Raw genomic sequence first — 280,499 nt, 5'->3', positions numbered from 1 at the left:
CACGGGCACACACAGGTACAGAGTGCGTCGGGGCGGGGGGAGGGACACCCCCAGCACCTTCCTGCAGAGAGTGAGCATCTCCCAGCACCTCCTTTTATGAGGTGCGGCCTCCCCTGGGCATTGACGACGCCCACAGAGTTCCACATGGAATTCAGTGCACGTTGACGTGGTGGCCGTTTCCGTGTCCCGGGTGGAAACCAGGCGTCCTGGGAAGGGGTGTCCTGACAGACAGGAGGGACCGTCGCGGGGCAGGCCCGTGGTTTGTGACCGCCAGCTCAGCCGGCTGCCCTAGCCATGTCAGTGTGTGGGGCTGTGTTACAGATTTTGGGGGGACCCCACACTGTTCTCAGCCACGCTGTCTAGTTTGCATTGTCACCGCAGTGTGGGGGATTTCCGTCCCACATCCTCACCAGCGTTCGATGGACATTTGTATCTCTTCTTCCCAGAAACACCTGTTCGCGTCTTTTTCCTGTTTCTTAAACTAGATTAGCTCTCATTCTGCTGTTGTTTCCTGAGTTCCTCCGGTGTCCTGGATGTTAATCCTTTGTCTGACGCGTGGTTTGCAAATATTTTCTCCAATTCTCTCAGCTGTCTCTTCCTCTGCTGACGGTTTCCTCTGCCGTGCAGAAACTCCTTGCTTTGACGAAACCCCCTTTGTCCATCTTTGCTTTCGTTGTCTGTGCTTTTGGGTTCGTATCCAAGAAGTCGTGGCCCGTGCCAACGTGTTGAAGGGTTTCCCCGACGTTTTCGCCCCATAGCCTCGAGGTCAGAGGCCTTTTGCTGAGCTCTGCTTTGGCTGAGACAGAGGGCTGGGTCCGAGCTGACGCCCGCCCGCACACGCCTGCCCTCTAGTGGTGGGCCCAGGCTTGGGGTGTGCTTGGCTCTTTGGCCGGCTTGGGTGGAAAGGTGAGCAACTGCGACTCCTGAGTTTTCCCAAGCTGCACAGCGAGTAAACACGAGAGCTGCTCTCCAAGCCACCAGCAGATCCAACACCCTGGGTCCTGGAATCCTGTCCAGGGGGACGGTGGGCACAAAGCAGGTTTATCATGCCGGGCCCAGGGGCTCGAGAGGAGACCCTGCGTGCTGAGCCCTGGGTGCTCCTGGAGCCCCGCCCTGAGGCCTCCTTCCCTGGCAACAGCTGAGGGACGCTGGTGAGGTGGCCCAGGTGGAGGCCGTGCGGACCCGCAGGTTCCGCCGTCTCCTCCAAAGCCGACCACTCGTGTCCAGCTGTGGGGGTGAGACCTGCGTGAGTGGCCTCTGCACTGAGCCTGTAGACTTTTCCCCCATCATTATTCCCTGAACAGTAGCATAGCAACTCCTCACCTGGCATTTTCGCTGTATTCTAAGTCGTGTCGAGAGGGCTTAAAGTCGACAGGAGGATTGCGTGAGGCATATGCAAACCCCGCACCATCTTATGGAAGGCTCTAGAACATTTGGGGATTGCGGTATCTATGGGGGGTGTCCTGGAACAAGTCCCGGGGAAGCTGTTAAAGTCACTCTAGATAATGACGATGGGAGGGAAGAAGCTCACAGTCCTAGGTCATTTATTAATGCACATGGACAAGTGTCTTGCACACGACATTGCCTACTGGACACCAACAGCGTACTTCACAAAAACACAGGGAACCCCTTGTGGGTGAGTAAGAAAAACAACCCTCATAGGAACGCAGCCAGAGGAGCTGAGCATCCGACGATGGAAGAGATCAGAACGACCCAAGGAGAGGCTCAAGGTTTTTAAGCAAAGGCCCTGGTGACAGATAGAGCGTCAGCGCACGTCAGAGCAGACCCGGGGGATCCGAAATCTGGGTAGCGCCTGGTGTTGGCCAGGGACGCAGGTGCACCTGCCTGGTGCAGCAATTCCATCCCTTGCTGTGTGGTCCAGAGAAATCCTCGCACCTCCCCTGGGGAGATTTACCAGCCTCTTCAGGGCAGCAGTGGCTGTAGGGCCAGGAAACTCGGGACCACGTGGGTGCGGCCATCCACAGCCTGGACGGGCAAGGCCACAGCTGCCCAGAGCAGAGTCCAGGAGCAGCGGGCTCGTGGTAGCCATAGCAACACAGAGCTTCTTTGAAGAAACTGTGATTGGTGAGAAGTCAAAGGGAAGTGCTCAGGTGCATGTGTGCAAGACGGCACTGCCCTACAAGAGCGGGTACAGACAGAAGCACGGACGCACATGGGGATGGCTTCCCTCATGGGCAGGGACCCTGGACGGGCTGAGCCAGTCACAGGGCCAGCAGGCAGCAGGCGGCACACCCAGTGGAGGCGATTCATGACAGGCGTCTCTACAAGTGTGGGAGGGGCAGGGAGGCTGGGCAGTGAGAGACCCAGAGCAGTGGGAGTGGCACCTGGCCCGAGTTCTGCAGGAAGGAAACCACGGGGATTCCCGGGCAGAGAGCAGTGCAGAGGGGGCTGGCAGGACAGCCGGGCCCTCACAGCTCGGGGACGCACAGGCTGGCCCTGGCCTCCTCTCCCCCTCCCCGTGTCTTCGTGGGAGCGCTGCATGGCTTCAGACAGCAGAGGGCGGAGCACACGGGAGGTGACTGTCTCTCAGTCCTGCCCCTGGGGCAGCCACGTGGCTAACGGGGCTGTGGATAATGACGCACGTGGAGAGAGGCCAACGAAAGCCAGTGCCGCGGCCCCATTCCCAGGTGGGATCCGGGCCCGTTGTCAAGGAAATGGAGCCTGGTCCCACCGTGTTATTGACATCCTGCTTTGGCGTCTTTGATACAGGAGAACCAGTTCAGTAATTCTGGCCAGTTAGCCTATGGAAACATAACCTCTGCTTGTTTGTTTTTTTAAGATTTATTTATTTAGAAAGTCAGAGTTATATTGGGAGATGGAGAGACAGAAAGAGATGGATGCTGGGCCAGGCCAAAGCCAGGAGCTCCATCTGGGTGGCAAGAGCCCAGGCACGTGGGCCATCTCCTGCTGCTTTTCCCAGGCTGCTAGTAGAGAGCTGGATTGGAGGAAGAGCAGCCAGGACACGAATTGGTGCCCAGATGGGATGCCGGCGTCTCGGGTGGCGGCTTTACCTGCAACGCCACAGCGACGGCTCCAGAAACGTAGCCTTTGACTATGCGGTTGGGACAAGCAGTTGAGTTCGTAGGATTTCTGAGCCACAGTTACAGCATCCTTGGAGACCCTCAGTGTTCTCCCAGGACCACAGTGTTTTAAGGCCAGAGCTTAACAATTCCTTTCTTGAACGGCCGCACATCTCCCTGTGATCACCCACCCCAAGCCATCGGTCTCCATGATGTGTCCCCTCCCCCCAGCTCCGCCTTTCATCCACCCAGATTTCCCCCAGTTTCTTTGATTCTAGAGAATTAATGTTTAAAATGCCACAGGCCGTAGGAGTGCAGTTAAGCAGGTTCTGGAAAGTTCGCTGCTCCTCGCTCCTGAATGATGAATCCTGCAGGCAGGAGTGGCCGCGTGAGCCCACGCTGCTCTGCACCACACCGGGGAGGCCACGGTGGCTTTGTGCACAACAGACACTCGCCAGGCAGGACCACAGGGAAGCAGCGACTCCCCAGGAGCAGCACCGAGCAAGAGGGCTCCTGCTGTGGGGTGTAGTCCCAGGCAGACCAGGCCACGAGGGATCCACCGTGGGTGGACTTGGACCCTATGCCCAGGGCTGGGGGTGGGGGTGACCCCGTGCTCAGAGCTCCAGCTTTGCCCGCAGCCAGGGTTGTACCACAGAGCAGAGGGCAGTTCAGACCAGCCAGACGTGGCGGCTGAGTGTCCCCGAGAGGGGGAGACAGGCCCCGCCTGTCTCGGGCGGTGTGGCCGAGGCCTTGCCGAGGGAGGCTGGCTGACCAGAAGCCCTGGGCACGGCTCTGTGGAGGCGACCGTGAGTGGGCCTTCGGGGCAGAGACGTGTGGACAGGAGGGCAGCTGCTAGGAATGCGAGGACACCTGAAGCCCAAATTAGGCGGGGAAGCTGGCCCGGGTCTGAGCAGGCGCCGCCACCTCCATGGAGGCCGCGGGAGGGCACCTCGCTTGCCCTCTGTCCTGTACACTCGGTAGCTGCATGTTGTCCGTTTTGGGAAGTTTTCTGGAGAAAATATCTTTGTGTCTTAGCCCGCGTGGGCCGGCTGGCTCCTCTGCGACAGAGGTGGCTGCTCGGGGTCCCCGAGGCGGAAGTGCAGGGGCCCAGCCGGCTGCTCCTCCTCCCCCACTTCCTCTTCGCCCTGCGCCTGCCTGGAGGGCGGGGTGCCCAGCCCACCACGGGGCTCCGCCCTCACACCTGCTCCTGCTGCCACCACCCTGCTGTTAGGATCCCAGCATGTGAATTTTGGGGTGGCACACTCAGACTACAGCATGGGTGAGCCCCAAAGTCTGTGGCTCAGCTGGGTGTGGACAGAAAGACATTCTCAGGGGGTCCTGCTGGCACGGCGATGGAGACCCCAATCACATAGAGCCCAGATCCATGGGGGGCACCGGAGCTTCCCACTTTTTCTGGTCCCCAAAGACAGAGTGGGGTCCCCAGGGGGAGACTCCGGGCTCACTGCCTGGGCCTGGCTGGGCCTGTTCCCCTACACGGGCCACTGATACAGAGGCAGGGTCTTTGGCTGGGACAGTCGGGGTCAGCCTTCCTCACCAGCTGGGGGACCCCCGGAGGTCAAAGCCTACCTGGTGGCAATCACGGCGATTCATGGTCTCGACATCTCCTGAGGGTGAGGGTGTGTCTGCCCTGCGCCCCGGACCCAGCTCAGGACCCAGGCTGCGCCACACACCTCCTAGTGGACAGCAGGAAGCGAGGGAGGGGCGGGAGCAGGAGGTGAGGACAGCTCATCCATACAGTCTCTGGAGTTGCCTGTTAACGCGTTAGCGATTCCCTGTTAGTTGTCCGCTCTGAGGCCTAGTCCCTGATGGATTTATCACTACCAGCGAGCCGAAACCTCAGGACAAGGGAGGCAGGTTGTAAAGAGCAAGACTGGAAGGGAAACTTAGAACTCCAGCTGCTCTGCCGATGGGGCAGGCATCCCCCCACCTCCACCACCGACCTTTGCACTTGGCCTTGTCCTGCGCTGCGCTGTGGACCAGGCTACAACTGCGCCATCTGTGGGTCCAGCTGCGGGACACCGGCTCTCTGCAGATAACCCGGGGGCTGCGGGCAGTCACTGCTCCACTGAACCCGACAAATATCGACTCCGCTCCTGCGTGGTGTGGCGCTGCCTTGCCGGAGCTGTGGGTTAAAGCCTCCCTCCCAGGAGCAAGGCCAGAGCAGGGGCAGCCCGTGCTTGCTGCGAGCTCTCCCTTCCTCCCTTGTCCTCCTCCCCTCCCTCCTCCCTCCCCTCCCTCCTCCCTCCATCCTCCTCTACCCATCCATCCACCCACCCACCCACCCGTCTAGCTCACACCTGTTCACTCCAGACACAGGAAGGAACTGCAGGGATGCCAATCGTAGTTGAACTTCACGAAGGGGTGGGGTCTCGAGGCGGCTCTGGACCAGGTGCCCTCAACCCTGGCAGCCAGAAGGAATCACTTGGGGAAACTTTGGAAGTGCCCACGACTGGATCCTGTTTGGGGTCCAGTGTCATCGTTGTGGGGTTGATCCTGGGCACAGGGCATCTTGGGTCCCCACAGGAGATTGTAGGATGCAGCTGGGCTGGGATGAGCACCGCAGGGGGGTGAGTGTACCATAAGGAGGAGGGGCAAGAGAAGATAGTCCAGAAGTAGACAAACACAGAGGTGCAGAAGCAAAGAACAAGTGGCGTCCAAGGACTCGGGAGGAGTGGACACATCTAGAACCACGCAGAAGCCAGGGCTCAGGAGGAACAAGCCGGGCTGTGGTGGGGACTGCAGGAGGACTGGGGCTTCGAGCCACGGGGATTCACTTGTGGGAGGCAGAGCTGTCATGGCTCCCCTGGAGCGCCCTGGACTTGGAGGTGCAAGGGGCCAAGGCGGTGGGGAGAGCTGCAGCCGGGGCGCCAGTATGGGAACGAGCAGCGGCCGGGTGGGTGGCAGAAGGATCGAAGCAGAAGCCCGAGTTAGGGCACAGGCTGGGGACTTGGGTCCGCCCTCATGGCAATGGCAGCCATGGGAAATCAGCCCTTGGGAGACGCTGGGGAACCCGGGACGCTGTTTGCCTTTGAGCTCGGCGGCTGGGCGGACACGGCTGTGGGTGGGAGCACCCGCACTGCCGGTCTGACCCAGGGCACAGGCACCGTGTTTCAGTCCAAACCCTTTACACTCGGCAGCTGATTTAAGTGAGAAGTCATTTCCAAGATTAATTTTGAAATTGTCATTGGCACAGAGCATCTGTGGGGGTGCAGATGAGGGCAATGGGGTAGAAACAGACTGGGGTTTTTGCTAACAGGTCACTGCGAGGCTGGAGTTGTGGGGCACTGGGTTAAGCCTCCACCTGCAGTGCTGGTATCCAATATGGGTGCCAGTTCAGGTTGTGGCTGCTCCATTTCCAACCCAGCTCCCTGCTAATGCACCTGGGAAAGCAACAGGGGACGGCCCAAGTGTCTGGGCCTCTGCACCCACATGGGAGACCTGGAGGAAGCTCCTGGCACCTGGTTTTGGCTTGGCCCAGCCCTGACCATTGCAGTCAATTGGGGCGTGAACCTGTGGATGGAAGACTTCTCTCCCTTTCAAATAAATAAAATAAATCTTAAAAAAAAAACAAACAAAAAAGGCAGCAAGTGGCCCTATGGCCTCTTCTTCCAAGATGGGGCTCAGAATTCACCAGTGCCTGCCCCCCCCCCCCCCAGCTGCTTCATCTTTGAAGGCGTCTTGAGTTAAAAAAACGCAGCCGGCTCCTGGCCTCTCCTCTGAGGCCCAGCATTGGAGAGACAGAGCCTAGTGGCAGGGGCGTCCTCCATCTCAGTCTGCAGCTCTGTGGGTGCCCGCCCCAGCTGCTGCTCTCGAGCCGGCCCTGTCCCTCTGGGAACTGGAGGGCAGGGGGCCACCCCCGGGAGCCCGTCCCTGGCGTGCGCTGGCCGGGGGATGCTGCAGCCGTCCTTCCCGAGCGGGGGAGGGTCTGGAATCCGGCTGGCAGCTGTGGGGCCGGGCACAGACATGCCAGGTAAGCTGCCCACATGCTTCCTGAGTGACAGGGAGATCCTGCAGCCGCCTGGTCCCACCCCTTCCCTGGGAGCTCCCTGGACCCTGGACCTCCCCTGGTCCAGCACTAAGGATCAGCATTCCTGGTGCAGCAAGGAGCTCCTGGATCCTGGCCCAGGGTGGTCCCTACTCATGTGCCCCTGCCTTCCTGGCTGTGTCTTGTTTCGAGTGTCACATGAATGTGAGCCCAGCTGCCTGTGAGCTGTCTCTGGAGCCAGCGCCCTGACCCCTGCCCAGCCCTCCCAGCTGCCTTTCCTGGGGCCTGGGCTCTGTTCCTCCAGCACTGACCAGGATCGCGCTCTGAATTCCGTGGCCCACCCTTCCCCGAGCACCACTCCAGGCGTGGCTCCTGCAGTAAGTGGTTGGGCCAGTTCAGCACTGCCCCAGGGAACAGCTCCTTCAACTGGGCCTCCTGGTCGACCTCCCGTGGCTCTCCCAGTCAAGCCCTGCCCAGCCCGGCTTCCTGCGCAGGTGGCCACTGGCTTCTCAGCACAGCCAGCAGCCAGGACAACCACGGTGGCACCTGGACAGCCCCAGGGTCTGCAGACCCTCCCAATGGGTAGGAGGGCCCTCCACTCAGGCAGCCGATGGAGACCGAGGGCAGGGGTTAAGGCCAAGACTGTGGTGTTCCTGCCATCATGCTGGGGCTGGGTGGCCTTGGGCAGTTGACCCAGCTTCTCTGGCCCTCAGCTTTCTCACCTGTGACAGGCTGGGGGGCAAGTGGGTGTTAGTCACTTGTACAGTGCTACAAGTGGGGTGCCCTTCAGTCACATTGTGTTGTTAAGTGGGGTGCCCATCACTCATGGGGTGTAACTTGTTGGTAAGCATGGCGCCTGTCACGTGGTGTTGATCCTTGGTAAGTGAGCTTCAAGCCCATTGGTGTTGAGTCAGCACTCTCGATGGCTGTCCTTGGCCATTTCTGGTCAACACAACTTGGGTTTCTGAGACGTTCTGTGTTTCCCTAACGCCCTGTCACCCCTCCCTGCCCCTGTCTGGCCTCTCACAGGAAGCACAAGGCTTGTTATCGGGAACAAGTGCCGTTTTTGGTGAGGCCGCTGGAGCTGGGTTTCTTTTCTTTTTTCTTTCCTTTTCTTTTTCTTTCCTTTTCTCTCTCTCTCTTTCTCTCTCTCTTTCTTTCTTAAATTTGCTTGTTCATTTGAAAGAGTGAGAGAGAAGGAGAGATTCTGGATCTGCTGGTTCAGTCCCTAAATGGCTGCAGCAGTTGGGGCTGGGCCAGGCCAACAAGGAGCTGGGAGCTCCATCTGGGTCTCCCATGTGGGTGCAGGTTCCAAGCACTTGGGGCACCCTCCACTGCCTTCCCGGGCCACAGCAGGGAGCTGGATCGGAAGAGGAGTGGTGGGGACTCATACAGGTGCCTGTACGATGCCGGCTCTGCAGGCGGAGGCCCCACCTGCTATGGCACAGCCCCGGCCCCTGGAGCTGAGCTTCTGCTGCTGTGTGATGGGCCCTAAGTGTACCCAGGCCTTAGCCTCAAAAGGAGGGTTGTGCTAGGGCTCACTCGGAGTGGACACTTCCTCAGGCTGCAGGCCCGTGTCCACTGGCCAGGCACTGGCCCCTGCTGGGACCCAGCTGCAGGGCTGGCATCTACGTGGTGAGGGGGAGAGTACCTGCCCAAGCTCACAACTGGCTGTTAGCCAGGACTACTCCAAGGCCTCTGAGGCCTCTTGGACCAGCTCCAGCCTCTCCTCTCTGGCTGTGAGCCTAAGAGGCACATCGCAGGGGACAGGGCAGGGGGACCTGAGGAAGCAAGCCAGAGGCGGCCCGAGGGGCAGCAGGGAGCCGGACGAAGGCCACGCTCCGTGTACCCTTTACCTGGCGCCATCGCGCTGGCGATCATGTCACTCACTGGTTCTCGTGAATTCCAGGGTGCGGGGAGGAGGAAGGTGTTCACACGTGCACAAGAGTGAGCGTGCCGATCCCTCTCCCCCAGTCCTGTTCTCTTCCTGAGTATGAGCCCTCACTCACCAGCCGGGACCAGTCACAGGGCCGCCCCGACCTCAGTGGGAGCAGGACGCCCAGTCCAGCGGTGCGCTGGGAAGAGCAGGAGGGGCCTGCCTGGTGGACGGCGGTGACGATGTGCACGGCTTAGCACTTGGTTTTGATTTAAGTTTTGACAAAAACATGCACGGTGCTTGGAGCAGAGCCTGGCTTGGGAGCAAATGTTTGCTGTAACTCGTTTCTCTTTATTGGTTCATGCGCGTGATGACGTACGTTACGTACCTGAAGTCATTTTTACTTAGTGGGGCTTCTCAGGGAATGGGGACTGGGACGAGAGCCTGTTGCTGGGTTCCCGGGAGCCGTAGCTGTTGGCTCAGTGGACTGAGTGCCGCTTGGAGGCTGCACAGCGGAGTCCAGGCTGGATCAGAGGAGAAGGATGTGGCTCTCAGGCTTCCTGGCTAAATCCTGCCCTGTGCAGAGCTCTGCAGTGGACGGCCTGGGGCCCTGTGATGATGGGCGCTCCTGGCTGATGGGGCCTGGCTCACGCCTCTCTAGCTGTGTGCAGCCTGCTCTGGGCTCTGCCCACGGGAGGCTGTGTGCAGGCAGCACTTGCTGCCGTCTGGGCGGGAGCTGAGGGTGGCTCAGCCCCAGCCCCCCAGGGCCATCTGGCTGGCGTCCAGTGGGCAGGGCACCACAGCGTCAGCCCAGAACTGCCCCTTGGCCAGGATCTGCCCAGGCCCAGGGGTGGCCCAGGGGGTCGTGAACAGGACACCTGTGTGTCCACTTCATGTGCAGTAGAACTGGCATCTCTGTCCTCACACCTGCCTGTCCACTCAGCATGCAGCTGGAGCTGGTGTCTGTGTCCTCACACCTGCCTGTCCACCCAGCGTGCAGATAGAGCTGGGGTCTGTGTCCCCACACCTGCCTGTCCACCCAGCATACAGCTGGAGCTGTCATCTGTGTCCCCACACCTGCCTGTCCACCCAGCATGCAGCTGGAGCTGTCATCTGTGTCCCCACACCTGCCTGTCCACCCAGCGTGCGGCTGGAGCTGTCATCTGTGTCCCCACACCTGCCTGTCCACCCAGCGTGCGGCTGGAGCTGTCATCTGTGTCCCCACACCTGCCTGTCCACCCAGCGTGCAGGTAGAGCTGAGGTCTGTGTCCCCACACCTGCCTGTCCACCCAGCATGCAGCTGGAGCTGGCGTCTGTGTCCTCACACCTACCTGTCCACCCAGCATGCATCTGGAGCTGGCATCTGTGTCCTCACACCTGCCTGTCCACCCAGCATGTGGCTGGAGCTGGTGTCTGTGTCCTCACACCTGCCTGTCCACCCAGCGTGCAGATAGAGCTGGGGTCTGTGTCCCCACACCTGCCTGTCCACCCAGCGTGCAGATAGAGCTGAGGTCTGTGTCCCCACACCTGCCTGTCCACCCAGCGTGCAGCTGGAGCTGTCATCTGTGTCCCCACACCTGCCTGTCCACCCAGCGTGCAGCTGGAGCTGTCATCTGTGTCCCCACACCTGCCTGTCCACCCAGCATGCAGATAGAGCTGTCATCTGTGTCCCCACACCTGCTTCGAGGGGGAGGACACGGAAAGCCACGGGTGGCCAGGCTTGCTCAGCGCCCAGCCAGTGGCGAGGCGGTTGTGGGGGTCACCTGTCATTCATGGGGTCCTCTGTACCCTGAGTGTGTGGGAAGCCGCATGGCCTCCTGCAGCTCCCGGCAACCCCTGGGGAAGTTCCTAGGCCCTCAGGGACTCTGCTAGCTTCCAACAGTGGCCGGGGAAGAAGGAATCCCCAAGTGTGTCACCTCCACTTCACGGCTGATGCCAGAAGTCAGCCGGGGCGTGGAGACTTGCCCACGGTTATGTGACGGCAGAGGCCATGCTGGGACGTGGGCTCAGGCTCAGGGGCTTGTCCACAGCGGGGCTGTCCTGCGTGTGTCTGGTGGTGACTCTGCCCGTACAGGTGCAGAGGCTTGGACATGGGCTGCACATGCTCAGAGGGCTCCCCTCCCACAGAGGTGGGCGACAAGCAGGCTGTGACGGGGCCTCAGCAGAGAGCACAGGGGTTTAGGTCCCTGGGAGCTCAGCTCTCACCTTGGTATGGAGCCGTTTGTCCCCGCCACCCTGCTCCCTGTGGGCTCAGGACGTGGCTGCTACTTGGTGTCTGGCTGGCAGTGGCTCCACCTGGGCCTGGGACAGGCCTCCTCCTCCTAGTGTTCAGCTGCCTTTGTGGTTGTGCCCTGTGCATCAGGAATGACCACCAGGCTGTCTTCCACCTGCTTGCCCTTGGGCAGCCAGGCGGGCCCGCCTGTGTCTGTCTCTCTGTGTCTGTTCCCCATCACTCATCCCTCCTGCTCCTCATGGCGCTCACCTCTGGGGGGCGCCCTCCCTCTGCAGCCTGCTTTCCGGGGGGCTCTTTCTTTCCATTTTTTAAAAAGATTTACTTATTTGTTTGAGAGGCAGAGTTACAGAGAGGCAGGTGCGGAGAGAGAGAGAGAGAGAGAGAGAGAGAGAGAGTCTTCCACCTGCTGGTTCACTCCCCAGATGGCTGCAATGGCTGGAGCTGAGCCAATCCGAAGCCAGGAGCCAGGAGCTTCTTCGGGGTCTCCCACGCGGGTGCAGGGGCCCAAGGACTTGGCCCATCTTCTACTGCTTTCCCAGGCCATAGCAGAGAGCTGGATCAGAAGTGGAGCAGCCAGGACTCAAACCAGTGACCATATGGGATGCCAGCACTGTAGGCGGCGGCTTTACCCACTACACCACAGCGCCGCCCCCCGCTTCCCCGGGTGGGGCTCTTTCTTGCAGAAGATTTTAGGGGCATCGGAACAGGCTGTGTTTTTATTTTGACCCACGCTGGGCCTTGCCAGAGGGGTTATTGTGTGGCGACCGTTGCTGGAGCCTCTTTCTCTTCACCCCAGCTTGAGGAACTGTCGTGACTGACTTCGTGTTCCTGTGGTCACTGTCCCATGTGCCTGGCGTGTCCCCCATGGTCACTCTCCCGTGTGCTGGGAGTGTCCCCCACGGTCACTCTCTCGTGTGCTGGGAGTGTCCCCCATGGTCACTCTCCCGTGTGCTGGGAGTGTCCCCCATGGTCACTCTCCCGTGTGCTGGGAGTGTCCCCCATGGTCACTCTCCCGTGTGCTGGGTGTGTCCCCTGTGGTCACTCTTCTTTTTTTTTGACAGGCAGAGTTAGACGGTGAGAGAGAGAGACAGAGAGAAAGGTCTTCCTTCCGATGGTTCATCCCCCAAATGGCCGCTACGGCCAGCGCGCTGCACCAATCCGAAGCCAGGAGCCAGGTGCTTCCTCCTGGTCTCCCATGTGAGTGCAGGGCCCAAGGACTTGGGCCATCCTCCACTGCCTTCCCGGGTCATAGCAGAGAGCTGGACTGGAAGAGGGGCAACCGGAATAGAATCTGGCACCCAAACCGGGACTAGAACCCGGTGTGCCGGCACCTCAAGGCGGAGGATTAGCCTGTTAAGCCATGGCGCCGGCCATCACTCTTATTCTTAAAAACAATAAATGATGTTGAAAAAGAGCAGGGTCTGGTGCTGTGGCATAGCGGGTAAAGCCGCCACCTGCAGTGCTGGCATCCCATATGGGTACTGGCTCAAGTCCCGGCTGCTCCACTTCTAATCCAGCTCTCTGCTATGGCCTGGGAAAGCACTGGAAGATGACCCAAGTGCTTGGGCTCCTGCACCCACGTGGGAAATCTGGAAGAAGCTCCTGGCTCCTGGCTTCGGATTGGCACAGCTCTGGCCACTGTGGCCATTTGGGGAGTGAACCAGCAGATGGAAGACCTCTCTCTCTCTGCCTCTCCTCTCTGTGTAACTGACTTTCAAATAAATAAATAAATAAATAAATCTTTTTAAAAATAAGAAAAGAAAAAGAGCAGCGCGGGGTTGTGTGGTGGCCCCGAGATGCACCCCAGGCTGAGCTGGATTTGAAATCACGGCTTCCCCAGAAATCCCCTCGCAGGGATCTGGGCCAACCGCGTCTCCGTTTGGGGTGTGCCCTGGATTCGATGCCTGATGGCCGTCCAAGGGATGGGAGAGGGAGGCTTGTGACACAGAGGGACGCAGGGCAGCAGCGCAGCTGCCGGTTGCAGGAATCTAGGGGACACCAGGCCACGCCTGAGCCCCCACAGCTGCCCAGGCAGGGGGTCTTCTCCCTGAGCCCCCGAGGGAGCGGGCGTGGCCACCCCCGCATTTGAGTTCTACAGAACCGAGAGAATCCACTGTGGAGTGTGTGGTACTGCAGCCTGGGAGCCCTGGGAGAGTCCCAGACTTGGTGTAGGGGAGTGGGTGCTGGGTCACAGACCCTGGGCCCGGGGCTGGCAAGTTCTGGAACCAGCAGGAAAGCGCTCCCGGCCGTGGGTGCCCTGGCTGCTGGGTTTGTGCCCAGGAGCTGCCGGGCACCTGGAGGAGGTCCTCGCGGCGGCTGTGATGGGAGGATGAGGGTTGTCCCACCCGCACAGGCCAGCCCGTGGTCTCCTGCCTGTGCTTGTGTCCTGCCAAATCACGAGGCCGTCAAGGGCCCGGCACCCTGGTGTGGCAGCCGCTGCAGGAGGCAGAGTGGGATCGGAGGCTGTGGGAGGCGTGGTCTCCGTGTGAGGAAGGACGGGAAGGCTCGGCTCAGCTCAGCTCATTCAGCTCGGCTCGTCCAGTGTATGCAGGTTTGCACACGCCCTCTGCAGAGCTGGGGGCAGCTCAGGTCAGGGGAGGGTCAGAGGGTCAGCTCTGGAGCCGTCGGTGTGAGAGTGAGCCCCGGCTCCAAGCTCCCCTCAGGTGCCTGAGCCGCGCTGTCTGCCAATGCGGCAGTCAGCCACCTTGCCCGGTTGCCCCGGGGAGGAAGAGAGATGGCAGAGGCGGGGGCTGGGCCATGAGGGATGGTGCCCAGTGGGCACTCCAGCCCTGGTTCCCCTTCTCGGCTCCCGTGGGGACTGTCATTAGACCAAGTTCCATACGCCCGGCACTCGTGAGCTGCAGCTCGGTGCTGTGTGTGTGCCGTGCCAGGAACAGAGACAAGCCCTCATCCTCGGGAGGGTCCCAGTCTCCGGGGTGGAGCCCAAGGCGACGCCGCCGGCTCGGGTGGTGATGCCTGTGTTTCCAGGACGGTTTCCAGTGCACAGTGTTGCCGGGCACCCAGGCTCCCCAGAGTCCCGCCCAGCCCTCTGGGAGCGGCCACCAGCAGGTGCTGTTGGAGACAGGGAATGGTGCTTCCTCTGCAGCTGGGGGTAGAGGTCATGGGGCAAGGCCTGCGGTCCTGAGCTGGTGTTCTGGGGGGGGGGGTGTCTGTGAGTGGCCCTGGACGACTTGGGTAAACAGAGGCACGGAGCGTTGCTTTCAGCACTGACAGGTGCTGGGGAGCCGCCGAGGACACGCAAGCAAGAATTAAAAATGCTGCTTGTGGGGACTCTAGGAAGAGCTGGAGGGACGAGAGGGCAGAGGCAAGAGACAGACGCCTGCAGCGTGGCTCAGGGGACAGCTGCCACGGCTCCCACGGCCACAGCAGTTCCCTCCAGAACAGTGTCTTCTCCAACCATCCCCTGGGTGCCCCAGAGGTTTCCAAGTGGAGCCACCGGGCACTGGCATTTTGATGCCCAGCCCTGACCTGTTTGCCCATGCATCCCACGCCCAAGCCACGTGACGCTCACATGACTCAGCCTCCTGGCGTGGCTCTGCCGCCGTGAGAGGGAGGCAATGCGAGGTACCGGCGGAGATTGGGGGCTGATGGGTGGCCCAGCCCTCGCCCACCTCTCCTGTGAGCTTTGGGCGGGGGATGGGCAGTGCACCCCCTGCAGATCCCCCCTTCTCCAGCGGGGCTGACCACGGGAGAAGCAATCAGCTGGGGCTCTGCCAGGCCGGCCTCTGTCAGAGCAGTGCCTGCCAGAGACCGAGCGCCTCGTCTGCCTTCCCCGAGGCCGGGCTTCGCTGGGTTCATGGCTGGCAGCCCTCCAAGTGCACCTTGGTGTTGGGGAAGCATAGCACCGTGCAGAGCCCTGCTGTGGCACCTGGGCCCTACGGTTGTCGTGTGAACCAGCACGAGCTGCCCCTCGTTTGCTCCACTGCCTCTCTTATCTCGCAGAGCTCCAGGCACTTGTATTTTATTTTCTTACATTCCGAACAAAGCTTTGGCAAGTATGCACAAGCGTGCAAGCTTTCTAGGGAAGGTGCTGGGCTCAGGCAAAATTCCCCAGAGCAAGGCTCCTGGAAGCCGTGAAAATGCTGGCCCCGGTGCGGAGCCAAATCCTGGGGCCGTAGCCATGGCCAGGCTGAACTGCCGCCTCCCGCCTGTGGGTGCGTGCCGATGGGTGTGGCGCGTGGGAGCGGCACAGCCCAGGGAGCGTGCCCCACAGGGGCACTGTGAGTGGGGAAGGCCCCACGTCACAAATGCGTGCAACCCGCCTCCTCCCGCACCTCCGGCTCAGCCGCACGGCACCCTTGGCAGACCACAGGCTGAGTGGGAGCTCCAGTGCCACTGCCCATTATCGTGAGAGGATGGGACTGCAGAGCTAGCCTAGGACGGGAGCCACACGCGAATTGGGGGTGTGGTTTCCACGGCACGCCTCTGGTTTTTGCACCATGGTAAGGGTGAGAGATTGTACGTGGAGCCACCGTGCGTGGGGGTCCCCCGTGCATACCTGTGGCTGGCTGGGGCTCGGCAGAGCCGGGCAGGGCCAGCCCTGGAGCCCCCCTGCCCCCTGCAGCCTGGAAATGGCTCTGGCAGCAGTGCAGGAACTGTGGGCTCCCCTCACGGGTCCCCCTACCACTAGGGCAGCTCTGAGCCGCCTGCTGGCCCACGGCAGCTTCAGAAAGAAAGAATTAAAAGATGTAAAAGTGCCCAAAATGATTTTAATATTTTGAGCTTACCCAGGCAATTTCTTTCCTTTTTTTTTTTTTTTAAAGATTGATTTATTTGAAAGGTAAAGTGACAGAGAGAGAGAGAGAGAGAGAGAGATCTTCCATCTGCTGGGGACAGTCCCCAGATGGCCCCAACGGCCATGGCTGGGACGATCTGAAGCCAGGAGCCAGGAGCTTCATCTGGGTCCCCCGTGGGTGCAGGGGCGTGGATCTGGGCCGTCCTCTGCTGCTATGCCGCAGTTCCGGCCCCTTCCTTAGTGTCTTAGTTCACTGTCTCGGGGAGTTTATTCAGCAAAGAGCTGTACTTGGGGCCGGCGCTGTGGTGCAGCAGGTGAAGCCACCACCGGCAGTTCTGGCATCCCAAAGGGGCATTGGTTCGAGTCTCGGCTTCTCCAGTTCCGATCCAGCTCTGCTGATCTGCCTGGGAAAGCAGCAGAAGGTGGCCCAAGCGCTGGGGCCCGTGCCCGACGTGGGAGACCCGGATGGAGCTCCTGGCTTCCGGCTTCAGCCTGGCCCAGCCTTGGCCGTTGCAGCCATTTGGGGAGTGAACCAGCAGATGGAAGACCTCTCTCTCTCCGTCTCTCCTTCTCTCTCTGTCTGTAACTCTACCTCTCAAATAATAAACCTGGTTAGGACAGCTCCTCCCTTGACAGCCTCCCTTGTATTAACTCAAGGGATCGGGGCTCCTGATGACATCTGCCAGGAGTGCTTTCCCACATGCAAGCCCCTACCGGCCGGGACACCCCAGCTTCCTGGCACTCCGATCACACAGCCTGGGCGCAGGCGCGGGGTCCTGGGGTCTGTGTCAGAGTTCTGTCTATCCCACCCGTAACTCTAATCCCCATGGAAGTCTCCTGTGGTATTTGGTTTATGTTCCAGATTTCGTTACCAAAAACTTGATTCCCATCACAGTAATGCGCCCGAGATGGCAGTGCAAGGATTGATCAATGTCGTTTGGAAATTCGGCTCCATCTTGGCTGGCTGGGGCCTAATCTATGTGCCCCCCTCCATCAGAGTCACAGGCAGCCCCAGTTCCCAGGGTGGTGTCAGGAGGTGATCAGGGTTTGCATCCTTGGAAGAAGAGGAAGTGACACCAGGATCTCCCATGACCAGTGGGGGCTGCCCCCAGGGCCTCGCTCTTGGCCGTAGCCAACAGCACGGTGAGGAGTGAGCTTCTGAGGCCTCAGCCGCCCAGTCCACGGGGTTTCCTCTGAGCAGCCGGGACAAGGACGGCCAGTGCATGAATGAGCTTCCTCCCCTCCCATTAATATTCTAATTTGCTTCTCGCTGTGGCAGGGCCCCCAGCACCCTGGACTCCTAATCCACCTGGCAGAAGTGGGTTTCTGTTCCCGTTCTCTCTTCTGCACCAGAAGCTGAGGCCCAGAACAGACGGAGCCCGGCTTCCCCGAGCCAGACTTTCCTTCGCTGATGAAATATTTATGATGATGCGTTGCCTAGCAATGGTCACCCAATCTGCTGGTGCCTGCAGGAGGGAAACTCAAGGGGGCATCTCCCTGGGAGGACAGGTGGCTTAGTGAACACAGCTCCCGCTCTCCCGATGAAACAAAGAAACTGTTTGCCGGAAATGGCTGCACCAGCCCTAAGTTCCTAGCTGGGGAGGGGGCGTGGGTGGAAGACTTGAGGGAGGCCCCCAGGTGGTCAGGGAGCTCTGACCGGTGGTGCAGTAAGTGCTGTCCACTTGTGTGTGTCTGGGCACCGTAGGTGCCTGTCTCTTGTGGGTCTGTCCCTTGTGGCTGTCACTCCCCCGCCTCGTCAGAGTACAGCAGGCCTTTGGGGCTGGGCTCCCTGGTGTTGGTTTCCAGGTCACAGGGTGTGTGTGGTGTTAGGGTCTCACGGTTTGACGAGGTGGGGTAAAGACCGCACCTGCTGCCTCAGGCGCCTCTGTTCCCTTCCCACGCCACCTCCAGGCTGCAGAGAGCACAGATGGGAAGAAACCTTTGAAGTCCGAGGCATGGAGCCCCTTTTCCTCTTCTTCTTCCCTCCTCCTCTCCACTTTGAATCCCCAAGGATGCCTTCCCCTCTCTCTCCACGAACCCAGCCCAAGTGCCTGTGGCTACAGGGAAGCAGAGAAAGCACCTGCCCCGTTCCCGCCCCACCCAAGGCGTCTGCTCCGAGAGGAAGGCTTCCCTGGGAAATGAAGAGGGCAGGGGACCCGGGCACAGAGACATCGCCAGCGGCAGGGAACTGTGGGCAAAGCCCGCCTGAGGGCAGGGGTGAGCGAGGACAGTCCCAGGGTCACGTGCTGACATCATATGTGTCAACCTTCTCATCTACAAACTGTGTGGCTCTGAGGCCACACGGATCCTGTCGCTGATGTGAGTTGGGTCCTGGCACAGTGGGAGACCCCAGCAGCTACAACCAAGGGCAGCTCACTGCTGTGCCAAAAAGAACAGGAGCCTGGTAGCTGCAGGTGCCCAGGTGTTCTCAGGTGAGCAAAGTCTCCTGAGTTTGGAAATTTGGTCACACATCCTGGTGTTCTCAATGCAGTTCCAGGCCAGCCTCGGCTGGGGCACTGGGCTCTGGGGAGGCCAGGAACTGGGGCTCCTGACCATGCTGGTTCTTCCGCCCCCCTCCAGAAAACTTTTCTTTAAGGAATGCAAACTTACTGCCTTTCATAAACACAACTTTAGGAGTATGGTGATTCTTCCCACCATACCCGTAATCCTTTATCAGTTGTATTGGCAAATGATTTCTCCCATTCTGTCAGTTGCCTCTTCACTTTGCTGAGTGTTTCTTTTACAGTACAGAAGCTTCTCAGTATGAAACAATCCCATTTGTCAATTTTGGCTTTGATTGCCTGTGCCTCTGGGGTCTTTTCCTATGGGGTCTTTGCCTATGCCAATGTCTTGTGGGGTTTCCCCAATGTTCTCTAATAATTTGCTGGTATCAGATCACAGATTTAGGTCTTTAATCCATGTTGAGTGGATTTTTGTGTGAGGTGTGAGGTAGGGGTCCTGCTTCATACTTCTGCCTGTGGAGATCCAGTGTTCCCAGCTCCATTTGTTGTAGAGACTGTCCTTGCTCCAGGGGTTGATTTTAGCTTCTCTGTCAAAGATAACTTGGCTGTAAATGTAGGGATTGATTTCTGGCGTTTCTGTTCTGTTCCTTTAGTCCATCCATCTGTCTTTGTACCAGTACCATGCTGTTTTGATTATAACCGCCCTGTAGTATGTCTTGAAATCTGGTATTGTGATGCCTCTGGCTTTGTTTTTTGTTGTATAAGATTGCTTTAGCTATTTGGGGCCTCCTAGTTTTCCATATGAATTTCAGTATATTTTTTTCTAGAACTGAGAAGAATGTCCTGGTATCTTGATTGGTCTTGCATTGAATCTATAATTTGCTTTCAGTAGTATGGGCATTTTGATGATATTGATGCTTCCAATCCATGAACATTGAAGAATTTTCCAATTTTTCGTGTCTTCTCTTTCTTTAATGCTTTGTAATTATCATCATAGAGATCTTTGACATCCTTGGTTAAGTTTATTCCAAGGTATTTGATTGTTTTTGTAGCTTTTGTGAATGGGATTGGTCTTAGAAGTTCTTTCTCAGCCATGGCATTGCCTGTATATTCAAAGACTCTTGATTTTTGTATATTAGCTTTATATTCTGCTATTTAGCACACTCTTCGGAGTTCCAATAGTCTCTTAGTGGAGTTCTTTGGATCCCCTATACATAGACTCATGTCATCTGCAAACAGGGATAATTTGACTTCCTCCTTCCCAATTTGTATCCCTTTGATTTCTTTTTCCAGCCTAATGGCTCTGGCTAACACTTCCAGGACCATATTGAATAGCAATGGTGAGAGGGGGCATCCTTGTCTGGTTCTGGATCTCAGTGGGAATGCTTCCACCTTCTCCCATTCAATAGGACGCTGGACTGTGTTCTGTCCATCATGCAGAATTGTTTTGAGGCCGAATTTTGCAAATAACTGAATAAACTGTTGCAGCCAAAGTTCCTTTCCTGGGAAATGAAAGGTTAAATACGGAATCTAGTTAGGCACAGAGATGTTCATCATAGCGTACTTTATCCAATAGAAACTGGAAACAAATCCCCTGGGGCATATTGTAAAACATGTTCTGTATTCAAGTCAAAACACACAATCGTTATGAAAACATCAAGTACAATTTTAGTAACATGGAAAAATGCTTACAGTTTGGTGCTAAAAGAAAAAAGCCCCAGCAAACAAAATGTGTGGACAGCACAGCTGCCCGTGGGCTTTATCAGTTGTGTGCACTGCCTAGGTTTTGCCGAGTGTTCCGTGAAGCAGCGTTGACTTCCTCGGGAAGGTGTTGGCCACGTGGTCTCACAGCACCTGTGTGCTCTGGGTTTCCTGTGCTCGCGTAGCTGCATTGTAAAGAGACTGCCGGGAGGGACCCGGTGCCTCTCCGATTCTGGTGTGGTTACGACTGATGCGTGGGCAGATTTTCTGATTTTCTCAGTATTCCCTAACGGGCAGATCCGCCTTTCTCTAAGCAGAGACAGCAGCACATCCCCGAAAGTGGAGCTCGGTCTGTGCACGGGTTCCCCACTGGACTGAGGTGGTGATGGCCAGGGTGGGGTCCCGGCCGCAGGTGGCGGGTGTTGCCCCCTCAGGCACGGTGGTGGTGGTACCGGCCCCAGCCTGTGCTCACAACCAGGAGGAAACACTTGCAGAGGGGCCAGGGCAGGCTGCGCGGGCCGTGGCTGGTGGGTGGGAGAGGGGACTGTGTGGCTGGGCACTCTGCGGACCATCCGTGTGGACAGAGAGCCCTCAGCGGGGGGTGCGTGTGTGTGTCCTGTGTGGCCTCACCCACCAGCAAGCTGTCCCCGTGCGGGTCCTGTGGGCACTGGACGGGGAGGCCGTGGGGTCGGAGGCCCCTGGTGCCGCTGATGGACAGAATCAGCGCAGCAGTCGAGGTCACGGGGTGGCCTTGCCTTCTCTGTGGGAGCCTTGGGGGCGGGGCCTGGCCACCTTCAGCCTTTCCAGGGACTGTGGAACAAAGGCCGGCTCTCGGCCATGGCTGACTGGCTTACACTCAGACTCTGGGCAGGAGCCTTTTCTACCCTGTTGAATGCAGAGTGCAGGGGGGGTTAAACCTGCAAGATCCACGAGATCCACGTGGGCGTCAGAGGGGCTGAACACCCTCAGATGTGGCAGGAAGGAGAGATGTGGGTGTGAGGGGAGTGTGTGAGGGTGTGAGGGGGTGTGTGGGTGTGAGGGGTGTGTGTGCATGTGAGGTGGTGTATGTGGGTGTGAGGGGGTGTGTGGGTGTGAGGGGTGTGTGTGTGGGTGTGAGGGGAGTGTGTGTGAGGGTGTGCAGTGTGGGGTGAGGGGAGTGAGGTGGGTGTGAGGGTGTACAGTGTGGATGTGAGGGGAGTGAGGTGTGTGTGTTAGGGGTATGTGTTAGGGTGTGAGGGAAGTATGTGTGGGTGTGAGGGTGTGTGTGTGTGGGTGTGAGGGTGTGTGGATATGAGGGGTGTGTGCAGGTGTGAGGCAAGTGTGTGTGGGTGTGTGAGGGGTGTGTGTGTGTGAGGGGAGTGTGTGTGCCTGTGTTAGGGGTGTGTGTTAGGGTGTGAGGTGGGTGTGTGTGTGTGTGAGGGAGTGTGGTGTGGGTGTGAGGGGTGTGTGGATGTGAGGGGAGTGTGCATGGGTGTGAGGCAAGTGTGTGTGGGTGTGTGAAGGGTGTGTGTGTGTGTGAGGGGTGTGTGTGCGTGTGAGGTGGTGTATGTGGGTGTGAGGGGAGTGTGTGTGAGGGTGTGCAGTGTGGGGTGAGGGGAGTGAGGTGGGTGTGAGGGTGTACAGTGTGGATGTGAGGGGAGTGAGGTGTGGGTGTGAGCGGAGTGTGTGTGTGTTAGGGGTATGTGTTAGGGTGTGAGGGGAGTATGTGTGGGTGTGAGGGGGTGTGTGTGTGGGTGTGAGGGTGTGTGGATATGCGGGGTGTGTGCAGGTGTGAGGCAAGTGTGTGTGGGTGTGTGAGGGGTGTGTGTGTGTGAGGGGAGTGTGTGTGCCTGTGTTAGGGGTGTGTGTTAGGGTGTGAGGTGGGTGTGTGTGTGTGTGAGGGAGTGCAGTGTGGGGTGAGGGGAGTGAGGTGGGTGTGAGGGTGTACAGTGTGGATGTGAGGGGAGTGAGGTGTGGGTGTGAGCGGAGTGTGTGTGTGTTAGGGGTATGTGTTAGGGTGTGAGGCGAGTGTGTGTGGGTGTGTGAGGGGTGTGTGTGTGTGTGAGGGTGTGTGGATATGAGGGGTGTGTGCGGGTGTGAGGCGAGTGTGTGTGGGTGTGTGAGGGGTGTGTGTGTGTGTGTGAGGGTGTGTGGATATGAGGGGTGTGTGTGGGTGTGAGGGGTGTGTGGGTGTGAGGGGTGTGTGTGTGGGTGTGAGGGGAGTGTGTGTGAGGGTGTGCAGTGTGGGGTGAGGGGAGTGAGGTGGGTGTGAGGGTGTACAGTGTGGATGTGAGGGGAGTGAGGTGTGGGTGTGAGCGGAGTGTGTGTGTGTTAGGGGTATGTGTTAGGGTGTGAGGGGAGTATGTGTGGGTGTGAGGGTGTGTGTGTGTGGGTGTGAGGGTGTGTGGATATGAGGGATGTGTGCGGGTGTGAGGCGAGTGTGTGTAGGTGTGTGAGGGGTGTGTGTGTGTGTGAGGGAGTGCGGTGTGGGTGTGAGGTAATGTGGTGTTGGTGTCCTGGATGTGTGGTGTGTGTGTCCCAGGAGTCCAGCGTAGTTGCCCTGGGAGAGCTGCAGTTTCCGTGAGGGGGGAACCTGGTCTTGGGGTCCCTGGACAAGCGAGGAGTCCGCCGGGACCTGTGCAAACCCCGGGCGCTGCTGTAGCCCCCATGTTCCGGTTCCACGCTCAGAGCTCGTGCTGGAGCGCAGACACGCGTGGTGTTCCCAGCCGTGCCTCGCTGCTCCGCTGTGTGACTCGGGCAGGTTCCTTGGCTGTCTGGGACCTGCTCAGAATGGACAGGAGGCTGGTCCCCCTCTGCCCTCCCTGGGTCTTCAGAGCGCCCCCTGTCTTCTGAGGTCTGCCCTCACGAAACAATCCTGCCTCGTGGCCTCCGCTCAGTTCCCACGTACGAGCAGCGTAACGAGAACAAGTCTTTCCCTGAAGGTGCAGAGTGGATCCCACGCCACAGGCTCTGCTCGGCCCCTGCTCTGAGGGACACCAGTCCTGAAACACCCAGCAAACCTGTTTACACAGAAATGTATCTGGAGTTGAATAAGTTTGGTTAACACTGGACAAGTGGTCTTCAAAAAACTCACGCAAAATGCATATTTTGATAATATTATGTATGCATTTGAAAATATTTTTGTGCCAAAATAAACTTACCTTTTTTTTTTAAAAAAGATTTGTTTATTTATTTGAAAGTCAGAGTTACACAGAAAGAGATGGAGAGCCAGAGAAAGAGAGAGAGAGAGAGAGAGAGAGAAAGAGAGAGAGAGAGAGAAAGAGAGAGAGAGAGAGAAAGAGAGAGAGAGAGAGAAAGAGAGAGAGGTCTTCCATCCACTGGTTCACTCTCCAAATGACTGGAACAGCCAGGGCTGAGCTGATCCGAAGCCAGGAGCTTCTTCTGGGTCTCTGATGTGGGTGCAGGGGCCTAAGGACTCAGGCCGTCTCCTACTGCTTTCCCAGGCCATAGCCCAGAGCTGGATTGGAAGTGGAGTAGCCAGGACTCGAACCAGTGCCCAAATGGGATGCCGGCACTACAGGTGATACAGGTGGTGGCTTTACCTGGTACGCCACGGGGCTGGCCCCTACTTTTTTTAAAGATTTATTTTATTTATTTAAAAAGAAGACACACACACACACACACAGGAGAGAGAGAGAGAGAGAGAGAGAGGGAGGGAGAGGCTGGCGTCCATCTGCTGATTCACTCCGTTAGTGGCCAAAACAGCCAGGGCTGGGCCAGGCCCAGGTCTCCCTGTGGGTGGCAGGCACCCAGTCACCTGCGCCATCGTGCGCTGCTGTCCCAGGGGCCCTGCACTAGCAGGGAGCTGGCTTGGACGTGGAGCAGCTGGGACTGGGACCCCCTCGCTGCTCCGGGCGGCTGGGGTTGCAGGCAGTGGACTGACCCGCCGCACCACCACACGGCCCAGCTGCTCAGTTTCTCTCTTACTTCAGCCCACAGCCCACATTCTTGCCAGCATTTGTGGGGAGGGGGGAGGGGAGAGGGGAGGTGACGTCTCACTGTGGTTTGATTTGCATTTCCCTGACGGTGAGTGATTGAGCATTTTTTTGTGTATCTGTTGGCCATTTGTCTTTCTTTCTTTTTTCTTTTTTTTTTTTTTTTTTTTTGAGACCTGTTCCTGTGCCCATTTCTTACCTGGATTGGCTGGGTTTTTAAGTTGCTAATATATTCAGGAAAATAATCCTTTGTCAGGTGGCTTGCAAAAGCCATTCTGTTGGCCGTCGCTTCACTCTGGGTCATTTCCTTCTGTGCAGAGCCTCGGGGTTTGGCCTACTCCCATTTGTTTAGTTTTGCTTTTGTTGCCTGTGCTTTGGGGGTCTTGTCCACGGAGTTGTCCCCTACACCAGGGCCTACGAGTGTCTCCGCTACATTTTCTTCCAGCAACTTCATAGTTTCAGGTCCTACATTTAGATCTTTAATCCTTCTTTTGTGTATGGGGAGAGGTGTGGACCTCATTTCATCCTTCTACGTATATCATCCAGTTCTGCCAGCACCACTTGTTGAAGACAACCCTCACCTGGCCGTATGGTCTGAGCACTTTGTCACCATCAGTTGGCTTCCGTCCATGGATTAATTCTGGGGCTTTCTATTCTGTTCACTGATCTTTGTATCCGTCTTTACGCCGGCCCAGCCTCTTTTAATTACTACAGCAAGGGCACACCAGAGAACGGGAAGGTGCCCTGCTCATGGATCAGAAGAATCACTGTCACTAAATGTCTAAGCTACCTAAAGCAGCTTCCAGATTCCGTGCAGTCCCATCTAAATACCCATGGGTTTCTCTACAGAACTAGGAAAAGCGCTCTAACACCCGTGTGGAATCAGTAAAGACCCAGGAAAGCGAAGGTGATCCTGAACAAGAAAAATCAAGCTGGCGGCATCACATACCCGACTCCACCTTATCATTTTTAAAAGACAATTATTGGGGCCGGCACTGTGGCCTAGTGGGTAAAGCCACTGCCTGCAGTGCCGGCATTCCCTATGGGTGCTGGTTTGAGACCCAGCTGCTCCACTTCCGATCCAGCTCTCTGCCATGGCCTGGGAAAGCAGTAGAAGATGGCCCAAGTCCTTAGGCCCCTGCACCCACATGGGAGACCTGGAAGAAGCTCCTGGCTCCTGGCTTTGGCCTGGCCCAGCTCTGCCATTGCGGCCATCTGGGAAGTGAACCAGCGGGTGGAAGACCTCTCTCTCTCTCTCTCTCTCTCTCTTTCTCTCTTTCTCTCTGCCTCTGCCTCTCTGTGTAACTCTTTCAAATTAATAAACAAATCTTTAAAAAAAAGGCAATTATTGGAGAAGGGGGGGAGGAAGGGAGGGGGAGGTCAGTCTCATCTGATCGTTCGCTCTGATCGTTCGCTCCCCAGATGCCTGCCAAGTCCAGGGCTGGTCATGCTGAACCTGACAGGCAGGAACTCGGCCCAGGGCTCCCACACGGCCCAGGGACCCAGCCACTTGAGCTGTCCCCACGCCTCCCGGGGTCTGCACTAGCAGGTAGCTGGAGCAGGAGCCGGACGTGGGGCTTGAACCCAGGCCCTCCGATATGGGACGAGGGCGTCTTAACCCTTAGGCCAAACTCCCACCTCTAAAGTGATCTTAATTTCAGTTCTGGAACTTTTGGAATTACCCTCGTATACTACGTCAGCCTCTTCAAATGCACAGTGCACCGGGGAAGTCCTATTATCTCTGTTTAGCCAGCATTTTAGCTTTGCCAACTGCCCTACGCCGGGGGCGGGCTCGCTGTGCGGGGCTCAGGGTGCCGGCACCCCGGCTCTCCTCCTCCTCCCTCTGTGAGGGCGCCCAGCAGCCGTCCTGGGCAGCGACCATTGATAAGACTAGAAATGGTACTGCACCCAAAGGGGCTAAGCCAGCTCCGACCTCTGCCTGCACACAGAGGCAGCCAGGGAATCTCTCAGCGAGCGGCACCCACCTGGCTGCCCCCATCCCATTCAGCCTCCGTGGGCCACCTGAGCTTCCTGGGTTTTCCTTGTGATGTGTCCCTGCTGGCTGTGGGTGCCGCCATGCATGGTTCTAGGGACCCCCATCCCCATGTCTGTTGTGTTTTCTCCAGAGCCCAGGGGGCTGGGGCGGCTGAGCCAGGGCTGCCCGGGCAGCCAGACCAGCACTGGGGCAGAGCTGTGGCACGTGGCACGCTGGGTCTGAGAAGCGGGATGTGTTGGGGGAGGGGTTCTGTGTGTTGTCTCCCAGGGCGACCATGGGATGCCGCCCTAATGCGTAGAATTGGAGCAGACACCAGGCACAGCCCAGCAGTGTGCAACTTGTCACTCCTGGGAGCGCCCGGGGGCTCGGAAGTGACTGTACACCATGGCACCAGCTGTGCCTTCTCAGGGGCTTCTGCGCAGCCATAGGCCACCCTCCCGGGTGAGCCCACCTCTCAGCCAGGCACCATCCAGTCCTGGTACACAGCGAGCCGCCGGCTCTGACACCACGGACCCTAGCACAGTTTCCAGGTGACGGGGAGTTATGGCCCTCGCCTCCCCACACGCACCGCGATGAGTCCCGGCATTCACGCTGCCCTGTCTCCCATGGGAAATCCCATGGGGTTCCTTCTCCCAGGCGCCCTGTGGGTGTGGGGTCCCTCTCATTTTCCGGGAACTGTGGGTAACGTGAGGCTTCTCCTTATCTTGCCACACTGTCAGCCTCATAAACGAGGACCCAGGCCCTGAAGAGAGGGGGCTGGTGGGTGCGCCCCTTCCCGCTTCCTCTCGTAAAGGCCTAAGGAGAAGGGAAATGCCGTCTTCCAGACCAAAGAAATCGAGGTTCAGGCAGTGGGGCGACTTGTCCCAGCGTCAGACGGGTGGCACTGGGGAGGCGGATTAGAAATCACCTGCTCTCTCTCTCTCTCTCTGTGCCTCTGCCTCTCTGTAACTCTGCCTTTCAAATAAATTAAAAAATCGTCAAAAAAAGGAGAGAGAGGTCTTCCATCCGCTGGTTCACTCCCCAAATGGCCACAATGGCCTGAGCTGTGCCGATCCGAAGCCAGGAGCCAGGAGCTTCCTCTGGGTCCCCCAGATGGGTGCAGGAGCTCAAGGACCTGGTCTATCTTCTACTGTTTTCCGAGGCCACAGCAGAGAGCTGGATCAGAAGTGGAGCAGCTGGGACTCGATCCAGCGGCCATGTGGGATACTGGTGCTGCGGGCAGAGGCTTACCCCACTGTGCCACAGCGCTGGCCCCTTGGCTTAGCTTTTAACCTGGGCTCTGACTTCCCACTTGGGAGCCACTCGGTTCCTCCGCTATTGATGGGCGACTCTGCCTTCCCTGGGCCTGGGCGACACAGGAAGTGCGAGTCTCAATCCGACAGTGCTGAGCACCCTGGGCAGCATCTCGGGTAGAATGGGATCGTGTCAGTCGGGGGCAGCCCGGGCTCAACTCGGGGGCGCGTGACTCCCGAGGGGAGAGGCCCTGTGCAGCTCCCTGGGGTGCAAGTGCCGGCAGCTGGGGTAAGGCGGGGGAGGGCTTGCAGAGGGAGAGGGAGCTCGGGTGGCCTCCCTGGGGGCAGCGGCACCATTCCAGAGCAAAGGCCGGGGTGCAGGGCGGGGGCGGGGAGGGAGCTCACGAGCGCTCACGGAATCCTGGGCTCTGTCATCATGAGAAAGAACTGGGGCAGAGGGGGTCACACTGTGCACACGTGTGCGCGTGACAGGACAGGGTGCACACGTGTGCACGTGACAGGACAGGGTGCACACGTGTGCATGTGCATGATAGTGAGCACTGACACAGGGTGTGTCCCGTGACAGAACAGGGTGCACATGTGTGTGTGTGACAGGACAGGGCACACATGTGTGTGTGTGACAGGACAGGGTGCACGCGTGTGTGACAGGTGCATCATGGCTCTCTGAACTGGTGTCTTGGGAAATCGGCTGCCTGTGTTTCACTTGAGGAGTCTGACTCGGCTGAGCAGCACGCACATACATGTGCCCCTCCCGTCATACGCATGTGCCTTTGTCGCACACACATGTACACTCATACACATGCATGGGGCACTCCCATCACACACATACAACTGACCCAGCCTTTCCTGGTAAAGGAACTCGTCCTCACCCTCAGCTCAAAGCTGCCAGGAGGTTGACTCTGTGGAAATCTATCAAATGACAAACCACAGAGCGGGGACCGTGGTGGAATGTGGCTCCCGGACCTGAGCCGTGCACGCAGTCCAGGTGCCTCTGTGTGCCTCTGCCACGCTGACGTCATGGCCCGTGGCCGGTGTGGGCTCTGGCCGTGGCTGAGGTCACGATCCCTGTCCTGACCCCAGGTGGCTGCATGTGGAAATGCAACAGGGTCTCACCACCACCACGGAGGAGGTGCCGGGCCATGGCACAGCCGCCCGCCGGCCGTGCCTCCCTGCACCGAGTGGTCCACTAAGGGCATGTTTTGTACTTCCTGGAGCTCAGGTCTGTTCAGGGTCCGTGTGCTGGGGCCGGCACCGCGGCGCACTGGGTTAATCCTCCACCTGCAGCGCCGCATCCCATATGGGCGCCGGGTTCTAGTCCCGGCTGCTCCTCTTCCAGTCCAGCTCTCTGCTGTGGCCTGGGAAGGCAGTGGAGGATGGCCCAGGTGCTTGGGCCCTGCACCCGCATGGGAGACCAGGAGAAGCACCTGGCTCCTGGCTTCGGATCAGCGCAGAGCGCCGGCTGTGGTGGCCATTTGGGGAGTGAACCAGCGGAAGGAAGACCTTTCTCTCTGTCTCTCTCTCTCTCACTGTTTAACTCTGCCTGTCAAATAAAAAGTCAGTGTGCTTTCCTGGAGGTTTGGTTTATGTAGGCTGAGGTGCTCGGGGTCACTGTAGCATCTGGAGAGAAAGGAACGTCCACTCCCCACCGGTGCTGAGGGCAAGGCTGGCCCCTGGGAAGCGCCTGCCCGCCCCGTCCCACACCTCCTGCAGAGCCAGTGGCTGCACCTATCGGTTTCTCACCGTGGATTCGTTTTCTCTGTCCCCGAACTTTATTTATGTATTTATTTTTTTTGACAGGCAGAGTGGACAGTGAGAGAGAGATAGAGAAAGGTCTTCCTTTACTGTTGGTTCACCTTCCAATGGCCGCTACAGCCGGCGCACCGCGCTGATCCGAAGCCAGAAGCCAGGTGCTTCTCCTGGTTTCCCACGCGGGTGCAGGGCCCAAGGACCTGGGCCATCCTCCACTGCCTTCCCGGGCCACAGCAGAGAGCTGGCCTGGAAGAGGGGCAACTGGGACAGAATCCGGCGCCCCGACCAGGACTAGAACCCCGTGTGCCGGCGCCGCAGGCGGAGGATTAGCCTGTTAAGCCACAGCGCCAGCCTGTCCCCGAACTTTAGATGGCGGCGGTCACGTGGTGACGATGCCCTGTGCAAGGCTCTTGTCACCCAGAGACACGTGTGTGTACTCAAGCCCGCTGTCTCCCCAGGGCAGGTGTGCTGCCTTCCCGGGCTCTGACCTTTGATCCGGCCCTTTGCCAGCCCCATGTGCTCCCCCCCGGTGTTTCCTTCCTCCTGGCCCTGGCTCATTCGAGCCCCTGCCCCCTGCAATGCAGATCCTACCTCTCCTCTCCAGTCTGCTCCTTTGCTGACGCCGTGTCTCCCTTACTTCCTAGTTTCCCGAGGGTGAGTTCGCTGTGCTGCGCAGGTCTCTGTTGGCAGGGTGACTGCTGTCACTGGCTTCGCGTGGGTCATCGCTCTGGGGGAGCTGCCTCTGAGTACGACACAGGCCTGGGGCGTCCTCCAGGTCGAGCTCCCGGGTGCCAGGGCTTCCAAGGTGGGACCTGTGTGACACCTTGTACGACCTGTGCCGGCTCAGGCTCCCTGGCTGACCGTGGCTCTCTGGAGGCCACCCCTGCTCCATGGACACTTGCTGTCCAAGCCTCCCCAGCTCGAGCTGGATAAAGTCAGGGCACATTTTCAGAACACACAACAGCAGTGAATCCTGGGGACATGCCCACCTGCCCACCGCTGACGCACGGGGGCAACTTTCCGGGTATCGGCTCCTGGCGCTTCTCCACGCCCTCCCTTTTCCAACCTGAGCCGACCTGGTTATCTCTGAAAGCCGCAGTAGCCTGTGTGTGTGGTGGGGGGAGGTGGGGGTCAGAGCTCAAGAGGGGGCTGCAGCCCTGGAAGGCGGGCCAGCCTCGGGACCGGAGGACCTGTTACTGCCAGTTAAAGTCGGCAAACACAGAAGATAACTCTGAGTCCGGCCGTGGTCCCGCACAGTTCCAGCTCCGTGAACACCATCGTCCGTTTTCCTCCAGGATGTCTAGCGCCTCCACTGTTTGTAACCCAATGCCCTCTCCTGCTAATTGGTCACCTGCCTTCCCTGTCCTTCACGGTTAATCACCTGTAATTGTTTTCCACTGCAGTCCCCAGGTCAAAGATTCCCTGGGTCGTGAGCATCAGCACCACCTGGGAGTCTGAGAAAGGCCGAGCTGTGGGCCCCGACCCAGGCTGACGGAATCGGAGCTCGGGTGGACAGGGGGTCCCAGTGCACCGAGTTGGAGAACCAGTGCTGTGGGCTGTTGAGTCACACAGACCCACCAGGCTGGGTGCTGGTGAAACCCTGGCTCCTCCAAGCACGTGCAAGCGGCACCTGGAGCTGGTGGGGCATAGAAGCCGGCACCCTCCCCGGGCCACGGCGTCAGCGCCGCATGCCCAGAGCCCCGGGAGCCAGCTGCGCCTCGTTACAACGCAGCCATGAAGCGGGTTTGCGGCGAGCCGAGACCGCTCCCGCCGAAGGCGCTCTCGCTTGGGCGAGGTGGGTGCTCTGTCCGTGGACCACACTGGGAACATCGAAGCTCTACTGGGCGATTTTAACACTGCAGTAGGCACAGTGAGTTTTAAAAACAAGCCCGGTGCTGGCCGCGAGTCTCCTCAGCTGTGCAGCACCCACAGCGCCTGTCCGAGAGAAGCAGTGAGGCGGCCGGGGCGGCGCGGCTGCAGGCGGCGACTGCACAGGTACGTGCACCCCTGCCTTCCGGGGTGTGCTTCTGGGGGTTGAAGCCGTGGCAAGCGCACGCCACAGCAGTAGCTAACTGAACGCTAAAACCGCTCGCCCGTGTGGCGACGTGAGCGCGCCTGGCGTGTGCATCTCCGCTGGAGCTTTGCTCCGCTCTCAACGCCTAGGTAGCGCTTCCTTCGGAACACGCGAGCCTAGAGCCGTTCGCTGCCTTAGGAGCTGGCACTCAGCCCTGCCCAGGCCCCGCAGGCCGGCTACAAGAGGCACCCGGGGCTGGTTGTGCCCGGGCGCTTTCGCTCACAGCAGCGGCTGTGCTCTGTGCCTTGGCGTTCGGTCTGAGCTGCTCGGGTCCCACGCGGAGCTGGTACAATCTGCACGTGTGCGAGGCTGCTCTCCAGGGCGAGCGTGGCTCTTGCGGAGCCCCGGAGCAGCCTGCGGCACCTCTGCCTCCTGTCCGGCTCACAGCGGAGGCCTGTTTTCTGGAAGGACGGGAGGTTTGTCCCGTCGCTGTTGCTCATCTGACCGTCAGCCGTGTGCGGGGTCTGCAGCTGTGACCGAGGGAGGGGAGAAGACGGAAGGCCCACGGCGCCTCTCACGCACACTTGACGGTTGGCTTTGCCGTGACTTCCCGAGTACAATGGAGGACAGTGTGGCTGCAGCGTGTGTCTTGGCCGCCTCTGTCTTCAGCAGAGCGTGTTGGTGCTTGGGAGGTGACGGCCAAGTAGAGAGAAAGAGAGACCCAGCTTGCCTGGAGCCAGCAAGACCTTAGCCTTGTATGGGGACAGACATCACTGGGTCACCGAGCTCCCTGACCCAGGCTGGGGCAGTGAGGAGGAGTGTGAAGGCGGGGTGCACCACGCAGAGCACGGGAGAGCCGGCCTGGGGCGCACGGCCCCGAGCACGGGGGAGCCGGCCCAGAGCACAGGAGAGCCAGCCCGGGGTACATGGCCGGAGCAGGGGAGAGCCGGCCTGGGGTGTGTAGGACGAATCTGTTGGGCTCACGGGCCTCGGCTTGCTGAGTAGCAGGGCCAGCACATCCCTGCCCAGTGGACGAGGTCCCCTGGAGCGGGCGCCGCACTCTGATTTGCACAGCACGTGGCTGTCCAGGTCAGTGGGCACTGATCCGGTTGTTACTCACATGAAGCACGTCCATGTGTCTTGAGAAGGGGTGACGCTCTCGGCCTGATTACCACCGGCGGCTGGGAGGAGTCCAGGCAAGGCGTGCGTGTGCTCTGACTTGGACAGTTCTGGGTATGTGACCCACAGAAGGACGCCGCACTCCTAGGCCTGCAGGGAAGCTGACACGGGGCCATGAGCCCTGGGGCAGGGGACGTCTCTCTAGGTCTCTGGGCTCAGCTTGGTTTTTGGCTCCCTTGGGACACGTGCTGTGTTCTGCGCTCGCCTGCAGGAAGTGCCAAGCAGTCCATCTGCATCCTCACGGTGTCTGGGCTCGTCCGCCCTCATCCCTCCACCGCGAATGGCTCCCTGGGTGCTAAAGCCCAGGATGCACCTGCTGACTGCGCTGCCCTCGCTTGGCCTGTTTTGTCCCGCGCCCCTCCCCCTATAAACGAACCAGAAGACTCAGCATCTCCAAGGCACTGTGCCAGTGACTCTGTGGCAATGCTCAGATTCTGTCTGTAGGGAACGCAGCTTCTCCCCTCTATAGGACAGCCCCTTCCCAGGGATCACTGCTTCTCCCCTCTATGGGACAGCCCCTTCCCAGGGATCACTGCTTCTCCCCTCTATGGGAACCCCCCTTCCCAGGGATCACTGCTTCTCCCCTCTATGGGACCCCCACTTCCAGGGATCACTGCTTCTCCCCTCCATGGACCCCCCCCCTTCCCGGGGATCACTGCTTCTCCCCTCTATGGGACCCCCCCCCTTCCCAGGGATCGCTGCTTCTCCCCTCTATGGGACCCCCCTTCCCGGGGATCCGTTCGGATGCCCGCTCTCCTGCTGAGGGGTCCCTGGGTTATTTCCACGTTGCTGTTGTGAGCAGCGCTGCTCCTTAGCGTTCTTTGGTGCATCTACCTGGGCATCAGTGCAAGAGAGAAGCTGTCTGGTGTTGACCTTTGTGGCCAGGATGAGAGCAACCTTTGCCCGGACTGAATAAACCCCAATCCTGTGTGTGAGTCTGGAGACGTGCCCAAGTTCCTGTGTGCCTCGGCCTGTTGCCCGGTCTGGAATGTGCCAGTTTTCTCTCTGCTCATCCAGACCAGATTGTCTTAATTTGCATTCGTCAGTCTTCGTCCGTGGGAAAGTCCGCGGTTCTTCTGAGTGTGTGTGTTACTCCCAGTCCTCTCTTTTAAATCTCCATGGAGACTCTGGCCGTCAGGACCGGTGGGACAGCAGGGACCGGATCCGCTCTCCCACGATGCTTGCCCGGGGCCACCTGCGCATGGGGCGGTGCTCAGGCAGACACCACGTGGCGGTCCCCACGCAGGGAGAATTAGGCGGCTGCGCTGACTGCTGCCATTCTCGGCTGTTTCCAGGCCAGTCAGAAGGAGAGGGAATCCCAGTGGCTTGGCGGGCTGGCTCGGGCCACAGCTCACAATCAAGACAGTGGGGATTCATGGAGCAAGATCCTGGAAAGGGGTGGCCGCTCTGCACGGTGGTCAAGAGGCCCCTGGGGATGCCCACGTTCGTATGGGGGGGGGGGGCTGGGTTTGAGTCTCGGCTCCATTCCTGGTGCCCTGGGAGCCAGTGGATGGTGGCCCAAACGCTCGGCCCTGCCTCCTACGTGAGAGTCCTGGATTCTACTGGCAGAGCGCCTTTGTGGGTGTTTGAGGAGTGAGTTAGGGAATGGGAGTCCCTCTCTCTCTCTCTCTCTCTCTCTCTCACTCATTCTATGTCTATGTCTGTTGCTCTCTCTCAACATTTCAAATAAATAATAATAAAGTGACAACTTGTCTTAAAATGCAGGACAGGAGACGAGAGAGCTCACGGGGCTCCTGAGGGCCCCGCTGGGGGCAGAGCATGGACCTGCGAGCTGGGCCTGGAGGAGGCCTGGCCGGCAGATCGGGGAAAATGCCTCCCAGAGCTCACACTGGGCCCGGAGCTGCGCTCGCCACCCTGCCGGACGCGGCAGAGGGAGTGATGTGGGCCCCCGCGGAAAGGCCGTGCTGGGTCTGCCCTAGGCAACTTGTGACCAAATCCGGGCGGGAAAACGAGGCCTCAACAACAGAAGCAGACCCAGAAATAAGAGGCACTGGAGTTCTGTGAACAGGGCCGGCACTGTGGTGTAGTGGGTTAAGCCGCTGCCTGTGACGCTGGCATCTGGCATCCCATATGGGCACTGGTTCGAGTCCCGGCTGCTCTACTTCCAGGCCAGCTCCCTGCTAGTGCACCTGGGAAAGCAGCAGAAGATGGCCCAAGTGCTTGGCACCCACATAGGAGACCTGGATGGAGCTCCTGGCTTTGGCCTGGCCCAACCCTGACCATTGTAGCCATTTGGGGAGTGAGCCAGTGGGTGGAAGATCTCTCCCTCTCTCCCTCCCTCCCTCCCTCTCTCTCTCCCTCCCTCCCTCCCTCTCTCTCTCTCTCCCTCCCTCTCGCTTGCTCTCTGTCATTCTGCATTTCAAATAAATCTTCTAAAAATTTTTGTAAATATTTTCAAATATTAGAAATGTGTTCCATATGCTTAAAACACAGAACTGCTCCAACAAGGAGAGATACAGAGGTACAAAAAGACCCAACTGAACGTCCAAAGATGAAAAATGCAGTAACAGAAGTTAAAAAATAAAAAAGCCCGGACAGAATTATCAGCAGAGAGAGATGCTGGGTTTCCGAGAGCAGAGGCACCGGGGAAGGGTGAGGAAAGCCTGACCGGATGCGTGGAGCATCCGGGAGCCACCCACGGTGCCAGGCGACCCGTCACGTGTGAGCCGTGCCCTGGGGCGGGGCCGAGCGAGGCAAACACGTGGATGGTTTCTGAAAACCTTCCAAGCTCATGAGCGCTGGAAACAGACGCAGGACACTCGGTGGAACCCTGGAGAGCGAGTGTGAGCAGGACGGCGGAAGGAAAGCAAAGAACACGTGGAATTCTATCGGCAGGAAAAACCTCCCAAACGGGCAAATACAGATCTTTACTGATATTTAAAAACAAAAAAAAGGCGCTAAACTCACTGCCAGCAGAATGGAGCGACAGAAAATGCGGAAGAAACCCCCCAGACAGACGGGAAAGAGTGGCAGGTGGAAACCGGGTTCTGCACAAATGCAGAGGACTAGAAACGGTAAATGTGTGGAAAATGGAACCTCTTCTTGTTTTTAAATGTTACAAGTGGTAATTGCTGAGCAGTAGTAAGGATATATGGGACTTCTGTAGCATTAAAATGTGCAGGGTAACAGCATAAGGTCCATGAGGGAGAAGTAGAAGAGAGACTGCTTCACACCAGGTGTGCGGGGAGCCCCAGGTCACACCAGGTGAGGTGTGCGGGGAGCCCCAGGTCACACCAGGTGAGGTGTGCGGGGAGCCCCAGGTCACACCAGGTGTGCGGGGAGCCCCAGGTCACACTAGGTGAGGTGTGCCGGGAGCCCCAGGTCACACCAGGTGAGGTGTGCGGGGAGCCCCAGGTCACACCAGGTGTGTGAGGTGCAGTGGTGGGGGCCACCCCCGGCCCTCTTTATTGGAGGCACTGGAGCTGTCCCCATGGCCAGCTGTGCACCCTGGCCCCACACCCTCTCCCCGGCTGCCGGCGCTCTCCTGTCCCTCGGTGAACTTGGCTCCTCCGGGTCCTGTCTTTCCCAGGCTGCTCACTCCACTTAGGCTCAGCCACGTGGGAGCTGTGTCGGGGTTTTTACATCTGAATCCTACTCCGCTGTGTGTATGGGTTCAGAAAGTTCACGGAAAAGCAGGGTTTGGGGATGAACTTGCCTGGGGCACGCACTTGGCCTTTCGGGACACGTGTTCTCCATCGGCTGTGTGCTCGGCCATGGGCACGGGGGACGCCCCCACCTCTCGGCTCCCGTGGCGGAGCTGCTCTGAGTGTGCGCGTGGTCTATTCCTTTAAAATGGCTTCATTCTGCTCCCGTGTGGCTTGATTTGCTCTTCTTGTTTCTTTGGGAGAATTTAGGTCACGGATTCAAGACTTTTTCATTATTGGAAGACTTGAATGCCATGTAGTCCCTCCAGGTTTTAGCGAGCCCCATCATTTTCAATAACTTAAAGTTGGTTTTCATCTTAATGGTCAGAAGACTGGCTTCTGTGGTGATTCTTTTTTGACTAAAGGATCATTTAGAAGTGATGTTCAAATTCCAAATATTTGGGTATTTTTTTTTCCAGACATCTTTAATTTCTAATCTTTGTGTGTTTTTAGAAAACATATCATTATGTATTATTTCAGTGCTTTTAAATTTATTGAAAGTTGTTCTGGCCCCGAGAGAGTTGGTTGCTGGTCGATGTTGTGAGTGAACTTTGAAATGCCATGCGCTCACAGGGCCAACGCTGCAGCGTGGTGGGCTGAGCCTCCACTGAGTGCTGGCACCTGCGTGGGCGCTGGTTCGAGTCCCGGCTGCTCCACTTCTGATCCAGCTCTCTACCATGTCCTGGGAAAGCAGCAGAAGATGGTCTACATGCTTGGGCCCCTGCACCCATGTGGGAGACCCAGAAGAAGCTCCTGGCTTCAGATCAGCCCAGCTCCAGCCATTGCGGCCATTAGGGGAGTGAACCTGCAGATGGGAGACCTCTCTCTCTGTCTCTTCCTATTTGAAACTCTACCTTTCAAAACAATAAAAGCAAAAAACTCCGTGCTGTTGTTGGGTGCGGGGGTCTGTGAACGCCCACGCAAAGTGGTGGGAGCAGACGCAGGTGTAGACACAGAATGCACAAAAGTGACTGGAATGGAACACACTTCAATTGCAAGTCCGCAGTGTAGACACTAACAGAACGTGTGGGGGCCTTGGGCTCTGTGGGCGACCACTTCCTAGCTACACCGAAGCCCAGTGCATGAGAGAAATGATCAGACTTCACAAACGTGCAGACCTTTGCTGCCCAAACATCCGGAGAGGGAGACTGCGAGAACATCTCTGACCCTCGTGTGATGAGCGCTCGGGTCCAGGAGACACAGAAGCACCAGGCAAAACGGCCTCGGTCAGCAGCCGCAGGACGTGAGCACACAGCTCACCAGGAGGGAGAGCCCTGCGGCACGGATGGGAGCCATGGCCGGTGCGTGCTGGGACGCTCTGGGACTCCGGCCTCCATCCTCTGGCCTCTCCTCTCCCTGGGAGGCGAAAGCTCTGTGGCTGCCCTGCCCATCGTGGATCATTCTCCCCTCGCAGCGATTTGTCTGCTGGTAACACAGTTGTGCCAGCCTTTTGCCCTTACCATAGGCACGGAATATATTTATTTTTCAATGTTAGGAATCTTTTAAAAAGATACAGCTGGAATTTTATTAGATCAGAAGAGCCCTGGCTTTTTTTTTTTTTTTAATATTTATTTATTTATTTGAAAGTCAGAGTTACACAGAGAGAAAGGTCTTCCATCCACTGGTTCACTCCCTAGATGGCCACAACGGCCAGAGCTGGGCCGATCCGAAGCCAGGAGCTTCTTCCCGGTCTCCCACATGGGTGCAGGGGCCCAAGGACTCGGGCCATCCTCTACTGCTTTCCCAGGCCACAGCAGAGAGCTGGATCGGAAGAGGAGCAGCTGGGACTAGAACCGGCACCCACATGGGATGCCAGCACTGCGGGCTGAGGATTAACCCAGTGCGCCACGGCACCAGCCCCAAGCGTTGGCTTTTAAGGGAGGTTTTGCCTTAGTCCTGTTCGCTGTGAGGAGTTGCTTGACTTCGCGTCATTTCCTGTTTTCTGTTTGTCACGTTTTTCCTCTTTCCTTTTGCACTCATTTTCCTGGCCTTTGTTAGATTTTTTTTCTCATTTCAGTTTTTCACCTTGCACTATGTGGAAGATGTATCCCAGCTTTATTCTTTGAGTGGTTATGTTTAAATTCTAGCACCGAGTGAGGCGCTGTAGCTGAGGGGTTGGAGCCCTGGTCTTAGAAAATTCTAGCATCCATAGTTAAGTCGAGGCCAATCAATACACTTGCCTTCCTCTTCAGGGAGACACGACCCTCAGCGTATGTTAGGCTCTTCCTCTCCCAGCCCGGTGCCACCGTGGTCCGGCGTCCAGCGTCTCCATCCACAGCTGCAGTGGAGGGCGCGGGTCCCCTTTCACACAGGCGCGGCTGGCTGACTCCCGCGAAGCTGTTCTCTGTCTCCCTCCTTCCCCTCTGCTGTCTCCTTGGCTAGAATTCATTAGATATTCCTTTCATGAGGACGACAGCCCCTAAACTCCTTTCTTCTTTATCTGGAAACACATTTGATTTCAGCCTCAGTCTTTATAGATCCAACTTTTTCATTATGAAAATGCTTAAAATACAGAATGGCTAAAAGAATCGCACAAAGAAAATTGCCTATATTGATTTCTGAAAATTAATCTGGAGCCCCCTGAAAGCCTGCCACATGGGGCGGGAGTCTGTGCCGCGCCCTTCAGCCTGCGCCTCCTGGAGAGGGACCTGCCCCGGCCCAGCCCCACCCGGCTTCTCCCTGCTGCGGCTGCTGCCGGCAGCCCACAGCGCACGGTCGGAAGTCCCTACCGCTCCCAGGTACCTTGTCACATGTCTTCCCTTGGCTTTACTGCCTACAGTCAGGTTTTCGGATATTCTGTCATTAAGTCGCCTGAGTCTCTTAAAACCCCCTCTCGCTTTGCTCTGTGGGGGGAGGAGCTGGACCTTGGTCGTCTCCTGACGTCCCGGGGCTGGCACTGGCCTGGTGACTGAGCCACCGTGTCCCACGCCAGGCTCCGGCTTCCTGCGGACGTCGCCTGGAGTCTGCTCTTTGCTCAGGACCGAGGACTTGGAGGACGGATGGTCCTGGGCCCTGCCCGTGGCCCGTGAAGGCGTCACAGCCGCAGGAGGTCTTGCAGACGGGAGCAGGGTCCTGGCTTGGCCGGCCTTGGCTCGCGCTCCTGAAGAAGATGGCTCTGGTCCTGGAGCCTCACGGGACAGGCGGCGGCCAAGCACGTGGGCAGGCCTGGGGCGGCGCCGAGCCCCGTGTTGGACACTGCTGAGCGGAGCAGTGCGTGGTCCTGGGGTGGCACCCGGGCCTTCTGAGGAGTGAATTCCATAGAATTCCACGAGCTTCGTCTCTGGCCAGGGCCCCAGCCAGAGCACCTGTGGCTCCCGCCGCCTCTTGCAGGGCCCCGCTGGGCTGGTGTCACGCTTTATGGCTGTGGGGACCCTAGTGTCTCCGCAGGTCTTGCGTGCCTTCCCCCGGCTGCCAGCTCCCTTGCGGCGTCTCGGTGCTGTTTTGTGGTGTGGCTTTGTGGTGCTTCCGGCTCTAGTGGAGGCATCCTCCCATCCCGGGTGCGGGGTCCGTGTCTGGAGACAGCGGGATGGAATCCCCAGGCACGTCTGGAAGTGTGCGAGTGGAGCTTCCGGTTCCCAGGAGTGGGGCGAGCAGCCGCTTACTAAGAGTCTGATGTAAAGAAAGACACCATAAAAACTCGAGTCCGTTTTCAGCGTTCAGAACCTCTGATCGTTCCGTAACAGATCCGACGTTTTGTCACACTGGAACCTCTCGGACATCATTGCAGCCTTGTCGTTTGTCAAAGCTTTCCCGCCTCCTTTCCCTTCCGCTGCTGGTGAAAGTTACTGCCGCGCCCTGGGAACTGTATTTCTTGGAACGTGACCTCGGATTCTGATGAGATTGTTAAATAATTGCTCAGAATTAGCAAGGCTCTCTTTCATCTTAGACATCCTGACAGGCTGTGCAGAGGCAGCCGGTTGATCACCCTGCACTTGCTGTGGCGTGGGCTAAATATTAAATTACTGACCTTCCTGGAGTCCACGCGGGGGCCTGCCCAGGGTGCCATGGTGACCTCTGTGTCCATCCTCGTGCCGTTCACTAAATCGCTTGTGGGGCTAGGGCTGGCCCTGGAGCAACGCCCAGTGCTGCTCACGGGAGGATCTGTCATTTTTACTGACCAGCCTGCCTAATTAAGGAGCGGACCCTGGGTGCTTTCTTCCAAGGGCTGGTGAGGGCCTCCTGGAGCTCAGAGGCACCTGTTTGATGTGGCTGGGATAGCAGGAGTTCAAAGCCCCTTTGTTCTCAGCGGTGCAGCTTTGCTCTGGGCACCCAGGAGCACCCATCCAGAGTCCTGCTCCCCACACCCAGCCATCACGGCGGCCACTGCTTAACGGGTCTCGGCACAAGGGGAAAAAGCTGTTGGGGTGCCGAGAGCGAGCCCAGGACCCTACAATGTTAGCAGGATTCTGTTTCTATCAGTTGGCGCCAGTTCAAAGCCAGGCCTTGGACAGAGTAACTCCATCAGCCACTGTGCAGCAGTGGGTCACAGCAGGGGTCGGTTTTGCTCCCCAGGGGCGGGGGCGACGATGCCTGGAGCCACCAGGCTTGGGTTGCTGTCTATGGTGTCCTTCCTACAATGTGCGGGACAGGCGCCCTCGTGATGGACTCGAATGCTAATGGTGCCAGGGCTGAGGAACCCTGCAGGCCTCTTCCTGACAATGTAGAAGCAGCGCTGCTTCCCTGCGAGGCTGACGGAGAGCGTGGAACGGGACACTGAGGGCTCTCTCTTCCTCGGGTCCCTGGTGTGCAGGCTGTTCCGCCACGGGCAGCTGCTGGGGAACTTGGTGGAGTGTGAGCGTGGCTCGGCGTGGCTCTGAGAGTGTGATGTGGCTCTGAGCATGGCTTGGTGTGGCTCTGTGAGTGTGGTGTGGCTCTGAGCGTGGCTTGACATGGCTCTGTGAGCATGACCTGGCGTGGCGTGGCTCTGTGAGCATGACCTGGCTTGGTGTGGCTCTGTGAGCATGACCTGGCTTGGTGTGGCTCTGGGCACCCTGGTCTGCCCTTACAGGTCCAGGTCCACACTCTCTGCCTTTGCCTGTGTGTGGCACCGTGGTGTCTTTGGATCGCTTCTATTTGTTGGGCAGAAGACTTTGTCAGGTTGCTGTTTGGGGCTGACGTGGTGAACACTGGCCGTGTGAGGCTGTCTGCTGTCCTCCCGTGCACAGGGTGGCCCCAAACCCTGCAAACAAGGTGCTTGTGGTGTTTGCTTCTGGAGTTCAGAATCAGAGACCTGGTGCCAGTCCAGTGGTTTTCCTGTGCGGAAAAGCTCGGTTTGCCATTTGGATTTGTAGCATATTTACTTCTTGCAATTAAAGGAAAAAACCTCACTCCAGTATGCTTGTCTGCTTTTCTTCTTCATTAATGGCTTGAGAAATGTTTGGGACCTTAAGACTTTAGGATCCTGTTAGCCAAGGTGATATCTTAAATAACAGGAATAAATCACATACAACATAATTTACCCATTAAGAAGTTCAAGTCAATGGTTTTCAACATCAGAGTTGTGCAACCACCTTAGCAATCATTTCTTATTTTTTTTTTTAAGATTTATTTATTTATTTGAAAGAGTTACACAGAGAAGGAGAGGCAGAGAGAGAGAGAGGTCTTCCATCTGCTGGTTCACTCCCCAGTTGACCGCAACTACTAGAGCTGCACCCATCCAAAGCCAGGAGCCAGGAGCTTCTTCTGGGACTCCCATGTGGGTGCAGGGGCCCAAGGACTTGGGCCATCTTCTTCTGCTCTCCCAGGCCATAGCAGAGAGCTGGATCGGAAGTGGAGCAGACAGGACTCGAACCGGTGCCCATATGGGATGCCGGCACTGCAGGCGGCGCCTCTTCCAGCTACATACAGTGCCAGCCCCAGGATTCACTTGTAGAATAATTCCATTTCAGGCCGGCGCCGTGGCTCAACAGGCTAATCCTCCGCCTTGCGGCGCCGGCACACCGGGTTCTAGTCCTGGTCGGGGCACTGACCCTGTCCCGGTTGCCCCTCTTCCAGGCCAGCTCTCTGCTGTGGCCAGGGAGTGCAGTGGAGGATGGCCCAAGTTTGGGCTCTGCACCCCATGGGAGACCAGGAGAAGCACCTGGCTCCTGCCATCGGAACAGCGCGGTGCGCCGGCCGCAGCGCGCTACCGCGGCGGCCATTGGAGGGTGAACCAACGGCAAAAGGAAGACCTTTCTCTCTGTCTCTCTCTCTCTCTCACTGTCCACTCTGCCTGTCAAAAAAAAAAAAAAAAAAAAAAAAAAAAGAATAATTCCATTTCTCTGCCTGTAGAGTGGCCCACCCATTAGCAGTCGCTTTTTATCTCCTCTCCAGCCCTGGGCAACCACGAATGTGGTGTTCTCTCTGTGGATCTGTCTGCCCTCAACAGCTCATACAAATGGAACCATAAAGTACCTGTGTCAGTTAAGTGGCCTCTTTCACTTAGCGCAGTGTTCAAGGTCCGTCCACACTGTGGCCGCATGAGGATCTCCTCCCTTCTTGGGGTGTGTGGTATTTCACTGGACACAGGACAGTGCCCGGTGACGCTTCAGTTGGTGGCCATGTGGGCCGTTTCCACTTTTTGGAGATTATGAGTAACGTTCTGTGAACGTCCACGTGTTAGTGTTCGCCTGCTCTTCCTGCCTTCATTTTTCTTGAGCACAAACCTACAAAGGGAATTTCTGGACCACACTCCGTTTCATCGTTTGAGGAGCAGACAGACTTTCCAAACCAGCCGCGGCGTCTGCATTGCACCAGCAGTGCGTGCGGGCTCTGAGCGGCTGCATCCTGCCGACTCTCTGCTCCCTGCCATCCTTCGGGGTAGGGAGTGGCAGGGAAATTTTAAAAATACATCTGTTATCCTGGTTTCCCTTACATTTACTCTGCTGTTTATTTTTGTGTTGTGAACTCTTAGTTACTCCTTTCCCTGTTGATCCTGCTGTAGCTTCTCAAATGGGAACTAGTCATCTGATTTTTTGGGCAGTATCTACTTAATCATTTCTTACTAAGATTCATTAGAAATATTTCTGTCCCACCCCAAGCCCCTCAAGCCTTCGATTTCTCATTAGCAAGCAACCTACAGCAGAATGCCTGGAGCAGCTAAACCTGCGAAGGTAAAAGGCTTACGTAGCTCACAGTTAGGGAGGTTCCAGGCCAGTGCCCCACGGTGATGGCCGAGTACACGGGGGAAGGCCAGGTGGTGAGCCGGCAGAGGGGGAGGCTCGGCCCAAACTCAGGCCTTTGTAACAGACCGACCTCTCCAGACTACAGCAGTGGAACTGTTGGAGCTGTAGGCCAAGTGCAACCAAGCACCAGCAGTTTCGTACTGTTCAGCCTGATGTCTTATTGCAGACTTCTTTCTCTCTCTTTTTAGATTTATTTATTTATTTGAAAGGCAGAGATGGAGGGAGGGAGGGGGGAGGGGGAGAGAAGGAGAAGGAGAAAGAGGGAGAGATAGAATGGCCAGAGCTGGGCTGATCCAAAGCTAGGAGCCAGGAGCCAGGAGATTATTCTGGGTCTCCCATGTGGGTGCAGGGGCCCAAGCACTTGGGCCATCTTCTACTGCTTTCCCAGGCCACAGCAGAGAGCTGGACTGGAAAGTAGAGCAGCTGGGACTAGAATCGGCGCCCATATGGGATGGCGGCACTGCAGGCTGTGGCTTTACCTGCTACGCCACAGCATCGCCCCAGACGTGTCTCCATCCATAGCTGTGATGTCGTCTTGATCACTTCTGAGAGCGATCCTGAGATGCGCAAGAGGTTTCTCCCGCCCCTGGTGACGCTGGTCCGATTGCTGGGGGACCCACCTGGAGCGCTGACGCTGTCGGCTTCCGCTCGCTCTTCCTGGCTCTTCCCGCAGAGGCATCTCCGTTCTCGTGCCGCGGTTCGTGCTGGATTTTGCGGCTCCTCCTCGAGGTTTTTGTCCCTGGCAGAGAGGCCGCGGGGACTCATGCCTCCGCTTGGGCGTTGTCCTGCGCTTGCTTTCCCGGGCGGTGCAGCGAGGGGCTGAACGCGCACGCTTGGCGGGGGCTTCCTGCCCGTCCACAGCCAGCTGGGGCCTCTCGGGCCTGCAGGGGCCAGACGACCTGCACAGCGTCGGGCTTGCCCACTGCTGCCCGAGCCCTCCCTCTCCGTCTTTGGCTGAATGTAACGGTGGGGACGTGGGCGTGCCTGTGGCTGGGCAGAGAACCGCGAGGGGACCCTGAGGAAATGTTGGTGGGGTCTGGGTGCGTGGACCCTCCTTCCCCGCTGAGTTTGGCAAGTCCGCTGGGGAGAAGCTCAGGTCTTTGTGGCAGAGAACCTAGGAGCCAGGCAGAGCTGCTGCCCCTGCGGCTGCTGGATTGACTCGCGTGGCGTTGGCTTCGTCATTGTGCTGAGAGAGCTTTCCAAAGAGGGCCGGGGGGGAAAGCACGACTTCTCCCTGGGCGTGCTCAGTGCCGTGGGCTTTGGCTTCCTGGGCAGAGGGTGGAGGGGAGGCCGGAGCTCAGGTGAGCTGCTCCTTCACAGGCCAAGTTCCCAGAGTTCTCACCACACCCGGTCTCCCGCCTCGTCCTCTACTGGCACGATTCAGCGATGTCCGTGTCCAGCGGGAGCTCAGCAGGAAGTGGGATGTGTTGGGAAGAGGCCACTCCATGTGATGGTTTTGAAAAGATTTGCTTGAAAGAGTTAGAGAGAGGGAGAGGAAGAAAGAGAAAGGCCTCTTCCACCCACTGCTGGAAGTGGAGCAGAGGGGGCACGAACAGGCACCCGTGTGGGATGGTGGCGTCACAGGGGGCAGTTCTACCCACTGCGCCACAATGCCCACCCCCGCTATTATTTTTTTAACTGTTCACACCAAAAGCATCTTGAGAGCAAACGGCCCTGTGTCACCAGGTCCTGCCCTGGGCCCTGCCAACTGCCCCCGGCCTGGTTACTGCTGCCAGTGTCCCTGGTGGCGCTGCACCGCCCCCCCCCCCCCCCCGCACAGGCTGAGCTGTGGAATTGTGGGACTGAGCTCTGCTATCTGAGGGCTGAGCCACTGGCGCCCACACACGCGGTCGCGCGCTCTCCGGAGTGTGCCTGTGAGCGGGTCTGTGGATGAGATTCACACCTAATTCACATTTGAGGAGGGGGCACTGCTCTCCTAACATCTGGGTCTCTCCAGCCCACGATGGATCAACAGAGCCGAGCCTCCGCCCCCGAACCGTGGGGACGCCCGTCCTGCCACCTGCAGACGCCCACACTGTGGCTTCTGTCTTCGTCCTAGAAACACAGCTCCTCCGGGGTGAAGCGCCTGGCTGCGGGCCGGGATTCCCGGCGTCCGAGTTGTCGGCACAGCTGGGACCTTGTCAGCCTTCGCATCGTGCGGGCCGATTCCTTGCAGCAGCAGTGAGGCTCTGCCCCCACCCCCGGCTCTGCTTGTCCACAGAGCCCGGGCCAGCCCACGGCTCACTCTGCTCACAAGGGCAGAGCAGCCCTTGAGTGTCTGGTGCCCTGGGGCTTCCCCCGCTTATTCCCAGGGCTGCCATCGATGCCTTGTTCTCTGTGGCCGCTGTGGTGGGCTTCCGGGAGGGTCAGATACAGGACACAGAGCACAGGAGCCCGTACGCCTGCTTGAGACAGAAGCCTGTGGAAGGCACCAGAGCCTGGGGACGCGCCCTTCCTCCTGCTCCCTTCCAGCTCCGTCTCCTGCCCTCACCCCCTCTCCCAGGTCGGACGCTGCGCTCGCCCTGGCCTCTCGTGCGGTCTGTGCCCGGGCCTCGTGGAAACAGTGCCTCCCTCGTGTGCTCTTTGGGGGAGAGGTGCTGGCCGTGGCTCTCCTCGGAACCCGTCATTCTCCCTTTTGTTCCACTCGCCCTGTAGATGGCGTTGGATGCCCCAGAGCTGGACTGGTCATTGGCTTAAAATGGCTTTAAAAAAATCCCTCCCAGCTCTGAATCATGTCATCAAAAAAAAAAGGCACCTGACGGTCACCTGTCAGCGCCCACGCCTGGGACTGCTGGGTCCCGACTGAGCAGGGGAGCAGAGGACCCTGGGTAACACGGCAGTGTGCCCCTGGGTGTGCACCCCCAGTGCCCGCGATGCTGAGGGAGGCTCCCAGGAGCCGCCAGACTTTCTCGTTCCTATAAAGATGACGTCTTCCCTCCGAAACCTCACAACGGAGGCTTTCACAGTGCCCCGCCCCCGTCTGCCCAGAAGACTCCTGCGAAGGTCCGAGGGGGCCGTGTGCGCGGCCGGGAGCTGGGTCACGTGTGCGGGTTGCACGGTGCCTGGCAGGCACTGCTGCTTAGTTCTCCTGTACGTCGAATGCGTGGCCTGTCGAAGCCACGCTCACAGCTCTCAGCTCTCAGCCCGCTCAGCGGCCACAGCCTTTCCCTCCCTGCTCGCCAGAGGGGGGCCGGGGGCCTGAGTCCTCGCAGGTCTCCGTCTGGGTGATTCTTAGTGACGTAGCTTCGAGTCCCGGCGCCGCTCATTCAGGCTGACTGCTAGTGAGCGCGAGAGAGCGTTCCAGATCTCACTGACTTTCACTTCCACTACGTCTAGTTCTTTCCTTTTAAAAAACTGATTATTTGGCCGGTGCCTTGGCTCACTAGGCTAATCCTCCGCCTGCGGCGCCGGCACACCGGGTTCTAGTCCCAGTTGGGGCGCTGGATTCTGTCCCAGTTGCTCCTCTTTCAGTCCAGCTCTCTGCTGTGGCCCGGGAGTGCAGTGGAGGATGGCCCAAGTGCTTGGGCCCTGCACCCCATGGGAGACCAGGAGAAGCACCTGGCTCCTGGCTTCAGACTGGCGCGGTGTGCCAGCTGCAGTAGCCATTGGGGAGTGAACCAATGGAAAAAGAAGACCTTTCTCTCTCTCTCCCTCACTATCCACTCTGCCTGTCAAAAAAAAATTGATTATTGATTCCAAGACAGAGAGAGGGAGAGCCAGGGAGCTCTTCCACCTGCCAGTTCACTCCCCAGATGGGTCCCACAGCTGGGGCTGGGCCAGGCTGAAGCCAGGAGCCAGGAGCTCCATCCAGGTCCCCCACCTGTGTAAAGGGGCCCAAGCACTTGGGCTGTCTTCTGCTTTCCCAGGCCCTGAGCCGTGATCTGGATCGCAAGTGGAGCAGCCGGGGCTTGAACCAGTGCCTGTATGGGATGCAGCATTGCGGGTGGCAGCTTTAGCCCACTGGGCTGCAGTGCAGGCCCCTGGTTTGTTCTTTCTTCGTCCATGGGCTTGTTTGAAATTGGCTGTCTGGTCACGCGTGTCATCGGCCGTGTCGCTGGATCGTCTGACTTGCTATCCCTGGCTGTGTCTGCCTCGGGTTTGGTGCACCGTGGAGTGAGCTCTGACAGTGCGGTTCCTGTCTTGCACGTTTTGCTCGGCCGCCAGCTCCGGTGGAGAGTCGGATGGCTTGTGTGGGAGGGGTCTGTGCCTGGAGCTGAGCGGGCCCTGTCCTCGGCAGGCGGGGGCTGAGCTGCCTGCGTGCTTGCTGTCTGTGGGCTCCCGGGGAGACGTCGGCTTCCGGCTTCCGTTTCCACCCTTGGGCTGCCAGGGCTTTCCCCTGTGCCCGGGGCCAGAGGCTGTGCTGCTCCTCAGCGTTTGGCGGCAGGGGAGCCGGAGAGGGGTCCTGGGCGCTTCCTGCCTGCCGCCTGCTGCCAAGTCCACCCGAGGCTCATAGACTCGAGGGCTCGCACCTATGTCCTCCAAGGCGGGCTCATAGACACAGGGGCTCCGCCTGCCACAACTCTGTGAGTCCTTGGGGTGTGAGTGTGTGTGGTTTTGTGTATGTGTGGTTGTGTGTGTGAATCTGTGTATGTGTGACCATGTGGTTGTGTGTGTGTGAATGTGAGAGTGTGTGGCAAGTCTGCAGTGGTGTGAGTCGTCTTCATGCCTGTGTCTCGCCAGCTTCTGTCCCCACGGGCGTGTGCTCCTCTGACTCACTCTAACGTTGGCTGAGTTCCCCTCCCTGGTCTCCGGCGGCACCAGCTCTGGGCGGGGCTCACACCGCCCCTCCTTCACGCCCCTCTGTGTCCCCCGTTTTGTTGCCCTGCGACTTTACTGTGAGTTCAGGGTGAGTTGTGTGTGTGACAGTTGCCTGGCCTTTTGTTGTTGTAAAAACTAGAACGATACTCTTTCCATCCTCCTACATCTAGGAAGAAACTGGAGGTCCCACCACTCCTTTTAATTTTTTAAAAAATATTTTTGTTTAATTTAAAGGCAGAGTGACAGTGAGACATCATCCATCCGCTGGTTCCCTCCCCAGGTGGCTGCAGCCTGGCCCACCTGCAGGGGCCTGGAGTTCCATCCAGGTCTCCCAAATGGATGGCAGGGATGCAAGCCCCTGGCCCTTCCTCCGTGGCTTTCCAAGACACTAGCAGGAGCTGGACCAGAAGTGGAGCAGCGGGGACTTGAACCTGTGCTCCCATACAGGGGTGCCGGTGTCGCGAGCTAGTGACACTAACTAGGCCCACTGTGCCACAGCACTGACCACCACCCACTGTGCCACAAAACTGACCCCTACCACTCCCCGTGGGCAGCACTGACCCCCAGCCCTGTGCACTGCACAGACCCCGCCCCCTGCACACAGCTCTGACCCTACCACATACTCCTTTTAAATGACACCACACAAGTTCTGGGTGTCTCCCCAATGAGAAACAAGTCAGATTCCCTCCATGGCTGCAGCTTGATTGTGTAAGCTGCCTCATTAATTACAGACAGAATGCTTTCATGTCAGGTCACGATGTTTAAGGCTTTCTTGGCCCCGAGTTATCTCCCCTCTCCCGGCTGCGTTCGCCTGGAAGCACCCAGCGTCTGTGTTCCTCTGAGCTTGTGTTCTTGTGCAGTCCATTGTCCCGTTTTTTTTCTCTTTTGTCAGAGTTAATTGCTTTAAACAAATCTAAATCTTGAATTTTCCTAATTCACAACGTTTTGCAACACTCGTGTATAGAGGGTTAATTGTGCAGCTCGGCGCGTACTAAGGCATTAAGGAGCCGAGAAGTCTGGAGTTGATGGGCAGCTTTAACTGGTTACGTCACCGTATCAGTAAAGTAACACATGTTCCCGCCCATTCGCTGTGTTCATTATGGGATGTGAGTTCAGTGGTGCTAGTAATTTTTAGGAGGTCCTGGATGAGGTATTCTCGTATTGTAACTAATTTGCAAAGCGTCTGGGTGAGGTCTGGAGGGACACAGCCTCTGGGGTCATATCGACGGGCGTTAAGCTGTCCAGGACACTCGGAGTCTGGAACCGAGAGAACCTTTGCCACTAGGAGGCCTGGCTCGGGGGCCTCGTGGCACATACCCGGGGCAGCCACGTCCTCGGCCCCCCTGGGCGAGATGGTGTCATGTGAGGTCCCGCGGACTGTGGGCTCCAGCGGGAACAGACGGAAGAGCCACGATGAAGGGAGGCAACCTTCGAAGAGAACAGGATTCTTTTTCGGCGTGTGAAAGTCGTACAGTTCTTAAATATGATAAATTTGGAAGATTTAGGAAAAATGAATTTTAAAAATAACCTCAGCTAATCCTCTGAGTGGTTGTATTTCTTTGTAGTCACACACATATATTCATATACAAATAGTGCTAGGATCTTAAAACCACTTATAAAGTTTCTCTCCTGCGTTGTGCCAGAAATATTTGCCCATGTCACCAAAAACTCTTAACTGTTTACTAAAAGACTTATTTATTTGGAAGGCAGAGTGACAGAGAGAGAAAGCTCTTCTATCTTCTGGTTTATTCCCCAGATGGCTACGACAGGCAGGGCTGGGTTGGGCTGAAGCCAGGAGCCAGGAGCTTCCTCCGGGTCTCCCATGTGGGTGCAGGGGCCCAAGCACTTGGGCCATTTTCCGCTGCTTTCCCAGGCCACAGCAGAGAGCTGGACTGGAAGCCAAGTGGCCGGACTCAAACCAGAGCTCTAGTTTATGATGCTGACATGGCAAGCTGCAGCTTAACCTGCTGTACCACAACACCAACCACATTCATAAATATATTTAAGATTTATTTTTATTTGAAAGGCAGAGTGACAGAGAAAGGCATCTTCTATTCTCTTACTCCCCATATGTCTGCAGAGGCCAGGGCTGGGCCAGGAGCCAGGAGCTTCTTCCAAGTCTCCCACATGGGTGCAGGGGCCCAAGCACTTGGGCCATCTTCTACTGCTTTCCCAGGCCATAGCAGAAAGCTGGATTGGAAGTGGAGCATCCGGGACTTGAACTAGCGCCCATAGGGGATGCCAGCACTGCAGGCGGCAGCTTGACACATTCTACTAGGACGATGGCCGTCATCAATATCTTTAATGATGAAATACCACTGTGTGGCCAGCGCCACGGCTCACTAGGCTAATCCTCCACCTGCAGTGCCAGCACCCGGGGTTCTAGTCCCGGTTGGCCTCCTTCCAGTCTAGCTCTCTGCTGTGGCCCGGGAGTACAGTGGAGGATGGCCCAAGTCCTTGGGCCCTGCGCCTGCATGGGAGACCAGGAGAAGCACCTGGCTCCTGGCTTCAGATTGGTTCAGCGTGCCAGCAGTGTTGGCCATTTGGGAGGTGAACCAACGGAAGGAAGTGCTTTCTCTCTGTCTCTCTTTCACTAACTCAACCTGTCAAAAAAAAAAAAAAAAGAAAAAGAAAAAGAAAAATACCACTGTGTTTCTTCAGTGCAGCCTAATGGGAAGGAAGCCTCTTGTGTATCATGGTCGTGTCCAGGGTTCCAGCTCTGAAAGCCGTACGCGGTGAGCTCCATATGCGGTGAGCTCCATACGTGGTGAGCATCCTCCACGTCTCTTCTCTCTGATTACTTCCTCAGGAGTGAAAGCCCTGATTCCCAGAGGATGGGGCTCCTCCTAGCCTGTGACAGGCATCCACCAGCCACGCTCTGGAAGGTTCCGGAAAGCTCCAGCTGTGCACACCGCCCCCGGCACTTGAGGCGAGTGTGTGTCCCGCGGAGCCCGCCCACTGAGGCCATGGAGCCGGAGAGGAGCAACATCCCCGGCCCCTCTGCTCTCTGCGGTGTGTTCTGCCCGGGTCTCCCCGTCCGCCACTTGTTTTTGTGCCCTGTGCCTCTCAGTTTTGTGCCCACTCTGCCACACGTCCGTTGCTTGTCCGCGGCCTTGGGGTTCTCACTGATCTCTGCCGCTCCACCGTGTGTAGACAGTCCTTTGGCAACATCTTTTTCTTCTTGGTGTCCCAGTGGGACTGTACCATCTTGGGTTCCTGACAGGGGGCTTCCACAGGCTTGTGGGAGATTTTGTGAGGCACTGTGGCTTTCACACTTCTGCACACAAACGTCTTTTAATCCTTTTTCTGTGAGTGCTCCGGAGCACTCTGCCGTTCCGAGTTCCCATATTTTTTGTTCTTAAAATTTTATTTTAGATTGGGGAGGTGTGTGATGGTGTCTCACTGTGGCTTTTCTTTGGATTCGCCTGCTGCCTAGAGATGTTGAGTATTTCTAGGTGTTTATTTTCCACCTATGTCACCTTTGATGTGGTTTTTGAAATCTGCCTGTTCAGACTGGGTTTGCTATCTGCTTGTTACTGAGTCTGTCCTGGATACAAGTGTTCTCTTAGATGTGTGGCTTCCAAATATTCAAAGATTCGCACAGTGTATAACTTGCACTTTCATATCTAAACTGTATGTTCTGCAGGGTAGAAGTTTTTGATGTCAGAGAAATATGATTTACCGTGTTTTTATGTGAACTCCATGCCTTTGGGAGTGTTGCTAAGAACTCATGCACCAGCATAATGGCTGCTCATTTGTTCTCCTCTAGAAGTTTAACGCTGGGGTTGTAGCTTTAAGTCTACAATCCATTTTGTGTAGTTACATGACACACAAAGCACATCTGAGAAGCAGTTTTGGTTTTTGGTGTTGGAGACCTACATATTCCAAAAGTGCGTGGAAACTTTCTCCATCAAAGCCTCTTTTGCCCTTGTCAAAAGCATATTTAAATTTTGTCTACTGGATTCTGTTGTTTCCCTCCTCTTACCAACATTGTCCTGATTATTAGATGTCCAATGATTTTAAATGAGGTGAATGTGTCTCTGACTTTGTTTGCAAGGTTGTTCTGACCATTATCAACAGAAGACCGTGGTGTGGTTTTCATAAGAACCACATCGAATCTATGATCGATCTGAGGAGAACTGACATCATTAGCCATGTTACATCTTTCATCCATGAACATGGTATAGCTCTCCATTCATGTGGATCTCTGGTTTCTTTCCTCAGTGTTGTATAGCTTTCTAAAGTCAGATCATATATTTATTTTTGTAGTTTTGTGCCCAAGTATTAAATCCACTTTGATGACATTATAAGCAGTACTTTAATATTTTGGTTTCTAATTGTTTATTGATGGTATATAGAAATATGATTGATTTTATGTGTGAATTTCCTAGGACTTTGATAAAGAATTTCCACAAGTTTGTAGACTCTTCAAAGTTTTGTGTATAGATTATTAAATTGTAAGATTTATACTTGTATTTCTTCTTTTCTAATATTAGTCCTGAAATTTATTCTGCTTGCTTTACTGCCCTGACGAGGAATTCCAGGACAGCACTGAATGTGAGCATTGAGAGACGATGCTCTTACTTTGCTGCTGCTCTTGATGGGGGGAGCATTGACTCCTCCCCTGGGTCTGCTGCTTGCTGCCTGAATTTTAGAGACAAATGACATCAGCTCAGAGAAGCTGCTGTCCCCCAGTCCCCATTGTCTGAGCATTTAAATCAAAAATGATTTTGAGCTTCATAAACTCTTTTTAACTGCATCTATTGGAATGAGCCTATAGCTTTGCTTTAATCTATGAAGATAGTGAGTGACATTGGTTTCTCGTGTGTTGAATTTGTCAGGATAAGTGGTGTTTGGTTGTGAAGTATTGCACTTTTTACATATTGTTGGATTCGATTTGTTGGTATGTTGTGGAACATTACTTAGGTGCTTGGGAGAGATAGCTGGGGGCTTGTTCCCTGTGCTTTCGTATCAAGGTGATGCTGACGTAACAAGGCACACTGGGAAGTGAGCTTTGGTGTCGTTTTCCTTATGTGCTTCCAGAACTTGCCCGCGAAGTCTCTGTGTCTGAACTTGGTTTTGTTAGAAAGTTTTAAATTACCAGTAGTGTTCTGTATGCCCGTATAGTCATACCTATGCATGCTAGGTGCTCATGCCGTATCCACTATTATAGTTATACTGTACCTGTTATAAATTATCTCTTTTTTTCCTTGAAACTTTTACTCATTTTAAGAAATTGATTTTTTTTTGTTGTTGTTTTAACTGGAGGATAGGTGACGTTTCTCCATGCAAACAGTAACAACAAAGAGTAGGGGTAGCTATACTTAAACCAGAAAACATAGGCTTTAGGTCAAGAATTATAGAAAGAGACAAGGTAACTTTTAATGACAAAGTGTCAGTTCATCAAGAGGACCTAAGAATTATGAATATACGCGGATGCTCTGATGTTAAGTGTGCATATACATTCAGAGTTCTGAAGGGAGGAAGGGCTGTAATAAGTGACGGGGGACTCCCAGACCCCACTTTCAACAGTGGACGGGGCGGCCAGGCAGAAAATCAGCAGGGAGTTGTGGTCTTGAACTACACTTCAGGCCAGGAGGAGCTAACACATACACAGGGCAGCCTGTCCTACAGCCGCAGAAAATTCAGTCTTTTAAACACACACAGAACATTTTCCAGGATAGAGCGCAGATTAGCTACAAAACAAGCCTGGCCACATTTAAATGCATTAAGTTTACTCAAATCAAGTACATCTTCTGATCTTAATATGAAACTAAAAATAACGAGAAAACTTGGAAAGTTCCCAAACATGTGGAAATTAAACGTGTTAATTAAACATGAGCAATCACTGAGGCAAGGAAGTAAAAAAAAAAAAAAAAAAAAAAAAAAGAAAAGAAAAGAATCCCGAGACAACAGAACTGCGACATACCGAAGTTACGAGGTGCAGCTAAAGCAATTCTAAGAGGAAACTTTATAGCAATAAACTCTTAACAAAATGTTCACGGACTCAAAGCAATCCTAGCAACTTCCAGTGTAGCTTCTCATGGAAATGGAGAAAGCAAACCTTAGATTTAATAGTAGCATAGGTGACCCTGAAGAGCCAAAACCACCTTGAGCAGGAACGAAGCTGGAGGTGGCGTGCTCCCTGATCTCACAAATACATCGCGAAGCCACTGCCGTCAAATAGCACGGTCGACAGACGGATGGGGACAGAATCCAGAAGCACGTCCACCCGCCCACACGCCCACACGTCCACCATTCTGTCCTTACGTGGTGCAGCACTGTCGAGGGTTGCACGGCTGGAATACATTTCTTGGCAAGTGTTGTCCCGGGTGATGGCATCTAGGAAGCCAGAGGGCCCTCCCGTGAGTCCCCCTCCTCTCCCGCCAGCCACGCATGGATGCTACTCAGCTGGGGAGGGGCCTTGGGGCGAGAGGCACCTTCTCCCGGGTTAACCAGAAGCGCTTGCCCTGGAGTCCCAGGGGCATGGGAAGTAGAAGGCGGCCGTCTGCCAACTTTCCACCTCGGCGTTCGCTTCCACAGTGACCTGGAGCACACGCCAAGGCAGCTGTTCGCAGCATAACGTGGTGGTTTTAGGAAGCGCAGATCCCAGCTCACACAAAAGCTTGTAAACCAGCCCCTTCCTGCCTCACACCCTCCTCCCCAGTCAGGATATTAGGAAACAAACAATGTTGGATGACAGAGGAACCCAAGATGTGGATGTGCTCAGCTTCCAGAGAGCAGAGCCGTGAGCGAGGAGCCGGCGGTCGTCTGCAAGCTGCTGGTCTCTCTGGGGAGCGGACTCGGGGACTTTGTGTAAAGTCAGTGACCTCACCACCCCTGCCCGAGGTTGGCCATGGATCGGACATTTGTTCTGCTTCAGTTTTAACAAAGTTCGTGCTCTGACGGGGACTCTTGGCGAACTGAAATCTCCCCTTGTTAGTGCCTCAAGCTGCAGCCTGCTCAGCCAGCTGATGCCAAGTTACTGAGAATGTATTTTGGTATAAAAAAGCTTGAAAAGTACGCAAAGGTTTTTGACAATACACATGTCCCACCAAGACCCCTGGTGTAAGTCCTTAACAAAATGTTAGCAAATTATCTGCCGTGTATACAATCCGGTTATACTGTGACCACGCACAGTCTACTCAAGGAGTGGAAGCTGACTCAGAAAATCAGTCAGGGGCCGGCGCTGTGGTGTAGGAGGTTACGCATCTGCCTGAAGCGCCAGCATCCCATACGGGTGCTTGTTTGAGTCCCGGCTGTTCCTCTTCCAATCCAGCTCTCTCCTATCTTACCAAAGGTAAGGTAGAAGATGCTCGTGAGGCTTGGAGGAAAGGCCTGGACGCCTCCTGCCGGAGGATCGGCCACATTCTGCTTTCACGCCTTCCCTCTGTGCCGAGGCTGGGTGACGCTCTGTTACACGTGTGCATCACGCTTCATCCTTCAGCACTGGTGGACTCTCAGGTGGTTCCTCCTGTGGCTGTTTGTGGATCGTGCCGTGGATGAGTGTGCAAATCTCTGTTCACACCTCCCGGTTCCTTTTGGTGCATACCTGGAAGTGGCCATGGATCACAGGGTAACTCCACCTTTAATTTTCTGAGGAGCCACCATGCTGCTGTACATAATGGCTGAGCCATTTTACGTTCCCACCAGCAGTGCACAAGAGTTCTGATTTCTCCAGAGCCTTGTGAACACTTACGCTGTTTTTGTTTGTATTTCTAAAAAATAGCCATGAAGCTACATCTTGGCATGGTTTTTACTTGCATTCCCCTAATTATTAGAGAAGCTAGAATCTTGGTACAAGTTATCAGTCTTCCCACTTTGCTCCTTGGAGAGATGTCTGTTCAAGTCTTTTGCCCATTTTTAATCAGGGTGGTTGTTTTTTCCTTGAGTTGTAGGAGTTCCACATATAGTGCTGGTATTAACCCTTTATCAGATAATGCAATTGGCTGGTATTTTCTCCCATATTGTAGGTTCCCTTTTCACCCTGTTGAGTGTGCAAGTTTTGATGCACAGTTTTTTAATTTTATTATAGCCTGATTCATTCATTCTCTCTTGCGATGCCTGTGCTTTTGCTGTCGTAGGGAATAAGGGAGCGTGAGACTCGATGTCATGGAGCATCTCCCGTGATATCCCAACAATTTTATACTTTCAGCTCTAATATTTGGGTCTTGGATTCATTTTGAGTTAATGTTTTATTGGTATGAGACCGGTGTCATTTTCGCAGTTTGCTATCCAGTCTCCACAACCCCATTTTGAAGACTTCTGTTCCCACCGGATGGTCGTGGCCCACGCTGTGGTCTACTGTGCTCGCCCAGACTCTCACAGATGTCTCAATTCCCAAGCCCTGCATGACCGCTGCCAGGGGCAGGAACAGGACCAGTGATGGTGCTTACTAGGGGAGGTGCCTGGTCACCCGGGTGTGTCCTCGGAGGTGGCTCTGAGCAGAGGGATTTTATAAAAGCCTGAGCTTGGCCGGCTCCTCCTCACCCTGCTTCCTGGCTTGCCATGTGACCCTCTCCCGAGCTCCTCCGTGGTACCCCCCACTCTCACAGATGCCCAGTTGATGAGCATGGCTGGTTGTCCAGTCCTGGGCAAAACTCTGAGCTAAGTAAACACTTTCTCTCTATAAAGTTGTTGTCTCAGACTTGTGGCTTCTGAGTTTTTTTTTTTTTTTTTTTTTTTTTTTTTAACAAAAGTCATTTGACCACGTAGACAAAGATTTCTACTCTGTGCTATTCCACTGATCTGTGTTTCTGACTTTCTGCCAGCACCACACTGTGGTTTTTTTGTTTGTTTGGTTGGTTTTTTTCTTTTTCTTTTTCTTTTTTTGACTGGCAGAAGTAGACAGTGAGAGAGAGAAAGAGAGAAAGGTCTTCCTTCTGTTGGTTCACTCCCCAAATGGCTGCTACAGCCAACACGCTACGCCGATCTGAGGCCAGGAGCCAGGTGCTTCTCCTGGTCTCCCATGCAGGTGCAGGGCCCAAGCACCTGGGCCATCCTCCACTGCCTTCCTGGGCCACAGCAGAGAGCTGGCCTGGAAGAGGGGCAACCGGGACAGAATCCAGCGCCCCAATTGGGCGGAGGATTAGCCTAGTGAGCCGTGGCGCCGGCACACACTGTTTTGATAACTGTAGCTTTGTAGTAAGTTTGAAATCCTAAGTCTGCGTTAGCTGGAAGGTGGCATTGGAAGCAGAGCCAGGAGCTGAACCCAGGCCCCCTGAGGCTGACGTGGGCGTCCCAACCAGTGCTTTCACTGCGTGCTTTTTCAAGAAGGCTTTGGCCTAGGGTCCCTCGAGATCCCATAAGACTTTTAGGATGAAATTTGCTGTTTTGATGGGAAAGGTTGTTGGGATTCTGGCAGGGCTCACGCCAGAGCTGTGGACACGCTGGGCGGTCACGGCACCCGAAGTGTTCAGATTCGTGAACGCGGGGAGTCCTTTGTCTGAGTGAGTTTTTCCCACAGGAGGCCTGAGTTTTCCCAGCAGCTTCATTCATGCTACTGGAGAACTAGAAACAGCTCCTGCGCCCTTCTGTGCATTCGTGTTTAGACTCTGGTGCGTCTGCACCACAAACTGTCATCAGCAAGGAACCGGAATGAACCAGTGATAGGCTGAGGCCCCGGATGTATCTGGAGAATTACCCTGAGAAAGGCCAACCCCGAGATGTTGTGTACTGTGTGGTTGCGTTGATGTCTCTTTCTTGATAAAAGTGACAGGTGTGGCTGCCAGGGAGGGGAAGAGCTGAGTGGGAGGGGACTGAGGGTGGCACAGAGGGAGGTGGAGGGGGCCCTGGGGGGTCTCCAGGGGCTGTGCCTTGGCTGTATCAGCGTCAGGGTCCTGGCTGTGACGTGGCGCTGTGGCTACACTGGGGACGTTGGATAAAGGCACACAGGACGTCTCTAACAATGGCTTGTGAGCTGTAACTGTTTTTAGTGAAGAAAGGACTGGCTAAAGCAAGCAGGACATGGGCAACCTCTGTTGGAAATGTCCGTGAAGTCTCGGTGACCACAGAAGGGAAGTTCGCGCAGTCTGGGGGATGGATGGCTATGGTGACTCTTCTCCAGGTCTCTCGAGAGCCGAGGGTCTTTGTTCGGATCTGTTCCGTGCTGCTCGAGTGAGCGCGCTCTGTGGCAGTCACAGCTCCGGATGTCTGGGAGCACGGTTGCTATTAGCAACTGTCAGAGCTGAGGAGGGGACCTGCCCAGCGGGGTGAGTACACGGCAGCGTGGCCCACGTGGCCCACGTGGCCCCGAGCACCTGGCACCTCGCTCGTCTCAGCGCAGAGTGTGCACCTGCCCGGCCCCGAGGGTGAGTTCTTCCGCGTTGAGTCCGGGGCACCTCGCTCCCCCAGCCCAGTCCTGGCTCTGCCCCCAGCCTCAGAAAGCGAGATGACTGGAGCAGACTGGTTTCTTGCAGGAAACTAAACCTCTGCATTCAGGATTCAGAATCTAGAGCATGGTCCTAGGTTAATGCTGGCCGCTGTGCGTGCCAGGGCCTCTCATTACCACAGGACAGTTTACCCGCGAGCCAACTCAGTCCTTGCCGCACCCTTCTGAAGGGCAGCTAGACAGGGAATCCAGTGTCTGAAGGCTGAGCCGGTTTCCCAAGAACACACAGCTGGGGCGTGAGCCTGGGAAGAGCAGACCAAGACCGTGCCCGCCACAGGCCTCCGGGGCTGGCGGACTTTCAGCACTGACCCTGGGAAGGGCCTGGGGAAATGGTCACCGCCCGCCTGGACGGGAGGCTGAGCCCCGGCACCCGGGCAGCCTTCCGAGGCCGTCTGCTCCCGGGCTGCGCACCGTCTGTTTCCTAGAGACCCCGTGAACATCGTTAACCGTTCCAGAGAGCAAGGCGAATGGTGTTGTTCCCCAAGGAGGAGAGAAATCAGACGGAGCCTGGAGGAGCAGGAGGAAGCGGTGGGCAAGGAAGCCCCGTGTCTGTTCCACCTTCCTCTGTTTCTAAAGTGCGTGGCGAAGAGACCGCAAACTGATGGCGCCATTAAGCAGGGAGTGTTGTTAAAAAGGGAAAATAAGGGAGATGAGCATGGGTTCAAACACGATTTAAACGGCGCACGGCATGTTAATAACTATCGTCCGCTCCTTGGAGACCATGTTTCTCCATCAGTCTAGGGGGATGGTTGGCGTAGGGTTCGAGAGCAACACATGGACAGCATTTGCCCACAGACGTGCAGTGCTCAGGGCCACAGAGACACGGCTGGTGCAGGTGCCCGCGCTCCTACCTTCTGAAGGGAGCGTTCCTTTGTAGGGAAAGCCTGGTGCATCCCAGCAGGCAGAACCGCGGCTCAGGCACCATGCAAAGCTGCTGCAGAGCTGGGTGGCTGATGTGTTGCCATGGCAACCGGAGGGTGGCTATAAGGGACCTAGGGACCGGATCTCGCAGGACTGGGAGCTGAGGGAGGCTTTGAGCCTGCCTCTCTCTGCAGCACTCTGACTTTGTAAGATGCTGGGGGCGGGGCCGACCTGAGGGGCTCCTGGATGGTTCGCTGTTCTGCTCTTTGCAAAGAAAGAGTTTTCTTGTCAACCTTGGGCAGGAGACATCCCGCCAGCTGTGCGTTAACGAGCTGAGGCGGGATGGTCTCTACAGCCTTCCCCTGCCCCGGAAGGGCTCAGTGGGGGCTCGGCTGGCTGCTGCGTGCTGAGTCCATGGGCCTCTCCCTACCCCTGCTCCAGCGGGGCTGGGGGCCGTCTGGAGGGAAGGAGGGCCTAACGCACGGACCGCCCCCCGCCGCACATCAGCTCTGGCTGCTGCTGTTACCACCATGTGTTGTTGAGCTCATATTTTACTAGGAAAGCCCTAATTAGCTCAGGAACAGCACAATTACGCTGCATTCTGGTTTTTTGTGTCAATGCCTTAATTTGTAAAACACAAACAGCTACAATATTTCTTGGCACTTTAAGCCCGTTTGTGCACTCCCTGGCTCCCTGGACCTCGGAGAGGCCTGGAATCTGCCTGCGGGGCTGCTGAGAGGGCGGGCTCAGAGGGCAGGCGGTCCTGCACATGTCCAGCCCAGCGTCTCCTGAAGCAACACCCAGGGCTGCAGACAGAGAATGCGCAAACTTCTGTTCCCCTCTCGCCCTAGGGAGGTCCGGTTCCTGGGTCTGTGCACGTGTAGCCTTCAGCTCTGTAAATACTCTTCTAACCTGGGATTTCTTAAGATTTTTTTTTTCTTTATTTGAAAGGTGGAGTTAGAGAGAAGGAGAGACATGTATTCCTTGGTTTACCCCCCACCCCCACCCAAATGACTGCAACAGCCAGGATTGAACCAGCGTTCAGCCAGGAGCTTCATCGGGGTCCCCCGCATGAGTGCAGGGGCCCAAGCACTTGGGCCATAATCTGCTGCTCTTCCCAGATGCAGTAGCAGAGAAGTGGATCGGAAGTGGAGCAGCTGGGACTTGAACCGGCGCCCATTTGGGATGCTGGCGTCACAGGTGGCAGCTTTACTTGCTATGCCAAAACACTGGCCCCTAGCCTGTAAGTTTTTTTTTTTTTTTAAAGATTTATTTATTTATTTTAAATGCAGTTACAGAGAGGCAGAGGCAGAGGCAGAGGCAGAGAGAGAGGTCTTCCATACACTGGTTCACTTCCCAGGTGGCAGCAACGGCTGGAGCTGTGCCAATCTGAAGCCAGGAGCTTCTTCTGGGTCTCCCACACAGGTTCAGGGACCCAAGGACTTGGGCCATCTTTCACTGCTTTCCCAGGCCATAGCAGAGAGCTGGATCAGAGGTGGAGCAGCTGGGACTTAAACCAGCACCCATATTGGCACTGCAGGTGGCAGCTTTACCAGCTACGCCACAGCACTGGCCCTGCCTATAAGTTTTAAAAGATCTTTAATTCATGTCATATACAGTTCTTCTGTCCAAAGTGCACAGCTCACTCACTTCTGGTCTGTCCACAGCTGTGAAGAGCAAATCAAGATGCCATCCCCCAAATCCAGTGTAGAATGTTTTCATATTCCAAGGAAATCCTAAGCACCTCAGCTGTCACGCTGCCCCCAAGCCCTGGGCCCAAGCCCCTGACACCCACTCCCTGTTCTGGGTCCCGCATACGAATGCAATCAGAGCCCTGCTGACTGCCACGGTGTTCTTCGCCAGGTGCACCCCTGCCGGAGCCCTAACCAGCGCCTCACTCCTTCCCACGGCAGAGTGATGCTCCATGTCGATCCCACCCCAGCAGTTTGCTTGTCCGTCCGCCATTCCTCCCACGTGGCAGCCCTAAGCTTGGCTGTAGACCTGTAAGCCCCGGGACGTCACGTCGGGGGCACCACGCGTCTGTCACCTGCAGCAGCCAGGTGATGGTCCTCGCAGGTCCCGGCCTTGGGCTCCGGAAGCCCCACCCTCCGCCCAGGTACATCCTCTTTTGCTGGGTCCCGAGCAGAGTGCCTGGCGGCTGTCAGAAAGCAGCCGTCTGTGTGTGCATGGCCGCCGAGGCACATACGCAGATCCATGGGGGCACCAGGAGCCGGGCGCACAGCAGGCCCTGGTGGGTTTCTTCAGACACACGTGGACCTCGGTCTCAGCAAGCAGGCCCGGCTGCCAGCCCAAAGCCATGCTCCCTGTTCCCCATGCCGGGACCTGCTCCTGCAGCCGGGAGAGGCCTGGCCTGGAAGCCTGTTTTATCCTGGGCCCACAGCAGGTGCAAGCCCAGCCCACGGAGCAGGCCCACGGAGCAGGCCCACGGCCCCTTCCCCGGAGAAGCAGGAGTGGACCGGGCTGTAGTCGGGTGGAGCAGCCCGGCTGTGTGACCCTGGCAGACAGGAAGGAGGATGTTCAAATGAAACCCACCCTCTCCCCTGCCCGGGCCCGTGTCCGTGGGCTGGGTTCCTGCTTCCGTCTCGGGGCTGTCCATCAGGGAGGTCACTGGCTCGGGTCACCCTCGGTAGTGCCAGCGGAGGGGCCGAGGACAGGGCACAGGTTCCTGACGACAGGAGAAGCACAGCTGGCTCTATCCCGTCAGCCACGGCAGCCAGCCACCGACCCAGCGTCCACGTCCCCTCGCAGACTGGGTCTCCCGTGCAGGGCCCGCCGGCCGCGTTTCGGTAGTGTGGTAGCTGGCGTTTTAACCACAGGGATCTGGACCCTGGAGAGTCTGGCTGGGCCCAGTCAGGGGTTAAAAGCTGGACAAGCGTTCTCAGGAGAGCGGTGGGAAGGCTTTGGTGTGAAACAGAGATGGGGGTGACGGATGTCACGTTTGGGTGCACACAGGGAAGAGGCGCGAGGGGAGCAGGCAGCGCACATGGCGTCAGGCAGGCCTGGACTGCGTGGGGAGCAGCGCCGTCCTCCCAGGCGGCTGGGCGCGACCCCTTGGGTTCTTTGAATGCATGGTTGTCCTGAGGAGGAGCCAGGGACTGGGACCAAACAGCAGGCAGAGCCGCCGAATGGGACCAAGGAAGCCAAGAGCCCCGGGCCACTTCTGGGTCTCCAGCTGGTGGCGCTGGCACAGGGTCGGCTCTTCCAGGACTCTCAGGAGCTCAGGGTCGGGAGGAGCTCGGGGCTGTGACTGTGTCAGTCGGCTCACCGCGTGCTGGGAGGCTGGGAGACAGCAGGTGTTCATTTCCCTCCGGCGGGGGGCTGAGCAGTTCAGGACAAAGCTGCTGGCAGAGTCTGGTTCACAGGTGCCGGCTTCTCGCTGTGTTGGGGACCTCTCCCTTGAGGACACTCAGTCCCATTCACGGGCTCTGCCCTGGTGACCCAGCCGCCTCCCCATGTCACCTCGGAGATGGTTTCAGCTGGTGGATTTGGGGGACACAAGCATTCAGACCATCATGGTGGCAGAAGATCCCAGCTCCAGCTGAGTGAGCCATTAAGGACAGGTGTCTCCCTGGTAACCAGAAGCGAGGGCTGGGCTAGGACCCAGGCCTGCGGTGGCGACGGCTCAGCCAGTGGCTGCTCTCTCTGCACCCTACGACTCCTTCCTGCAGGGCTGTAGGATGGCAGCCACGAGCAACCAGAGAGGAGATTTTCTGTTCCTTGGAGAGAGGAAGTCTCGGCACGAAGCCCTTCCTGGGTGACACCAGCCCACTCTCGGCCAGAGTCAATCCCTGGTGAGACCTGAGCCAACCAGATCCTTGCTCTCTGACCAAGAGGGCGTGGGACGGAAGTCCAGGGGTTGGCGGAGGCACCACCCCGCCCCCGCTCCTGGGGACGAGCCCGCTGCCCACAGGGCCTGTGCGTTAGCTGGCTTTGTGATCACGGGGAAATTCCTAAGGCTCACGGTTCCGGAGGCCCAGGCTGGCTTGGCCTCGAGGTGGCTCAGTGGAGACATGGCCGGGAACGCCTGCCCCTCCCTGGCGTTCTTATAAAGCCTGGGGTCTGATCACAGGCCCCTCCCAACAGCGTACTCTAGTCTGCCATCTCCCAGAGTCTTGCTTGTTCCTGGTGCCATGGACACAGACTTTGGGGACCAAACTCCTGAGTTCTGGGGGACATTCAAACCACAGCCGACCTCGTGGGCAAGGAGTGTGTCTGGGGCTGCCTGGGTGACGGGGTCTCTGAACCAGCTTCGCCCTGTACGTCCCATGATCGGGCTCTGGCACTCGGGCAGCACCTTCCCATCCTGCTTTGCAATGTCGGCACACCCGCTGGGGTGTTCCTGTCTATTTCCACTTAAATGATTTCTTACTTTGCATAGGTTGGTTTGTAACTGAAACCCGTCACCTTTAGAAACAGGGATCTGCCTGTCTTACCGGAAACACCAGGTTGCCATAAAACCAGGTGCAGTGAAGAACCTTTGTTACCTCTGTCCGGGCACTGCTGCCTGCAGAGGCCCTGACCCCAGGGTGGCTCCTGGGTGTGAGCGGGAGGTGAGCAAGTGTTGGAAAGCGGGAGAGCCGTGCCGGGCCCGGCTTTGTCTTCGCCTTCAGCAGGTGCGCCAGTCGGAACTGAAAAGCAGGACAGAGTCCGTGCTGTGTGGCCCGGTGCCATCACCACCACGGAGCCCACGAGAGTGGGCAGCCCACACACCAACCCTGCACCGGGTGGCCACTCTGCAGTGCTCACCCTGTGTCTTAGCGCTGAGGCCGTGAGCTTGGTGGTGAGGGCCTTGACGTCATTTGCTGAATGTGGGGCCATTTGTCAGGGTCAAAGCATGCGTGCACTTGGGGGGCACTGGCTGTGTGAGCCAGGGCGCCTTAACCTAGACAAAGAGAAAAGGGGAACAGTCACGTGGCGATGGAAAATCAACACGTTCAAGGTCAAGTTCGGAGCGTCCAGGTGCAGATCTCGCAGGTGTGTTCCGTTTGGGAAAATTCCCGATGGCAGGTGCACTTTTCTGCGAGCACCTCCTCCCCTGGAAGTGGTTTTGAGTGATGCTCTCTAAGAACTCAGGGGAGCAGCAGGTGGCCACTCAGGGAAGGGTCATCGGGAGTGGCGAGGACAGACTTGGCCCTGGGGGTTTTTCAGATCCAGCTGGTGATGAGTGGCGAGCGAACCACCAGAAGCCCCTGGAGTGAGGGCAAGAGGTGGCCGGGGCAGCGGAGGGACCGGCTCAGGCAGGATGTGCCCAGAACAGCGAGCCGCAGACCGTGGCTCAGGACACAGCCCCTGGCCCTATTGGGGTTACCCTGGCATCTACAAGATGTAGGCAAAGGTGGACGCAGGAGATCCGGGCCAGGGCGTGAGGCGCCTGGGGCTGGGGTGTGGAGTGGGTCCCCTCTGTGCCGGTTCCCCAGGTCCCATCTGTGGCATGTGTGGGTGCTGCCAGAAGGGGAAGCCCTGCCTGTTTCCAGGGTGTAACTTCTCCTGCCACGGCCAATTTCAAGCTACTGATGACCTGACCGTTGGCTCACAGAGCTCTAGAAGTTGCCAGGTGACATCGGCCGCCCGATCCCTGGAGACGTGCTGCCTCCTGCCACTCTGTCCAGCAGGGCCGTCCTGTCGCTTGTCCCCAGGTGCCCAGGGCACAGGGTGTGGCCTAGCTCTGTAGGGTCCCACGCCCGGGGCTGTGCTGTCCTCCCAGCCTGGGGAGCCTGTTCTCATTGGTGGCTGCACTTCAGCAGGAGCCGATGAGCTCCCTGACCCCGTCCAGCTGTGACTCTTGCATGGCCGCTATGCCCGGGGCCTTTGCTTTCCCCGTGGCTCTTTGACCTCTCCTGTCGCCCCCTCCCCAGAGCCACCAGACCAGTGGCCTCTCTGACAAGAGTAAGGCAAACACTGAGAGAAACAGATGTATATTTCCTTTTATAACTTTCAAAAAATATTTATTTGAAAGGCAGTGTTGCAGAGAGGCAGTGAGGGGGAGAGAGAGAAATCTTCTATCCCCTGGTTCACCCCCTAAATGGCCACAGTGGCCACGGCTGGACCAGACCAAAGCCAGGGACCAGGAGCTTCATCTGTCTCCCTTGAGAGGCTCCAGTACTTGGGCGTCTTCTGCTGCCTTCCCAGGTGCATTAGCAGGGAGCTGGGTAAGAAGTGGAGCAGCCGGGACTTGAACTGGTGCCCACACGGTATGCCAGCATTGTAGGTGGCGGTTTAACCCAGAACGCAGGCCCCGACTGATGACATTCCCAAAGCACTGTTCTCTTGCTCTGATACAGTGATGGGCCCCAGGCCGGCGGGAGGAACGGTGCAAACAGGTATGGGAGGGGCTGCACATGGAGCACAGTCACGTGGCTCATCTTCCTCTTCTCCCCATCTGAGAAGCCAGCAGCAGTATCCACTGGTTTCTGGCTCCTCCCCGCCCGACGTTAAGAACGTGGCCCCTTCCGGGAGCAGAAGGGACGCTCCCTGCACCTGCGTGAGGCGCACAGAAGTGGACGCCGCACCCCTCCTGCGGTCAGTGCACAGCGAGTCTCTGGGTAAATGGCAGAGCTCTGAAGGGACCAGGCGTGTTCCCGACGCTTGAGACCTGGTTCAGCTGTGGGGACTCCTTGGGGCTAGGGTAGCGACGCTGTCCTGCCCGCCTGTCCCCAGGGGCATGCACAGTGAGGCTCTGTGTCCCCAGCACCTGCCTCACCCCAGCAGCCCTGTGAGTGCATATCCCCTGAGGACGGAACCCCGCTGGTGGTTGTAAAGCGACTGCTGGATGACATCCTTGGCTTCCTGGGTCACGGTGGTCTTTTCTTGGAGAGAGAGGGACGGGAGATTCCCTGGGCGCTGCCCTGCACCTGTCCCGGGCCCTGCCCACAGGCCTCTCATCGCTCCTGGCACCGGGACGCTCCTGTCCTTGTGGGGAGGGGTGGGACTCCTCTCAGCTCTGCTTGGCATCCCAGCCTGGAGGAGCCTCCCGGGCTCTGTGGGACGTGACCGCCCTTAGGAACCGAGAGTGGGGCTCATTTCTCCTGTGTGTGTGTGCTGGGCCCACTGCGTGTGTAACCCCCTCCCCCGAAGCCCATGCTCTGGACAGCTTTGAATTTGGGGAAGAGAACTGGGCCCTGGGAACTGGAGGTCACCGGCTGGCAGTGACCTCCGGGTGGGCTCTCGAGGAAAAGGACGTGGCCGGGCTGCAGCCCACAAACCCCACCTCACGTGGGGCTGACTCGTGTGGGAGCAGGAAGGAGGCGCTCCGAGCTCACCTGTTCCTCTCGGGACTGGAGCGTGACGGTGGTTCTAGCTGAGTGACGCCAGAGGCTGGAGTGGGAGGGGACCCTCAAAGCCGCCGGCTGTTCCCTCCCTTTGAGCCGCGAGGGCCGGTGTCCATGACCATGGTGGCTGGAGTGCCCACCAGCTGTGTTCTCAGTGCTGGTCAGCCCCTCTTTCCCCTTCCTCTCCTGCCAAGCGTCAGCTGGCCCAGGAAATGAGGGGTGGAAGCCGGGTGCTTCTGGGACATGGAGGGTGGTGTTCGGCTGGATGCTGGCTCCGCCGTCCTCCCTCCCCAGCCACCACTGGATGAAGCCCCTACTGTGGGGTCCCCGGGCCAGAGAGAGGATAACCCGAGGGCCGCAGTCACCCGTGTCTGTCTGCCTGCCTGGCTGGGGAGCTCTGAGGAGCCCACCTAGCATGGGAGGCACGGGATAGAAATGCCTGCTTGGCATGTTGGGGGCAGGAATATCCCGACACACCTCCTGCGTTCCTACGGCCCCCAGCACAGCAGCCGGCTCCGACAGCCCCCAGCCCCAGAAGAGAGCGTGGGGGTGGCGGGGGTGGAGTTATCTCCGAGAGCAGAGCAAGGGGGCATGGGCTGCACTGGGGACCTCGCTCCCGTCTCGAGATCTCACAGCATAGAGAGAAAAAGCGGTGGTGGCAGCCATTTCGGGGGCAGCCAGGTCAGACTTGCCCAGGGACCCTTTCCTGCCCTCTGGTGGGGACCCCATGGGAGGAGCCACGTGCCCGTCTCCATCCTCCAGTGGGGTCTGCTGTCCTGTTCTCGCCTGCATGGTCCCCTCGAGAGCCACTGGACACAAAGGCAATTGGAGCAGAAGTGAACTGCAGTCCACTTTAATTAAAACTCCAGTCCCGGCCACAGGAGCCCTGGAGGCAGCCGTCAGAAGCCATGTGTGGCTTGTGGCTGCCACTCTAACCAGACACGTGGGCCACTGCACCACCACTGGCAGCTCTGTGGACCAGCACCGGGGCCTTTCCTGCCACTCCTGCTGCTGAGACAATGCCCTCTGCCCACCCCACCCTGCCCCGCCCGAGCACGTGGGGTCCTAAGGTGGCCTTTCTCTGGGCGTGGCCTTTCTCTGGGCGTGGCCACGCTGGGTACTTCTGCCCTCCATGCTGCTCTCTCACCTTCGCTGCTTCTGCCTCTTCAGTACTGTGTGGGGGCACACGGGCCAGGGGCACGAAGCTGCCTCCACCTCATGTCTCCGCGGGGCTGGAATCACCTCATGATGTGGGCATCCAGTGCCCAGCAGAGCCCGCAGGTGAGCCCATGTGACGTCTGAGTGTGTGGACAACCGGGTGGACCTCCCAGGGGCTGGTTGTCTCATTGATTTGCAAGAGAAGGTTTCTGAGCCGGCACCACGGCTCACTTGGCTAATCCTCCACCTGTGGCGCCGGCAACCCGGGTTCTAGTCCCGGTTGGGGCGCCGGATTCTGTCCCGGTTGCTCCTCTTCCAGGCTAGCTCTCTGCTGTGGAGGATGGCCCAGGTGCTTGGGCCCTGAACCCACATGGGAGACCAGGAGAAGCATCTGGCTCCTGCCTTCGGATCGGCACAGTGTGCTGGCCGTGGTGACCATTTTGGGGGTGAACCAACAGAAAAAGGAAGACCTTTCTGTCTGTCTCTCTCCCTCTCACTGTCTAACTCTGCCTGTCAAAAAAAAAAAGTTTCCATACCAGACCTACCTTGTCCATCACCACTGACTGTCACTCTTCCCAGACTGGCAAGGGAGACATCTGCACCCCCCGCAGGGGACAGAGGTCATGGCGGTTTAGGGCACTGCCCGTTCCTGTCAAGGACTTTGAGCATCTAATTCCTTTTATTTATTTATTATGATTTTTAAAGTTTTTTAAAATGATTTGTTTATTTTGAAAGAGTCACAGGGAGAAGGGGAGAGAGAGAAAGAGGTCTTCCATCTACTGGTTCAATCCCAAGATGGCCACAAGGGCCACAAGCTCCATCCGGGTCTCCCACATGGGTGCAGGGGGTCCAAGCACCTGGGCCATCTTCTGCTGCTTTCCCAGGCCACTGGTCGGGAGCTGGGTCAGAAGTGGAGCTGCCAGGACTCGAACCAGCACCCATGTGGGATGCCAGCACTGCAGGCGGTGGCCTTACCCACTGCGCCACAGTGCCGGTCCCTAACTCCTTTCGTTTGTTTTTTATTATTAACAATAACGGTTGGCATTCATGGCTACCGCGTACTCTGCAGTGTGTGTGTACAGCGGGCACTGATCCAGTCGGGTTATCAGCAGTTCTTCTGCTGGACGTCGCTTTGTGATTGGCGGCTCCGAGCCTGAAACACATGAGAGGTTGTGCACTATAGCCGCCCACTCCGCCTGTGACACCGGGGTCGCACTCCTTCCACCTGGCTGAGCTGGCGCCCATCGCACAGCCCCCTCTCCCCAGCCCTCTGGCCTCCAGGGGTCCCCGTTCTGCGCTCAGATTCCTCACGTGAAGGGAGTGAGCAGGGGTCATCTTTCTGTGTCTGTGTCACTTCATGTGACAGACGCCCTGCAGTTCCGTCCGTTCCACCACCCATGACAGAATACGGGATTCTCTGTACCAGCCGTGGGGTCTGCGCCCCACAGTTTTGGTATCCGTTCCTCTGGTGCTGGACGGCTTGGCTGACTCCAGGTCGTGGCTGACTCTGTGTCGTGGCCGTGTGAACGGTGGGGCAGGCGCTGCTCGTACACTGGGCTCCTGACCCTTGACCGTGTCCCAGGAGTGGCGCTGCCGGCCGGCCTGTTTCCAGCTTTTAGAGGAATTGCACACCCTCCTCCATGCACACCTGCGTGGATAGGCCCCCACCCTCCACGACCTCACCAGCGTTTGTTACTGTCGATTTGGTCATCGCCGTCGTGACCGGGGAGTTCTGACTTGCGTTTCCCTGATGGCCAGTGACACGGGCTCTCCTCTTTTTCATGTATTTATTGGCCGTTTTTGTTTCTTCTACCCAGAAAGATCTCTTCAGGTCCTCTGCCCATCTCTGAACTCCATGAGTAGTTTCTGTGTTGAGGTTTTTGAGATCCTGATATGGTGTAGATATTAACCCTTTGTTGGTAAGTGTAACATGATCTTTGTGCCAGGCTCTTATCCTGTGTGATGTGGTCTCCGTGGCAGGCTCTGATTCTGAGTGACGTGGTCTCTGTGCCAAGCACTGATCCTGTGTGATGTGGTCTCCATGCCAGACACTGATTCTGTGTGATGTGGTCTCCGTGGCAGGCTCTGATCCTGTGTGGTGTGGTCTCCGTGGCAGGCTCTGATCCTATGTGACGTGGTCTCTGTGGCAGGCTCTGATCCTGTGTGATGTGGTCTCCGTGGCAGGCTCTGATCCTATGTGACGTGGTCTCTGTGGCAGGCTCTGATCCCGTGTGACATGGTCTCCGTGGCAGGCTCTGATCCCGTGTGACGTGGTCTCCGTGGCAGGCTCTGATCCCGTGTGACGTGGTCTCCGTGGCAGGCTCTGATCCTATGTGACGTGGTCTCCATGGCAGGCTCTGATTCTGTGTGACATGGTCTCCGTGGGCTCAGGGTGCCGCCTCCTGCAGACTTTGCTCAGGTACTTCTCCCAAGGTCCTGAGAACCCAGGCCTTGGAAGCAGGCAGCAAGGGGACTGAGCCTCGAGGTGGGAGGGTGCACGCCATAGCCAGCTGTGGGTCCTGCCCAAGCCGGGTGGGGGAGGGGAGACTCGCAGGAGGACCTCTGGTCCTGGCTGGAGGAGAGGGTTCTGTTTCCTGTGTGCTGGTCTTTGGATAGCTGAAGAGAGCACTCCCCACCCACGAGCACCAAGAGCGCTCACCCCAAGACACTGGAACCTGACTGCCCCAGTCTTCCCTACTGGGAGCTCTAGCTCCAGCCAGGTGGACACACCCAGGTCACCTCTCCTGAGCTGTGGCAGGGCAGCCACTGCCTCCCCAGGCCCTCTGGCCCCACACAAGCCAGCCTGCCTGAGGGTGCAGTCTGGGTGGCTCCCAGCAGGCACCGGGGTCTGGTCCTATTACAGACCCACCTGGGCCTCGGGGGAGGCACTGACCAGTGGTGTGGTGGAGGGGACGCACCCCAAGCTTTCACTGGCTCTGCCCTGCCCACCAGACCCGAAGCCACTTAACCCCTGGAGCACCAGTCGTTTCTCTGTTTTCTTGGGGGAGAGGCAGTTCAAGAAAGACCATAGGGCTGTTGGCCAGGGTGGCCAGGGTGGCTCGTCCAGAGATGGGGACAAGCACACATACTCAGTTCCGGCCTCCCTCAGCAGTGGAAGACCATGTGGTTAGAGGGCTCTGGGGTCTGGCTCCCCTGCCGGCCACGCTGTCTCCCTTTGTAGCCTATTGCATAGACGTCCACTAATGACACTAAAATAGCGCATTTCTGTGTCAAAGGCGTTACCTCAAGCATGGTTGGGATGGAAAATGACACAAGGCAAAACTACCAGGCGGGGAGGGCCTCTCACAAGACAGGGAATGCCGCACCCAAGGCTGTGTGGGGCTGACACAGAACCAGTGCTGTCAGCGCTGAGCACGCCGGGGTCTAGTGCATAGGGAGTGTGGGCCACATCAGGGCCTGCCCAGCCCAGCTGCCCAGGGAGTCCCACGACGAGGCCTGGAGGATGAGACCCCTGTGGGGACGAGCGGGACGGGGACTTTCACACGGGCAGGGTTTTCAGTCACAGTAGGAAGTGGAGGCCAGTGAGCTAATCCCACCAGTGAGCTAGTCCCAGACCGCTCTGTGGTTCTCCAGGCCCTCTGCCCTGGGCGTGGAGGGGTGTGCAGGGGTTAAATGGAGGGGGTGGGGGTGTGCAGGAGTTAAATGGAGGGGGGTGGGGCTGCAGGAGTTGAAGGGGGTGAGGGATGCGTGAGAGTTAAATGGAGGGGGGTGGGGGTACTGGAGTTAAATGGAGGGGTTGGGGGTATTGGGTTGTGATGGCGACCACTTAGGGACGGCCAGTCGCCCCCTCCCTGACCCTGACCCTGACCCTGAGGACTCGGCTCCTATGGTACCGCGTGCCTGCCTTCCTGTGTCCCCGCCTGTCCCTAAGGGCCGCCGCTGGCTCCCATTTAACTCCGGCCTGCCTTGCACACAGAAGCTACGATTTCTGCCAAGGTTTTGAACAATGGGTAGGTAAAAAACGGTCTTCATTCTTCTAAAATGTGAACTTCTGGTGATTCGCGGCTCTGAACGCTCCCGGGACGTTGGTGGCTTGTCTTCTGTGAGTCACCTGCCCGGTTCCTGGCACGGCTGAGGCGGTGGCCCTGGGGTGGCTGCTCCGGGCGGCTCCTGGGATTCCCCGGATGTTCTGAGAGTAGGTATCTCACCGTTGTTCAGATTTTGTGTGTGCCATCTCAGACGGTGCAGACGTTGTAACTGAAACATTTATACGTAAGGGTTTAGAAAACCCCACAACCATGAGCGTGTCCTCCCGTGTTTCCAATACCCTTTTTTTTTTTGGAAGATTTATTTATTTATTCAAAAGCAGAGTTACACAGAGAGAGAGGCAGAGAGAGAGGTCTTCCATCCGATGGTTCACTCCCCAGATGCCCACAATGGCTGGAGCTGCACCGATCTGAAGCCAGGAGCCAGGAGTTCTTATGGGTCTCCCACGCAGGTGCAGGGGCCCAAAGACTTGGGCCACCCTCTACTGCTTTCCCAGGTCCATAGCAGAGAGCTGGATCAGAAGTGGAGCAGCCGGGTCCTGAACCAGCACCCATATGGGATGCTGGCACATCAGGCCAGGGTGTTAACTCGCTGTGCCACAGCGCCGGCCCCTCCAAAATCTTTATAGCTTCTGAGTGTTTTTAGCTTCATTAGTCGTGTAAGGGTCACGTTTCCCACTGGTGAGTGGTATCCACTTTCTTTCCAAATTCTCTCCCCATGCAACCGGGGATTCCAGGTCCCACAGGCGCAAAGTTCTGTCTGCCAATGCTGGCCCGGCGGTGCTGGGTGCTGGGTGCTGGGTGCTGGGTGCTGGGTGCTGGGTGCTGGGTGAGCTGCCGAGTTCTCAGAAGGCCGCTCCGTCTTTGTTTTTCAGAATCACCATGCACGGAGGCCTGAATTACTTTGTGATCTCCCAGAGAAACTCCTGTTGAGATGTTCCTGGGGACTGCCTGGAGCTTACACATTCATGGGGGTGGGGACGTCCTGTGTCTCCAGTACCGAGCCATCCCGTTGGAATAGGACAAGAGTGTCTGTTTCAAGCTGTTCGCTTTGTCTTTGAGGGTGGCGTTGGAGTTTTCAGAATAAATGATGTGTAGAATAGGTGGAGGGCATTTGCAGCTGCCCTTTGTTTTTTTACGGGTTGAGAGCCAGCATGCATGAGGGGCACCGCCAACACCGGCACCGGGACTCACTAAGCACCAGCCACAAACCGTGGCAAACGAAGGGGCTGCGTGTGCTCTCTGCAGCCACCACCGTCAGATTTCTAGGGAAGCAGAGCCCAGGTGATGGCAGGACGTCGACGCCGTCCGTACTCCAGCACCAGCACCTGGTCTACACCCAGGGTGCCCAGGGAGCAGGGTGCAGATCTGTGCCCACCACAGGGCCCACCACGGGTCTGAGCCTCTGCAGGCAGAGACGTGTGGCGTGGACTCCCCCCCATCATTGGCTGATACACTGACTACCGCTGGTGCAACGAGCCAGGCCCGCCTATCCCAGGCTCTAGGAAAAATGACCGATCTTCCTGGGAGTGTTTCAGATGATCACGTTGGTGGGGGTTGAGGACGGCTGCCTCGGGGCTCTCCCCCAGCTGTGGTCTCCTTGGCTTGGGTACCGAGCAGTGGGTGGCTGTTGGGGTGCAGCCACGGGCTTGAGATCCTCCCAGCTGCCTGTGGTCTCGGCTGCATGCAGGGGAGGGGCGGGATGGCTCTCCCTGGCCCTGCCCTGCAGGTGCTCTTGGGGCAGGCGGGTTTATCTTCCTCTGCTACTGGAGCAAAACACGTGAGCTACTGGGAAAGACCCCTTTGCTCCCTGTGGGAGTTTTCGGTGGTAAAACGCAGCTGTCTGGGTTTCTTATCGCACCACGGGCAAGCATTGCGAGCACCTAGGAAGTCCGCCAATGCAGACTGTAGCCAGGACTCATCCATGCGGAGGGAGCTGCGTGCCCCTCCACGTGACTGACAGATGCCCATGACCTTGGGGGAGACACAGATTTAGAAGGGAAAACTCAGGCCTGTGCTCCTAACTGTACTGGACCCCCCAAAGGGAAAGGGGAGACCCTGCCTCTGAGCCTGCCTGGTCGCTGGGCTTTGCGGTGGGATTCCTGAGAGGTGGGCGGCTTGTGCCTTCCCTGGGTCGGCTTCCCCTACCTTAAGCTTAGGGTTTAGGGGCAAACGTGCAGTCGCCGCAGGTCACGGTCTGTGCCCATGGTTTACAATGAAATTCTCGAGCCAGGAAAGTGTGCAAAATATCTGCCGAGTTTGCCGTTAGCCCACAATACAGTGTCTCTTATACATCGGCTTTTGTACGAAGCCGGGGGCTCTGTGGGTGGGGGGTTTTGGGACTGCCCTCTGTCGGGAGCTGCTCAGTGCCCGCGGTGCTGATCCGGGAAGACAGCGCTCGCTGAGCCCCGAGCCCAGCCTCTGTCTTTGTTTAAGCCCGGAGCAGCTTGGAGCAGCTTCTGAGACCCTCTGGGGAATCAAGTTCTCCCATTAATCCAGCCAGCCATTGGCCGTCCTCCTTCCAGCTCAAGTATGGCTATACACACGTGGGCCCCTCTGCCTCCCCCCTCCATCACTGCAGTAGGTGCCAATCCGAGGGTGCCGGCAGTGCCGGCAGGAACCGGGGTGTCACCGCTGTTGCGGTCCTTTGCCACCAAGTCAGGAAGAACGTGCGGGAGCCAGCTCTGCATCCTGTTGGCTTCTAGGCGCCGGGCAGGGGCACGGGACCCAAACCTGTGCAGAGTGGGCGGGACCTAGAAACCTGTGGAGAGTGGGCGGGACCTAGAAACCTGTGGAGAGTGGGCGGGACCTGGAAACCTTGTGCAGAGTGGGCGGGACCTGGAAACCTTGTGCAGAGTGGGCGGGACCTGGAAACCTTGTGCAGAGTGGGTGGGACCTGGAAACCTGTGGAGAGTGGGCGGGACCTGGAAACCTGTGGAGAGTGGGCGGGACCTGGAAACCTTGTGCAGAGTGGGTGGGACCTGGAAACCTTGTGCAGAGTGGGCGGGACCTGGAAACCTGTGGAGAGTGGGCGGGACCTGGAAACCTTGTGCAGAGTGGGCGGGACCTGGAAACCTTGTGCAGAGTGGGCGGGACCTGGAAACCTGTGGAGAGTGGGCGGGACCTGGAAACCTTGTGCAGAGTGGGCGGGACCTGGAAACCTTGTGCAGAGTGGGCGGGACCTGGAAACCTTGTACAGAGTGGGCGGGACCTGGAAACCTGTGCAGAGTGGGCGGGACCTGGAAACCTGTGGAGAGTGGGCGGGACCTGGAACCTTGTGCAGAGTGGGCGGGACCTGGAAACCTTGTGCAGAGTGGGCGGGACCTAGAAACCTTGTGCAGAGTGGGCGGGACCTGGAAACCTGTGGAGAGTGGGCGGGACCTGGAAACCTGTGGAGAGTGGGCGGGACCTGGAAACCTTGTGCAGAGTGGGCGGGACCTGGAAACCTTGTGCAGAGTGGGCGGGACCTAGAAACCTGTGGAGAGTGGGCGGGACCTGGAAACCTTGTGCAGAGTGGGCGGGACCTGGAAACCTTGTGCAGAGTGGGCGGGACCTAGAAACCTTGTGCAGAGTGGGCGGGACCTAGAAACCTTGTGCAGAGTGGGTGGGACCTGGAAACCTGTGGAGAGTGGGCGGGACCTGGAAACCTGTGGAGAGTGGGCGGGACCTGGAAACCTGTGCAGAGTGGGCGGGACCTGGAAACCTGTGGAGAGTGGGCGGGACCTGGAAACCTGTGGAGAGTGGGCGGGACCTGGAAACCTTGTGCAGAGTGGGCCGGACCTAGAAACCTGTGCAGAGTGGGCGGGACCTAGAAACCTGTGGAGAGTGGGCGGGACCTAGAAACCTGTGGAGAGTGGGCGGGACCTAGAAACCTGTGCAGAGTGGGCGGGACCTAGAAACCTTGTGCAGAGTGGGTGGCACCTGGAAACCTGTGGAGAGTGGGTGGCACCTGGAAACCTGTGGAGAGTGAGTGGGACCTGGAAACCTTGTGCAGAGTGGGCGGGACCTAGAAACCTGTGGAGAGTGGGCGGGACCTAGAAACCTGTGCAGAGTGGGCGGGACCTAGAAACCTTGTGCAGAGTGGGCGGGACCTGGAAACCTTGTGCAGAGTGGGTGGGACCTGGAAACCTTGTGCAGAGTGGGCGGGACCTGGAAACCTTGTGCAGAGTGGGCGGGACCTGGAAACCTGTGGAGAGTGGGCGGGACCTGGAAACCTGTGGAGAGTGGGCGGGACCTGGAAACCTTGTGCAGAGTGGGCGGGACCTAGAAACCTGTGGAGAGTGGGCGGGACCTGGAAACCTTGTGCAGAGTGGGCGGGACCTAGAAACCTGTGGAGAGTGGGCGGGACCTGGAAACCTGTGGAGAGTGGGCGGGACCTGGAAACCTTGTGCAGAATGGGCCGGACCTGGAAACCTGTGGAGAGTGGGCGGGACCTGGAAACCTGTGGAGAGTGGGCGGGACCTAGAAACCTGTGGAGAGTGGGCGGGACCTGGAAACCTTGTGCAGAGTGGGCGGGACCTAGAAACCTTGTGCAGAGTGGGTGGCACCTGGAAACCTGTGCAGAGTGAGTGGGACCTGGAAACCTTGTGCAGAGTGGGCGGGACCTGGAAACCTGTGCAGAGTGGGCGGGACCTAGAAACCTGTGCAGAGTGGGCGGGACCTGGAAACCTTGTGCAGAGTGGGCGGGACCTGGAAACCTGTGCAGAGTGGGTGGACTGCACCTTAGGGGTAAGGAAAGTGCTGCTGTCTCCTGGGTGGCTGGGGAGGAGCTGGGACTGATGGAGGCCAGTGTGCAGTAATTGTGCACAGGAGGGGGCTGAGGGTCTGGTCCGTGCTTGGTATGTGGTTACAGCTGCCCGCGTGTCTGCTCACAAAGAACTCACTCTTTTGGTCACCCACTTCTGTGCACTGGACTTGGCCTCAGGCCTGGAGCCACGCCCAGGGCCATGCCTAGGGCTATAAGCCATGCCTGGGGCTGCACCTGGGGCTATACCTTGAGCTGTGCCTGGGGCTGCACCTGGGGCCATGCCCTGAGCTGTGCCTGGGGCGGTGCCTGGGGCATACCTGGGCGGTGCCTGAAGCTGTGTCTGGGGCTGTACCTGGAGCCCTGGAGCTGTGCCTGGGGCTGTAACTGGAGCTGTGCCTGGGGCTATAACTGGGGTGGTGCATGGGGCTGTGTCTGGAGCTAAGCCTTTGAGGTCTGAGTGCAGCCCCCCGCCGAGGAAGCGCCCTGGCTGTGGCAGGCCCGGGGTGCCTCTGCCGCACAGTGGGAGCTGGGTGGTGGCCCAGGCTCTCTAACGTGATGCTTGCTTTTTCTTGGGCTCATGGAGTTTGAGCTCCCCACCCCCACCCCAGATCCCAACACAGAGCCTCAGAGGCACAGGCCTCAGAGGGAGCTGCCTGTTGGGGGAGCGGTGTGGCGTCTGCCAATCTCTCTGTAACTGAGGGACAGGGGTCCTCATAGCCATGGCTTCCGCAGCTGGGGTCTGCCTGGGGGTCTGCCTGCCGCAGCCAGGGCAGAGCCAGGGAGTCCACGGTGAGATGAGCCATGGGGGCGGGAGGCAAGTGACCTGTTGCACAGAGCGAAGCTGGGCCCAGCGTTCAGGCTTGGAAGGAAGCTGAGGTGGGGGCTGTGGTCAACCAGGGGCCGACCCAAGGCAGGGGGAGCGGGTGGTCCACGCGGGGGGCGAGGTGTGGGCCTGGCTGCTCCAAGGGGACCTGAGCGAGAGCAGCCCCTCGGGACCGAGTCCCCCTCCTGCCGGGTGCTTCACGGTCAGGGGCAGGGCCCAGGGGCGGGGCCTCGGCTTCCACCCCGTCTGGAGCCAAGTGCAGATGTGGAGAGGAGAGAACGGACCAGGCTGGGCCCGGCCCTGTGGGGCTGGGTGGGAGAGAGGCTCTCGTCTCCCAGCCAGGCCAGGCTCGGAGGCAGTGAGGCCCTGCTCCTAAGCCCCCCGCTCCTGAGCCCCCCACCTCACCCCGCCCCCAGGCCCACACACGCTGGACCATCCTGACAGCTGTGAAGCAGAGGCCGTCGCCTCCATCCTACAGCCAGGTGGAGATGTCGGTTCCTGGTGAGACGTGACCTGCTCACCTGGCCAGGCCCCCAGCAGGGGAGCATGGTGCACACCTGTGCCTTGTCCCCCTCCCCCGTCACCCTCCCCCACCATGTGCAGGGCCCACACTGTGCACTGTGCACTGTCCCCCTCCCCTGTCACCCCCCCTCCGTGTGCAGGGCCCACACTGTGCACTGTGCACTGTCCCCCTCCCCCGTCACCCCCCCCGCTGTGTGCAGGGCCCACACTGTGCATGTGTGTCCTGTCCCCCTCCCCTGTCATCCCTCTTCCATGTGCAGGGCCCATGCTGCACACCTGTGCCCTGTCCCCCTCCCCCGTAACCCTCCCCCCCCCCCCCATGTGCAGGGCCCACACTGTGCATGTGTGTCCTGTCCCCCTCCCTTGTCATCCCCCCTCCGTGTGCAGGGCCCACGCTGCACACCTGTGTCCTGACCCCTCCCCCATCACTCCCCCCCATGTGCAGGGCCCATACTGCACACCTGTGTCCTGTCCCCCTCCCCCATCACCCGCTGTGCGCAGGGGCCCAGTGTCTCTCGCAGACCCTCGCTCTGACCCTGACAACGTCCATCTGAAATAGGGCGCGGGCTTCACCATCTTGGGTAGGGACGGTCTTTCTCAGTGTTCTGCTCCCAGGGAGCACAGACTGTCCCAGGCGGAGCGGGGACCAAGCAGACTGAGGCCTCCAAACGTGCACTGGGTGCCCCCAGGAGAGGCATGAGGTGACCATGGAGAGAGAAGCGGTGGAGGAGGCCGTGCTGACCTGCAGGGACTCTGCCCCGTGCTCCAGGGAACCGCCACACCGGTCCTTTATGGGGCCGATCCGCAGATGGTGCAGAGGACAAGATTGAGGGTGATGGGCGTGGCTGTGGTGGGAATAGAACATCACGGCCACGTCATCCTTCAGAGGATCGGGTCCTTGCGGGGCACTGCGTCGTCCCGATCGTGTGCCAAGGCTCAGGGAGGGGGGCACCGGGTGCTGTGGACACAGTGGAAATGTGGTGGAATGAGAAGGCCATGCCAAGATGGCCACTGGCAAGCGAGCGTCAGTTACTCAGGAATGGTTTTGAATCCCACATGGCAAACAGAGCCTGACTGGCAACAGGCTGTGATTGGATGGCTTCGGATACTGCCTGGCAACAGGCTGTGATTGGTTGGGGCACAGACTGCCCCTTGACTAGATTGGCTGCCTCGGCTATATAAGCTGCTGCACCAACTGAAATAAATGAGTCTGCGGGCTGCTCACCTCTGGCCTGCTTTCACCCGGCTCCCGGGGTCTGTGTGGTGACTCTGCGCCTCTTGCCCCCACCATGCTCCTCCTCTCAGAATGAATCCTCTCAGAATGAATCAACCTCAACAAGTGAGAGCTGTTTTCCTTGATGCCTTTGTGTCACCCTTGTTGTACCAAGCATGGAATTACTATAAAACATGTCTGGCCTGGGACACAGCAACCCCTCAGAGGGGGAGGGGCAGGTGCGCAGCCCCGGGAAAGACGGCACTGGCCGATGTCCAGCCCGCCATGGGGGATTGTGTTTCACTGGGAAGCAGGGGCGGTGGTGCCTTGAGTGGGGAGGTCCTCCCTGGCACGGAACAGAGAAGCCCGGGGCAGTAAGGGCTCGAGGGCTCTGCCCTCTCCAGTGCCAGGCCCCGGAGCTGCTGTCCCTGCACTGCCAGCCGGGTCAGCTCGCCTGCCTGTGACTCCACCCTTGTCTTCTGCGGAGCAGAGCCGTGGTCCCCTGGGCCTCCCGTGCCTGCGCATGCGTGCAGCTCACAGCTGGGAACAGGAGCAATGAGAAGGCTCTGGCACTGGTGTCCTGCTCTCTGCAGAGCCGCAGGTGTCTGCCCCGGGCGCTGCTGTGGGGACGCAGAGGCCGGGCTGCAGTGGGCGCTGCTAGAGACAGGTGGCTCCACGTGAAGTGCGCGTGTGCGGGGTTCTGAGTCCCAGGCGGGGTCAGCAAGGCACCTGCTTTCGGGTGAGCCAAGTGCAGGGAAGGAGGTCAGGTTGGGTTTTGGATGCATATTGAGATGAGGTAGCTGTGCATGTGTTTCAAGGCCCTGCAGGCCCGCGGGGGGTGATCGGGGTCTAATCCAGGCCGCCTGCTCTCCCTGATTGGTGGGAGGTGGGGGCTGAAGGCTGGAGGACCTGCCTCAGGGTTGAAGGACGTACCTGTGACTCCTAGGAGCTGCACCTCGGCCCGTGAGGTCGAGAGGAGGTGGGGAGGGGGACGTGCCTCTGTGAAGGAAGCCACAGCGAGGGAAGAGCCACAGCCCCGGGGGCAGCAGCCTGGACGTCTGACCTGCAGGCCTGGAGCCTGGGCGGCAGCCCCGGCCGTGTCCTCCACGTCTCCATCGGAGTCTGCAGGCAGAGGACGCTGAAGTCGCATCTCCTGGGGTGTTTTATGCCCCAGAGAGTACATCGCGCTGCTTTGCAACAAACGAATAAATAAATAATGGGGAGAGGCTGTCAAACAGCCACCAAGGCACCCATGGCGCTGGTTCCCAGGCCTCAGACAGTGCAAAACCCAGCCTGAAAAGACGCTTGGGGCCCAGGTGTGTGCGGGCTTCCAGGCTCACTGGTGGACAAGCCCTGGGGAGCTCAGCCGCAAAGGATGAGGGGGCTGGAGAGGCCGGGACCCTGGCTGGAAGGGGGCCAGTCAGCCCCGCAAGAGGGGGGCCAGCCATCCTGGGTCTCAACCCCCAGAGAGAGGGAGGGAGGGGGAGGGAGGTGGCACCAGGATCGCAGCCTGAGACAGGGAAGAATTAAAATAGTGCTTTTAATACAACTTTCTGCCAATGTACGGCTGGCCTTCGTTTCCCTGCCCACGCACGGCTCCTCTGCACAAGACGAGCTGCCCACAGAGCGCCCACCGTGGCCCGTGGCCCTCTCTCTGAGCAGTGCGGGAGGGCTGCCCCTCGGTGGTGGAATAGGGAGGCTGTCCCCCACGGGGCCTTCCTGAAGCGTGTCGGCCCCATGGCAGGAGGGGATGAGCGCCCTGCTATGCCCGCTCCGAGGAACGCCTGACCACGTCCCCTCCTTGGTCCTTGTCACAGGCCTGTGCTGGGCCTCAGAGGACCACGCTGGCCGGACGGCCCCTGCGGGGATCCTCGGGGGCTCGGGCCGGGGGGCACTCAGGCCCGCAAGGTCTCGGCTGGGGTGCGCTGCTGTCTGCCGGAGGAGGAGGAGGGCTTTCAGCTTCGCACAAAGGAGTCTTCGGAGGGCGACCGGGACTCGGGGCAGGCCTTCTGGGTCTCCATGTCTTGGTACTCCGGGCCTAAGGGGGGGGGAGGGGAGGAGCCAAGAGGAAAGAGAGATTGGTCTGTCCTGCTCTTCCTGTCCTGGGGAGGCGTCCGTCTAGCGAGGCCCCGGGGCAGGAGGCCGCAGCCATAAGGAGCCGGTGGGTGTTGGTTCCCATCACCCCAGGGGCCAGAGCCCTCTGAAAAGGCCCTTCCCACCCCCTCGTGGGGGTCTCTGGAGGGGATGAGCAGGTGTATCCGTCATCAGCGTAAGCTTGTCTGCGTCGGTCATGGGCACACACCCTGTGCCACCAAGCGTCACTTCTGACCTGGGGGCCTGTGCGAGGACGCCACCTGCCTGGCAAGCTCGTGCTCCCTCTGTGACCACCAGGAGCCGGCGCTGGGCGCTCGGCCACAGGCTCCCCTCCGCCGAGGCCCCACTTCCAAAGTAGACACTGTGGCTTCGCTGCGGGGGCACCGGACACTGCGCAGGTGTCCGGAGGACGGGCAGGATGGGGGAGGGGCACACGTCCTCACTCACTTGTCCACCTTCGATGGTGACCTGGTGGTACCAAGGGTGACACTCCTGTTCCCAGGACTGTGAAGCTGGTGTCTGGCCCCTGAGTGCAGGGACAGGTGGAGCTTGCTCCCCCGGCAGTCCTGGGGGGAGACGGCCAAGAGCTGGGCTCACACAGGATGCTGGGCTGCAGGGGTACCGGAGCCAGTGTGCCGGCCTCCGTGTCTAACCGTGGGAGTGACTTGTGGTTTTCCCTTGGGACTTCTGCACCTGCAGGCGGCTCCTGGATCCTCTCTGAGAAGTGAGGGGCCCCTGTGGGAGCTGCCCGGTGGCACACACTTGCTCCGTGGGCTCCACCGAGGCTCCCTGAGGCGCGGGGTCCCTGTTTGCACCTGGCTGGCTCGGGGGCCACTCGGAGCTCTCCTGCCCGCTGTGTGACCCTGGGAAGGTGGGGTTCACTGGGCTTCGTTTCTTGCTGTCACCTCACAGGGCTGGGGGGTGCAGGGTGCAGGCGGTACCATGGTTCACAGCACTGGGCACCGGGCTGGCAGGCTCTCAGCTACCTCGGGCCCCTGCCCCCTTCCCTCTGCGCACCGTGTGAACATCCTTGGGGTCCTCCTGTAAGGAAACTTCCTTCCTTATATTGTCCATCCTGTGGCCTGAGGCTTGCAGGGTGCGGCCGTGTGCACCCACGGAATCACTGAGTCTGGCTCCGCCTGGGCACCCAAGGGCGGGGCTCCAAAGTCGGTGAATCCATGGCCTGTGAATGATGGGTAAGGAGCCACGTGGCCTCAGGCTGCACAACGCTCCCCTGGCCTGCATGCTTAGAGTCTCAGCTCTGGGGAATCTGCCAGAGACCCTGCCCGACCCCATCCCCGGGCAGCAGCAAGTCTCAGCTGGCGGAACTGGGACCCCGCTGTCCCACTCGGTCACAGCAAAGACACGGTCGCTTCTGTGGGAGGGAGAGAGCGTCCCAGTCATCAGCAGAGACGCAGACGCCCCTGCAGGCTCTGCTGCCCCAAGTGTGGAGTCAGAGCAGGGGAAACACCCGGCTGGTGACCAGCAATTGTGACCGAGGCCATGGCTGAGCTGGGCTCCTGAGCAGTGCTGGGCGCAGCAGGCGTCACCGAGAGCACCGAGGGCCTCCCGGACCCTTGTGCCCGGAAGCATGTTCCAGAATGTGCTAGAGGGAGGGATCCGCTGCTGCTTACCTGACTGCTGTGGGAGCAGCGGATCCCGGACCCAGTGGATCCGGGTCAGACCAGGAGTGGCACGGGGAGGAGGGGTGTCCTGGGGTCCCTGTGTTGTGTCAGGGAGCAGGTGCTGGGGCCCCGCAGTGCACCTGGGCCGGGAACTTCCTGGTGAGGCTGCCTCGCAGGGAAGGGAGCAGGGAGCATGGAGCCATGGTGGCTAGACAAGGACTTGGGGTTTGAATCCCAGCTCAGCTGTGACCTTGAGCCAATTCCAGTCTCGTTCTCCTTCTCTCTACAACGAAGCTAACGACCGCCCCTGCCTGGTGGGTTGCCTTTGAGATGACACAGGTGAACACGCGTACCAAGCTCAGGCTGGCAGCTGGGCACTGGCAGGGACAGGTGGGCGTTGGCGGCTACAGAAGGCCTATGGCTGATGCTGTGGTTAGCGCCTGCTGAAGACTCCGCCCGCGTGTCTGTGCTGGGGGTGGGATTCGTTCTCTGGGTTCCTCGTGTCCGGTGCCTCTCTCTTCCTCACACGGCCACTGCTGTCTTCCAGGGGGGGTGCATGACTGCTCTGGCTGCACGCCGGGGGTGGACTGCATGGAGGGGAGTCGTGTCCCCTTCAGTTTTAAACCCTGGCAGCAAAGAGGTGCCCGCTTCCTTCTCCGATGGAGGGGAGACACTCACGAATTCTGTGGCCAGGGACACGCAGGCTGCTGGACACCACAGGCACAGACCCTCGGAACGTGTGGCCTGGCCCTGGCACCAGCAGGGTCCTAGGCCTGGAATCTGCCCTCCCCCACCAAGCTCAGTTCCCAGCACCTGCAGACACCTGGTGCTGCCTTGGGCCTTGGCCTGTGCTGTGCTCCAGAATGGACAGCTGCCCACTCTGGCCTCCGTGTGGCCACATCCCACCAGGGGCGCATTTGTGAGTGAGGCTCTGTTGCAACAGGGCCATTGTGTGCTCACTCCTGCCGCCCACTGTGCACACTCCTGCTGCCTGTGGTGCTCACGCCCACTGTGCACACTCCCCTGGTGTGCTCACACCTGTGCACACTCCCCCTGTGGAGCTCACACCTGCTGTGCACACTCCCCCTGTGGAGCTCACACCTGCTGTGCACACTACCCCTGTGTGTTCACACCTGCTGTGCACACTCCCCCTGTGGAGCTCACACCTGTGCACACTCTCCCTGTGGAGCTCACACCTGTGCACACTCCCCCTGTGGAGCTCACACCTGCTGTGCATACTCTCCCTGTGGAGCTCACACCTGTGCACACTCCTCCTGTGGAGCTCACACCCGTGCACACTCCCCTGTGGTGCTCACACCCGTGCACACTCCCCCTGTGGTGCTCACGCCCACTGTGCACACTCCCCCTGTGGAGCTCACACCCGTGCACACTCCCCCTGTGGTGCTCATACCCGTGCACACCCCCCCCTGTGGAGCTCACACCTGTGCACACTCTCCCTGTGGAGCTCACACCTGTGCACACTCCCCCGGTGGAGCTCACACCTGTGCACACTCCTCCTGTGGTGCTCATACCCGTGCACACTCCCCCTGTGGAGCTCACACCTGCTGTGCACACTCCCCTGGTGTGCTCACACCTGCTGTGCACACTCCCCCTGTGGTGCTCACACCCGTGCACACTCCCCCTGTGGTGCTCACGCCCACTGTGCACACTCCCCCTGTGGAGCTCACACCCGTGCACACTCCCCCTGTGGTGCTCACACCCGTGCACACTCCCCCTGTGGAGCTCACACCCGTGCACACTCCCCTGTGGTGCTCACACCCGTGCACACTCCCCCTGTGGAGCTCACACCCGTGCACACTCCCCCGGTGTGCTCACACCTGCTGTGCACACTCCCCCTGTGGAGCTCACACCTGTGCACACTCCCCCTGTGGAGCTCACACCCATGCACACTCCCCCGGTGTGCTCACACCTGCTGTGCACACTCCCCCTGTGGAGCTCACACCTGCTGTGCACACTCCCCTGGTGTGCTCACACCTGCTGTGCACACTCCCCCTGTGGAGCTCACAACCGTGCACACTTCCCCCTGTGGTGTTCACGCCCATGCACACTCCCCCTGTGGTGCTCACGCCCATGCACACTCCCGCTGTGTTGCTCACACCTGTGCACACTCCCCCTGTGGAGCTTACACCTGCTGTGCACTCTCCCTGTGGAGCTCACACCTGCTGTGCACACTCCCCGTGTGCTCACGCCCGTGCACACTACCCCTGTGTGTTCACACCATGCACATTCCCCCTGTGGGCTCACACCTGCTGTGCACACTCCCCTGTGGTGCTCACACCATGCACATTCCCCCTGTGGAGCTCACACCTGTGCACACACCCCCTGTGGAGCTCACGCCTGTGCACACACCCCCTGTGTGCTCACACCTGCTGTGCACACTCCCCTGTGTGTTCACACCATGCACATTCCCCCTGTGGAGCTCACACCTGCTGTGCACACCCCCCTGTGTGTTCACACCATGCACATTCCCCCTATGGAGCTCACACCTGTGCACACACCCCCTGTGGAGCTCACGCCTGTGCACACACCCTCTGTGGTGCTCACACCATGCACACTCCTGCCCCTGCAGAGGGCTGCGTGCCCAGTGTTTCCTGCCTGGCCTGACAAAGCTGTGAACTCGCTCTGGTGGCCGTCTCCAGGGCCCCCACTTGTCCCCTCGCCCGGCTTCCCTGGCAGGCAAGCGCTGGTCTTCGGTCTCGAGGTCACCCTGCTTTCTGAGCTATGCTGGCTCCTGTCGCTGTGAGGCAGAACTTAGCAGGGGAGTGGGTTCTCTCCAGCCAGCCGGCCCCTGACCGTGACCACTGTCCTACTCTCCCTGCGTGCAGCTCTGCCTGGCCCAGGGCCCAGCATGTCGCCCAAGTTCTAGGCAGAGCAATAAGTGAGCCAGTGCACCGTCAGCGTGGACCCAGCTCCAACCATGCAGCCCGGAGAACAGCTGTGCTGCCATACAGAGCCCCGAGGTGCGGGGAATCCGGACCCCTGTCCTTCCTGCTAGGAGGGCTGAGGGGGAGGGGCCGGGCTGGGCAGCTGCTTCCTGTGCTGGGACGTATCGGGAGCCAGAGTACTCGCCTGGGGCTGGGGTCCAAAGGCAGCCGGTCAGCCCCACCTGCTCTGAGCTGGGGAGACCCTCACAGCTGCTGGGACTTGGTTTGTTGTAAGGAGAGAGAGGGTAGAACCGGGTTCTTCTCCTCTCACCCAAACCCACCCCATGGGCCACTGATGGAGCATGTGCAGTGGCTCTGTGCCCCACTGTGCGCTGAGCCCCCCAGGACCCTAGGGCGTCTCTGTGCCACCTCCCCTGCCCGTGCTCCCTGGGCATGCCGTGGCAGGAGGGTGTGGGTGATCCGTCGTCAGGCACCCGTGGCAGAGCTGCGTGGCTATCCTGAGGCACACGGGTGTCTTGTGCAGGACTTGTCTGTCGGCAGCCTCAGGCCTGGCTTTGCTGCAGGAAGGGCCGGGATCCGGTCACGTGTGTGTGTGGGGATCTCACGTATGAGAGCAGGGATCTGGCCACGTGAAGAGTATGGGGATCTCACGTGTGAGAGCAGGGATCTGGTCACGTGTGTGTGTGGGATCTCACGTGTGAGAGCAGGGATCTGGCCACGTGTGTGTGTGGGGATCTCACGTGTGAGAGCAGGGATCTGGCCACGTGTGTGTGTGGGGATCTCACATGTGAGAGCAGGGATCTGGCCACGTGTGTGTGTGGGGATCTCACATGTGAGAGCAGGGATCTGGCCACGTGAAGAGTATGGGGATCTCACATGTGAGAGCAGCGATCTGGTCACGTGTGTGAGTGGGGATCTCACATGTGAGAGCAGGGATCTGGCCACGTGTGTGTGTGGGGATCTCACATGTGAGAGCAGGGATCTGGCCACGTGAAGAGTATGGGGATCTCACATGTGAGAGCAGCGATCTGGTCACGTGTGAGTGGGGATCTCACGTGTGAGAGCAGGGATCTGGTCACGTGTGTGTGTGGATCTCACATGTGAGAGCAGGGATCTGGCCACGTGTGTGTGTGTGGAGATCTCACGTGTGAGAGCAGGGATCTGGCCACGTGAAGAGTATGGGGATCTCACGTGTGAGAGCAGGGATCTGGTCACTGTGTGTGTGTGGATCTCACATGTGAGGGGCATGGATTTGACATGTGCTTGGGAAGGGGGTCGGGATCTGACGCGCAGACACCGCTCACAAACCTCACAGCTGGCCCTGGAGAAATTGGCTCCGGTGAGGTGTAGGGCAACAGATGTCAGAGGTGGGCACCTCCTCCCTGCTGCCGAGACCCAGCACTGTCTGGAGGGCTCCTTGGTAGTGTGGTTCATTTCTGCCGCCCTGCCCGGGGCTTAGAGCAGAGCGCTGTGGCCTTCGGCAGGGGGTGACCCCCGGGCCTTGGGGCCTCCCAGGCCTGCTGGGTGCAGTGGGGGAGGGGCAAGGCCTCCTGTCTCCCCCCAGAACTTATACAAAACGTGTTGCCCTAATATGGGGAGGAAGAGGGGTTAGAGCAGCCCAGAACCCACCCCCCCACCCCTGGCCTCCTGTGGTCCACCCCAGGCTACAGCAGGGTGTGCCTGTCTGCCCAGCATGGCGGGGTCCCTGGCCTTGCCCACCCCTCACACTGTGTGCTGAGCATCCAACGCAGTCTCCGGGAGCCCCCTGCACTCAAACCACACCCCCACGGGGCTGAGCGGTGCATCTCACAGTGCAGGAGGGAAATTCAGACTGGCCACGTCTTCTCCTCTGCTGCCAGAGAGAACCAAAGCGCTAGATGGAACTGTCAGGCGTTTTCTGGCTCTGCGCAGTCACAAACCACCCCGTTCACGGCGTGTGTGATCTGGCCAGCACCTCTCCCCAGCCCCTGGCTGCCCCGTCTTTCGCCGCCTTGTGGATGAGCTAAGTCCACGTGTGGGCTGAACCGCTAGCCTTTGGGGTCTGTTCCAGGGCCAGCTGTGTGGCCTGGACAAGGGCCACTGATGCTGCGCGTGAGCACCTACACTCGCCTAAGCGCTGCTGCCCATGGGAGTGGCCATGCAAGGCTTCCACGGGGCGCAGTCTCCAGTTTTCCATCCCTCATTCTCACCCAAACAGTGGCAGGGTCACCTCTCAGGGTCAGCCACTTTGAAAGCATGCCCAAAGCCCTCCTGGGTCAAGTTCCACCCTGAAAACATTGTGGCACTTCTGTGGGCAGGACCCGTGGCACGTGCTGGCCTGGGTGGCTCTGCTCCTGGTCCCAGGCCGCTTGACACGCACTCTCCTTCCTGTCCCCAGAACCGCGGCTCCGCCCCCCCCCCCCCCACAAACCCGCCCTTGGGGCATCTCCTCCAAGACTGAGCGGAAGGGGGAGCGCGCACTGTGTTCTTGCGTTTGCAGGCCACCGAGTGAGGGCGAAACGGCACAGATTACAGAGGGGCTGCGTCCCTCGAATCACATTGTATTTTTGGTGCATTAAAAAAGAGGAGAGGAGAGAAGTGCAAGTAACCAGCAGAATAAACCCGGCCTAAGGACCCGGAGGGACCACACGTAGTTAAAAATAGTATCAGAGTCGTCTACAATGGCTGGAAATTCATGTGCATCGTATTTCTGGAAAAAAAATGGCAACTGTTTGGCAAATGTAAGCAAATGACTTGGACTTGTGTTGGTCTCGCCGGCTCTGAGCCCGGTCAGTCATAGCTGGCGAGGCCCACGGCTTCCTGAGGTCACTCTGTGGGGCGGGGTGGGGGGCAGTGCTGCCCGGGGCAGGGGAGGTGCCAGCGCCGGACCCCAGCATGGGTCGCCCGGGAGCCCCGCCGAGAGCCGACACCGCGACCCATATTGCCAAAGTTAAGAGGGGAGCGACCTCCCCGCCTGCAGTGTGGTGGGGAGACCTCCTCCCGGTGGTGTGTGCAGGTGCGTCCGTCTTCCAGGCCACGCAGCCTCTCCCTGGGCTGGCAGTGCCCGTGGCTTGCGGCTGTCCTGGCCGTGTCCTGCTGGGCTGTCCTGTCCGCTCCTCCCTTGAATCCTGTCTGGCTCTGGTTTTGAGAAAGGGACCGAGGTCGTGTGTCTGTGCGTGTGTCTGTGTGTGTGTGCACCTGTGTCGGTGTGCTGGATGATGGCATTGGGTAGGGTTTTTTTTTTTTTTTTTGGAAACCTTTTATCTTTTTTAAGAAACGATCCTCTGCTTCCAGCACAGAGCTGAGCCCTCCGTCAGTCGCTATAAAACGGACTCCATGTTCTCACACCACTCGTGGTCTTCCAGGTTATAGATAAACTTGGTCCTATGTGTCTGGCTGGCGGGCACAGGGTCCCTCCCCAGATGGTCTAGGGTCAGAGTAGAGGCAAAGAACTCACTGGTGCTCAGCCCGCCCTCGTGGTTCTTGATGTAGCGCTGGTAGTTCTTGCGCAGACACTGCCACGTTGTGGTGTACAGCACGAAGGCGAAGGCCTTGAGCGCGATGGCGATGCTCACGTACAGGTAGCGGTAGACCACGTTGTCGTAGAGCGCGCAGGCGCCCTGCTCCCCGCAGAAGGAGGTCCACAGCAGGCACGTGGAGTCGATGCCGGCCCCAAAGATGAGCGGTGGGGGGATGAAGCCTGGCGGGGGAGAGAGCGGTTAGGGGTGGGGAGCGCTGGGGTTCAGGGCAAGTGGGGGAGCAGGACACTCCCTGACCTCATGGACAGCTCCTGGCTGGTTATTTATGCTCCCTGGCCTCGCCATCTGCAAAATGAGGATAAAGATACAGCCCGACGGGGGTGCCGAGAAGGTGGACAAAACCATCGTGGGGGAGGCGCCCCAAGAGGCTGCCCTATGTGGGACGTGCAAAACGGCAGAGGGAACAGCTCTTACTGCTGCTGTTACTGCAGGTTTACTACCCCCTCTGCTCTTACACTGTTACTACCGGTGTTACTACCACTGCGGCTGTGACTACACCCATCACCGCAGCTGTTCCGTCGTCATGGTTGGCAGCCGCTGGCCGGCCGAGAAGGGAGATGGCCACTGCCCTGGCAGAAACCACTCTCTGGGCAGCCAAGGTGGCGCAGCCTGGAACTGCAGCGAGGCCTCCTGCTGGGCCCCTGGAGGCTGAGGGTGCGCGCCCAGCACCAGTGCGCGTGGACTCAGGCGCTCGCTCACGTCCTGGAACCTCCCTGCCCCAGCCCCTGCCCGAGGTGCCTGTCCACGGTGCTGCAGCAGGAGGAAGGCCGCTCAGCGCAGGGGACCCGCCCGCCTCGCCCCTGCCCAGTGGTCATCGGTCCCCGCTGCTCCTTCCCAACCAGGAGGTCAGGTGAGCACCCGCCATCAGCACTGCACAAGCATCGTGGTCCTAGGTGGTTCTGCCCGGCAATGGATGGGTTGGCAACACAGCCCCACCATGCCCGAAACAGCAGCGTCCCTACGGCCTGAGCACACAGCCCAGCCAGTCAGCGAGGCTTGGCGGCAGGTGGCACTGGGCGCTCCTGGGGTGGGTGCACACTGCCGTAGGCAGCCGGTGCCCAGGACCCCACAGTGTCCGGGTTTCTTTCCTGTGATGGAATGGAGACCCCCAGTCCCTGAAGGTACCCCTACCCTCTAAGGCAGCACTTGTTCCGGGGGCTAGCCCTGCACGCCGAACCTGACGGACGCCAGGGAGGGCCGCCTGCAGGGTGCTCCTGGGGGAAGTGGTGCATCCTTGGGCCTGCATGGGACGGGGTGGTGACCCTCAGTGCTCATGAGGGGGGTGGCTTGGGGCCCCCTGCCCAGCTCTGGCACTCCCCCCCACCCCGAGAGGAAGCTCCTTGCCGAAGCAGCTTGATTTCATAAAACACTGCAAGCTCACGTCCCGCACAGCCTGCCCCCTCTTCCCCGGACCACCCAGGCTGCGTGCTCTCCCTGCCCACCCCCTGCAATGGGCTGCCATGGGCTGCCATGGCCACCACATACCAGAAAAGAGTCCCCCTCCCCCAGAGAACTGGGGAGCAGGAGCCAATTCCAGCTACGGCCAGTCCCGCACATGCATGTGGTTGAGCTGTGGCTCCCAGCCAAGCGGCAGAGTCCCGAGGCCACCACCCTCTCTTTCTCAGCCTTCAAGGCACAGTGGGCTCCGCGGGATAACCCTGTGGTTGCCTCACTTTGTCCCGGCGCCCCCCGCCAGGCACTGGGGAGCAGCCAGAGGGGGCGGTGCAGGTGAGAGCTCCGCCCTCTGGTCCACAGCACAGGGGCTCTGGGGACGCTGGGGGACGTCCTGGGCTCCTATGTGGAAGCCCCGGGGGGTGCCTGCGGCAGGTCTCAGAGGGCCGCCATAAAATCCTGAGTGTGGGCCCAGCCTGGGCAGCCCCTGCCCTGTGATCTTCCTCGCATGCCCGCCCTGTTGTCCATGGTGGGACGCGCACCACAGCCAGGGCACCGTGCGCTCAGTGGTCTCCAGTGAAGGCCGTGTTGTAGGCGCATGCCCGGTGCTGGCGCACGGAGGACCCACTCGGGAGCGCGCGTCCTAGAACGCCAGGCGTGACTGCAGCCTCCAGGGCCGTCTCTGCTGCCCTCGGTGCTCGGCGCCAGACGGCAGAGCCCGGGGGAGGGCCGGGAGACCTCCGGAGCTCCAGACGAGGCGGCCACGTGCCCGTCGCAGCTTCTCCAGCCGTCTCTGCATTCCAGAAGGCAGAGATGAAGGGACGTCCCCCCGGGGCGGCCGGCCCCTCGCTCCGTGGGTGCCTCCGTGCTTTCTTCCCCTCCACGCGAGGCGCTGGGTCTCTAACGCCCGCTGCTCGTCTGTGGCCAGGCCTCTGTTAGCTTACTCTTAGCACACTGCGGTTCCGGGGTGACAGCTTAGGGTCGGCTGGAGGCTGAATTCGTGCGTCCTCGTCACTGATGGCTCTCCCCTAGGAGGAGCTCCCCCTGCAGCCCCCAGGTGTGTGGGGAAGCCAGACCCAGGCCTCAGCCGGCCTGACCTGCCTGAGCCGGGAGGAATCAGGAAGTCCCCCTCCCTCCCCCGATGACACATCATTCAGTGCGGCCAAATAAAGGCCTGAGCAGCTCCTGCTGGAAGCTGGCTCCTTAGAGGCCGACAGAGACCCCCGAGGGTGCAATGACCTTGAGGTACGAGAAACACCGAGGGACTGTCTGTCTCAGGTTTGGTATTTCAGACGCACAGGCAAAGGACTCGATCTCACTCCCTGTACCAGCTCTGCCCGCTGCAGCTAGACACACATATATATTTCAATGCAAAAGCCGCGGCCCTGGTTAAGGGAATCATTTCCTGAGATGTGCTACCAGGAGAAGCTTCAGGGCCTCGGGCCCTAGCTGTGTGGTTCCTGGCGCGGGGGAAGAGGCGGGGCTCCCGTGGGGTTCTTTGGCGTAAGCGAAGAGCTGAGCTGAAAGCCTTGGCGAGGGAGATCTCCGTCCCCCAGGGAAATCCCTGTCGCTGGCATTTCGGGAGCCGCTCTCTGCAGCTGCCCTGCCAGGTCCGAGCTCCCCCATACCCTCTCCCTGTAGGGCAAGAGGGAGCCCCTCCAGGACACCCCACTTTCTCAAGTCCCGGGGCCCAGAGGAGCCCCTTGCTCTTATTTTGGTCCTGAGCCCCTTGGTTAAGCCGCTACAGCTTGAATAATCTCGTAGTCGGCTCTGTCAGGGACTGCGGTCCAGGCATGCCCCACGGTCCAGCCAGGGGCACCTGGCACCTAAGAAATGGTCACTCAGTGCACACATCCTGTCCTGCCTGCCCCCTAGCGCTCTGCCCCCCTAAATGGGCCCTGTCGGCCGCTGACCCCATACAACCAGTACACAAGTGAGACTGGCCTGGGAGCCACGTGGATGCAGCTGGGGAACATGGTGAGCACCCTAGGAGGCTCCGTCCGACAGTGCTGGACTGGGCTCCCCAGCCTGCCTCCTCCTGTCTCAGTGCACGGTCTGTACTCACCGCGTGCCCCAGCCCTGAGGGTCCTCCCTGCAGGCGCCTGCCATTCAGACACTAAGCCGGGCAGATCTTCCTCCATACTCCCCGGCTGCACCTGCTGCACCTGCACAGGAGACCCCTCAGCCACGCCGGCCACCTGCCACTCCGAGCCCACACCCTGGCCAGGCCACGACACAGCTGCCCCTCCACATCCTCAATCACAGACTGGAAATATCCAGAGGGCTAAGCCTCGGCCTGCGCCTCCAGCATTCCTTAGGAGCGCTGGTTCCAGACCCAGCTGCTCCACTTCCGATCCAGCTCCCTGCTAATGCACCTGGGAAGACAGCAGGAGATGATCCACGTGCTTGGACCCCAGCACCCACTGTGGAGACCCAGCTGGAGCTCCTGGCTCCTGGATTTGGCCTGGCCTGGTCCCAGCTGCAGCCACCTGGGGAGAGAACCAGTGTGGACGAAGATCTCTCTCCTTCCAACTCTGCAATCCACATTCGGAAGCATTGCACCTGCGCTGAATAGTGTGGACTTTTTCTTCCCTTTTCCCTGAACAGCACCGGGTAGCAGCTGTTTATGTGGCCTCTGGTGCCACCATGACCTGGAGAGGAAAAGTACTGGACAGGGTGCAGGCCACGTGCACACCTGCCACCCGCTGCGAGGGGCGTGGCCACCTGGAGCCAATCCAACACGGTGCTGAGGATCGACCGCCGCTCCCTGGCTAAAGGACACCGGCGATTCCTGTCGGTCTTACTGCTCAGCAGAAGCCCGGCCTCGTTAGGCTCCCGCTCTGTGCCCCGTCGAGCCCTGCCCTCCCCAGGACACGCAGGAGGCGTCACTCAGCCCCAGGCTCTCGCCCCGGGGGACCCCTGTCCAGGGTGTTCCTTCTGCTCCTGCTCCATGCATGCAAGCACTTTCTCCCGGCCTTTGCACACCCAGGAACCCACCCCAGGGCGTCACGCGGCCCTGCCGCCTGCAGCTGTCCTGGCTCCACGCGCAGCTCATGGGCTCAGCTGCCGTGTCCTCGTGGTGTCCCCGCAGCCCGAATGGGGCGAGCACACAGGCTGGCCGGGCACGGCGCTGATGTCTTCACAAGACTTTGTTTCGGCAGTGCCACCGTCACCATTAATCAGAGTTGGGCCACAGGCCAATCCTTACCTGAGCTCGCGACTGGAAGAGGAAATCCCACCCCTCCCTCAGAGAGCAGGGCTTCCGAGCTCCGACTGGAGCCCCGTCTTGGACAAGGAACTCGGTGTGGGGGTCATGGCCGACTTTCCAGAAAGCTAGGCGAGATGAGATCGTATGGGCACTTGTGTCACGGATGTGTGCCTGCATAGACGCTCGCCTCAGCCACACTGGGCCTCTGCAGGTGAGCAGGGGCTGCTCCCCGCTCTGCAGTGTGCCCGGCCGGGTGCACCGGCAGCTGGGGAACCACTTCCTGGCCGCGGGTGGCAGCCAGAGCGGGGTCAGGTCACACCCGCCTTGGACTGCTCGGTGTCGGTTCTGTGCCCCCGGAGACCCGCTGCCCTTCAGAGCCACCTGGCTGGGCTTCTGTGAGCCACCAGGGTCATCCTCGAGGTTGGACATCTGCGGCCGTCCAGAGGGTGGGGGCCGCTCACCTGGGGGCCATCCACAGTGTTTCACATCCACCCGGAGCTCAAAGATTGGTTTGTCGGATGTGTGTGGGATGGTTTCCCCATTCTCAGGAGGAAGGGAGCCCAGCTGCTGGCTGGGATCACAGGTGCACCCCTCTTCCTGGCCTCCTGGCCCCTGCAGGTGGGGCTGCCCTCCCCGCGGATGGAGGGAGACCCCAAGAGGCGTGGCGCTGTGCCACCAGCTGCTGGGCTTCTCGGGCAGGGGCACACGTCCTGGTTTGGATTCCCGCCGGGCTGGCTTCACTGGGGAAGTCCTCACGTCTCTGCTCTCCATGTAGGAGAAGTAGGCAGACACGCCCTCCACATTGCCCACGGGGAGTGGCCAACACAGATCTGTCACATTGAGGGTGCTGAGGCCTTGTCCCAGGCATGGCGGTGGCCAGGAAGTGGTGGGTAGCATACAGGGAGGGGCACACCCAGGAGGACTTCATGAATTTTCGGGTCCATTCTTGCTTTGTGTACGCCAGCTATGGAGTTCATCTCATTACGAAAGCAAAACGCGTACGAGTGGTTTATAAGTCCAGAAGCCACCCACTGACTGCGTGGCGATGCCAGCAGGTGCCACAGCAGGGTTTGTGCAGGAGCTCCCACGCTGGTGCTGGTTAAACCCTGGGCTCCACAGGCCTCTCGGGTCCCCGCCGCACACCCGTGCCAGCTCCAGCTCCAGCTCCACAAATGGTTTCTCATCAGGGTTTCAAAGGAGAACACGGATCCTGCGTGGTAACAGACCGTAAGGGATTTAACCACGTCCCAGCCGCTGGACACGCGGGCAGTGCCGGAGCCGCTCTGAGTGTGGTCCACGCTGCGTCCTGGGAACGGGGGTGCCGCGAGGTCCAGGTGAGCACGTCCCAGGTCTGCTCCCATGTGCAGGCCACGGCCGTCTCCCTGCCTACGGTCGGGCGCCGTGTGCCTCGGGAACAGAAGTTCTCCCCATCCCGGCCTCCACCATGGGCTGCTCCACAGGCCGCAGTGTGGCCCGGTGGGCGGAGGCGGGTGCAGCCCGGAGCGGCCACCGGCTTGGCCTTTCGTGCTTCAGCCCAGCGGCTGCACGGGGCTCTGGGTGAACCGCGGGCCGCGCCCACCCTCTGTCAATTTTAAGGATGGGGAGAGCGGCACTGAGGAGCAACAGGTTAAGCCACTGCCTTCAGTGCTGGTTCGAGTCCCAGCTGCTCCACTTCCCAGGCAGCTCTCTGCAGTGCACCTGGGGAGTCAGCGGAGGGTGGCCCACCTCCTGGGGTCCCTGCACTCCTGCAGGAGACCTGGAAGAAGCCCTGGGCTCCTGGCTTCAACCTGGCCCAGCCCTGGCTGTGGCAGTCATCTGGGGCGTGAACCAGTGGATGCAAGATCTCTAACTCTCTCTGTAACTCTGCCTTTCAAATAAACAACCTTTGAAAAAATATTAAAAGTGAGAGGCCTTGGGCTTTCTGCCTTCTGTCCGTGTCACACCTGGGAATACGGCTCCATCCCAAGGAAGATGCACTACAACCAGCCTGGAAAAGTTCAAAGGTCGCCACGTTTGCCGTGAACGCCCCTCCCCAGCGGGCAGCCCCGTGACGCGGCCCCTGCCAGGCTGCTCGAGCACTGGTAGAAATGCGGATTGTGCTGCACACGTGGGTCCTGAGGGTCCAGGCGTCACCGAGAACACAGACAAACCCAGGACAAGCGACGGCTTCCCGGAGTGTGCTCACCTGGCGGGAGGGGCGCACCTCCCCAGGGGACGGGGTGGGGGGGGAGGTACCTACCCAAGAGACGCAGCAGCAGGAAGAGCACTCCCAGGGCGTAGGACTTGAGCTCCGGGCTGACGGTCCTGCGTGCGGAGACAGAGGGCAAAGGTCACCACCAGTCCCACTCTCCCTCTTGGAGAAGTGGCCTCGGGCTGGGCCTCACCTGGCCAAGGGAGGGCCCCGCGGGACCATCGGCCACCTCCACAGGCACCTCTGGGGTTCTCGGGTATTTGGGAAGCTCCCCAGTCCCGTGTGGCCGGACGCCTGCACGGACCACACAGGGCACACTCCGCTCTCGGGGACCGGGTCTCAGAACCCTGGGAGGTGGAAAGCATCTTCGCCATCACTGCCCTCGGTCCAGTGCAATCTCCCTGGCCCCTAAGGAGGGGTTCAAGCACACCTCTAGAACATTCTGAGTGCAGCACTGGGCTGAGTGCTGGTACACGGAGCTCAGGAAACAGTGACAGCTCCAGCACCGGTCCGAGTGCTGTCTCACCCCTGTCACTGTCCGTCTGGGTGCCATCTCTCACTCCTATCATCATCTGACCCGGTGCCATCTGTCACCCCCATCACCGTCCGTCTGGGTGCCGTCTCTTGCCCCGTCACTGTCCGTCCGGGTGCTGTCTTACCCCTGTCACTGTCCACCTGACACCAGGCTTCTCTCCATGAGACCAGCGCCTGAACCCCAGGATGGTGTGGCCCGCGGTCCGTGCTGAGCGGACAGCCGGCGGCCGTGTGCTGTGAGGACCCAGGCAGCCCCACCCGTGCTTGGTGTTGAAGGAATGAGAGGGAGAGATGGGATGAGGATGGGGCAGGGCCCCGAGCTGCTTCAGTGGGGCTGAAAGACCAGGGAGACCCCGTGGTCAGTTCTGAAGGAGACACACCAGGGACAGCGCTCCCCCCAGGAGACTGGACTTGCACTGCACCTGGCTGGACCCATGGGCGTGTGTGTCCTCGGCTTCCTGGTGCCCAGCGGGCTGACCGTGGCCTCGCCAGCTCCACACCCAGAAGCCCGTCGTCCCCTCTGGGAGGTGACCAGGTTGTGGGGTGGAGCCCTGGGAGAGCGGTCAGCTCTCTGCAACAAGGCCCCCGAGAGCGGCCGTCCCCGACCAGGAAGTGGACCTCAGCGGAGACCCAGCCCGGCCGCCCCGCCCTGGGCCACCCACGAGCCACAGCTCCCGCGTGTGATCACAGCAGCCTGCGAGGTGCGGGGTTCCCGAGGCAGCCGGGGTGAAGCCAAAGGGGAAGTAACACGCTCTCCCCCACTGTGCATGTCCGGGTAGGGAGCCTGGTGGTGGTCGGGGCTGAGACCGAGCCAGGCGGGGACCCTGGATGGGGCCTGGGGCCGCCCCCTCAAACCCAAGTTCCTGACCACCACTGTCGGCCCCAGGGCTCCCCTTGTGCACATTCATCCGATGGCACCGACTCCAAAGACAGCGATGGAACGTTCTCCCCAGCCGTGAAACGAGCTGGGGTTAAGGAGCCGGAACATTCAGCGCCTGAAACGCGACTTCATTTTAGCCGTCACGTCACCGGGGACAGAGCGTGCACACGCTGTTCCCACAAGGAGAGCCGCCTGCTCACTCCGGGACGTGCCCGGGGAGGGCTCGGTCTGGATGGCTCTGGACAGACCCAGGAGGGCACTGGCCGTGTGGCCCTGGGAAAACAGCTCAATCCCTCCCCGAGCTTCCCTGTCACTCACACAGCTACCAACGGCAGGTGAAACCCGAGTGCCGGCTTCCATCTTGCTGCCAGGTGCTCCACCCGTGGTCTCGGGACAGGGTGGGGGCCGGGGCTTTGTGCCCTTGCACTGCCATGAACATCTGTGATGGCAAAGTGCAGGAAGGGGCGGACACAAGGGATGACCTCAGTGCACGTGAGAGCAGAGGCGGCTCACTCCGGCCCAGCCGAGGTCACTGAGCAACCCGCGACACCGTGCGAGGGACTCAGCGTTTCCTGGAAAGCTCCAGAGCTGCTGCAGCCAAGCTTGGAGACCTCCATGGCCCTCCCCGCCGCACCTGCCAGGCACCAGGACCCAACGCCCAGAGGCTGGGGCTGGCAGGGGAGCCACGGGGGGAGGAGGAGGGGGCTTGGTATGGCTGGGGGTGGGGAGGGCCATTTCCCAGTTTCCTGGTGCCTCCTGTGTGAACATCCTAAAATTCTAATAACAAAAAGAACTACTTGTAAGGCACCCGCCCTGAGGCCGTGCCTGAGGTCCGGGGGGTTTTAGCCACGGGCACATTATGTACAATCAACCAACCGTTCCTTCCATAAACACTTCGCACGTTCTGAAGAGTTTTCATGATTCCACTGAGCCACGGTACCGTCATTTAACTCGGGATTACAACGCGAGCCTCTGCTGTTACAGTCAGCGTGGCGATCAAACTGCACTGAGCATCGCTTCCTGTGCAGATGTATGTCCCTGAGAAGGGCGGGGTGGACGCAGGGCCAGCATGGATGAGTCTAGACTCCCACGGCCACGGCGCTGCCTGGAAAGATTGACGGGCTCCTCAATGCCGCCAGCGAGTGTGGGCTCAGGAGCTGGGCCGCAGCCTCGCAAGCACCAGGCGTGCATTGTTAGAATTTGCTTTTCATTCTCAGAATAAAATAGCGGTTTCTCTTCTACCCTTAATGCACCTGCATGTTCCAAAGCCTTGCTGATGATATAGGCGACAGTGGTGCCCCCTAGGGGTCTCTTCCCCGGGGAGGAGGAGTCGTGGGAGGCACTGGCGAGGAAGGGGAGGCCACTGAGTGCAGCTGGGGTCACCCACTGACATGGACACGGGACACCCACACACTGAGCCTGACTCTGACCCGGCCCGAGGCCTGCAACCGGGCTGTGTGAGAACCAGATGGAGCCGATTCACACGGGTGCTAGACGCTGGCAGGTGCAGGTCAGCTCACTCCAGGGGCCTAATCCAAAGTGACAAACCTGTGCAAGTGACTGTCCCCCAAGTGTTCACCTGTGACGACAGGGCCCCAGAGGCCGGGCACGTGGGAAGCAGGGGTGGCTGGCGCCAGGGTCCCCTGGGCACAAGGGCAGTCACTGCTCCCCTACCCCCTCGTGTCTCTGTGGTGGCTGCACACACAGCATCTCAGGGGGCTCACGCCACTGAAGGTGGCTGGCAGAGGAGCGACTCGTCCCCGGGCGGGGGACTCGGAGCCAAGCCTGGGGATAGGGTGTGCCCAAGACTGTGTGGCTCATTGGCACAGGGCAGGAGCTGGAGGCGGGGCTCTGGCTACAGCCAGGCCATCTGCGTGTTCGCAGGCTGCTGCAGGGTCCCACGGGTGTCCCCAGGTCCGGTCAGCCTCGGGCAGCCGTGAGCTGACCTCCCTGGCCTGGGATGCTCACGGGGGGTGGGGGGGGCCCGCACGGTGGGGGCGGGCAGCGGCGCGCTCACCTGATGAGGATGATGACGGAGGGTGTCTGGGCCATGGCTCCGATCATGCTGCACACACACATCACACACAGGAAGGTGAGGAAGGCCTCCTGGCAGCCGGGGCTGGGGCACTTCCCGTGCACCACGGTTGCGTTCTCGGGGGGCACAGTGGCGAGGCAGGCGCAGCCCGTGAGGTTCTGCAAGGTAAGCGTTCAGCCCGTTAGCAGGCGCGGCTGCAGCCAACAGATGCCAGCCGTGTGCCGGCACGACACGCCCCGTGGTGCTCCGGCCGGCCGTCAGGCCTGAGTTAAGGAGCTGGTTTCCAGGAGGCTGCAGGGAGGCACACGGGGCGGGGAGCGGGGTTGGGGGAGTGCGGCCCGTCTCTTACGGGTTTCAATTCCATTCTCCAGAACCCTCAGCAGACGCGTCCCTGGCACAACGGAGAGGGGACCACGTTTCCACCGTTCACGTCACTGTTACTTGCCAGCTTGTCCCCCTGGTGTGGCCACGGTCGCACTGAAGTGCATGAGAACTGGCCAGGCATCGCAACATGGTGGGGCCGCCCTGGGAGGCTGAGCCCCAGCCCTGGGGTGCGAGCCCAAGCCCAGTCTGTGTTAACCAACACAGGAGGCGGCGGAGAGGAGGGAGGCGGGGCACTCTGTCCATCCCCCTGCTGCCCTTGCCCAGGTGTGGTCCCCAAGGCTGCCTCCTCCTCCAGGGATCCCTGATGGCAAGAGGAGGGGCTTGGGCTAAGGAGGCGGGGCCCGGCCAGTGAAGGCCCCGTGGTGCCCGGCTTTCGGCAGCAACACAGGGAAAGCAGTGGGTAAAGGACCCCAGTGCCCGCCCCCGGCTCAGCTATTCCCCGGGGACCGGGACGGCTGGGGTTTCCCAGCACACCTGGGTCAGGCCCGGCCTCAGCGTGCGGCCCCCGCCCCATGGCGTTTCCCTTTCTTCCCCTCTGCCCATCGTGCCCCTCCTTTCCCGTGGAACCCACAGATGGGTGTATGGATTTTTTTTGCCCCAGGGAGTTCTGAGGTCTGGCTTCAGGGGCGTCCAGAAGCCCCAGGCCCCGCCCCTGAGCGGCTGTCCCCAGGGCTGCGCCCCAGGCGGGGTGGGCAGTGGGGGGAGACGGTGGGGCCACCCTGTCCTCCTCCTAAGCGCTGGCCCTGAGCAGGTGTCTCAGGGTGGGCAGCCTGTGCTCCACCCTGGGGGTGTTTATCACAAGCCCACCCTCGCCCCATCCACAGTCCTCTGCCTCTCCGGCAGCCCGTGACCAGCGTGGTGCCGAGACCCAGCAGGAAGTGGCAGCCAGATCCAGAACAGCCGCGCACCTGCCTGCCTCTGCCCAGCCCTCCCCCCTCCGCAGCCCCACCGCTAACAAACCCAGAGACCGCTGTGGCTGCTCCCCAAGTGTGCCCGCCGCCCGGGAGAGGGTCGGCTCGCACAGGATGAAGGCCTTGCTGAGTGAAGGAACATTCCAGATCCTCCCCGAGCCCTGGGCCGGCTCAGCCCGCCTGGCCTCCCCGGTCACTGCAGCAGCACAAGGCGGGAGACACGTGAGCCTGGGTCCTGGGGACGCCGTGGACTCCGAGCTCAGGCATGAGAGGGGGCTGGGTCCCTCGGGGTGGCCACAGTGGCTTTGGCCAAGCACCCTGGGAACTGAGTTCTGACTCCAGCCTCAGGAATGAGGGGTGGGGCTGCGCCGAGCCGTCAGGACCAGAGCCCCCACGGGCCTTCTTTGGGGTAACAAGTCACCTAAAGTCGCACCCGCATCCCGACATGGACCCTGCCCCCCATGGGGGCTATAGAGGAAGAAACTTCCCAACCCCACCCAAGACTTGGAAAATCCCTCCCGACACCGGTCAACCTGTGAAGGCGCCATTTTTATCTTGGACGGGGGCTGGCACAGTGACCACGCCGGCCATCAGGCCCGTCAGGGACCCTCCCACACCTCCCCAGCCGGGGGTGCAGGGCCAAGCCCTGTATCTGGGCCCAGGCACTGCTAAGGAAGCTGGGAGCAGCACCCTGGGTACACGGGGCCCTGGGCTCTTGTGCCAAGGTCATCCAAGGACAGGGGCCAGGATGGGGCCGAGGGCCGGGCAGCCATGTCCCCACGGTGCAGGAGGCCGCCCTGCGGCTGCTGTACCTGGGCCCCGAGGGGGATCCTGAGAGCAGTGTCGTATCACAGTGACAGGCAGTCAGAGAAGCACTGGAGCTGGTGTCCGAGTGACGCACTCCAAATCCTTCAGTGACGGCAGAGACCCCACCCGCCTCTCCCCCTCCCGAGAGGTGGCCGGATGGGTCGGGAGCTCCCTGTGGATGCCCACGGCTGGAGCAGGGAGCTCTCCCAGGCATCCCCCACGGGCCCCACGACAGCTCACAGCCAGGCCAATGCACCGGGTGGGAGCCGAGTCCTGGTCCTCTGGCCCCCCACCCTCGGAGAGCTGGCTTCTGCCCAATGTGGCATCCTGGGGCGGCAGGATCTGCTCTGCTGTGTGACACGGAGCAGTGGGAGGGGCCGGAGCTCACAGTGTGCCAGGCCCCTCGGGCCCTCTGTGCAGCTTCCTGTCCCCTGCCTCCATCCTGAGCCGCTGCACCATCACAAGGTGCGACCCCCACACCTGTCTGTGCACCCTCGGTGCTGAGCTGTCACCCCTATCCTGGCGGCCCGGCCAATCTCCACTCGCCCTTCATGGCACAGGCTGGCCCCGCAGGCGACCACTCCTTCTGCCCCGCTGGACCCAGTGTCCAGCCGTGACCCAGCGGCTCCCCAGTGGCCAGGCCAGCTGAGCTGGGCCCCCAGCCTGTAGCGTCAGCGGCTTTAAAGCTCGCCTTCCTGCAAGGTGGGACACGACTGTTTCATGTCTGAAATCCACGCAGACTCTGCAGGTTATCTGGCTGCTCTCCAGTCCTCGGGCGGGGGAACCACCGGCGAGCCGCTGGCCGCGCCTCCTTGTGATCCTTTAACGTGCGCGCAGGTTCCTGTTTCCCACGGCTGTGGACGGCCCTGGGCTGTGCTCACGGAGCCGTGGCAGGGCAGCTCCGGCTGAGTGCTGGTTGCCCACACGTCCATCACCACTCTGCCTCTGGTTTCAGAGTGAACACAGGCTGCTCCCCTCAATCGCCTGCCCGCTCACAACGCCCGCGTGGGGCCTGAGCAACGCAGGGGCTCCCACATGGAGGCTTTCCAGGGTTCACAAGTCCCTTCCAACAGAGTGTACACTGAGGCTGGGGTGTGCAGAGCCTCGGCCTGGGGCCCAGCCAGGAAACTCACAGGAGAAAAGTCGTTCAGGCGTAAGGGGCGGCTGTCGTGGGCAGCGTGGCTGAGCTGAGGTCCGGCACTTGTCCGGGAGCCGCCATGCCTGATCTTGGCTGACCACCGCCCTCCAGGGGTGTGGGTGCTCTGCCAATGACCCCCATCCTTTCCAGAGAGGCCACAAGCCCAGATACGTGCCCGGAACAAAGCTGGTTCAGGTCACAGCAGCCATGCCATTGGTCAGACATGGCCCATGGTCGGCCCATGGTCAGCCCGTGTCCGTGCCTCCCGCATGCCTGCATTCAACCAACAGCAGTTTGAAAATACTGGAAAGAATTCCAGAGAGCAAAGCTTGAATTTGCTGTGCACCGTGCGCTCTGCTGATCCCATGTGAACGAGCTGGTGCCCGGCCACTGCCGGGACCCCAGGACGTCAGGAGCATGCGTGCAGCTCTGCACGAACATCACACGGCTTCATGTGAGGGACAGCGCATCCATGGGTCTGAGACCTGCAGGGGCTCAGGAGCTGACCCCTGTGGTAGCTGGGACGGCCAGGGAGGTGGCCAGGATGGCCAGGGAGGCGGCCGGGACGGTCAGGGAGGCGGCTGGGATGTCCAGGAGGCAGCTGGGATGGTCAGGGAGGCGGCTGGGATGTCCAGGAGGCAGCTGGGACGGTCAGGGAGGTGGCCAGGACGGTCAGGGAGGCGGCTGGGATGGCCAGGAGGCAGCTGGGATGGTCAGGGAGGCGGCTGGGATGGCCAGGGAGGTGGCCAGGACGACCAGGAGGCAGCTGCTGTTCCTGCTGCCCCCGCCCCTGGCTGGCAGTGACGAGCGCAGTCCCTGGTGTGGGTGGGTGGGTGGGGGATGCACAAGGATGGATGCTTGGGGCAGCTCAGCCACTACTGTTTCTTGACAGGTAAGATTTCTGGAACTCAGCTTGTCTCCAACAGAGCAGGGTGCTGAAGCAGGGGCCACTGTACCCTCAGGGACCTGGGCCGTGTCGGCAAGGGCAGGGTGGGGCCACCTGGTGGCCAGAGGCTGTGCAGGACGGGACCTCACGAGAGAGGCCCTGCAGTGGCCAGCGGGGCTGGCCCTGGAGACATCGAAACACAGGGAGGAGGGGCTTAAACGTGCTGACGCCCACATCTGCTCCCAAACCAGGAAGTCAGGATCTGAGCGGGGCCCGGCCCTTGCCTGAGCAAAGCACCCAGGCGACGCCGATGTGCAGCCTGACCCAGAACGCCAAGCCCCTGGCTCCACGGAACCCTCGGGGCGCCCTACACAAGAGGCGTGTGGATCGGCGGCCGCCCTGTGGGGGTGGAGTCGTCCCCTGCCACCAGCACCCTGGGACGGCCACCCCGGTGTAGACTTTTGTCCCAATCATTCATACGTCGAGGGGACAGCCAGCAGCCATGACAACTTCTGAAAGTTAAAGGTACAGAAACAACCCCGGGGAAACCCCCGCCCACGGCAGCCCACCAAAGCGACTCGTGAGCTTGGTCACCCGCAGCGGGAACTGGTGTGCGCCCGTCTGCGCAGCCCTGCGAGCTTCCTCCATCTCTCAGGGGGATGTGGAGGAAGCAGGGAGCGGGCCCAAGGGGGCAGGAGGCGCACTGCTGACACTGGATTTCCCGGCTCACCCCCGTGAGGCACGGCTATCAAGTGCACGGAGACCGTGAGGCCTCAGCACAGACACAGGCGCCATCATCTGCCCACCTGCCTGCCAGCGGCTGTGCAAGGCCCTGGGGCCCTCCAAGGCCAGCACCAGGCTCTGGCGGTGCACTTAGGAAGCCTGGGCCTCTGGTCACAGCCACAGCTGGCCCTGGAAACACAAGGGTGCAGCTCAGAGCCCGGGAGGGGGCGGACGCCGTTAGAGCAGGACAAGGGCCTTGCGGGCAGGGGCAGGTGCACTGGGCGCGGGCAGGGCGTACTCTCACGCAGTCCTGTAGGAGGCACCAGCTGGGGGCTGCACAGGCAGAGCCTGTGAGGTTAGACGGAGCTTAGATGGAGCAGGAGCCACACGTGCAAAGGCCCGGGGGCAAGGAGAGGTCGGTGCTGGGGTGCTTTAAGGAGCTCCACCTAGCAGGTGGCTCTGGAGGAGGTGGGAGGGGCCGGGGCACCTCGGGCCCGTTGGGTTCGATGCAGACGCCCCGTGCGGCAGGACCAGGGACAACGTGGTCACTAGGACACATGCTCACTGCTGTGCGCCCTGCCCGGTGAAGACCAGGCCACTCGAGGACGACACCCAGACCCAACCGCAGATCTGTTCGGGATTAAACCGTGAGGCTGTCGTGGAAATTCATGGCTCCTGCTTTCGCCTTGCTCTCCAGGTCCCAGCCCTTTTTGAGATATTTATTTCCACTCATAAAGAAACTGTTTCATCATCGCGTTTGAAACATCCACCCCCGCCCCTGCACAGGGGGATGTATTTCCTCTGGAGGAAATGCTAATGACTGGCCAGGAACCCGAGCGTTAGCCGCCGGGAGAAATGAGATCCCCGAAGAGGAAGATAAACGACCCATCTTCCTTTCTCGGGGAAGCGGCGGCTCCCGGGGCACAGGACCTGCGGGGAGGGAGCACACGGCTTCCGCTCCGAGCTCCCGACCCCGTGTCCCCACACTCAGGAGGCACCGGGTGCCAGCGTGGTGCAGAGACCCGCAGGCCAGAGGGGCCGTCAGCTCCTCCCACCGACCCGCACAGCAGCAGGCCAGGGCCCGCAGACTCGGGGGGTGGGGGGTGGGGAAGGACCCGAGATGCGTGGAGGGGGCACCGAGGGGGCGTTTGCTGGAAGGAGACGAGCGGGCGACAGGTGACCTGGCAAAAGCAACCACCCAGCACTGCAAGGAGGCCGAGCTGGAGCCGCGGGAACCCAGAGACCCAGGGGCAGGGTTGCGGGCATCGGGACAGAGGCTTTTCTGTGGTGCAGAAGACGGAAGAGAGGTGCCTCCTGGGAAGCAGGGCGGGCAGCGGCCACACCCAGTCAGGCAGGGGTGGGCACCTGCAAGCCGGCAGGTGTGAGAGGCTCAGGGTGGGGTCAGCTCGCGTGGGCTGGGGGTGGGCAAACCCTAAGCACCAGGGTCCCGCAGACACACGGAAGGCTGAGCCCCACGCCCAGCTGTGGAAGAGCTCAGAAGGAAAACGCAGGGTGTCTGGGAGACGGAGAAAGTGGGAAGGCCAAGGGCAGGGACAGGCAGGTCAGGGTCAGGCCTCGGGCCTGGAGATGCCCCAAGGAACACCTTCTCAGTTGTTCATTACACACTGCCAGCGCTGGGGAGCTCACTACCTGTGCGGCTCCTGCCAGCGCTCTGAGCCACAGCCCGCTGTGAATCTGGCCTCCGCGGCTACACATGGAGCTTCCCGGGAGGGAGCCCACTCGGCAGGAGGTCCAGGGCGGTCTCCCCCGCAGAGCGCGGCACAGCCTGGGCTCAGGGAGGTGGCACTGGGCCCGGCTGCGGCACCTGCTCCTGCCCTGCCTTGGGTGCTTCCCACCCCACCCTGCCCCTTGCCCTTACCGTGCTGGTGCAGCCGGCGAAGCAGGCGGACAGGTAGGTCACGCCGTCGGCCCCGCACACCGGAGTGAAGGAGTCGGTCTGGCACTCACACTTGTTATTGCAGGAGGAGTAGGGGGCCAGGGCCGTCCCCGGCGCTGAGCTGCAAGAGGAAGGCACCAGGGACCCCTGAGAAGCAGGCCACCCCGGGAGAGCCGCTGGCCCCCGCCCGTGCAGGTCAGCCTGGGAACTCCCCTGCTGTCTTAGCCAAGGGCCCTGGCGCATGGGGGCGGGAAGGGTGGCCAGCGGGGTGGGGGCTGAGTCCAGCTCTGTGGAACCCCTGTTAGCACCTGTCCCCTTGTGCCCTGTGCCCTCGGGGCTGGTGGCGGCCGGGGCTCAGCCCAGGGCCTCTCCCTCCACACCACTGCCCTCTATTGCTGCTCAGCGCCCTTCCCGGGCCCACAGGAAGCTGCACACGTAGGTCCCCCAACCCTGCCCCCGTGGCCTGGTCCTCGTCCGTTTCAGGCGAAGTGGTGGCCGTGACCACCCCGTGCCCGAGGGACGCCACTGCCTGCCAGGACTGCGCTAAGACGTCTCGTGCTGCGGGCAGAGAGCAGCGCCAGCGACTGAAGGAAGGGGGGAGTGGTTGTGCCCCTCGTGCCACCGCTTACTCAGCCCGTGGTGGCCACACCTGGCCACCCACACGCGTGGGCCACTTGACGGGACATCGTTTGCTCCCAGGGAAACCCCACAGGCCTCACAGACAAGGACACCAAGGCAGGGCCGGGGGCGTCGCTCGTCCAGGCTCACATAACCACACCAGCGTTGACAGACGGGCACGGCCAGCGGCTCCTGCACCTGCTCTGTCTTCTGGAAGAAGTCACTGCGGTGACTGCCTGGGCGCCCGTCACCGCCTCCCCTCCCCGTGAGCCGGGCAGTCCACGGCAAGCGCAGCTCCCCGCTGCAGGTGTGAAGTTCCATGCCCGGACGGCGGAGGGCGGGGTGCAGGTTCCTGGATTGAGCGGGGCTCCCACTGCCTCTGTTCTGCCTGCTCCGCTCACTTGCCCTTGCATCTGGGGGAGGCGGGCGCTTTCCACCTTACTGTAGGTGCAACCTGACAGCTGCCTGGAGGAAGAGGCTGGTGGTGGGGGCAGAGGAACCGGGGACCTGCAGGCCACTGTTGGCCTTGGACAGACGGGATGCTCCATGGTCCCCTCTGAGGGTGGGTCTGCCTCGACTCGGGTTTTGGGATGGCAGCCAGGACATAGGACAAGTGGCTTCCCCCAATCATTCCTTCCCTCTCCACCCTCCAGGGTCCACCCCACAGCGTCAACACCCAGTGGATGGGAAACACTTGACCTGGCCACTGTGCCCTGAATGGTGCAGTGTGACCACGACAGTCACAGCGGGATCATGACCTTGGGCAATGCCACCCACGGGTGACCAAGGTGTGCAGGCGGCCAGGCCCTGGGCACAGAGACTGGGGCGTGGCAGACCGCTGGTGGCGTGCAGGCGGCCAGGCCTGTGCCAGCCCCTGCAGCTTCTGCGAGTTCAGGGAATTGCTGAAGGAACCTGCTGGCTGCCTCTCTGACCTGCTGTCCCCCCATCCGTGCGGGGCCCAAAGCCTAAGACGGGGGCCTGGGCCCCGCGCAGGGGTCGGTGAATAGCTGCTTTGCCCCCCAGCGCCCTCCCGGCCCCCAGGGTCCCTCTGCTCAGGGTCACTGCTGCCCCAGGGAGAGGAGCCTGGGCGGAGGCCCTGCCCCGTACTCACTTGTTTCCATAGGGCACAGTGACGCCGGCCACGGGGCCCGTGTCGCAGCCCAGGAAGAGGAAGGACACGTAGCAGGCGGTGGACACCAGGTTGACCAGCATCGCCATCCGGATGGCGCCCAGGGCGGACAGGCTGAGCTTCTTCACCAGGAGACCGCCCAGGAAAATCCCCAGACAGGCGCACGGGATCGCCGTCATCCCTGGGAGCAGAGAGGGCGCCGGGTGGTGAGCAGGACGGGCGGGCGGGCCCCACGTGGGCGGGCGCCTGGGGCTGCCCCGTGAGCTTCCCGTGACCCCCTGCGGAGTCGCTGCCTCCACAGCACCCCCAGAATCTTTAGGGGGCCTGGATATCTGTCCCTGAGGGCCACAGAAGATTGGAGGGGGGCAGACATGGGGAAACTCGGCTGTGGAGAGCTCACATGTGCACCTGACACCATGAGGGGCCGCGGACGGGGCCCGGTCAAGACACGGCTGCTCAGGTCGGCCCTGAACGTGCTGCGCTCTGGGCCAGTCCCAGGTTCCACTCTCTCTTCTACTCCGGCTGGGGAGGGTTTCGGGCAGGGCCTGGAGGCTCCCCGAAGTGCACGTAGCACCCGGTCTGCTCGGCCCCCCTCGGAGGCGGCAGCGGTGACTCCGGCGAGTTCGTGCTGGCCGAGCCACTGGCGCGCACGTCTCACACTGAAGTCAGAGCCCCGGCCCCGTCACCCCGAGTCTCGGGGACCCCGGGATTTCAGAACCACAGGGTCCTCTGGATGCTGCTCTGTTCGGTTCGTCTCACCCACAACCGCACTGTAAATCACCATGGCATTCTATCATGTGGATTGTGCACGGCCACCCGTCTGTCCTCCCTGCCCGCCTCCTCCCTGCCAATCAGCCCGAGCTCTGGGTCAGCCGACTGCGCCGACCAGCTGCCACAAGCTCAGGGAACGCGAATTAACTTTAACTTTAGGCCAAGAATACACAGCCGGGGACACCCAGCTCTGCAGGAGACGGCAGGAGTGACCCTTGCAAGGACCACAGGCCGTCTCATCACCTGCTCTGGCAGCGTCCGTATCCATGCGTGGGCTCCCCACCGCAGCACCGAGACCGCCCTCTGGAGTGGCCCGTGGGCACCGCCCTGCTCCCTGGCCAAGCTCAGGCCCTGCTGTGCTTGGCTCCCCCCCCAGTCCCCCTCCGTGGCTGCCCTGCCCCTGCAGGGGGCCCTGTGTGGACCCCCAGCCCCCAACCCCGCCCAGCGTCCCCGCCTGGGTGTCTCTTCCGTCTCCTGCTCTCGAAGCTGCCTCGTTAATTCTGGGTTTTCCCGTTTCTTTCTCTCCACAAGGAAGCAGCTTCCCGAAGAAGTCCCGTCCAGTCCAGCCCTGACTCCAGGTGCCCAACTCGGCCCGGCCCCAGGGCTGTTTCTGGATCCAGGGAACCAGTGTACAGGGCGAGGCTGTGTGCAGGGATGGCCCCACAGCACAGCCACACCCCAAGGGCCAGGGCAGGGCTGGCTTTCACTTCCAACAGGGGCGCTGCCTGGCAAAGATGGTAACCATGGCAACCAGAGGCTTTGGGTCGCTTTTCTCCAAGCCATCCTGGGCCTCCCCTCTCTCGCACCCTCGTCGCAGTAACCTGTGTAGACGGAGCCCTGTCTATGTTGACTCACAAGCCAGCGCCATCAGCCCCTGGTCACCTGTGTTTCCTGGACTCTAAGGGCTCAGAGCCCAGCATGGATACCCAGGATGATTGCACGGTTCCCCCCCCCCCCCCCCCCAGGGCTGCAGGAGCGGCCTACGAGCACTTCCTGCCAGTCCCCCTGGAGCAGTCCCCCAGCGTCCACACCAGGGAGGTGACACCAGTGGCAGGGCCTGGGCGGAGGGCAGGTGCTGGCCAGACCACCCAGCGCTGGAGCAGCTCCCTGAGTGTACTCGCCGACGTCTCTGGGAGACAAACGGGGGCACGGAGCTTAGACGGGGCACACCCCCAAAGCCAGAGCACCCCAGCTGAGGGGACCGCGGCAGAGGAACGAGGAGGGGAACCCAGGTCTCAGCCCACCCCAGAGGGCCCCAGGCCACCAGCAGTCCCCACGTGAACCACGGACAGCGAATTTCCCCCTCGCTCAGGGCGTCGCCGAGCGCTGGCTGCGTTCTGCTGACCCCTCCCGGAGACAAGCCTCCCGGGACAGGGGAGCCCAGAGTCACAAGCGAAGAAGACACAACGGAAGGCAGTGGCCTGGCCCCGTCACTTGGTGCGGGGAGGGCTGGGCTTCCTAGCAGAGAGGGCCAGGTCCCGGGGGACACCCAGCTGCAGGGACCGGCTGACACACCGCCCCCGCGTGCGCCCCTTCCACGCTGTGTTCAAGCTTCAAGGCTCCCTCCTTCCAGCTAAACGTCGGTCGGAATCCCACTGTCAGGGCCGTCTGAATCCTCTCATCGGCTGGCGGGGCTTCGGACCCAGAACTCTGCAGCCCTTCCAGCAGCCTGGCGGCCCGGCCTCTCCCCGCACCCTGCCGCCTCCTACCCCAGCTTTCCTGCTCTCTCTCGAGGCTCCCGTGTGCACTGCACAACACGGCCTTCGTCTTCACGAACCCAGGGCCATCGCCCAGGCAGGCAGTCTTGGCGAGGAGAGGCTCCTGAGCTCCCTGCCGTGAGCCTGGGCCCCTGGGTGGGCCCGGACGTGCCACAGCCTGCGTACCCCGGGGGCTGGGGGGGCACTCACCCAGCAGCTGGTTGGCGGAGGAGGTGGTGAGGTTGAACTGCTGCTCCAGGTACTTCCCCAAGAAGGCCGCGAAGCCGGCCACCACGGCGATCTCCATGCAGGCGGCCAGGATGATACAGGTGAACACGGGGTTGGCGAGCAGGTGCCTGGTGACCTTGGGGATCACTGGAGGGAGATAAACAGTGTGGCAGGGTCACGGCGTGGAGCCCCCACTGGCTCCTCCTGACCCACGCGTCCCATGGCTCTAGCAGCTCCCGGTCACCGGTGACTGAGCAGAGCCACAGCTTTTAGACAGACGCTGGCACGGCACTAACCGTCTCCTGCCGAAACGGGACTGGCTGCGCCAGGCCTCGCTTACGTTTCACCAGGAGCACCGAGATGTCCTCAAAGTGATCACGAGACAGTTCTACCCCTGCCGAGAAGTGAGCTCAGGGGCTGGAGCTGTGGTATGGCAGGTGAAGCTGCTGCCTGTGACGCTGGCATCCGGGGCGAGTCCCGGCTACTCCACTTCCGATCCGGCTCCCTGCCAATGCACCCGGGAAAGCAGTGGAAGATGGCCCAGTGCTTGGGGCCCTGCACCTGTGTGGCAGACCTGGAAGGGGATCCTGGCTCCAGCCTGGACCAGACCCAGTTTGGGGAGTAAACCAGTGGATGGAAGATTCTCTCTCTTCCTCCCTCCACCCACGCCTGCCCCCATAACTCTGCCTTTCAAATAAACAAAACGAACCTTTAAGAATGATTGAGTTTAGGGTTTGTTTCTCAGAAGGGAACGTGCAGCACACAGATTCTACGTTATCAAGTACGCAGCTCGAGGCCCGCACACACGTGTGTCACTACGTCGGAGGGCAGACACAGCACCCGCAGTGTGCGAGGCCTGTCACTTAGCCCAGTGCAGCTGTGCCTCTGTTCTCCGGCCCACTGGTGTGCGCGACAGCCACGGGCAGCGCGGGGGTCACCAGGAGATGCTCAACCCTTACAGCTGCAGGAGAGCAGGATACCACAGCAGTCTCCGCAAGGTGTGCGTGCCGAGCCTGGCCCCTCCTCGGGGCCTGTGCCACAACTTCTCCAGGGGCTGCAGGAGGGACCCAGCAGGGGTCTTGCCTGTTGATCTTGACACAATCACTTCCCACGGGGTTGCCAACGGGGCCAGAGCAGCTCACAACCCCGCGACAGCCAAACCCCGGCACACCCAAGTCGGCAGGCAGCACCCAGAGTGGGGTCCTGCTTCCACACTGCTAGTGTTTCTGGTGCCCACTCGGGTCCTCCCCACCCAGGACTGGGTGCTGGGCGCCTCTGCCTCCTGTAGTCCCCCCTCCCTCCCGGCAGGGGTCTTCTCTTCACCCAGGCAGCCGGGCTCCCCTGGGAGCAGGAGGAGGGCAAAGTGTCTGCACCTCTGTGCCAGGGGAGCCCCCAGGCAGAGCAGGGGTGCTGGGGTGGGGCCTTTGTCTCCTTTATTAAAATAAGATTTATGCATTTGAAGGAGTGACTGAGAGGGAGTCCCAGAGAGCTCCTCCATCCACTGGCTCACTCCCCAAATGGGAGACCAGGATGGAGTTCCTAAGCCAGAGGCCTGGAACTCTATCCGGGTCTCCCACGTGGGTGCAGAGCCTCAAGCACTTGGGCCGCCTTCCACTGCTTTCCCGGGCCATTAACAAGGACATGGATCTCAGCCAGGACTTGAACTGGTGCCCACGTGGGATGCTGGCGTCGCAGCCAATGGCTTACCCTGCTGTGCCCCAATGCCGGCTCTGGGACCGTGCCTTTCAGTTTCACTTGATCAGCCCGTCTTCTTTTGTAAGATATCGATTTGAGTTATTTGAAAGGCAGGAGACACACAGAGCTATTTCCATCCGTTGGCTCACTCCCTAAATGCTGCGACATGGGGGCTGGGCCAGGCTGAAGCCCACATGTGGCGCCCACATGCCGGCACTGTCTTAACCGGCTGTGGCAGAGCGCTGGCCCCAACAGTCTTCCACACACAGGAACAGAACACAGTGACACTGGAGGGCTCAGGTGGCGCACAGTGAGGCAGCACCTGGGAGCAGGAGTTGGGGGAAGCCGTCCTGCGGTCTGGACAATGACATCATGGAGGCACTCAGTGGGGGGGGGGTGGATGCGCCCTCACCTTGTGAGTGAAGAGGAAGCAGAGGGCCCCGGGGGGAAGCAGGACCCCAACCAAGGCAGGGAAGCCTGCTGGCACCCTCACGGCACGCAGGGTCCCTGGGAGGGGCTCCCAACGCAGGCTCACCACCCAGGAGATTAGACCGCCAAGGCCCAGCTGATGAGAATAATAATAGGGAACACGTAAGTCATGATGCTTCCAGACGAGCTCAGTAAATCAGAAATGATGGAATGGCAGATACACGAAACCCAGAATTCCTCATTCCTGAGCACGACACCAAGCTTCCAAAACGAAAATCCACACAAGAAGTCAGGCTCCAGGGAGTCTTTTTTTTTTTTTTGACAGGCAGAGTGGACAGTGAGAGAGACAGGTCTTCCTTTACCGTTGGTTCACCCTCCAATGGCCGCTTTGGTCAGCACGCTGCGGCCAGTGAACCGCGCTGATCCGAAGCCAGGAGACAGGTGCTTGTCCTGGTCTCCCATGCAGGTGCAGGGCCCAAGGACTTAGACCATCCTCCACTGAACTCCTGGGCCACAGCAGAGAGCTGGCCTGGAAGAGGAGCAACCGGGACAGAATCTGGTGCCCCGACGGGGACTAGAACCCGGTGTGCCAGCGCCGCAAGGCGGAGGATTAGCCTAGTGAGCTGCGGCGCCGGCCCAGGGATTCTTTCTAACAGGGAAAGGAAGTTTGGTGTGGACACGGCCTGAGCACAGCCCCAGCGGCCGACCCAGGCCCTGCTCCGAGCGGCCAGTCGAGAGCCCGAAGCTGTGCCGCCCCGGCTGTGCCACGCTGGCTTCCTGTGGAGGCCGGGACCCCAAGGACGGCGATGCTCGGCTTAAGTACACAAGAGGATAGAGAGAACAGACTGTATGGAGGGTTTGAATCGGAACAAAAACGTGGCGGGCACACGTTCAAATCCATGGCATTCACGGTTCGTCCTGTGTCCCCTGGGGCGCGCTGGCCTCTGCTCCTGTTGTTTCACTAACAAGGTGTCAGACATCTGCGGTCGCCTGACGTTTCAGAAATAAAATCTCAAACGTCCAGAATTGTTCTCTCGGAACGCCTCGCTTCCACGTGTGGGCTTTCCCTTTGTGAAGTGCTCGCTGGTTCCTGAGCTACACAAATACTCAGAGCCACGCCGACTTGGCAACCAGTGCAGAAGCGGCTTACGGTGTGGATCGGACCAGTGCACCCGGCATGGAGCAGAGGCCTCGTGGCTGAGAGACCCCGCACCAGCTCGCCGTCCTGTGTGGCACGCGGGGACTGTGCAGCGTGCCCGGGACACGCACGGGCGCTCTCATCACGGGCCCCAGGTTCTGGGAATAGAGGAGTGGGTTTTATCCAGGTGATCAGAGCCCCCTCCTTAGGAGGGGACCTGGAGGTCCCGGCTGCTACCAAGCTCAGCAGGCAACACTCACTCAAGGTGCCCTTTCCAAATTACGCCCTGGAAACTCGGAGCTACAGGTGTGCAGGTTGGGGGCGTCCCCGGGAACCGACCCTGGCCAGAGTTGTCTCCTGGCTCCCGTTCCATGGGAGATGTGGACGCCACAGATGCCAGGAATGCAGCACACAGCACCAGGGCCACACCCGGTCACCGGTCACCCAGCTGCGGGGCTGACGCCACCAGCGTCCCCCCTGTGAGCTCTGTCCTCTGGCCCAGAGATGACCCGGGAGACCAGAATCTGGCCATGCCCTCCCTTGGGCGGGGCCTCTCCCTGTCCTCTTCCATCAGAGCCCTCACCGTCTGCGGGGGTGGGGGCGAGGCACCTGCCCCGTGGACACGCCCCCTGTGAACAGGTGCGTCTGCACTTCATTCCAGAAGCTTCTATGTCGACAGGCATCTGCCCGCTCTCCGCCTTCACGTGAATGAGTAATCTCTCCGTGAATAGCACGTGAAAGGCGTCCAGTTTGAGAATCTTCGACTGAGGGCCTGGGGGGCCTTGGGGGTCTTGCTGGCATGAAGTACACCTGTGTGCTCGGCCAGGCCCACTGGGCTCCAGGGGGACGGAGCCCTGCTCTCCCTGCGCTGGCTCGGCCTCACCCGAGGAGCCTCACCCGTGAACTCTGCACCCAGACAGCTGCGGAACCTGCACGGCTCTCACCTTCCAAGGAGGCATTCGCTACCGAGGAGGCCCGACAGGAAGTGGGGCGCCGCGGCCACCCCAGGCCACCCTAGCACCTACAGCCTTGCTCAGCACTGCCCTCCTCCCTAGTGACTCAGCCCCAGAGGGCGGGAGCCGGGCCGGGGACCGCCTCGGGCAATGCGGTGCCACCGGCCGGGACGCCTGCTCCACCCTCATGGGGTGGGCGCTGACCCCAGCACCAGGGGACCAAGCGGGGACAGCAGCTGGGAGTCTCTCAAGGGAGAACGGGTTTTCCAGAGCGAGTCTCTGAAGACATTGCTGCAGGATCAGGACATGGGGGCCCCTAAGAGGAGGAAGCCACGGGGACTGACGTGGACAGAGCGCCGTCCTCACTGCTTCCACGGCAACCACGCCACCCTCGGGACCAGCCCGTGAGCCTGGCACGACTGAAATCTCACACTTCCAGGCGAGAAATCGGAGGCAGAGAGGGGGCTCGTGGTCAGAGCCGCAGAGCAGAGACAGCCCCGGCACCTGTGGCCGCGGCTCGAGCTCGTGACGGGTGCGTCCCTCGGGTCCTGGCTCTCGGGCTGAAGACAAACGCAAAGGCACAGCTCAAAAATCCTCAGAAATCCAGCGACGGCAATGAGATAAGCGGCCACTCGGGCTGGGGCAAATGACCAGATGCGGTGCGGACCTGGGGCTCGGTCCAGGCTTGAGGGAGGAGGGGCTGGGGAAGGGAGAGGAAGGGGGAAGGGGTTTGGGGGGGGCAGGCGGAGGAGGTCCGCAGCGTGTGTCAGAGGCTGTGTCAGAAAGGTGGGAACCTGAGCTAAGGGGGCCGGGGCTCGGATTCTGGCCTCAAGACTCTGTGGGTCCATGGCATGGGCCACGGCTTCAGTCACACAGCCACGGCCCCACGTCGCCGGCACCCAGGGAGAGCTCAGCATCTCGCGATGCTGGGCACCAGCGGTGGTCACCCATGACCAAGCCTGTGAGAGACCCTCGGGCTCCTTGCCACCAGTGCCGCACTTGGAGCCCCGAGGACACCGGGCTGGCAGAGGAGCACGGCGGTCCTGGGGCCATCAGCTTCCCACAGGGCTCCCCTTCTCTGGGCCACAGAGTCCCGCCCACAGAGCTCCCCTTCTCTGGGCCACAGAGTCCCGCCCACAGGGCTCCCCTCCTCCGGGCCACAGAGTCCCGCCCCCTGCCCAGGGACTGGGGCCCCCAGGCAGCGGTCACCGTGGGCTCGGTGTGCGTTCCAGCAGACTCAGCGTAGTCCTGCCTTTGACCCCGACTTCCTGCCCGGCCACACGCTGCTGTCCACTCCACCGCCATTGCTGCCAGGACACAGCACCATCGGAAGCCACGGCCGGGGCCAGGGCTGGTGGTGTCGCGCGGGGCACCCAGATCTCACAGTACCATCGCTGCAGGGAGTCTCCCCAGCCTGCTACAGGCACCAGGACGCCAGGTCCTCGGGGGCTGGGACCGCCACCTCGCCCAAGGACGCGGTGCTGAGCTCAAGGTGGGCGGACTTCCCCGTGGGTCGGCCACCACGCCGGAGCCCCCGCTCTCAATCTGCAGCCTTGTCACGCGTGGCACAGAGCGAGTGTGGCCCCTGCCCAGCTCCGTCCACAGATGCTCACACACCATCTCCCTGCCCGAGCCTGGCAGGGGCGGGACAGAGGGCGGGACAGAGGCTGCAGCTGAGGGTGCGGAGTGGCCGGGGAGCGGGCTGAGTGGCAGACATCCCAGGACACGGTCGAGAAAAATGTGCCTGGGGCGGCACATGCACACTCGGGGACGCTGGAGTTGGACAAACCCAAGCGTTTGTTCGTGGGCTGCCCGCTCTGTCCCCAGGTTGTGTGACAGTCCCACAAGAGGGAGTCCCCAGAGCTTCCCAGCTCCCGGCTTCTGCCGAGGCTGCAAACCCAGCTGACGGCCGGGCTGCAGGGCAACCCTCAGAGCCTGCGGAGGCAACGGACCGAGGCCCAAGCCCGTCTCCTCCTCATCCACGGAGCAGGGAGTGGTGACTATGCCGTCGCGCGGCCACTAACACCAAACCACGCCCGCCACGTGGAAGGAGAGGAGTTAGGTGATGTGGCCAAGGCTGCGAGGGCCCAGGAGCCGTCCCGACTCCGGCTCCCTTTCCTGCCAGGACACCCTCCAGGTCCGTCGGGGGACCAGCTGCCTCCGGACCTGCTGATTCCAAACCAGAACCCATGAGTCACCAGAGGGAAGCCTGCGTGGACACTGATCCTGGTTTGTGACAACTGAGGGTCCGCTCAGGCCCAGAGCCCCTCACTCAGGGTCAGGGACGTGACCTCGCCTACCTACTCTCTCCTGAGATGGAGCAGGAGCCGCCTGAGCCCCAGCACCCAGGAGGCCTCGGCAAACCCCGGTGCTGGCCCAATCGAGCAAGAGTTCACGAGCGACCGCGTCTGACCCTGGGATTCTGCGGCCACAGCGGCTGCCACCCCAGGTTTGCTCAGCCGCTGGCCTTTCCCTCGCCTGGCCCCAGGCCCGCGGGCCCTGCCCTGCTGCGGGCGCAATCCTGGCTGCACTGCTGGCCCCTGCAGGCCTCACCGACTGCGCCCTTTGTGACTTGCTGATCCGTCCCTGTGACCAGCGGGGTCCTTTGATGTCACGATGGGGTCGTTCCTCGTCTTTGTGCCCCCAGGAATGCGAGATGAAGGTGCTGGGTACAGGGCTTCAAGGCAGGGCCCTCGTCCTGGGGTGAGCAGAGACCTGAGCGCCCACCGTCCACCAGGGCCAGGAGGCTCTGTGTGACAGTCAGGTGAGGGTCGGGGTCCGGCCAGCCCACGTCCTCCTGCATTTCACCCCGCACTGCTGGCTGCGCTGTTAGGGGAGCAGCAGGCAGCTGCTGAAAAATTCTGGAAGAGGGCTTTCTTCATCAAATACAGGCACGGGGTGCCAGCCAAGGCAACCCTGGAGACCAGAAACCGGGCAGCTTTCTCTCCAATGCGTCCTAAGACCTAGATGAACCGTCAGACTTCCTACTGTTGCCCATAGCGGGAGCGCGGAAGCCGCGGTGACACCTGGGAGGCTATGAGGTCAGGCTCTTCCTGGACACAGCTCTCGTTCTCTGGACTCCTCATGGCCTGGTGGCTATGACTGGAAGCCTCCTGTGGGCAGGGCTCTCCTCCTCGGGACAGCCCGGTTGGCAAGGGACAATTCTGCAGCGTGCAGCCGGCAGGGCGGGTGGAGGCGGGCAGTCGGGGTTCTCTTCCTGGTCCTGCAGCTACTTCACAGCAGGGGAACCTCACCAGACAGGCTCTGCCCCGAGACGACCCGTGGGGAAGGTCTGCAGGTGCCCTGGAGGGCAGGATCCGTGGCCACCGAGGGCCGCGTGGCTGAGTGCTGGGTTCCTGCCGAAGCGAGCGGCTCGACCTTTATCCCACGTTGGCTTCCTGGAAGCAGCGCGCAGCCCTGCACCTGCCCGGCCCCGGCAGCTGCTGCTTTCTATCGTGAGCAGGTACGGCAGGGGCCCGGGCGGGGCGCGTGCAGGCCGCAGGCGGCTCGCCAGGGGCGGCACAGACATATGCCGAGCAGCTCTGGAGGCTGCTGGGCGGTGCTCAGTCACACGTCACCGGAACGTGGACACAGCCCCGGCACATCCCATTCTGCATCTCCACCCGCGCCGCCTCACTTGGTCCCCAGAGCTCCATCCATTTTCCTCAAAACAGGACAGTAACAGCTTGGCTGCGTTAGCAAGTGTGACTCTCACTGAGACCTGGACAACCTCTCTCTCTGCGGGAGCTCGTCCCGCACCTGCCGTGGACGGGGTGGAAGGACACCCTGCGTCTACAGCAACGCACGTGGAGGCGGCGACGTGGGGGCGCCTGGAGCAGGCAGCGGGGGCCGGCCCGAGGCCCCTCGTGCTTCCTGGCGCTGGGAAGCGGCCTGGGAGATCTCAACAGCTCTGGGCAGTGCTGGACACCCCGCCCCCGCCCCCCACATTCTCATCCATCACAGGTCGGCTCACACCTGCCACTGGGGGGCCTCTGGTCCTCTGCAGCTGCTTAACTTTGCCTTATTAAGCACATGGGTCACAGCCGCCAAGGCCGACTGCACAGAGCGCTCCGTCCGTCCGATGCTGCTGCCGGCTCAGACCCCCGGCGCCCCGGTCGAGCCCCCACCCTCACCAACCCTGCTGCTCCGCCCGCCGGCAGGCAGACGCGGCCGCCCTTACCTCTCAGCTGCTGCAGGCAGGAGGCACTGCTGTCGGGCTCCAGGGGGTGCCGGAGCACCCCGTTGCTGGGCTTGGGCCTCTCGTACTCTCTCTCAGGGAGCATGGCCTGCTCGCTCTCCAGGGCGGGGTCCGAGTGAGGGGGCAGGGACTGTGGGAACCCGAACATCAAGAGCGAGGAGAAGAAGAGTAAGGCACCGCAGAGCAGGAAACCGCCCCACCAGGCTCCGATCCAGCGGGGGTCGTCGGGCGTGATGTCCAGGTTGCCTACAAGCGGAGAGAGGGCGGCTCAGCGGGCGGGGCGGGGCTGGCCATGGGGTTGCCATGGATCCGGGGGGAGGACCGGCCAGGCCATCGTGCCGGGCCTCTGCCACATGCCCCTTCGCTGTCTGGTCCAGCGCCTGCTCTCATGGGGCTGAAGGGAGAACAGGTGGCCGCTGGGTTAGGGCTGCAATTGCCTGGCAGGGCAGAGCTGCCGGCTGGGCCAGCCGGACCTGAGGAAACGGGCGTCGCTCCGGGGTGGAATCTTGCAAAGTCCACTCTCTCACCTCCCCAGGGCGCCCACCTGGGACTCCACTTGGAGCGCCTCTCCCTGTCTTAACCAGGCTTGCAGCCGCTAAGGGGAGATGCGAGATGGAGGTAGGAGCCGGGCTGGCTGGGCTGAGGTCCTGGGCCCTTCTCTGGGAGACCGTGGGCTCCCGGGTGGAACTCGCCATGCCTCAGCTGACCCTTCTGGACAGCACTGACCAGGGCGATGGAGTGGGGAGAAGGGGGCTCAAGGGGACCCCCCAAAGCGCTCAGGGTAGCACCTGGCTCACTGAGCACGCACACGGAGCTGCTTGTGGCCAGAGTGCTCTGTGTCCGGCGGCTGCAGACCAGCTCAGCTCCCTCCAACTTCGTGGCTAGACGGGGCTCCTGCACCTAAAGGCGCTGTGTGGGGGTCTCTGGGGCCACTGGACCCGCCAGTGGAGGTCAGGAGAATGGCACCTGCTGGCAGTACTGAATGAAAGTGAGTGGCAGCGGTGGCACCTCTCCCGCCGTCCGGGAAGCTGTCAGGGTGCGTGGCGGAGGGCCATCTGAGCAGCGGGAGGGCGCTGAGGACGGCAGGAAGGCTGCTTCGGCTCTGGGCCCACGTCTGTGCTCTCTGGGTGCGTGCACAGTGTGGGGAGCCCACGTCTGCTCCCCGGGCGCGTGAACAGGTGTGGGGAGCCCACGTCTGTGCCCTGGGCGCGTGAACAGGTGTGGAGAGCCCACGTCTGTGCCCTGGGCACGTGAACAGGTGTGGAGAGCCCACGTCTGTGCCCTGGGCACGTGAACAGGTGTGGAGAGCCCACGCCTGTGCTCCCTGGGCGCGTGCACGGGTGTGGGGAGCCAACATCTGTGCCCTGGGCGTGCGCACAGTGTGGGGAGCCCACGTCTGCTCCCCGGGCATGTGCACCGGTGTGGGGAGCCCACGCCTGTGCTCCCTGGGTGTGTGCACGGGTGTGGGGAGCCAACGTCTGTGCCCTGGGCGTTTGCACAGTGTGGGGAGCCCACGTCTTTTCCCCGGGAGCATGCACAATGTGGGGAGCCCACGTCTGCTCACAGGTGGACGGCAGGGAGAAGCGAGGCGTCCACATCACTCTGCAGGCGGGATGGGAGGGCAGAATCTCGGCCGTCCGGGCTCACGCTGAGGACGGCCCACTGCCCTCTGCCGGGCTGCCCTCACCACGGGCGGGGGCTCAGCGAGGGTTTCGGTCTGAGACGACGCCCCGGGTGCGAACCCTGTCTGAGCAGCGGCTCTGAGGGTCCGAGCTGCCCATCTTGCAAGAACACAATTTCACGGGCATCAGGGCGAGTTACGGGGAGCACCCCCTCCGCGCCTGGATGCTGCCCACGGGGCATGGGGGTGGCCCAGTGAGGGGCGGGCCAAGAACGCAGGGAGGAGTACTAGGACCAGGAGGCCACGCCCTGCACTCGAGGTGGGTGTGGCCACCAGAGAAGCTTGCCAATTCTGCTTCTTCGGTGCAGGCGTGAGTGGGCACGTGACGCCCACGCCCCTTCCTCAAGATGCTGCAATGAACCCCGCACCGAGGGGCAGCATGGGACACGGCGAGGGCGGGGAGCCCCAGCTTCAGCCCCCGAGACCCCAGGTGTGCTGGTTCTGCAGTGCACCCTGACCGGAGCCCGGATCCCCCGGAACGGAGGGGGCTGGCTCTGTCTGGTCCTGGTCCTGGTCTCTGCATTGACAAGTTACTGGGGTCTCAGACTACTGTCGGATGCCGCTCAGGGCGAAGACACAGCGCCCCTGTCACCAAACCTCACTGAGAACACTCGGGAACGGAACGGGCTGGGGGCAGCACCCGAGGCTGAGGGGACGGCTGTGCAAGGCGGCCACCCTTGGGGACTCGGATGGGCAGGATCGGCTCCCTGCCGCCACGGCTCACCCGGGAAAGGCACCAACGTGGACGCTGTTTCAACCCCAGGCACCTTGGGAAGGGAGACGGAGTCCAAGAGGAGCAGAGCAAGAAGAGCTGTGTCGGGGGGTGTCCCCAGGTGGCCGTGTCAGGGGGTGGGGGAGCTGCCCTGGTGCCCGTGTTGGGGTGGAAGAGGTGTCCCCTGGTACCTGTGTTGGGGTGGGGGTGGCATCCCAGGTGCCCATGTTGTGGTGGGAGAGGTGTCACCTGGTCACATGTTGGAGTGGTGGGAAAGGTGCTCCTGGTGCCCATGTCGGGGTGGGGGGGGCCATGCCTGCCAGGTGGGCTGTGATGGACACCTGCCCCGAGGCTGGGACCGGCTGGGCCTGTGTGCGGCGTAGACACGGGCGGCTCCTTGTTTTACGAATTGTATCTTCCTAAGCGCTGCACCCTCAGCATCTGGGCTTTGCTCTGGGTGAGCTGCGCTCCCTCCGCTGAGGGCCCAGGGAACAGGTCACCGGGTCCGGGGGAATGTGGAGCAGGGGCGCCGGCTTACGGTGAACCCACTCCTCCCCGTGCCAGGGAGGAGCTCGTGGTTTGGCACAACCCATCACGCAGCAGGGCCTGAGGCCCGGGGACACGTGTGTGCGGCTTTAGTGAGCCATCGGCTGGGAGCGCACAGGGCCTGGCAGAAGGGCTGGGGGCAGCGGTCCCACTCCCTGGGACGTGAAGAGAGACCGTGTTACAGATAAGTCAGCAAAAGGCAGGGGCGGCTGAAGAGCCCCCTCCCCCTCCCCAGAGCACAGGCCCAGGGCCGGCGCTCGGCACAGCCAGTAAAGCTGCCAACAGCAACGCAAGCAACCCACGCGGGCGCCAGTGCACTTCCCCTGATGCTCTGCTCCTGACCCGGCTCCTTGCTACGGCCTGGGAAAGCCGTGGGAGGTGGCTCAAGTGCTTGGGCCTCTACACCCATGTGGGAGACCTGGATGGCTCCTGGCTCTGGCCTGGCCCAGCCCCCTCATTGCAGCCATTTGGAGAGGGAACCAGTAGACGGAAAGATATCCCTCCCTCTCTCTCTGTTAACTCTGCCTTTCAAATAAATAAAGTCTTAAAAAAAAAAAAAAAGAAAAAAGGACAGCCCCAGGCCACTCCCAGACCACCAGTGTAGGAACAATGAAAATCTCTGGCAAGTGAATTCCGAGGCCGACCCTGGAATGGCGTGGACGGTGCTCTGCTGCCCTCTGCTGGCCAGGGCCAGCGCCTGCCGCCCAGGCCCTCTGAAGGCTGGTGCTGCCTTCCTGTCCCATGGGAGGTGGGAGGGGACAGCAGAGACCCAGCAGAGCCCCCTGCCTTCCCACGGGAGGCTCACCGCCAGCCCAGGGAGTCTGCACCACCACGCATGCTCCTTCACCCTGGGCCCTTCGGGGCCAGCAACACCGCTGAGCAGGCCAGGCTGGGACAGGCCTGCAGGCGGGGCGTGGCAGTACGGGCACAGCCAGGGGACCTGGGTGGGAGGGGACAGGCCAGGCCTCTGGGTCACTGCAGGTGATGAGAGGAGACGCTGCCTCCCACGGGAAGGAGCCAGCTGGGTCGCTGTTGGGCAGACACCAGCGAGCTGCTCGGGAGGCTGGGGTTCGGGTCCAGGCACCGCCACAGGACACGGGGACAGGGAGCAGGAGAGAAGCTCGCGGCCAAAGGTTAAACCGCCGCTGGCCATGCCCACATCCCCGAGTCGGAGGGCCCGGGGTTCAAGTCCTGGCCTCACTTCTCATTCAGCTTACTGCTTATACTTCCCCAGCAGGTAGCAAGTGTTAGGTTAAGTACCTGGGTCCCTGCCACCCCCACTTGGGAAACCCAGATGAAGTTCTGGGCCCTGGGCTTCAGCTTGGCTCAGCCCTGCTGCCGGGGGCATTTGGGGAGTGAGCCGGCAGATGGAGACTCTGTCTCCCCACCTTGCAAACAAACACATTTTTTAAAGAGATTTTTTCCCCCATAATACACGTTTTCATAGAATTTCAGAGGTCCTTTGTTGCATGGGTTTTGATTCTCTTTGCCCCAAAACAAGTTCCTCCTGCAGCTCCACTTCCACACGGGCGCACCCGTGGGTGGGGCACGCCCCTTCCCCTCCCCGGCCTGCACTTCCTGAGCCAGGGCAGAGGAGACGGATTCCAGGGCTCCCTTGGCTCAGAGCCCGACGTTCACAGACCGGGGTTCAAGGGCCTGGCGCTGGCAGGCGCGGGGCGACGTCGGCTGCCCGGCCCGTGGCCTCCCTGGCAGCTTTCACACTGGCTGGAGCCCTTGCTGCTCCGGCCTGCGCTGCTCTGCTCTCCCCGCCCCGCCCCGCCCGCCCGGCTGCTGGGGCCCAGCCCCCAGCTGGCATGGGTGAGGCTGCCGCGGCCTCGTGTGCCACATGGCAGCCTGTGACATCGTCAGCGGCCAGGAAAGGCCTCGCTGGGAGGAACGGGCTGAGGCCACGGGGACGCCATGGCACTGAGGAGCCGTGACTTCTCTGGGGCGACTTAGAGATGCAGCCTTGTCAGGAGGCGATGGGTGGAGAGGAGTCCCCAGGGGCCCCGAGGGTGGGTGCTGGGAGGAAGGACCCAGGGCTCTGCCATCCGCTGCCTGACGGGAGAGCAGGGCTCGGGTTCGGGGACACGCGGCAGCTGAGCCCCGGGAGCTCTCGGAGATCTGTCCTGCTGTAGAAGTTCCTCCCAAGAGTGCCCCTGACTGCAGCAGCCGGGGGACCTCGCCCACCCCCTCTGGCTCCGGGGAACCACGGGAGGCGGGGCCTGGAAGTGGCCCGCCCCAGGAGTGGGCTTGAAGGGGCTCCTCCCGCCACTGACCCACATCGGGCAGCCCCAGGCACAACAGGATGCTCCACGTGTGCATGGACAGACCGTGGGCCACTCCCAGCAGACGCGCCCAGGGCCGGCGTCATGGGCAGCCGGGGTCAGGGTGAACCGCGGGCGAGCCTGGGCCAGCATGGATGTGCCGTGTGGACCACACAACCAGCTGTGCTTGCATCTGACCACGGAGACCGGGGGAGAGCAGCAGGAGCACACAGCCCCAGCACTGGCCACGACTGGGCCTGGCACCCTGGAGACCCTACTGGCTCTCGCTGACGGGGGTGGGCGTGGGGTGCTTCCCCACACAGGACCCCCCAGCCCTGTCTCAGAGAAGGCCTTTCCCCATCTGTGTCCCTGACCCACGGGGGCAGTGCACACGGCCCATCACAGCCCCCATCTCTGCTGCGGACAGCATGGCCGTCTCGTGGGCTACAGTGCCAGGAGTTCCCACACCCACACTGCCCACGGAAGTTTCCAAAGAACTCAGTGAAGCAGACACAGCTACCATCTCTCCTAGGTTTCAGATAAGGAAAGAACATGTCTGAGGGAGATCCCTCCTGGGGGTGACAGTGTGGCCCGGACATGGGCAGAGGCCACACAAGCCCAGGCACATGGTCTCGTCACAGGCAGGGCTATGGTCCAGGGGAAGGGCCGTGGCCCGGGGGAAGGGCTGTGGCCCCACCACCTGGGCGGCAGTGCGTGTGGACGGCGCGGGTGGCTTACTTGTGTCGATGAAGACCGCGTCCACGTAGATCTTGGTGCAGAACGAGCCCAGGATGAAGCCGCAGGCCGGGCCAAACACCAGCATCGTGAACAGGATTCCTGAGGGAATAGAACGAGGCGGTGGTCAGAACGGCGGCGGTCACCCGGGGAGGTCAGTGCGCGTGCATCCGTCCGGAAGACCGCTCACACGGGCCACAGCACAGCCGGCAGCCTGAGAACCCTGCTGGGGAAAAACCAGCGTTTCCCACGTCTGGGAACGCGCTCGACACCCCACGGCACGCTAGAATATTCCACCGCCCGGAAGCACGCCAGAGTTCCCCGAAAGAGGCCCGCGTCATCGTGGCACAGCCGGCTAAGCCACACTGGGGATGCCGGCATCCTGTCTCAGAGCACCAGCCATTCAAGTCCCGGCTGCTCCACTGCTGACCCACTCCCTGCTAATGCACCTGGGAAAGCAGTGGAGGATGGCCCAAGTGCGTGGGCCCCTGCACCCACGTGGGAGGCCTGGATAGAGCTCCTGGCTTCAGCCTGGCCCAGCCCTGGCCATTGTGGGCGTTCGGGGAGTGAACCAGTGGATGGAAGACCTCTCACTCTCTCACTCTGCCTTTCAAACAAAGTATTTTAAAAAAGAGTTCAAGGAGAAGCAGGGTTGAAGGATGAGCTCATTTTTGTGCAGAAGTTCTAGGTCCACGTGTGGCTCTGTTCGATGGACTGTTTTGTGCTGTGGGCCCTGGAACTCCTGCTGCTGGGGGCCGTCACCCCGCACAGCAGCCAGGAAACAACACTGGCACGGACACCCACATCTGGCATTCGACCCTTCACTTCCTCACCATCCACCGTTTTGGGAGGATTTCTTAAAAGGGTTTATTTATTTATTTGAATGTCAGAGTTACAGAGAGAGAGGGAGAGACCTTCCATTTGCTGTTTCACTCCCCAGGTGGTTGCAATGACCAGGGCTGGGTCAGGCTGCAGCCAGGAGCTCCATCCAGGTCTCCCATGTGGGTGGCAGGGCCCAGGCACTTGGGCCATCTTCTGTTGCTTTGCCCAGGCCACTGGCAGGGAGCTGGATTGGAAGTGGAGCAGCTGGGACTTGAACCTGTGCCCGTATGGATGCTGGCATCCCGGGTGGCGGCTTTACCCGCTAGGCCAGAGCACAAGCTCCCGGATGGATTCTTGTAACTTTGCTTTCACGTTTACTTGGTTCTAGGCAACTGCACTCACAGTTGGCTCTGACGCTCCAGCACTCACTGTGCAAACTCAGGTCTTGGCGAGTAAGGAAAATCTAAGCCACAGATTATTTTCAAACATAATGAAACGTTTGTGAGCACTACACTGAGCAGGAAACGTTCGCGGCGTGGCACCCGGGGCCCCTGAGGTGTCGGGACCTTGGAGTCGCCGTCTGCCGTGGCAGGTCTGAGACTCGGCCTGCACATCCCTGGGGTGCGCAAGTGGGCGCAGGCCTGGGGCACGCGCTGAAGAACCAGGCGGCTGCAGCGGGCAGCCTTCAGATGGTTCATGGAAAATGAGTGTCACGGATGAACCACACGGACACCAATTTATTTTTTTTTTGCAATAAAAGAACCTCACCTGTTAGTTCCACTTCCGTGAGTGCCACGGCATTCCTCACACCCGGGAATCTGCACAGACCCTTCAGGTCACCCCGGCAAAGTCCTGAGCCCAGACGAAACCCCCAGACCCCGGGGCAGAAACAGACAGGTGCCCGTCCCTGGGAAGCCGCCCACCTGGTGCGGACAAGCCACATGGGGCTGCTCCCACCCAAGCAGATGCCCCGAAGGGCAGGGGCCAGCAGGGGCCAGCAGGAGCCAGCAGGGACCGGCAGGGGCTGGAAGGGGCGTTCATAGAGGGGGGCTCAGGGGTCGGCGGAGAGCCCCTCTCCCATCCGGTCTGCTTGGGTGCAGCTCTCGCCATGATGCTATCATGGAAACACCTGGATACTCATCCATTCAGTCAGCACTTATTGAGCTCCTGCTGTATACCAAGCACTCTTTATGGGGGGGCGCTCAGCGTTGCACCCGGCAGCCAAACACCCTGGCCTGCATGGAGCTTGGGACCAGAGTGGAAAGACAGACACAAGGAAGTGCAGGTGGGAGCTCTCGTGGCCTGGATCCACGACGGCGTGGCAGACGGCGTATGACGGAGGGTGCCAGCCACCACGCACGTGGGATGCGAGCCTCCCTCGGGAGGTGGCTCTGCGGGTCAGGAAATGTCCAAGCTCACCACGCACGTGGGATGCGAGCCTCCCTCGGGAGGTGGCTCTGCGGGTCAGGAAATGTCCAAGCTCACCACGCACGTGGGATGCGAGCCTCCCTCGGGAGGTGGCTCTGCGGGTCAGGAAATGTCCAAGCTCAGCTGCTTCTAACTCCCTCATGCACGCAGCAGGGACCGCGCCCCCGGCTCCGCCTCCGCTCCCGCCTCCGCCTTGCCGCAGCCTGGATCACGGCCACCAAGGCAGCTGCGGTCACGGGGGCAGGGTGGGCATCTGTCGGCGCTCGGCCGGAAGTGGGGTGGCCTCAGCCATCAAACCAGCCTGGGCGCCTCCATGGGGTGGCTGGGAGGAGGCGGAGAGCCCAGCGGGGCGCCCGGGACCGTGGCACAGACTGCTGCTTGGGGCTAAATCCTGAAGCCAGCATGTCCCCAGTCTAGGCAGCAGGCGACACGGCCACAGCCACAGTGACCGCTCCAGAGACACCCAGCAAACAAACTGCTCACTCAGGCCGTCCACAAAGGAGAGGCCCAGGCCCAGGAGCACAGCTCTCGCAGAAGGGCGGGCCCACACCTGCGGCCTTGGGCATGCCTGGCCTCCCGGCACCTTGCCATAGCCTGAAGCTGCACCCGGATGGCACTCAGGATGGAAAGGTAGCCCCGATCAAGTTAGGTCTTGAAGGTGCAGTCCCTGGCGGCCTCGGGGGACAGAGGTGGGCGCACGCGCACCACCGGCTTCCCAAGCCTGGCCTGGCTTACTAGAAGTCAGGTGACCAAACAGCCCAATCACATTGTCAGCTCCACCCCCACCCTACCGGGACTTGCCGCTCCCATGTCCTGACCTCTGCAGAGCCGTGTAGCCCTGTTCTCCCAGCACAGGCTGCTGTCCTCTGTGCACGGCGAGGCAGCCTGGCCGGTTCCCCCACCCGACGATAAACCTTTCCCCTCACTCTGGTGTTTGGTGTGGTGGCCTTGATGTGTCCCTCGTCCTGGCCAGGTGGCAGCCTCACCACCCCAGGACTCTGCCAGCCAGGACGCATCACCGGGGGCTGTGCCAGCGCAGGTGGCTGACGTCAGCCTGCGCACCTGCAAAACCACGAGCCAGAATCACCGTCATCAGGCTGGTCCCCCGGGGCCCCATGATGGCTGGCGGGTGGCCAACTCCAGCATCTGCTGCGGTCACGGGCCCTCTCTCACGCAAATGGCACACGTGGCCCAGGCAGGTGACAGCAGCAGTCCCCCAGACGACCCTGACGCTTAATGGGCCAGAGAGCCAAGCTTTCAGTTCCTTGGAAGGAAACGACGGGTGAGCGGCCATGGTGCTGCTGTGGCGCTGCCGTGGCGCTGCCATGGTGCTGCCGCTCCACGTGTGGGGACAGCTGAGTCCCTGGCCTGGCCTCTGCCCTGGAGCACAGCAGACGGAACGGCACCCCTGGGGAGCTGCACAGGGGCTGGTGATCAGGCCTGGGGGCTTGGGCGGGGACACGGGGACGGCAGGGCCTGCCGCGGAGACCCCACACACCGGGGCAGCCTGGAGAAGGCACGGTTCCCACCCCAGCAGGCCCACGCGAGATCGTGGTGTTGTCTTTCCACGGGAAGGGCACTTTCCCTTCCGCTGAGACCCCTGGGGCCGTTTTCTACGCAGCTCCTCCTCAGAGATGTCAACGAAACCCTCCGATCTCACGTGTTCTGGAAGGTCCTGGACTATCCTGCAGGAAGGGCCCTACCTCTCAGAGCTCAGTGTCCGAGGGGCCGTGGCTGTGCCCATGAGTGGGACAGCTCTCGCCGCCCCCTGGGATCCCCCCACCCCCCTTGTTCCCTCTTCAGCAAAGCTGTGTGAGCGAGCGCCCCACCTGAGTGCAGGACACACAAGTTCTGAGACTCAGAGCCGGGCCCCCGGGACCCCCAGTGCCTCCTTGGCAACCGCTGCTCCAGGGCCTGTCCCGGGTAGGGAAGGGACGCGAGGAAGAGGGGCCCTGGCAGCAGAGAGCCTGGGCCCACAGAGGCGCCTCCCCTCTACCCTGCACGGCCGGTGCACCTGCCACACGTAACCCACGACCTTCCCGTGACACAGCACCCGCCTCCCAGCAGAAAGGGAGCCCAGGGGTCAGTGGTGCCCCGCTCTGTGGCTCCCCGGGGTCAGTGCAGCCCCTCTCTGTGGCTCCCCGGGCGCTCCCCGGGGTCAGCGGTGCCCCGCTCTGTGGCTCCCCGGGGTCAGTGCAGCACCGCTCTGTGGCTCCCCGGGGTCAGTGGTGCCCCGCTCCGTGGCTCCCCGGGGTCAGTGCAGCCCCGCTCTGTGGCTCCCCGGGGTCAGTGGTGCCCCGCTCTGTGGCTCCCCGGGGTCAGTGGTGCCCCGCTCTGTGGCTCCCCGGGGTCAGTGGTGCCCCGCTCTGTGGCTCCCCGGGGTCAGTGCAGCCCCGCTCTGTGGCTCCCCGTGGTCAGTGCAGCCCCGCTCTGTGGCTCCCCGGGGTCAGTGCAGCCCTGCTCTGTGGCTCCCCAGGGTCAGTGCAGCCCCGCTCTGTGGCTCCCCGGGGTCAGTGGTGCCCTGCTCTGTGGCTCCCCGGGGTCAGTGCAGCCCCGCTCCGTGGCTCCCCGGGGTCAGTGGTGCCCCGCTCCGTGGCTCCCCGGGGTCAGTGGTGCCCCGCTCCGTGGCTCCCCGGGGTCAGTGCAGCCCCGCTCCGTGGCTCCCCGGGGTCAGTGCAGCCCCGCTCCGTGGCTCCCCGGGGTCAGTGCAGCCCCGCTCCGTGGCTCCCCGGGGTCAGTGGTGCCCCGCTCTGTGGCTCCCCGGGGTCAGTGCAGCCCCGCTCTGTGGCTCCCCGGGGTCAGTGGTGCCCCGCTCTGTGGCTCCCCGGGGTCAGTGGTGCCCCGCTCTGTGGCTCCCCGGGGTCAGTGGTGCCCCGCTCCGTGGCTCCCCCGGGGTCCGTGGTGCCCCGCTCTGTGGCTCCCCGGGGTCAGCGGTGCCCCGCTCTGTGGCTCCCCGGGGTCAGTGCAGCCCCGCTCTGTGGCTCCCCGGGTGCTCCCCGGGGTCAGCGGTGCCCCGCTCTGTGGCTCCCTGGGGTCAGCGGTGCCCCGCTCTGTGGCTCCCCGGGGTCAGTGGTGCCCCGCTCTGTGGCTCCCCGGGTGCTCCCCGGGGTCAGCGGTGCCCCGCTCTGTGGCTCCCTGGGGTCAGCGGTGCCCCGCTCTGTGGCTCCCGGGGGTCAGTGGTGCCCCGCTCTGTGGCTCCCCGGGGTCAGTGGTGCCCCGCTCTGTGGCTCCCCGGGGCTGCACAGGGCACACGAGGACCAGTGAAGGCAGGGCCACAGCGTCCTGGCACTGACGAGGTCCGTCGCAGACGTCCACTTCCAAGGGAGCTGTGGGCCTTGCTCCGGCTAACGCGGGGAAGGGACAGACCTGAGGACACCTCTTTCCCTCCCCTCGCTCGGAGACGGCCCCTGGCTGGCCGCAGGCCTGCACAGCACCGTGTGAAGAGACGCCACCCTCTCCCTCCAGTTGAAGCAGTGACACCAGGGCCTGTGGGGACAGAGTCCAAGGCTGACCCCGAGCCGCACGCGTCTGCCACCTGGTGGCACAGATCGGCACTGCGGAAGGCAGATCCAGACTCGTCCTGCAGACACCCAGGGACTCGCTCACTCCCTAAAGGACGCCCTGGGTCTCCACACGGGGTGGACACTGCTGCTGCCGGCCTCGAGGGGCGGCTCAGGGCTGCGTCCTGCTGCTGCCCGGTGTCCCTGAGCCTGTGCCCCGCCCCCCCGAGAAATGGGCTGATGACAGCCCCGGCCTCAGACGAGAGGCTTCCGGAGAGTTCTGGGATCAGACTCTGGCTCTCGCGTTCTCCCTCTGCCGAGCACTGAGGCGGGAGTTGCTGGCTTAGAGAGCGGGCGACAGACAGAGTCGCGTGGACAAAGGCCACTCGGGTGGGCGTTCGGCACAGCAGTGCGGACACTGCCCGGGGAGCCCGCTCCTCATTCTGGGGTTCCTGGTTCAGGCCCTGGCTCTGCTTCCACAGCCTGGGAGATGGCAGCGAGGGCTCCAGTCCTGGGGTCCCCACCACCCATGTGGGAGACCTGGCTGGAGTCCCCGGCTCCCGGCTGCTGCAGGTGGATGGTCTCTCTTTCACCCTCTCTGACTTTATTTTCAAACAAACACGAAAACAAATCTAAGCCGTACAGATGTGAGTTTTCCTTTAAAAGAAACGGCAGCAGTCTCTTTTGCTGTCAGGAATCAGTATACATTTCCTTATGCGATTTTCTGCAAACAAAACCTCCTTTCTTCACCCTGAAAGAATCTCACAGTCGTGGGCGCACGATCTGAGGACCAGGCCACTAAGCTGCAGGGCCGAGGTTGGCCCTCGATGCCGCGTGAACTGGCGAAGTGACCATCACCGCGGGGTGGGGACGACAGCCACAGCGCTGACCGCATGGGCCCGTGGGAGGCCTCCCCCGGCGCCAGGTGCCAACCCCTGCTGTGGCCGCTACAGAGGCGGCACCGACCACCTGTCCCGCTACCCATGGCTGACACCGCCCACCCAGCTGCACTGCTGTGTGCTCAGCTCCGAGGCGCAGTGACCCCCAGCACAGCCCGGCCAAGCACAGGTCACCATAAACAGGCGCCACGGTTTCTGGTCGCGGTGGCATCTCGGTGCCCACGTGGTCCAGGGTCCTGGCAGCCCTGAGGGCCCTGGCGAGGATACGACCCGCCCAGGCCCTGCCCTGCCCCTCCTGACCGCAGGATGGCGGGCACCCTGACTGCTTAGCGGGAAAAGCCTGGGCAGGCAGGGCCCAAGCTCTGCACGTAAGGCCCCGTCTGGCCCCATCCGAGGCTTTCCTGCAAGGGGCCCTGGGAGCTGCCTGCTGACCCTGCACGGTCCCTCTGGGAAGGGCGCGTCCCAGCCAGGCTTCTGGTTCCGTCTGATCCCGAATACAAGGGTTCAGCCAGGGCAGCCGCTGTCAGCTCCCACGCTCCTGTCTCTCTGTCCCTCTGAGTACCATCCGGGTCACACGCGAACTCTCACGGCCACAGGTGAGGCCGAGAAAGCAGAAGTCTCGAGAGGGCAGGTAGCGGCCCCAAGGCCACACGGCCTAGGGAGAGGACACGCACCAGGGCCGCGGGGCGACGGCCGGCTGGGGACCCTCCAGGGTGGGATCCTGGGTCCCGCCTGGACTTCCGGGTGGTGGGGGCGAGAACTTCCAAGCTGTGAAGCTGTGAAAACTAAGTGATGTGAGCTGAGCGCTGTGTCCCCACACGGCAGGTGCTCCCTCGGGCTGACCGCCCCCCCTCCCACAATGAGCCCAAGAAGGGGACTGGGCTGCACAAGGCCCGCCCCCTGCCCCGCCCACCTGGGGGTCCAAGGCTGCATCAAAACCGGGAGCGGCTGTGGCTCTTGGCCACTAGAGGGCAGCCTTGCCCTGCAGAGATGGGGACCGGCTGTGGCCTGGGCGGAAGGCTCACCACCCAGAGCAGAGCTGACACCGAGGCCGAGGCCCTGACACTGCAGCCAGCCGAGCGCACCCGTGGGAGGAGCCTGCAGGGCATGAGTGTGAGGACAAAACGGCAGGACGCCGGGAGACACCGCACGGCAGGCTGGCCCTCACTGGTGCTGGAGCCGACAGGAGGCCCTGGACGGGGCTCGCGGCCGATGCCAGACTCCCTAAGAGCAAGGTGCACCCAGGGCAGGCAGCTGTGGCCGGGAGCTACGAGCCGGGCCGGCTGCCTCTCGCTCAGATCTGCCGCTGGCCCCGCACACCTGCTGCACGCTGACGGCGACAGCGGGCCTGGGTCCTGCCCCAGAGATGGGCACTGCCTGGGCTCCCCAGGGGCTTCAGCCTGATGGACAGCTCCGGGCTAGATGGACCTCTGCCCCATGTCCTTGCCAGGGCTTCCCTTCCTGGCACCGGGAACCAGGGGGCCTCTGGAGTGCGTCTCGGCAAAGGAGAGGGCGCAGGGATGCCTGACGTGCGCCTGCAGGGCTGGGGCCGCGGTCACCCTGCCTGGCCAGGCCGAGGTCACCGAGCACAGCGGCAGGACCAGGGTCTCTCGAGCCGGCAGCCCAGGCACTCCTGCGCCGCCAAGGTGGCCGGGCCCCTCCTGCTGTGCTCCTGACCCCGTTCTCCCTCCACTCCAGGCTCCCAGCACGGCCTCAAAGGTGCACCTGCCACTCAAAGTCTGCCTTAAATACCACCGCCTCCATGCAGCCTGCCTGGAGTCTCTCTTCTTGCCCTTCTTTCACAGCACTCGGCCTGAGCTCTTTCTGTCCTTGTGCTGGAAAACTGCCTGGGCGCGGCCACAGTCCCCCAGGCGGGGCAGGCCCGGAGAAGGGAAGGAGGGGAAGCCCCCACGCAGGGACCACCCCGCCCCGTGAGCAGCCCGGTGCTCCGCTGGAGGTGGGGGGAGGCTCTGGCCCTGGCCGTCTGGGTCTGGCTGGTGAGGATTTCTCCACGCCCAGCGGGTAGCAGGGAGCAGGGCCGGAGTTGGCAGATTCCCCCCAAAACCGGAAGGGCGCGCCGTGCACCATCCCCCCAACCCCTGAAAATCCCAGGGCCCAGTGGCCCGAGATGGTGCCTGGGGACACGGGAACACACTGCTGGCAGGGAGAGTAAACCACGCGGCAGGAACCCACCCAAAGCACAGCGGGCTGCACCTTCCCGGGGGGCCCACGTCCCGCCCTTGAGAGGAGCGAGGTCTTGCCAGAGGCCCCCTGCCGCCGAGTCTGGTCTTGCTGGGCCCCTGTGTGCGGCCTGAGGCCCGAGTCCAGGCTGCTGGCTCGGGGGCAGGAGGCCAGGCCCGCGGCCCCCTAGTCCTCAGACTCCTCGGCTCCACTGGGAAAACAGGGCAGTGACCCACCTGCTGCCCACGGTCACCAGTGGAATGGCATCCCCCCGATCCGTGGGGATCCTGACCCCGGGACTGCGGATTGTGGGCGGTGACTCGGGGAGAGGCCCTCAGCCCCTCAGAAGGGCAAATGTGGACAGGGGGCACAGGAAAGGCCCTGGGGGAGTGGGGGGTGTGGCTCAGAAGCCAGCCCAGCCTGCACCTTCAGGTCCCACACCCCGCCCCCCCAGGATGGCAAGGAGCAAGCCCCAGGGGTGGCACAGCCCCCAGGCCTCCGAGTGACCCTGCCTGGGAGAGCCCCAGCAAGCACGGAGCCCGGACACAGGGTGAGCAACGGGCGTGCACGCAGGTCCCCGGGCACCGGGAGGGAACTGACCCAGCCGGGAGCCCTCACACAAGGGCCCTCCTCTGCTTCCGTGAGCCTGAGCTGTGCCCAGCGCGGGGCAGGAGCCATCACGGGTTTGCTCAGGGTGGTGCAGGTTGTGCACAAGACAAACTCGGTGTTCACAAGGTGTAGGTGTGAGAGCACAGAGGGCGGAATGCAGGCCAAGCGAGGCCCTCTCACAGCATGGGGCTGGAGCAGGGACGGGGGCTGGGCGCTTCCACGCAGTCCTGTCCGACAGGTCAGGAAGCAGGACCCAGAGTCGCTGACTCACCCAGGGACACGTGCACTGCAGGGGGAAGCCCCGTGAGGACCGCCGTGCAGGGTTCAAGGAAACAGCATGGCCTGGGCCTGGGCGGAGCCGCGAGGGGGCCCAGAGGAAGAGGCAGGGCGTGTCGCAGGGTAGCGCACGCATGGGGCAGGCCGTGGTGGGCAGAGCAGAAGGGCAGGCGGGTCCGGCGGTGACGCAGCGGCCAGTGAGCAGACGCCTGTCCCCTTCCTCACCAAGGCCCCTGCACACACCCGCTGCCCTGGTGCTGGCCCGCCACGCTCAGCTCCCACCCGGGCACAGCCTGCGCCCTCCAAGTGCTTCTGAGGCCCTGAGGCTCGGGCCAGGCCTCCGGGGGACAGAGGGACCGAGAGCCCCAGTGGGCAAGGCCCCGGGCCAGCGTGCTGTTCTCGGGAGCACCTGTCCCTCCCCTTGGCCGCTGCGGCGCTCAGCTACGGTGCCCCCTCCTGGGCTGGCTGAGACCACTCTGCCCTCTCCGAGCCCCTGATGCCGCGGCTGGCAGCAAGTCTCTCTCCATCGGGGGCCAACGCGTGGAATGTCATCCTCACCTGAGACCCTGAGACGCACGCACCATCCTCACACTGACAACGGAGGCACCGGGAAGAGACTGTCCCTGAGGGCACACGGCGGACAGGACCCTGGGTCCTGCGCTTCCTGGTGGTAGTGGACCTGTGTGGGCCACGGAGATCCTTCTGGTAAGTTCTAAAGGCGCTGGCACCCACAGCTTGCTGAGGGCCCTGCCCTGAGCCGGGGCTCGCTGGGGGCCAGGACACCGAGCGTCTCAAGGGAGCAGAGCTGGACTCCCCATCCCAGGCCGCAGTTTACCCATCAGCATTGCCCCAGGAGTGGAAGTGGGGCTTCCCTGTCACCACAGGGAGCCGGGCCCTCCCCAGGCAGCCAAGGCCTGCCTCACGGGGCAGGGCAGCGTCCGAGCAGAGGACCTGGGGGCCGGCAAGCTGGGTAGCTCTGCAGTCACTGATGAAGGTCCACACGCATGCCTGGCCCGCGAGCATCTCCAAGACGCCGCACAGGGGCGGAGGCCACCAGCGCCACCCCGGCCCAGGACCCAGCTCCACTCCCCGACCTCCTGGCTGCTCCGGAGCAGACCCACACTCCTAAAGTTCATTGGATCCGATGCCGTCGCTGCTGCAGGCCGCCGGGTCCACCTACCACGTCATGTCCAGGCTCTGGGGGGCAGGGCTGTGATGAGGCCACGTGACCACCCCTGGCACCGTGGGGTTGGCCCTCGGCTCCTCCCCAACCCACGTCAGATGTCCCTGGGCGTAACCACGCCCCTGGCCGAGAGCCGCTGACCCATAGCCTGGACTCACCGGCACAGCAGCCGGCACAGAGCAGCGGCCCCAGCATCTGTGCAGAGCTCAGAGTCTCCCTGAGAAATGGGCCTGAGAGATGGGGCACCTGAGGCTCAGGGAGACGCGGGCTCTCAGGCCGCGCAGCAGGGAGGCCCGGGAACTCCCTGCCTGAGGTGTCCCCAGCCCTGGGCGAGGAGGGCGAGCTCGCCTAGGAGCTTCCGGCTCACTGCTGATGAGCCCAAGATGGCACCGGCAGCTGATCACGTTCTTGGGCCCTGCGCCCACGTGGCAGGTCTGGATGGAGCTCCTGGCTCCCGGCTCCACCCTGGCCCAGACCTGGCTTCCGCAGGCCTTTGTAGAATGAACCAGCGCATGCGGGATCCCTCCGCTCGCCCCTCCCCCAGTCGCTCTGCCCTTCAAATACAGAAGTCAGGAAGTCTTTGTAAAAGGTGGTTTTTTTCTAGTAAATCCTGGATGACAATGACTGGAACCAGGTTTGCAGTCTGGGGCGGGGGTGGGGAGAGGGGCCGGGAGTCTCACGTCCCCGGGTGACAAACAGGTTTAGAGGTGGAGCTGTCCTAATCAGGTTTGGGCCTGGAGGAGAGACTGGAACTGACTCACGGGTGAGGAGGGCAGGGGACGGCCCCGCCGGCTGCGTGGGAAGTGTGGCCGCTCACTCGACGGCCATGCTGCTTCCCTCCAAGGGCTGGGGCAGCACGCAGCGCATGGACAGCTCCCACACCTGCAGCCCCGCCCACCTCGCCCGCACCACCCGGCTTTGCTTGCGGTGTTGTTAGGGGTAGGGAGCAGCCTGGGCCGGACATGGGCATGGCCTCAATGTCCATGTCCCATCCCTCACGCCTGCCAGAGTCACACGTTGAAATCCCTGCCCCAGGAGCCCAGCGTGGCCGACTAGAGAAGAGACGCTGATTTTGGTCTTGGGGAGACACCAGGGGGACGGGAGCAGCTGTGGCCTGGGCGCTCACAGGAGCGAAGTTTACAGTGAAAATCTATAGCAGGGGAGGCTCCATGCAGCAGCAGGGGCTGCACAGGCCACAGCAGCTGGCGGGACGCCACCTTCCCAGAGCCGGGCCAGAGGATCCTGCAGAAGCCCAGCTCCCCTGGGAAGGGACGCGCGGTCCCCACTGTCGTCTGAGGTGGAGGGGACGGGGGCTCACGTAACTGCAAACACGGAGCAGGCTGCCTTCCTCCCTCAGCCCCCCACGGTGCCCAGCTCAGGGACGGGCGGCTCCGTCCTGGAGGGAGAGGCTCCCGGGCAGACGGCGGCTCCCTTGCACCTGAGACTGGGAATCCTGGGATGGAGCTATAGGCCAGGAGGACCCCAGGCTCACGCTGCACAGTGCAGGGGTCCTCTGTGTGGTTCATGCACCCGGGTGGGCACCTGGGTGCTGCCTGACTACACCAGCAAACCACTACGTATGTTGTAGGCGCCACCCTGGACTTCCGCTCCACCCACAGCAGCTGGCACAGCTCCCAGGCCCCCGCACACCCGTCTGGATCCCCCTGAAGGTGCAGGCACCTGCTACCCACATGGCACACTCCCAAGAACAAAGACTTAAGAGTTGATATTAACAAGGGTTTCTCCAGACATGTCAGAATGGCAGAAATAAGAGAAATATGAAGGAGAAAGACAGTGCGACTCGCAGAAGGGAACAGAGATCGCAGCATTGGGCCACGAGGACCAGGACACTGACCAACGCGAGAAGAAATTCGCAAGACTGATGGCAGAGGACTCGAAACAGACAAGCGATGACGTGAGCTACAGAAACCTAAGTAGGACAGGGATGAGAAGCCCTGTTGGGGAATAGAAATATTAACAATCCAACTAAAATATCAGAAGTGAGGAATTCCGTCCGTCACGTACAGTGGAGACCTGAGCAGCAGGCTCGGTGAGGCTGTAGGAAGAATTTCTGAGCTGGACGTCAAAGGCAAAAACATAACAAAGAAGAAAAAAAATCAGAAAAACAAGAGTGCTCAGGATCTAAGGGACAAAACAGACGTGGCTGGGGCATCCCTGAAGGACCGGAGAGGCAGAGTGAGCCAGAAACCTACGCAGTGGAGAGAACATATCCCGAATATGGACAAAGATATGGACGTTCCAGTACCAGAAGCACACAGAACCCCAGACAAGATCGGAGGTGGGGACTGCGACGTGTTATGTTCAAGATTCCAGATAAAAGACAAAGAACCTAAGGAGCCGGGGAGAAACGCCAGGTCACCTTTAAGGGGTCTCCAACCAGATTCACAGATTTCTTGTGAGAAACACTGCAGGTGGGGAGAGTGGGGAGACACAGCCCACGTCCTTAAAAACAAAACTGTCACCCGGAACCCTGCTCCCCGCCAAGCGCTCGTCACGACTGAGGCGAGATAAAGGCCTTCCATGACACACAGAGACTGAAGGCATTTGTCACCACCCGGCCGGCCGCACAGATGACGTTTAAGGATGTGACACGCACAGAAAGAGAAAGACAAGCAGCATCCTGAAAGAATGGGACGGCAGAAAACCTCCCAGCAACGCACAAAGGAGATCCAAAACAAACAATGGGATTATTGACAGAAATGGCAGGGCCAAGCCGCCACTTCTCAGAAATGACCTTGCATGTGAGTGGACTAAACTCTCCAGTTAAAAGACACAGACTGGCTGAAGGGCTTAGAAACAAGACCCATCTATTCGCGGCCTACAAGAAACACAACTTACCAACAAAGATACCACAGCCTGGAAGCGAAAGGATGGAAAAAGATACTCCATGCTAACAGAAACCAAAAACGAGCAGGTGTGAGACAACATAGACTTTAACAGAAAAACCGTTCACAGAGACAAGGAAGGGCACTGTGCAGGGATGGAGGGAGCAGCCCAGCAGGAAGCGGTGACCAAGAAAGTGTATGTGCACCCCAGGCTGGAGCACCCTGTGACGTGAAAGGAATGGTGATGGAGATAAAGGAAATACAGGAACACTGGGGGACTCCAACACCCCCGATTCACCAGTGGACAGACCAACCTGACACGGCCTGTGTTGTGGCGTCACCTGCAGGGCCAGCATCACACACAGGTGAGGGTGCAAGTCCCGGCTGCTCCACTTCTGATCCAGCTCCCTGCTCATGTTTCTGGGAAAGCAGTGGAAGATGGCACAAGTGCCTGGGCCCTGCACTCACATGACAGACATGGAAGAAGCTCCTGGCTCTGGACCAGCCCAGCTCTGGCCATTGAGGCCATCTAGGAAATGAACCAATGAATGGAAGACTTCCCTCTCTCCCTCTTTCCCTCTTTCCCTTTTTCCCTCCCTCCCTCCCTCCCTCCCTCTCTCCCTCCTCTCTCTCCCTCTCTCTCCCCCTCTCTCTTTCAGTAACTCTGCCTTTCAAATAAACAATTCTTTTAAAAAATCAACACAGAAACCACAGGACTAATCTACTCTGTGGCCACATGGACCTAACCGCTGTCCAGAGAACTTCTCACCCCACGGTTGCAGAATACACGCTCTCGGCACCGCATGGAACCTTCCTGGGGCGGACCGTCTGCTGGGCCACAGAGCAGGCCCCCGCAGACCCTCAGCAAACCATACACAGATCTTTTCTGACCACAAACGGAACGAAGCTGGAAATCAACAGCTCGGGGATCTCTAGAACATGAGCAAACACACGGAGACTGAACAACACGCTCCGGAATGAACAGCGGGTCACTGAAGAAACCTAAAGAGAAATCAAAAAATTTCTGCAAACAAATGAAGATGACAACACAACATATCAAAACTTACGGCTACAGCAAAAGCAGTGTTAAGAGAGAAGTTTATAGCAACTGGTGCCAAGAAATTGGAAGGTCATCAAATAAACAATGTAGCGACGCATCTCAAGGACCTACTAAATAAAACAGCCACAACCAAACCCCAAGTCAGTAGGAGGAAAGAAAAAATTAGAAAATAAAACTGAAAAAAATGACACAATAGATTAGTGAAATGAAGAGTTGATTTTTTTTTGAAAAAAAGAAATAAACAAAATTGATGCATCATTGGCTCCACTAACCAAGCAAAAAAGGGAGAAGACCCAAATCAGTAAAACAGAGACTCAGAGATAAAAAAGGAGATGGAACAACAGACAGCACAGAAATGAAAAGAATCATCAGGAATTACTACAAACAGCTGCATGCCAACAGATCGGAAAACCCAGAAGAAATGGAGAGATGCCTGGACATATACAACCTACCTAAAGTGGGCCATGAAGACGTAGAAAACCTGAACAGGTCCATAGCCAAGACGGAGACTGAATCAGTAATAAAGACCGTCCCGACAAAGACAAGCCCAGATGTTTTCCTGCTGAATTCTACCAGAGATTTAACAAAGAACTAACTCCCAATTCTTCTCAAGCTCTTTAAAACAATTGAAAGGGAGGGAATCCTTCCAAATTCTTTCTACAAAGCCAGCGTCAACTTAATTACTAAACCTGAAAAATATGCAACAGAGATAGAGAAATAAAGACCAATTTTCATGTTGAACATAGACACAAAAATCCTCAACAAAATACTAGGCAATTGAATCCAAAAACACATCAGAGAGATCATTCACCTGGACCAAGTGGGATTTATCCCTGGTATGCAGGGATCGTTCAACATTCCCAAATCAATCAACGTGATACACCACATTCACAAACTGAAGAACAAAAACCATATGATTATCTCAACAGATGCAGAGAAAGCATTTGATAAAATACAACACCCTTTCATGATGAAAACTCTAAGCAAATTGGGCATAGAAGGAACATTCCTCAACACAATCAAGGCAATTTATGACAGACCCATGGTCAGCGTCCTATCGAATGGGGAAAAGTTGGAAGAATTCCCATTGAGATCCAGAACCAGACAAGGATGCCCCCTCTCACCATTGCTATTCAATACAGTCCTGGAAGTGTTAGCCAGAGCCATTAAGCAAGAAAAAGAAATCAAAGGGATTCAAATTGAGAAGGAGGAAGTCAAACTCTCCCTATTTGCAGGTGACATGATTCTACATACAGGGATCCAAAAGACTCCACTAGCGATGACTGGAACTCATAGGAGAGTTTGGTAAAGTGGCAGGATACAAAATCAACACAGAAAAACTGGTAGCTTTTGTATACGCAGCTAATGTCACAGCTGAGAAAGAACTTCTAAGATCAATCACTCACAATAGCTACCAAAAAAATGTAAATACCTTGGACTAAATTAAACCAACAATGTAAAACATCTCAATAATGAAAATTACAAAGCCTTAAAGAACGAAATAGAAAAAGACAGAAAAAAATAGAAAAATCTTCCATGTTTGTGGATTGGAAGAGTCACTATCATCAAAATGTCCACATCTCCAAGAGCGATTTACAGATTCAATGTGATATCAATCAAAATACCAAGGACAGGGCCAGCGCCGAGGCGCAGTAGGTTAATCCTCTGCCTGCGGTGCCGGTATCCCATATGGGTGCTGGGTTCTAGTCCCGGCTGCTCCACTTCCAGTCCAGCTCTCTGCTGTGGCCTGGGGAAGCAGTAGAAGATGGCCCAAGTCCTTGGGCCCTGCACCCATGTGGGAGACCAGGAAGAAGCTCCTGGATCCTGGCTTCAGCTCCTGGCAGCTCCGGCCTTTACGGTCATTTGGAGAGTGAACCAACGGAAGGAAGACCTTTCTCCCTCTCCCTCTCACTGTAACTCTACCTCTCAAACAAAGTGACCTGCTCCACGCGGGTCAGGCTGTGTATTTCTCCAGATCTACACTGCTCCCCGAGCACCTGCTGTGTCCAGTGTGCCAGAGCCAGGGGCGCCCGGTTTCTCCAGCTCCGAGGCAGGGTCCTGGGGCCGGGGAATGGCCCCTGGGGAAGCTGGGTCTGAACCTGCCTGGCTCCTTCCCCGGGGTCACCTTCCTCCGGGAGCTGTGGACACCAAAGGCCCTCGCATCTTCTGGCAACACCTGGGGCCCTGGACGTGGGCTGGCCCTTCCCGCCCCTTCTGTCCAGGGGCACTGGGGAGTCGGCCCCTCCCAGAGGCGCTGTCCCCACCCTCCCCGTCCCCTCAGTATAGTAAGCCAGGCAGTTTCCTGGGAGCGTCCTGGCCTCCGTGCCGCCTTCCGTGGACAGCCGCCCGTCTCCAGCCTTCTGGTCCTGGGCGCGGCAGGACCGGGCCGAGTTTTTATGCACTTTAATGTGGAGACAACAGGGGACGTGTGAAGGTTTTAATGCTGGATTGCAGTGTCGCTGTCCCACTCTGCAGCCATGCACACAAACAAGGGGTCTTGCAGCGTACAAAAGGTATCTCAGCAACGCTGGAGAGGGCAGCACAGGGTGGAACAGAGCAGGGTGGGCGGTCTGAGCACGTGGCCCCTCCTCCATCATCCCAGAAGGCGGCTGCCAGCTCACGGGGGCGTGGCTGAGTTACCCAGAGCAGTCTCCTTTGCTTCCTGCGGGGGAACAGGAACCAGGACTCCGGTTTGCCCCGGCTTCCTCTCGAGCTCCCCTGAAGGCCTGGCGGGGCTACTCAGGGGAGGAGTCCGCGACCCCGAAGCACAGCTGAGCCTAGGAAGCCGCCTCCTCTGGGGTCCAGGTGGGGGTGGGGAGAGGTTGTTAAGGCCCCCAGGACCCTGCTGGGAGAGGATCACTCTACCCTGGGGCTCAGGGGTGAGCAGCTCCAAGGCTGTCCCCGGTCCCCAGCAAACACGTCCCCGAGCCGCAGTGGCCCACAAGACTCCCGCGGCCTCCGCTGAGGTCCACGCTCTGAGTTCCCACGGCTACGTCCTCAGAATGCTCACTCCATGGCAAGGTGGTGGCACAGCCGGCCCCATGAGGCTAAACTCAGCTCTCAGGTGCAGCCGAGTATGCCCCCGGGCTACCTGTGGGGCGTCCTTGCTGGGTGCCTGCTGGGCTGGGCTGGGCTGGGCTGATCTGTCCCTGGCCAGAGATGCCTGGGACTCACTGAGGAGGCCTGGAGGAGATGGGAGCTGGCCGGGGCGGCCCTGCGGTGGGGGACGGGAGGGCGGAGCCAGCGGCTTCCAGTCCCCCGGATTTCTACGGAAAGGCTTCATAGCATCTGAGGAGGGACGTGGCCCTGGTGGCCAGGCTCCAGGCCATGTCGGATCCTGGGGCTCTTCCTGGCCATCACGCTCGGCCCCTGGGCCTCAGCTCTGGATCTCACAGCCCCCAGGGCTCCCCGGACGGCCTGCAGGTGTCTTAGAGCCCACTGTTAGGAACTCACTCCTTGGGCCCTCCCACTTCCAAGGCTTCCACGGAGCTGCCAACAGGGGCTTTCCCCAGCACATGACTTGGGCCCCCCGGTCCCCCCCACGAGGCAGTGGAGACGGCTCACGGCATGGCCTCAGGGTCTGCCTGGGTCCCCGGGACCCTCTCCCTGTGGTGACTGAAAACCCACCACCCCTTGCTTTGCTCAGACCGTGTGTGACACTGGGTGCCCGCCAGCCATCTTAGCTCTAACCGTGACCTTCAGGGAAGGAGAGCAGCTGACTGGAGGCACGGAGCCCCTCGCCCCGCCCCTCATACCCTGCCAGGGCCTCCGCTCCGTGGTGACGGCAGGGGGCATGGGTCTTTTCCCTGGGGCCTCTGGTGGCCGTGCTGAGGACGGTCCCGGGCCTGGGCTGTGTGCTCACACCAAGGAGAGGGGCAGCAGGGCGGCCACTCCTCTGGAGGGGAGGACAGAGGCCCCGCGGGGCTTGGGATCCCGCGTTCCTCCCGGCTGCAGCCAGCAGGCACATGGGCTGGCTGGTCCTCCCCACGCAGCGCCGAGCCCAGTCAAGCCGGCCACTCTGGTGAGGGTCCTCGGGCAGAAGGCAGTGATGAGGGGTGCCCTGTGCCACCAGTGGGGAGAGCGTGGCCGTGCGGCCAGACCCAGCCTGCACATGAGAGCCGCTGCGCACGGGCTTGACAGGGAACGGACGGGAAGGGGCCCTGGAGAGACGACGCCTGGCCGTGGGCAGCAGCAGCAGGTGCAGAAGTGAGCGGACGCTGTGACGGGACGGGGGCTGGCCGGCCCAGGGAGGGGCTGGGCTGACGGCAGGACAGGGTCGGCTGGTGCGGAGCCACGCTCTCTAACCACCACTCTGCACACACACTTCCCCTTAAAGGAAAACGCGCCTGAATCCTGAAGCCCAAAGTGGGGTCTGAAGGAAGTGGAACCGGAAATAAGGAAAGCAGGAGGAAAAGGTTCTCAATGCACCTGCGCAGGACTTGCAGCCGCCTGGCGGGCTGGGCCGGGGCAGCCAAAGCTGCGGAAGCGCACAGCAAGGGAAAACAGAAAATCCGAGGCCGGCCCCCACGGCACCAGGCACTGCCGGCTCTGCAAGTCCACAGGAGACTGTGGACATGACACCTGCCCATCACGGCGTGAAGGCAACCTAAACGGCAATGCACACAGGGCAAGTGGATTGGCTGGAAAAAACCGGGTCCAGCCAACCTCGCTTCTGTTCTCCGCTGACGACGGCGACTCCCACCTGCCCAGGACTTTCCCAACGCCTGAGCCAAGGGGGAAGGTGCTGCCCAGGCAGTGGCCGCATGCAGACACCCGCTGACCAATGCGTACAGCTCGCAGGGCCCTGGCTGTGCCTCCTCTCCCACAGGAGAGCACAAACAGATGGCAGGAGATGAAGCAACAGTGCCGGCAGCTCACCAGGGACAACAGGTGAGGGAGGAGGGGCTTGCTCAAGGGCAACACACAGGACCCAGGTACAGGGCGGGGCCTACATGCAGGGAACACACAGGACACAGGTACAGAGCAGGGCCTACACACAGGGACACACATGACCCAGGTACAGGGCGGGGCCTGCACACAGGAACACACAGGACCCAGGTACAGGGCGGGGCCTACACACAGGGACACACATGACCCAGGTACAGGGCGGGGCCTGCACACGGGGAACACACAGGACCCAGGTACAGGGCGGGGCCTACACACAGGGACACACATGACCCAGGTACAGGGCGGGGCCTACACACAGGAACACACATGACCCAGGTACAGGGCGGGGCCTGCACACAGGAACACACAGGACCCAGGTACAGGGCGGGGCCTGCAACAGGGAACACACAGGACCCAGGTACAGGGCGGGGCCTACACACAGGGACACACATGACCCAGGTACAGGGCGGGGCCTACACACAGGGACACACAGGACCCAGGTACAGGGTGGGGCCTGCACACAGGAACACACATGACCCAGGTACAGGGTGGGGCCTGCACACAGGAACACACAGGACCCAGGTACAGAGCAGGGAGCTGAGCAAAAAAATTAGACCTGGCACTGCCCACACACGGCCAAGCCCAGCGTGGTGACACAGCTTTTAATAAACAAAGGTGATCTACAGAAGCACACAGGGAAGAAAGGCATTCCTTGAATGACCCATGAACTTGAGAACAATTCAAGATACAGGTCCAGTAGTCCCTGTGTTAATACAAGGTGAGCCGGTAGCATCTCCACCTGCAGGAAGTGAGGAGGGCTTGACAGGAAATGGATGGGGTCAAAGGTCATGGAAGCGAGGAGGGAAATGGTGCGGGTCAAAGGTCACAGGAAATGAGGAAGCACCCCTCAGGAGATGGGTGGGGTCAAGGGTTATGGGAAGTAAGGAGCTGTTCAGACAGGAAACAGATGGGGTCAAAGGTGACCAGAAGTAAGCAGGAGCTCGGGCAGGTAACTGACGGGGGTCAAAGGTGATGGGAAGTAGGGAGGGGCTCAGACAGAAACTGATGAGGTCAAAGGTTACAAGAAGTATGCAGTGGTTCAGACAGGAAGCCAATGAGGTCAGAGGTCACAGGAAGTGAGGAGTAGTTCAGACTGGAAGCTAATGGGGTCAAAGGTCACAGGAAGTGAAGCATTCTGACAGGAAGCTAATGGGGTCAGAGGTAACAGGAAGTGAGGAGTAGCTCCAACAGGAAGCTGATGGGGTCAGAGGTCACAGGAAGTGAGTAGTTCAGACAGGAAGCTGATGGGGTCAGAGGTCACAGGATCCCCCCCTCAGTGGTCACAGCTGGAACAATCTGAACAAAACATGAACAGTCTGGGGTTAGAAAGCCAAGTACAGATGACAGAGTCGACACCTGGACACACAGCGATGGGGCAAGCACAGCCCCCCAGGCCGGGCCAGGGGTTTATGTAAGGGGTGCACCTGCAGGAGGCGGTGCAGGATGCCCCACTTGGCCTCCTCCCAGGGTGCCGTGTGCAGCCAGGGGCAGGGGTGACGGGCAGGTGGGGAACCTGCTAAACGCGTCAGTCCAGTGACCAGGTCAGCTCCAGCAGGGTCAGCCTTGTTGGTCACAGGGACCCTGGGCCTGACACAGGGCCCTGCCTACCCCCAGCGCAGATCAAGGAAAACCAGCAGAGACCCACGTCTGAGGGACCTCCGTCCGGCTCAGACCTGGCCACGCTCCTCAGAACGGCTGTGCTCAGACAACCCAGGGACGTGGGGCGCAGCTGGGGCAACATCACGAGGTGTCGGCCATGACCACAGAGGACACCAAGCCACACGTGGCTCGTGCTGGACAGCAGTGCGTCCACACGGCTTCACCAACCCCGGTGGTCAACCACACCCTCCTGGGACGTCGGCCAGAGAGGAGGTCTCCGAGCCGCCTCACATCCACAGCAACCGAAAACACAAAGTGCGTGTGGGACGCGGGAGGTGGGGCTCTGAGCCGCCTGTGAGACTCGGCACTGCCACCTGTGGCTCCAGGCGGGCAGGGAGCAGCAGCCCCCCCGCCCCCCTTGGGCTGGACTCCACATGGCCTAAGAACTCGCCTCACCTCTGAAGGGCTGCGGTGCCGGGGGCCGCGGCCACTTTATTCCAGAAAGCTCTAGAACAGTGCTGTGCAACAGGGGGAAAGTGGGAGCCCCTCGCGCCGTTAAACATTCTTAGCAGCCACACAATTAGAGCGAAAAAGACACGGGTGAAGTCGATTTAAGAGCAGATTTACCTGGACATATCCCAAATACCCTTTCAATTCATAAAAGAAAAATGTCAATTCCAAGGTGGCTTTCTGCAAACTGTTTACATCCACAGGGATCAACGCGATTCTCGATTCCTTCCTCCACACCCATCTCTGAAGCCCAGTGTGCATTCGGCACTGACCGCGCAGCCGAGCTGGGCGAGCCGACAGCTGCACGTGTGTGGCTTCTGCAGGGGGCAGGCACAGCCAGAGCTCGGAGTTCCAAGGAGCCGGGCCTGGGGTAAGGCGGGCGTGTTAGCCTGGACGCTGGTGAGCAGGGACTAGGAACCAGGAGGAGTGATCTCCCCGTGGCTGGAGGTATGCAAGCCGAGGCTGGAGGATGCCCGCCAAGGGCTCCTTCCCTGGCTTGGAGTTTGGCCGGAAGGCAACCAAGGCCACTTCCATGACAGTGGACCCCCCAGGCGCCACACGAGCAAGCAGCACTTGACTTCGCCGGAATCTCCTTCGGAGCCTCCAGGAACTGCTTTTCCCAAGACAGGAAACGGCTCAGGTTGGAAAGTAAGCCCTGCACAGGCTGACCCCACAAAGGAGCAGGATGGGCACTGGCGCCCCGGATGGCACAGGTGCCCCGTCCAAGGAACGTTTCGCTCCAGGTTCCGGGGCCCAGAGACACAGAGCCAGGAGCTGGCTTCACTCCCAGCAGCAGGCAGGGTCATCTGGTCCCTAAAGTCACACTCTGTGAGGTCATCGCCAGCTGCTCCCAACACCCGCCCAAAATAGCAGTGACATCTGGAAAGCCACACGGCACCATGGAATGACGGGGCCAGATCCCGCGTCACCCGGCACCTCTGCTCGAGCCAGCGGGGGAGGGGCAAGGCCCGGGAGCAGGTGCCCGTGTTCTGCAGCGGATCCGTCGCTGGCCGCCCGGCTGCACCCTCTGTGTCTGGTCTCTGATGACACGCAGGGCTCAGCACACCCAATGCCACCAGGCTGCCCGAGTCGGGGGACGCGACACGATCCCCCTCCCCAAAGCTCGTCCTCAGTCCTGGGTCCTCAGTCGTTAGGGTCCCCGTCCCGTTCCACGCCAGGCTTGGCTCCCAGCTGCGTCGGCCTGCATATAAACTCCACCAACACCCCGGCTGAGCCAGGGTTCTGCTGAGCCAACCCACTGTGGGCATCCCTGACCCCTGCTGCCCACAGGACATGGGCCAAACGCTCCCAGCAACCCATTCTGCCCGCCGCGTTGTCCAGGCTACAGGCTCGCTGCCCGGGTTGTTCCCAGCCTCTGCTCATGCTGTTCCCTCCCCCGACATCACATCCCCACTCCCTCCCACTGGGCAAACAGCCCCTTTGGAAGCTAACCCTCACAGTCACCCCCGAGCCCCAGCACTCCCAGTCCCTGGTACTCGTGTCATTGCAAAGGAGACGGACAGGATAACTCCAGGTGGTGACACACGCCAGGGGAAGCAGAACCGGGGCGTGTGACACAGGTGGGGGCGACTGTGGCCAGGTGCTCAGAGAGGGGCTCTGGGGAGGCGGTTGGAGCTGGCACTGAGGATTCCCAGGTGTGGGAACAGCCAGGTGACAGTCCAAGCCTCCGGTCACTTCCCTACCATGCCAGCATGAGCTGCTGTTGAGCAAGAACCCAGTCCAGGACCTGTGGACGGCGGCTCAGCCTCCGTGGGCGCAGGCTCTGTGCAACACGGCATCCACAGAGAGTCCTACAGCGCCCTCTTCTCTTCCTCTTGGCGCTCCTGCCTGCCATCTGTCTGCTTTCAGGCCACTCATCCCTCGTGGCCCCCACTCCCGAGGGCAGGAGTCTGGCTTGGTGTCGGGCCCACATTGCCAGGCCCCTGCCTGCTCCAAGAACAGAGGTCGCCAGCAGCGAGGGCATCAGCAGACCAAGCCCACGCATGCTCAGGAGCCAGCAGCAAAGGGCCACATTCATGCATGCGACGGTCACCTCGCATGCCCCCAGAGAGCAGGCACAGTGCCTTGTGGGCACCCTGTGACCGGCCAACGACCCTGGACAGCCCCTAACAGCACTAGGGGTTCCCGGCTTTGTTCTGCGCTGGAGGAAGCCCCGGCATTCGCTGCTCCTTCGGCGTCAGCGTCTGCTCGTCCCCGGCTGTCCCCTCCTCGTCCTCCCCTTGCTGTGCCTGTGACCACGCTGGGAACAGTGCTGCTGGTTGTGCTCCTGCGGGCCCCGGGCTCGGGCATCGCCTGGAAATCGGCCAGTGCTGCCGATAGCGTGTGGGTGGTCCGCCCCCTGCCGGCCCTGGGATTTGCCACGGGCTATTAACCAGCTAACTCTTCACCACGTGAAGGCAGAGATCAATTTCTGGGGGCGATCGGGCCCCACGTGTGTGCTCACGCCTCCTGCAGTTCCTCTTTGTGCAATGCCCTGGCCCAGCTATGGGGAGGAGGGGAGCTCTGCCCCCAGGGGCTGGGACAAATTGGCCTGCGTTGCCATGGTGACAGCCAGGCCAGAGTAGCCAAGGGGCAGTGACCAATCACTTCCCTTCCTCCTGTCAGAGACCCCACTGATTGGCCCAGACAGAAAGGACTCCATTGAGCAGAGCCAATCGCACTGTTTCTCCCGGGAACCGGGATTTCAGACCTGGGTTGGGGGCCAGGGTTGGCGCTGAAGCTCTGGGGGTTGCCGCTGTGGGGGTGACGCCGGCACAGCCAGGCCGTGGTACGCTGGCCTTCGCTGCCTGGGTCTGTGTGCCGGGTTGTCCTTGTTCCCTCGCCTGCTCTGAGCTGCCTGCTGCCTGTCCTGGCCTAGCTGTGCCACGGCTTTCTCTTCCTCACGACCACACAGCCCCAAGTGACAGCTCTGACGCTGGCACAGCCCGCGGTCCAACCTTAGTGCCAGCACTCGGCAGGTCGTCCTCTCGGGGACTCGGTTTTCTCATCCACACGATGGGGCTGGTGCCGTCTACCTCAGGGTGTTACGGTGAGCACCGAACGCGACAAACAGGGGACGGAACCTGCTGCACCGAACGCGTCAATGCAGGGGACAGGACCTGCCGTGGTGTCGGACAACGTGCCAGACGGACACAGCTCTCTGCGCCTGTGGTCCTCAGGCCAGGGCACACGTGGCAACGCCTGGACACATCCTCACAGGTGTGTCGGGGGAGGGGCCAGGATGCCACTGGACGTGCTGCAAGGTGCAGGGCAGCTCCCAGGACAGACGGCCTGGTCCGAGATGCCCAAGTTGTGGAGGCTGAGACTGCGACGGGGCCCGGGTTCCCGCTGGCCACGCAGCCACGTCTCACACCAGGAGGACGATGGGGTTTCTGGGACTTCTCGTGCAGGGAGAAGGGTAGGCTGAACATCGGGGTGCAGTGAAGCCCACTGTATCAGACCCAGGGCCCAGGGTGAGAAGATGGGTCCTCGGGCTCTGGCAGCTCATCCAGACCCCACATGCCACGAGGGGCAGAGCAGAGAGAGGCAGGTCCTGTGTGGTGGCTGCCAGGGCGACCCGGGGGCAGTAGGGGACCCACGGGGTGGGGGAGGGGCCGAGGACAGCCACAGGGAGCCCAGATCCAGGCAGGGCGGGGCCCCAACTGCAGCTGCAGCCGGAGGGCCTGGGCAGCACAGGAAGCAGGGGAGCTGGGTGGGGGGGCGGCCAGCAGCCAGGCTGACCACGCTGCCGATGACGTCACGGAGGGACAGTTTGAACCAGGCGGGTTCTGCATTTTAAGCAGTAAGGCCAGAGACCCTATGGTACCAGCAAGGCCTGGCACCTCGCGTCCTTTCCACGGTCTTCAGTGAGTGGCCCAGCCGCTGCCTCAGCAGCACCCGGGAGCTTGCAGGCTCGGCAGAGTCCCGGCCACCTGCGGGGGAGGCCCGGGTGGCAGGGGAGCGGAACTCCAGGCAGGGCCCCGGTCTCTGGGTTCTCATCCCCGGACACGTGAAGGCACTCGCAGACGCACGGCGCACGGCTCTGCACGGGACCCAAGGCACGGATGCGCTCGGCCAGATGCCCCGCGCCGGCCGGGACAGGCAGCATCGCCATACCCCAGAAAGCATGCCGGTGCAGGTCTGCACCTCTCCAGATGTGGGCCCAGCAGGCTGCACTGTCAAGACAGCGGCTGGACAGGCAATTAGCAAATCCTGTAAATTCCAACAGAACGCAGACCCTGGCACTGACCGTGCGCCTCCTGGACTCTCAGCGGCTTGGTTTGTAACCTGACAAAGCCCCTTCCATCCCTGGGAGGTCTGAGATGAACCCAAGGAGCACGTCCGGCACCAAACAGGGTCTTCGAGTCCAGCCGGGGAGTGACAGCACGTGGAGGAGCTCACCTGCTCCCTGTGTTAATTCCAGAACACCTGTCACTCAGAAGCGGATCGGCTGGAGCCACAGCCCGGCCTGCAGCGGGAGACAGACTGCGCCGCCGCCTCTCACAGCCACGTTAGGGGACGGGGAAGCCTCTCCAGCTCCCCAGACAAGAAGGGGGGACACCGGTTACGTAACAATAACGCGTCCCATGCACGTACACACATGAGCACAGTGCGAGTCTCACCTCCGTGCACTTCTGTTCTCCACAGTTCACAACCACTGTGTGTTCCTGTGAGATGGGTCTCACTGGATCTTAGGAGTACAGGATCCGAGACCGGGCCAGGCAGGCGGCCAAACATTCGAGAAGCAAGAAAGCAGAGAGGTGTCTGGCCAGGGAGCGGTGCACAGCAGCACAGGCAGGTGTGTGGAGGCGAACACCGGCCCTTGGGAGACCGTGGGCCTGAGGCAACGTCAGTATCGGTGGACAGTGAGGGGAGGCAGGCTGGGCACAGGAGCCGCTGCAGGGGCCTGAGGAGGGGGCTGCTCCGTGGATGGTGGGGGTGGGGTCTGCACCAGCCCCTGTGGGCATGAGGGCTGCAGACTCTGGGACTGGGGGGAGGAGCCATGGTGACGGTGATGGGATCTGGGGGAAGGGGCTTCGGTGGGGCCGTCTCCAGAGTGAAGCCTCTGCAGGACTACGTGTGGGCTCGGGGTCATGGAGGGGAGGGCCCGGGGCCGGGGAGAGGCAGAGTGCTGGCCTCGGGCGGGACAGGGGGCACGGCTGTCCCCAAAGCTGCCACGGAAGGAGCTCGGGGTCATGGAAGGGAGGGCCCAGGGCCGGGGATAGGCAGAGTGCTGGCCTCGGGCGGGGCAGGGGGAGAGGCAGAGTGCTGGCCTCGGGCGGGGCAGGGGGCACGGCTGTCCCCAAAGCCACCACAGAAGGAGCTCTTTCCTGGGCACCGCAGAAAGAGTGCACCTGGAGCAGCAGGCTGCGTTCCCGAGGGAGACGGTGCAGGGACCCAGAGGCGTCGCCCCAAACCCCCGTCCCCGCAGCTGCAAAGCACAGCTGTGCAGAGTGACACGAGGTGAGTGTGGGTGAACAGGAAGTGAGAGAGCTGGCACGGGGACAGTGGGGACAAGGTGGAGAAGTGGGGTGTCACGAGCAGGGGCCTCGCTCCCACTGAAGCAGCACCTCGACAGCAGGGACCCCCAACCCGCACCCCCGCCGTGAGACTCTGGTCTGAAACTCTGACCTAAAACACTCGGACAATAGCAGTCCCTGCACCCCACTTGGCAGAGCACAGAAACCCCCAGCGTGACTGCCCGAGCTTGGAAGCGGAGAGGCTGCACCTGGGTTATGATAAAAATGTAATCTATGTCCTACATAGGATTTAGGCCAATACCTGGAATAATGTCAAGATTATAATTGAAACTGTTAAGATTATAACTGGTCTTGTTAATATTATAATTGATATTAGTTTTGCATAGGTTTTAGGTCAGCTTGACCCCAGTAACCATGGACTCCCCTCCCGATTTTGTGGTTTTTGCCTTTATAAACCCTGTGGCTTTGGGCTTCGGGGTCGAGAGTTCTTTAGGACGTGAGCCCACTCTCCGTCGCTGGCAATAAATGTCCATCACGTTTTATCAGTGTGCAGGGCCCCTTTGTTTGCACTCGCTCAGGCACAACCCTGTGGCAGCTCAGGGGCCACCAGTCACCCCTGCAAGGCCACCCTGCACGGGAGGTCATAGACCTGATCCGTCCTCTCCTCCTGCAGTTCTCTCTGGGCCCGCACAGGTGCCACCCCCACTGGGCCAGGCCCCCTCTTCCTTTACTCCATCACTCAGCTCCCACACCCCCGGGTCGTCTCGTCCAGCGCAGGCTAAGGACATCTCTGGGCTAATGGCTCCCAAGGAGACAATCCTCACAGCCCCTCCACCGGACATCCTGGCGACACCCCCTCGGTGCCCCGCCCCGCCTCGGCCCCCCACCCCCGTTCCTCCGCTCCGCCCGAGCACTCGGGGGACTCCTGTGCCAGTCCTGCCACAGCCCCCCAGAGAGCCCCCTTCTGTCCTTGTCCCTCAGCAGAGCACCACAGTGGCTCAGCTCCCACGCCCAAGGCCAGGCGCTTCAGCCGGCAGGAGCCCCGACAAGATCTGCCCGGACCCCTGCAGACTGTGGCCAAGCTGGCCTCCCCGCCCTGAAACAGGTGTGCTCCCTCCCCGTGCATGCGGCTGGCTGGTCCAGAATGTTCTCTGCCCCGTGGCCTCTAGGCTGGTCCCTAGCTGCCCGGAAGTCACCACCGCACAGCAGCTCTCAGGGAGAGCAGCCCCGTCCACACTGGCAGCAGCCCCCAGCCCTGCTGTCCCCAGACTCTGCTGTCCTGACTCTGCCATCCCCAGCCCTGCCGTCCCCAGCCCTGCTGTCCTGACTCTGCCATCCCCAGCCCTGCTGTCCCGAGTTCTGCTGTCCCCAGACTGCTCACCACTGTCCGGCTGCCATCCCCTCGGCTGGGTTATGCCAGGAGCTGCTGTCAGTCACTGCCCTGTCTGAAGCACTCAGAACAGCAGGTGGCAGGGCTCTGGCCCAGGCAGCTGGACGCTTCCTCTGCTCTCCTGTGACCTCCTCCGCCCACCAGTCCGGTATCTTCCTCCCTCCAGGCTCTCTGTGTCCACAAGCTGCCCCGCATGAACCTAGGGGCTCCCCTACTACAGGTCGGGGTGAGCAGGGGGAAGTAGGAAGAGGCTGGGACCTGCAGCTGGTGGGAAGTGCAGGGAGTCACGACCCGTGGGTGGGGGGAGAAGTGGGGGGAGGTCATGACCCATGGGTGGGAGAAATGGGGGGAGGTCATGACCCGTGGGTGGGGGAAGTGGGGGGAGGTCATGACCCGTGGGTGGGGGGAGAAGAGGAGGGAGGTCGTGACCCGTGGGTGGGGGGAGAAGTGGGGGGAGGTCGTGACCCGTGGGTGGGGGGAGAAGTGGGGGGAGGTCGTGACCCGTGGGTGGGGGGAGAAGTGGGGGGAGGTCGTGACCCGTGGGTGGGGGGAGAAGTGGGGGGAGGTCGTGACCCGTGGGTGGGGGGAGAAGTGCGGGGAGGTCGTGACCTGCGGTTGGGGGGGAGAAGTGGGGGGAGTCATGACCTATGGCTGGGGGAGGATGGGGGGTGGCCTGCTGCTGGGGGTGCCCTCCAGAGGGTGACCCTCAGCACCCCAGGCGCTCGGGCCCTGTGCTCAGAAGTCCTCCTCAGCCGTACCGCCCTAATCACCGCCAGTAGGCACAGCCTCAGTCTCCTCATCCACAGAATGGAGCAGCAGCGCCTCTGTCAGCTGAGGTCCCTGGGTACAAACGTAAGCCACGACATCTACTGACACAGCACACGTAGGGCACAGCTCACCCGGCCTGCTGACCGTGCCGGCCACGCCCCGGACGCCCCCAGCTTCTCATCTTCCCTCCCCTTCTTCCCCGACTTCCTGGCGTGCATTCCTACTACCAACAGTTCCGCCGACGCACGGTGAGATCCGTAAGTGCGGGGCCCCCTCGCCCACCTGGCAGACCCTCACCACACTCGTGTTCACCCCTGCAGGACAGCTGGAGTTCTGCGTCCCAGGGGGTGCTGCCATCTGCTCCTGGGGATTCCGGAATGTTCTGCCTCACTCCTGGCCCCAGCAGCTCCCCCACCCTTCCCTCACCAAAGGCCTGCACTGGGCGCAGCCCCCTGAGTCCGTCCAAGACAGTTCTGGGTGAAGCCGAAGGCCTCCCTGCTCTCAGGGAGCCTGGCATCTGGCTCTGGGTGCCCACGATGGCCACGTGGACAGTGCCCAAGTGAAGTCAGACGGTCACCGCCAACAGCTGTGACGACCGTGTGGCCAGGCCATCACCTTTGACAGCTGTGCTGACGACTGATGGAGCTGTGGCTGAGTCCCTCGGCCAGTCCCCTGGGCAGGCACTGCCAACATTCTCTTACGGGCCAGCGGCTGGGCTGGCGTCCCCCAGTTGCTGAGTGGCAGAGCCGAGAGGGGCCAGGTGGGGCTTGTGACCAAGAGGGAGCCCCGGCTGAGGCCGCTGCAGGCCCTGGCCTGACCACACCACCACATGGCGTGGAGTGAAATTCCCGAGCCCTTGAACGCTCTGAGGGAGTGGGGAATTCAGCCCCAGAGCGAGGAGCCCGATGGGGCCCTGCTGATCCCTCGTCCTGTGCTGAGCCCTCGTCCTGTGCTGATCCCTCGTCCTGTACCCAGCCCTGGCCCTGTGCTGAGCCCCGGTCCCTGTGCTGATCCCTAGTCCCCATGCTGAGGCCCGGTCCCCGTGCTGAGCCCTGGTCCCCATGCTGAGCCTCAGTCCCCGTGCTGATCCCTAGTCCCTGTGCGACCCCTTGTCCTGTGCTGAGCCCTGGTCCCCATGCTGAACCCCGGTCCCCGTGCTGATCCCTAGTCCCTGTGCGACCCCTTGTCCTGTGCTGAGCCCTGGTCCCCATGCTGAACCCCGGTCCCCGTGCTGAGCCCTAGTCCCTGTGCGACCCCTTGTCCTGTGCTGAGCCCTGGTCCTTTGCTGAGCCCCGTCCCCGTGCTGATCCCTAGTCCTGTGCCCAGCCCTGGCCCTGTGCTGAGCCCTAGTCCCTGTGCGAGCCCTTGTCTTGTGCTGAGCCCTAGTCCCTGTGCTGATCCCTCGTCCTGTACCCAGCCCTGGTCCTGTGCTGAGCCCCGGTCCCTGTGCTGATCCCTAGTCCCCATATTGAGGCCCGGTCCTCGTGCTGAACCCTAGTCCCTGTGCGACCCCTTGTCCTGTGCTGAGCCCTGGTCCTTTGCTGAGCCCCAGTCTCCGTGCTGATCCCTAGTCCTGTGCCCAGCCCTGGCCCTGTGCTGAGCCCTAGTCCCTGTGCGACCCCTCGTCCTGTGTCCCGGTCCCCACACTGAGCCCTGCCCTTCCCCCAGGGCTGAGCCCCGTTCCCACCCCCTGCTGGCCCTGGCCCCCATGCTGAGCTGCACAAGTGCTTCTGTTCCATGGGAGCCTCCAGCCACACCCCGCAGGCTCCCTTCCTGTGGCGCCAAGGGCAACTCGAAAAGGTCACCGCAGTTAACACCCTTTCTTCCCTCCCCCTCCCAGTTCCCTGCTGCTCTGATGTCCCCACTGAGTCACGCTTTGAAAAACTCCCCGATTAACTCTTAATTTCCTGCCATTCAAGGCTCCAGGGACGCACTGGTCGTTTCTCTTCCTCTTGTTTCTCTCTGGGGCCCGGGCCCTGCCGAATGAGAGCAGGAGGACGCCCTGGACTGGGAGGGGGCGGGGGGGTGGGGGAAGGGGGCCGGACCCTTCTCTAGGTGGGCAGCAGAGACGCCGTCCCCTCCCTCCAGCTCAGACCCAGGCAGGTGCAGGTAGGCAGCGCCGCAGGGTGCTTCTCGGGGTGGGGGGGGCAGCAGAGTGCACGCCCCAGTGCCTGGGGCCTCTGGGTCTCAGGTCACGTGACCGTGGCGGTCCTGGCACTGCTCACGGTCTGCAGTGCCCTTGGGACACTTTCCCAGGTATCCTTAGTGCAGGAGCAGGAAGAGGCACTGGGGGCCCTGGGGAGGCCGGCCCGGGCCTCAGGGGACGCGCTGCCCACCTCCCCTCCACCCTGGGTGTCTGGCCTGGCCCACGCCGCTGCACCCTGCAGATGCTGCTTCCGCACCAGGGGTCTCCGCCTGGGGAAAGTGACCCTGAAGACTCCCTGTGTCCCCGGGTGTGCTGGGGTGACGCTGGGTCCAGCGCCCTGGGGGCCCTCGCTCAGTCAAAGGCCCAGGGCTGAGCTGGTGGGGGCGGGGCACAGCCTGCGCTCCAGGGAAGTGCCTGACCTGGGGCCTCCTGTTACCACCCACTACCCGAAGGCAGCCGGAACATTCTGCCGGGGCAGGGGGCAGCTCAGGGAGCAGGACCTGGCGGCAGGCGGCTGCAGCTCCTAGCTACTGAGTCACGTGCCGGGGCCTCTGGGTTAGCAGACTCCTCACCTGCGCTGAGGAGCTGCCTGGTGGGCTCACACATCCCATGGCTCTCGAACTCCAGGCAGGGGATCCCCTGCAAGTATCAGAGAGAGCCACGGGAACCTGCTCCCGAGGCTGGGCCCGACCCCCTCCTCCCACCCAAACCCCAAGAAATAACTCACTCGCACGCCCCCGGCTCACTCCGCGTGCGTGACCACGGGGGAGACGCCCAGAGGGGACACAGGCAAAGCTGTGCTTGGTCGCTGGCTCCTGGGGAAGCGGACTGCTCCGGTTTTCCTCCTTAGCCTTTTGTTTCCCAAGTTCCTCCTGGGAGGAGGCACTGCTTTACGAGAAAACGCGAGCATTTTTCAAAACAGACGTCCCCCTGGCCTCTGCCCAGGCTGCGCCCACCACCGAGGCGGGGGGGGGGGGGGGAGGGTGCCAAGCGGAGAGCTTGCTGGCAGATGCCTCCCAGCCCAGAGCCACGGCCGGGCAAGGCGACCTCACGGGCACCCCGGCTCAGCCCAGGGCCGGGGCTCCAGGGAAGCAGCCATCCTGGTGCTGTTCCCACGGCACCGGGAACCGGTCCCGGACCTGGCGTCTCTGGCTGCAGCCCTGTCTGCTCTCCCCCCACGCAGGGCCAGGGACACAGCACAGCTTCCTCTGTCCCCACCCAGGGCCACGACACGGCCCAGCTGCCTCTGCCCACCCAGGGCCACGACACAGCCCAGCTGCCTCTGCCCACCCAGGGCCACGGGCGCCAGGACCACGTTTCCTCCCGCAGACACGGCCAGCGGTGACATCATCCCTTTCCCAGAAGAGACGCCGCCGCCTGCCGCTGCTCTCAGAAATCACTTGGCAACGGGATGGGATTTAATTAAAGCGTTTACTTCAACGTCTGCCCTCTGGGCCCTGACGGCGGTCTGAGGTTTTCCTGAGCCCAGGGCAATTCGGCGCCCGCCTGATCGTGGGTGAGGCTTTTCCTGATGTGTAAACACAGACACGGACGGATGGATGGACAGACGGATGCTCCCTGCTTCCGGAACTAGGAGTCCACGGCGGGAGGGCCATGACACCAGCTCCAGGGTCAGCCCTGTGGCTTCCTGGGGGTGAGATGGGACGCCCTAGGTTCTAGTCCGACTCAGAGCAAACCACTGAGATTCCCAGGAGGGGTCAAGCCTCAGGTGACCGGCCACTGACCAGTGGCACGTGTGCCTCTGTGGCGCCCTCTTCCCTCTTGGTGTCCACCCCAACAGCCCATCCATGGGATGCGCTGGCCTCCTGCCCAGTGCTCTCCCAAGCAACAGCCTAGGGGGCTCCCAACGGGATCTTGTGCGTGTCGGGGAGAAGGCTCCAGGCAGAGGGACACAGACGGCTCCCGTCCACATCCCTGTCACCAGCCCCGCTCCTAACCTTCCTCCCAGACCTGTGTGCCTGGCCTGGACACCAAGACGAGCAACCACGGGGCCGGAGAAAAGCCTGCTGGGCGATGGCACGTGTGGTTCCCACCCCGCGGTGCGGCACAGGACACAGCCCCGCTGCCCCGGCCTCGTGCCGACCGCCCAGGCTCTGTGTGGTGAAGTCAAGTCTTGTGCTCTGGCTCAGGACAAGGATAACAACTCTGCACCACACAGAGCTGAGGGGAGACCCTGGGGCAGCTCTGCCCAGATCACTGCTGGCCATTCATGACCGCGTTGTGGGCAGATGGAGCGGCTGTCCTGACCCTGAGAGGCAGTGAGCGGCCCTGGCCAAGGCCACGGGCGGCAGACACAGGGTAAGGCCCCCGCACGGCTGCTGCTGGCCGCATGTCCTTGGGCAAGCTGCTTTTCTCCTCGTGCCCCTCTCCCCCAGGCAGGAGGTATCACAGTGCTCTCTGCTTGCGGTGGGTAACCTCAGGGTCAAGTGCGACGGGGTGGGGACAGGCTGAGCACGCATGCTATTGCTCGATGCACGCGGCCCTGTAACTGGGGAGCTCTGCCTGCGTCCTGGGCGCGGGCCACCCAGCAAGGCTCTCAGGACACAATGCATGCCTTTGGCTTTGCTTGTGTTCAGACAGGTCCCGCCCCCGGAACCGTGCACTCCAGACACATGGGGGACACAGCCTCTCACGCAGGTCTCCAACCCATCCACTCTGGTTGAACAGAAACCGCATCAGCTTTGCCTGGCCCCCTGCGCCACCTCGCGTGCCAGACCTGCCATCTACACACGCACATCTCTGACCGTGCTGTGACCAAAGCAGAGCCCCGCGAGCCGCAGGCCCCGGCACGGCACGACGGTGCCTTCTCCTACCGAGCCGGCTGCAGTGTGAACCCCCCTGCTGGTTCTGTGTGCTGCTCCCAGCTTGCGGTCTCCTCACCAGTGGGAAACCAGGGACTCAGCGGTTCCACCTGCTCTTGGCCACACAGGTGCAGCCCTGGCACACCTGTGTCACTCACTAACACACACACACACCCCTGCCTCCCTCTGGCATGCCCGTCACACACACACACACACACACCCCTGCCTCCCCTCCTCAGAGGACAGAGTCGAGGCTGCTGTGTTGCTAGGTACATGGCATGCTCCTATTCCGGGCTGTGGCTCTCCTGCCTGCCTGCGCCCAGGACAGGAGCTCGGGAAGCAGTGGGTGCACAAGCAGACCAGGCCCCTGGGACGGTGGCTGGGGCAGGGAGTCACACTGAGCGGAGCTCAGCTTCCAGGGGCTCCTGGGCAGACAGGGGAACAGCGAGCACGGGAACTGACCATTGGAGACCTACAAATGCCTTTACGAGGTCGTCGGCAGTTTGTAAAATCTACAGCTCTCCCCGAGCGTCCTCCCTGGGGAGACACTGACCCACATCCCGAGGTGCACAGCACGTGCTCCTGGGGAGACACCTCCCGCACCCCGAGGCGCAGGTGCGCGCTCCTGGGCCGGCCATTTAAGCAGCATCGCCCTGCGCCTGGCTGAGCAGTCTCAGGTCGTCCCAGTGTGACGCCCGCCGTCAAAGGCACAGCTGGGGGATGGGCGGGGTGGAGGGGAATCCACAGCGGCCTCATTCCCAGCCTCTGTCTCCTCGCAGGTGGAATGGCAGAGACCAGAAAGCCCAAGACTGTGCCGGGCCCGGTGCTGCTGCTCCCAGGGCAAGGGGTGCTGCCGACAATGCATGCTACGTGCAGGCCGCACACACTGGGGGCTGACGGTGCACCTGCAGCCCCCCACAAGGGTGCTGTGCAGCACCATCCCCCGTCTTAAACAAGAAGCTGAGGTTTAGGGAGGGACTGGCTCGGCCGACGCTGGCGCTGGATCCTCAAGCATTCCAGAATGCCAACACTAAACATTACACTCACAACGCAGAACTAACTTCCACTCACGTTAGCCTGGTGCTAAGGGATGGAGCCCACCCTGCTGAGGGGTGGTGGGACAGCCAGTCCACGCTGGGACCTCGCACACTGCAAGGGCCTGCTGCTGGGGCGGGGTGAATGGATGGGCGGGAGGCTAGGCAGATGAACGGACAGGTGGGTGGAAGGGTAGGTAGGTCAATGGACAGGCGGGTGCATGGACAGGTGTGTGTGTGTGTGGGTAAAGAGTAGGTAGGTCAATGGACAGGCGGGTGCATGGACAGGTGTGTGTGTGTGTGTGGGTAAAGAGTAGGTAGGTCAATGGACAGGCGGGTGCATGGACAGGTGTGTGTGTGGGTAAAGGGTAGGTAGGTCAATGGACAGGCGGGTACATGGTGTGTGTGTGGGCAGGCAGGTGGGAGGTTTTCTGATCTTTTTCAGGGCTTCCATCATTTAAACTCTTGTTCCCTTCTCACAGACCCCTTCCCTGGCCAGCTCCCCTTCTCTGGCCTGTAGCCTGTCTTGTTACTGTCTTTACGCTGTTTGCCTGATGTTATGCTCTGGTCTCTCTTACGTGAGGGTTTGCCTGCTTCCCCACGACCGTCTGCCCAGGACTGCGAGAGGCACCAGGCACACGGCCGGCCAGAAAACACTCACGAGAAAGCACAGGGCTGTGTGAGGCGTGTGCACACGCACCTCCCCTCCCGCACATGCAATACGTTCCTTGAAACAGACTAGCGTGCATTCCGGGGGACAACTGGACTCGCCGTAGAAGCAAGCTGGCTAACAAAGCGTTTCTGTGAACTTCTCGCTGGACCTGAGACTTGGCTTCCTCCCAAGACTAAGGCCTGGTCGGTGGGCGTCAGTGGGCATTGGTGGGGATGGGGAGCCACGCCCCCCGTTCCTTCTCAGCCAGGTGTGCCTACCTGACTGCAGTCCAGACGTGACCAGAGAGAGTGCGGAAGAAGCCACGGCACTGAGCTCTGCTCATGACATCCACGACCCGGGTCACCCTGGTTTCCTGTCTCATCACTCCATTCTGCACCCGTCAGGGCACATGCCTGCACCGTGTCCCTGCCGGGGCACCCAGGGGCCACTGAAACGGCACAGGCCCGAGGCTGAGGCACCAAGAGGAGACTGCCCAGCTCACCTGCCAGACTTGGCTCTGGATCCCACCTGCCAGCTCTCTGAACTACAGTAATACCATGGTGATGATGGTGATGATGGCGATGATGGCGATGAAGGCGGCGGAGGAAGCAGTAAGAACAGGTTTCAGCTCCATCACACAGAGCTCAAAAGCCAGTGGGGCAGGAATCAGCCCTCCGGAACCACTTCCTGCAGGAGGGCAGGGTCTGCGTCCACTCTGGAAGTTCATGAACGTTTCCCTCACCCCTTTGCTCCCCGCCACACTTTCTAAGAGGGCCAGCTTTTCACTCATGCCGAAAACCAGAAGCAAAAAGGACAAGAAGTTCCCAAAAATGCACAGAATTCCAAAAGGCCGTCATCACTGGACAGAGACGCGGATACTTGGGACACGAACGCTACTGGGCCTTTTCCTTGTGGGCGCCAACTAAGCTAAGGTTCAACCTCGGGAGGCTGTGCGGGTCCACCTCTCATGTCCACTCAGCCCCAAGTCCCTCTCTCACATACCACCTGATGCCAAAGCCATAGCCCTGGGGTGCCAGGAGTCCCCACCGTGAGTCCCCACCATGAGTGGCTGTGCCCAAGCTGCTCCTGGTCTCTGCACGGCTTCTCCCGAGAGATGCTCAGGTTTGCTCGGCTGCCTCCAGGAGTCATATCCCAGGGCTCTGCTCCGGCAGCCAGGCCCCTCGCTCTGTACCGCAGGATGACGGCACACCCCACCATCCCTGGGCCCCCACCGGCCCGGGAGCTGTCCTCCTCCTGGCCTGCAGAGTGGTGCCTGGGCCACTTCTCAAGGCTTCGTCCAGCTGCCCATCTGCAGGCCAGCAGAGCTGAGACGAGGAGAAACCCACGAAGGGGAGAAAGAGCTGACGGAGCCGACGCCTCCCCCAGGCACTCGGCAGCTGGCAAAGGCAGCGCCTGTTGGGAGAACAACTCCTCCCCTCAGGCAAAAGCCTTTTCTTCCCCCAGAACCCGGGCAGGGGCTTCCCTGTGACTGGCTAGGTGCTGCTCGGCGGGTCCTCCTGGGCCACCCACGGCCCAGGTCTGCTCGCCTGACAGGAGGCCACGCTCGCTCGCTCTGCCCCCAGGCACAGCTCGTCTGGTCCACCTGCTGCGCTCAGCCCAGCGAGGAGAGTGACCGGGCTAAGGCCAAGCCTGCTGCTGGCAGGAAGCTGCTGTGCGCCCCACACCACCCGGCTGAGCTGGCCTCCTGCAGGCAGCGATTCCTCCTGTCCCCGCGCTGTGATGCTTCTCCTGCTTCCTGCCCAGGACGGGAACTGTGGACTCATACACGGTTTCCCGATTCCACTTGGACCTGCGGGCTGCACGGAGCCCTGCAGCAGTCGGATGCCAGGGCTGAGGCCAGCAGGTGAGACGCCCTGAGTCACGCCGGCCTTGGCTCCCTCCCGGGCCCGTGTCTGCCTCCCAGAGCCCCAGCAGAGGGAAAGGACAGTGGCCGCCGTGGACATCCGCCTGGGTGGCCTCCTTGCCTGGTAGGCAGCATCCACAGCCCGTGGGTGAGGGGAGGCAGGCTACATGCACTGCCACACCGAATGGCCTCTGGATGGGGAGGACACGGTGCAGCCACGTGTGGCCTTGCCCACATCAGGGCGAATCAGTGCGTCCTGTCGCCTGCCCTCCCCGTGGCCGTCCGCTGTCCCCCTGCCCAGCCTCGTCGAGGCCGACTGGGTCGCTGCAGGCACCCCGGCCCTGAGCACTCCGTGTGGAGGACCCAAGACCTCCCGCGATCCACGCACGGAGCCGGGTGTTCTCACGTTATGACCGGGTCTCTTCACTGGAGTGAAGAGAAGTAACCCCAGGGCCTGGAGGAGCACCCGCTGGGCCACAGGGCCACCTGTGTGCGACTGCAGCCCGGGCCAGTGGGGACGGGTCCCCAGGGGCAGTGGCACTGAGCAGAGCCAACAGGGTCAGTCCCTGCAGGCAGCCGGGGGTCGGGTATCCCACTCTGCTACCCACCCCCTTCCTCCTCTAGTAGGACCCCCGAGAACAGGGCAGGGGAGCCGCAGGGGTCGCTGTAGTGCGCACAGAAGCAGAGCCCTTCCCACGGCCAGCCCAACCCCCCAGCGCCTTTCCTCTCTGCTCGCTGTCCCAGACCAGGGCCAGGAGGGCTGGCTACACGGCTTCAGGGCTGGAATGGGGATGACGGGGCCTAAGCACAAGGGCACAGCTGCTACTGCCCAGGCCGAGTGACGGACAGGCGGTAGCGCCAGGCACCATGCATTTGCTCCTCTGTGGCTGGCCTGCGGCCCTAACCGCACCGGCTCTGGCTTTGTTTGGTCCCAGAGCTGTTTCCTCCTGAGAACTCTGTGCTGTGGGCAGAGGCCCGGACGCCCCAGCGCCTCGGGGGCCGGCTCAGCAGAGCTCGGAACCTGGGGCAGGTGCAGGCCTGGCCTGTCACCGAGAAGGAAAGCGAGCAGACGCCACGTCGCTCACGGAGAGGACGGCAGGCGTAACGGGCTCTCCTTTCTCCCTGCCGATGACTCCCCGGCGATGGGGCGCGAAGCCGTTTGTCACATCAGAAACCCACGGCGCCTCTCCAGAGTCCACACAGCTCGTCTCTTTCTCTGGAGTAGCCAGGGGCTTATCCGCCTTCCTCGCCAGGACAGACGCCAGCCAGAGCAAATTCTCTTTATAAACACTCGCTCTCAGCTTGAGTTTTGCGTTCCCATAGAATCGCATAAATGATACGGTCGCAACGGTGATTTTTGATGCATAGTAATCACATTTGCCAACTTCACTGAATGACATCATCAAGCAAACAGCCTATACTTGTGACTGCAGCACACACACACGTGTGCCCACACATTCACGTTCTACCAATCTGAACACAGAATTGTAAGCCGCCTCATTATTTCAGCATTGATGTTTGTTTTCCAGAACCTGCAAGAATGCAACTGGGTGACGTGACCGTGCCCACTCGCGGTCGAGGTCGCAGGACAAGGAATTTAACGTGGAAGGCTGTGACTACGATTGTGTGAACTCACAGCTAGACGCTTTCCCAGCACACCGGCATCTCCACAAAACGCGTGCACAGCCCGATGGGGGCGGGACCCCCACGTGAGCCTGGGAGGCCTCGACCGCTGGGTCTGGCCCGGATGGGATCCACGTCCACGTGGGCAGAAGCGATTCCGGGGCCTGAGGCGGTGCAGGCACCACACACACAGCCGCTCCAGCACGCCTCAGTTCCCCGGGGTCATCACCGGGAGTCCACATGGAGGCCGACAGCCTCGCTTCCAGAACAGGTGCGCGCACTTACGTGGCCAGTTCCAACGCCCGCCCCTCGCTGCAGCCAACTGCCCATGGCTGTAACCCAACCGCAGCCCGGCCAGGCCGACCCAGTCACCCCCTGGGGTGCAACCTTGCCCGGCATCAGTGAGTCCCATAGGGAACCAGCTGCTGTGTGTGCCCGGCTCACTCAGCCCAGCTCCTGGCTTGGCTGGTATCAGTGGGAAAAGCCCCTCCCTCCCATGGGAGACCCCCGGGTCACTACTGGGTCTCCTCTGGCTCTTACTGGGTGACCCCGGCCTTCCCCGTGGGCAAGGAGCGGGCAAGCAGTGCAATTTTATCGCAGGGAAGAGCAAGTCCTGGAGAAGCCACACCTGCTCATGACTGAGCCTGGGATGGCGGGCTGGGCTGTCCAGTAGCCGGCGTCACCGCCCAGCCCGCCCGTGCCGCTCACTCAAGTGCCGCTCTGCACAGTGAGCCCAGCGCGCGGGCGAGAGCCAGCAGGGGCCCTGCTCGCACCGAGAACGGTGTCTTTAATTAACCAGGTTCATTTAATTAAAGAAGACACACATTTGGGGAAATCGGATTCACGTACTACAGGATCGGAGTCCCCTGCCGGCCGCAGCCTCTACAGAGACAAAGCTGCCGCTTCAGTTCCACAGGGGAAGCTCTGCCCAGGCTCTTCGTCTGCCTCACACGCGCCACGCAGACCAAACGAAGTTTGGAAGGCTGCCGTGGTAGGAGACCCGAGAACGCCAGTGGTGTTGTCTTCAGCCGAGAGGAGGCGCTGGAGGGGTCCCCCAGCGTTCTGTCACTGGGTGTTGCAGGATTCTAAGAACATCGTCAGGTGGGTAGAAAGCCACGGCTGTGTGCAGAAGGCCCTGCGTGTCACCACGTGACTGCCCACGCGGACGCCTTCTCCCTCCTGGTGACCAGAGCTGGGTGTAGACAGGGCCTGCTGGAACCAGGGCCTGGCCACTTCTCGGGGACAATTAATGCCCCCAACAGCGGCAGGTGTATCTCTGCTGTCCCCGCGAATGAGCGGCTGGGCCGAGGCCAGAGGGAGAACCATGCAGCCACTCACGCTCTCGCTGCACTAAAACCCCAGGGCCCCGCACGGAGGGCTCATGGCCGGTTCTGGACTTCTTCGCCCACGAGCCCTGGCAACGGGTCTCAGTAGCGTGCTGGGGAGAGGTCTGTGTGCAGGAGCTGCCTGGCAGGGAAGAGGTGACACCGCCCTGGTAAACCAGCTACCGCCTGCCTAGATTTGCCTGCATGTTGGTAAGATTCTCGCCACGGCGGAAGAACTCAGTCAACGCTGTCCTGTCGGGGCCAGCACCGTGGCACAGTGGTTAAAGCCACAGCCTGCAGAGCCGGCATCCCCCATGGGCACCAGTTCGAGTTCTGGCTGCTCCACCTCCACAAAGCTCCCTCCTGACGGCCTGGGAACCCAGCAGATGGCGGCCCAGGTGCTGGTGTCACTGCCACGCACGTGGGAGACTTGGAAGAAGCCCCTGGCTCCTGGCTTTGGCCTGGCCCAGCCCTGCCTGTTGTGGTCATTTGGGGAGTGAAACAGCAGATGGACGACCTCTCTCTCTCTCCTTCTCTAACTCTACATTTCCAATAAATAAATAAATCTTTTTTTTTTCATATTGTAAAAAAATACTGGCAAGAGCCAGTGATTGTGGGTTAAGCAGCTGCCTGCGGTGCCGGCATCCCATCCCACATGGGCACCAGTTCGAGTCCAGGCAGCTCCACTTCTGATCCAGCTCCCTGCTGATGCACCAGGGAAAACAGCAGAGGACGGCCAAGTGCTTGGGCCCCTGCCCCAACGTGGGGGACCTGGAAGAAGCTTCTGGCTCCCGGCTATTCGGGGACTGAACCAGTGCATGGAAGACCTCTCTCTCTCTCTCTCTCTCTCTCTGCCTCTCTGTAACTCTGCCTTTCAAATAAAATTAAAGAAAATACTGGCCTTCCAGCCCAGAACTTCCTAAGAGCACCTTTATCATCATAAGAATCTAAGCCTCCCGCATGGATAACAAGTACGTGTGTGTGTTGGGCGTCTTCGCACGCATCCTCCAACTCACTGAAATATCTCCCGGGGAGCGGAGCTCAGAGCCAGAGCCCAGCCAGGGTGTGGGACCCTCATCATGGCTGTTCCTGTCTTCTGCCCCCAACCCTGTGCTCACCTGCCCAAGAACAGTCGCCCAGACGGGTGCCAGGCCAGGGGTCGGGGGCTCGGGAGGTGCTGGCCTGCTCCTCCTGCCGTCCGGCCTGCAGAGCAGTGGCTCACGCCGGAAGGCTCCGGGCAGGTAATGGCTGAAACACCTGGGCCCCTGCCACTCACGTCAGAGTCTCAGATGGGGCTCCGGGCGCCTGGCTCCCTTTGGGGGTGAATCTCCCCGGGAAGATTCTCCATCTGGCTCCGCCCCTCTCTCCCCCTGAACCTCCGCCTCCCAAACAAGCAAGGAGGTTTCCGCTTTCACATAAGGAAGTCAGAGGGCAGTTTTCATTTGTGGTTTGCGTTTTTTCCCCTACGGCTTTAAATTCTGGCCTCTCACGGCTGGGAGTTGGAAGCATCCAGGGTTTTTCTGGACAGTGTGGAGCAGGGACGTGGTTTCTCTCTGTGGCGTTGGTTTGCTCCGAGCTTCAGCACGGGCGCCTGTTTCCTCTCTGCACTGGCTGCTCTCGCTCCCACACCGCGCACAGACTGGGGCCTGGGTCCTGGAGGCTGGGTACACGGAGCGCTTCTGTCTTCCTGTCACGGGCACGTGTCCTGACTCCAGTAATGATCAGCATGCGTTCCTTCATGCGTGTCCCCCTCCCACGAAGCCGTGCGGATTCTCCCGGGTGATCCCACACCCCGATTGGCTTTTCTTGCAGTGGACTGGATCCCGGATTCCATCTGGGAGATCCCATCCTCTGAGCCTGGGCCGTCCCCTCTGCCAACACAGTGCACCTCACCCCTGTCCACGGACTCCCCCCGTCCACGTCTCACCCCGACCACGTCTCACCCCATCCACAGGTCTCACCCCCATCCACGAGTCTCACCCAATCCACGTCTCACCCCTATCCAAGTCTTACCCCATCCACGTCTCACCCCCGACGCCAGTCTCCTCCCTACCATGCGTCTCAAACCGTCCACATCTCACCACGTCCATGCGTCTCACCCCGACCACGAGTCTCACGCCCGTAGCACAGCTGGGTGAGGTCTCCCAACCTCAGCCTTGTTCAGCTTTGACACGCTTCCTCTGCTACTCGGTCCTGGTTCTCTATAGGAATGACGCCGTGGTTACGCCTGCACCATGAGGCTATGGACGTGCAGTTCTTGGCTCACGGCTCTCCTCTGGCTTCACGCTGGCTCTCTCGCCACCCGTAACCAGACGATTCCGGTGCCTTCTTTTCCATCCTTGAGTCTCTAAGCAGCTGGGACCCAGTGCGAGCGCAGACGGAGGAAAAGGCAGCGTCTCCCCGCTCCCGTGAGGAGCTCACAGCTGAGCACCCTCAGCTCTGCAGGGCAAGGAGGCCCCCGCGGCCCCGAGCTTTCCACCTCGGTGCACCGCACGCCGCACAGGCTGCTTATCCAATGGTGTGCGGTGCACGGAGACGCTTGGCTTTCTAAAGATAGCAAAGTGTCCTAGGCACAGATCTGGATGGACCGACTCTCCAGTCTCCCGGTCCTCCTCAGTCCACACGTCCGGGACCCCCACCGTCCACACAGGAGCATGCCACGATTCTCTGCAGGGGTCTCAACACTGCCTTGCTCCAAGTCTCCACTCAGCCACGGCTGCCCTGGGCAGCCGCTCCCCACCGGGGAACTGTACAGCAGGAGCCGAGTCTGCTGTGCCAGACTGAGCCGTCTGCAGGCTCTGTCTCACTAGCAGCCACCGAGGCCAGCACCGTCACCCCAATTTCCACTGTGGGAGCAAACTGGGCTCTGAACCCAGAGCCATGAGGCTTCCACGTGCGGTACCTCCTACTGCTCACAACGCTGTCCCCTGGGTCTCCAAGCTCACGTGACACAACACAACCACCTCTGGCTCCCAATTCTCCCCGGGCGGTGATTGGGCAGGGGTCTCCCGGGGGCGGTGAGCAGGCAGCGTCCAGCACAGCCACCGCTGTAGGGCCTCTGGCAGAGAGCGGCCCTCTCGGGCCAGGGCTCCCGGCAGCAGTGGTGACCAAAAGGTGAAGGGGCTGAGCCAGAGGCGGCCACGCATCGTCTCACTGAACGCTCCCAGCACGGGACACACGCGGGGCATCAGCCGGGTTTTACAGGTGCGGGGACGGAAGCACCCAGAAGCGATTTGCCCAGGAGCTCCCCACATCCTGAACAGTGACACAGCTGGACTCAGAACCGGGACCCTGCTCCCAGTGTAGGTGGGCAGAGACAGCAGGGAAGCCACCGTGGGGCTGGCGTTCGGCACAGCAGTGGAGCTGTTGTGTGGGGTCCTTGGTGAGAGTCCTGGCTCCACTTTCAACCCAGCCTCCTGCTAACGCACACCCGGGGAGGCAGCCATGATGGCCCGAGTGCTTGGGTCCCTGCCATCCACGTGGGAGACCCTGATGCAGTTCCAGGACTGCGGCCTCGGCCTGGCCCCTGCTGCACATATCTGGGGCGGGAACCCGCCGATTGAAGTACGCGCGCTGCCTCTCTGGAATAAACTGACGGTGTCCTAGAAATGGGAACACCCCACATCTGTCCCTGGCGGCCCTGCTGCCGATTTGAGGGACAAACACTGACCTTCACGCTGCCAGACACGGCAGCAGCCCGGCGAGTCCGAGGCTCAACCCAGGCTCCACTTGCAGACACCCGGGAGGGCTCAGATCCAGACAGAAATGCTGTTTATTAAAAGTAGGTTTTATTTATGTGAAAGGCAGAGTGACAGGGAGAGGGTGAGGGCAAGGGCGAGTTATCATCCATCCGCTGGTTCTCTCCCCAAATGCCTGCAACAGCTGGAGCTGGGCCAAGCCAAAGCCAGGGGCCAGGAGCTTCTTCTGGGTCTCCCACACGGGTGCAGGGGCCCAAGGACTTGGGCCATCCTCCACTGCCTTCCCAGATCACAGCAGGGAGCTGGATCAGAAGTGGAGCAGCCAGGACTTGAACCTGCGTCCACGTGGGAGTCTAGTGCCAGCGCTGAGGGAATGTTCCTTACGGAGTCCTGGGCTACACGGGAGGCTCACGGGGCCATCGGGGACTCCTCACTGCGGTGACCCCAGGAGTAGCCCCTGCACGGTTCTGAGCGTCACCCCTGGGCTCACTGCTTTCACAGGCACCGCCGCCGGCCTGGATTTTGCTGCCTTCAAATCACCTGGCTCTGCATGGCCCCTGGTCACGCGTGTGCGTGTGTGCAGCCCCTGGTCATACGTGTGCATGTGGACTCTCGCTCTTCACCGTCCAGAGCTGGGTGCCCATGCAGCAGCCGCTGATGTGGGCAGGCCCGGAAGCAGGCAGCACCCACGAGGTTTCAAAGAAAAACGCACAAAATAGGATAGAAAAGGGCTCCTTAGGACCATCTGAGTCGATTACAGGTTGAGACGTTACTCTGGAGACATTCAGGTAAACATTTTCTAAAGACTTTATCTGGTTGGCTGCAGAGTGAGAAGGTCTCCCCTCACCCCAAGGCTGACTGCTCCCCAGCCTTGGGGCCGAGAGCAGCTGCGGGTTCAGGCCCAGCCCGGCCATCAAGGCCAAGGCCATTCTAGCCCCAGCTCTGTGGGCACTGGCCTCTGTGTTCCCCCTGCAGGGCGGGGGGGGGGGGGGGCCTGGGAAGGAGGGGCCTGGGCTGTGTTAGAGAGGAGCCTGCCAGGGGCCTCTGGCTGGGCCTGAGGGAGCACCTGGGGTCGGGAACAGCACCTGGGGCACAGCAGGGAAGGAGCCAGCCCGGACAGTCAGCAGGGAGGCGCCTGAGCCCAGGGCGGGGGTCAACAGCGGCCACGCAGCCCCACGGCCTCCGGGAGACGCTCTGGCTCTCCTCCCCTGCGCATGGCAGCCGCGGCTCGGAAGTCCCCCAAGCAACGTCACAACCCAGCACCCCACGATCCCACCAATCGCTCCCCGTGGCAGCCAGGGCTCCAGCACAGCCACCTCCACAGCTGCCAACTCCTCCTCCCTCCTGCCTGTCCCGCAGAGGTGAGGCACGCTGACTCCAGGCCGAAGGCGATTCCCTGACGCTTCAGCGACAACAGGGCGGATCCTGTGACATTCCAGATGATGACTCAGCGGATTCCGTGACATTCCAGGTGATGACTCAGCAGATTCTGTGAGGTTCCAGATGATGACTCAGCAGATCCTGTGACATTCCAAATGATGACTCAGCAGATTCCATGACATTCCATATGATGACACAGCAGATCCTGTGACATTCCAGATGATGACTCAGCAGATTCCACGAGGTTCCAGATGATGACTCAGCAGATTCCACGAGGTTCCAGGTAATGACTCAGCAGATTCTGTGAGGTTCCAGATGATGACTCAGCAGATTCTGTGACATTCCAGGTGATGACTTGGCAGATTCTGTAAGGTTCCAGTTGATGACTCGGCAGATCCTGTGACATTCCAGGTTATGACTCAGCAGATTCTATGCTGTTTCAGTGACTTGGCAGATCTTGTGACATTCTAAATGATGACTCGGCAGATTCCCTGACTTTCCAGATGATGACTCAGCAGATTCCATGATGTTCCAGTGATGACTCGACAGCAGTGCAGACACAGGAATGGTGCTAGGTGGCAGGACAGGGCAGCCGGGAGGAGCCCGCCGAGGAGGGAGCTGGGCAGCAAACCTGGCAAGGAGGGAGGTTCAGGAAGGGTGCCCAGGATGCCCACTGAGTGACAGCTCTGTGGTCTGCAGGAGGGCAGGGTCAGGAGAGGAGCACAGAGAAGGCCCGCGTGTGGACAGACCGACTTCCAGGTCCCCAGGGGAGGTGCAGAGTGTGGCACAGCTCCCTGCTGGCCACGGCAACTCCAGCCTGTCTCCCGCGTCACGCCCATCGCCGACGGCTGCCAACACCAGGAATGGAGATGCCCGTGCCCCATGCCCAGATGCCAGAGCCGTCACCCGCCCCATCTTCCTGCCTTTGCCAACAGCCTTTTGTAACCACCAAATCTAGCTTTGCAGGGCACAGGCCCACCAGGAACGCGTGCCCCAGCAAAGGCCAGGGGCGCTCTGAGGCCGCCCCGCCCCGGGTGGGGGGAGGTGACCGGAGGCTGGGCTGGCCTGAGCCGTGCTGTGCCGCAGGCAGAGACACCAGACTTCACCCCCGGGGCAGAAGTGAACCACCCCCCCCAGTACTGACTCGCTCCTCGTTCTGATAGCCAATCTCTCCTAGGCCACAGCACGCTGTTCAAAGTGGTTTACCGATTTCTGGAGAGCGTTTCTCTGTGAGGCTGCTAAGGGATGGAGCGGCTACCTGTGCCCCCACCGCCCTCTGCAGGACCCAGCCCTCGGCGGGGACGGAAGGGCTCGGCTGCCGCGTGCCCGCGCCACAGCCACGGGGTTAACCCCGCCACTCGGTCCTCCGATTTGTTACCACAGCCACACGAAATGATCTTTTAACTCTATTTTTCTATACTTAAAAAAATATTCATTTGCTTGAGAGGCAGTGAGAGAGAGAAAGGGAGAGAGAAAGAGAAAGGGAGAGAGAGACTCTCCATCTGCTGGCTCACTCCCCGATTACCCACAGGGGAGCCAGGGCTCAGGATCTCAGCCCTGGCGGCAGGGAGCCAAGCACTGAAGCCATCGGCTGCCGCCCCAGGAAGCTGGAGTTGGTAGCGGTGCCGGAGCCCACACCAGGCACCCGGTGTGGGACGTGGGTGTCCTAATGCCAGGCCCCCCCCCCCCCAGCCTTCCTGTGTCCCTGACCGTGGCGTTCTGCAGGCTCTTCGCCCCTGACCAAGCCCTGCAGCGTGGCCACCGTCAGCCCAGCCCAGGCCGCACAGCGAGCTGAGCCACAGCGCAGCCCTGGCCCCCTTCACCGGCTCTGCCCGCCTGCGCTCCTCGAAGGAGGCGGAGCTCCGGAGAGCAGCCCCGATTCCGGGACTGTCGCATTCCTCGGCACTGGAAGTCAGTGGAGAGAGGGGAGCCGGCCCCGATCCTGGGGCTCCCGCCTGCGTGAAGGCAAACCCAGGGCCCACAGGCGCAGCTCCCCACTGCCTCCGCTTCCCATGCAGCGAGCCTGGGGCCATCTCTTCCCCTGGGGCCATCTCTTGCAGGACAAACTCTGGAAGTGTCCTGTGGCCTGCAGGAACACTCCAGGCTCCTAGGGAACAGAACTCCAGGGGACCACCCTGCAGGCCCCTCAGTCTGTGAGGAACGTGAGAGGAGGCTTCTGGGACACAGGTCCTGGGGTCCCTGTCTGGACAGCGTCCACTGGAGCTACAGCAGTGCTGGCCAGGAGCCGCTCTGCACACCTGCTCATCTGGAAAGGGCACCGGCACAGCCACCGGCAGAGCCCCCAGGCAGCTTCTGTGAAGGCGTGCAGCCAGGACCGGGAATTCCACTGCTAGGCACACGTTCCGCAGAACACATGAGCAGGTGTCCCTGAATCCAGGTGTGTTAACGCTCACAGAAGCGCCACTCAACACAGCCCCTAAGGGGACGCTACACAAAGGCTGTACCACAGCAGGCAGCGAGGTGTGCTCCAGTCCCAGCAGTTACAGCACTGTCACAGAACACGCTAACCCCAGCCATGCGACAACACGGATGCACCTGACGGTGTGGAGCGAAGCAGCCAGACACGGAGTGAACACACAGTTCATGCACTACGGGGAGGCTCAAGGAGCGGTCAGGGCTGTCCGGAGAGTGGTTATCTGGGGGAAGAAGGGCTGGGGAGTGACTTGGGGAACCAGGACAGGGCTTCTGGAATGTTCCATTTCTGGATCCGGGTGGCATACGTTTTGTGAAAATTATTCCATGTCTGCACTTAGGGTGTGAGTGCTTGTCTCTCTGTGCGACACACTTCAATCATTCACATCAAAAATGCCAAAGGGGATGCAGACCCCAAGCAAGCAGAGGCTTCCGTCGGCCCCAGGACAGAGCTGAGAAGGGAGGCAGAGATCCGGCGAGACAGTCACGGACGGAGGGAATGACTCGAGATACGGATTCACGCTCAGAATAATTAGCGAGGCATGTCACTCCGTCCTCAGCCCTCAGCTGATGAGAGCAGGGGGCCATCAGGGCCGGCTAAGCCTCCCGGCACCGTGTGTCTCCTCTGTAAATCCCATTGTGTGCTCGCGTGCTGGCTTCGTGGTGTGCCTTCCTTGCGACGAAGACACCAGCGTGAACCTGGCACGAGTGTGGCACACTGATCAAAGCCGTCACCCACAGGGCTTGAGCCTGATCTCCACGCTCGCTCATAAACGCACCATCTTACCTGGGGAACCCAGACCGCGGGGGCGCTGGGCTTCTAGAATCATCTGTAAACCTCCACTAAGAACGACAATGGCTCACCCGGCACACCCGCCGTGCTTCCATTTCCCGTGTTTGCGAGGACACTGCGGGCGAGGGGGTTACACCCATCCTCCTCCCCTCTGAAGCTTCCAGAATGGTCCAGAAACAGGTCGGCTTCACGGCGCCGCGTTCCCACCTCGGCCCGAGACAGCCCAGGGAGGCCAACCGAGCAGCAAGCAGGAAGGCCAGAGCCTCAGAGGGGACAGAAGGTGGCCCCGAGTGCACGTGCTTGGTGGGGACAGGCGGGGGGGACAGCCGCTGACCCGGGTGGGGCTGTGGTCAGTGCCGTGTCCACTCACACAGGCCCCCACCTGGATCTGCCTCTTGGGCGGTCAGCCTGGTGACCGCTGATGACTCACCGGAAGATGCAGGACAGCACCTAGCCACACCCACGTGGAACACGACACGGGGCGCGCGAGAGTTCTGCAGGCGTTGCTGGGTGCCAACGTCCCCCAGCCAGCTTCTGCTGTCCCAGAAAGTCCCATGTCCACCCCACTCTCCCGTCCCTCACTGCTGCTTTGCAGCTCCTTGTCACAAACTGCACACCTGGATTTCACAAGGTTCTGGTCCCCACGCCACCCTGTGCCACAACCAAATGCGTGAGCAAGCCGAGCACTCCCCACGGGTCTCAGTCTCGGTAGTCCAGGGGCCAAGTGCCGGCTGGGTCAGTGCTGGGGGGCAGCCGGACAGCCCAGCTCGGGGGAGAGCTGTGGGCCATGCCTTCTCCAGGGAAGCCAAGTCTCCAGGAACACTGGCTGCCCCCGTGGCCATCCGTGGAGGAAACGTCACTGCTGGAGGTGTGTGGGGGGGAGGTTACCCGATCTAATGACCCCTAATGGGCACCACAGCTGGGCCCTGCAGTCCGCGCAGAACCCTGGCCCACACGAGTGCGAGGAGCCCGGCCTGAGGGCTGGTCACTGAGGCAGGTGCTCTTGGGAGGGCCTTGCTCTGACCGGGAAGGGCCACGCCGGGACGCACTTGGAAGCCATGCCCTGGGCCTCCCGTCTAAAGGAGTGCATGGCCGACGGGACTCACAGGCTTCGGTGGGGAGCTCAGCCAGGGCAGCCACCACAGTGCCAGGCATGCCAGGATCCGCCCACACCCTGGTGCACCTGTGCCTGCGGGCCGACAAGCGGCTGCTCCCGATGCCAGGAGGGGCCCAGTCACCGGTCAGTGCCTGTCCCTGGGGAAGCTTAGAACCCTGGGAGGGGCAGGACTAGATCTGCTGGCTGGCATCTGGGACAGCAGCCCCACCAGGAAGCACCTGTGGGGGCCGGGGCTGGACCCTAAATGTTCACTGTTAACGTTTTCTCATTGGTCCCATGTTCACATAGCTCAGGCACAGTTCATGGAAAATGGAATGAGAAGTTTGTCTTGGTACAGAACATTCTAGGTCCATGCACAATTTCACATTAAGACGCCTCTTCTTGGGCTTTCTGAACTGTCCTCGTATCTTGAGTTAAATTATAAAAATTTGCCGCACCTGTTCCTGCCTCTGTCCTGTGGCTGCTTCAACCTGACGGGGAACTTCCCACCTGTACCGCCCGGAGAGCAAGGGTCAGGGTGCGGCTGAGGATAACCACACACGTGCCATGCCTCTCCATAAGCACAGCTCACGGTTACAGGGTGTGGGGGTCGCAAACACCACCCACGGCCGGCGCCGCAGACCCTCCACCCCCACCCCACCCCACCGAGCTTCCATCAAAGGCTGAGGGCCGAGGCCCAGGGTCCCCGTCACACAGCGAGGGCTCAGGTGCAGGCCTCTGCCGCCGGGTGTCAAAGGAGGCAAAGGAAGCGGGGGCTGTGGGCTCTCCCCTGGGAACCCCGAGGAGGGTGCTCCCAGCATCCAGTGCGCCCTGGGGATCCTGAGGAGGGTGCTCCAACACCCACTGTGCCATGGGGACAGTGGGAGCCCGCTGGCAGGTCAGAGGGCGAGCACACGGCCCCAGATGGGACCCAACCCCCTCTGCTCCCAAGACCGAGCCCTCCATGCAGAGCCGCTTCTCTCCCAGTGCAGTCTGGGTACCCCCCATACCTCCTGACCCCAGCTGTGGAGGCTCCGCCCGACCCGGAGGCGTGGTGCCTCGGTGCTGCTCACTGAATCACTCTGAACACCCAGCACCGTCAGGGGACCGGGCAGTAGGACCAGGGCTCCGCTCCAGCGCTGCTCTCCACAGCGACCCAGGAGCTTGAGAGGCTCCGCGTCAACACAGGGACACAGTGCCCAGGTCACGGGAAGGGAAGGCCGCATGCAGCCCCCTGCCGCCCTGCAGGTCCCTGGGGCAGGTGCGCACCTGGGTGAGCCCCCCTGGAGAGCAGAGGCGAGCGGGGGGTGGGGGGGAGAGGGAAGGAGGGAGGCTGCTGAGCTGGCCCCACAATGCTGAGGGCTGCGGCCCCCACCCCCAGCCCCGGAGGGTCAGAGGCTCGCCCAGCGCCCTGCTGGCCCTAGGCCCGTTGCCATAGAAACTGATCAGCCACTGCATCCTGCGCTGCATCGCCTGTTTGGAAACCTGCCCAGGGCAAGCGTGGGGAGGCAGCTGGCCCCGTGCAGCTGCCAGCAAGCACAGCCTCTGCGTCCACAGCGCTGAGAGCAGGCGGCACGGACTGGCCCGAGACGAGGGGCTGGGCCGGAAGGACCGCAGAGACCTTCGCGTGCAAGAGTTTATAGACGCAGCACGGCCTGTTCCTGGCGCTCGGGCCCCTCTCGCCGACAGGATGGCTCCCGGCCAGGACTTCCAGGCCCCCCGCGTGCTAAGTCCCCCAGTCTCATAAAACACCTGACGTGGGCGCCGTCACGATGCTCATTTCAGATGGGGGAGGAATTGTGGCCCACGCCAGCCCAGCGAGAGGTCAGCCACGGGGAAGGGAACCCAGGCGCCCGGGCCGGCCCTCGGTCACAGCGGCACAGCCGCCACCGTGCACTGCCTGGGGAAGGCAGGGTTCTCTTCTGTAGTTTGAGGCAGCCTGCGAGAGAGCACAACATTTGTGGATGCAGCCTGTGAGCTTCCAGCAGGGGCAACGTAACTGGAAACCACGGGAGGCACCCCCACTGCCGCCACAGCACTACCCTCCCTGTGGCTGTCACCAGCACGTGGGCCTCTGAGCTGGCCCCAAACAGTCAGCAAACATGCGTCCTCCCAGAACCTGCAGCAGGCACGCGTGGCCCTGGCACTATGGATGCTGTGAGTGGAAGGGGCTGCTTCTATGGGGCTGTCCTGTGCCCACCCAGCTGCCCCCATCCTCACCCAGGCCCTGGGACCCCACCCTGCCTTCCAACCTCACAGGACGTCAGCAGCCAAGAGGGATTCGGACATCCTCTGGGGTGCCACGCCCCCAGGCCAAGAGCCACAGCACAGCCAGTTCCCGGCCTCTGCAAACACCCACCAGGCTTCCTCACTTCCCACCGTGCACCCCAGACAGTCCTGAGCAGGGCCTCCGTTCCCTAGGCTGTTCCAGCCGCCCGTCCAGCAGGTGCGCGTTAAGACAGCTGCCTTGGAGCAGACAGAGCTGGTGCTGAGTCCACTCCCTTCCTGCTGGGCGTCCTCTCACGGCCCCGGCTGCCCTTGGCACACAGCGGGTCAGGCTGCCGAGGGGTTCAGAGGGGCTCACACAGGAAGTCCTGGCAGTCAAAGGCGCCCAGGACCGTGTCTGATCCTGCATGTCTGTTCCCACTTTGGTTCTGGGGACGGAGGAGGCAGAGACCGGACCCTCCACCCTCGGCCGTCTCCTGCCCAGTGCCTTGCCCAGCCCTCTCTATGAAGAGTGGGTGGGCGCTCTGGCCACCTGCAGCCGAAGCCGGAGGACCCAGGCAGTGCCGGCAGTCATCCCTGTCCTGGGACCAGAGCACAACCGCCTTCCGAGTCCACAGGCCTGTGACCCCATGGGCGACCACCCCCGGCGCTGGCATCCCAGTCTGTCGGGGTTGCTATGGTAACATGTGCACAAGCCGGCAGGCTCACCTCTCAGTGCCTGAGCCGGAAGCCCAGGATCTGAGCACCCCGCAGAGTATGGGTCTAGTGAGGACTCCCTGTGCATGGGGCGGGGCACCTCTCAGCTGCGTCCCCTCAGGGCTGCAGGGCTGAGGCCACCCTGTAGGACCTCTTTTATGAGGACCCCGATTCCACTGCCCCAGGCCCTCACTACCTCCTGCAGTCCCCGCTCCTCATCCCAGCGCCTGGGGCTCCAGATTGCAGTGAATGAATTCCAGGAGTCCCAGGCACTCCTGTCCCCCTCCTCTCCTTCCCCCCAGGCCTGGGAGAAGGCACAGCCCGTGCCTGAGAGGCTTTTGCACACAGCTTCCACGGAGGCAGCTCTATGTGACACTCCTGCCCACGGCCGGTCCCCTCACCTTCTAACAAGTCCCTAGGATGCTGAACTGCTGAGTCCCGAATGCTGGCTCTTGGAGGGTGGCGGTGGGGGTGGGGTCCCTCGTGCCTCTGGTCCTAACAGTGTCGCCAACTGATCTCTACACAGCCCTGGTTTTGTGTGAGTTTCTGTTTGTGGAGCAGGTGTTTGGCCAGCGGTTGCGAGGCCGGTCAGGGTGCCTGCCCCCATCGGGGCAGCTGGGTTTGAGCTGGGGCTCCACTTTCCACTCCAGCTCCCTGTTGGCGTGCACCCTGGGAGGTGACAGGCGAGGGCTCAAGTGGTGGGGTCCCTGCCACCGACAGGCGAGGCCCGGACTCTGCCCAGCACCCAGCCTTGGCCTGGCCCAGCCCTGCCTGTGTAGTAGGTGTTGGGGAGTGAGCCAACGGGCGGTAGCGCTCGCACTCTCTCAATAAATTTAAAAAGGGCTTAAGAGACCCTTTCTTCACCTCTGGGCAGGTGCTTGTTGTGTGCCCAGGGCAGCCAGGAGCAACTCCCCCAGTGCTGCACCTGTCACAGCCGCCGTCCGCCGGGGGCCCACGGGGCGGCGCTTCTGCACTGGCCCTCGGGCAATGTCCAGCAACAAAACCAGGATCATAAAGCACACACGTGAGAAGCTGCAGCGTTCAGCAGGCCACGGAAAGAACGCCTGCCCACAGCTGGCGAACGGACACGAGGGGCAGCCCGCCGGCTCAGCCGACCCGGGAACACGCGCAGGAGGCGGCTCGCACTCTGTGCCCCTCTGCACGCCTGCAGAAGGCTGGCGGGATCGGCGCGGGACACAGGGAGATGGTAGTGAGCAGGCGAACTCTACACGGAACCCACAAATAACGAGGACCACGAATGTGCCCGTCCCTGGCTGACATACGCTGGCACCTAAGGGTGTCCACACACACCTCCACCAGGCTGGCACCCATACTCGAGGGCACAGACCCCCAGCACCCCAGGTCCACAGGGCCCAGCCTCGTCTGCTGTCCTGGACTGGGAAGACTACGCTGTCAGTGGGCGGCTCCGAGTCCACACGGGCGCCGCCTACCAGGGCCAGGCCCTACGTGGTGCGACAGCCAATCTCCATGCACGTGCTCAGTCCGGCAGAGCCAGGGGTTGAGGGTTCACGGGAGAAAAGGGTCCACCGGAAGGAAGGAGAGCATCATGTGGGACCCTGGTGTCCCTGTGGTGTGCACCCACCCACGTTCATCTCATCATGGCCCAGCAAACACAGGCCTCACAGTCCACCCTGTCGGATGCACCAGCCGCCCCGAGAGGCCGAGCTGGACTTGTGTGCACCCAAGGCTCCTCCCACCAGCTGGCTACTGCAGGGTGCGACAGGGCCCAGCTGCAGGCCGCACACACATCCCCGTGTTTCAGAAGCAGAGCCCAAGGCCAGGCTGAGAGTGCAGGGCACTGGCCTTCTGCAGACTGCATGGGGCGTCCAGCGCCAGCGTGCGCCTCCCCTCTGCCCTCCAGGGGCCTCCAGGCAAGACATGCGGCACGCAGACGGCCGCTCAGTTTGTGGCTGAGACCCCAGAGCTGAACGTTTCCCCAGGTGAGCAAGGAAAAGCTTCTTTGCCCATTAGTGTCCAGCAAGGGGCAAGGCACTGCCCCCCTGGACATGGTGGTCAGCATCACGCAGAGGATGCCAAGCCAGAGAAGGAGCTGGGACACAGGGACACAGGGGTGCAGGCTGAGTGTGGCCACTGGGGCAGCTTCCCCCAGCTGGCCACTCAGAGGGCCGACCCTGCCCGGCTCCCCTAAACTCCAGCCACCACCATCAGGAAGCCCACAGAGGGGCTGGCAGTGGAAAGCCCTGGGCAGGCCCAGTGGGGTCCTGCTACCTAACAGGAAGTGCAGGGGCCGGGCAGCGCCCAGGCAGGTGGGCGGTGCTCTGGGTAGAAAACCAGCAGCAGTGACGAAGGTCATCCAGAGGACACACACAGGAACTGTTCCCCAGGAAGATGAGCCCTTGGTGTCCACACACGGGGGAGGCGTGTCCCCACCCACCCCAAGCCGCACACACTCACTAACAAGTATCCACTACCCACCTACGGCCGTCTGTGTTGCTGTGTGCCAGGGAGAGATGAGGTTCGCTCTCAGTGTGCAGTGGGGAGACAGGAGCATGGGCAACAGGCCTGGGCCCACCAAACAGCGAGGAGGGACCACTGTGGGGGGGCTGTGCAGCACCCATGTGTCCCCGCCTGTGTGCACACTGGGGCGCAGCAGGGGACTGAGCCAACTGCACACCGAGCAACCAGGGCTTGTCGGGTCTGCCGGGGGAGGGCGCTGGAGCAGACTCCACAGCAAGGAGCCAGCGCCTGCCAGGCACACGGGCACCGGGTCTGGTGCTGAGGCCCGGCAGGTTAAGCCACTGCCTACAACACGAGCATCCCACATAAGTGTGGGTTTTGAGTTATACTGCTCTATTTCCGATCCAGCTCCCTGCTAACACACCTGGGAAAGCAGCGGAAGACGGCCCATGCACATGGGCCCCTGCACCCCTGTACCCACACGGTGCTCCCGCCTCCTGGCTCCTGGCTCCGGCCTGGCCCAGCACCAGTTGTCACCATCTGGTGAGTGAACCAGCAGACGGGAGCTGTCTCTGCGACTCTGCCTTTCAGACAAATAAAATCTTGTAAAAATAAAAATAAAAAGCATACAGGTGCCCATCAGCAGTGCCACCCGGGGTAACCGCTGACAGCACAGCGCCGGGCGTGTCCATGGCCCCCGGGGCTAACACCTGGCAGAGGACATGTGTGCGAGGGCCGTGTCACAGCACCTGCTGTTCACACCGCGTGGCCATGTGTGTGCCAGGGCTGTGCTCGGGGGCCCCCCCCCACCGTGCCCCGTCTGCTGCAGGAGCAGGCGCGCGGCTGGGGAACACGGCCTCTGACGCAGGTGGAGGTCGCCAGTCCCCAGCCTGGCATTTTTCCACTCGTTGCTGTGACCGAGCTCCATCTGCAGCCCTAGCATGGGGGTCGACTGGTTCCCGTGGGGCTCGCGTGGCCCTGTCCATCCCCCTGGCACAGACAGATGCTGGCCATCCCAGCACGATACGTCCACCCCGCTGGACAGCTACAGGCCAGGAAAGCTCAAGGGCCAGCCTGTGGCTGACAACCCAGCAGGGCTCGGCAGTTCGTGCCCAGGCAGCACCATGCTGGTGACGCCGGCTCAGCCCTCTGCTGCTCCCCGTCCCTGTGGCCCCCAGGGAGAGGAGAGTGAGGGCAGGGGTGCGGGCCGCTCCTCAGTCTGTGATGCCAGGAAGCCAGGTGCAGCCGTCCTGTGGGGCAGGAGGCACGCGCTGGGCTTCTATGCATGGCCTTTGAGCCGCTTCCAAGAGGCCTGGGCGAAGTGCTGAACACAGGGGCCATCGGGGGAGAAGCCACAGGTGTTTCGAAGCTGACCTGGTAGAAGTGCTGGCACTGAATCCGGCACACAAAGTAGACAGCTAGGGAGCGCCGTGCCCGTGGGTGCGGAGGGCACAAGAGGGACGTTGCTGGGTCCTGGTGGCCCCAGGTACCAGGCTGGTTAAAGTGACATGGCCAGACACCACGCCTCAGACACTGGGGAGGGGCCGGCGTGGAGCAGACAGGTGACAGGGGCGGAAGCGAACGCGGCCAAGGACGGAGAACCCTCAGTAAGCTGGGGCGATGGTTCCCACGGGATTATCAAAGCAGCAGGTGACTCGGCCCCGGGACCGTCAGACTGTCGCGTGCTGTCTGTCCGTGTCGCACTGCATGCTCCAGGCGCGTCCCCACGCCAGCCTCCAAGTGCGGGGGGGACTGTGGGAGCCACGTGACATTGTTGCTGCTCCAGGCCCGTGCCAGTGGCCAGGGAGGCTGCAGGTGGGGTGCCGCACTCTCAGGGACCAACCTGTCCCACGGCCACTTCGGGTGGAGCAGCCAAGCCAGCAGCTGTACCTGCTGCCCCCTCACCTGTGCCACACTCCGACAACCAAAACCGCTTCTGCATGTAAGACACGAACACAGGAGCTCCCTGGATTGATCCCGCCTCTTTGCGAAGGGGGGGGGGGGAGGACAGGGCCACACGCAGGGCACCAGAGCCCACGCTTCCTGCGTCACCCACGACAGTGCCGCCAAGGGCTGTGGCAAAGTCATTTCCGAGCAGAGTTCAGAGTCGCCAGGCACAGACAACAACTTCACAGGGCTCCCGCCCCCTCCCTTGGGCCGAAAAACACCAGAGCGTGGCTCCTGGTGGCTGCAGGGCAGTGTCCGGAGCGTCCCACGTATTACAAAGTGCCTCCCGCCCCTGCGCCAGGGGTTGTGACCTCGTCACCTGTGCGGCACCAGCCTCTGGGCCTCAGTATTGCCAGAGCCCAGCACAGTTCCTAACACCAGGTCAGCTCGGCACAGCTGAGCCCACACCACGTGGGTGCCGGATGTGGTTCCCTGAGGGGGCGTGTCCCAGCCGCTCGGGGTGGCAGCTGTGCCAGCTCCAGGGGGTTTCTCTGCCCGTGTACTGTGTCCCCACTCGTCGCTGAAGCTCGGGACAGGGAGTGAGAACTCACACGGGCGGAGAATCAAAGCCGCACACACTCGGGCTGTCCCCCTCTGCTCTCTGCCGGCCACCAGCCTCTCTGTCCACAGTGGCCTCAGCAATGACCTTGGTCAGCACAAAGCCTGCTGAGTCCCAAATCCATCACAAAGCAAAAGCACCTGACCTCGTCCTGAGCCCCGGCCTCTGAGCCAGGTCCCATCAGAGCTGCCCACTGGCAGCCCCACCAGGGCCCACACAGCCACAAGGTCAGGTTCCCGGGAAGACGGTGAGGGGGCAGCGAGCTCCCTGGACCCCCAGCCCACCAGGAGCAAGGCCGGGGAGCAGAAGCCACTTAGGGTGGGCAGACGCGCTGGGCACACCCGCAGCCACCCTAGCACGCATGGGTGCACACACATCCACTCACACATGTAGACACACTTGCACACTCATTCACACACTCACTCATGCAGTAATACACACAGGTAATCTCACATCCACACGGGGAGATGCACAGCCCTGTTCACACTCATGCCTACACATGCATTCACACACGTCCACACGCATGTAGGTAAACAGTCGCACAACCACACATGGAGACACACACACACACACAGCTGACTCCCCACAGCCCTAGGCACCCCGGACCCCGCATTCCTTGCCTGCTTGGTTTCCCCGATAATGGCCCTGAGCCAGGCCTGCTGAGCCCGTCCATCCCCGGGCAAGGCCGGGCAGGTGAGAGGAGACGGTGGGGAGGAAAGGGGGTGGCAGGTTGGACGGGGGCTGCAGGGAAGACCCCCACACCAGGCCGAGCCCGAGCCCCTCATCTCCCCTCAAGCAGGGCTCAGAGGACTGGCGAGGTCTCCCTGCCAAGCACAGGTTCCTAGGCACCCAGGCTGAGGGAGGTGGGGAGGGGACGGGGCCAGGCCCTGCCTCCGCTTCTGGGGACCAAGCACCTTCTCCCCGAGCCTCTGGGTCTCAGCTGCGCATCTTGGTCTCCCCAAACAGTGGAAGGCGAAGACGACGGGAGGCCTCACCCTGCTGAGCCCCCCCCCCCCCCGAGTCAGTGAGACACACGGAAGATTCTAGAAGCCGGTCTCTGGCCATGCCTGTCAGAGGGGGAAGAGAAGACACAGAAGATGGGCTGGGCTCCAGGCTCCTCTAGGGAGCACAGGGAGCGACCGTGGGACCTCTTCTGCGGACATCAAGACACCATCATCGACAAGGCTGGGGACACAGAGGGGTCAGCTCCCCCGCCCAGACCTCCACGCACGGCCAAGGGCATGAGCAGGGACACAGGCCACTGCCGCTGGCCCTCGGGACTCCCGAGCCCCTTCCGTCAGCCTTCTGTTTCCGCCACACGTGGACACGGGCAGCCATGTCTAGAGTGCCCTGGCAACACGAGCCTACAGGGCAGCAGCTCCCCGAGGGGCAACCACCCGAGACAGACAGCTGGACAAGCAGCGAAATGGGTGAGGGTGGCCTGAAACAGCTGCTGCCAGAACCTGGGCCCACCGCTCTCCAAGCCTTGAGAGGCGGGCAGAGAGGGGGTGGCGCTGGGACCCCAGAGCCATCGCCGGCAACCCCCTGTCTCCATGCAGAGCGCACACCGTGGACACGACTTTCCAGCCACGGACGTTCATGGAATTCAGGCATCTTGGGGCCGCGTGGTGGCACAGCAGGTGAAGCCACCACTGGGAGCTGGCCCAGTGCTTGGGCCCCTGCCACTCATGGGGAGACCTGGAAGAATCTCTTGGCTCTGGTCTGGCCTAGCACTGGCCCTCGTGGTCATGTGGGGAGAGAACCAGTGGCTGGAAGATCTCGCTCCCTCCCTCTCTCTCTGTAACTCTTTCAAGTAAATACATAAATAAAAAAAAAAAAAACCAAACCTCAGGGAGGTTCCAGCCCCAGCCCAGGTCCCCCGGCCTGCAGACAAGCAGGCGTCCCAAAGACTGTCCTGTATGGCCGGAACCACCAGTGCACCCTCCGTCCAGCAGGGTCTGCGCTGTCCAGGCCTCTGTTGCGTCAGCCCCAGGCTGGAGGGCAGGTGGGCAGCCTTCGGGGCGTCCACGGTGAGCTGGGGGCAGGTGCAGCAGCCCCACCCAAGGCTCCGCCCCTCTGTCTCTGCTGCCACTCCCCGTCCCCCCCACCAGCTTTCCCTCCTTTCCTGCTCTCCCTCTGCCCCGCCTCCCTGAAACCCCACTCCGGTGGCCGCCTGCATCCCTCCTGCCATCGCCCAATTTCTAAGCGCCCTGCAGGGATGCTCCTGGGGCCGGGCTCAGAACAGCAGGCTCAGCCACAGCTCAGCCACAACAGCAGGTGGCCACATTTACTTCCTCTGCACTGGTGGCAAAGATCACACCTTCGCCCCAGCTCCTTCGCAGGCCCGAGAGCTGCGCTGGGCCTCAGGGACCCTGAGCGGTGCCCTCTCTTGGGGCTGGCGATGCGCTGAGGAAGACCCAGCAGGCAGGCAGGCGATAAACCAGGCATAGCGAGTGCTGTGCAGAGGGAACAGGCGAGCGGGGGCCTGGAGAGGGCAGGGCAGGTGTAATGGGGAGAGCACGGGGACGGGGGCACATCACGACCATCGCTGTGGACCACACACACACGTGCCACTGCTGAGTCCCTTGGTCTGATCATGCATCATTCCCTAGTCGAGGCGTGTGTACGAGGCGTGTGGAGCAGAATTCATTTGTCCGACTGCACCGAGCACCTACGTGCCTGGCCCAGGGACACCAGCACCTGGGCTGGAGCAGGGGACGGGGCCACAGGCTGAGCAGCAGCCCCGGGGCGGGGAGAGTCCAGGCCCTCTGTGTCCTCACTACCCGGCCCCCACAGTGTCGGGCCCCCCGGGCCTCGGCTCCCTGTCCTGTGCTGATACCGAGGGGGCAGGGCTGAGAGGCTCAGAGGAGGACGTGGCTCCGGGCACGCGGGGACCCCAGGGCTGCCCCTGGGTTTCAGGGAGGGAGGAGCGGCTGCAGCGTCCAGGACAGCCACGGATGCCCGGCCTCAGGTGCTGACTGTGCTAGGGAGGAAAGGGGGATGGCAGGGACCACAGGCTGACCTCGCTCCTGTCCACGTCACTACCCTGCCCCTCCCAGGGCCTCCATCCCGGTCAAAGTTGCGACCAGGCACCTCCTCAGATGCCATGTGCCTCCCCCGGCCCTCAAGGGAGCTCCCTCACCACCTGACTGCAGCTTCGATGTGACTCCCGGGTCCCCTGGGAACAGCGGGGCAGGGACTCCGTCTGCCTTCTCCAGCACGACACCCACTGGCCCCGGCTCGGCACAGCAGGATTTGCCCCCTCGGTGTCAGGATGACTGTCCCCAGCTGGGACGTGGAAGCACCCACAGAGCGTCTCTCCCTGAGGCTTCCCAGAGTGTGGCTCGGAAACCCCCAGGAAACCCCTTGTCACCATTCTCGGGCTGCTTTGCCCGTGTCACTCACCCACACCCAAGCACAGCAGAGCGAGCTGACCCCGCGGTGGGGCTGGGAGGACATGCGGCCCTGCAGCCATGTTTGAGCTCCTCATCCCGTGAGCACCTGTGGATGGAGCCCCTGCAGACATGAGATCCTGGGCTCCTCGCTAACGTGACAAACGTGTCCAGAAAACCAGTGTCTGCTCTGATGCATGCCCCCCCAAGGCCAGGAGGCAGACGCTGCGTGGCATCACCTCCACCCCTAGACCAGCCCGCCCTGCCCGGGATGCCCCCTCCCCAGTCTCCACCATCCCAAAAGGAGCTAAGCACGGGCAGGTTCCTGCTGCCGACCTCACGCCCCACACCTGTACCACACGGCACATCCTGCCCCCACCCTGGATCCCTGGGTACAGCCTCAGTGTCCCTAATAAACACCCCCTCACCCACAGGGTCTTCCTCCCCTAAACCCTCCTGACCCCCCCAAGAGGCCCCATGCTGTCCCAGCCCCCAGCCCATTCCCTGCTCTGGTCCTGGGCCCTCGCCACCCCCTGCTGGGGCTCCCTGAGGGCGGCAGCTGCTCCACCTGCAGCCCAGGCCCAGGCCTTGCTGAGACCCAGCTCTGGACCAGCAGGGTCTTGTCCAGGTGAGAGGACGTGGGGCAGCGAGTGGCACTCGGCCACCAGCAGCAGCCACTGCTCACGTGGACACCTCCCTGCACAGGGATGGGCCGCCCCTCTCGCTGGGGTCACAGCATCCTGCCTGGGGGATTTGGGGTGAGAAACCCCTCCCTGTGCAGACACTTCCTGGGGCTACTCCCTGGGGTCACCCCCTCCAGCCTGCGGGTAGCTATGGTCCACTTTCCAGAGTGATACCGCTCCATCCAGTCCCACGTGAGACTCTCCCCCCCCTCCCCCCCCCCCCAGCTGCCTCTTCCCTGGCCCCTGCTTCTATGACCGCTGTACTGATGTGTGCTGGAAGAACATGGCGGCCAGGAATGCCCATGGATCCCCACTGGGCTCCATCCACTCGCTGTCCCTCCCCTAGGACCCTCTGAGTGACTTCCCCCCCGCCCCTGTGAAACAGACGAGAAAGCCCAACGCACAGCGCGGTTACCCGGCTTGCGGCGGGGAGGGTCCTGGTTGGAGTCAGGCAGGGGTAGGGGGCTCAGGCTCTGCACCGTGCCATGACAGCAGTGACGGTGTTAATGCACTGTGTGCCCCTCCCCAAAATGAGCGAGATCACAGCATCTATGACCAGCGCACCATAAAGCAATGTTCCGTTTGACGAGAGTCATTCGTCCTGATTGGACGTTATGCGATGTTTGTGTATTAACATCACACGGTGTTCCATAAAAACACAATCGTTGTGTGTCTGTGAAACAATGCTAAGTACAGAAAAACACCTCAACTCTGTTCGCAGAATTACAGAGGCCAAACGTGCCCGGCAATCACTCAGTATGAGGCCAGCACTGTAGCACAGCTGGTAAAGCCACCACCTGTGACACCAGCATCCCAGGTGGGCGCCAGTTCGAGTCCCAGCTGCTCCACTTCTGATCCAGCTCCTTGCTACTGAGCCTGGGAAAAGCAGTGGGAGATGGCCCAGGTGCTTGGGCCCCTGTACCCACGTGGGAGACCCAAAAGAACTCCTGGCTTCAGCCTGGTCCATCCCTGGCCGTGATAGCCATTTGGGAGGGTGAACCAGCAGACAGATCTACATTGGGGCTGGCACTGTGGCTTAGCGGGTAAAGCTGCTGCCTTCAGTGCCGGCATCCCATATGGGTGCTGGTTCAGGTCCCGGCTGCTCCACTTCTGATCCAGCTCCTTGCTAATGTGCCTGGGAAAGCAGAGGAAGATGGCCCTGGTGCTGGAGCCCCTGACACTTGCCTGGGAGACCCAGATGAAGCTCCGGCCATCGCAGCCATTTGGGGGAGTGAACCAGCAGATCAAAGACCGACCTCTCCGCCTCTCTGTAACTCTTTCAAATAAATATATATTTTTTTTAAAGTTTCAGTCCACCTCTGGCGCTCTGATGTGGCTGTCACTCCAGGGGCAGCCCCCAGGTCTGACCCAGCTCCCTCCCGGGTACAAGGTCACGGCGAGTGCGCCACTCATGCTTGCCGTATGAATGCATGAGTTACATGTAGACAACTAAATTTAACGTCTGCATTTGCTGAAAAGGGGCCAAGTTATTTATAAGCGTCTCCAACATACAATGCCACCCTCTCCGCCGGTGCTGTGCCTCGGTACACACAGCCCTCGTTTCCACAACCTGCGTTAACAAACACAACCTGGAGCTCCCGGACACGGCCTCCAGACCCAGTGCTTCCCCGCAGGGTCTGGGTGCCCCCGGCCTGCCTCACAGCAAGGTGGGGAGGGCGCCAGAGACGAGACAGCAGCAGGTGCAGTGGCCCGGTCTGTGGCAGGAAGGGCAGGAGGGGACGGGGGCCCGGGTGCACAGGCGTCACTCCCGTCTTCACGGTAAGCAGCTCGGTGGCAGCTACACTGCAGCGGCTGCGAGCTCGAGGGTGGCACAGCCAACACGGAGGGAGCCGAGAGCTGCATTCTGGACGTGCCGAGCTTAACCTACACCCGTGAAGGCACCCGTCCATCAGCAGGAAGTTGGTGCTGCGCTCAGCCGAGCGGCGGCACGGCCGGGAGCAGACGAGGGGAGGCGGCCCGGGCGTCCATCTGCACGGGCTGCGGCGAGGACAGGCCCAGAGGACGTGGAGCCCCGCCCAGGAGATCAGATCCACAGACAGCTGGCAGGCGGCAGGGTGCGGAGCGCAGGGAGCCAGCGGGTGACGGGGTCAGGGCTTGTCTGAGTGTGTGGGGTGAAGGGTCCGGAGCCCAGTGGCACAGCGTGTGTACCCGGCACTGCGGGCGGGGCACAGGCAGCGGCTGGGAGGCCAAGCGGTGCCGGGCCTTCCCGTCACCACAGCTGGAAGTTTAGAACTGAAAGGATGGACGGTTAGAAACGTGGACCCGGGGTCCTGCCGCTCCACCTGTTCTGGTCCCGACCACACTGAGCTCCCCGAGTGTCCGGAGGGAGACCTGGAGGAGGGTTACAGAAATCCGATCACAGAGTGACCACTTCTGGAAGGCTCTCCCGCGGCCTTCACCTATGGGCGCCAGTTTGAGTCCCGGCTGATCCAGCTCCCTGTTAATGCATCTGGAAAAACAGAGGAAGATGGCCCAAGTGCTTGGACCCCTGCCACCCACGTGGGAGGCCTGGAAGAAGCTCGTGGCTTCTGTCAGGCCAGGCTGGGCCCAGCCATCTGGGGAGTGAACCAGCAGATGGACAGTGCGTGTGTGTGTGTGTGTGTGTGTCTGCCTTTCAAATAAACCAATCTTAAAATAGATGAGGAACAGCAGCTGGGGATTCTGGGTTCATGAGGTAGGACAGGGAGAAGACAGGCCAAGGCCACGTCCTCTGTGCCCGCCACGCTGCCAGGGCCCCATGGCAGGAGCCAGTGTGTGCAGGGCACCATGGCCACGCCTTTAGCTCACTGTGCGTAGGCTTCGGTCTAAATCAGCAGACGGCTGCTCACGTTTCCGCGGGAGTCGGGAACCCCGACGTCAACACTGCCCACAACCAGTGAGGTTGGAAGGAGCACTGGGGGAGAACAGGCTTTGCGGGGTTCGGGCTGACGTTCTGTAGGACGCCCACCGGGATGGGGATCAGTCTACACGGCAGCCGGCGGAAAACCAACAGAAACTGCCCCAGAAGCCCGAGCCCCCAGTGGGGCTCCTGAGGCTCTGTTCCAGACACAGCCGCCACCGCTGGTGCAACTGGTCTACCGGAAGCACAGACACACTAAGGAAATTAAAACCCGTTTCCGTACTCTTGCACCGATACTGCATGTCACACCCGTAACGCCGGAAGCAGGCGATACCAGTGTTCAGAGCGCTTCAAGGGGTTGGTGCTGTGGTGCAGCAGGTAAAGCCGCCACCTGCAGTGCCGACAGCTCCTACGGGCAGCGGTTCATGCCCCAGCGGCTCATGCCCCAGCGGCTCCACTTCTGAACCAGCTCCCTGCTGATGGCCTGGGAAAAGAGGATGGCCCAAGTGCTTGGGCTTCTGCCACCCATGGGAGGCCCTGATGAAGCTCCAGGCTTCAGCCTGGCTCAGCTCTGGGCATTGGGGCCCTCAGGGGAGTGAACCAGCAGGTGGAAGACTCCTCTCCTCCCCTCCCTTCTTCTCCCCTATATCTCAAATTTTTAAAATCTTTTAAAAAAAAGAGCTTTAATTAAACAGTAAAGAAGGAAGCAAGCAGCACCATCGGGGAGGGGTGCTGTCCCACGTCTGTGTCCAGGTACACAGTCACAGGAAGAACCTGGGCCCAAGCCCACAGGCCAGGGTGGGGCTCTGCCTGGGCCCAGGGGCGAGACAGGCTCGGGTCTAAGCAGACACCACTGGGTTCTGGAAGGTTCCTAGCATCCCCACACAACCTCAGAACCTGTCAGACCTGTGCTGTGCTCGTGAGACCTCCTGCTGGGGCCCAAGTCCCCCTGCAAACCCCCTGGACACCCACAAGGCAGGTGGGCACCTGTGAGCACTCCGCACCAAGAAAGGGATGTGGGGGGAGCCCACACCCACCGTGCCTAGAACATTGCAGCAAGGAAGCAAGGCAGGTGCCCGGGAGGCAGCGGACACCTCGGCCCGGGCCCTCCGTACCAGCCCTGGTGTCCGGAGTCAGAGGCTGTGACGAGGAAACGGGAGCCGCGCGCACGCAGCAACTCCCACGGCACAAAGCGCCCCGGTCCCCACGTCCCTTGACTTCCTGCCCGGTTCCCACTGCCGAGAGGCTGCTCAGCAGAACACATGGAAAGTTTCGACTCAGAGTTCAGATTCCATGAGTGACCCAGGTGCGTGCTTTAAATGTTTTGCGCTTTAGAACAACAAAAACATTCCGGTTCTCCCATCTGTAGCAGCGCAAACCAGCACAGAAAATCTGTGGTCTCACCCGGACGCCCAGGGTTCAGCTCGAAGGAGGGATGGAAAATTTCAGCCCCTATGGAATGTTCTGGCTGGGTGTGCAGGGGGTGGCACAGGAAGTGGGCTGCGTGGGGCTCCGATGCCCCGGGGAACGCAGTCTGACCCTGCGCACAGCTGCCCCAGTGACGCATCAATGGCTCTCTGGGGACCAAACCAAGTTGAGCTGAACGAGAACAACTTCCCAGACCCCAGAGCCCGTCCCAGCCTCCTAGCCCCGCCCATCTCCACCACATCACCTGCCACCCACTGTCAGTCGCCTGGATGTGGGTCAGGAACCTTACCGAGAACCCAGCTCGCTTTGCACGCACAGGAGTCTCCCTGTAACGTTAGGTCGAGGGCCAGCCTGCCCCCCCCAAAGCGCGCCCGCCTTCCAGAAGGCCACTGGGCAGCCTCCGAGGCAACAGCCTGCCCCAGCCAACCTCCTGAACCCTGGTGGCCCCACCTGGTGCCATCTGTACGTGGCTACGGTGAGCAGCATGGGCTGGGCTGAGCAGGAAGAGACCGGCACAGCCAGGCTGGGGTGGCGCCCACTCACCCGCTGCTTCACTCCCGACAGCCGGAAGTCCTCCGAGGCCGCAGTGGCAGCCTCATCTGTGCCCCAGGGCTGCTCACTTTTCCCAGCCGACATACAGACCACGGACAGAGCCGGGCCCTCCTGCCCGCCGCGGGACCTGTCCCTGCACGCAGCGGCCAGAGGCTGCTTTTCAATACTGTCATTGCTTGACTTTGGGGTCAGTGAGCAGGAGGGACGGTGTGACTTGTGGCTTCCGGGTCTCTGTGCTGGAAACAATGAAGAACTAAGCCAGAAACTTCCATGTGAGAGTCAGGGTTCTATGGAGCGCCGTGGTGGGTGTTCCTGCAAGAGGCCAGCGCTGTGGCCAGTGCCAGAGTGCCGTGGTGGGTGTCCCTGTGTGACAGAGGCCAGTGCCAGGGCCAGAGCGTCGTGGTGGGTGTCCCCGTGTGACAGAGGCCACTGCTGTGGCCAGTGCCAGGGTCAGAGTGCCGTGGTGGTGTCCCTGTGCGACAGAGGCCAGTGCTGTGGCCAGTGCCAGGGCCAGAGCACCATAAAGTGGGTGTCCCTGTGAGAGACCAGTGCTGTGGCAGGGCCAGGGTGGGCAGAGCGCCGTGGTGGGTGTCCCTGTGAGAGGCCAGCGCCGTGGTCCGGGGACAGCTACTCGCCCGAGCCCCCGAGGGCTCCACACCTCTCCAGGCTACGTTCAGACAAAAGCTACACAGCCCCTCCCACGTGACAGCCAGGGCCTTCCAGCCCCGAGGGCCAGGGTCCCATGGTCTGTACGCCGGAAGGGGTCATCCCATGTTCTAATAACCAGGTCCCCAGGGCTGTGGCAGCTCTGGCACAACCAGACCCAGGATGCCCCACTCCCTCCGTCCCCTGCTCCACTTCCTGGGGCGCTCAGCCTCTCCAAGTGAGCTCCTGGTAAGGGTGACGAGGACGAGGGGCGCTGGAGTCCCCGAGCACCCGGCTTGCTCTTGCTAGCAGTGCTGGGAGGGAGGTGGCCTGCCTCTGTGCCCCTTCACCTGTGTGCAGCTGGCCAGAGCAAAGCAGGCGTGCCTTCCCACCAGGCCCAGGGGGCGGGGGCGCCGCCAACGGTGGCCTTGGGCACTCTGCGCCGGGTGGGCAGCCGGCCCTGCTCTGGGCCATCGAGCGCCTCCTGGCCCTAGAGCCTGTCTGTCAAAGCCTTCGAAGCCGGGTTCTGACGTCAGCCATGCTGTGCTCACAGGGTCCGCACCGGAGGCCCCAGGGCACGGCGTCAGCTCCTTCACTACGGCACTCGCTCCTGTGAGCCGTGAGCAGCACCTGCCCTTACCTGGCCGTGTTTAGCAGAGAAAAACGGTTTCTCTTCCATTTTGGGGTTCCTGCTCCTCAGCGTGAGTCAGGACAGCACCTGGGGGCTCCTGCAGGAGGACGCCCACTCCCGCAGCCCAGGGCCCTGGCACCGTGGACTCTGGCTGCGGCATTACACTCGCCCTCCTGTCCACCTCCCTCCCTCCCTCCCTGTAACATGGCCTTGCTTCTGCAGCCAGAACCTCACAGCTGGGCCCGAGACGGTGAGCTGCCGACGTGCGGGAGTGGCCGGGCCGAGGGCCAGCCTCACCAGGTGTGGAAAGGTCGTCAAGGAGTTGACAACACAGTCCACTGGACAGAAGTGGGTTTCCAGGCTCAAAACTTGGGTCTGGGGCCAGCGCTGTGGTGTCATGGGTAATGTCACAGCCTTTGACACTGGCACCCCATGGGGGCACTGGTTCAAGTCCTGGCTACTCCACTTCCAATCCAGCTTCCTGATGGCTTGGGAAAGCAGTGGAAGATGGCCCAAGGGCTTGGGCTCCTGCACCCACGTGGGAGACCTGGAAGAAGCTCCTGACTCCTGGCTTTGTCCTGGCCCAGGGCTGGTCATCGTGGTCATCTGGGGAATGAACAAGAAGATGGAAGATCTGTCTAACCCTCATTCTGTAATTCTGACATTCAAAATCAACCAATCTTTAAAATAAAAAACTCAGAAAAAGCTGGAGAGACCGACCACATCCTTAGAGTGACCACTGCTGGGGACGAGCTGCAGGCGGCCGGCCCCCAGGCCCACGGCCCGCGGAATACAGAGGCAGGAGGGTCTGCAAAGCAAGGGTGCCCGACACCCGGCACCCCCTTGTGCCACACTCGCTTATCTTCTGGAAGAAGCCAGCGTATGCAGACTTCACCCCTTCCTCAGAAGGGAGCTGAGCACGCGTGGACGTCGGGGTCTGAGGGGGACCCGGGATCCCCACGGCGACAAGGGAGCGTGCATGGTTTCCGTTAGAGACAAACGTTTGTACCGCTCCAGCTGAGACGTAGCAAGTGTGGCCCTGAGTAAATACACAGGCAAAGAAGAACCACCGGAACGAAACGGAACTAGACACCGCGGTCACCGTCCAGGGCACTCACTTCCAGATGTGCGGTCTTGGTTTTGCCAATGCTTTCTAAAATAGAACACTTCCTTTTCTAAGAATCGAGCCAATATGCTCCCAAGTGAAGAGGACAGGTTAGAACCAGGAAGGCTGATGGATCACACCAGGGCGGCAGCCATACCCCAGGCACCTGCAAATTGGTGCAAATCGGCACGCTGCTGCCCGGGCTGTGCTGGCGCCTCCTGTGCCTTGGGTGAACCACACAGGGGTCTGCAGGAAAAGCAGAGGTGCTGGGTTAGTGCAGGACCCAAGGGGCTGCTGGGCGCCAAGGCTGCAAGGGCACAAACCCGCCCCCACGCTCACGCCAATCACTTGCCTGGGCCCCTTTCTGCTCCTGGAAATGGAGACGCTAACCCGTGTGGACCCTTGGAGGCAGGTCCCTGGGGGCACCTGGGAACCCGTGTGGACCCTTGGAGGCAGGTCCCTGGGGGCACCTGGGAACCCGTGTGGACTCTTGGAGGCAGGTCCCTGGGGGCACCTGGGAACCCGTGTGGACTCTTGGAGGCAGGTCCCTGGGGGCACCTGGGAACCCGTGTGGACTCTTGGAGGCAGGTCCCTGGGGGCACCTGGGAACCCGTGTGGACTCTTGGAGGCAGGTCCCTGGGGGCACCTGGGAACCCGTGTGGACTCTTGGAGGCAGGTCCCTGGGGGCACCTGGGAACCCGTGTGGACTCTTGGAGGCAGGTCCCTGGGGGCACCTGGGAACCCGTGTGGACTCTTGGAGGCAGGTCCCTGGGGGCACCTGGGAACCCGTGTGGACTCTTGGAGGCAGGTCCCTGGGGGCACCTGGGAACCCGTGTGGACTCTTGGAGGCAGGTCCCTGGGGGCACCTGGGAACCCGTGTGGACTCTTGGAGGCAGGTCCCTGGGGGCACCTGGGAACCCGTGTGGACTCTTGGAGGCAGGTCCCTGGGGGCACCTGGGAACCCGTGTGGACTCTTGGAGGCAGGTCCCTGGGGGCACCTGGGAACCCGTGTGGACTCTTGGAGGCAGGTCCCTGGGGGCACCTGGGAACCCGTGTGGACTCTTGGAGGCAGGTCCCTGGGGGCACCTGGGAACCCGTGTGGACTCTTGGAGGCAGGTCCCTGGGGGCACCTGGGAACCCGTGTGGACTCTTGGAGGCAGGTCCCTGGGGGCACCTGGGAACCCGTGTGGACTCTTGGAGGCAGGTCCCTGGGGGCACCTGGGAACCCGTGTGGACTCTTGGAGGCAGGTCCCTGGGGGCACCTGGGAACCCGTGTGGACTCTTGGAGGCAGGTCCCCGGAGGGCCCGGGTTTCAAATCAAGACACCCAGACACCAGGGCTCACACTCCATCTCGTCCAAGGTCACCCAGGCAGCGAGCAGAGTGGCAGCGTGAACCACGAGCAGCTGCAGAAGAACGGAGAACACCGGCCGGGCCACCATGTGGCAGCGCCAGATAAGAGCCCAGGCGTCTCCCAGCGCATCACTGAGCACACACCGAGAGGGACAGAGCAGCTGGGACCGGGCCAAAACAAACTGACCGCTCCCACAGCATCAACCCTGTTAGGACCGGAAGTGGGCGGGGGACTTCGGCATCAATGAGGTTGCAGCCCAAGGACCCTGCCCGCTCCCAGGAGGCACAGCCCCGGGGTCATTTTCCCAGGCGAGCCACAGTCACGGCGCCGGTGGTCCACTCTCAGATGCTCCCTGGGCTCTGAAGGACAACCCGTATCTGCTTCCTGGGATGCTCGCGACCTCTGGCTATGCTGATGCCCGACAGACGGCCCCGAGAGTGGTTCTCTCTGTGCCCTGCACTGCGGTACAAAGGCTGCTCTGGGTTTCAGGGGGAGCAACGCTCCGGAGAAGTGCCGCCGGCACAGCCGTGGCCGGTTTCTGTACCGCACCACGTGGAGTGATGGCCCTGCGTACCTGGCAATCCCAGAGCCCCTGCCCTCCAGGAAGGCAGAGGCTCCTGCGGAAGGCCTTCCTCAAAGCCCCCTGCCCCCACCCCAGGCCTCGCGGCCAGGTCCATCCTCTGAGAACAGCCGGGCTCGGGAGAACCTGCCTGCCTCCGCGACTGAGGCTCCCTGTGCTGTGCAGGTGCTGCCATGTGTACACACCAGCACTGTGTGGTTTCATCCTGACCCCGGTCTGCAGGCTTAAAGACATCACCCACGCCATAAAAATACACAGAGCTGAGACACGGGCTCCTGCGCCAGTGACCCCGAACCTGGCCACCTCTCCACAAGCCACGGATCGCACCACAGTTCTGTGCAGCACAACCCGGGCAGGTGGACTTCCCCCACTGTGTGACAGTTTGTGACCCCAGAATCCTTTCACATTACAAAGCTAAAAGGAAAAAAAAAAATCAATTTACATTCTCAAGTACCTCGGGGGGCAAATGGCAACACAGCTTCATATACCGAGTCCGGTATGGAAGGGACCTGGTACATCCTGTGTCTGGTGAGGGCCGAACTGTGCCCACCTAAGGGAGCCACGAGGCCTGGAGGTGCTCCAAGTTTTTCCTGGGGGTCTAGGACCAGAACTGGCCCCAGGGCACAGGCAGATGCATGGAGGGTGTAAGGCAAACTTCTTGATGGCTCCCGGAGGGTGGGGGTCCAGCCCACTGGAGGGAGGGGAGCAGCAGTTGGCCGGGGCCCCACACACCTGAGCTCAGGGCCACGCCCACCGCTGCTCCAAGCACCTGAGGCAGGCGCCGGACCTCCTCCCAGACCCTGAGCTCACCTGGCAGCTACAGCCACCACATCCCCTCTCCCCCAACTCTGCCTCTGACACTGGGTCTTGGTGTGAGGTGCGCTGCTGTCTGCTGCTCCCACCCCCATGAATTTTATTCCCTACAGGTCCCAGGCTGTCCCGTGGAATCCCCTGGGGTGTACCTGCTGCCTGGCCCCGTGCCTCTCCCCATCCCAGCCCTGTGAGCCGACCCCACACCTGCCTGGCATGCATCCCCGAGACCCCAGGCTCAGCCCCGCCAGCTGAGCCACCTCCCCGAGTCCCAGGGAAGTGCGAAACCCCGGCAGCTGCCAGCACCGAGCGGTGCGGTCCACAGCACAAGGGGAGTCACGACTGCAGCAGTGCCATGGAGGAGGCTTGAAGAGACTGGGGACGGAGACGCCAACTATCACCAGGCCAGGTATGGCTGAAGAAAAGCCCCCCAGTGCCCCCAGTGCAGGACAGTGAGGGCCACCTGCACCACACAGCAGAGTGGCTCCTCATCCCAGCTGTTCTTTCCCTTCATTCCGGGAACTGTCCACAGAGACTGCGGAACTCTAGCTAGGAATAAACTTAAGACACTTTCCCACCTCGCTTCACCTTGCACCTTCTCAAAACAGCGGCAGAGGTGCGATGACCCACGGATGGGGCACCCGAGCACGGGACACAGTGGGTGCCTCTGTCCATCATCCCACTCACACGGCCCCCCGAGGAGAACAACCTGCTCTGCTGTGAGCATGGAGAAAAGACGTCCGCTGAGGAATGGGCTGTCTGCAGGCCACACTGCGGGGCTGGAGGTGGGACAAGATACCCCAGGGAGGGCCGGACGCTGTCCCCCGCCCGCCCAGTCCGCCAGCCTCCAAGAACTCCATGTACCACCCACAGTGGTTATCCCACCACAAGCACAGGCCGACTTCTTGGTGATGCCGTAGCGAGAAGCTGCCAGCAGAGCCAAGTTCCCGCCGGAAGGGGCCGGCTACAGGAGGTGCTGGCTGGGAAGCCCCTCCTGAAGGGCCACCTGGGGATCCGCAAGTTCGGCGGCAGCTCGGCCACAACAGGCCAAGGCAAATGAGCACCGTGGTGGAGAGCAGGTGCTCAACTCGGACAGGACGCACCGCGCGGCCCGGGGCGGCGGGGTCTCCGTGGCCACTGCAGGTGCAGAGTTCATCTGAGACCTGCTGGGCAGCAGCCAGGGCAGTGTCTGTCCACCGCCCCTCCCGACGCCACAGGACAGGCGTGTGTGGGCCAAGTGAGCATCACACCAGGGCATGCGCACCCCTGCCGCCTCCTGCCTCAGGCACCAGCCCGCTGGCGGGCCACAGGTCTCCCGCGGGACCAGCCCCATGGGAGCTGACCAGGGCAAGACCCACACCTGGAGCCCAGCGTTGACCCTTTCACGCCCCCTCCTCCGCAGGGGGAGGGGCCTTGCATTCCTATTGGCCCCTTCACCATTTCCCACAGCAAAGTGACACTGGGTCAGGGCTGTAGCCCTGGTTCAGGAGGGGAACGCCGAAGGTTCCTCCTCCCAAGGGGTCGCTGGGGCCAGGCTCTTGTCCGTGACCCCTCACCCAAGACAAGAACTCAGCCTCCTGCTTCCCTGTTCCTTCCTCGCACTGCCCCCTCCACCTGCTACCAGACAGCAACCCTTGGGGGTGACAGTGTCCAGTCAGAGGCCAGCAGGGCGGCTGGATGCCCTGGTCTGTGAGGGACTTGCCTGGAGTGACTTCCTCTGACGCTGTCACAGCAGCCAGGGGTAAATCATCCCCAAGGACCCCTCCCTCATGCCAAAGGCAGACAGACACCGGAGGTCTCTCCTGGGGACAGTCGGGCCGTGTGGGCCTGAGCCAACGTCTCATCTGCTTGCATTCCCCAGGCCAGCGATGGGCAGGCAGGCACTGTGCCCCTTTCCAGCCACGGGCCTATTCACCGACAGCAGCGTCCACCTGCACCCTGTCTGGCCAGTGACGACGCCCAGTCCACAGCTGGGACAGAGACAAGAACGGGGCTCCCGCGTGCCTGCTCCAGACCCGCCAACCCGGAGAGCACGGCAGATGAGAAGGGCAAGTTCCACCCTCACTCAAACCTGCACTGGACACAGAAGCACGGGGCACAGAGCTGCCCCACGGGGAGGGCACCTCTCAAGGCTCAGCCGCGGGGACTGGGGACACCACCACACGCCAGCACCTGCGGAGCAAGCATTCTTGGCAAATGAGGGGTGAGGGTGAGAGGCATGGCAGTCCCTGCCCCGAAACTGACCCCCAGCAGTGCCCACACACTGGCCCAGCTGGCCCAGGGGTCGCTCACGGCTCAGCAACTGGCCTCCTGCAAGCTTCAACCCCAGACCCACGCACGCTTCCATCCTGCCAGCATGGAAACAAGGACAACACAGCATCGACTTCTAAGTGTGTGTGTGCACACACCCACGTTACTGCTTCCTAAACACCCAGCGCCATCGCAGACAGGAAACTCCACCGAGCTCGCCACCTGCCAGACACAGCAGACGCTGCCAGTGCAGAGGGCTCCCCTTCGCAGCCATGGAATAACAGCGACCAGCGTGGTTCTGACCCTGACAAGCCGGGCTGTCCGACACAGGGCCCACAGCTAACGCCAGACAGCCCAGGCACACAGCCACCCGGAGCGGACCTCGCCCTGCCCCAGGTCTTTCCGTGCTCGGTGGAGAGCAGCGTCAGCTGCCCACAAGAACCACCCGGAGAGCTCCACACAGCCCCAGCCAGGCGCGCTCCGCTCAGGACCCACCCAGGTGCGCCGCCCTCCGCGTGCACGCCCCCGTGGCGCACGCCCCCGCGGCCGCAGGCCTACCTATGTAGAGCGAGGAGTCCTTCCTGCGCACGTGGTCGTCGATGTAGGAGACCCCCAGGGGCTGCACGGGGGTAGCACCGATGCCCAGCAGCACCTGCGCGCCGATGAGCAGCAGGTACATCATGTTGGTGGCCGAGCGCGTGCGGCACACCAGGTCGGGGTCCGGCCCGCGCTCGCCCGAGCCGTTGGCGGTGCACGTGTCGCGGCTGTCGGCGCCGCGGCGGATCTCGCCCGCCTCGTACTTGTACTGGTGCGTGAGGAACTCGGGCAGCGCGGACAGCAGCGCGCCCAGCGCCATGACGATGCCCCCGCAGCCGATGAGGCGCGGCCGGTGCCCCCGCGCGCCGAAGTAGCTCACGAACAGGATGAGCGCCAGGTTGCCGATCTCGAAGCTGCTGGCGATCACGCCCACGTCGGCGCTCTGCAGGTTGAACCTGCGCTCCAGGGTGGTCAGCACGCTCACCTGGGGGCGAGAGCACATTTCAAAGCCGGCTCCTCCCCGCCCCCCCTCCTGAAGCCCCAAGACCCCACCCAGGCGGGCAGCGTTGACGCCCCTCGCACCCGGCTGCACCCTAGAAGGGTCTGGCGACCATGGCCTGGGCCCGGGAGCACCCCTTCCCCATGCAGGTCCGCAGCGCTCGGCGCAGACGCTCGACCTGCACACACGCCCTGTGCAGTCCCTGCCCAGAGCACACAGGGGCGAGGGCTCTGCTCCAGGGTGGTAGCAAAGCTCGCCCAAAGAAAATAAACTCAAACTTCAGAAACCGTAGGCGAAGTGGGTACAACTAGCGTGGCTCAACTGGCTAATCAGCTCTTGGCTTCCCTCTGGAATATTCCAACATAGGCTTCCTGGAGTTTGTCAGTAACCGACAGCAGGTGTTCTAGGTACACGGCCCTGCCGGGAGCCCACACACGCTTTGGTGATCCTCCCCACATTTGCTTAACAAAGTTTACTGAGCATCCAGCATGCCTGGCAACGAAGGATGGGAAAACGGGGAAGAGCCCACACCTGGACTCGAGAGGACACTGGCAGGAAGGGACACAAGCCCAAGGGAGACACCTGGCAGGGAGACACAGACCCAAGGACGACACCTGCGGGGAGGTAGACAGACCAGGATGGCACCTGGGGGAGGGACACACAGACCCAGGACGGCGCCTGGGGGAGGGACACACAGACCCAGGACGGCGCCTGGGGAGAGTGACACACAGACCCAGGATGGCACCTGGGGGAGGGACACACAGACCCAGGTCGGCACCTGGAGGAGGGACACGCAGACCCAGGATGGCACCTGGGGGGGACACACAGACCCAGGATGGCACCTGGGGGAGGGACCCACAGACCCAGGACGGCGCCTGGGGGGGACACACAGACCAGGACGGCGCCTGGGGGGGGACACACAGACCCAAGGACGACACCTGGGGGGAGGTAGACAGACCAGGATGGCACCTGGGGGGGGACACACAGACCCAGGACGGCGCCTGGGGGAGGGACACACAGACCCAGGACGGCACCTGGGGGAGGGACACACAGACCCAGGACGGCACCTGGGCAGAGAGACACACAGACCCAGGACGGCACCTGGGCAGAGAGACACACAGACCCAGGACGGCACCTGGGCAGAGAGACACACAGACCCAGGACGGCACCTGGGTGGGACACACAGACCCAGGACGGCACCTGGGGGAGGGACACACAGACCCAGGATGGCACCTGGGGGAGGGACACACAGACCCAGGACGGCACCTGGGCGGAGGGACACACAGACCCAGGACGGCACCTGGGGAGAGGGACACACAGACCCAGGACGGCACCTGGGCGGAGGGACACACAGACCCAGGACGGCACCTGGGCGGAGGGACACGCAGACCCAGGACGGCGCCTGGGGGAGGGACACGCAGACCCAGGTCGGCACCTGGAGGAGGGACACGCAGACCCAGGTCGGCGCCTGGGGGAGGGACACACAGACCCAGGACGGCACCTGGGGGAGGTACACGCAGACCCAGGATGGCACCTGGGGGAGGTAGACAGACCCAGGACGGCACCTGGGGGAGGTAGACACAGACCCAGGATGGCACCTGGGAGAGGTAGACACAGACCCAGGACGGCACCTGGGGGGAGGGACACACAGAGTCAAGGACACACTCAGTAACGGGTGATGGGGGGGTCGTGAGGGATCAGCCACCACAGGGAGCCCCGGGGAGATGTCTGCACCTGCCCCTCCTGTGTGTGCCGGGGCCAGGGCACACGGATGAGCCCTGGCCACGGGTGAGCCCCTGACGGGCAGGAAGGGCGGAAGTCCATGGTGTGATTCAGTGCCAGAGCAGAAGTGGCTGGAAGACGGTTGAGGCCAGATTAGAAGGAGCACCTGTCACTGTGAGCGACTCAGGCGACCTGGTGCTGTGTGGGACCAGAATTCAGATCCCAGGCTCGGGAGGAAGTGACGTGAACCCTCAATCATCTCTGTGACCTTGTCCAAGTCACTTAACCTCTTTCTCCCGGGTTCTCTTAGCTCAGAGCCCTCTCAGGTGACCACGGCCACCTCACTCTGTGCTTGAGCGTCCCCCTCTGGGAAATGGGGCAAGGGTGCCACCTCACAGAGCAGGCGCCAGGGTGAACCGCAGAGCCAGTGCACACTGGGGGAGGGGTCAGCTGTGACCCCCGCTGCAGCCTTGTCTACCCGTGGGCAACAGCACAGTCAGGGTCATGGCAGGTGCAGGGAGGAGTGAATGCAGCAGAGAAAGTGGCCAGGCTGTCGCCGCTGGAGGAGAAGAGGCCGAGAGCAGGGAATTAGGCGAGCAGCATCCTAGGGGCAGCTCCCCACAGGAGACACCGGGCTGGCTGCACCCTGCCACGGAGGGCAGGGGGAGAGCAGCAGGGATCCGGCCGTTCTCCCAGGGTCTAAGTACAGACCCTAAGTCCCATGCACCCCTGCGGGCACCCGTGCTACCCACGTGCCTGTGTGCCAGCTCCCTCCTCCCAGCCTCCTTTTCCACCCCACACGTTTAAGGGAATGGCGTTTGCCCAGAGGCTCTCAGCTCCACCTGCACACTGGACGCACTTGGGAAGCGTAAGTTCAGCCGCCTGACCCCCCCGCCCCCCGTGCAGGTGGACGCAGGCAGACCCCCCCCCCCAGTGGTCTGGGGAGCAGCCTGGCCCTGGGATATCTTCAGGGCTGCTCAGGTGACAGGCACACGGTCTGTGCAACATCACCCAACACACACGCGCACACACACACACAGGAGGGGGTTACGGCAGGCTGCTCGACACTCGTCAGCCCCAGAGGCAGCTGGGTGCAGAGCTGCAGGAGGCACAGCCCTGGGCAGGGTGCCAGGGGACGCTGGCCGCCAGCTGACCACGGCCGCTGGGGGAGAAGGGCCAAGGAAGCCGACTCTCCTCCTTGCCATGAGGCGTGGGGACGCACGCGCGCCCCCATCCCTGCAGCAGGGGGGCCCAGGCGAAGTCTCAGGCAGGTGTGTGTGTTCATGGTGATGGATGAGGGCAGCCCAGATGGAGACAGCCGGGGGCAAAACGCACAGTAATGAGCCTTCCAGACAGCACCTGTGCCTGCCGCGTGTTCCGGCTCAGCCCCGCTCCTGGCAGAGCAACCCACGGGGTGGCAGGGAGGGGCAGGGCCCCTGTGTCCATGACCTGTGGCCTCGGGGATGCTGTCCAATCCACAGCTCACCTCCACAAGCATTCTGAACAGATGCCATGTGGCTCGGTTAGACCAGCAGCTGCCGTTGCAGCTCCTGGGAGCCGGGGTTCTGGGAAGATGGACCAACCCGTGTGCATGCGCCCGTAAAGCCCACTGGTGGGCAACCCCGCCCCGAGGGGGGTGCAGCTGCAGGGAGGAAGCCACACGTCGGGCCGGTCGCACCCTGGGCCGCGTGGAAATGGAGCCGGCAGAGCAGGATGCGGCGTTCACCGGGCTCCTGCCGCCTTGGTCCCAACAGGAGCCGGCTTGCATCTCACCATTTCCTGGAGCGTTTGGTAAAAACAGATTCCCAAGCCAGGATGCAGCCCGGGGGCCGGGGCTTTATTAGGGCTCCCAGGGTCTCTGACGCCACTGAGCACCCTGCATGCCGGCACTGGCTCGCTGCCTTCCAGAGCCAGGCTCCGCAGCCCCCACCTGCAGCTTAATCACCCCATGGGCCTCAGACCTCGGTGGGGAGGGGGGCGGAGTCCCTCCACCTGCGAGCTGGCGCTTCCACGAGCTCCTGGCTGCTGGTGCCCGTGCCGCTGGCCAGGGAACCCCCTCCTCGGAGCCCCTGCTCTGCTCCCTCTCCTCCAGGGGCCACCGCGCCCAGAGCGTGCAGGGCTGTGAGACACGAGCTGAAAGCACTCCCCGCACGTCCGGCTCAGACGCCCTCTCCACCTGGGTCACGCGGGCTGCACTGGGGGCTCACCTCTGTGTGTGTCCACGTCACGGCCAGGCAGCCTGCAGCCAGGGCTCAGCCTCACAGGGAGACTCCATTCCTATGTCCCGAGGGCCCTTGGCGGGAGCACGTGGGGGCCTGATCACAGGAGCCCTCTCTCACCAGCAAAAGCAGCCAGCCAGGGCATGGCTGCTGCAGAAGCAGAGGCGCATGGGAGCCCCACCTTCTCGTTCTGGCTTGAGTGGCCTCACCTGGGGGCTTCTGCGGAACAGTGCTGCCCCGCCCCCATCCCACCTGGACCGGACGTAATTCACGAGGTGGGCCTGGGCACCTGTGCAAGAGCCGGAAGACCCTGAGAGGCGTCTCACCTGGCATGACCTGGCGCCCAGGTGAAGGCTGAGAGAGCTGGACACCGAAACGGGCAGCCGCCTGCATCTCCAGCCCCTCGCGGGGGCACTGGGCAGGGCTGGGGCCCCCAAGCTGCCCCCGGGTACCCGGGGGAAACCACAGCTGCAGGCTGCACAGGAGCAGCAGGCCCCAGATCCTGGGGCACACGCTGATGGCAGGCAAGAGACGGCTCCCTGCCCACTGAGGCGAAGCCAAGGGCCCGGGGCCAGCGTCACGGTGCAGCAGGCTAGGTCACGGCTGGCATCGCATATCAGAGTCAACTCTAGTCCTGGCTGCTCTGCTTCCAATCCAGCTCCCTGCTGACTCACCTGGGAGGGCAGCAGGGGACGGCCCACGAGCTTGGGCCCCTGCGAGCCAGCACATGGGAGGTGTGGCGTTCCAGGCTCCTGGCTTCAGCCTCCCCCATACCTGGCTGTTGGGGCCATTTGGGGAGTGGATGGAACCTCGAGCTGCTCTCTGTGTCTGTCTCTAGCACTCTGCCTTTAAAATTAATGCATCTTTTTTTTTTTTTTAATGGGGGGGGGCAGGGTTCCTGATCAGCATTTGGCCCAGGTTTTCTGTCAAGGACCAGAATAAAGCTCTTGTAGCAACTGCTCAGCTCGGCTGCTGTGGCGGAGAGACAGACCCGTGGGCACGGCCGTGCCCCTGCGGCTTCATGTTCAGGAAGAGGCGCTGGGCTGCCCTGGGCCGGCTGCACCTGCTGTAGCTGCCCCTGCGCTGCCAGCCCCCGACCAGTGCAGTCTGGGAAACCACGTCGTTCCCGCGTCTGCAAAGGCAAACCCAGGCATGAGAACACCTGACGGAGCGCACCTGCCAAGAACATGGAGACGGGCCGGCAAGTCTGTTTCTGGATCCCACAGAACAGTCTGCGGGTGACTTCAACTCCTTGTCTGAGGTGCCTGAGCAGGCTGGGGGGAGCAGGTCCCTGCCGCCCACCCGCTCCTGCTGGCCATGGGCAGAGCAGACACAGGCGCCCAGAGGGAGGGGAAAGCGGGGGCCACGCACAGCTCCCCGCTCCCCGCCCACCGTCTCGGCGCTGGAACTGTCGCACACAAACTCAGGCTGGACGGCGTGAGGCCCAGCGGCGACCTCGGGAACGGAGGCTTAAACTAAACACAGGCTTAGGAAGTCAAGACTGGGGAGGCAGAGGTGACCAGAAAGACAAAACGGAGCCAAGACACAGGCACCATGCACCACCAGTGCCACGTGCCACGAGGGAGACAGAAGTGGCCCAGACAGTAACAAAGCAGACGGCAGTGAGCCTTCGCGGTACGGCGGGGGCAGGAAGCGCAGTCCGCAGCTGCCAGAGTTTCACCTTACACGTCCAGTTTAACAGAAAAAATCGAGAGAGACAGCAACAAGCGAGAGGGAAGCACAGCCCTCATCACGCAGGGGAGACGAGCAGCCATCAGAAGTCTCAGGGTGAGCCTCTACGGGGGGCGCGGCCAACGGAGGGCTGCGCGCTTAGGGAATCAAATGAGCGCGGTGAGGACTCAACAGAGAACGCCCAGTGAAGAACAAAGCCAAGTATGGCATTGAGGGCGGCCGAGCGCTCCAGGGCACGTGTAACAGGAGCCTCCTGAGGGCAGAGAGGCAGCAGGGCAGCGTCTGAGGGCCAGAGCCGTGGCACAGGGCTGAGCCGCGCTGGTGACTCCAGCATCCCGGCTGGGAGGCCCAGTTCAAGTCCTGGCTGCTCCGCTTCTGAGCCGGCTTCCTGCCAACGCACCTGGGAAGCGGCAGAAGACGGCCCAAGTCCCTGGGCTCCCGTCACTCGCGGAAGAACAGGACAGAGTTCCCGGCCCGGCGCCTTGGCCTGGCCTGGCCTGGTTTGGCCTGGCTGTTGCAGCCATTTAGGGAGTGAACCAGAGATGGAGGACTTCTCACTCTCTCTCCTACTTGTTGCTCTATCCTTCAGATAAGTGAATAAATCTTTGCCAAAAAAAAAAAATAATAATAATGGCCCAAATACCCAAAGTGTGGTGAAAAACATCACCCTACAGGTCCAAGAAACGCAACAAATCCCCAAGGACCGGCTGGTGTGGGGCAGGCTTTGGGGTGTCCTCATCCGTCTTGGGGTGCCTGGGTTTCAGTCTGAGCTCTACCCCAATTGCGGCCCCCTGCCAACACGCACCCGAGAGCCCGGGTGTGGGGTCCCTGTCCCCGACGTGGGAGACCGGGGTTGATCCCCAGCTCCCAGCTTTGGCCTGGCTCACGTGGGGGTGAACCAGCCGATGGTGGCTCTCTGTCTGCCCTGTCTTTCTAAGTAATAAAAGAATGGGGCAAACACAGAGACCCACACCCAGAGAAATGGTTCTGTAGTGAGCAAAGCCCAACAGGAAACACTGAAAGCAACAATGTTAAAAATAACAGCCGCACGGCACCCCGGTGGCCCGCGGTGACAAGGACGGTGACAGCTGACTTTCCGAGAGGCCAGGAAGCCTGGCGTGACACGCTCAAAGGACCAGAGAGGAAACTGCCAACCGAGATGTCTATATTTAGCAAAACCGGCACTTGAAAATGAAAGCAAAATAAACCTCTTCCCAGACGACGCCAGGAGGACTCACTGCTGGCCCACCCTCCCTGCACAGAGCCCCACAGGGATTTCCTGGGGTGCAGGGAAGCACCATCGTCCCGACACTCCAGCGAACGCTAAGGAAGACGGGGTAAGCCCCAGCCTGCACGGGCGGATTTCTCCTGTTCTGCTAACTCCTTGCACAGCACAGTGACGCTGCGCTCACAGCACACAGCGAGAGGACACACGACCCACGTTCACACCCATCAGGATTGGTTCAGTGCGTGGTACAAGGCGTGGATGGAAACGTCGCACGGAGCCCCACAAATATGTACGGCTACTGCTGATAAAAATACAAGGAAAAGACATATTGTACACGCAGTCACTAAGAAAATAATCCAAAACACAGCGTGGCAGACGGAATTGAAAGTAGGAAACACTGAAGGAAATACAGAAGAAACAAAGAAACAAAGACTTGGGACAGAAAACAGACATGCGCCCCGGATCACCCAGCAACAGAGCCCGGACACACCCAGCCAGAGTGAAGAAGGAAAGGACACAGCGACTTCCGGGGACACGGCGACTTCCGGGGTGCCAGGGTCGGGGAGGTGAAGCTCCCACCCCACAAGCAATGGCAGAGCCAGCAGGGACAACCGGGACACCAGCCACCAACCTCGCGCTCACTCAACAGCCGGACGGCACCAGCTCCCTCCTGAGGACAGGCAAGCTGACCGCGTGGACGCGCGGGTGTCCGTGAGCTTCTGGAAATCGGCTGGGCGTCCCGAACCTCAGGGAAGCGCAGATAAAACCACAGACAGCTGCCACTACCCACCCACTGGGGCGTCCACGGTAAAAATACACAACGACCCCCAGCATGCCCATGGACGGGGAGGGACGCGGCGGCAAGGTGGTTACAGCCCCTCCGGGAGATGGGAGAGCGTTTTCTTCAAAATTAGACACAAATTTGCCACACACCCAGCAATTCCTTTCCTGGGTGTCCACCCGAGGAGAGCGTGGAAAGACCTGACAGCAGTGTTGTGCACAAGAACCCCCAACGGGAGACAACCAACGCCCACGGATAGCCAGCGCACACACAGAACGTGTCGCGCCCACAACTCCGACACCAACATCACCCAGCGAACAGGCAGCCCGAACGCCAACACCCACAGGCGGCACTCGGGCAGAGCCCCACAGAGTCTGCGGGTGGAGGAGCTTCGACAAGACCACGCCCATGTGGAGAAGCTGGACACGGAAAGGCTGTGGGGGCGCTTCAGAAAGCCCAGAGAAAAACAAACGCATCTTCTCACTCCACTGCCCCTGGGCGTCTGTATCTGATTCCAGGACACGCCCAGCAGACAACTCTTGGGGGGCGAGGGTGGACCGCAGGTGAGCAGGGAAGCCTCTGCGAGCACGGGAAGGTGTGCAGGCGGCCAGATGCACCTGCTAAGAAACCCTGAGCTCTGGTGCACCTGCTGACAAGTCCCTGCCTGGCACAGGAGGGTCGGGGGGATTCCATGGTAGCTAAGTCACCCCAAATCACACAGAAGCTTAAAAAGACAATGTGGGCCGGCGCCGCTGCTCAATAGGCTAATCCTCCGCCTTCGGCGCCTGCACACCGGGTTCTGATTCTGTCCCGGATGCTCCTCTTCCAGTCCAGCTCTCTGCTGTGGCCCGGGAGTGCAGTGGAGGATGGCCCAAGTGCTTGGGCCCTGCACCCCATGGGAGTCCAGGAGAAGCACCTGGCTCCTGCCATCGGCAGGAGCTGCGCCGGCTGCAGCGCGCCAGCCTCAGCGGCCATTGGGGAGTGAACCAACGGCAAAGGAAGACCTTTCTCTCTGTCTCTCTCTCTCACTGTCCACTCTGCCTGTCAAAAAAAAAAAAGAAAAAGAAAAAAAGACAACGTGTACAAATGGCCCCACCTCTGGCAGGATGGGGCGAATGGGAACAGGAAATGGGGGGGGGGGGGTTCTGAGAGGCTTCCTGAGCCAGGCGGTGCCGGAGCTGAGCTGGTCCTGCAGAGCCGGCAGCCCCGGGCCGAGCGGGAGGAAGGACGGGCCCCTGTGTGGGGACCACGAGGCTCAAGGCGCAGACGGGAGCAGGCAGGAAAGGTGTCGCCAGCAGTGAGCTCGCTGCCCAGGCACAGGGCTGACCGGGGCCTCAGGAAAAGCCGCCACGGGTGTCCCCCAGCCTGGCCCAGCCGCCCTCCTAAGCCACGCTCTCTGCTTGTTCTAGGCCAGAGGCGATGGACTTTGTATTGGTTTGGCCGGGCTGCGTTCACCCCAGCGAGTCCACACTTCAGAAGATTCTAGAGTATGGGGGGGGGGGGGGCAGAAATTGGAATTTTAAAACTGTCAGGAGATTGTGATGTTGTTGTTGTTTTTTTTTTTTTCTTTTAAAGATTTATTCATTTGTGTGTGAGACAGAGAGAGAGAGAGAGAGAGGGAGAGAGAGAGGGGGAGACTGATCTTCCATCTGTTGGTCCACTCCCCAAACGGCTGACACACTCAGGCTCATCCAGGCTGATGCCAGGAACCAGAACCCATCCAGGTTTCCCACGTAGGGGGCAGGGGCCTAAATAATTGGGCTGTAGATGTTTAACTTTCTTTTAAAGATTTATTTATTTGCAATGCAGAGTTACAGAGAGAGGGAGAGAGAGAGAGGTCTTTTATCACTAGTTCACTCCAGTAGCAGAGGCCAGGGCTGTCTATCTGAAGCCAGGATCCAGGAGATTCTTCGGGTCTCCCACACGGGTGCAGGTCCCAAGGACTCAGGTCATCCTCCACTGCTTTCCCAGGCCATAGCAGAGAGCTGGATCAGAAGAAGAGAAGCCGGGACTCCAACCATCACCCTCGTGGGATGCCAGCACCTGCTACACCACAGCGCCGGCCCTGGTGATGTCCAAAGAATACTAAAACAGGGCTAGGAGATAAGCTGGAACACCCAACTTCCCGGGGTTCTTGTTTTAAAACCTACAAACTGCATTCATGACAACGACCGAGTGGTGGGGTGGGCCCTGTACCCAGCCCTGCAGCTGCCGGCAAGGCCCTGGGCCTCTAGGCTCCACAGCGGGCTGCCGATGGGAGAAGCCAGGTGGCCTTCCTGGGACCACACAGCTGGGGGCAGCGGAGACGGGGCTCTGGGCGGGAGCTCGCTGGCAGCAGAGACGTTCTCCACACACGGTGGCATTTTCTCAGGAGACCTGCACGCCCAAGGGCGAGCACCTCCTGCCCCAGCGGCCCCACACTGGGCACTGTCCTCCAGTGCATGCTCCACCACCGGCCACTCGGGCCTGGAGTTCCAGGACCAACACTCCGCAGCCGCCCTCACCAACGGGCGCCCTTGGACACACGCGGCCATCTCAGTTACAATGAATTAACCTCCAACACAATTAAGGCACAGTTCCCCAGCCACGGCACTGCATGTCCACGTGCTTGGTGGCCACATGTGGCCAGTCCTCCCCTACTGTGTCTTGCCCATGGATAAGGCACACTGGCAGCACCGCGGGAAGCTCTAAAGGACAGAAATGTTCTAGAACTCCGTCTGGGCCCAATTTCCTACGTGGCACCCGCCTGCCTTGAAGAATGCTTACGGAGCTCCTGCTACGAGCCAGCACCACACTGAGAGCTGGAGAGAACCACAACCATAGGACAGAGCACACGGCCGCGGCACCCACTATGGGGCGGGAACTGTTCCAAGAGCATCGCACCTTCCTTATCTCATGTCTGCACTAGGCACGCACGTGAAAGGGATTCTATTATCATCCACACTTTACATAGGAGGAAGCCCAGGCACGGGGGTGGGAGACAGCTGCTGGCAGGTCAGGATTTGAACCCAGGCCCTGTGATCAATGGACATTTACAAGGGCGTTCCTGGGCTGTGATGCCAAGGGCCTTGCCGTCAGCACGGCCAGCACATGTGGCAGGACCAGGGCCAACGTCCTCTCCTCCAACTCATGGCAGGAACGCAGCTCGGGAAGTCACCACCCAGCTGTCCAACTCTGCGGCCCTGGGGTCACTGTCCACCTTGCCCCAGGTTAACCTGTGAATCTGGGACCCCCACCCCCACCCTGGGCACACGGCAGGGACAGGGAGGTGCTGGCAGGGGACCCTCCAGAGGCCCCGGCGTTCTATGACGCTGCAGCCAGCTCTGTCCTTGGGGTAAGAACCCTGCCCCTGGGCCCTGTGACAGCACGGGGACACCTCGAGCCTCAGGGCAGGGCAGGCCAGACTTGGCACTAAGACCCCAGGCAGCCCCCGTGGGGCCGGGTCCCTCACTGGGTCGGAGCCCCACTCTGTAGGTCGCTGTGGGGTTGAATGCCGTACCCTACAAGCATCGTGGGAGCAAGGGCGTGCGGGGAGGGGCTTGTCCCTCGCTCATCCAGCACAGGGGTCCTCGCACCACAGCCCTCGGCCGAACCCCATCCGTCACCTGTCCCTGGAAGCCGAGCGCCCCGGAACAGGGCCAGGCACGTCTGAGGGGTGGCCAGGGCGGCATTCCTGTTCCAGCAGCCGGGCTGAGGTGCTGAGTGCTGGGGACGGGGACCGCACGGCCCACAGAGCCCAAGATGTCGGCTACCCGGCTCTCCACACAGCAAGGCTGCGCAGCTCGGGGTTGGGGGGGGACACACCTGGGTTTGAGTTTCTGGTTTATGCATTCGGAGCGTGGACACCGAAGTGGCCGGTTCCCATTCGGCAGAAAGTGTAACCTCCCGGGTTACAGGAGTGTGGCCCCACGGCGGGCACTGGTTGGGGCTCCCACTGTCCCAGACAGGGTTCCCACGCTGAAGTTGACATCAGCGGCCATGGATCAGGGCAGCGTTCTAGGGCTGGCCCTGCCAAGGAAGAGGGAAGGGGGCAGGATGGCCACCGGGGACACAGCTTAGCTCGCCCTCGAGGGGTCTGAAGACCACGTGGCGACCCTCAGAGATCCACCAGTGGGGAGAGGCTGGGCCCCACGCCGCTCACGGGTCTGACCCTGGGTGCCCGCTGCGCTGACAGGGGCCTGACACCAGGCGAGGTGGCCTCCGGTGCACCCCAGCTTCAGCAGAGCCCCCCACCCTGGCTCTTTCTAGGCAGCGGCTGAGAACTCTGGTTTATGGAAGGAGCACACGTCTCCGGCACGATACCCCGGGCCCAGGAAGAACAGGTTCCCCGTGCAGGAGCCGACCAGGTCGCCTTGGCTGTGGCGGGCGACGCTGTGAGAACAGTGGAGGTGCTGGCTGGTCCTAGCGTGAGCACCAGACATCTGTAGATCTGTAGGAGGCGTCTACCACGGAGCAGCTCCTGTGCCGAGCACGGCCACGGGCGCATCTTTCCCAAGCTCACTCGGCCCCATGAGACAAGCGCTGTCACGGCTCCACTTTGCAGAGAAGCAAGCTGAAGTTCCACATGCCCAGCGCCACCTGTGACAGGGAGGAGCAGCCACTGGAACCCAAGCAAGGTGACTGTGGGGTCGCCCTAGGCACTCCAGCTGTCTGCTTGTTAACAGTTGAACAGTGGGGCTGTTGAGTTGTCACCAAACACCTGCCTCCCGTAGCAGAGCCCCTGGGCTTGAGTCCCGGCTCTGCTTCCAAACCAGCTTCCTGCTACCGCGCACCTGGGCACTTGGATCCCTGCCACGCACGCGGGAGACCTGGACTGAGACCCCAGCTCCCAGCTCAGCCGGTGCAGCCCCAGCCGTGGCAGGCATTCGGAGCAGTGAGCCAGCACTGCCTCGGTCTCCTTCCGGTCTCTTGGCCCCTTAAGTAGATATTTAAAAACTCCAACAGTTAACACGTGTCGCTGGCGGACCTGGACCTGCCCAACTGCAGTGAGGTGGATGAAGAGCTATGGGAGCCAGGGCGTCGAGCAGGCAGACGACACTGGCCCAGGGTGTGAGAGCAAGGTGCGCCCAGTCCCCGGGCAGCCTGGAACCCACGCCCAGCCCAGGCAGCCCCTCACTGTGTAGCAGCCGGACAGCAGGCGGCATTCTCAAATCACTAGTGGAGCAACCAAACCAGACTACAAGCAGGCGCACAATCAACTCTCTCTTCCTGCCGTGGCTGAACACTGCTGAGCGCAGGCCACGCCAGCTGCTGCCGCGTGGCATGGAGCGGGCTGGCTTTTTCTTCTGCTTGGGGCTCTGTGTGCACGGAGCACACGCGGCGAGGGGGTGCTGTCGGCAGAGAGGGTCTCATCAAAGCCTGGCACCGGGGGCGGCACAGCTGCTGGCACTCACTTCAAAGAGGAACGCCCACTTGTCCACGGCACACGGCTCGCGGGCAGAGCGAGGCCTCAGGTGCGGCAGCTGCATCCCCTAAACCGCGTGCTGCCGGCGTTCATCACACACAGAAGACGGGGTGAGGGCAGAAGACGGGGTGAGGGCAGCTCCAGAGGGACCCCAGGACTGTGGGCTGTGCAGCAGCGGGGAACGGCCTGTGCCCTCTGGGATCAGCTGCACGGGGAGTAAGCAAGCCCGGGACCATGCGTCGCTCCTGTATGAGCGAGCTCCAGCCTCTTTCTGTCTATGCCGGACGTGGCACTGGTGGGGCGATGGCGGTGACACTGACCCTGGCCTTCTCAGGACAAAAGGCCAGCAAGGACCCTAGAGGGGAACGGGGGTCCGGACACTTTACAGGTGAACCCTCCCCCGCCGCAGCCCAGGTCAGCAGAATTCTGCCACCTTCAGAGCCTGGGTTCTGCAGGCCTACAGGGAACGGGGAGCACCTGCTGGCACCTGCCACTCAGCAAGCTCGTTAAATGCCCACGATCCTAAGCAGTCACAGCTCCTAACGAGAGCCGATGCTGGGCCTTGTTTGGCCTGGGAGCCATGGCCGCAGTGAAGCTGGGCCCTGGGCTTCTGTGTACAGCTGAGGTCCTGGAACAGCCCAGAAGCAGGCTGAGTGCAGGCTGGGGTCACTGAGAGGTCACGGCGTGGCCACACCTGTGCTGGGGTCACCTGGCTGAGGGTCACGGCGTGGCCACACCTGTGCTGGGGTCACCTGGCTGAGGGTCACGGGCAAGGTCACAATTGTGGAAGCTGCACCACTGCTGTGCTGGGTCTCACCTCTGCTCAGAAGGCAGAGCACCAAAAGGCAAATCAGGGGTCCACGTCAGGGTGCCCCTGGCCACCCAGGGGGATGACTCCACAGGCTAGACCTTAAGCAGGAGCTGGTCTGCCCACGGTGGTGCTGTGGGCCAGGGGCTCCAGCAGGCCTGGTGGGAGTCCCAAGTGCTGACATCTTATAGCTGCTCAGGAAAGCAGCCAGTGAGACCAAGGTGCGCTGCTCTTCACCTCCAACGTGGAATGCCGTGGCTGTGCCACTCATGGGGAAAACGTCCCACGGCTCGATCAGGGGCCACCAAAGGGACGAGGGGCTCACTGGGGGAGGAAGCACCCCGAGGCAAGGACACAGACAAGAGTAGGGGTCCTGGGGAACGGGCCAGAGCTGCCAGACCCAAATCCCACCTAAGGGGGACCAATTCAGCCTCCCGGTGCCCCAGGGCCCTGGCTCCGCCCAGCAGCCAGCTCTCTGCTCTACCCACCGCCGGACACCAGGGAGAGGACTCTGTCCTGAGGACATGCAACCGCTCACAGCCGGGAGGCGCCAAGGACAGGCGGGGGCCCAACGACCTTCACAGCAGCTTCAGGGTCAACATTCTGCAAATGCCATGCACCGGCCGCCCGAGGGCCGCTCGTGCAGCCCAGGAGGACGGTGGGGACCCTGGCACAAAGCCCTCTTCCTGTGCCGCGGGCTTCCCACACGTGGCCGCAGGAATTCAGCAGCGCCTGCCGGCTCTGCCTGGGGAAGGGGCTGTGAGCTCGGGAGAGGCCCTGGCGGGGGTGGTGGGCGTCAGTTCTTGGGCCTGGCGCAGGCTGCAGAGAGGAGCCAATGGCGCTGGGCCTCACCCGGGCCCCATCAGGTGACCCGGGGCACAGGGGCAGGCTCGGCACCCCCACTTTGTCCCCATGGGGTGGAGCTGCTGCTTCCCACAGAAGCAGTGTGGACCAGAGGAGCTGCACCAGACCCCTGCTGCGGGACGGGGTGCACCTGCTGCACCTGCCTCCCACGCCTCACGTCCACCTTCACCCACACGGCAGGGCTGCCCCTAATGCCTTGGAACCAGAGATGCTCACCTGTGACACAGCACAGAGATGCAGGTGAGCCCCCACCCAGGACCTCAGAAAACCGCACCTGTGACACGGAGACGCAGCCAGGAGCCCCTAACCGAGAACGGAGACCCTTACCTGTGACACAGGTGCACCTATGTGTCCCCAATCAGGGCCTGAGACCCTGACCTGTGACACAGAGGAATAGGTGGATAAAATCTACACAAATGTCCAACTCCGTAACAATCCAGGATGGCTCTGGTCTCCAGCACTTTGAACAAAGGATGCTCGACTTGGAACAGCCGTGCCAGTGCCACAGGATCTTACAATGGTTACACAGATTAACCCACAAAAACCTGAAAACTGGGGTCAATACTCCACACCATTGACTGGTAATGGAACTCTACATGTGATGCCATGGGGTTAAAGTTTGCTTTTCTATTTAAAACAATTAGTTTTTAAAATTAATCAACATTTATTTTCATTTTATTTGAAAGGTTGAGGAGAGAGGTCTTCCATCCACTGGTTCACTCCCTGGCTGGGCCAGGTGAAGTCGGGAGCCAGGCCTCCTCCCGCATCTCCCACGTCGGTGGCAGGGGCCCCAGCACCTGAGCCAGCTCCACGGCCTCCACGGCACACGCCCACCAGCAGGAAGCTGGAACTGGAAGCAGAGACAACACCTGCCCCCGGCCCTCTGACATCTCCGGCCCAGGAGAGCTTCTGCAGCTGGCTGACTGTGTGCACCCCGCCGCCCCTCCCCGCTGTCTCCGGCTGTCCCCTGCGTCTCAGTGCTGGGAGGGCAGGGGACGAGGGTCGGACATGGAAGCTCGGGCTGCACAGGGCCCGTGCAGCGGGATGCCGCTGAGCTGGAATGTGGAGAGGACAAACACGAGGCTGCCTCCAAGAGCGGCTGGAACTGGAACTCCTGCACACAGGGCGTGTGAGGAGTAGCTGCGAGACCACGGGTCGCCGGCATGGTCACTGAGGGCTGTCAATCAAAAGCTGGCATTTAGAACCCGCAGCTGTTTCAAGAGTGAACAAAGGCATAAAAGAGGCCAAATCGCAGGGAACAGAGCAAGGCGAGCCCTGCACAGGGCAGCTGTGTGCCTGGAGGTGCAGGAGCCGTGGGCTGCAGACTCCGGGTCCCAGGCGTCTCGGGGTGCCCAGGTGAGGCAGTGCCCAGGGGGCCACCCCAGGGCTGGGCAAGGACTGGATGCTCTGGTCCCAGACTGGCATCCCCTGGGCCCAAGCCCCTGCTGACACAGCAAGCGACAAGTCCCCAGGTCTCAGCACCCATTTCACAAAGGACGCATCCCACAGGGGTGGACTGAGTGATAGCCGGCTGCACACACAGCAACCGAGGGGCAGGTGCTCTGCTGTGACCCCGCCTTGAAGCATGCGTGAACCTCAAGACCAGCGAGCACACAGGGCACTGGCTCTGGAAGGCAGGGCGGGTGCTGCTTCCCCGCGCTGGCCTCTCACCTGCCCAGCCAGGGGCCTGGACGCCTGCTCAGCTACACCGCGGCACCGCCCCCTGCTAGCCAGCACAGCCCCTGCAGCCCGCCCGACGCCGTACACGGGCAGGGACGTTTGCCAACATGCGGTGTCGCTGCTGCCGAGCGTCAAGCTCTCCAGAAAGTGGCGGCTGTGCTGGGAGGCGCCGCCCTCAGGGCTTCTGTGTCCCAACAGGGTCCACTGCAAAGGCGGCCCTGCAAGAGAGGAACCGGACCTGGCCAGGGAGGGCAGGGCAGGAAAGGCAATGGCAGGAGGTCCAGGTTGGTGCTGAACCCCAGGAGCCGACAGCCACAGCCCTGCTGCCCGTGCCCACGCCTCCTCCCCAGCCCAGGGCCAAAGGGACGCACTGACTGACTCCCCAGGGGGCCGGCGCCCCTGCCCAGCCCGGACAGGGAGTCCAAGTGCTGACCGCTGAGTGACAGACGCTTTCAAACCAAGTTCCCCTGAGTGGCTTTTACAGGTCCAGCGCCAGTGCCCAACCCAGCTCTCTCCTGGTTGCATGGCCGAAGCAGCGGGGGAGGCTGGAGGTGGGGCCGGGGGGTCAGAAGATGGGGAAATGACCGATCTCTGTGGGAAGAGCAACGTCCAACCGCTGGGCCTGACAGCTCCGCCCACTCCCGATGAACCCCATGGAGAAACAGGGACCTGTGGCTGGGACGTGCGGGAGGGCTCGGGGCTGCTCTCCGGCGGTCACACAACCCCGGAGCACGCGTGGGGAACGGCCTAGCGGAACGCTCTTCCCAACAGCAAGTGACCGGTGAGCCCGCAGAGGGGACTTCGTCCACGCCCTGCCCCAGAGAGAGAGCTGGGGTTTCCGTCACCCCCAGGGTCTCGGGGCCCCGCAGGACGGAAGTGACGTTGGCCTCCTTGGCCGTGCAGGATGGAGCCTTCTCTCGGCTGCTGCAGGAGAAATGCAGACCTCACAGTGCTGCGGCCGCTCCGTGCATCGGACGCCAGCCCCACCCCGAGAGGCCACGGACGCCCCTGTTCTCACCAGTGGCCGAGCCGTCCCTTCGCAGAGCCCTGCTGTCCTCCCAGCAGGGAATGGGCAGCCTGGGCACCCTGCATCAGGAAAAGCACCGCCCACACGTCCCTCAGGGGTGAGCGGCTGAGCGGGTGGCAGGTGCACACTGGCCCGTGCATGGCCCTTTCTCCTCTGAGACGCGGGAAGGGGAGGGCGGCTGGCTTCATGCAGGTGTCCTGCGCGGAGCCCGCCCCCTTGGCAAAGAGCCCAGGTTCCACCCAGGAACCTCCGTGCTGTCCCTGCTGCCACACAGGACGGCAGTCCCCGGGCGTCTCCGTCGCAGCCCCAGCACCACCAACGCCTCCTCAGGGTCTCGGTCAGGGTCTGACTGCGCACCAGAACCCAGTGGCCACTGCCTGGAATGGCCGCAGCCAAAAAAGCCAGAGATGGACCCCAGAGGAGGGGGGCCACGTGCTCATCCAGCCTACGCCTGGGCCAGGCACTGGTGCACCCAGGTGGACGGGGCCACCTTCAGAGTCAGGCCTAGCGTGCCGGGAGCAGTCACACGGATCCCCCCACCTTCCTTTTTCTCTCTCTCGTATCCATTTCTTAATTTTCAGCCACGTTTTCATTCACAACCTAAACACAGATGTGGACTTTCGTGGCGTGCACGCACCATGACAGCCACACTGTGGAAGCCTCCGCCTCGCCCGCGTGCCCTGGGGGTCCCCAGCCACGAAGTGAAGTTCTCTCTCCCTGCCCTTTGGATGGGACGAACCCTCACCCCCACCAGCGACGTCACCGTTCCCACAGTGACTAACGCACTCCCAGCGCAGAGTGCAGATGGTGGCTTAGAACAAACAGGGCAGTGGAACCAACGCGTGCGTCCAGGTAAGAGGTGAGGGAGCAGGTGTGCACCGCGGCGCCCCCTGGGGGCAGCGGCAGGTCGGCAGGACCCTGGCCTGCACAGGGAGCTCCAGGGCCGTGGTCTCCCCACCCACACTCCCACGCGGGACGTGGTGACCACGCCACACGGGACACTTAGGAACGTCCCTAAGTGCAGGGGAAGCCAAGAACAACCTCCCCGAAGACCCCACGCGGCTTCCTCCTGAAGACGTGTGTGACAGGGTGAGGGGCGGCACCTCCACTCTGGTTTACAACAGGGCAGGGCAGGGCAGGGCGCGGATCTGTCCCTGTAGACGCCGGCAGAGCTTTTGGGGGAGGCCCATGGGAGCCCCTTTCCAGTGGGGGTGTCCCTGAGTGCCCAGCACCTGGCAGGGCCAGGCAATCAGAGCAGCACAGTGAACAGGCCTCGGGTTAGCCGTGAGCTTCAGAGAAGACACGCAGGGTGACAGAGAGGAGAGGCGGGGCCAAGAGCCAGAGGAAGACGAGGGGCTGCCAGTGTCTCTCCACGGGCTCCGCACCACACTGTCCACGGAGCGCACAGGGGCCTCTGCAGCACGGAGCCGACACGGAACACAGGAGACACGTTCTTCCCCGTCAGGAGCGATGGCACGCCGCCGATCAGTGATAACCCTCTGAGCGGCCGGGGACACGGCACCCATGAGCCCAACATGGGGATGAGGCGCCCATGAGCCCAACATGGGGACGCAGCGCCCACGAGCCCTACGCGGGGATGCAGCACCCACGAGCCCGATGCGGGGACACAGCACCCATGAGCCCGATATGGGGACACAGCGCCCACGAGCCCTATGCGGGGATGCAGCACCCATGAGCCCAACATGGGGACGCAGCACCCACGAGCCCTATGCGGGGACACAGCACCCATGAGCCCGATGTGGGGACACAGCACCCATGAGCCCTACGCGGGGATGCAGCACCCACAAGCCCTATGCGGGGACACAGCACCCACGAGCCCTATGCGGGGACACAGCACCCATGAGCCCGATGCGGGGACACAGCACCCATGAGCCCTACGCGGGGATGCAGCACCCACGAGCCCTACGCGGGGACACAGCACCCATGAGCCCTACGCGGGGACACAGCACCCATGAGCCCTACGCGGGGATGCAGCACCCATGAGCCCGACGTGGGAACAGGCTTCTTTCTCCCTCAGTGGACCTGAGTCAAACCACAGGGCCCCACGCAGACTGGCCGATGAGCCTCACCTCCAGGTGATGGTGACAGGTGGTGGGGCAGCAACGTGGACATGGGGTCGGCCTACAACGGCCTGAGTGGAGGGAGCGCGGTACCCCCCGGCCCCACCCTCTCCAGTCCATACAGGGCCCTGGTTAGCAGAGGGCAGAGGCGGTCTTACGTCCACACCTGCAGTGCAGGCCGTGTGCACGCAGGTCCTCCGGGCAGGAGTACCGGAAGGCTGTGGACACAACCGCCGCAGGCCCTGGCAAAGGCCGCCGAGCACAGGCAACAGCTCCGACCTGGGGCCTGCGGGCCCACTGGCTCCCAGCTGAGACCCTCAGGGCTCCTGCGGGCCCACGGCTCCCAGCTGACACCCTCACGGCTCCTGTGGGCCCACAGCTCCCAGCTGAGACCCTCACGGCTCCTGCGGGCCCACGGCTCCCAGCTGAGACCCTCAGGGCTCCTGTGGGCCCACGGCTCCCAGCTGAGACCCTCACAGCTCCTGCGGGCCCACGGCTCCCAGCTGAGACCCTCACGGCTCCCACAAGCCTTCAGTCTGCAGACACTTGAGACCTGTGGGAGGGGCCTTCCTGTTTGACAGGGTCAGCCACTGGCCCACAATAAGCAGACTGGAAAGCGGGGGTGAAAGGTTGGGGGGGTCAGGACCTGGAGCAGCATCCTCTCGGGGGACTGAGACCCCCAGACTGGAATTCTAGAAGACTCCAGAGCAGGGGTCAGAGAGCTCGCTCTGTTAAAGGCCAGGCCGTGGCTATTTTAGGATCCGCTGGCCCTTCGGCTCGCCACATGCTCCCGCCCCATGACCACACGGTGAAAGGAATCTGTGCGGCTATGCTGCAGTGACAGGCAGCAAGCAGGCGCCAGGCCGGACGTGGCCCGCAGCTGTCACTGTGGAGTCCGGCTCTGAACTACGGTCACCCCTGCCCGTCAGCTGTGCCCACGTTTCTCCTCTGTGGGTTACAGCTAAACCTTCCGAGCCAAAAGGCTCTGGGAACGGCCTCCAGGCACCAGGGCAATGACAGCGATGCAGGTGCATCAGTGTGGCATGGAGCAGGGGACACCCCGGAGCAGGGGCGTCGCCAACCCCTGGTTACAGACGAGGAAGCAGGAATTCAAAGCGAGAGAGCCCACCCAGGTCATGGATGACAGCCGGGGTGGGGGGGGCTGGAATCCTGGTGTCGGCCTCAGAGCCAGGGTCTTAACCGGCAGGTACGGTCAACCACAAAGGCAAGGCAGATGCCCACGGTACAACGGTGCAACTGCGAGGAGACCAGGGAAGAGGGGGGCCGGTGCAGCCAGGCTGGGCAGGGGCTTCCCAAGAGGTGCAGCCGGGGTCCCCACCACTCAGTTGCAGAATGGGGACAACACGGCCACCTCCACAGGCTGGAGGAGCCAGCGTGTGCCACCCACTTCACCCGCCGCCAGGCAGGCACACAGCGAAGGCTCAATGAATGGGAGCGGCATTACCGTGGTAGCCAAGTTAGCGCCTACTCACGGTTCCGGCGGCTGCCTGGTGTGTGACAAACACACTCAGAGCGCGACCCAGTCCCCGGCGTGGACGGCCCTTCCCACGCCCGGCGCTGCCTGTCCCCACCTGACGCCGCCCATCACCACCCAGCTCTGCCCTCCCCACCCGCTCTGCCCGCGGTCAGCTCCCGCAGCAGACAGGAGGCAAGCAGGCAATCCAGCAGGAGGTCCTCGTGGGAATCCCCGGCCACTTTGCTAACATAACCAGGCCAAACCGCATTGCCAGTGCATAAGGAGAAAAGTGCAGACACATCGAGGAACCCGGAGGATCCTCAGACACGCTCAGAACGGGGACCTTCCGCAGCCGAGCCGGCCCGGCCCCTCAGGAGGTCAGCGTGGAAGTGGAGGGACACTCTTCCACGGCTCCCGTGGGGAAGCCACCCACGCCAACACGGGCAGAAAGGGAAACAGAACTGGAACAGGGAACGCCGCGCCGGGGAATCTCGCTCAGCCCGCACACGGAAGGAAACTGACATGAACCTGGACGTGACGCTCGGTGAAAGCTGCCAGTCACGGGAGGGCAGACAGTGTGCAACCCCGTGAACGGGAGGTCCTTACGGCGGTCAGACTCGGCCAGACAGCAAGGGCAGCCGCGCTGGCCACGCCGGCAGAAGCGGGGACTGGGAGCAGGTGCTCAGCGTGCACGGGGTGTCAGTCCTGGGGTGGGGGCGGGCTCAGAGGCAGGGGGTGGCGAGGGCCAGGTGGCACCTCGAGGTGCTTTGCTGGGTTCTGGGTCACAAAAATGCACAAGATGCTGGGGGCAGGAGCGCTTCGCCACAATAAAGCAACTACGGAAAGGTCAGATGACAAAATGTTCAATAGGTTTGTGGCTGCTTAAAGAACAGACACACAGAGCAGGCAGAGCTAGGAACAACAGCTATGGCAGCGACCGGGCCACAAGGAGCCTGGACAATTTCACAGCACAGGAACCAAAACCTACGTTAGCTTTGGCACGAACATGACATCCACGCATGTTCCTGTAATGTGCATTTCCACAAACTTCCCGAAGAACCTCGTGTGCGTGGGCTTCCAGAACATTCAGCACCAAACAAATTTACCACTCAGCGCCACTTCCCGCGGGTGCCTGAGGCCCTCGTGCCGCAGGGACGTGGGGGGAGCTGTGACTTCCGCTAGAAGTGCCACGGGGTTGTGGCCTGACAGGAGGGCGGCCCTACATCGTGGGTCAGGGGTGATGGCCCTCACTTTGGAAGCTCCCCCTCGATGGCTCTGGGCAGGAGGGCTCAGCAGGTGCCAGCGGCTGGCCAAGTGCACAGCGACACCCCAACCCTTGGGCCCCTGCACCCCTGTGGGAGACCCCGATGAAGCTCCTGGATCCTGGATTCAGCCTGGCCCAGCTCTGGCCATTGTGGCCATTCGGGGAGTGAACCAGCAGATGGAAGACCTCTGGGAATTTTGTCACTTGGTGTGGGGGGGTGAAGCGTGGCAGGAACAGCACACGTGGCCTTGTTTCTGAGAGATGGGACATGCAGATAGTGGGGCGGCAGGTGACCCCACAGCGCCACCACACAGTGACACGGCGAGCCGGCTGTGCCTGGGGAAGCCCTGCCCAGAGCTCTCCTGGCTGTCAGTGTGGGCCTGGGGCAGATCTGCTGGGTGGTCTCTGGCACCGGGAAGCTGCCACGTCGTCCACTCTCTCTTTGCTGGATCTGGGAAGAGAGCACGGCTCCTGCCGAGTGGCACAGATATGGCACCTGCTGCACCAGCTCTCTGGGGCGGGGTCGCTGTGCGAAGACGGATTCAGAGCAGGGCGGCCTGAGAGCGTCAGGACCCAGCACCGGCTGTGCCAGCTGCAGCCGGCTCGGAGCTCCGAGCCCTGCTGTCCTGGTCGGCGGCACAGAAACACGGGCCAAGCGGCCCTCTCCAAGCGCTGGGGTCAGAGAATTCTGGAGATCTGGGGAACCTGCGTACACGCGGTGAGCCGTCTGGGCAACAGGACGCAGGCCGGAGCACCCGCTGCTAGGCGCGCACACAGCCCGAGGGGGCGTGCACTCCAGGTCACCTGTGTCCCCTGAGGTCAGGCGTGGACGGGGCCACTGTGGCCTCACATGAGCACTGGGAACTCACCTGAGCTTGCAGCACCCTGTGCCCCGGCTCGGCACGCAGTGGCATCTGTGTCCTGGGACCGTGTGAGAGGGAAACAGCATGGATGTGCACGCCGGCACGGGCCACGTCCTCAGAACTGATCTGTTTCCCAGCCACCAGGGCAGCGCTGTGGCTCCCTCCCCCACCCCCGCCGTGGGGCTCCCCTCACCCTCATCATCCCATTGCGTAATTACAGGAAGAACAGAAATCAGTGGAAAGCAAAGAGGACCCAGAGCTGTCAGGAGCAAACCCAGACACAGGCCACGGACGGTGCACAGTGGACGGGCACACAACTCCCCCTGCCTGGCTGAAGTGGCAGAGTTAAGGCCCCCCCCATGCCAAAGCCTGCCAACAAAACCCCCAAGTCACCAAACACAAGCGCCCACAGGGACGCTGCGTGGCAAGGCCACGGCCCCACACGCACCTGCAGGCTGAGGGACCTGTGAGCCACGAAACCCCAGGCGTCTCCGCTGCTGCCCCCAAACCCAAACACAAACGACCCAAGGAGGTGTCCGCCCCGGCCCTCTTCCCAAGAAAGGACAGTGCAAGCCCCCGTCAGGACTGCCACGCCACTGTCACAGGCGGCCACACTGGGCACGGCGCCGTGGTGTCTCACTGCCCGAGACGCTGCCAGCTCGGCTCCGACAGCTCCTTGCCGGCGACTGAGCTGATAAGACCGCACAGGGTGTATCACTGACCCAGATAAGCCCCTTCCCGGGGGGCTTCTGCCCTCCAAGCCCGCCTGACCGTGGTGGATGTGGGTCTCTGCTGTCCCGGGCTGTGAGCCGAAGACGAGGGCCCACCACACTCTACTCTGCTGCCCTCCCCTGCCTGACCTGCTGTCTCTGTGCCTCCCGCACCCCTGCATCTTGACCCTTACACCCCCACTGGCGAGAAAGGGGGGGAGACCCTGGCAGCGTGGGGCTGGCCGCGTCCGCTGGAAGCCAGCGATGGCTCGGGGGGCACCCGGTGAACTCCAAGGCTCACCTGAGACCGGAGAAGGCTGCCCAGCACGTGCTGTCCGGCCCCACTGGGGAAGACTGGAGGGGGTGGACTTTGGCCTAGGGGTTAAGCTGCCTCCCACTCATACCACAGCGTCTGGGTTCAAGGCCCTGCCCGCTCCCAATTCCAGCTTCCCGATAGCACACGCGCTAGGAGGCAGCAGGTGATGGCTCAAGGACTCAGTCCCTGCCGCCCGCACAGAGACCCAGATGGCGTTTCTCGCTCCCAGCTTCAGCTTGCCAAGTTTTTTTGTTTTAAATCCTAGAAGCAACAGTTGCCAAGCCCACATCTTGCAGACAAGACGCCTCAGCCGGCCTCGGCCATTCTGTATGCCCTCAGGCCACAGGAGTCATGGGCAGGAACTAAAAACCAGGCTCCAAACTTCAGCTGGCCACAGGGAGGAAAGAAAGAGGCTTTGAGACAAGAGATCACCCACACTGAGAACGACAAAGGCCTGGGCCACCCTGCTCAGGCAGGAAGACTGCAAAGCAAGCAGCCCGCAAGGCGGGGCCGCCACACACCTGGTCCCGGAAGGCAGGGAAGCCACTGTCTATCAAAGACCAGGGAGGGGGACTCCCCGAAAGGCCCTGGAGCCACAGAACTTAGTGAGAGCCAGCTCAACACCTGGAGAACTCAAATCAGCATTTAAAGACAAGAAAGAAAAAAATTTTATAAAGGCCACAGATCTAGAGAAATAAACTGTCATCAAAAACATCAGAAAATGAATCTATGAGATAGAATCTATAAAGAACTAAAGAAGATTAAAAAAATTGTTAGCTAGAGGAAAGTCAAAAATAAACAATGAAGAGAAAGAAAGAAAGAAAGAGGGAATCCAAGCAATAGAGAGCAAAACAGCCAAGTGCAGAGTTCCCGGAGGGCCTGATACAGACACGTGGTAGAGACACGTGGTGCTCCACGGCACAGGGCTCTGTGCACCCACAAGACAGCGTTCAAGGACACAACATGGGAAAACTCTCCGGACTCGGAGAATTGCGTCTCTGCAGGGAACACGTCCAGCTACCAAAACCACGGCCCGGCCACGCAGCCGTGGTACGCGGCTGAAGGCCCCCAGACACTCCGTGGAAGTCACGTGTCAGAAAGCAAGCATGCATTGCACGGTCCCTGTGCCAAAACGAGCCATCGCTTAATTCTGCCTCCCACAGACAGCATGGAGGCCCCTCCCACACGGAGGCTAACGCAGGGCGTCCACTACTGAGGGTTCTTCCGGCATCTGGCCCAGGGACAAACCGTCCACGGAGGAGGATGCGTGGACCCTCCCAGTCCTGTGTGAGATGTCAGGCAAATTCATCAACTACTTTGAGTTTTGAGACTGTGCACTTGCAGTCTATGCAGCCAGCCAGCCACTTCTCCGAGTACGACAAAGAGCTTGGGAGCGAGGGGCCCCTGGCCCTAATCCTGGGAGGGAAGCGGCCCTCGTCCTCCCAGAACCCACACCTCGGTCAGCACCGCTGGAAGTCACAGGGCAAAAGCTGGTGATGCCCGGGCTCCATCCCAGCCCGGGCAGGACGTGGCTCACCTGGCCGGGACGCTCCTGGCTCTGCCTGCTCCTCTCCTGCCCTGAGAGCCGCAGGCTGTGCAGCTCGCCTGCTCACCTGCAGGGCTGGCTGGCTGAATCCTGTTTTAGGAGCGACGTGAGCCAAGGCGGACTCCACGCCTGCCCACCCCCCCAAGTGGACACGCAGACGCCCCGTGTGGGCAGGGTCCTGATCAGCAGGAGTGGGCACGGGGCAGACGGGAAGGGCGTCTCATCGGCACTGCTCTCTCCCCAGCACCAGTTACGGTTATTTCGGAATGGGAGACTGGGGCTTTTTAAACATATTTTTATCCAGACTTTGGTTCCTAAAGAATGTGTATTGTTCTAAGAACAATAAGGTCATTTTCCCTCATGGCCGTGACCTCAGAGGACATGCGATGTTACAGAGAAGTGACCACAAGGTCCGGAACGCACAGACCCACCCAATCCTTCCACGCCTCCCAAACCTCAGCCATGAGTGACACGTGCTGCCGAGGGGCCCGCAGGGCCACCGCGTCCCGGAGCCACAGGGTCACCCCCACCTCACAGAGGAGGAAGCCAAGGGCCAGAGAGGAAGCCTCACTGCCCAAAGCCACACAGGACCCCAGTGCCCGTGCCCGAGCCACTCCAGGGTCCTGCGGGGCACCTGTAGGGCGGGCACAACGCGGACCGCCGCCTGCAGGCTCCTGGGGTAATGTCGGGCGGGCACAACGCGGACCTCCGCCTGCAGGCTCCTGGGACAATGTCGGGCGGGCACAACGCGGACCTCCGCCTGCAGGCTCCTGGGACAATGTCGGGCGGGCACAACGCAGACCGCTGCCTGCAGGCTCCTGGGACAATGTCGGGCGGGCACAACGCAGACCGCTGCCTGCAGGCTCCTGGGACAATGTCGGGCGGGCACAACGCGGACCTCCGCCTGCAGGCTCCTGGGGTAATGTCGGGCGGGCACAACGCGGGCCTCCACCTGCAGGCTCCTGGGGTAATGTCGGGCGGGCACAACGCGGACCTCCACCTGCAGGCTCCTGGGACAATGTCGGGCGGGCACAACGCAGACCTCCACCTGCAGGCTCCTGGGGTAATGTCGGGCGGGCACAACGCGGACCTCCACCTGCAGGCTCCTGGGGTAATGTCGGGCGGGCACAACGCGGGCCGCCGCCTGCAGGCTCCTGGGGTAATGTCGGGCGGGCACAACGCGGACCTCCGCCTGCAGGCTCCTGGGGTGATGCCGGGCGGGCACAACGCGGACCTCCGCCTGCAGGCTCCTGGGGTAATGTCGGGCGGGCACAACGCGGACCTCCGCCTGCAGGCTCCTGGGGTAATGTCGGGCGGGCACAACGCGGACCTCCGCCTGCAGGCTCCTGGGGTAATGTCGGGCGGGCACAACGCGGACCTCCACCTGCAGGCTCCTGGGGTAATGTCGGGCGGGCACAACGCGGACCTCCACCTGCAGGCTCCTGGGGTAATGTCGGGCGGGCACAACGCGGACCTCCACCTGCAGGCTCCTGGGACAATGTCGGGCGGGCACAACGCGGACCTCCACCTGCAGTCTCCTGGGGTGATGCCGGGCGGGCACAACGCGGACCTCCGCCTGCAGGCTCCTGGGGTAATGTCGGGCGGGCACAACGTGGACCTCCGCCTGCAGGCTCCTGGGGTGATGCCGGGCGGGCACAACGCGGACCTCCGCCTGCAGGCTCCTGGGGTAATGTCGGGCGGGCACAACGCGGACCTCCACCTGCAGGCTCCTGGGGTAATGTCGGGCGGGCACAACGCGGACCTCCGCCTGCAGGCTCCTGGGGTAATGTCGGGCGGGCACAACGCGGACCTCCGCCTGCAGGCTCCTGGGGTAATGTCGGGCGGGCACAACGCGGACCTCCGCCTGCAGGCTCCTGGGGTAATGTCGGGCGGGCACAACGCGGACCTCCGCCTGCAGGCTCCTGGGGTAATGTCGGGCGGGCACAACGCGGACCTCCACCTGCAGGCTCCTGGGACAATGTCGGGCGGGCACAACGTGGACCTCCACCTGCAGGCTCCTGGGGTGATGCCGGGCGGGCACAACGCGGACCTCCGCCTGCAGGCTCCTGGGGTAATGTCGGGCGGGCACAACGTGGACCTCCACCTGCAGGCTCCTGGGGTGATGCCGGGCGGGCACAACGCGGACCTCCACCTGCAGGCTCCTGGGACAATGTCGGGCGGGCACAACGTGGACCTCCACCTGCAGGCTCCTGGGACAATGTCGGGCGGGCACAACGTGGACCTCCACCTGCAGGCTCCTGGGGTGATGCCGGGCGGGCACAACGCGGACCTCCACCTGCAGGCTCCTGGGACAATGTCGGGCGGGCACAACGTGGACCTCCACCTGCAGGCTCCTGGGGTGATGCCGGGCGGGCACAACGCGGACCTCCACCTGCAGGCTCCTGGGACAATGTCGGGCGGGCACAACGTGGACCTCCACCTGCAGGCTCCTGGGACAATGTCGGGCGGGCACAACGTGGACCTCCACCTGCAGGCTCCTGGGGTAATGTCGGGCGGGCACAACGCGGACCTCCACCTGCAGGCTCCTGGGACAATGTCGGGCGGGCACAACGCGGACCTCCACCTGCAGGCTCCTGGGGTGATGCCGGGCGGGCACAACGCGGACCTCCACCTGCAGGCTGCTGGGGTAATGTCGGGCGGGCACAACGCAGACCACCACCTGCAGGCTCCTGGGATACTGGGTGACTTTCCCTGCTCGTGTGGATGCGTCTGTGCCTTTCTGTGTCGGGCTCAGGTTGGGAGCACAGCAGACAGGACGGGCTCCCCTGCGGGGGTGTGGCTTCCCGGCTGACACCACACAGCCCCCCGCCCACCTCAAGGCCAGGGCCTGGATCTCCATCAGCTCTGCTCCCAGGCGGGGCGCCAGGCGAGTGTGGGTGGCCCCCTGCCAGCTCCTCCACTGGGAACCACACGCCCACTCTGTGTTTGGGGACACTTCCTGTGTGTGAACGCAGCTCGCTGCTGCTACCAGCCTAAAAGTTACTCAGAGCCGATAGGGCCCAGGCCACTTGGCCTTCTGCACGCCAGCTCGTCCTGCAGACACCTAATCTGTAGATAACGGGCCGGAGGCTCCACACAGAGGGGTCCCTGTGTCCCCTGCCCCCCCACATCCTGCACTGCCCCCACCCCCGGGGGGGGAGACCAGCGCTGCCAAGACACTGCCAGCAGCCTCCACACCGCTTGCTGGAGTGGAGACTCCACGGTGACAGCCCTGCCGTGCCCCTGATGGGGAGGCCTGGGTCCCCAGCCTGCCCCTTCTCCGTCAGAGCCGCCCAGCCCCATCCTCCCACAGGGGCCCCCACCCCGGGCAGCCCCTGACACGGCAGATCCACCCTGACGGATGCTGAGTTCTCTCAGCTCCAGCTGGAAACACAGCTCCCCACCCCACCCCCAGCCCCGGCCCAGCGCCACCACCGCCTCCCACCTGGGCCCAGACCCAGCCAGTCCCGGGAACAAAACTGGACCTGGCAGTCTGATGGCTGCTGTGTGCCCACCGGGACAGGAAACTCCAGGGGGGCCGAGACCAGGGCTCACTCAGCTCGGGCCTCTTGCGGCACTTAAGGAAGTCGTCAACGTTGATTGGTTTGGCCGAGACCAAGGCGACACTTCAAAGGCACCTGTGCCGGGAATTCCCAGCCTGCCATCACCTGCACCCCACCAGATACCCCACGAGGGCAGACAGCACGCCGATGTCTGGTCCCCACGCAACACACGCGGTGTCAAGTTGCTTCCTGGCTCACGGAATCGGATGGCGCTCCAGTCAGGGGCAGCAGCAGCAGAGTCTGAGCAGCGGGGGGAGTGCCCAGGAATCCCGGTGCGTGGAGGACGTGACCACACACAGCCACACAGGTGCACACATACAGGGCTGGCGTTTGTGACCCGCATGCCCTCCGGGACCAGAGGCCCAGGGAGAGAAAGGCACCCACAGAGCAAGCAGGACCACCAGCCCCAGGGAGAAACGACCCACTCCCTGCAGAAGAGAAGTGAGGGTGGGTCTGCAAAGCTCCCCCCAAGCAAGGACCCGCAGGGGGCGGAGCCTGCCCTGCTCCCGGCACCCCCCCCCCCCCGACCGCTGCCGAGCCCTGCCGAGTCCTGCCTTCCTTTTCTTGCCAGTGCTCGGGCTCCACTTCATCCCAGAGAAAGACGCAGAGAGCAGAACGCCCAGCACCTGCGGAGGGGGCTCAGCGGGGGTTCAAGGCCTCAGCAGACCCCAGCAGGAGGTCATGGGGGCGGGGCCTGATCCAACAGGAAAGGGGGGAGAGGAGCCACTGTAGGGACGCGGCCACAGGATCGAGGCCAGCCCTGGTACCTGGAAGAGGCCAGCAGGAAATGGACTGGGATCTTCTGGCCCCCACGTCTGGGAGGAGACGAGGCTGCCGCCCAGCATGTGGTCATGAGTGACGCAGTCCTAGGAACCGAGGGCACCGTATCCCCACTCCTCTCGAGCAAAGCACCAGCCAGGACAGCCCCTTTCTCTTCATGCACACGGGGCCAGCTGGGACTGCAGGCCAACATCCGAGGTCCTAGAAACACCAGAGAATGACCCCAGGGTCCTATGAGCCCCACACAAGGCAAGATGTAAATCTGTGGGCACAGGCGCACCAGCTACTGTCCGGGGACAGCCCATGGCCTCCATGGGCACAGGCGCACCAGCTCCCGTCCAGGGACAGCCCCCGGCCTCTGTGGGCACAGGCGCACCAGCTCCTGTCTTCATGCACACAGGGCCAGCTGGGACTGCAGGCCAACATCCGAGGTCCTAGAAACACCAGAGAATGACCCCAGGGTCCTATGAGCCCCACACAAGGCAAGATGTAAATCTGTGGGCACAGGCGCACCAGCTACTGTCCGGGGACAGCCCATGGCCTCCATGGGCACAGGCGCACCAGCTCCCGTCCAGGGACAGCCCCCGGCCTCTGTGGGCACAGGCGCACCAGCTCCTGTCTTCATGCACACAGGGCCAGCTGGGACTGCAGGCCAACATCCGAGGTCCTAGAAACACCAGAGAATGACCCCAGGGTCCTATGAGCCCCACACAAGGCAAGATGTAAATCTGTGGGCACAGGCGCACCAGCTACTGTCCGGGGACAGCCCATGGCCTCCATGGGCACAGGCGCACCAGCTCCCGTCCAGGGACAGCCCCCGGCCTCTGTGGGCACAGGCGCACCAGCTCCTGTCCAGAGAAAGCCCACGGCCTCTGTGGACACAGGCACACCAGCTCCTGTCCAGAGAAAGCCCACAGCCTCTGTGGACACAGGCACACCAGCACCCGTCCACGGCCTCCGTGGGCACAGGTGCACCAGCTCCCCTCCAGGGACTGGAGTTTGCACATGGCCCGCAGTGCAAGGAGGAATTGGGTCTCTAAAGCCTGCAGGAGGCTGAATGCAAGGTGGCATCCTCCAGGGAAGAGGTGGGAGACGGCCATGGCTGGGGCTGGGAGGATGGCACAGGCACAGCCCACGGCACCACGGCTGCCCACGGCACCAGCCCGGCAAGACTCGAGTCTACAGACGGCAGGACCCTCCCCCAGGACCTCCGCCTGGCTGTGATGCCCACCGGTTCTAGGGAAGCTGATGGGTCAGGGGCCCGGAGCTGGGTGAACAGCGAACAAAACAGGTGGCCACAGCGCTCAGCTGCCCACCTGTGGCCACCCCAGCTCGGCCTTCCCCAGCCCTCGTGCACAGGAAGGAGCCAGAACGTGGCAGACCTGAGACCCCAGCACTCAGGGTGCTCTCCTAGGTCCGGCAGGCCTCACTCGTCACCCTGAGCCGTCTCCCTGTCTGCCCCCGCCCTGTATTTAACTGCTGCCCTGTATTTAACTGCTGCCCTGTATTTAACTGCTGCCCTGTATTTAACTGCTGCCCTGGTACTGATTTTGTTTGTTGAGGGACAGAGTCCGCTGTCCACTGCTTCGCTCACAAAGGCCCACGGTGGCACAGGAGCCAAAGCTGGGGGTCGGGAGCTCAACCGAGGTCCCCCAGGGGGGTGGCTGGAGCCCAGCTGCTCCAGCCTCCACTGCCTCCACGGGCCTGCGCTAACTGGCAGGAAGCTGTCAGGAGCCAGAGTCAACAGCAAACCACAGTTCAAGTCCCGGCTGCTCCACTTCCAGTCCGGCTCCCTGCTAACGCGCCTGGGAAAGTGGCGGAAGACAGCCCAAGTGCTTGGGCCCTGCACCCCAAGGGAGACCCGGATGGATTTCTGGGCTCCTGGCTTCAGCCTGGCCCAGCCCTGGCTGCTATGGACGTTTAGAGAACCAGCAGATGGAAGATCTCTGCACCTGACTCTGCCGTCAAACAAACACGTAAAACCAAACAAAACAAAGGCCCCGGGCACTCCAATGCAGGGCGCGGCAGCTAACCGCCAGGCCACATGCCCACCCCAGAAGTGCTCCCCAGAGAGGCTCCAAGTCAGAAAGCAAATACACAGAAATGTTTACGTTTAATCTGTTTCTGGATTAAAGACGGGAACGGTGCCTGTTAAATACGGAAGAGGAGGAAAGTTACAAAAGAATGAGAGATAAGTGGGTTTCTTCCCACATTCACAAAAGCAGTTTTCACGTATGTGTGTCCATAACCATGACTACCGAAAACAGAACCGTGCGTGGGGTCTGTTTCCCGACCCCAGCCTGCTCGGCCCTGCTGGCTCGGGAGGGGGCGGGGGGCTCAGGCTGTGCCCAGAGTGTGCCCAGCAGGACATCGGCTCAGGCAGAGCTCCCGCAAGGTCCCCTTTCAGGAGACCAAAGAGCAGCTCTTGCAAGAGCAGGTGCAGGCCAACCTCGGGCAGAGAGGCAGGCGACATGCCTGGTGTTCCCGCCACCCCCTGCACACCCCCAGGGCTGCATCCGGACCCAGCCCCAGCGCCCCTCCAGGGCCAGCGAGGCAGACTCCACACCGACTCCCGCCAGCCACGAGCTGCAGAGCCGTTTGCCTACTTTCTGCCCTACCGTGTGCAGCTCCACGGCTTGGCAGGGCGCTGATCTATGTTTTTGGTTTCCAGAAGCCGCCCTCCTCGGCTGGCTGAGAAGCATGTTACTGGCGTGTTGAGTCTCCTCCCGGCACCAGGAGGTAGCACGGGCTAGGAGCCTCCCCTGCGGTATTTGCGTAAGGGCAGGACCGGCCTGTGGATCCAGGCTCCTCTGAACCCGCTCGGCAGGCGAGGCGCCCTTGTCTCTCCCCCTCAATCCCCACCCTAGCCAGAAAAATAGCTCCTTGCCTACAGTGCAACAAGAGGCTGGAAGCCTGAACGTGGAGCTGTGAGCCCGGCAGGTGCCCAGGGGGTCGGGAAGGCCACAGGGCAGCGCCCAGCACAGCCGAGCCTGGTGGCGTGCACAGAGCACTCTCTAGGCCAGCCTGCAGTGCTGCGGCCGAGGCCCTGGCCAGCCCCGGGCCCTGCAGGGCAGAGGGTGGGAGGTGCTGACCCTGCTGCCCGCCCAGCGCCAGGGTGGCTGCAGGGGGCTCTGCTTCCAGTTCCCTCTGACCCCAAGACGGAGCCCTCGGCATCACCGCTTCTGCCACAGGTTGGACCACGACCGACGAACCTTACGTGACGAGAACACATGGGTGCACGCGGTTCAGAGAGGCGTACGAGGTTTCAGGCGCAGGATTCTCCAGCTCATGTAACCAGGGCCTCCACCTGCTCCTGCACAGTGCCGGGTCCTCCTTCCCAGCCCCAAACGCTTCAAGCAAACCCCACGCTGAGAGGAGCAGCAGCCCTGTCCCCAAGCACAGGGACCTCCCAGACGCCCGTGAGGCCGCAGCAGGTGCCTGCCGGGAGCGGGGCGGAGCCGTCTTCCCTCCCTCAGCCCTAACAGGGTGTGGGCAGTGACCGGGGACTGCTCCTTCTCCCTCCTCCTCCGTCCCTGTACGATCAGCCCCTGCCCGATTCTGCTGATGCTCGGTTGGCCACGCAGGGGAGCTCCACAGAGGTGCGGGGCGACACCGATGTCCTGAAGGTCAAGGGGCAGGTGGGGAGAGGGCCTGCGGCAGCCCCGGTGGCCTTTGCTCTTCTCCACGCGCCTTGCCTGGCAGGGAGCCAGCAAGCTGTGTTCAAGCCCCGGAAAATCCTCATGATTGACTCAAATCTCAGTGCTGGACCCGGAGAGCCGGCGGGGTGGCACCACGTGTCCACCGCGGAACTGGGTCGCTGCGACCTCGAGAGAGGCTCACGCTGGGACGGAGCCCGGGAGCTGCCACTGTAGAGACCAGGGCGGGCGGGCGCTGTGGCTGGAGGCCCAACGAAGGCTCTGGGTCACTCCCTCCCAGCATGGCCCAGTGCCCTGCCCACGGAGGCCCCTCAGCCAGGTCGCCAGGGCCGGGCCTCGAGGCCTCCGTGGTCCCCTGGGTGTCCTCTCTCTTTCGGGAGGCCGTGGCACAGGAATGCAAACCCCGCACCTGGGCCAGCGTGTGCACCGCCGCTGACGCGCTGAGCAGAGCCTCTCCTGCCCCGGACAGGGAGCAGGCGGGCGCATCCCAGGACAAGGACAAGGGCCAGCAAGAGGACTCCAGGTGACAGCCACCGGCCACTGCGAGACGGGGCCCAGGTCACAGGTCCACGTGGCTGCTTGCTGACAGCGCCTCCCCTGGAGCCCCCTCCTGACACCACAGGCTCCCCCGCAGCTGCTCAGCGTCCCGGCCAGAGCTGCAGGGGCCACATCGCATCCCAATCCAGGGAAGGGGCCCGCGCAGGGCCCCACGCTCACCCCCAGCAGCACCACTGCTGCCCCTGCCCCACCCAGGTCCCCATGGACGGGAAAGACCCACAGGAGCCGGCTCCCGGTGGGGCCCCCTGCCAGGACTCACTTCTAACGCCTCTAAGGGTAGCAGGCGCCGAGGCTGCATCGGCAATGGCACTCGGGTCCCTGCGTTCACAAACGCCTGGGCTCTCGGACAAGAACCTCTGAGCCAGTGACTCACCACAGCCACAGCCGGCCTCCGCCCCCTCACCTGGGCATCAGGTGTGCAGTAACGCTGTGCCCACACAGCCACTGAGAACCACAGACGGCCCCGAGGGCACCCACCAGGTCCAGGGCGCTCCACAAGCACTGGCTCGGGGGATTCCCCCCAGCAACATGGACGCCAGTGGGAGCTGAGCCCAGAGAGGTTAAGTTAGCAGCCCCAGGTCACAGAGCTGGGAGGGGGAGGACACAGAACCGATCCCAGGCCAACTGACCCCGGGAGCCACAGCTTCTGGACACCTGCTTAGCCGCCGGCTGGCACGCCCCGCACACCAACACGCAGTCCTGGGTCACGCCAAACACAAGCGTCTCAGCCACACCGGTCCACTATGCTGCGAGCCAAGCCCAGAGATTCTCCTGCTACGTGTTCTTTCTGCGAATGCGGAACCAGAAACCGAAGCCGAACAGCGGGAGGAGATGCCGCTGGGCCGGCCCGCAGGTGGCCCAGGGCAGAGGGCTCGGCCTCCCGGAGGCGGCGTCTGGCTCCTTGTGCATGCCGCCCGACCAGCACTCCCACCAGGACATCCTGCAGCTCTGCCCAAAGCGCTCCTGCCCACGAACACGCGCGTTAGTGGACAACACGCAGGCACACGGGCAGGGCACCGCGGGGCACACGCACAGCGCGGGGGAGAAGGGGTGCGGACAGGGACTTCGCTCCCGGTTTCCTGCGTGCCCGCTGACGGCTGTGGAGAAGTCGGTGCACGCTCACGGGTCGGTGGCGACGGAGCTAAGGCTGGAGCAAGGATGCGGGCAGGAAGCAGGTTCCCCCTGGAACAGCCGCGGTCGCTCCTCACTCCTGCGCGGCCCCCGGGGCAGTGAGCCCCCACTCCCTGCTCCAGACAGCGCTGCCAAGGCTGCTTTCAGCAGCGCCAAGCAGACCCAGGGAGCCGCCTGCCCAGGCCGCCCAGCCCGTGCCCTCTGGGTCCCCAGCGGTGGCAAGCCCACAGGTGCTGGCGGCAGGCAGACTAGCGCCCCAGCCCGGGCCTCCGCCACCCTCTTCAGCAGGAGTCCGAAGGCAAGAGCACCCACATTACAGCCGACGGGGCCCCTTCTGCCATAAAACACAGCGGCCGCCTCTCCCGCCCGGAAGAGACAAAGCCATCTACATAAAATGGACTGACACGAGGTTCCAGAAATGTATTTCTTCTCCTGCTAATTATTAGCTAAACATTTAAAACCAAGCTATGAGGGAAAAAAACCAGGGAAAGTTTATTTCTTACTACCTGGGGCTATATGGTAATTATGCAAATGACCGAGACTTTGTCACTTTGAGTAACCGTAAGTGCATAAAAATAATTGCTCACTTGACAAGGACTTTCAAGCTGTCTGCTCCGGGTTGCACTTGCAAAAATCCACCTTCAAAAGGATGCTCCTGGAGCACAGAAAAAGAACAAGGAACCAGCAGGGGGCCCCAGCCTTGACCTCCAGCAGGCTGGCTTCCTCAGGCGCACACTAGGTGACCCCCACGCAGTGGGCCGGCCCTGCGGGCCATGCTCATCACCACAGCCTCAAGGTCACTTTTGCAAAACTCTCCAGTGGGCAGGGCCCACCCCGGGCCCAGAGGAAGCGCTGGGGCCCCACCCAGGAGCGGAGACACAGCTGTGGGTACCCATCCTGAGGGCGAATCAGGTGGCCGGGCGGGCGCCCACGTCTCCGCAGCTACCGCGGGAGACAAAGGCTTTCACCTCCAGCTGGCATCCTTATGTGCTACAGCCCTGGGTAATCGGATCACACACAGGAACCTCTCCAGCCAGGGGAGCCGTGCGCCAGGCTGGGGACCCCCAGGGCTCCACAGAGCCCCGATCTTGTGCACACGCGTGGCCTGGTCCCCTGCACCCGCACCTCCTTGCTAACCGTGGGAGACAGAGCCCAGTGGTCCGTCCCTGCACAGAGGTCAGTTCGGCCTGGAGACCCCTGGAGTGAAGACTCCAGCAGTGACCATCACACAGAGCAGGCACACGCTGTCTCACGGGCACCGGGCAGTCTGCCCACGGCAGAACGCCCTGCCACTGCTGGTTCCTCCCAGCGAAGGCGCCCGCAACTCTAACAGGCTTCAGAACGCACAGCTGGCCCAGCCACCCCGGGAGTTATAGAATCTCTACCACCAGAGGCAGGCCGGCAGGGTCCGATGGCCTCCCAGGAGGGCCCAGGCACCCAGGCCGAAAGTGGCCGCAGGTGCTCAGCCTCGCCTGACGACTGGCGGCCCTCCCCGCCACACACAGCTGTCCTGAGAGTCCTCACTGGGCAGGCTCGGGGGAAACGCACACACACGCACACACACACACAGATACGCAAGTCCTGCTTTTTAAAGTTGCTTCTCAAATCCTAGGCCACTTCCTGCTCCGGCTCAGCAGTTGGAAGCCTTCACCGGCGTCATTGAGGATGCGAAGAGGTCACTGGGAAGGAATCTGTCCTTTTCAGAAAGACACGGCGGGAAGGAAATGAAACCTGGGAGCGTTTCCTCAAAACACGCCCGGGGTGCAGGCGCTGGAGGGCAGCTGGCTGCAGGGCCTCTGGGACTCAAACAGGAGCTCCTGTCACCCGCACCGAACTTGCCCGACCTTCCTCCCTCCCTCCCTCCCTCCGTCTCTCTCTCTCTCTCTCTCTCTCTCTCTCTCTCTCTCGGAAGCAGCAGCGGCACTGCGCCATGGCAAGACCTTCCCTGGGGGTCTGCAGGTGCTTCCGCAGAGGGCAGGCTGACTGGGGGCCGCCCACCTGCACAGGGTCCCAGGTTCCCGAGGACGGCCGAGAGGCCCCGTAAGGAAGGGATCTGTCCTTCCCAGACACCCCACGGTGTCTCATCTTCCAGTGACCCCCAGGAGCGGCCCACGGCCCAAGGCACAGCCCTGGGTCCAAGGCACGGCGCCCACCTCCCAGACAACAGATGGCGAGAGCGCTGAGGGCCCGGAGCAGGGGCCAGCGCAGGCCGACTGTTTATTTTCACGAGGTTCGGATGACAAGGAAGGCCGGGGAAGCGGGGCAGAACGCAGCCCTGGGGACCTTCCGCCTCCACTCCTGCTCATCAAAAGGACTCTCACCGGCCTGTACGCCCCTGGCCCCCAGCTGCTCCCTGAGAGTCACCTGTGGGCTCCGGTTACCCGGCCCCTCCCACCAGGCTGTCCTCAGCCACAGGCCACCAGCAGGTGCACGGAGCTCCCCCCTCCCCGGGAAGCCCACTCCTGCGGGGCTGCCCGGGAACCTGGCCCGGCAGACAGGGCACCCATAAAGGCCAGCTCCTGCCTCTCCACGGCCTGTGCCCTCAGCGTCCTGAGAAGTTCTGTCGGGGTCTGCCACCCGCACTCTGCTGAGCTGAGCTCCACGGGCGGCAGGCAAACAAACTTGGACTGGAGGCAGCTGCTGCTAACACGCAGTCCACCCCTTATGCACACACACCTGCTCTGGCGGCACCTGCTTTGCATACGCACAGAGCAGGCCTACCGGTACCCTGTGAATGCACACTTGCATCTTAGCCAGTCCGTGTGCCCATTTAAATGTTTTCACAAATTCCCCCAAGGGAGCCTCGACACGCAGCTCTCCCCTAGGCCCCGGACTCTGAAGTCCACAGTGTCTGCAACGGCAGGTTCTACCCAGACAGGACCAGCACAACTGAGCAGGGCTCACCCTCAGCCGGCATGCAAGTTCCAGATGCAGGAGGCAGAGATGGGCAACACAGACGCACCTCGATCTCCCAGGCCCTGGGACCGAGGAACCGCACAGGCGCCCGGCAGCCGTGACACCTGGCAGGACTCCCTGGCAGCGCGCGCGCGCGGGGGGGGGGGGGGGGGCAGGGCTCTCTCGGCAGGGGTGACCCCACAGCCTGCACCCTCCTGCCCAATCCCATCCCCACCAAACTCGCTCACCGGCACCAGGGCTCTGATTCCAGTGCAGTGGCCGCGGCCAAGAACCGATTTCACGCTGGCCGGTTCTCGCTGCTCACACGGAGGCTGGACCAGGGCCGGCTGGGCGCTCTCCGGCCCCCGGGACACGGACCACCAAGCGCGGTGGGAACTTGTCAGTGCTGAGTCATCACCCGGGGGCCAGCCCAGACACCCAGAGTCGCGCGCAGGGACGCGACCCCCTGGCGGGTCCGCAGCCGCGAGAGTGAAGGCACCAACGCGCCGCTGGCTGCCGGGTGCCGGGCTCTGTCCCCGCCGTTACCAGATCCGGAGCGGCGGGGATCGGGCACCTGGACCCCGGGCAGGCTGTGGGGGTGGGGGCGCCCCTTGGAGCCGTGCGGGCCCCGGCGGCGGCCGCGGACAGGCTGCGTAATGGACGCGCTCCCCGCCACGCAGGCTTCTGGGCTCGCCGGCCGGCTCGCGGTCCCGGGGGCAGCAGCGGCTTCCCGCACCCCGCACCCCGCACCGCCGGCCCCGCTCCGCGCCGGGCCGAGGTCACCGCGCCGCCGCCGCCGCCAGGGCCGGGCCGGGGCGCGGGGCCGGCGGCGGAGTTGGCGCGGGCACTCACCAGGTAGGCGCCCACCGTGCCCTGCGCCAGCATCAGGGCGCACTCGGACACCAGGAAGATCTTGATGTTGGAGAAGCACGACGCCTTCTTTTTCTTCTTCTTGTTCCGCTGCGCCTCGTCGCCCTGCAGCTCGCCGCTCCGGCCGCCGCCCGACGAGCCACCCGGCTTCTTGCCCTGCATCCTTCGCCGCCGCCGCCGCCGCCGCCGCCCGGGTGCGCGCCGCGAGCCTGCGTGCGTCCCCGCCCGGCCGCGCGGCCGCCCCCGTCCTGCGGGCGCAGGGGTGGAGGCCGGCTCCTGGCGCCGCGCTCGCCCTGCCTCCGCCCGCCCCGCGCCGCCGCCTCCGGCTCGCCTGTGCCAATCACCGGGCTGCGGCGAGGCCCGGCCCGGTCCCGCCGTGCGCCCGGGGCGGCCGCGCGGCCGAGGCCCGGAGGGTCCGCCCCCTCCGCCGCCCCCACCCCGGGGAGCCCCGGCGGCGGAAGGGCGGGGGTCCCCGGGAGAGGCCGGCGGCGCCCGGCCCCCAGGTGGCGCTGCGGGGCCCAGGCGCGCGGAGACCGGTGCGGGGCGCCCCCGCGGGGCTGGGGACGGCAGCCCCGTGGGAGCGAAAGGACCAGGGCTCGGCGGGGCTAGGAAGCGGCCCATCCACCCCTCCGCCCCGACCAGCCTTCCAGGGGTCAGGGGTCAGGGCCACCGGGGCTCGACCCCGGCACTGGGACTGGGGGATCCTGCTTACCTGGTGCCCACGCAGGCCCCGACACAAGGCCCAGCGCGGCGGACGCCCGGGGTCCTCGCGCTCTTGATGGAGCCCTGGAATGAGAGCAGGCCGCCCCCCGAGTGGGCGCCTTCCTGGAGGGACATGCTGTCTGCCAGGCTGGGCCGCCTCCCCCCTCCCCCACCCCTCCCAGGCGCTGTCACCAGGGTCCCTCCAGCACCACCCCCCCCACTCAGCCACTTTCCGGAACCTCCTATCTCCCTGGCATCCCCGGCCCTTGTCACTCTCTCGCCAGAGACCTTTTATTGTTATTATTATATATTTAGTTATCGAAAGCAGAGTTAGAGAGAGAGAGGAGACAAACACTCAGAGAGGTCTTCCATCCACTGGTCCACCCGCCTCCACAGCCCTGGTTGGGCCAGGCTGGAGCCAGGAGCTTCATCTGGGTCTCCTGTGTATGGCAGGGACCCAAACCCCAGGGCCATCTCCTGCTGCCTTCCCAGGCCATCAGCAGGGAGCTGGATTGCAAATGGAGCAGCCGAGTCTTGAACCTGTGCCCATATGGGATGGCGGCATCACCTGCTAGGCCACAGGACCCCCCCCCCCCCCCCGAAGGCCTTGACGGGCAGGCTCTCCCTGCGGTGACCTGTGCCCGGGGCTGAGCTCTATGGGCCCAGGGTGCGACCACTGCTGCGGTCACTCAGCGCAGCTGATGCTGTGTCCCAGGAAACACCGGGCTCTGAACCGCGGGCCGGCACCAGCCCTGGTGCACAGACAGAGGCCCGCATGGCAGGCCCAGCCTTTGACAGCAAGGAGGCTGCCTGCGGGGTCTGCATGAGGGGCTCGGGGTAGCCGCGAGCCCTGTGTCACTCAGCAGGGAGGGACAGGCCACCAGGCCACCGCAGTGTGAGAGGGACATGGGCGTCTTCAGAGACGCGCGGTTACTGCCTGGGCGAAGCTGCGAGTTCGTCCTGTGACCCATGGCCAGGGCAGGGCGTGAGGCTACAGCAGCCGCCTGGTCAGCCTGGGGGCGGCCGGAGGCCGGGAGCCACCCCTCCGCCCCGCCCCCGTGCCATCTGCACCTGGGGTTCCTGGAGGATGGGGTCGGGCCAAGGAGCTGTCGCTGCTGTTGTGTGCATGGTGCCCGGCTTGCTAGCAGCACTGATTCTCAAAACCAGTGGCAAGTGGTTCTCTAGAGCCAGCGGCTGACAAGGGGCAGGAAGTAAGCCTCCCCTTCCACCCCAGGCCAGCGGGAGCCCCATGGACCGTGGACGAGGCAGACGCTAGCGGGGGTGTAGCCCTGGAGACCCCCAGGGACAGCTCTGGCGGCACCACGCCCTGGAGGCCTGGCGTGCCTGCTGCCCGCCTGCTTTGCGGGCCAGCCCGCTGCAGATGGCGCGTTCGGGGCTGACACGGCACCCTGGACGCCCGCACAGCCCCCGCGGCTGTGTCGGCCCCTCTGACGCTTCTCTGGGCGAGGTGACTTTGGCAAGTCAGATGCCCGTGTGGCGGGTCAAGGCCACGGCTCCACGCCCCTCCCTCTGTCGGCTGGCGGAGATGCTGCCTAACCTCGAAGGCTGATCCAGGAGAGGTAACCCAGGACTGAGTGACGGAAGATACACTGGCCCTGGATCCCTACAATGGAAATGGCTGTAGGCAAACTCTCAGCGATCAATATTTGGAGAGACCCCAACCACACACACACACACACACACGCTTGGAAGCACCATCCATTGGCTCATCCCTGAAGGCAAGAAGCGAGTTAATGTCATGGTCACAGGGAAGGAATGACAGTGTCTGCCGGCGCCCCTGGGCTGTGGAGAGGCCTCACAGCAGGCAGCCCCGGTGCAGTGCAGCACAACAGATCCCTTGCTCGAGCAGCGCACACGCACCATCTTCTGCCACCTTCAATTTTGCTCACAAATGCAACGTTGAGAAATAATGCAAAGAATGATTTCTGATTGTCACCGGGGTGGAAAACAGAGGCTTGGATCCTCAGCCCGTGGGGGACCTGTTCTTTTTTCTCCCTTCTTTCTCTGAAAGTGCACGGCTCACATACTGTGTCCAGGCGAGGTCAGAGTTGGGGCTGGGCCAGCGTCTTTGGCTCGAGACTCACATTCGGGCAGAGCGGAAGCGGATTTTCTTTCCTCCGAGTTCTGGTTCCTCTGCCAATTAGCCCGATCCATATGCTTCCGCCGCGGAGCCCTGGTTGCGGCTTCTATATTCACAGCTCCCTCGCTGAAATTACCCCTCTGCATTAGACCACATCCTGTGGCTCAGCGCGGAAATGGAGAGGCGAGACGTCGGCGTGGATGCAACCTACAAACGCAGGACTCCCGAACCCAGAGCGTGCGTGGAAACTGGAGGCGCGGCGGGGTCGGGGCCCTGAGAGAGCTGTGTTTGCGGGAAATGAGCGTGGAGACCCAGCAGAGGAAGCAACTCAGCGAAGCCGCAGCTCACTGCCCTCGGGGGCTCTCAGGTGCAAGCCGCTGTCGGCTCCGGGAGGACAGAAGAGGCTCCTTCGGTTCCAGATAAGGGGTCGTTTGCTCTCCTCGGTGCCTACTAGGCTTCCTGCACAGGAGAGCCCGGTCTGCAGAACCCTCAGGGCCAGGTGCCCCCTGCTGCCCCCTCTGAGCCCCTGGACACACCTCCTTCCTCCCCCTCCCCCTCCCCCTCTCCCCACCGCCCCCTCCCAGGGAGGCTCCCAGCTCTGCTCCTGGCCTCTGGAGACTGCACACAAACATCTGTGTTTTAAGGCTGTGCTGACCACGGGCGTCCCCAACAGATGGGGTGTACAGCCTCAGGGGCTAATGACCAGAGTCCAAGGGAGGGGGGACAAACACAGCAGGAGGTGCCGCAGCACTCGGACACAGGTGGCTGGCCACCAGGCTTGCCTGCCCCAGCTGGGCACGGTGCCTTAGCCCTGGGGTTCCCAGAGAGCGTGCACAGAATGCACAAGAAGATCCACGCAGTGGAGAAGGCCCCAAAGGGTCCTGCGGAGACTGAGGGTGCAGGCGGCGGGGAGCCCTGGGCGGCTGAGTGCGGGGACAGCTCCCTGCAGGCTCAGCCTCTCCCAGGCCCGGTCCTCTCCCTGCTGTAGCCCAGCGCTTCCCCAGGAACAGCCAGGAGCGACGGCTGACAGGTAAGGTGGCCCCACTCAGAGGGCGGTTACGGGCTAAGCCATGTCTCCCCACAATTCACCTGCTGAGACTCCAGCCCCAGCACCCCGCTATGTGACCGTCCTGGGAGCTGGGTCTTTAACAAGACGACAGAGGGGCGGGCATTAGGCCCAGTAGGGAAGCCGTGGGTCAGGTGCCCAGGGCCCACGACAGCTCACCTGGGTCAGGTGCCCAGGGCCCACGACAGCTCCCCTGGGTCAGGTGCCCAGGGCCCACGACAGCTCACCTGGGTCAGGTGCCCAGGGCCCACGACAGCTCACCTGGGTCAGGTGCCCAGGGCCCACGTCAGCTCACCTGGGTCAGGTGCCCAGGGCCCACGTCAGCTCATCTGGGTCAGGTGCCCAGGGTCCACGACAGCTCACCTGGGTCAGGTGCCCAGGGCCCACGACAGCTCCCCTGGGTCAGGTGCCCAGGGCCCACGTCAGCTCATCTGGGTCAGGTGCCCAGGGTCCACGACAGCTCACCTGGGTCAGGTGCCCAGGGCCCACGTCAGCTCACCTGGGTCAGGTGCCCAGGGCCCACGTCAGCTCATCTGGGTCAGGTGCCCAGGGTCCACGACAGCTCACCTGGGTCAGGTGCCCAGGGCCCACGACAGCTCCCCTGGGTCAGGTGCCCAGGGCCCACGACAGCTCACCTGGGTCAGGTGCCCAGGGCCCACGACAGCTCACCTGGGTCAGGATACCCAGGGCCCACGTCAGCTCACCTGGGTCAGGTGCCCAGGGCCCACGTCAGCTCACCTGGGTCAGGTGCCCAGGGCCCACGACAGCTCACCTGGGTCAGGTGCCCAGGGCCCACGACAGCTCACCTGGGTCAGGATACCCAGGGCCCACGTCAGCTCACCTGGGTCAGGATACCCAGGGCCCACGTCAGCTCACCTGGGTCAGGATGCCCAGGGCCCACGTCAGCTCACCTGGTTCTGCCCTGACTCCAGCTTCCTGCTAACGCGCACCTGGGAGGCAGCTGTGGGGTTCAGGTAGCTGGGGTTCAGGTAGCTGGATGCTGCCGCCCTCCTGGGACCCTGGATTTCAGGCCTGGATAGCTGGGGTGATCCCCTGGGTGGGAGCTCTGGCCTGTTCCTCTGTGTCCTGCTCTCTCTCTCTCTCTCTGAAATAAATAAAAGATATTTAAAGGTGATTGAGGTAAGATGAGTCACTGGGGTGGGCCCTGATCCGATCTGTTTGTCCTCGTGAGCAGAGATTAGGACAGAGACGCGCACACGGGGAAGACGACCTCCTCCCAGCCAAGGAGAGAGGCCTCAGAAGAACCCAGGCCTCCCCACAGCCTGATCTCGGGCTACCCCCGGGGGTGCCAATCACAGCCACCCGCAACCCTCTCCTGCCTCCTCCACACTCCAGACTCCGCCTTCTTTCACCCTCCACCAAGGGCGGCGGCTCCTGAGCCCCGGGGCTGCTCCTCCTGCAAACTTTGGCCCAGGCTCCTCTCTCTGCGCGGAAGCCACTTCCCGGGGGCAGGTGTCCGGCAGCTCTCCGAGTCCTGCTCTACTTCCAGGCCAGCGTCCTGCTAATGCGCACACCGGGGCACAGCAGGTGAGGCTCCCACGTGGGAAACCTGGACTGAGTTTCGAGCTCCTGGGCTGGACCTGGCCAGGCCATTGCAGACATTTGGGGAGTGAACCAATGGATGGGGGACTCCTCTCTCTCTCTCTTTCGAGTAAATAAATAAATACAGATTTTCTTTTAATGACACGCACTCATTCACTTCTCCCCACCCAGCCTCCCGCCTCGGTCCTTCATTCCTCTCTCTCTTTCCCCCCGGAGAGCCAGGCCCAGCGCGGCCCATGAGCAGGAAGTGAGAGCAGGAGGCCCGGCCTGCAGTGCTGCCACTCGGTGTGGCCCCAGGCCCCCAGGCCTGCACAACAGCTGGTGCACTGGGTCGGAGATTGCATTTTAACCAGATTCCCAGCGGCTCCTACACACGTCACAGACTGAGAGAAGCTGGCCTAGACTGGGGTCCGGAGCAGCCAGGAGGGCTGGAGTGATGCCCCCAGGGCTCTGAGTCCTGCCTTGCGCCCCCTCTGGGCCTGGGGGAAGCACCAAGGTGCAGCACCGGCTCCAAAGATGACGCAGGTGCCCACGTGGAGCTCCACGCCACCCACACGGCAGCCGATGGCCAGGGCCTGCCTATCAGCTCTTCGTCTGATTGTAGCCGAGGTGGCCACCGACTCTCTGGGGAAAAGTGGGTGCCGACTTCTCCACCAGGAGGGGCTGCCTCTCCCTCTCCCGCCTCCGCAGTGACACCCTGAGAGCGGGCTTTGGCCTCGCGGTTCAGGCACCTGCACCCCACACCGCAGTACTGGGTTCCGCTCCCAGCTCTGGCTCCCGACTCGACCTTCCCACGGATGCAGGCCCTGGGAGGCAGCGGTGATGGCTCCTGCCCCCTGCGTGGGAGACCTGGGCTGTGTTCCTGGCTCCTGACTCTGGCCCCGCCCAACCCCAGCTGTGTAACTTTGTCTCTGCCTTTCAAATAAATAAATAAATCTTAAAAAAGAAAAAGGCAGTCAGGACATAAAAGAGCTGGAAACCCCGGGTCCTGAGCGTGGACGGCCAGTGTCCTAGGGAAACCATCCACACCTCAGGTGGATGGGCTGGCAAAGGGGGAGTGCCCCCTGCCCCACACAGGAAGAAGGGGGCTCTGCACGGAGCCCCGCGGCGCCGGGGGCACCCCCTCACAGCCTCACCTCTGTGACGCAGCTCCCAGCACTGGGCAGTGGGCCCAGCTGGACAGGGCAGGTGGTGCAGAGCAAGTCCCGGGATGGGAAGCAGAACGGGTGGGAGTGGGGCGCGGACACGTGCTCTTTGTGTCCAGTGCAGAGCAAGAAGCCACCGACACCTGCTGGTTTGCAGCAACAGCTGCTCCGCTCAAGGCTGTGCCGCCAGGGCAGGGCTGAGCTGGCAGAGCCGGGAGGCTGCGGGCACGGGTCATCTGGTGTGCCTGGCACATGGGCCGGGAGACGCGGCATAAGCTGGACCTCCTTGGCCGAGTCTCTCGCTCTCCAGCACCGAGGCCTGGGCCAGCAGGACTTCTCATGCCCCGTGTGCTCACGGCTCTGGCTGCATCTGTCCCGGGGATGACGTGGGCAAGGGGCGGGGACGCAGCCCTCCCCTCTCGATGCAGGAGGGCTGAGGGCCCCTGGAGAAGAGTGGGGACGCCCTTGGGAAATGGGGGTGCACACCGAGAGCACCACACAAGCACCCTGTAGAAACGTTCACGGGAAGAGCGGCGTTCACACAGACCTGGGGGTGCCCGTGTGGCCGCACCCACAAACACGTGCCGGCATTTGCCTCCCAGCCTTCCTGCTAACGCAGACCATGCAGGCAACAGTGAAGGCTCGGTGACTAAGTCTCTGCTACCCACCTGAGAGGCCTGGCTCACGCTCCCAGTTCCTGGCTGGGGACCAGGCCCAGGCCCAGCTACTGCAGACATCTGGGGAGCAAGCCAGACGATGGGCGCTCTCTGTCCACTGCCTGTCTGTGCCCCCCCTCAAATAAATAAAAAGTCTTGTAAAAGGACGGGCATATTTTGACACAATGGTTTTTACTCTGTGGATAGTGTTTTCACAACCCGCATTCTCCATCAGTGTTGGGAATATCCCTCCCATGCGTGGACTTAAAAAGTATTGGCATCAAAATAAACACCTTTTACATCTGTTTTTACTAACGGAAGTGGCTCGTATTCTTGGAACTCGAGTTTCTCGTGCATTATTCAGGCCACAAAAGTCTGGCGCGATTGCGATGCCTCAGTGAGACCCCACTGCCCTGGGCGTCGGCACGGCGGGCAGCAGAGAAACCACACCGTGCTCCAGGCACTGGAACCAGGCTCGGGCGACGCCAGGGTTTGCTTTCTATGTCAGCCTTTAGGAGGAAGATTCTGGTAGATTCAGAGCCCCCGCCGCTGGCTTAGACACACAGCTCCCTGTTGAGGGAGCAGGGAGTGCGCCCATACGTGTCTGGGGCGGGGTCTGGGACAGGCCGGCTCTGGGAAGACGTCAACAGGGGGCTCTCCAACCCAGAGAGGCAGAGCAAAAGCACCGTGCGAGGGAAAAAAGTGGACTGCACAAAACAAGAAGAAAACAGTCTTGCTACTTGGTGCTAATAGCTACGGGACAGCATGGACTTTCTGAACCGAGAGAGGAAGCAGCGATGCAAAGGACAGTGCTGGAGAGTCTGAGATTGGAAAGTAGGCGACTTCCAGGTAAGCTACAAACAAAACCGTGGGTGAAAACCCAGAGCCAGCTCAGGAAAGACCAGAATCCAAATGGCAGAAAGTCGAATACGTGATCTAGAAGCTAAGCCATCGGTGCAGAGGACGCAAATTTGCTTGAATAAAAAGATTTTTTTTAAAAAATTCTACAAAACAAACATGCGACTTCCGCTAGCAGTGAAGCCAGGTGGAGCCGTGAGGACAAGATCTGAATGCTCCTAGCAGGGCCCGCTCCTGACTCGGTAGGAACAGCGTTCGTTTGCAAAGAAAACAAAAGAGAATGGCTGGTGTCGTGGCTCACTTGGCTAATCCTCTGCCTGTGTCACCGGCACCCCGGGTTCTAGTCCCGGTTGGGGTGCCGCATTCTGCCCAGCTGCTTCTCTTCCAGTCCAGCTCTCTGCTGTGGCCCGGGAGTGCAGTGGAGGATGGCCCAGGTTCTTGGGCCCTGCACCCGTATGGGAGACCAGGAGGAAGCACCTGGCCCCTGGTTTCGGATCGGCGCAGCACCAGCCATAGCGGCCATTTGGGGGGTGAACCAACAGAAGGAAGACCTTTCTCTCTGTTTCTCTCTAACTCTGCCTTTCCAAAAAAAAAAAAAAAATTAAAAAAAAAGAGCATCCTAGAAGCCTCAGAAAAGACGCCACATGTGCACTTGAACAATCACTGAAAGATGGCCAAGGCAACAACGCGCTGAAGACGGAACCCAAGGATCCTTAGAGCTGTGACAACCCCAGACCAAACCAGACGACCACCGAGAGCTGTAAGAGCATCTCAGCACAGAGGAAATGGTTTCTCCCTGAGCCAGAAGTAAGCAGTCACGGGGCTGACAAACGCAGGCCCGTGGTCCTGGGTGGCAGCAGCAAACACTGGGGGGGGGGGGCGGCTGAGCTGGAAGCACTGGGTTCCCTCGCCTCGCACAGGAAGCACCAGGAGTTCCCGGCCGTGGTCTGCGACCTGGAGAATCCCAGGCTGGAACGCGATCCTGACCAGTGCAGTTGGGAGAATTCAAGGAAGGACAAACACAAGTCAAAGTGGAGAAAATGAAAGCCAAGAACAGCACTAAAGCCGTGTGACACCAGGGTGACATCCTGACATGCTGAGAAAGGGCACCCGTTCTGCTGCTCTCCACTCCGTGCTGCTCAAGACACGGATCCACGGAGCGCCTGGGCGTTCTCGCCTGGGAAAGCAAGACAGCCCTGCCCAGGGCAGGTGATCACCCCCATGCCCCACCCAGGGTAGGAACGCCCCACCCACAACCCCCCACCCAGGACAGGTGAGACACGTCCATACCCCGCCCACACCCATGCCCAGGGCAGGTGAGACACGCCCATGCCCCGCCCAAGGTAGGAATGCCCCGCCCACAACCCCCCACCCAGGGTAGGTGATCATACCCATGCCCCACCAGGGTAGGAACGCCCCGCCCATAACCCCCCATCCAGGACAGGTGAGACACGCCCATGCCCCGCCCACACCAATGCCCAGGGCAGGTGAGACACACCCACACCCCTCTAGGGTAGGTGAGAGACGCCCACGCCCCACCCAGGGTAGGAACGCCCCGCCCACAATGCCCCACCCAGGGTAGGTGAGACACACCCATGCCCCTCCAGGGCAGGTGAGACACGCCCACGCCCCTCCAGGGCAGATGAGACACACCCATGCCCCGCCCACAACCCCCCACCCAGGACAGATGAGACACGCCCATGCCCCGCCCACACCAATGCCCAGGGCAGGTGAAACACACCCACACCCCTCTAGGGTAGGTGAGAGACGCCCACACCCCACCCAGGGTAGGAACGCCCCGCCCACAATGCCCCACCCAGGGTAGGTGAGACACACCCACACCCAGGGCAGATGAGACACACCCATGCCCCTCCCACAACCCCCCACCCAGGACAGGTGAGACACGCCCATGCCCCGCCCAGGGCAGGTGCAAGAAGGGTTGGTGCATGGAAAGAACTTGGTTCAGTGCCGGGCCCAGTGAGCCAAAGCTGAGTGCAGTAGGCGGGCATTGCCTGCGCAGCCTTTGTGTTTTCACGCACAGCACAGCTCGGATGAGCAGCGCTCAGGGACCCTGCTCCGGCTCCTCCGGGAGCTGTCCTGGCTCATTTTTAAATCCATCTTTCAATTGTGTCCCATCTTCTGAAATTCTTTGATTTGTGTCCAGTACCAGCCAGACATGTAAGCCGCTCTGTCCTCGTCCGTGTTTTCCTGCGTGTGGGTGACTGTCACGGAGCACAGCAGACACGGCTTCCCCAGCCTGCGGTGGCCAATGCCAGGGACGATGCAGCAGCAGATTCCACCACGGAGCCTCCTGTGCCAACACACCAGCGGCCTGGAAACCCTGACTACCACCTGCTCACAGCGCACACCCGAGGGGCCAGTGTTGTGGAGCAGGTTCAGCCACCCACCAGATGCCCGCGTTGCATGTGAGCCGGCTGCTCCTCTTCCCACCCAGCTCCCTGCCAATGCTCCCGGGAAAGCAGTAGAAGATGGCCAGAGTGCCTGGGCCCCTGCACCCCCGTGGGAGACCCAGAGGGAGCTCCTGGCTCCTGCCATTGGCCTGGCCCAGCCCCCACTGTTGGAGGGTGAAACAGTGGACGGAGGATCTCTCTCTCTCTCTCACTCTCTCTCTCTCTGTCACTCTGACTTTCCAATAAATAAAATAAATCTCTTAAAAAAGAGAAATACATCCAAGACAAAGACACAGAGATAAAAGCTGAGTGAAGATTGACCAAATGTAAAGAGAAGCTGAATATATTAACATGAAATTCATTCAAGACAACAAAAAACAAAACAAAAAAATTAAACGATGAAAGTGCCCAACACCACACGGCCTCAGTGCAGAGAGTTCCCGCAGGAAACACGGACGAGCAGCAGTGAACGGAGACGTCTCCACGAGTCTCTCACGGAGCTGCTGGTCTCTGACAAAGCAGCTACATCGTGCAGGGTTTGTACTATGTATAATTAAAGTGTGTTGGAACAAACCCAAGGAAAACAGAAGAGAGATTTTCAGAAACACAGGAAAATGGCCACATAATCAAAAATAGAAACAGTATATTTGATGCATAAATTCAAGAACCTTTTGTAACACAGCTGTAGAGAATGTATAATGAGCAGAAACAAGCAATGTTTAAAACAAGAAATATAAACATAGACAAAAGGGAGAACTTTAACAAACACGGACCTCTTCTAAGAGCAACATGTTAATAACTTTGCAAAGCTGAATTAAGTTGGCATTTTCATGGCAAATTCTATCTGGCCCTGGGGAAAGGGGTTATGAGCTTCGAAGAAGCCTTGGAGGTCTCTCTGTCCAGCTTTCTATCCACCTACCCAGTAGTTGCTCCTAAAGATGTCTCTGGCTTGGGAATCTCGCCGGTGAGAGCCCAGAATTTCAGAAAGACAGCACTATCCCATGATTGCATAGACGTGAAGATAAGAGCTGCAGGTAAAAGGTTTATCTTACGACGTCAGTGTGACACTATCTGAAATGGACAGAAATAGCACGATAAAAGGAAAAGACGCACTACTGTGATTTTGCAATAAATGCTGAATACGCTGATGCTGCGTGACGCCAAAGACGTCTTTTTACCCACAGTTGACCACTGTGCTCGTTCTTGGATGACGTAATGATTCTAAGCATCACGTTACCGGAGCAGACATTTAAACATCAGGAATCACAATTGCACATGTTTGTGCAAAAAAGGAAGTGGGAGAGTAAGAGTAACTGGAGCCCGGGCAGGTTCTGGTAGGCGTCAAGACGCACAGCACCAGGCACGATGGAAGGTTCCAGAACTGGTGCCACCAGCCCTGCCGCAGGTCTGCTCACGGCCCCAGGAACCGTGCAGGCCCAGCAGAAGGCGGGAAAGGGAGAGGGTATCCACCCAAGGGCTCAGGAGCCTCACTGCAGCTGCCCCAGGCGGAAACGGTAACCACAGATGACCACGAGACAGAGGCCAGGCACAGGAACAGCCAGCCGACCTCGGACGTGGGGAAGGCGCGGGGCACAACGACGGCACGGGTGCCGCAACACGGAAGCGAGAGTGAGTCTACGGCTTCACAGGCGGACTCCCTGCCTGCAGGAGCAGCACTGACAGCACCCAGGTTACCGCGGGGCAGCTGTGGCCGGGCCAGAGGGAGGGCACCACTGGCCAGCATGAGAAACTCTCGTGCAAAGCCCTGACTGCGACACCAACGCGCCGAAGAAATGTGGCAGGAAATCGAAAGGAAAACCAAATCCAGGGCTGGCGCTGTGGCACAGCGGGCTAAGCCAGTGGGCGCTGGTTCAAGTCCTGGCCGCTCCACTCCCCATCCAACTCCTTGCTAATCCACCTGGGAAAACAGTAGAAGATGGCCCAAATGCTTGGGCCCCTGCACCCATGTGGGAGACCCCAGTGGAGCTCCCGGCTCCTGGCCTCTCAGCCTGGCCCAGCCCTGGCTGATGTGGCCATTTGGGGAGTGAACGAGTAGATGGAAAATCCGTGTGTGTGTGTGTGTGTGTCCTCCCCTCTCTGTAATTCTGCCTTTCAAATGAATAAATCTTAAAAAAAAAAAAAAGGAAAAAGTACAAAATCCCATGAACATACAAGAATGCTCACTCTCACAACTCACCAGATGCTAACTAAACCGTTCAGCGAGAGGGCACGTGTTCGTGGCGGCGGAAGTGAACCTCGGGCAGCAGCGCGAGCCCCACCGGCCCTGTGGGGCTCAGTGCTTTCCCCACGGGCGCGCCCTCCCCCTCCTCTTCCTGCAGCTCAGCACACCCCCCACCCCAATTCCAGACAAGACAGGGAAATAGCACCACGGTGCTGTATATGGTTGAACGCTCGCTGATAACTCCAGGGGTGAAAAATTGGAAGGAATGTATTTATTAATAGGGAAATACGAACTACATTTAAAGAAAGGACAGTGTTGATTCAAAGTTTTTCTAAACACGTAAGATGGGAGAAATGCTCTCAACAGTAAGAGACAAAAGGACACTTCTAAAGTTCATGGACAGTGGGATCCAGTTTTGTCTGGTGCACACACACGCATGCACGCACATACATGCACTAGTGCACACATACACGCATGTGTGCATACATACACACGCGTGCACGCACATACACGCACTAGTGCACACATACACACTCATGCGCACACACACATACACACCCCAAGGGCAAAGGATCCTGGTGCTGACTCCCTGGTTTTGAATCACAACGTACCTCCTACAAGTCGGTGACTGTGAAAACTTCCCGTAAGCTCTCCAAGCCTTTAAAGTGGAACAGAGGAAAGACTGTCTCAGCGCCGTGAGGTCTGCCGAGTTATTCTACAGTGAGGGTCCCGCCGGAGCCCAGCTCACGAGTGGGGGATTGTAGATTCACACACTCTGCTGGGATGCCGTTTGTAAAAGTAACCACACAGGAGGATTAGGGTGATCACAGATTTCCGGCATTGGAAACGGTACCCCCGCGCCACGGCCCTGACTTCGGGCTAGCAAGCAGCCTCCCACAAATGGCCGTCTCTCCCGCACTCTGCCATGGCTCAGACAGGTGAAACAGGCGCGAACTGCGCTCGCGCCGAGCTCCGTCCACTGCGGTCCCCCGGCACCCGAGAGCAGACCTTGTCCCACTGGGCCGTGTTCTACCGCACCCCCACCCTCTTCCTCGTCCAGGGCTCCAGCGCTGTGCTAGGTGGCAAGGGGGTCTGCCCCCAACCTGAGGACAGACACTGAACCAGCTGCACCTCATGCACACCTTGCCCGGGTTTAGATCCTTTGAACAAGGGGCGAAGCATGGGGGTGCACTGAGAGATGAAGGAAACCCAGGAGGACTTCTGGGAGGAGACACGGTAGCCAACCTGTATCCCTGCCCTCCGGGTCTCGCTGGGGCTGTCCTCCTCTGCGTCGCGGTACTCAAATGTGTGCGGAGCCGGTGATGTGGTGGCCGGTACAGAACAGGGGCAAGGAGCTGGGGAGGGTGGAGACGCAGGGACCCCCACCACGGAATCCCACACAGGAAGTCTGCGCCGCGAGTCTCCTTGGAGGAAGAGCTCGGCTCCGTCCAGAACAGGTGCTCCTGAGAGGCCTCTCCCAGGTCCAGGACGTCGAATGCTGGCCTTGGGAATCGGTGTGGTGGCACCAGGAGAAGAGGGAGTCTGAGAACGTCTGTGTGACGTGGAGACTGCGCAGGACCAAACGCCTCTCGTGGCTGCAACTGTGAACGGCTGGGGACAGGCTGTGGCCAGGTGAGAACAGAGGTCAGTTAAACCTCACTCCGTCAGCAGCCCAGTGACACGAGTAACAAAGGAAGGAGCCACGGAGAACCGGCCATTCAAGGGCACTGGGGTCCAGCCCCGTGTCCTGGCGGCAGGAGCACCGTCCACTGACCACGCTCATGGTACCTCCTGGCTGCCAGATGGGGTCTCTGCCTCTCACCCTCACCAGCACAGCGGGCATCCTGGCTCCCACCACACACGCAGTGGAACGGGCCGGGGTACCTGACTGCTACAGCAAGCAGCGGGAGAGGTCTCCTGAGACACCATCCACTGTGCTAACAGGACAGAAGCGCCGGCCTCGAGTGCACGTGCGGCCAAACTACAGTGAGAGCATCCTGACGGGCGGATCACTGTGGCCTATTAAAGTATGAGTGTGTGAGAGGCCCTGGTTCCATGATGAGATTCAGATAAAGTTAACATAAAGTATAGCACAGGTAATTAGGGTGAGCGTAGGAGCCCGGCTGTGAAGGGGTATGTTGAATTTTTTATAAATTTTAATGAGAGGAGGTTAATGTAAATTAGCATTTTATTCCTTCTATTAACTCTGTTTGATTTAGAAATGCAGATGTGAACCAAACGTCTGTATGCATAAGTGGGGATGGAGAGGCGTGGGGATGGCCTTGGGGCACGGAGAACGGGGGGTGGGCGCTCCAGCCACGGCGGCGACAGCAAACACAGGGTTCAACGCTGGGTCCCCCAACCACAAGTTCGCAGAGTCCTTTAGCACGTTACGCGTGAGGCCACCTCTAGGGGGCTCCCTGGGGTCCCCTCTATTACCATGAGCCGCCAGTGCCAGGCAGCCAATCGGCCAGGCGTGGCCGTCAGAGCCGGAGGGGAACTTCCAGGCCACTGAGAACTGAAGCCCTCGGGAAAGAGTGGACTTCCATTTTCCCCTGAGTTGCTCTAAGAAGGCAACAGAGTGTTCCGGCTGAGATCCAAGGTCCAGGCATGGACGGTCCGGGGAGAGACAGTCAATGGACCGGGCGGATCCATGACCGCGGCCGGCCAGGCTGTTCCTCTGCTCTGTGGTAGAGAACACTGTCCCCTTGGGAAGATTTTTCATGAAGCTCCATCAAGGTCTTAGCAAGTGTGAGAGCAGCGCTAAAAAATAAGGAAGCAGCGACGCCCACAGCGGCAGAGCCGCAAGCACGCGGACGGGGAAGGCAACACCCTTGGCCATCACTGTCTATGCTTTGGTGTTGGTGTTTCACACACTTGCGGGAACGCCAAAGAGCGCAGGGGCTGAAGAACCCACCTCTAAAACAAACGACAATCTGTTTCCCACAAGCCTCCGGTCCTGGGAGCTGAAACCAACTGCCCGGTGCCGGGTCCGAGGCGAGGCAAGGAGGGATAGGCTCGGACAGGGCCGGCGAGGCAGGCAGAAGGGGGCCAAACCCAAAGTTGTCAGGCTGGACGCAACGAAACGGCAATTTAAAAAGAGGCGACCATGCAGACATTTGTGGTGAACACAATACCAGGATAATGCTGACAGCGCAGAGCTGAGAGTGCGGGCACTGGGCACAGCGCTCACGATGCCACTGGAAGGCCCACGGCCGCCCCGGGGCGCCTTGCAGCTTCCTGCTAACGCACACCCGGGAGGCTGCAGGTGGGCTGCCCGGGCTCCCGCCCCCCATGGAGGAGGCCCAGCATCTGGCTCTGGCCTGGCCCAGCCCTGGCTGTTGAAGGTGTCTGGGGAGTGAACCAGCAGATGGGGCATCTCCGTCTGTCTCGGGTTCTCTGCCTTTCAAATCAAGTCAAATCAAAACGTAAGAAGCTGCCTGAGCCAGGGAGTGAGACCGCGCTGCATGGGAGCCGGAAGTCTGCAGACCAGGCCAGCTGCTTGTTCCCGTGCCTCGGGGCTGGGAGGCCTCGGACCTGCCCGACACCAGCCCTTGCTCCCAGTAGTGGAGGCGTCCACGCAGCCCTGGCGATGTGGGGCAAATGGATTCTTCCTGGGTGCAAGCCACTGGGAGGAGAGACACTCTGCCCCCGTGGTGGCACTCCCCAGGCTGTGTTGATGGGATGGGCCCCTCTGCCCACAGCCCAGGCCCCACACTGCCCTGATCACCAGGAATCCCGGCCGCAGGTGGGATGGGCAGCGCCACGCCCGGTCACCTCAAGCACACCGGGCCTGCGGTCGGGCGCCCTGGCTGAGCAGCAGCCCTCGTACCTCTGGCCTCGCACAGGCTCCGTACGGAATCCCCCGAGGGTCCCCAGACGAGGATTCCTCGCCAGCCCCACCCAGCGGGGCCTGTGGCAGAGTGTGGGAACTCCCCCGGTGAGTGCAGGGTGCAGCAAAGCTCGGGCGCCGGCTCTCTGCTCCCCGACCTGGAGCGGCCACGTTCAGGGAGGGATCGCAGGCCGGCCAGGTTCTCCCTCGGGGCCTCGGGCCTCAGGGGTCCCCCGTAAAAGCACACCTGGCCCTGCAGGTGTGTGTGTTCCTGGGGCGCTGAGCCACCCCTGAGCCAGGCCCTCACCTGGTTTCCTGTCCCTTGGAAAGCCCAGCGGGGGCTGCAGCTCGGAGCAGCCTGTGTCCTGGGTCACAGCTCCGGGCTTGTTTTCCACCTTCAAAGGTGGTGACTGAAACAAAAGGTTTGTTTCCCCCGAGGCCTGCGGCTTTTTCCAGGTAAAAGGCACAGACATGAGCTTCATCGGCTTTGGGGTGAGCGGCGTCTCTCCTGAGTCTCAGCACTGCCCCCCTGAGCACTCGCTGGGGTTTTGATCCCAGGGTAACGGAGCCCTTTGTTCCACATCGTAGAGTCCATGGCTGAAGTTGGGATTCAATTATCCCAGACCTCCGGCTGTGTGTCCAGTTCCCTAACAGTTAGCCAAGAGGGTGTCACAGCCAGGGCTCTCCCATGAGACGGCACCAACAAGACATGCGCACATAGACAGACAAGGGACCCACGGCTCCCTGGGGGCTCCAGGGCCTGGGAGACAGCAGGCGGCTCAGAGCAAGAGCGAGGCTGAGCCCCAGCCTGAGGCCAGGGCTCCAGCGCCTGGGCCGCTCCTGCGTGTGCTGGAGCCCAAAGCCAGGGCACACGCGGAGGGCGTCCTGCTCCCAGCGTGCGAGGCACAATACGCTCTCCTCTACCATCGGCTTCCTCAGGACTCGAGGGTGGTGCCCACCACAGTGGGGGAGGACCCTGCCCTCTGGGCTCTCCTGCCCACCTGCTGGTCTCCCCAGGAAATGTCCTGGGATCAAAGCAAGGGCCCCTGGGTGTCCCTTTCAGCAGAGGGGTGGGCTCAGTGCCTGCCGAGAGAAACCAGGGCTTTTCCAGCTGCCGAGACCCCTAATCCAGCCCGGTCCACACCCAGGGACTCCTGGCACAGTGGGCAGAGCAGGGCAGACCTGGGCCACGGGCAGCGAGCGGCAGCTTCTTTCCCCCATCCTGGGCTGGGAAGTTCAAGGTCACAGTGCTGAGCCAGGCTGTGCCTCCAGAAGGGCAACTTACGCCGCGTCCTCCTGTGGTGGGCAGCAGCTGACCTGGCGCCCGGGAAGCCTCTCAAAGCACCCTAGTCCTGGGGGGTGGCGGGAGCCCTCCCGGCCTACTCACTTCTTACCGCAGTCACGCTGGCCACAGCTGGACTGGGGAGGCACAGGTTCAAACCTCGCTAGGATAGACCTTACCACGAGGAGGCAGAGCGAGAGAGGAGGGCGGGGAAGGAGGTGGAGCGAGTGCAGAGGGCGGGGAAGGAGGCGGAGCGAGTGCAGAGGGCGGGGAAGGAGGTGGAGCGAGAGCGGAGGGCGGGGACAGGACAAAGGAAGGGAGAGGAAGCTGAGAGAAACAAGCTCCAAGTGGAGAACCTGCCAGGAGACCCTCCCCAGGCCAAACCAGCCCCCCGCTGCACCTGAGAAACACACCCAGGACGTTAAAGGGACAGTGGACACTGGCCAGGCGCGCACTGGCCCTGGTGCCAGGAGGGAGGAGTCCCTCCCGGAGCGTCAGCCAGGAGCCGGTCTGACATCAGCTGTGAGGTCCAGAGGGGAGTGGCAGAGAGGGAGGCTGCTGGGAGCAGCCTGAGGGAAGCAGCAAACCCACGTCCACTCTGGGACCTGATGCCTTCCCAGCCCGCTCAGTCCCGCGGCCGTGGGACCCGCGGCGGCAGAAGCTGTCTCTGGACTGGACACGCCGAGGTGTTTCCAGGGCAGCTGTAGCTTGGATCAGCAAGGGACGGCATGGCCGACTGCGTGGTGACCCGCTTCGTGTCTATGGCTTACCAACATGGCCGGAGTCTGCTCAGAAGTCTACTTCCTGCGCCTAGGAGAGCGCCTCCTTGTGGTGGGCATTCCACGCCCAGGAGCAGGATGGGGGAGGGATGCTAACTCCTCGGAGCCCCAGCCGGGGACTCTGGGTGTTTCTGAAGCCCTCGCTCTGTAACTTGCGTGTGCTGAGTGGATTCTAAGGCACTGGGAAGCGCGGTATTCTTGGAAACTGAAGACCCAGGCATTGGCCCTGCCGGCCCTACTCACCGGCCTTGTGACGTTGGGCAAAGTCTTTGTCTTTCCGGTTCACAGCTTACCTCTCGGTAAAGTGGCAAGGTTGAGGTTGCCATCTCAACAGCCACTTCTAGTTCTAATAGACTGTGCTCTGATTCTGTGAAAAACATGTAGTGCGTGGCTGCAGGATGTCTAAGCGATGGCCACCAGCCTGCCTCTCCCAGCGCTCAGCCAGGCAGGTGCATGGTGCCGAGAGCTGGGTCCACCTGGGGTGCTCACGTGCTCCCGCCTTGGCCTGCGTGGCTGTCCCTTCTGTTCGCAGGCAGCCATGGGAACGGCAGCTGGTCGAGGATCAGGAGAAGAAAATGAGTCAAGGACCGTAGCGTTGGACTGGAAGAATCAGCTATTTGGTGTGCGTTAGAGAGCTCCCGGAGTCTGAAACAAGGCAGGGATAATAGCTTGGGTCAAGGCAAACTGTGTGAGAGCAGCGAGGATTCACAAGAACTAGGCCAGCAGAGGCCCCGCAGCGTGGAGCCGCGCGTGAGACAAAGGCCCCAGAAACCCAGGGGCCTCTGGGCAGCAGAATGTGAGGCGGTCCCTGTGGACTGAGGCCGGAGACGCACTGCTGTGTGGGCTCAGGATGCTCCCGCCCCCGTCCACTCCTCCCTCCCTTCCCAAGAGACCGAGCGCTCGCTGGGCCGCGGAGCCCGTGGAGCCTCCGGCACTCACTGCGCCAGGGCTGAGGCGGGCGGTCCCGCCGGGCGACAGCCTGGGGATGGCAGCTTCCGCTCTCCCCGGACCCTGCCAGGGATGCGCCTCTCCTGGTGCTCTGAGGACGATGTCACAGCCCCCAATTCTCACTGGGTGGGCCTCGGGTGTTCCCGGCCTGTGCACAACCCCCGCCTCCCGCGCCCTGGCCACTCCACACACTCCTGCAGCCCATGTGGCCACGGCAAATGTGCCCGGTCCCCCGATGCCGCGCGGAGCCTGTGTTCTGTGCTTGGTTTTTCTTCTCTGGAGAGGAGCTCTCCTCTGAGTCCGTCATCCCTCGGGTAAACGTCCCTGGCTCTCCACCTCGCCCTGTGCAGACATGCCCACCCCTTCTCTGTCCCCTCCCTCAACTTTCCCAGCCCGGTGCACGCACAGCTCCCAGGACCCCAGTGGGCACCGAGGGCAGCAGGGACCCCCTTCCTGGCTCCAGGTGAACCCTGGAGGCCACACTGGGGTCCAGCAGGGCTGCCAGTGGGGTCCGCCCTTCCCGCCGCTTTGGACCCTGATGACCACTGCTTGTCCAGCTGGAGACACAGCCCCCCTCCCCCCAGGCTGAGCCCACTCAGGGAAGGTGCTCCTGGGCATGTGGCTGGGAAGAAAGGGCCCGTCCATGGGCCAGGCACGAGCCTCATCGGCCCAGACTCCGGGGCCTGGGTAAGGATAACAGCTCAAGACACGGGGTCAGGGGCCGGTGCCGTGGCTCACTTGGTTAATCCTCCGCCTGCGTCAGCCGGCATCCCATATGGGCGCCGGGTTCTAGTCACAGTTGCTCCTCTTCCAGTCCAGCTCTCTGCTGTGGCCCGGGAGTGCAGTGGAGGATGGCCCAAGTGCTTGGGCCCTGCACCCGCATGGGAGACCAGGAGAAGCACCTGGCTCCTGGCTTCGGATCAGTGCAGTGCCGGCCATAGTGGTCATTTGGGGAGTGAACCAACGGAAGGAAGACCTTTCTCTGTGTCTCTCACTGTCTATAACTCAAAAAAAAAAAAAAAAAAAAAAAGCACGGGGTCAGGACAAGAGCCACGTCCCAGCTTCCTGGGCTGGGGAGGGGCAGACGCTGCCTGAAGGAGAATGCAGTGAACGTCGTGGTTTGTAGGAAATTCACCAAATGTCCGACTTCGGCCCCTGGCAGATGAAGCCTGTCCTAGTGGTCACAGGCGGCCAACCCTCGGGCTTGCTTCCCCTCTGAGCCCCGCTGCCGTCCTCTGCCCGCGCCATCTGTTCTCTGCTTCCGGGGGCCGCCATTCGCAGCCCCTTACAGGCGCCTTTGCCAGGAGGAAAACGTGCTCGTGACGGGGACGTGTGAGAGCGGAGAGAGAACTCAGATCCAGATCCAGCGCCCGGCCTTCCAGAGCCTCCCGGTCCAGGGGAGACGGGGTCCTCGCGGAACGTGGCAGGGGCGCGGGAAGTGGAGCACAACCCCAGCTTTCCACTCTTCCCGGAGAAATCGTGTGACGTGTGGACGTGGGCACAAGTGCGTGACTGTGGGCACACATGTGCGGGAGTGCAATGGGCGTGCACGGTGCGGTAGGGGCGCTGTCACTGAGAACGACAATCCTATAATCCGTGTGTTCTCCAGGAGTCAGATCCCACCACACACGCGCGCACACGCACACACGCACACGCACGCACGCACAGACCCCGCACGTCCGTGTTCAGACAACTGGAGCACCATCACTCACTTGTGCTAAAATATGCTGAATGAATCTCCATCTTCCTCCGATGACTCAGAAGCTATTTCAGGCTCTTGGCGGCTCGGGTGATTACTACGAACACGAGTCACGTCGTTCCGCACACTCAGGTTGTCGCCCTGTCTCTGGCTGTTTTATCCTGAATGAGCGAGGAGTGAGTGAGCACCTCCCATCATGCTCCACTGAGCAGAGCTCAGGCGGGCTGTCTTGCGGTGAGCGTGGCTCTGCCGGGGAACCAGCAGAGCTTGTCCGACCAGGCGGTGCAGCCAGTTCCGCCACGCGTGGAGGGTTCTCCATCAGCTCTTGCTGAACGCCCAGGAAGGGGACCTGGGACTGGGGCTCCAGGGTCTGCTGCATTTGCAAGATGCAGGTGGAGAGGGGTGCAACCTGCAACAGAGCTGGACGCCTGAGCCGCCAGCAGGGCGTCTCTGGATTTTCACGGGGTTTCTCGCCGTGTACTCTGTGCCCCATGGTTTAACCGTGTTGTCTTAGGTCAGTGCCTTCTCCTCTCCCTGTGGGTGTGTGTTTCATTGACCTCGTTTTCCCTGGCAAAGCCCGGAGAGTGATTTGTATTGACGCACGCTCCGTGGTCTGCTGTTTGGAACCGTCCGGCGAGGTCCCACTACCCTTAGAGAAGGAAGGCGTTGCTCTGCCCCAGGCCCCAGGCTCTGCCTGGCCCGGTCCCGTCTCCACTTCAGCTCCATTGGCCTGCTCTTGTCCCTTGTGGTTCTCACAGACCCTCCTGCCCCGGGACTTTGGCACGTGCTGTTCATGTTCCCTCCAACCGTCGCGTCCCAAGCTTACGGGCACTCTAGGGGCACCGTCCCCCACCTTCCACCAGGAACAGTCCCGCTGTAGCCCCCCTGAGTGCTCCCCAGTTCTTCCTCCCGGCCCCGTGGTTGCTGCTGTCCTGACACAGTGGTTAGGGTAACTGATTCCCGTTCAACTGCACTGCAGGTGGACGCGAAAGCCCGGGGCTATTCTGAGTCCCCGTGGCGCCCAGGTGCTCAGCGCAGGGTGACATCACACGTGCTTGGTTAACATTTGCTGAGATGCACTGGGTTCTGGCATGCAGCATTGCTGTTTGCTGGCGTGACGCACGTGACCACATGTCAGCGTTTCTGACTTGCGGCTTGTCTGCCGTCTAGTGGAGTTCATGGTGAACGTTGCCCTCCTGGGCGAGTGTGAAAGTCAGCCGTGGTGACTTGTGGGAAAATTCTTAATACCAAGCCAGACATGCAGCAGAGAAGTAGATGTTAGTGTGACTACATTAATCTACATCAGTAAACGCTGCGTACCCCCACACCCACGTGTGTTCTTGGACTAAAAGTCGGTTTGATTTTTCGCTGTGTCCAGACCAGTGCTGCCCATTCTGTAGATGAGGAAGCGGACAAGGGGACGAAGCTTTGGTTTCTTTCTCAAGGTCAGGGGTCACCTGAAGTCCCTTCTCTCCATTTTGGCTGTGATGATGTGACCTTCTTAGCTCCAATATCCAGTCATAAGTGTTGAATGTAGAAACTTAGTAACTGTCTTGGGTGTGTTTGATTGATGGTGTTTGATTGTCAGCACATGATTGTCAGTCTTTGGTTGTCGGTGTGTGGTTGTTGGTGTCTGGTTGTCAGTGTTTGTCGGTGTATGGTTGTCCGTGTCTGTCGGTGTGTGATTGTTGGTGTCTGGTTGTCAGTGTTTGTTGGTGTATGGTTGTCTGTGTCTGTTAGTGTCTGTTGTTGGTGTCTGGTTGTCCATGTCTGTCGGTGTCCGGTTGTTGGTGTCTGGTTGTCCGTGTTTGTCAGTGTCTGGCTATTGGTGTCTGGTTGTCAGTGTCTGGTTGTCGGTGTCTGGTTGTTGGTGTTTGTCAGTGTCTGGTTGTCCGTGTCTGTCGGTGTGTGGTTGTTGGTGTCTGGTTGTCTGTGTCTGTTGGTGTATGGTTGTCCGTGTCTGTCAGTGTCTGGCTGTTGGTGTCTGGTTGTCCGTGTTTGTCAGTGTCTGGTTGTTGGTGTTTCTCAGTGTCTGATTGTCGGTGTCTGTTGGTGTGTGAGTGTCAGCGTGCGATTCCCTTCTTTCCCCATCAGCGCCTCCTCCTCCATCGCTCTTATCTGAGGTTCTCTCTTCCCTCGTGTCGATGCTTGAATGCAGGAAGGCAGATGAGCCCCGCTCCTGAGGAACTGAGTTTGGATCTGTTGCCGAGAGGACTGGGTTCGCCTGGCTGCGCTTCACTTCGCGTCCACAGAAGCCCACTCCCAAAGGAGAAGAGAGGAGAGGATGGTGTCTCCATGGATGGGGGCCGCCCAGGAGCTCCCCAAGATGGGCTGTGTGCTGCCTGGGGGAGTGAGATGACTTACAAACCTCACAGGTGCTCCGTGACCTAAAGCAGGCTCGGCGCCCTCACACCCACTCACACGTCCCGAGACTTGAGGCCTGGGGGAACGGGTCGTCCATTGTCCAGCGTGGACATCGGGGTGTCGGGTCGGCTCACCCGCTCTGAGCTGGGACTTGTCTGCCCTGTGGGCTTGTGGGGTCCTCAGTCTGAAGATGAGAACGACGAGCAAATGAGAATTCGGATCTGTCGTTCACCTACCGTAATCCAGGCACAGCGTGCGTTGTTTAGGATTCCGCGCTAACAACCCTTCGTTACACTCAGTTTGCACACGGTGCAGTTGAGAGCCATAGGCAGGGAGGCACTTGCTCACAGCCACACGTTTGTAGGTGGCTGAGCTGAAATTTGTCCCCAGGCCTCGCCGGGCCTCCCTCTGCTTGCCGTCTGCATGGTGTCCCTGATACTTTGTCTCGGACACGTCCTGGTCCTGGTCCTCCCCTGCTCCTGGCTGCCCTGAGTGCACATGTGCTTGGAGCTGCTGCTCGCAGGAGCCGAGCCCTGGATGCTGCCCGCGCTGGACCACGCCAGTCCCTGGTGAGGCCAGACCGTGACCAGTGCTCCTGGACGGTGATAGCACGGCGCAGTCATGGCTCAGGGCCTCCACGCCTCCTGATGAAGAGCAAGTCTGAGAAGGAGAGGGATGTAGGGGCAGGAGATGGTTAGGAACGGGGAGGTCGCCGCCCGTGTTGGTGTGGAGTGGGGGAGGAGGGCGGCAGAGGGTGTCGGAAGTGCCTGTGCACACATGAGACGGACTTCATTAGCCAACCTGAGATCCTCTTACGACTCGATGACCCATTAGCTGGGGGCCGTTCATAGTGGGGCCTCGTCGAGGGATGCATTTATTTGATCCTTGCCCCACTCCAACCCTGCAGAACCCTTGAGGGTTCTTAGCGCCGAGAACAAAGGGTCTGACTTCATAATGGCCGTGTCCCGGAGGGCCCGGAAGCCAGGAGGAAATCACTCACTGGAAAGGAGACAAACACTAGAAAGCCTGTGGTTATTTGAACGCTTCTGAATGGACCGACCAAGACATCGGGGACCTTCCGTGATGGCACTCAAAGCAGTACGCTGCGTGCAGGTCTCAAAGGCAGTGTCCGATTTCAGCGTCCCCAGGGCTCAGGGCCATTTCCACCAAGCGCAGCCCAACCACAGGCTCAAAATAGCCGCCGTCTTTTCTAATGTGGGCGGCAGCCACATCCTGTCCATCCAGGAACTGCTGCAACTCGCATGGGAAAACAGCGACTCTGCCCTCTTAGACGGTGTCTCCACCAGAGATGTGACCGAGGCACCAGACTTGTCTCAGCCTGGGCACAGCGACGGGCCACCCGGCAGCAGCCCCTCGGATCGGCCCCCAGCTCCCTAGGCCGACGGCGGCAGTATGGATCCTACTCTGATTACCTCATATCCTAATTGTCCTTGGTTTGACCCCTCTGAAGTCACAACGTGCAACATAGACCTTTGTCATAAATTATGGAGAACGAGCCAGGAAATGGAGCCCTCCCTTGACCCGGAGGAGGCCTAGGCCGACGCTCACGGCCCTCTGGCCGAGCCGCAGCCCTGTGTGAGTCGACACCGGGGGAGGACGCCAGTCCGACGGGGACGGCACAGCCTCAGGTTTCCGGTGTAGTCGCTGCTTCCTGGGGGCTTCCGTTCAGTCGAGTGACACCCACACCAGTCCCAGACCCAGAGGAGTCGGCCACGTGTGATTTTTTCGTTGCCTGTGTATCTCCTTTTCATAACCAGAGCGAGACAGAGCAAGCCGGACGGATTTCATCACGGCGTTTACTAAATAATGCCTGCGGCACTTCACGAGCCTGCTACCTCCGAGGCGCGAGCCTGCTCCGCTCTGCTGTTGACCAGGGCTGTGTGCTCTCCACGCACGATTCTCAGCCCCATTGCTGCCCCACACACCCGTGCCTCTCCCCCGGGGACCCTGACTGCTCACCATGGCACTTACTGTCCCCGCGTCTCTCCGTGCCCGTGCCTCTCCCCCGGGGACCCTGACTGCTCACCATGGCACTTACGGTCCCCGCGTCTCTCCATTCCCATACCCCCCCCCCCCGGGACCCTGACTGCTCACCATGGCATTTACGGTCTCGGCATCTCTCCGTGCCCGTGCCTCTCCCCCGGGACCCTGACTGCTCACCATGGCACTTACAGTCCCCGCGTCTCTCCGTGCCTGTGCCTCTCCCCCAGGACCCTGACTGCTCACCATGGCCCTTACTGTCCCCGCGTCTCTCCGCGCAGTGTCTGTCTCACGGGTCTGCCTGCCCGGCTTCAGCACCGTCAGTGGCGGTCACGGAGGCGACTCTGGCTGGAGACAACAGAGTACGAGCCTCCCGGGGAACAGCTCTCAGGAAGTGCACCGGCCACTTCTCTGTTTCTACCAGCCCACCAGTAAGCGCTCAATCAATGTTTGCCGACTGAAAACAAACAAACAAAAACAAACAAACGAAAAAACAACACAACATTTACAAAATGTCCAGACGCCACCTTCTTTGAGATGCTCTAGGTCTCTAATCCACCTTGCAGACAGAAATGTGGACCCAGGCAGCTTGGCGTTGAAACAGCTCACATAGCATGCCGAGTTTTTATAAACAAGAAGAGGGCCTTGGTTCCTGGTTGGCAGAGATTTGGGGCAGACGGTTTGAGAAAAACTAACAAGGCCCGAAGCGATGCTCTCTTAACCTCCGGCCCCTCCCTTCTGGTTGGAAGCCCGCTCATGTTCCCAGCCCACCATGCTGGTTGAGCACAGCCCAGCTGCTCCTGCAGCCCTGGCCTTGCCTGCTGGCGGCTGGAGGAGCCGTGGTGTCCTGCACTTCAGCAGAGCAGTGAGCGCATGGCCAGAGGCCGTTCTGGGGACCTGCTGCTGCCCTGGCTGGAGAAAGAACAAAACCAAATCAAGTAAACAGGGACAGAACTGTCCCGAGCAGCCCCGAGGCCAGTTGCTGCACCGTGTTAACTGCAAAAGACATAAATTGGACTCAAAAGAACTTTGGAAAGTCATGCATTTGGAGTTCTGAGGAGCAGGAATGGAAAAGGTCACATAACAACTAAAGGCTCTTAAACTCTCTTTAAAAATTGATCCGCCAAATTCAACTCTTAAGTAAAACAAATTCCTCCGAATGCATGCATCGTTTCCCATTCCTCGCACCCGGACCATCCCCAGGCTCCCTGAGCGGTCAGAGACGGTGGAGGAGACAGGCAGGATGGGGTTTCCAGTGCTGTGTCTCTGCCGTGTGTGCTCCAGGACGCCCGAGTGGCACTGTCACGCCCGTGTGCTGTGACGCCGCCGTGCAGAATTGTAGCCTGGGACAGGAACTCTGCAGGGAAAGCCGTCCCACGGGACTGCGCCCTCCTCTCGCCAAAGGCGCGACTCTCTTCCGTGTCGTTAAGAGTCTCTCGGCGACGTTGGCTTCTGCTTCCAGATGGGGATCAGAAGAACAAGCTCGGTGGCGCTCTGGCCGCGGTGCGGCTGCAAGGCCAGGCCTGCTACAGCGGCCGGCTCGTCACCAGGGCCTGCCCGCGAATGCCACTCAGCTGGTTCCCTTCCTGCAAAATGCAGTGCACGCATCGGTAGTCGGACGGCACCTGTTCGGTAATGCCTCAGGAGACCGTGTGCCAGCTTTTAAAATCTGACTTAAAACTTGATGTTTTTAAATAAGCCATGGCTTGGTAGGCATTTCTCTCTGGATTTGTAGTTTGCCATGACGGTGAACGTCATGGTGGCCATCTTCTCGGAGGTTGCCGTCAGTAGGAAGTCACGGATCTGACCTCCGGTGAACGTCAGCCAGACCCCAGAGCACTCTGAGGACCGTTCGCTACAGGTGGAGCCGGGTGAGATGCTGTGGGTCACTGGGCTGAGAGGACGTGGAAGAGGCACTGGCCGGCAGTCACCTCTGAGTCGTGCCGCAGTCCACAGGGCACTGCACCAGCACAGGGCATCTCGGCTGATGAGCCTGCTGCCTTCCCTAGGAGATGCTCCTTGGCGGACAGCAATGTCCCATTGTACTAGAATGGAACCGGTTTAAAAAGCCACAGTTTGATCATCCCAGTGAGCCGCACAACACTTGATGATGAGAAATCTGACATTGCATTTGGCCAGCCATGCTGTTCGTGGGGTGCCCTGGCAGTGGGAAGGTTTTCCTTCAAGCCACGGCATGTGGGCTTCCCTGCCACGGAACAGGAGCCTTGTCCATTGCAGTCTCACTAGTCGCCAGCCAACAAGGCATGGCCGTATTTGTGTGCGTCCAGCTTCAAGATAAACAGTCGCATTTCAAAAACGCTTTCACTGTTTCAAATTCCATTTCATTTCATGGTCCTCAAATCAGATGAGAAAAGTTTAATGCACCTGCTTTGAGCTCTTTTAAACAATTCTGCTTTCTCTCTGGTTATCATTTGGCAACCAAGATCATCAGGGTGGCCGGAATCCTAGTTGTAAGCTTGGCGGTGTTGGGGGCGGGGAGAGGAGGAGGCTGGCCGGTGGCTGGGTCTGCTCGGGGTGGGTGCCCCGGCAGTGCTGGGCTTCTCCCGGGCGCTCTCCTCCCCTGTTCTGGTCTCACCTGAGCTCTGCACAGGGCCGCCTCACCCCCTTGCTCCGAGAGCTGAGCAGGTGTCCCCGCACCCCGGGGTTCTGTGCCCCTCATCATCACACTCCGTAGGCTGCATGGGAACCGTTTGCACTTCTGCCCACTAGGCCCTCTGTTCCCCAAAGCAGGAGCTGCCCTGTGTTCACCCTTGTGTCCCCTGCCTGGGAAACTGTGCCCGTGCTTGCCAGGGCTTGCCAAGTGCAGGTGGAACCAACGAAGAAGCAAGGCCCTGACCCAGCACTCAACAGTTTGCCCTGGGGGCCCTGGGTGTCCCATGAGATTGGCCCCGTCCCCGTCTGGCTGGGGGGGTCAGTCAGCGGGGCAGGCACTTGGGGAACCTGCCTGTCTGTAAACAAAACTCCATGCGGAGAAGAGGCCCACGGACGCCACAGCCACCATCAGCACGTGGACGAGGGAGAGGCCCTCTCCACGTTGTTCCAGAAACCAGGATGGAGTAAGCACGCGGCCTCGACTGTGGGTTTAGCTCGGAGACTATGTTTATTAGCTTTTTAGAGCTGTCTGGCAGGGAACACCTTGCTCAGGCGCTGCTCCTGCTCTAGCCCCCGACCTGTTCCCACCTGGCTGGGAGGTTGCTTCTGGGAGTGGAGAACGAGAGTTCCTCCCTGGATGGAGGCAGGACTCGGGCTCGGGGCTCGGGGCTCGGGGCTCGGGGCTCGGGTCCAGCTGCGGGACTTCGCTCCAGCACGATGTCCTGGCTGGCAGCACGCGTGGGCAGCTCTGCCTCTCCTCACCAGCTTCGGAGCACCTGCAGGGACTGCATAACTGGTTCCTTCTTAGTGACCTTGAACTTGCTGCCAGCCAGACCACCATGGAAGCCCCGTGGGGGCAGGTGCTGGGCCGTGCACCCAGGCACCATGCTTTGAATGGGGTTCACCCCCAACCCGGGAGACCTTCCTCTGAAGCCTTTCTCGCCATTTTGTGACTCATCTGAGAGCTACTCCTGCAGCCCTGGGGAAGGCCTGGCCGTGCTGTCCTGGCCACTGCTCAGCCCGCTTCCGTTCCTTTGAACGCGTGCTGATCCTGGAGCTGTCACCACGTTGGCCTCCGTGAATGCTCCTGCCCGGGTGCTCCTGCGGCACCACAGCATCAGGGAAGGGAAACAGAGGCTGCTTCCCTCGACAGGAAGTGCTCCGTCAATGGAAGAAGCAAGTGAAACTCCGCGTGGGGCACTCCTGGCCTCTGTCTGCTGCCCGCCCTGCCCTGCCCTGGGAGGGGAGCCGTGGCTTGGGCAGTGCACCTGACGGAAGGGACCCCTCCTCCCACCCGCTTCTCCTCTCCGGTGTGGGCTTTTGCTTGCCACATGTGGGGGCAGCAGCCAGAGCTCAGCCCCTGGCCGGCGTGAGGAAGGCGGGGCATTTCTTAGCCCTGCCCACCATGGGGCAGGTATTTCTGAGCCACGCCCATCGATCCAGTCTGTCAGTGGAGAACCCTGCTGTAAACTTGTGCTTGACTGCCTGTCTGTCTTCCAACTGGGCTGGGAACATGGGTGGGAAGAAGGGGCATGGCTTGTCAGCCCCACAGGCTCCCGATGGAAGTGGATGTGGGCCCACAGGAAGGTGGAGTTTTCTCCCTCACCTGGGGGCAGGTGGGACAGACGAGAGGGTGTCTCCTCAGGTCCAGCAGAGCAATGTCTTCCCCGGGTCTGCGTGTCTCTTTGTGGATTGAAAATAGGGTGCCCAGGGCCCCAGGACATCTGGCATCGAGTGAAAGGACACAGGTGATGGGTGACAGCCGCTGCCCTCCAAGACAGCTGGATATCACAGCTCTCGCCTCCCACGCAGGGCCACGCCCCCACAGGGGCTGCCAGGGCCTCGGGCACATGGGTGATGGTTTTCCCCGTTCCTGTGCACGTCGGCTCCTCCCCAGCAGTGGCCACGTAAGGGGTGCCCATGGTCATCCGCGTAAGCACGTAGCGTTTCTGGGTGGGGCCAGGGGCTGGCTCAATGCTAAGGGTTCTCTTTCTGCCCCATCGGGCAAGCTGTGTCACCCTATTTGGGGTGACGACGACGTCCCCAGATGCTGGCCCCACTGCTCTGTCGGCGGCGTGGTCAGGGTGAGGTGCAGGGAAGCCCCCATCTTCCTATGTGCCCGTCCTCTCCTGTGAGCCCTGCTCTGGGGCTGCTCCGCTCTGTTTGCAGGATCTCCCCCACGGGAGCTGCATGAAGTCCGTGGACGGCTCATGGATCACCCTGCCTGCCCCTGCGCGTAGGGGTGAGCGCGAGAAGCAATGGGCTCCATAGAGTGAAGATGGGTTCATGGAGCTTCGCCGAGGGGATGGCTCCACTGGTCTGTTTCCACGGCAGGGCACGGCCGGGTGGTCACCAGCAGGACCGAGCTGTGAGCCAGAGGCCGTGACCCCCGGGAAAGGGCAGAGCCTGCGGCAGACACGGGGCCTGAGAGGAAAGGCCCGGCGACGACTCGGGTGTCAAAGACTTTTCTGCCAAGATGTTCGAGAGGAATTTGGCTGGTTCCTGAGTTGGGCAGGCAAAATCCCGACAAGGGCAGGGGTGCCACCGTCGTTAGCGCTGAGAGTGGGCCGGGGCCCGGGCGGCTCGGGCCTGAGGTGCAGCCAGTTCTTGTGGTGGACGCCCCTCATCGAGGCTGGGGCTGCGCAGGTGTCTTTCACCTGTGCCGTGGTGCAGAGGAAGAAATGGAGGTGAAAGGTCGCCGGCTGTGAGTGACGGTGCTGCTGGCCAGCAGGGTCAACAGCTGCCAGCCCGGGAGCTTTGCTCCACCTTAGCACCTGTCACGACCCACAGGCCCAGTCTGCGCCTGGCAGGAGTGACCCGGCCGCTGGCTGGGACCCCAGGGCACCGGGTCTGTGGCCACCACTGCCTCCCACAGCACACGTGGTGCCTAGTACCAAGGCTGCCACATTCCACAGTGGGGAGGGAGACGCCGGGCAGGCGCCAGGGATGCTTTTATCCCAAGGCCCTGGGAGAACTCCCCTCTGTGAGCAAGAGGAGAATCTGAGCGCACAGGGATGGGGCGGCTGGCGAGGCCCCGATGATGAGACCGCAGCGGGCACCCAGCCTGCTCACGGCTCCGGAGGCCTCCCACGCCACCCAGTGCCGCCACCCCCGCACCCGCCTGCAAACCCTGTGCTTCCGACAGTCACAGCTCTGCCTTAGGAAAGCTCGCCTTTGAAAGAAAGCATCCATGGTGCTGGCGCTGTGGCGTAGCTGGCTAAGACTCTGCCTGTGCACAGGCACCCCATATGGGCGCCGGTTCTAGTCCTGGTGGCTCCTCTTCCAATCCAGCTCTCTGCTATGGCCAGGGAAAGCGGTAGAGGATGGCCCAAGTCCTTGGGCCCCTGCACCGCGTGGGAGACCTGGAAGAAGCTCCTGGCTCCTGGCTTTGGATGGGCCCAGCCCTGGCTGTTGCAGCCAACTGGGGAGTGAGCCATCGAGTAGAAGACCTCTCTCTGTCTCTCCTCTCTGTCTGTAACTCTGCCTCTCAGATAAATAAATAAATCTTAAGAAAGAAGTGTACAGAGCTGGTCCTCTGGAGCCACGGTTTCTGTCTCCTTGGATTTAGCTGACTGCGTGTTGAAACTATTAGGAGAACAACACAAAGAATAATACAACATGAAAAGACATCACAGACAAAGACATGGTTAAAAAAAAAAAGCGCTGACAACTGAGTAGTCCCAGGTGCCGTCGTCATCAGGTGGTGACTTCAGGATGCACAAGGCGGGGGCAGGTCCTGTGCAGGTGCCCCCCACATCTCAGAGAGGGGCCTCCAGCATCTGTGGCTTTGGGTTCCACTGAGGGGCCCAGGACCCGGTGCCCCAGCACACAGAGGGGCAAGCGGGCTAGGCAGCAATTCCGTGGCCACCGCACAGGGTGTGATGGGGGTGACGGAGCTTCTGCTGTATCAGGCTCTGTGAGAACATCCATGGTCACACGGAGGCCCCACTGGAGAGGCCGCACCACACCCGCTCACGTCGGAAACGTTTGCAGCCAGGGTGCAGGGACCGAGATACACGGCCGGCGGCTCCCAGCAGCCTTTGGAATCTGCTCCCTGTCCTTTTCTGGCCAACAATGGTGACATTTTCACCTCCTGCCACCTCACCCAGCAAATCTGGGGCAGCCAGCAACTCTATCCACTCTCGGGATGGTGTGGCTGGGCGTCGGCCCCAGCACGTGTCAGGTAGCTGTTTAAATTTTAAATGTGCACTCCACCCTCGTGCCCAGGCTGGCACTGGTTCAGTGTCAGGGCACCCGGGGGCCGTCTGAGCTGTTTGTGTGGCTGTGGGTGCAGGAGGCTGGGAGGCCGGTCACGCCACGCACACGGGTGGTCACGCGGTCTCAGCAGGTGCTACTTCTCAGCTCCTGGTCACAGGTGCTAAACTGCTGAGGTCCAGGCCCAGAAATAGCACCAGGCTTTTAGACCCTGCGGCGGCTCCCGGGCAGCCTGTCTCGCGGGAGCCCCGTTTTGAGGGTTTGCCAGGGCCCGGCCTGCACAGCTGTCTGTGCTCGGTGGCAAGCTCTCCTGCCACTTCCCGCCCGTGTGCCTTTGCCAGACACGCTTCCCTGCCAGTGCCCCCCTCCCCACAAAGCTTGGCTGCCCCCACCGTCCCACCAGGCCTTGGCCTTCAGGCCGATGACACCATCTGGCTATTTTTAGCTGACTGTTGCATCTCCAATGTGCTGCCCGCTGCTTGGCTTCGGCCTCTTGTGGCTGACTGCCAAGTTCAAGGACAAACGCTGGGGCTCAGTGATTGACCCCGGCGGAGCCACCCTGCAAACGAGCACACTCATGGGGCAGAAGGCAGAGCCCAGGAAGCAAATCGCAGTGTGGCTGTCCCTCGGTGTCCCTGAGGGATTGGTCCCAGGACCCCGCACGGACACCCAGGCCCCTGGACAGGCAGGTCCCTCGTGCGGACTGGCGTGGCGTTAGCCATTGCTCACCCTCCCCGTACTTGAAACCGTCTCTGGATTCCTGCTAACACAGGATGCGGTGTGAATCGTGGCGAGACCCACATACAGGTCTGTACGTCTCCAGGACAGGCACAGGCGCTTCCAGAACATTCCGGATCCTTGGTTGGATCCAAATGTTGGTTAGAGCTGGGTGCGAAAGGCGGCTGTCTCAGAAGCAGAGCTTGGCCGTGTTTTGGCACCGGCACCCATGGAGTGAGCTGTGCCCAGGTGTCACCGTGGGCGCTTGGACAACAGTGGTGGTGAGGGCCCTGCCGGATGGAGCTGCTGGGGGTGGTGGGAAGGGAAGGCTCCGCCGAGACGGTTGGCTGTGTGGCTCCTGGGGGTGGGGGCCCGTGTGCCCCTCGCAGGAGGTCTGCGCTCACTGCTCCCTCCGTGGGGACTTCTCTTCCCTCTCCCGGCCGTGTTTGCGTGGCAGGTGTTCCAGTCCTCACAGCAGTGCCCCCTGCACGCTAGGTGGCCCCTCTGAGCATCCTGCCCTGAGCGCCCTCTGAGCACCGCCCCTCACCCCCTGGGGACTCGCTTTTCTGTGTTTTTGATCATTTCTAGTTATATTTATTTATCTGAGAGGCAGAGAGGGAGAGGGAGAGAGAGAACTCCCACCCAGGGATCCAGCCCCCGAGTGTCCGCAGTGACCAGGCTGAGCAGGCACTGGAGCCGGGAGCTGGGATTGCAACCCAGGTCTCCCACGTGGGTGGTGGCAGCTCAGCCACGTGAGCCGCCACCTCTGCCTCCCAGGAGCTGGCGTGGCGGGAAGCTGGGAATTGATGGGAGTCCCTCCAAGGCGGGCACACCGGCGTCTTAGCACTTAGCTCGGTGCCCACGCCTTTAGTTGTCTCGTTCCTCTTAGCACTGCCTGGTCACGTGGTGCTGCCGCTGGAAGGAAGCTTCCTGAACATAAGAGCCCCGTGCCCGGTGCTCCCGCCCCAGCCAGCGCCTGTCTGCGGGGGCGCCTTCCTGCCAGACGCCTAGTGAGGGGCAAGCACTGACGCGTTGATGAGCACACGTCAATCAATACACCACATGGACAGAAATAATTCCCCGCTCGCCCCTGTGCTGCATTTACCAACAAGCGCTGGGCGGGATGCATCTCTCAGCAGGTGCTCATGAGGTACATATGACAAAAGCAAAGCCAGCAAATGACAAGTGGCTCATCCCAGCTGGCTTGTCCCCCAGTGAGCGCCAGGTGCCAGCACCCAGGGGCTCATCACAGCTGCTTGTCACCCAGTGAGCACCAGGTGCCAACAGCCAGGGGCTCATCCCAGCTGGCTTGTCACCCAGTGAGCGCCAGGTGCCAGCGCCCAGGGGCTCATCACAGCTGCTTGTCCCCCAGTGAGCGCCAGGTGCCAGCGCCCAGGGGCTCATCCCAGCTGCTTGTCACCCAGTGAGCGCCAGGTGCCAGCGCCCAGGGGTTCATCCCAGCTGCTTGTCACCCAGTGAGCGCCAGGTGCCAACACCCAGGGGCTCATCCCAGCTGGCTTGTCACCCAGTGAGCGCCAGGTGCCAGCGCCCAGGTGTTCATCCCAGCTGCTTGTCACCCAGTGAGCGCCAGGTGCCAACGCCCAGGGGCTCATCCCAGCTGCTTGTCACCCAGTGAGGCGCCAGGTGCCAACGCCCAGGGGCTCATCCCAGCTGGTTGTCCCCCAGTGAGCACCAGGTGCCAGCACCCAGGGGCTCATCCCAGCTGCTTGTCACCCAGTGAGCGCCAGGTGCCAACGCCCAGGGGCTCATCCCAGCTGGCTTGTCACCCAATGAGCGCCAGGTGCCAGCGCCCAGGGGCTCATCACAGCTGGTTGTCACCCAGTGAGCGCCAGGTGCCAGCGCCCAGGGGCTCATCCCAGCTGGCTTGTCCCCCAGTGAGCGCCAGGTGCCAACGCCCAGGGGCTCATCACAGCTGCTTGTCACCCAGTGAGCGCCAGGTGCCAGCACCCAGGGGCTCATCACAGCTGCTTGTCACCCAGTGAGCGCCAGGTGCCAGCACCCAGGGGCTCATCACAGCTGCTTGTCACCCAGTGAGCGCCAGGTGCCAACACCCAGGGGCTCATCCCAGCTGCTTGTCACCCAGTGAGCGCCAGGTGCCAACACCCAGGGGCTCATCCCAGCTGGCTTGTCCCCCAGTGAGCACCAGGTGCCAGCGCCCAGGGGCTCATCACAGCTGGCTTGTCACACAGTGAGCGCCAGGTGCCAGCGCCCAGGGGCTCATCACAGCTGGCTTGTCACCCAGTGAGCGCCAGGTGCCAGCGCCCAGGGGCTCATCACAGCTGCTTGTCACCCAGTGAGCGCCAGGTGCCAGCGCCCAGGGGCTCATCCCAGCTGCTTGTCACCCAGTGAGCGCCAGGTGCCAGCGCCCAGGGGCTCATCACAGCTGCTTGTCACCCAGTGAGCACCAGGTGCCAACACCCAGGGGCTCATCCCAGCTGCTTGTCACCCAGTGAGCGCCAGGTGCCAGCACCCAGGGGTTCATCGTAGCTGCTTGTCCCCCAGTGAGCGCCAGGTGCCAGCACCCAGGGGCTCATCGTAGCTGCTTGTCACCCAGTGAGCGCCAGGTGCCAGCACCCAGGGGCTCATCACAGCTGGTTGTCACCCAGTGAGCGCCAGGTGCCAGCACCCAGTGGCTCATCCCAGCTGGCACTGCCAGTGGCTCTCCAGAGTCGTCGCACTGCGTACCGTTCCCGTCCAGAGTGTGTGAGGATTCCAGTCTCACCACAATGCACCAGTACTTCGTATGGTCAAACCTTTTAATTTTGCCTGTTTTTCTGCGGGTGTGATACCTTCTCATGGCCTTAATTTGCATTTCCTGGTGGTAATTAGAGGTCTTGTAAAGGGTTAACTCCTCGTTGCATTTTCTGTTGCATTGCTTGTCTGCTCTTTGCACATATTCCCTGTGGATTCCGAATTTGAGTCTCTTGTTGGTAAAATGGTTTCGAATCTGTTCTCCAGCCTGGGGCTTGTAATTCCATTCTCCCTGTAGTGTTTGGAGCATTTGTTGCCTTCAGAAGTTGTGCATCTGTTCTGCTTAAGAAACCTTTGCCAGACTAAATGGCGCTGAAGATATTCCATAACGTCTATACCCGTCGACAAGTGAGTCTCACGTATGGGTTGGGCCAGGGTTTTCTGTGGGGTTTGGTTTTGTTTTGGTTTGCACTTTGAGCTGGGCTTCTCTTCCCTGCTCAGGCTAGCATTCACTGTGCCGGGGGCCAGGGTCTCCATGCCCCAGGGACATCTCTGGGCCTCGTTCGCTCTTCCAGGCTCCTTGTCCACCCTCCATTAGTGTCTCCCCTCAGTGCCTTTCGGATGCGTCCTGGCATTTGATGCTGGACATATTTCAAGTTCCCTCTGGTTACTCTCGGATCTTCACATTTCAAAATTCACATCGTCAGTGTCCACACCCGCCCCTCATTGCCGAAGTCTCTCATTTAGAACAACGTGGAAAGTCAGCAAACGCACTCCTGTGCTGCTCCGTGAACGCGACGCGGTGCCACTCTCCGCGGGGCTGCGTCCCTGCAAACCCGATCTGAGCTGAAACTCGTCTGACCTTGAGAACACGTCTAACAGCCTTCACCTGCTGTCGAGCACCAGGAACCCCTCGTGGCCATGGCACTGCCGGGAGCGGCCCTCACAGCTGCCATCCAGCGTCGCGGGAGAGGACCAGGCTGCACGGTGCGGCCTGGGACAGGACCCGCAGCCACGGTCTGCGCAGCTTCGCCTGAACGAGCATCACCTTCACCACCGTGATGTGCGACAGTGAGTGGGGCCACCCAAAGTCAGGTCTGTGTGCCCGGCCCCTCCCACCCGTCTTAGCACTCTTCCACACTGTCATATGTGTTTATTTGCAGAAGGCTTGCCTAGTAACTTACTTCCAGGTGTTTGACTTGTTTTCGGATACTGTTCTATTCTGTCTCTCCTTCTCTCTGTGTAACTCTGACTTTCAAATAAATAAATAAATAAATAAATAAATAAATAAATAAATCTTAGAATAATTGAGGCTCAAGTGACACCCATTTTCAAGCTGACTTAGAGCTGAAGAAACGTGGCGTTCAGTCTCAGGCTTCCACTGCGCCAGCATTTGAGGTTTATAATGACGATGACTGCATGGCTTTGCTCTCCAGGGTCTCCACACAAATCCTCCAGAACTCTCCATGCCAAGCCTGTGCGAAAGAAGCAAGGCCTGGCCGGCGCCGCGGCTCACTAGGCTAATCCTCCGCCTGCGGTGCCAGCACACCGGGTTCTAGTCCCGGTTGGGGCACCGATCCTGTCCCTGTTGCCCCTCTTCCAGTCCAGCTCTCTGCTGTGGCCTGGGAGTGCAGTGGAGGATGGCCCAGGTCCTTGGGCCCTGCGCCCCATGGGAGACCAGGAGAAGCACCTGGCTCCTGGCTTCGGATCAGTGCGGTACGCTGGCCGCAGCAGCCATTGGGGGGATGAACCAACGGCAAAGGAAGACCTTTCTCTCTGTCTCTCTCTCTCACTGTCCACTCTGCCTGTCCAAAAAAAAAAAAAAAAAAAAGAAGAAGAAGAAGCAACGGCCCGGGCAGTCCCCGGGGCTTGGCGGCAGTGCGGGCCAGCGACTCCCGGACACAACCTCTCCTAAAACCCTCGCCTCTGATGCCCCGCAGCCTTGCCTACTCCGTGCTTCTCTCCACGTCTAATAAACCCCTTTCGGTCTGATGTGCCCCATCAAGTGCTCTAGGACCCCTGGGATTTTCTTCCTACCAAACTATTTCATTATTCTGTCGGTGTTTAGGTAAGTTCCCCGGACGCCTCTCTCCAAACCATGCTGTAACCCTAGCAGGAGTCCGGGATCGAGGAGCAGGGAGGGGCACCCAGGGAGCTGAGCCAGGCCCATCGCTGGGAGGCGGCGAGAGACCGGATAACTGGAAGTGTTTTCCTCCAGACAGAACACATTGCACCTCCGAGGGGACCACGCTGGACAGGCCGTAGGGAAAGGACAGCTCCTCCTCCCAGCAAACTCTGCTGCGCCTCCAGAGCCGGAGCAGCAGATAGGACCCCCCACAGGCACCCCTCCTGTGAGGCGTCCCTCCCTCCCTCCCTCCATCAATCCAAACATCCATCCATCAATCTCTCCCTTCCTTCTGCTTCTAGATCCCCAATAGCAAACAGGCTGTGCCCACATCCACCCACTCACCTGTTAGGTCCCTCTCCCCATCCCTCTCTCCACCCATCCACTGCTCCACCCCATCCATCCATCATCCATCCATCCAGGTGTGACAGGAGTTACACGAGGTTGACTCCCAGGCTACAGGAATGAATACAGCATTCTTCATGTGCATGAGAAATTACAATGAAACTCGGTGATATGATCTCGTTCACCGTCAAAGACGAAGGAGGAGCTGGGTGTGGGCATCATGTCGGGGCATGGCGAGGTTTCTACCCGGGTGCAGGCCCAGGTCAGTGTAGCAGCCATCTCTTGCTTGAGGGCTGAGGCTGCCCTAGCAGGGCTCGCTACCCCTGTCAGGGGACTGTGCTCTGCTCCCTTCTCATGGCAACCAGGTGAGCTGGGGCTGCTGGTCCAGCCCAGCGGGACTAAGTTTAGGGACTGGTAACCGAGGAGCCCGCAGGCGGCTCTCACCAGCAGGTGTGTTTACAAGTACAAGGCACAGCGACGTTAATTCAGTTTGGCAACGGCAATTCCTTAGTGGGAGAGGCTGGAGATCAACTCTGGAAGCAAACACCCATCGCACCTGCAATTAATTTGAGGTGTGGTGTGGGTGAGGTGCTGGTGTCTACCTGGGTAGACAACAACCATGCATGGTTAAATGTATCGGACGGAGAGGTGCCTAAGCTTAACAGCAGACCTTGACGATATTGTGTGTGCAAAATAATTTTTAAAAACCATGGGTCTGTGGGGCCAATTCTTTTCTTTTCTTTTTTTTTTTTAGATTTAAAATAGATTTATCAGAGTCAGAGACCTCCAGCCAGAGCGCCATGGCAGGGGTTCCACAAGAGGCGGATCGTAGGGCCGGTGATACCGGGATTTTTAAACACAATTTTGGGGATGAAAAAAAAAAAAAACTTGGCATTCAGTTACAAGGCGGGGACAAGACCCTCAAAAGAGGATTTGCAACCATTTTTCCACTCAGAAACCTTTTTTTTTTAAGGTAAACAAACTTCATACATTTCATAAACACAACTTTAGCAACATGGTGATTCTTCCCACGGTACCTGCCCTCCCAGCCCCACTCCCACCCCGTCCCTCCTCCCTCTCCTCTTTCCATTCTTATCTTTCACTAAGATCTATTTGCAATTAACTTTACACACAGAAGACTAAGTCTATACTAAGTAAAGATGTCAACAAATAGTATGAAAAAAAAAAAAAACCCAAAAAACAGCTCCTCAACGGTTTTTTGGTTTCTCTTGGTTTCTTCCCTGACCCACTGTCCATCCGGTCCCCACGTGCTTACATCTGCTCTAGGGATTCTCCAGTTGTTGCCGACCTGGAACGGACTGGGAAGGCCCCGTGGTGGCCGTGCTGAGCCCGGCCACTTGGCACTGACCCCTCTGTGGGCCCCTCCATGTCAGCGTGGACTGCACCTGCCGACCTGAAGAGGGGGGCGTGGCCCAGAGGAGGAGCTGTCACTCAGAGCCCGCATCACAGAAGACGGGGTTCCGCCTCTCTGGCTCTGTGTGCACCTCCGGCCCCTCTGTCTCCTGCCTCCCCCTCTTGCCTGCTTGCCTATTTCCACTGGGGAGGCCCTTGTGGCCCACGGGGGCCGCGTCCCGCCGACCACCAGACCCCGCCCCTGTCCTGTCTTACGCCGGCCTCGGTCCTGCCTGGCACCTGGATTGAGGAAGCAGACCTAAGCGCTGTGGGCTGCTTTGGGGGGCGCTGGCCTGTGGCAGAACAAACATCGCCGAGAGCACTGCTGGGCGGCGCGGCCCCCGCTCGCTGCTGGGAAAGCCGCCCGAGAACACAGCATTGTACAGAAATTCGCCCAGCGTCAGCCAGCTGGGAAGAAGCTGGCGGCTTCCAGGCAGGATCGCCTGGCTCCCCGTGTGCCTGCCCAAGTGCGCTCCAAGCCAGCAGGAAAGAAGCCCTCGCTCCTGCCCCATGGAAGACTGGGTGGACGCCCAGGGGCACCCCTACACACGGTGGTCAGACGGCCGCCCTTCCCCCGGCTGGCCTCCAGGGCCTTGAGCCACAGCTCTGGATGGAGCCCTGGACTGAGGATCACCTGCCACCTCACTGTCACCTCGGCAGCCTCAGGTTCCCACGGAGACGCTGAGCAGAGCGCTCTGAAGGGCACGAGGGTGAGGAGACGGCCCGGCGGGCCCAGGCGGTGTGGGGTCGGGGGTGCCCTTCTGGCCGGGCTGAGAACCGGGCCGGGGCTACGAGGCAGCAGGTGGGCCGTGCAGTGCGCTGGCGCTCTCTTACCCACAGAGGAAAGCCACCGAGGGAAGGCGATCCGGAGCCAGGGTCAGCTCTGACCTCTGCCTGGCTCCGGGAAATGCAGGTTTGGACGTCTCTGTGAGAACCCGGTCATCCAGCCCGGAGAGGGCTGACCCACTCATAACTGGTGTGAGTGCCGCCCGGGACGCACACTACAGACAGGGATTCCGGGGGATTCTGGTCTCCCTGCACTCTCCGCTGCTGCCCAGTCTGGCGTCCCAGGTAAGACAAGGCTGAGGGGTCAGCAGACACAGGCCCCTTAACAGCGGGCAGGGGGGCTGGGACGTGGCCTCCACCGAGCCCTCCCAGGAGAGGTGGCTCACAGGCTTCTGGGCGCAGATGAGATGCGCATCAGGCATAGGAGTGAGGGCAGTAATGAAACTGTGCCCCGCCCCCCCCCCCGGGGCTGTGGGACTGCTGCTCCCCACGTCTGTGTAGACGTTCATCAGGAAACGAAACGTTACGGATAACGCCGTGGCTCCCTCGGCTCAGCTGGCCTCACCCGAA

At 61.4% G+C, this 280,499-nt stretch overlaps 1 protein-coding gene across 2 annotated transcripts; it reads right to left on the bottom strand.

Moving 5' to 3' along the window:
• Positions 1-80,752: 80,752 nt before the first annotated feature.
• SLCO3A1 (solute carrier organic anion transporter family member 3A1) lies at positions 80,753-239,576 on the bottom strand. 2 transcript variants are annotated; one of them, XM_062204536.1, is made up of 11 exons: positions 239,397-239,576; positions 199,802-200,264; positions 124,727-124,825; positions 118,765-119,028; positions 110,352-110,516; positions 107,656-107,854; positions 105,909-106,047; positions 99,163-99,338; positions 95,780-95,844; positions 88,859-89,101; positions 80,753-80,835 (listed from the first exon to the last, which is right to left on the bottom strand). In XM_062204536.1, exons 1-11 carry the CDS (start codon positions 239,574-239,576, stop codon positions 80,753-80,755), a joined length of 2,076 nt encoding a protein of 691 aa, XP_062060520.1. The 2 variants fall into 2 exon arrangements, with proteins under 2 accessions (XP_062060520.1, XP_062060519.1); XM_062204535.1 differs by lacking the exon at positions 80,753-80,835 and having other exon boundaries at positions 87,955-89,101.
• Between the last annotated feature and the right edge of the window lie 40,923 nt (positions 239,577-280,499).

The sequence above is a fragment of the Lepus europaeus genome, chromosome 11, assembly GCF_033115175.1.
Source record: "Lepus europaeus isolate LE1 chromosome 11, mLepTim1.pri, whole genome shotgun sequence".
NCBI lineage: Eukaryota > Metazoa > Chordata > Mammalia > Lagomorpha > Leporidae > Lepus > Lepus europaeus.
This window is presented reverse-complemented; position numbering and strand designations above follow the sequence as displayed.

Bases quoted from the DNA above. Each gene is read 5' to 3' on its own strand.
- SLCO3A1 (XM_062204535.1), bottom strand. From the start codon at position 239,576: ATGCAGGGCAAGAAGCCGGGTGGCTCGTCGGGCGGCGGCCGGAGCGGC. The intron at 119,029-124,726 runs GTAAGCCACCCG...CTCCGCTTGTAG, and splicing joins CGCGGTCTTCATCGACACAA to GCAACCTGGACATCACGCCC. The intron at 106,048-107,655 runs GTGAGTACGGGG...TTCCTCTTGCAG, and splicing joins ACTGTGCCCTATGGAAACAA to CTCAGCGCCGGGGACGGCCC.